At 41.8% G+C, this 284,813-nt stretch overlaps 16 protein-coding genes and 1 long non-coding RNA gene across 30 annotated transcripts in view; 13 read left to right on the top strand and 4 right to left on the bottom strand.

Annotated features, from left to right (window-relative positions):
- Positions 1-476, top strand: part of pex19 (peroxisomal biogenesis factor 19) — an 8,795-nt gene extending 8,319 nt beyond the window's left edge. The window contains exon 8 of the mRNA XM_015956118.3: positions 1-476. This exon is cut by the window's left edge and continues 990 nt beyond it. The gene's annotated coding sequence lies outside the window, so the exon portion shown is untranslated.
- Positions 477-1,886: 1,410 nt separating this feature from the next.
- On the top strand, positions 1,887-12,866 carry copa (COPI coat complex subunit alpha). The gene is made up of 30 exons (XM_015956116.3): positions 1,887-2,082; positions 2,362-2,475; positions 2,555-2,628; positions 2,759-2,839; positions 3,133-3,209; positions 3,445-3,554; positions 5,203-5,312; positions 5,712-5,811; positions 6,067-6,285; positions 6,495-6,645; positions 7,020-7,086; positions 7,187-7,262; positions 7,392-7,474; positions 7,559-7,784; positions 7,973-8,111; positions 8,372-8,534; positions 8,616-8,762; positions 8,938-9,127; positions 9,223-9,318; positions 9,893-9,981; positions 10,142-10,265; positions 10,504-10,593; positions 10,681-10,784; positions 10,901-11,047; positions 11,173-11,313; positions 11,408-11,590; positions 11,741-11,851; positions 11,946-12,107; positions 12,203-12,397; positions 12,506-12,866. Exons 1-30 carry the CDS (start codon positions 2,043-2,045, stop codon positions 12,563-12,565), a joined length of 3,669 nt encoding a protein of 1,222 aa, XP_015811602.1. The 5' UTR covers positions 1,887-2,042; the 3' UTR covers positions 12,566-12,866.
- A 312-nt stretch (positions 12,867-13,178) lies between these two features.
- Positions 13,179-26,206, top strand: ncstn (nicastrin). Its single transcript, XM_015956117.3, has 17 exons — positions 13,179-13,326; positions 13,860-13,961; positions 15,469-15,592; positions 16,403-16,524; positions 16,762-16,907; positions 17,548-17,692; positions 17,813-17,925; positions 19,117-19,269; positions 19,358-19,462; positions 19,544-19,621; positions 19,799-19,968; positions 20,058-20,160; positions 21,349-21,444; positions 23,324-23,411; positions 23,586-23,749; positions 24,343-24,555; positions 25,439-26,206. Exons 1-17 carry the CDS (start codon positions 13,269-13,271, stop codon positions 25,559-25,561), a joined length of 2,103 nt encoding a protein of 700 aa, XP_015811603.1. The 5' UTR covers positions 13,179-13,268; the 3' UTR covers positions 25,562-26,206.
- Positions 26,207-27,668: 1,462 nt separating this feature from the next.
- LOC107383479 (vang-like protein 2) lies at positions 27,669-42,023 on the top strand. Its single transcript, XM_015956112.3, has 8 exons — positions 27,669-27,751; positions 34,364-34,735; positions 35,502-35,625; positions 35,715-36,322; positions 37,387-37,520; positions 37,637-37,772; positions 38,923-39,166; positions 39,534-42,023. Exons 2-8 carry the CDS (start codon positions 34,665-34,667, stop codon positions 39,792-39,794), a joined length of 1,578 nt encoding a protein of 525 aa, XP_015811598.1. The 5' UTR covers positions 27,669-27,751; positions 34,364-34,664; the 3' UTR covers positions 39,795-42,023.
- An 8,356-nt stretch (positions 42,024-50,379) lies between these two features.
- On the top strand, positions 50,380-72,540 carry nectin4b (nectin cell adhesion molecule 4b). 5 transcript variants are annotated; one of them, XR_001572747.3, is made up of 12 exons: positions 50,380-50,742; positions 59,037-59,237; positions 60,562-60,729; positions 63,436-63,714; positions 65,759-65,876; positions 69,052-69,206; positions 69,434-69,581; positions 69,739-69,814; positions 70,029-70,088; positions 70,391-70,627; positions 70,904-70,939; positions 71,205-71,268. XR_001572747.3 is itself a non-coding variant. In XM_015956106.3 (11 exons), exons 1-11 carry the CDS (start codon positions 50,694-50,696, stop codon positions 71,445-71,447), a joined length of 1,704 nt encoding a protein of 567 aa, XP_015811592.1. In that variant the 5' UTR covers positions 50,380-50,693; the 3' UTR covers positions 71,448-72,540. The 5 variants fall into 5 exon arrangements, 4 of the variants coding, with proteins under 4 accessions (XP_015811592.1, XP_015811591.1, XP_015811594.1 ...); XM_015956106.3 differs by lacking the exon at positions 70,904-70,939 and having other exon boundaries at positions 69,440-69,581; positions 70,391-70,603; positions 71,205-72,540; XM_015956105.3 differs by lacking the exon at positions 70,904-70,939 and having other exon boundaries at positions 70,391-70,603; positions 71,205-72,540.
- Positions 72,541-72,688: 148 nt separating this feature from the next.
- Positions 72,689-80,130, bottom strand: LOC107383478 (uncharacterized). The gene is made up of 2 exons (XM_015956110.2): positions 79,854-80,130; positions 72,689-73,785 (listed from the first exon to the last, which is right to left on the bottom strand). The coding sequence occupies exons 1-2, from the start codon at positions 80,128-80,130 to the stop codon at positions 72,890-72,892; spliced, it is 1,173 nt and encodes a 390-aa protein (XP_015811596.1). The 3' UTR covers positions 72,689-72,889.
- tesk2 (testis associated actin remodelling kinase 2) lies at positions 80,113-121,666 on the top strand. Of its 6 annotated transcripts, none has more exons than XM_015956104.3 (14): positions 80,113-80,250; positions 84,694-84,825; positions 91,122-91,561; positions 91,692-91,811; positions 96,352-96,473; positions 98,370-98,418; positions 102,291-102,437; positions 103,903-103,985; positions 104,809-104,893; positions 105,103-105,186; positions 106,586-106,672; positions 107,899-108,028; positions 108,978-109,511; positions 116,780-118,458. In XM_015956104.3, the coding sequence occupies exons 3-14, from the start codon at positions 91,448-91,450 to the stop codon at positions 117,073-117,075; spliced, it is 1,851 nt and encodes a 616-aa protein (XP_015811590.1). In that variant the 5' UTR covers positions 80,113-80,250; positions 84,694-84,825; positions 91,122-91,447; the 3' UTR covers positions 117,076-118,458. The 6 variants fall into 6 exon arrangements, with proteins under 6 accessions (XP_015811590.1, XP_054598951.1, XP_015811589.1 ...); XM_054742976.2 differs by lacking the exons at positions 80,113-80,250; positions 84,694-84,825; positions 116,780-118,458 and adding exons at positions 84,991-85,727; positions 118,552-118,623; positions 121,539-121,666; XM_054742969.2 differs by lacking the exons at positions 80,113-80,250; positions 84,694-84,825 and adding exons at positions 85,743-86,597; positions 86,669-86,765.
- Positions 118,941-121,945, bottom strand: si:ch211-155e24.3 (gastrula zinc finger protein xFG20-1). 2 transcript variants are annotated; one of them, XM_054743001.2, is made up of 4 exons: positions 121,738-121,945; positions 121,550-121,656; positions 120,791-120,887; positions 118,941-120,550 (listed from the first exon to the last, which is right to left on the bottom strand). In XM_054743001.2, exons 1-4 carry the CDS (start codon positions 121,943-121,945, stop codon positions 119,592-119,594), a joined length of 1,371 nt encoding a protein of 456 aa, XP_054598976.1. In that variant the 3' UTR covers positions 118,941-119,591. The 2 variants fall into 2 exon arrangements, with proteins under 2 accessions (XP_054598976.1, XP_015811595.1); XM_015956109.3 differs by having other exon boundaries at positions 118,945-120,475.
- A 1,133-nt stretch (positions 121,946-123,078) lies between these two features.
- arhgap30 (Rho GTPase activating protein 30) lies at positions 123,079-135,249 on the top strand. Of its 2 annotated transcripts, none has more exons than XM_015956102.3 (14): positions 123,079-123,550; positions 124,111-124,431; positions 126,232-126,334; positions 126,490-126,634; positions 128,084-128,166; positions 128,596-128,703; positions 128,856-128,974; positions 129,134-129,296; positions 129,411-129,508; positions 129,616-129,687; positions 130,126-130,824; positions 131,503-131,714; positions 131,797-132,389; positions 133,475-135,249. In XM_015956102.3, exons 2-14 carry the CDS (start codon positions 124,344-124,346, stop codon positions 134,613-134,615), a joined length of 3,624 nt encoding a protein of 1,207 aa, XP_015811588.1. In that variant the 5' UTR covers positions 123,079-123,550; positions 124,111-124,343; the 3' UTR covers positions 134,616-135,249. The 2 variants fall into 2 exon arrangements, with proteins under 2 accessions (XP_015811588.1, XP_054598892.1); XM_054742917.2 differs by lacking the exon at positions 123,079-123,550 and adding an exon at positions 123,557-123,697.
- Positions 135,250-135,389: 140 nt separating this feature from the next.
- On the top strand, positions 135,390-138,298 carry LOC129163892 (uncharacterized). 2 transcript variants are annotated; one of them, XM_054743017.2, is made up of 2 exons: positions 135,390-135,706; positions 136,925-138,298. In XM_054743017.2, the coding sequence occupies exons 1-2, from the start codon at positions 135,520-135,522 to the stop codon at positions 137,875-137,877; spliced, it is 1,140 nt and encodes a 379-aa protein (XP_054598992.1). In that variant the 5' UTR covers positions 135,390-135,519; the 3' UTR covers positions 137,878-138,298. The 2 variants fall into 2 exon arrangements, with proteins under 2 accessions (XP_054598992.1, XP_054598988.1); XM_054743013.2 differs by having other exon boundaries at positions 135,390-135,784.
- A 4,475-nt stretch (positions 138,299-142,773) lies between these two features.
- Positions 142,774-150,963, top strand: LOC129152215 (zinc finger protein 595). The gene is made up of 4 exons (XM_054742933.2): positions 142,774-143,243; positions 144,758-145,324; positions 146,754-147,485; positions 149,690-150,963. Exons 1-4 carry the CDS (start codon positions 143,018-143,020, stop codon positions 150,466-150,468), a joined length of 2,304 nt encoding a protein of 767 aa, XP_054598908.1. The 5' UTR covers positions 142,774-143,017; the 3' UTR covers positions 150,469-150,963.
- A 951-nt stretch (positions 150,964-151,914) lies between these two features.
- LOC107383648 (zinc finger protein 329) lies at positions 151,915-156,098 on the top strand. 2 transcript variants are annotated; one of them, XM_054742997.2, is made up of 5 exons: positions 151,915-152,497; positions 152,599-152,780; positions 152,973-153,037; positions 154,366-154,459; positions 154,561-156,098. In XM_054742997.2, exons 2-5 carry the CDS (start codon positions 152,615-152,617, stop codon positions 155,574-155,576), a joined length of 1,341 nt encoding a protein of 446 aa, XP_054598972.1. In that variant the 5' UTR covers positions 151,915-152,497; positions 152,599-152,614; the 3' UTR covers positions 155,577-156,098. The 2 variants fall into 2 exon arrangements, with proteins under 2 accessions (XP_054598972.1, XP_015811893.2); XM_015956407.3 differs by having other exon boundaries at positions 151,915-152,780.
- Positions 152,597-157,502, bottom strand: LOC139061723 (uncharacterized). The gene is made up of 2 exons (XR_011515472.1): positions 157,365-157,502; positions 152,597-156,900 (listed from the first exon to the last, which is right to left on the bottom strand). It is a non-coding gene; the product is annotated as an uncharacterized lncRNA (long non-coding RNA).
- A 2,277-nt stretch (positions 157,503-159,779) lies between these two features.
- Positions 159,780-166,986, bottom strand: pnp5b (purine nucleoside phosphorylase 5b). Its single transcript, XM_015956101.3, has 6 exons — positions 166,695-166,986; positions 164,354-164,523; positions 164,156-164,259; positions 163,665-163,840; positions 162,496-162,686; positions 159,780-160,932 (listed from the first exon to the last, which is right to left on the bottom strand). Exons 1-6 carry the CDS (start codon positions 166,706-166,708, stop codon positions 160,712-160,714), a joined length of 876 nt encoding a protein of 291 aa, XP_015811587.1. The 5' UTR covers positions 166,709-166,986; the 3' UTR covers positions 159,780-160,711.
- Positions 166,987-173,834: 6,848 nt separating this feature from the next.
- LOC107383470 (potassium inwardly rectifying channel subfamily J member 10) lies at positions 173,835-198,996 on the top strand. The gene is made up of 6 exons (XM_015956098.3): positions 173,835-174,108; positions 182,028-182,373; positions 190,959-191,170; positions 191,280-191,411; positions 192,626-192,803; positions 197,446-198,996. The coding sequence occupies exons 2-6, from the start codon at positions 182,028-182,030 to the stop codon at positions 197,838-197,840; spliced, it is 1,263 nt and encodes a 420-aa protein (XP_015811584.1). The 5' UTR covers positions 173,835-174,108; the 3' UTR covers positions 197,841-198,996.
- Positions 198,997-199,180: 184 nt separating this feature from the next.
- LOC107383471 (SLAM family member 5) lies at positions 199,181-216,432 on the top strand. The gene is made up of 6 exons (XM_015956099.3): positions 199,181-199,394; positions 201,074-201,376; positions 201,476-201,733; positions 206,465-206,560; positions 215,691-215,734; positions 215,947-216,432. Exons 1-6 carry the CDS (start codon positions 199,334-199,336, stop codon positions 216,193-216,195), a joined length of 1,011 nt encoding a protein of 336 aa, XP_015811585.1. The 5' UTR covers positions 199,181-199,333; the 3' UTR covers positions 216,196-216,432.
- Positions 216,433-267,735: 51,303 nt separating this feature from the next.
- LOC107383469 (SLAM family member 9) lies at positions 267,736-280,424 on the top strand. Its single transcript, XM_015956097.3, has 7 exons — positions 267,736-267,818; positions 271,981-272,084; positions 276,117-276,425; positions 276,945-277,223; positions 277,872-277,967; positions 278,259-278,302; positions 278,604-280,424. Exons 2-7 carry the CDS (start codon positions 272,033-272,035, stop codon positions 278,745-278,747), a joined length of 924 nt encoding a protein of 307 aa, XP_015811583.1. The 5' UTR covers positions 267,736-267,818; positions 271,981-272,032; the 3' UTR covers positions 278,748-280,424.
- Positions 280,425-284,813: the final 4,389 nt, after the last annotated feature.

The raw sequence follows: 284,813 nt of genomic DNA, 5'->3' as shown, positions 1-284,813 counted from the left end.
CAGATACAAAGTTGCAAACATCTCGTTGTGTGACATAAGGAGAGAAACATGTCTGTAAATCAAGCAGATGCTCTGAATGGATATGCATCAACAGCCTGATGTTAGCATTTTTATGTTTTGGCTCCAGTTGCTAGAGTTTGTTTACTTCAGTGACCCCTTTTCATCAGCTGCTGTGGCCCATGGGCAAAGGTTCACCTCAGTTACAATAGAGAGAAATCCAGAAGTGGCATGACCGTCAACCCGTCAGTAACTGCACAATAAAGGGGTACTGTGAAAGGATTTAGCTATGCACTAAAAAGAGATCAGATTCACATTGAATGCAGCTTTGTTGGGCTGTAAAGGTTTTCATCAGCAGGTGAGGGTTCTGGCTAATCAGTGCCCTGGGCCAACACAAACTCACAGCACTGAAAAACATGAAATAAACCATAATTGACACTTTTTGTTTTGTAAATATAATGATTAAAAATTATATATTACTTTCTTTGTCTTGTGGATTATTTGTAATGAATACTCCTGCATTAGTATTTATTGATGAAAGGCAAGTCAAGCACATTAGCTTTAGTGCATTCCTTTACTGCACATCAATTTGGACACTCATTGCTATTGAACCCCCAATAAATCCTTAATAATAATACATTCATTCAAACTTTATTTCAGACAAGGGATATGTCCTTAACAAGAATAAAAAAAGAAGTAAAAAACACATTCAAATTAAAAACCATATAGTTGTTCCAATGTTTAAAAAGGACTGAGGAGTACCTCGTGTCACTGTAAGTTAAAGATGACAGTGCTCTAACAACAGCGTTAGCTGACAAACTCAGTCGGCAGATGAATTTATACATGAAGAGCCTCAGAAGCGCATGAAAAGTAGGGATGTTATAACAAACATATGACTTGCCGAAGTCCATCTAGGGAGCTTCATGAGGATTCTAAAAGCATCCTGATAAGCCACTTGAAGCTTCTTCATTACTACCTTACTATAGCTGCACCACAAGTGGGCTGCATAGAAAGGAGTACAAAAGGAACGAAAGAGGGACACTTTAACAGGATCTGAGCACATACCAAAGTTACGTGCCAGAGTGTTAGCCTGCATGTACAACTTACCGCATTGCCTCTTAATATCCTCGTCATCACAGAGGTCACTTCTTAAAATGTGCCCCAAGTATTTTACTTTGCTTACCACTTTGAGGACCTGATTTGTTAAGTTAAAAGATGGAAAATTAAGCTTCAGGTCCCCTTTAGTAGCAGCAATCATAACCACACTCTTTAAACAGTATGTCAAATTGCTCACCATACTTAGCACATGCCCTGAGCAGCTGCTGCAGGCCTGCGCTATAGGGAGACATGAGGACTAGGTCATCTGCATATATTAAATGATTTACAAGGCAGTCACCCACCAAGCATCCAGTCTTGCTATCATTCAAAGTAACAGTAATTAAATGTGTTAATATAACGGCCACATTTGTCAATATACATATCCACGTGAAAAATCAATACAGAATATAGATCTAAAACCAGCAAACATAAATGTATTAAATATATTTTCGGACATATATATATATTTATACCCACCCAATATGGCGGTGACGCTGTTAAGCTCTCTGGCGCCTAATGTCGGATCTACATAAAAAGTCGGGGAGGACGGGAGGACTCATGAAAAATCTCAGTTTTCTTTTTTTTTTAAATTTATAATTCGCAATAACGGGTTTACCATTGTCATTTATATAACCGAATTATATCAGCTTTATAAGTTTGAACTCAATTTTCATTGGGACTTCCCAAGATCGCCTGTTGGTGCAGTTCGATGAGATCTATTTCTATTCGCCGCTGCCGTGGAGCTTTCTGCGTCAGAGGAAAACTTTATTGTCCATAACCGGAAGACAGAAGCGGACTACGTGTCAGGAAAAAGAAATCGGCTAAACAGGCGAAGGAGTCCAGGCCGTCCCTGTCATTTACACTGAATTTTTTTTTTTGTTCTCATTGATTACTTTTGTTTTAACCATAGTTTTAATATTAGGGTTTGAAGGGCTTAAACGGTGAGAATGTTAACTAAATTTGAAACGAAGTCGGCCCGAGTCAAAGGTAAGAGTTTGCCAACAACTAATAGCACATAAGCTAACATCGCTAGCTGGCGTGAACCTGATCAATTAATGTATTCTATAAAAGGAGATGGTTTTTAAAACATATTTTGCTGTTGTTATTTAAGTATTTACATACATTCGTCATACGTTCAATTTTCTGTATGATTAGCATTTTGCGGTTGCGCTCACATATGTTTGGGGTAGCTATCGTTAACGTATTTTGGGTTCCCAGCTCTTAAAGTGTGTTATTATATTTAATCCAGCATATGTTACATTTCAGGCCTGAGTTTCCATCCCAAAAGGCCATGGGTTCTTGCAAGTTTGCACAACGGTGTGATCCAGCTGTGGGACTATCGGATGTGCACACTGATCGACAAATTTGATGAACATGACGGTGAGACGGTGACGTGGCTATCGTGTTTGTTGATATTACGCACCTTTTTATAAATAAATAATTGTGGTTTTACCTGCAGGCCCCGTCCGAGGAATTGATTTCCATAAACAGCAGCCCCTGTTTGTGTCTGGAGGAGATGACTATAAAATCAAGGTAAGACTGCTATTAAAACTGGAATTATAGGAAATATGTTTGGGTTAGATTGTGGATTAGTGTTTGTGATACTTAAAACTTTGTCACCTTTTAGGTTTTTGTGTTTAATAAGTGAATTTGTTTGAACCAGGTGTGGAACTACAAGCTGAGGCGCTGCCTCTTTACTCTTCTCGGACACCTGGACTACATTAGAACAACATTCTTTCATCATGTGAGTTGGACTGTCACACTTTGTCCTAAAATGTATCTTTGGTGACTTGATGTATTGTTAATAGCTTTATTCAAGTCTCTTAACACCTTGGATATGTATCTAGAGTTCTGATCCTGATTTTTAATATAAACATAAACAGAACAACAGTAAAGAGATTGATACAACTTGAGTCAGCTTTGCATTTGGGTTTTAATAAATGACCTTGCTTAAATTTGTGAAGGTTCATAAAGTTTTTTTATGTTTGCGATGGTTGTATGTTGGCTTTTTTCATGAAATACTCACTTTACCTGTAGGAATACCCCTGGATTCTGAGTGCCTCTGATGATCAGACAATCCGCATCTGGAACTGGCAGTCCAGGACGTGTGTATGGTAAGACAGTTGGTGCACTTTATTATTTTACTAATCGTCGAGTCATAGTTTAGCTATTTGATTCGATACAGGGAAGAGTGTGGGTTCAAATACTCAGTAAATTGCTTTTGAGCTCTTTTCAGACATTAGAATTTTTATACTATAGGTCTGTTCTAGTTTTTGACTCGCAGCTTTCACTGCCCTGCAAACATTAAAGTTAGATTTTTCTTTCCCCCTCCCTTTTTGTGTCACCCAGTGTACTCACAGGACACAATCACTACGTGATGTGTGCCCAGTTCCACCCATCTGAAGACCTGGTGGTGTCTGCCAGTCTGGACCAGACCGTGCGAGTGTGGGATATCTCCGGTGAGGGCCTGGGATGAAAGGACCAGAGTGGACAGTGGGCTGGGTTTGGGTGAAGGGGTTGAGTACAGAGTGGAAGGAGGCAGAAACAGGACTAATACAAGTCCTTTACCTCTTCTTTCTCTCCAGCTCCTAGATGACAATTCTCTGTGGGCTCTTTGCAGAAACACCTCTCCTTTCAGGACCGAGACATTTATGTTGTTGCATTTAGGGATAACGTTGCATGGTGGCCTGGAGAAGATCTAGTGTAGTGTAAAATGGTCCAGTGAAATTGGAGAAGTGTTTCTGTATCTCTGCATGGTTTTAACACTTTTAATGTGTTTCCTTCTTTCTTTCTTTTTTACCCAAACTGAACAATTTCTTTGCTCTCATCTTCTTTAATTTTTAAACATGGAAAATGTGCATTTTTTTATTTATCTTGTGACCTCACTTGTGCTGGATTTGTGCTTTATATAATGTTAATATATTGAGCTTGATTGCATCCATTGCTGCATTATAAATGCTAAACTGCATGCTGTAACAATTCTCCTCGGTAGGTCTTCATGCTGATTTTGCTTTGAGAGATCACATTCAGTGGAAGGCCCCTGTTGTTTTGTCTCTCAAGTTCAATACGTTTTTAAAACTGAACAGTTACTAAAGTGGTGCAGTTGTTAGCACTGTTGCCTCGCAGCACGAAGGTTGCAGGTTCAAAACTCGCCTGCGGCCTTTCTGCGTGGAGTTGCATGTTCTCCCCATGCATGTGTGGGTTTCCTCCGGGTACTCCGGTTTCCCCCACAGATCACAACATGCCCTATAGGTTATAAATTGTAAGTCGCTTTGGATAAAAGTGTCTGCTAAATAAATAAACATAAACATAAAGTGTATATAAATAATACCCATTATTTGCATGATTGGCTCACCTTCTGAGTCTATAACATGGCTGTAGCCACCATAATATTATCAAGCATTGCTGCTAGTTTGTAACTAACTTGCCATTTTCTATTAACCTTGCATGCAGCTCAGTTACCTTGACTGACACATGCATGCTCATTCAAGGAGACAAACTCGTTCTCAAATCAGACATCAAACGCCCCATCAGAGCACGTCTTTTCAACACTTCCCACCACCCACCCCACTCCCATCAACCAAGTCCACACTGGCATCCATATCCCATGCTTTCCCTGGAAACATCCACGCCTGCACATAGGTTCCTAGTGCTATTTCCTTCCTCTTAGTGCTGTTGAGCTATCTGTTCACCACATAATCTTCCAATGGGCTGAAATCATGAATGCAATACTGTTTTCTTGTCAAATTTCCTTCCTGATTTAGTCTGAGTTCTGGAGATGATCAGTAAATCTACTGTGGTGTTCAGTTGAATCAGTCATTTCTTCTGGCGCTGCTACTGTGGTGATTGTTTCCAGATTCATCTTAATGAGGAAACGAAGGTTGTGTTTGTGTGTTTCAACCCCATGTGTGTGTGTTCAGTAGTCCAACAGTCCTATTTTTACTCTGAATTTGTTCTTTTGTTTTACATGATTTGACCCCATGTTTGATCATGTGGAATGATGTTTTGTTTTGTGTTCTTCCTCCTCCTCTTTGCTGGGGTTGTGCTCTGTATAACATGAACATGGCTTTCCTTCCTTGCACGCGACCCTCTAATTGATGGTTCCAGGTCTGAGGAAGAAGAACCTGTCTCCTGGCGCCGTGGAGACGGAAGTGCGCGGCATCACTGGGGTTGACCTATTTGGCGCCTCGGATGCTGTTGTGAAGCATGTCCTTGAGGTGAGCAGCAAACTTGATTTGTCTTATTTAGTATTCTTAAGACTTACGTCTCAATCTAGTGAATACATTTTTAAACAGCTTAGCAAAGGAAAATGTCCTTTATTTTTTGTGCCTGGCAGGTTTTGAACTCGTAGCTCAGTTTTCAAAGGAAGCTTCCATTTTTTAACTTATTCATTCTGCTATTGCTGTTCTTGATAGTTTTGGCTAAAATATTCAACAAAACTGGCATCTTTCTCAAAGCCTGACTTTCTCAGTGTTTGCATAAATTAAAAATATAATTCCTTGCTCTCATGCTTGTAATTTGAGAGCACCAAAGAGAACAGCCTTTAGCTTCGGTGCTGAATGTGTGCGGAGATATTTAAGCATTTGTTGGACTTGAGTTTGTGCGTCTGTGGCCAGGGTCATGATCGTGGGGTCAACTGGGCTGCCTTCCATCCCAGCATGCCTCTCATCGTGTCGGGAGCTGATGACAGACAGGTGAAGATCTGGAGGATGAACGGTAAGACAGGCACATAATAAATCAGCTGCTCCACGTTTTGCTCTGCAGCTAGTTGCTGCAGCAATGTTTAAATATTCAAACATGTCTGGCGGAGGCTATTATGCCAACATTTTACGTTCAATTTACGTTATTTACACACTCGCCTGTCTGGCTCATATTAGCTTTGAACCAATCGGCATTGAACTAAAATGTCACGCTTTGCAGATTATGTCATTTATATGTTTTACTAATCTCATCTTTTCCTGTTTTGTCCAGAGTCCAAAGCATGGGAGCTCGATACTTGCCGTGGTCACTACAACAATGTGTCCTGTGCAGTTTTCCACCCACGTCAGGAGCTCATTCTGTCCAACTCTGAGGACAAGAGCATCCGAGTCTGGGACATGTCCAAAAGGACCGGAGTGCAAACCTTTCGCCGTGATCATGATCGCTTCTGGGTCCTGGGGGCTCACCCAAACCTCAACCTGTTTGCAGCAGGTAAGTGTCGACCCCAACATTAATCTATAGATGGGCGGTTTACGCTGTTGGTGAGGTTTTACTATTTGAACTTAAAAGAATGATTCCAGTTACTACAATTGTATTTGACTGTAATAAAAACAATGTGTTACTCAGCTAAAGGAAATAATTAGCAAATTTAAAAAGTGATTATTTTTTTAAATTTGATTATTGTCCTTTATTATTTTTAGGTCATGATAGTGGTATGATTGTATTCAAGCTGGAGCGGGAGCGCCCTGCGTACGCTGTACACGGCAACATGCTGTACTACGTCAAGGATCGCTTCCTCCGTCAGCTGGACTTCAACAGCAGCAAAGACACTGCTGTCATGCAGCTCCGCAGGTTGGTAGTTGGAGGTTAAAGTACAGCTTCTTCAGTGAGCAACAAGAGGTTTGATCACTTGGTCTCCCCTCCTACCTCTTGACTAATTTATGGATCTCAATAGCTTTTTATTATTTACAGCAAAACAATGAAAGATGTCTTGTTGATCATCTTTTACCACAAAGTTTGCAGCAAAAATGTCCTAAATGCAGATGTGAAGAAATTCACCTCTGCAAGTTTATTCTTAGACTTCATTAGACAAGGCTGAATGAACAGTGATGATGAATACAAATGATTTAGACTTGTAGTTTCAACTACTGTACTGTTATTGCCCATTAATGTGGACTGAAACAGTAAAATTGCACCAAATTTCTTTTATTAATTTTCTCTTCTAGTGGTTCTAAGTTCCCGGTGTTCAGCATGTCTTACAACCCTGCCGAGAACGCTGTCCTGCTCTGTACTGTAAGTATAAAAACCCTCACTGATAACGTTTGTTGCCCATAATTGTTTTATTATTATTTTTTTTATTTTTTTTTCTCCAAATTCTTTGTTTTTCCTGCAGAGGGCCACCAACCTGGAGAACAGTACTTACGACTTGTACTCGATTCCCAAAGAAAGTGACTCTCAGAACCCTGATGGTAAAGACGATTCATGATAGAGGACATGTTAGACCTTTTTAATTTCTCAATTTGTTTTTATTTTTTATCCAAATAATTAGATGCATCGTTTGGTCATTTAAAGTGGGAGAATTTATTTTTTATTCCCAGCACCTGAGGGGAAACGATCTTCTGGTCTGACGGCTGTCTGGGTGGCAAGAAACCGGTTTGCTGTTCTCGATCGCATGCACTCTGTAAGTTCACTTGCAAACAATGGTGTTCTTTATGAAGAATTAAAAAGGCACTAAATTAAAATACCATTTGTTTCTCCTTCACAGCTTCTGATCAAAAACCTGAAGAATGAAATAGTGAAGAAAGTCCAGGTGCCGAGCTGCGAGGAGATATTCTACGCAGGAACGGGTTCGCTGCTGCTGCGGGATGCTGATGGCGTCACGCTGTTCGACGTGCAGCAGAAACGTTCGCTGGCCACTGTGAAGATCGCTAAGGTCAAATATGTGGTGTGGAGCTCTGACACCAGCCACGTGGCTCTGCTGGCTAAACACGGTGGGTTGATGAGAGGAATGGTGCAGGTTTAGTTCAGTCAGGCATTTGTGTAGAGTAACAGAAAATAACATTAGGAAATAAGATTTCACCCTTTATTGTTGCACATTTAGCCTAAAAATGTAAGTTGATGCTCTGTAAAATTTATTTTCAGACACATCAAAGTCTTTTCTTCATCTTTCTCCCTTCAGCTATAATGATTTGCAACCGTAAGCTAGATAGTCTCTGCAACATCCACGAAAACATCCGAGTGAAGAGCGGAGCCTGGGATGAGAGTGGGGTCTTCATTTACACCACCTCCAACCACATCAAATATGCCCTCACTTCTGGGTAGGTCGTCTAGTTCTGGATGCAGCCCAGATGTCTTACAAATGTCAGAAAATCAAGAAACCTGAACATGTGAAGTGTTGGAGCTAAAAGATGGTGAGAAAGAAGGTAGTGAAGCTAACTGCTAGTGTGCACAGATTTTCCACATGGAGACTTTTTTTTTAGATGGGAGTCTTTTATTATACAAGTTAAGTTGTTTTTTGAGCACGTTACTGTGTGCATTTGAAAATGAATATTATAGCGCCCTGTTTATGACTCTGTAGTGACCACGGCATCATCAGGACCCTGGATCTGCCCATCTACGTGACCCGTGTGAGAGGAAACAGTGTTTACTGCCTGGACAGAGAATGCAGGCCCCGTGTGCTCACCATCGACCCGACTGAGTACCGCTTCAAACTGGCTCTGGTCAATCGCAAATATGATGAGGTTTGTTCTAAATGTTTGTTTTAAATCCACCTTCGTGTTTTTGCTTTGACTGATTTATCCTCCTGACGGCGGTCCTTCCAGGTGCTTCACATGGTGCGTAATGCCAAGCTGGTGGGCCAGTCCATCATTGCCTACCTGCAGAAGAAGGGCTACCCTGAGGTTGCGCTGCACTTTGTCAAAGATGAGAAGACACGTTTCAGCTTGGCTCTGGAATGTGGAAACATCGAGGTGAGCTAAGGGCTCTAATTAGGCTTTAAACGTTGCTGCACTTTAATTAATGGTTACAGTTGAGAGGGTGGTCGTGTGTTGTAAGCTGATCAAAAATAGGTGGAGATTTTTTAATTGCAGGCTATCATCTTGCAGGACAAACCTCAAATTTGATAACATCTCTTCACACTTCCAGGTGGCACTGGAGGCAGCCAAGGCCCTGGATGAGCGCAGCTGCTGGGAGCGTCTGGGTGAGGCAGCACTGCTGCAGGGACACCACCAGGTTGTGGAAATGTGCTACCAGAGAACCAAGAACTTTGACAAGCTCACCTTCCTCTACCTCATCACGGGTAACTTGGCCAAGCTGCGCAAGATGATGAAAATAGGTGAGAAATCAGGAAATTGTTTTATCAATATGGTCTTTCTGTCAGTTTGTGTAAAACTAAATGTGTACATCTACCTGTGTGTTCGTGGTGTGTAGCTGAGATCAGAAAGGACATGAGCGGCCACTACCAGGCAGCTCTTTACCTGGGCGATGTCAGCGAGAGGGTCCGCATCCTGAAGAACTGTGGACAGAGTGAGTCCAGTTGTCACATTTTGACTTGGATTTCTCTTTTTTACTGTATATCCTGTACTTCTGTGGCTCTACTTAACAGAAGGGGTTTGGAATGTGAATCAAAGAAAAATCCTGTACTTTAAAGCTTAGGAAATCTAACAGAGTGACTAATCTTTACAACAAGGTCATGATATCTATGTTAGGGTTATCCTTTCTGATAACAGATATATTCTATAACAGACAGTATACCTGATCATAAGTAATCAAATTACATTTATAGGAGTAAAAGATAAAATACAGTTGCACTTGAAACAGCAATCATAGCACGTCCAGGTGACCCACAGATCACCCGCTCTAAAATAATTCTCATGCATGGGACATTGTTTCCAACTTTAAAACTATTTTTGAGGATACTTTTCTCGTAATACATCAGATATTGAATTAATATGCAGTTGAGTGCAATTGTCCAAAGTTTTACCGTTTTTATCTTTGAGAGCACTATAATGGTTAAATCATTTACTATTCTGCTCTTTTGTTTTGTAAACAAACAAAAAAAGAAGCCAGTTTGTGAATTTTTCCCATTTTCTTTGTTCAGAGTCTCTGGCTTACCTGACTGCAGCCACACATGGGCTGGATGAGGAGGCAGAGGCTCTAAAGGAGACGTTTGACCCAGAGAAAGAAACGGTGTGTTGGTAAAACATGTGAATCTGTCGTTTCCCTGTCATTCTTTTGTTTGTTTTAAACAAAATATACTTAATTCAATCCACATTATTTGACAATAAATCAATTTATTGTATATTACAAATGAAATTGTACATATTATGGTTTATATTGTGTCTGGTAGGTGCCAGAGGTAGATCCTAATGCACAGCTGCTGCAGCCTCCTCCACCCATCAACCCTCTGGACACCAACTGGCCTCTGCTCACGGTTTCTAAGGGCTTCTTTGAGGGAGCCATTGCTGCAAAGGGTGAGCCATCAGTCTGGATGGAAGACTGTAGATGCACATATAAATACTGTGCTTTAAGATAAAGTTTTGAAGATATAATTTGTCCTTTTAATTCTGCAGTCGAGCACAAAGACAAATGTGAATTTTGAGTTTTAGAGCAGAGAAACAGGAGGACAGTAATTATTAATTGCATAAACTAATGAAAGTTAATTTGTGTAAAAGTGAGATGAATTTTTTTTTTTTCTGCTGGTGGTTGTAGGTAAGGCAGTTCAGATGGCTGCAGATCTGGATATGGACACCGCTGGAGCCGAGGGCTGGGGAGACGATGCTGAGCTCACTATGGACGAAGGTAAATTAAAAAAAATGTAAATTAAATTTTAGGACAAAATGGCTCCAATGAAAAAAATGTAATTATTATTTCCCCCATCCTTCTCAGATGGCTTCACTGATGCCCAGGATGGATTAGGAGATGAAGGAATTGGGAAAGAGGAAGGAGGAGGTTGGGATATTGATGAAGATGTTGAACTTCCTCCAGAGTTGGTGAGAAGAGAAATGTCATAAATTATTCTAAAGTTGACCTAAGAGTGGTCTTCGGGCAGTAACTGGTGGATAGTATTGAATTTTTACATGCAAATGATTTTGCTTCAAACCAACAGGACGTGCCAGTTGGAACAGGTGGAGGAACTGAAGATGGCTTCTTCGTGCCACCTACCAAGGGCATGAGTCCAACCCAGATGTGGTGCAACAACTCCCAGCTGCCAGTGGACCACATCTTGGCTGGCTCCTTTGAAACCGCTTTGAGAGTATGTTCCCTTGCCTTTTCCCCTTCGAGTTCACTCCCTGATGCTGCTTATTTTAATGTGTTGCACTAGCTTGAGGGTTCACTTTGGTCACTGAATTTGGTATATTCTTTTTTGCCCCACCACAGCTTCTTCACGATCAGGTTGGAGTTGTAAACTTTGCCCCCTACAAGTCGCTGTTCATGCAGACGTTTTCCAGAGGACGCACCTGCTTCCTGGGGCTGCCTTCACTACCTTGTCTGCGTGGTTATCCCCAAAGGAACTGGAAGGTAAAGCTACTAGTTTTGCACATTTGTTGTGTATGTCGGGTATTTCAGAAGTTCTCTGTATTTTCTTGACCCATTTGTGTTTATTTTTTTAAAGGACTGTGGAGCAAAACAAGGCCTGCCTGCTGTGGGGCTGCGCCTCTCTGATCTGATTGCCCGCCTGCAGCAGTGCTACCAGCTGACCACGTCTGGGCGGTTTGAGGACGCTGTTGAGCGCTTCAGAGCCATCTTGCTTTCTGTTCCTCTGCTGGTGGTTGATAACAAGCAGGAAATTGCAGAGGTAAGCAACAAGCATCCTCTGACTTTGATTTTTTTAATCGGATGTCAAAAAAACAAAAGCTGTGTTAGAAAAATAACCTATGACTTTCAGATAAGGTCCTTTTTTAAAGATTTCTAAACACTTCTGGCCTTTTTCTTGCATGTGTTTCAGGCTCAGCAGCTCATTACAATATGCAGAGAGTACATAGTGGGCCTGACTATGGAGATTGAGAGGAAGAAGCTGCCAAAGGAAACATTGGAGCAGCAGAAGAGGATTTGTGAAGTAAAGACATGACCATAACTGACGGACTGTTTATTTAAATTACAAATACTCTTGCGACTCCTTATTTATTTTATTCTCTGTGTTTTCTTTGCAGATGGCTGCCTATTTCACCCACTGCAATCTACAGCCCGTCCACATGGTGCTGGTGTTGCGTACAGCCCTCAACCTTTTCTTCAAACTTCGCAACTTCAAAACGGCTGCAGGATTTGCACGGCGCCTTCTGGAGCTTGGGCCGAAGCCAGATGTTGCACAGCAGGTTGTAACATTATCGATAGTTTTGGTTATTTGAATGGTAGGCGTTGCTTTCTAATGTCACGCACTGACTTTGATAAACATCTTCCTGGTATGTAGACCCGCAAAATCTTGGGGGCTTGTGAGAAGACCCTGACGGACACCCACCAACTGAACTATGACCCCCACAATCCATTTGATCTGTGCGCTGCCTCCTTTGTTCCACTCTACCGTGGACGTCCTATTGAGAAGTGCCCACTGTCTGGAGCTGGCTACTGCCCCACTTACAAAGGCCAGATCTGCAGAGTCACACAGGTAAGATGGAAAAATGTACAAAAAATTTCAGAAAAATTTAACGGGCTTGATTTTTGGTCTTGTTTCACTTTTTGAATAATCTAACTTTTAATCTCTCTTCCTTTCTAGGTGACTGAGATTGGTAAGGATGTGATCGGTCTGCGTGTGAGTCCTCTCCAGTTCCGCTAAGACTACCAGATGGTCTGCAGCCCACATCCAACCCTCCTCTATAAAGAAACCATTATATAATGATTAAAATTTGAAGCTGAGATGTTTGTGCACAGTGATGTAACTTCAATAATGTCAGCCTGTTCCTCAAGACCTGAAATGTATCCTATTAGTTTATTTTCTTGTGGCTGCTACATTATATCTGTCTGCTTGTTCCTAAAACTTCACTCTTCACTTTGTGTTGAATGACTAAAAATAAACAAATGTACGTCAGTTCTTCCTGTATGTGGGGAAAAAACTAATTAAAGTTAAATGAGTAGAAGTGCAGTGTGTTTCCATGTTTCTGTGGGCTTTAGTTTGTGGTGTGTATTGTGTCTCATTGTTTTTTGTGGTAAAAGAAGCTAAAGGAAGACGTTTTACATAATTCAAATGTGGGATAGCAGTAGTGATTTTCACCAAAAGTGAGTGCTCCATAATATAAGGTGAGCAAAGTTCACCTTTCTTGCATAGCTTTAAGGAAAAGTTCCATAACTAAATAAATATCTTAAACACTGTTGTCTTTATGCGACAGTCGGAAATACAAAAACAAATATGTATATTTATAGATTTTGGGGCTAGTTTTTTTAATTTTAGTCCAATTTTGACTACTTTCTGGAGAGCAGAACACGGATGTTTCCCGGATCTTCACTTCCTGTTGTGTTTTTCTGCTTCTCAAACCAGGAAGATGGATTTGGTGTCGAGTAAATGGATAGTTTATTTATTATTTTACCTGTTTATTGTTGGTAAGTAGAACTACAATAGAGTTGAAATGGCGTTGCTTCATATTTACCGCAGACAGAAGTGTGTTTGTGTTTGTAGCGGTTATCTGGATGGACTTCTTTGTGCTCCAGTTAGCCGGATGCTAGGCTAGTTAGCGCTAACATCAGTTACCCCGGTTGTCTTTTAATTTAGATTTTATATTCTTTCATGCTAGATTATCAGTTACTTTGATGGCTGGGACTTGATGTGACACGGTTTTATTTACTTGGAGGTACAGAATGCCGAAGTATCTCTTTAATTAAGGTTTGGTGTTGACTTTTATGTTAGCCAGAGACTAGTCTGCCTTTTCCAGAGGAGCTTCAGCGTGACAGCTCGTGATTTCCCCGGAGCTACCACATCCTGGGATTAATCCTGGGATTAAGTGACTAAAACAAAACTAAATCAAAGTCATTTTTATAGTATTACATTTAGACCACTGTCACAAAAACTTCTGATCTTCTGAGAATGTACGGCATGCCAATGACCATCTTTTTGTTTGTTTGTTTGTTTGTTACAGGTGTCAGTTGTAATTCAGTGGGAGACAAGATTTATGTGGACTTTAAAGACAATATCCCATGTGTGCGACTGCTTAATGCAACTCATCAAATAGGCTGCCAGTGTGAGTATTGCACAATAATTAAGCAATTCCCCAGAGCTGTCTGAACACAACCCACCGGGTACTGCAGTAGCATTTGTAAAATGGAACAAGGAGATTTTTTTTAAAATAGGAAACTCAAAACTCAGCATCCATTAAGGACTGTGTAGCCTGGTAATGCTTTTCTCCGGAAATGTTCAAAAAAGATGATCAAGTTTTAAGTTCTGAGTGTATTCTCGGTATCTAATATTGTATTTTTCTGAGTGTTCTTGTGTTTTTTAATAAGAATTTCTTTACATTTCTTTTAGATGATTATTTGGCTCGTAATTCATAGGTCTAAATGTATCCAAATAATCTCTTGACATAAATTGGTATTTAAACTACTTGTACAGTGGTAAACACTGAATATTGTAGTACTTTTAGGCTTAATTCAATTGTGTGAAATACAGAAACAGTATGTGAAAGTGTGCATGAATGGGTGAATGACTAGTGGGTTCTAGGATTTTGGAAGGTGTCGTTTATCAGAGCACAGCTTGCATGTTAGAGACCTTTCTACTGCTTTCATTAGTATTTATTACTTATTTATTGTCGTTAATTACAAAATTAAATTTTGAGGTTAAACTAATGGCCAAGGGTCAGATTTGTTGTGCAACCCGACTCAGTTCTCAGGGCAGCACTTGACTCTTGTCACACGATGTGACTTTGCTTAGACTCTTGCAAGGGGCAATCTAGTGTGAAGTAGGGCTGCACGATATAAGAAAAACCTACAATATTCGATAACAATGATTAATATTGCGATGACGATATTACTTGAGATGAATAAAAACTCATGAACAAAAACAAAGAAATTCAAAAAAAATCATTAAAACGAGAAAAGCAAAAGATGTGAGGAAAGGGAAAAAGAAAACAAACATGAAAAGGCAATCAGTGGGTCCCGGGAAAAGCAGAATCAGCAAAAAGAGCAGAACTAAGCTAACTCAGGTGTTTGCTAACCATCAAATTGAAGTGCCGTCCGCCTCGGGGCCGGGCATCTAACCTATGAGAACCCACCCATTTGGTCAAATGGGTGAAGAGCTTTATTTGATTTGTTAAAATAACATCATGCTTCCGTTTGATTGACAGAATGCATTATGTGTAGCAAACATTTGGGCTGACATTCATTGCGATATTTATCTGTTCTTTGCGATATGCATATTGTGCTTGCTGATATCGCGATAACGATATATTTACCATATATTGTGCAGCCCTGGTATGAAGTATTTTAAATTTAGTTGATCCAGACAATTCATTTTAAAATCAACATTTGTGCAACTATAACAAGAGGGAAGGATTGACACAAACTATATTTGCTTATCAAACATTTTTTTGATTTTATCTATTTTACTCTTTGGTTACAAAAGCATTTTCTGCTACAGTTATTATTATTTTTATACCTTTCTAGTGACAAAAGTGCCCATAGATACACACGCTCCTGGAGTATTTTCACTTGTGTCACATGTACTAATATTCAATTCCATCCTTGGGATTTCAGCATCTTTGTCAGGTGATGTGGGAGTGCTCCATTTGCTGGAGTCAGAGGAAAACCTGGATTGGGTGCTGAGTTCTGGTCCAGACCCTCCTTACATGGTCATGCTGGAGTCCACATTATTTACCAGGTACAATCCAGCACTCAGACTGGTTCTAATAAATGAATCACATTTTCTTTGCTCTCATAACAGTTATGTATTCGTTTGCACCGCTTGTTTATTTATTGTATGTTATGTGTTAGACTTAGAAGTCGCCCGATATTAGTTGTTCTAATGCAGATACCGATGCCGATATGTAGGGGACATGGTCAGCCGGGTGGGCCGATTTTCATGGCCGCCATCTAGACGTTTTCCACTTTATTTTCATGCTAAAATGTCACTAATAATAATATCTGTTGATGCACAAAATTATTGAAGCTGAATCCGTTTTTGAACTTTGAATTAAACTAACTGTTAAATCTTAACTTTGTGCACCTCTCAGTGTTAAAGTCAGATACCTAAATAAAGTTAATTTAGAGTATTTGTAATGCACATGACATGTTATTAGTAAGCTTTAAAATGCATTTAAATTAAATCTGCAACAGCATCGGGCTGCCCGTTGATGTGCCTGATATTAAATCGGCTTCATTAAAGACAAATATCGGCCAATGAATAACAAACTGTAGATATTGGCTCAATATATCGGCTAACCCCTAGTTCTACTGCACTGAAAGAGCTGCTTCTAATCTCACTGTAGTTGTGTAAAGTGACAAAAAAGGCATCCTATTCTATTTAAAAAAACATCAAAGTGCAGGTAAAAGCGATTGTAGGTTACTTTGATTTCTAACGTGCTTCATTAGTCCTAGATAATAAAACTTGAACAACATTTTAAAGGGTCTAAACTTGTTTCCTGACTTGTACTTTGTCTGAATTGTTTCCTCTGCCTCATCGCCACTTCAGATCTGTCATGATGAAGCTGAAGAGCAGCTCCAACCGGGTAGCTGGTGTTGTTGTTGTGGCGCCAAACACAAATCCATCAGCGGGCTTCTCTCCACATGCCAGCTGTCCCAATGAGAACTCGGGTGGGTGGGGACTTACTGCTGAATATTTACAGAAATAAGCTAGTGGTAGTAAAACAGCCACTAAACTGAAACTGAATAATTTAAGTCAAGAAACTTGTTTCAAAGTTGATATTTTTACTGATGTTTAATTGTGAAATGTAAAGAAATGGCCACAGAATTTAATTCGTAATCAGACTCATATCTGTAAGACTTCTGAAATCCCTCTAATCATTTTCTAGTGTTTTTCTTCTGCCCTAGGTGTGTATACAGAGAAGTACAGCCCGAGCCTGGCCCACTGCAACGCCACTGTGTGGAACCCGCTGGGCAACAACTTGTCTTACGAGGAGTTTGACTTCCCCATCTTCTCTCTTAAAGACGACAATGACACACAGGCCATGCGGCAGGTAAACGTTCTAGCTGCGATTTCATCTTCTAATCCCATTTTTCTTAATAACTTGTTTTCTCCTCGTGTCTGCGTTTGAGAGTAGAAAACGAAAACAAACTTGACTAACTTTTCCCCGACCCTTTATGTACGTTATGTGGCATGTTGTGTTCTAGAATGATGGCATTTGGCACTAAATAGTTTTACTGTGTTTTCTCTATTCCTGTGTGAGTTACAAAGGCCTCGTGTTTAAATGTGAGCCTTAAGGATATGTTTTTTTTTGCGGACTGATGTAAACACAAAGCTGCTGAGTGAATTTTCACTTTTGTTTTATCTCAGATTTCAGTTTCAGATCACTATTACATGTTCTCTGTGGCTGTTGATGTGCTTCTAGTTGTAATTTTAAAGTAACACATGAAAAACTTTTGTTTATTTTCAAGAGTCTTTTAGTCACACGTTTTAAATATGCGTATTTGTGTGTTTTTGATAAGAAGCGAGTACAGAAGAATTAAACTATAAACCAACACTTTTTGGGTCCTCCGGGTCAGCTACTGCCTGAAAGTGATGAAATGACACAACATTTTTACCAGAACAGCTGTCTGTTTCTATAAACATAAGCCCACACGTGGCTGGATTTCACCTGTGGTTTTCTCTGTTTACAGTGTTACATGGACCATAACCGCCCTGTAAACGGCAGCAAGCCTCGGTATCCTCTGTGTGCCATGCAGCTATTCTCCCACATGTCTGCTGTCACCGACACAGCCACCTGCATGAGGAGAAACAGCATCGCCATGAGTCTTAACCCGGGTATTTACATAAGCAAAAATGAAATCAGCAGCTTTTCACACATTCAGCTCAATATTTGTTTTATTATTTAATGTTTAATAAAACTGCTTTAAAACCGGTCAAACCTTTGTCTTCTTATAGAGTTTGTGTGCGACCCTCTGGGCGATGTTAACATTTGGGCGCTCAGCAAACCTCTGAACGTCACAGAGAAGGGCCACAAGCCGGGGGAGAGTGTGATCATCGCAGCAGCCAGGGTGAGTCTCAAGCTAAACGGGAAAAAAAGGTCTTTGTTGATAGTTTACAACAGCAAAACACGTGTGACCTTAGGCAGACTGGTGCTCATGCGCATCTGAGGAAGTATGTGTAGTCACATGATTAAAAGCCACATTTAAGTTACAAAAGCTTTGATCCAGCCAGTAGTTCTCTTTCCAAGAAATCAGTTTTCTTTACTTCTTTTATTTTAAGTCAAAGAATGGGAAAAAACCCCAAATGACTAGTTGTGCATATCAGTCAGAGTTCGTGGCTAGCAGTTAGCATTTTGGTTTTATTCACCCCTCTGGCCTATCCATGGGATGGTTTTAACGTAAAAATGGCGCCGCTTTGAAGAAGTAATCCACCTGAAAACCAACTCTGGTACTGGTGGAGATTTAACAAGCAGACTGTGAAATCACGGTAAGAATCTGGCCCGGTTTTTCACACCTCCTGAAGATTAAATCCAAACATTTCTATTAATTCCTTTCTAAGAAGACTGAACAAATTCCTGCTCCTCTTGCAGCCAAAGACACATTTTTGCATTCTAGAAATGATCAAAAGTGCAGACTGTAGAAATCATCTCTTCAGCAAATGCGGAGATAAAATTTCCTCTTTGCAACTCTGAAAGAGTGGTCGTAAGTGTTTACAGTCCAAGGGAGGGGTGTGCAGCTAAGACACTGCCTGGATGGGGAGGGGCACTGCATCCAGCCAATAGCTTAGCAGAACTCCACGGAGGATCTGCAGCCGAGGCAGAAGCCAAAAACCGGTTTGGGGGTGTTTTCTTGAGAAAATAATATTAATATATTGAGCTCCAAAAAGTGGATTTTGTACGAAACAGTTTCTTTAATATTTGAATGATCATTCAAAGCAGCTTTGAGTCTTCCACCTGTTACGTGTTACTATTTGATCTAAACATTATTGATTTTCCTTTATCGCAATAAAGATTCAAGTTTAATACAATTGTGTCATATCCTTGTTTTTAGTGATCTTCTCTTGAGTCCTTAGTGATAGAGTCCAGGTAGAAGTCATTGGTGTCCCTTATCAAGTCCCTTAAGCTGACTCGTGTCAGGACTCAAGTACTGCACTCCTGGTTTAAATTGATCAGTGATCTGCGGAGAAAATAACCCGTTCACTTTAATGGGATTGTTCCTTATTTTTATTCCTGATTTGTTTGTTTCCTGTTGTATCTGCAGCTGGACAGCAGGTCGTTTTTCTTCGACATCGCACCAGGAGCAGAGAGCACGGCCTCGGGACTCGTCACCCTGCTGGCGGTGGCCCACGCTCTCCGTAATGCCACTCAGGAGGCTCAGCTCAACACAACCATCATGTACACCTTCTTCCACGGGGTCAGTTCAGTCTGCACTTCCTGTAAAACCACGCCTATCTGGTGAAGTTTAGACGTTTCTATTATTTCTTTTCAAACTTGAACCACAGGAAACGTTTGACTACATCGGAAGTTCTAGAATGGTGTTTGATATGGAGCGAAACCAGTCTATCATAGATCTGGATAACGTTCACTCCGTGTTGGAGGTTGGGCAGGTATGTGCAGACACCAACCCTTACTCCTTGTAATGTCTCAAAGCCCATGCCTTACACCTATGCTGTATTTTCTTACTCGAGGTGGGTCTCCATGGTGACACGAAGCTGTGGCTCCACTCTGATCCTGTCTCTAGGAGGAACAGCAGCATCGATGAAGAGGTTTGTGTTTTCTTTCTGCTCCATTGAATCATCGTGAGTCACAAACAGTGTGAACTTATGTCAGCGTTTTTTAAAACAAAACAAACCTTTATGGTGTTTTTTTTCAATTAAGAAAATGACTCAAAAATGAGAAGCTCTAACATCCTGTCCTTAAACCTCTTCAATGGTCTTTTGCAGGTGGTAAAACTCATCAAAAACTTGAACTCATCTGCCAAAAGTTTAAACTTCTCTGTGGAGGAGCCTGGTTCCAGTCAGGCGCTGCCTCCTTCTTCCTTCCAGCGCTTCCTGCGAGCTCGACCAATCCCCGGTGTCGTCATAGAGAACCACCAGTCCACGTTCACCAACAGGTTGTTATTTTTAAAACTACCTCAGTAGATGTAGACCCCACAAATGTAATTTCTATTAAAGCTGAATAGATTCTCTGCTGTGTTTGCAGATACTACCAAAGCATGTATGATAACTCGGACTACCTGAACGTGTCGTACCCTCCTGGTCTAACACCAGAGGAGCAGCTGGACTTTGTTACAGATGCTGCAAAGGTATTGTTGCTAACTTGTTGTCTCCAATTGTGTTGTTAAAGTTATTTCAGTCTACTGGTTGTAAAACCATAACAAAACAGGCACTGATGCTTAAATGTGCTCCTATTTGGGGCTTTTCTATAGGGCTTTGCTTATGACATGCCCTTTTATGGCTATTCTGATTTTTTGCTTAAATTAACCATAAATGCTAAAATTTTACTATGCTGAGAAGTAAGTATCTCAGTACAACCCTGTCTCCATCTCAGCTCTTTTTGTTTCAACCTTTCTCGTCGTCGTCATCTTCCTCCGCTTATTCGGGTCCGGGTCGCGGGTGCAGCATCCCAACTAGGGAGCTCCAGACCGTCCTCTCCCCGGCCACCTCCACCAGCTCCTCCGACAGGACCCCAAGGCGTTCCCGGACCAGATTGGAGATGTAACCTCTCCAACGTGTCCTGGGTCGACCCGGGGGCCTCCTGCCATCAGGACATGCCCGAAACACCTCCCCGGGGAGGCGTCCAGGAGGCATCCTGACCAGATGCCCAAACCACCTCAACTGGCTCCTTTCGATCCGGAGGAGCAGCGGTTCTACTCCGAGTCCCTCCCAAATGTCCGAGCTCCTTACCCTATCTCTAAGGCCGAGCCCGGCCACCCTACGGAGGAAACTCATTTCGGCCGCTTGTATCCTCGATCTCGTTCTTTCGGTCATTACCTAAAGCTCATGACCATAGGTGAGGATTGGGACGTAGATCGACCGGTAAATCGAGAGCCTGGCTTTCTGGCTCAGCTCCCTCTTCACCACGACAGATCGGCTCAGTGTTCGCATCACTGCAGATGCTGAACCAATCCGCTTGTCGATCTCCCGATCCCTCCTACCCTCACTCGTGAACAAGACCCTAAGATACTTAAACTCCTCCACTTGAGGTAGGACCTCTCCCCCGACCCAGAGTTGGCAAGCCGCCCTTTTCCGGTCGAGAACCATGGTCTCGGATTTGGCGGTGCTGATCCTCCCTCTCCTGAGGCGCCGGACAGTTTGCCAGAACCTCTTTGGAGCCGATCGATAGTCTTTCTCCATGGCCTCACCAAACTCCTCCCACGCCCGAGATTTTGCCTCGGCAACTGCCACTGCTGCACCCCGATTGGACAGCTTTAGAAATATCTTTTTGTTTTCTCTAAGTTGATTTTCTGTTTTTACTTTTGTTTGTTTTTAAGTCCTTGGCTAAAGTGGCGACTTTGGTGGCTCGAGCTCTGTTTGTTCAAGCTGGAGGAAATGGAACCAGGTTTAACATCGAGGCTGACGAGCTGCTGGTAAGACCATTAATATGTAAACTGATTTCACTCTACAGAACAAGCTGCCTTCAGTTTTTCTTTATTACACAGCGTAGCAAATTTTTTTTTTCCTTAACCTGCTGACAGTTTCGGCGTCTCACAGTTGCCATCTTCAGAGCCGGTGTTGACGGTGTCACTTTCGCTGTTTATCCGTGGGCAGTAAGGGCCGTCAACATCGGTGAGGCTCTGAAGATGGCGACTGTGAGATGCCAAAACTGTCACCAGATTAAGGTAAAAAAAAAAAATTGCTACGCTGTGTAATAAATAAGAAAGAAAAAATAGAAATGGAAAGGAACACATATCAAGGAGTTTTAATGTTGGATAAATCAAGTTATTAAAGCTGCAATAGCAAATTTACAAAACAGGCTAGCTTTTAAATGCAAACACGGTCGCGGAATGCTCATCTAATCCCTGCAGGGACCAGAAACCCACACTGCCAGAGGAAATGAGATTCAATTCAATTCAAGTTTATTTATATAGCACCAAATCACGACAAGAGTCGTCTCAAGGCACTTCACATGGTAAACATTCCAATACAGGTCAATTCATTAAGCCAATCAGAAAAAAGTTTCCTATATAAGGAACCCAGCAAATTGCATCAAGTCACTGACTAGTGTCAGTGACTTTACAGCAATCCTCATACTAAGCAAGCATGCAGCGACAGTGGAGAGGAAAACTCACTTTTAACTGGAGGAAACCTCCAGAGGATCCTGGTTCAGTATAAGCAGCCATCCACCACGACTCACTGGGGATGGATAAGACCGAACACACACGCATGCACGCACACACACACACACGCACGCACACACACACACACACACACACACACACACAGACACACACACACACAACATACCAAGTAGTGTTTCTATGGTTACGTTGTGATTTCTTAGTAAATATTCTATTTGGCGAGAGATAAACTTTATTGTATTTATCCTAGTGGATCTATAATTAAACGGGTAAACTAGTAGTAGCACATTCAATGTCAAAGAAAGTAAAACGTTATCATCAGGAGAGGGAGAATGTTTAAATGGTTAGCAGCAGTGTGCTAGACGATGGACCCCTCCATGAGGCCACCACAGCTCAGCAGAACATCATTGTAGCTTCTTCTGGGGAGAAAAACACTTAGAGAAAAAATAAAAGCTAACAGCTGAAATAGCAGGAAATAATGCAGTTAAAGAGCAAATTGTAGAAGGAAGTAGTCGAGTGTGGAAAGTGGTCAGTATGTCCTCCAGCAGTCTAAGCCTCTAGCAGCATAACTACAGAGATAAACTCTGGATAACCAGATGGTGATGGAGCTAAACACCAGTCGCTGTTTTCTAGGTCCAAACATCTTTTGTTGTCTGTGACTTTAAATGGTGTTTTTCTCTCTGGGACTCTGGTAGTTTGTCCTAAAGTTGCAGTGGTAGCAGCCGGCTGTTTCTCCTCTGATGTTATTGAGCAGAGAACCTCTCTCACCAATGGTGTTCTGGTGCTAAATTTGTGAGTGCGTAATGGAGGACCCAGGGAAGTGTGGTGGTTCAGCAAGACCTATAACCAGGTTATCCGATCGTTGCTTTTGGTCCAAGCCATGTCATTGGCGGAGGCTTGTTTTAAGCTAGCTTGATTTGCAGATTTGCTATTGTAGCTTTAATAAGTAAGATTCCCAAATCCTGCCATTTTCCATCCCCCTCTCCTCCTGCTAACAGTTTCCCTTGAAACAGGAGCGTCAGAGCTTTTTTCCACAGAAAACGACTCACAAAGTATTCATATATACTAGAGACCACACCAGATTCCAGTGAATAAGAGCTTTAAAGATAAATCGTACATTAAATGACCTGTTTATAAAAGTGTTGTAACCCTGTCTGTGTTGTCTCAGGTGAGCCGTCTGCTCTACAGCTTCCTTGTGATGCCCAATAATTCCTGGTTCCAGCAGATCATCACCTCCAGTTACTCAAAACAAATCAGTAAGTTCATTAGAATTACTAAATCTTTCATTTCAATTAACGCTTACTTTAGTTCTATTATAAAAACCAGTGACACCAGGTTTACTTTTCACTTTATTACTGTCATGCTCTGCAGAGGTTTTGTTGAGCAAACAGATGAGGTGTCATTAAATTTAAGTGTGTTTTTTTCCCCAGGTAACACGACCACAAATTTCTACATCGGCGTGAATCAGCAGATGAGCGAACCGACCATTCTTGTCCAGTTCATGTTGGCTAATCTGACCGGTAGCGTTGTCAACACCACTCAGGAGAACTGCAACAACCAGAAAGAGAATGAAGACGACAAGGAGACCAAACATGTGAGGCCCACAGACAGGCTTATGTGTGCTCATTTTAAAGGTCTTAGTCAATAGGTTATTTCAGCAATCAGATCAAAGTGACTTTGCGGAATTGGATCTGAAACGAGTGCAGTCAGAAATGAAGATTTAGGCTGATGGCAGACGACACAAAACAAAAATAATAACTATCAGTAAGTTGTGTCTTCGTTAACGCTTCTTCGTACTATCTAAAAGACTGATCTTTAAATGTTTCTGTATATTAGATTCATGTTGCTTCAACATCATTCTAGAAAAAAGCAATAAAAACTCCAAAGAAAGCTCTCAACCATTGACTTTAACAACCTCTCTCTTGGTTTGTACTTCACATTTGCAATTTTAGCTGTTTCTCTTCTTAAAACTGCACATTCTTCAGCTAAAGGAGACAAACACAACATGAGCTCAGTAACTTAAAAACTGTTTTTTGGAGCTCATCATTAGGTTTTATTCTCAGTTTTGCCTCAGTTTGTTTTGGATTAATTCTGCCACTGATGGTCTGAGGTTGCTCATTAAAAAGATTTTAAATTTGGTGTCGGATCCAAATAAAGGAAGTAACATTCTGACTCTTCTGCCTTTAGTTGTACTACTATGTGTGGGCTCAAGGTGCAGCGCCCCCTAATGGCACGGAGCGGGAAGGTTTCTGCGTTCGCTCCACCTGTCGAACTACTAAAGCAGTCTCTCCGGCTTTCGAGCTCGAGGAGTACACCTCCAGTAATTACTCAACGTGGACGGAGTCCAGGTGGAAATCAATCAAGGGGCGCATATTCCTGGTGGCCAGTCACGACCTGGAGGTACATTTATCCTGGAAGATGAAACGTGTAGAAGGTTCAGCTGATTATTGTCTTGTAAATCCAGAGCAAACTGTTAGAAACAATAATGTTGAATCTCTTTTTGTTTGGAAAAAGTTTTATGACTTTTTAAACAGCAGTTGGAGTTTTGACAGATACTGTATTGTGTTTGTTGAACAAGCGAACAAGTCTCCACACGCTCATCTTTCTGTAATAATTCACCTCTGCTCTCTCACCAGTTTGAGTTTGAATGACTTTGAAGCGTCTCCGTTGAAAAGCGTGCTTTTGGTTTTGCTCTCTTGGTCTTATTTTAACACAGATCTAAAGTTTTTATGCAGGTTTCCACGTTGTTCTGAGAATTACTGCATCCATAAACTGTGATTCATTTATAGAATAAAATAATAAATAAGTCATTTTTATTAGTTGCAGATTCAGAAACGGAACAGTAAAAAAGACTCATCACTGAAATTTGGCGCTGATTTATTTGCTATGAAATTAAAATATTCTTGTTAAACAGATTTTTTTTGCAGGTCGTTCATATCTTAGAACATGTTTGAAGCAAAGTGCTGATTGGTCGGTTTTAGTCTTCTGCACAGGCTTTTCTGTTTTTTTTATTCTCCAAAGAATAATTAATCTGCTTGTGTGTGAATATTTAATACAAAACTCACCCAACAAATCTGAAAGCTGGTTAAACAGTTTTCCTCTGATGACATCCATCTCTTCTGTAATGGGAGAAATTCACCAGGCTGCAGATGACCACAGAAGCTCGTTGATGCTGCGCAATTATAAAAAAAATTATATCTTATCAAACTGATGAGTACATTATTGCTATATTTTGAATAATTCCTAACATCATCCATATTTACCGTTTTCTGTCCGTTTCCAGATGTTGACCCTTGGCGTGGGTGTCGGCGTGCTGCTCACCTCCCTCCTCCTGACGTTCTTCATCAGCTCGAAGGCAGACATACTCTTCAACTCAGGAAGGGAACCCACCAACGCCACCTACTGACCCACATGGCACGATCTCAAGCCTGCGACCACTGCTATAGTACTACTACAACAAACACTGCTACTACCACTTCTATCCCAACCGGACATCCTATAAAACGTGAAGGTACACAGACGGGTTTTGCCTCGGCAGCGGATCTGAGTTTCTTTTTTTTTTTTGTTTGTTTTTTGTGCGCTCATGGACTCATTTCAGGTGAGACGTGAAGACTGGAGCGGACTCGATGGATCTGGACTCACCAGGGTCAGAAAACACTGGTCAGGCACCAGCGGGCCCTGCCAGTGGAAACAAAAAGATGTTCATATTTCATTTTATTTAGGTTTTTGTTCTTCCCCTTTTATCGTCAAAGAATGTTTTGTTTACTGTGTCGTGGGATAGGCACTGAACAGCGAGCATTATCTTGAGTGTGTGTAAGACTGAATGTGTGTGTGAGACATTTATGCGTGTGTTTGGACTTCAGAATGGGGATTGCAATGGTATGTGCAATACTGTAGCTGTCTTCTTTGTAAATGTAGTTAAATTATCAATTCCGATGATAAGAAACCACTTTCTGAGCCAATGATCAATTAAGATTAAAGCTTTTGCAACACCCAAATTTTAATTTTATGTGTTCAGGAAGGATAATAAATTTAACTCAATGAATTTCTACATGTGGTGGTTGATTCATTTTGATTTACCTTTATTTTGATGTTTGATGGGGGAAGTAAAGTTTTGAAAACTCTGATATGACTGACAAACACTTTTCGTATTTATCAGTTACCAAAAACAGTCATAAAGGAGTGAAAATGTAGAATGAAAACAATGAAAAGGTTTCCATTCTCTGTGCACTTCCCATTTTTCTTTTTCACTTTGTAAGAAAATGTTTTAGAAATCCATTGATTAAAAAATAAATACATTTTGCCTGCCATCAATTGAACCTTTCTATTTTATTTTATTTGTTTCTTTGGACTAATGTTTCTAACGTCTAAAAGGTAAATTTTAAATGCGAACTTTCTAATGATTTCACTCTCCTTGCATTCAAATTTATTTGCATTTCTCAGTGTAATTAAACATGGTGTAGAAATGTGAGCTTAAGGAAGGTTTTAGCAGAATACATAAAATAGGCTCTTGGACACCAGCCAGCACCGAAAAGGCTTGAATGTCAGACATTTGTTTCTGGAGTTTTCCTGGAGAGACTTCAAATGAGCAACATCAAAGAAAAATACATAAATCTTAATTCTGAGGACAAAATTTTACATTTTAGTGGTCTAATTATAAATTGGTCGGTCACAAATGGTGGCAGTTTAATTCTAAAATCTAAAATGTAACTTTCAGCTTAAGACAGGTCTGCAGCTCCACATGCAGAAAGCAGCAGAGGTTAAAATTATTAAGAGAAATCACGAAGCTTGTGTTTGCATGAATGGATGTTATTAAATGAAATAAGATGTATCTCATTGAGTTTTCCTGACAAAATATAAATATGAGAGGGGTAAAAGCATGCTAGTAGGAAATACTTTATTAAAAATATATAAACACGATTTTGTAAAGGTAGAAAAGACGTATTTATAAAAGTATGGAAAATGATCTGCTAGATTTAATTATGGATTGAAAAACAATTCATGACTGATTTTTGCTTCTTTGCTCTGCCTTGGATGAAAAAAGCCTCAACAGGAGCAAAGATAAAATGAAAGAGATTAGCTCAAAAATTTACAATATTAAGTTTATTAAATGAAAAACAACAAGATTTATTACACACCATTTTATGAAATGCTTTTCGTGTTATTTCATGTTATTAGATGTAATATTCAGTTTAGTTAAGACCAAATCTGCAAAACTACAGAAATATAAACAAATATTCACACACACACACACACACACACACACACACACACACACACACACACACACACACACACACACATCTATGAACGATATCTCATAGATCCTTGGAATTCTGATCTTTGGGATGGACAGTTTTATTTAATATATTAAGTAAGATGTATCTTTCTTACATTTACGCAGTAATGTCTAAATTGGGCTGAAGTAGCATGACCGTCCCCCCCCCCCCCCCCCCCCCACCTCCCGGAGGGTGGTGTTGAGGGTGAGGGGTAACGTGGGAGGGGCCAGTCCGGGGCGGAGGCGGGGCAAACGGTGCTACGGCATTGGAGAGAAAGTGGAAAGTGAGAAAATACCTGAATGGACGATCTGGAATAAGTAAGTAGTCCATCTTTCTGCGTGAATGTGTTCGGCTGTATCTTGGCACATGTGTGCGGTGAGAACGCGGAGGTTTCGGTGGCGCTCCGGTGAGATCTCCGGTTTCTGATCCAAACAATGGTCTACAGGACGCGATGGTCGCCTTTTCTTTTTTCTAAACCACAGGGACGTTCGGGACTCTAGTCGGGGCTATTGTCCGCAGGCAGGCCACGTAGTGTTTCTGGACCGATTTTACGCTTAAATAACGCGCGTCGGTTTTTATTAGAGCGACAGGCAGACGCGCCTGGAGGGAACGAGCGTGCGTCCGGTTCGGGTTCTAGGCCGAAGGGTTTGAATTTTCACAGCCTCCATTCATTTTAGTGAGCGCGTCCCGTTCTGGAGTGAGAATCAGGGAAGAACGGAACCGAGTATTTGGATCATTTGGCTCCAGGACGCTTCCAGTGGGCCCTGGGTGTCTCCTATTGTCCTGCGTCTCTACTACACCCTCCTTTTTGATTTTGTAGGTCGGACAACTCTTTATGTTCCCCCCTAAAGCTGTTGATCCACGCAGTAAGTCCTGAGAATTATTCATGCAGCTTGACTCTGGATCTGTGTTCCAACAGTTCAGCTATGCATGTGCCCAGAAACCTTTAATTTATCTTTGCTTTTAAGTGTGAAACCCAAACTGTAACAGGATAATGGTGCTGCATCAGGGAAACAGGCCCAGATTACCTCAGCTCCAGTGAGCCAGACATAAATACCTGCTGTTTATTCTTCATTTCATGATAAAAAACACATTCTGCTTTTTGTTTTCAAGAAAAAACAACCAGGTTACGAAAGGTGTTTATAAACCACCACATGGTGTCACTTAGATTATTTTAATAATCAAACAGAGAGAGGCCAGCAAGGACAGTAAAAGCAACTTTAACTGTTTATTAACAAAACTTAAGGTATAAATGTTTCTGATGTGTCATAATCCAGGATTAAACTTTAGTTAACTGTTCCCTTTCCTTAATAAAACATGAAAGAAGTTTGTCCAAAATACATCAATTAGGATATAAATCTTTAAAGTAGAGTTTTTCAGCTCCATCGTCCTGATAAAACCAGTCCTGGGTTATAAAAATTAAGTTGCAAAACTCAAATTTAATGTCTAAATAAAGTGGCTTTATAGTCATTTCTAAAAAGCGGCAGTTAAACTTTAAATAATCTAATCACATCGTTTTGCATTTCTATAAAAATACTTCTCATTATAGGTTTTGGCATATAGTTTATTTATTGTGTCAAACATGGGTCAGTGAGTGAAAATCAATTATATAACACAAACATCTAAATTACACTGATGAACAGAAATATGGTCCTAAAACCGTTTAACTCACTCAACAAAATCACAGAGAAATAAAAATATAACTTAATTATGGAAGTGAAGTAAAATTTATTTTTCTGTGTGTTTGCTTCATTAATGAGATTAGAAATAAGGCGTGTTGTCTATAAGAGACGTAATCATTTAGAATCGGGTTTAGTCTGAAATATTTAATACTTATACAAAAATTTCTGGGATTTCAGGAATGAATAATGAAGGATTAAATACAAAGTAGGACCGGTTATTGTTGATATTTAACACAATATATTGTTTAAATATTTTTTTAATGAATTATTGTTTCTTTTCTTAAACTATTCAGTAGATTAATAATTAAATATTAGGGTTGAGAAACTGTTGTGGAGAGCTTTTATTGTTCCGAGGTAGGAAATGGTTCTAAAGTCAGACTTTTGTGGTAAAATATAAAATATTTTGGCTTTTGAAGACAAGAAGCTTCTAATTTATTAGAAATAAGAAATAAATCAATAACAGCTGTTGGTTGTGAAACCAAACCAGGCCCATCTCTTTGAAACACTTCCTGCTTCTGTTACTTCGCTTGGATTTGATAACTAAAAGAGGAAGACCCTGTTGATTAAAGCTCACAAACCCAGTCACACACACACACACACACACACACACACACCAGCTGAAGTTTGCTCATAGTGTGTGTGTGTGTGTGTGTTGGGGGGGGGGGGGGGGCTGATGCACTGATGAGCCTCTTCCCCTGTTGGAGTCAGGGTGTGTGCACGCTTATTTTCACAGTTGGCCGGCGAAGCGGAGATGGTTGTTTCAGAGATGTCCTGGCTTGCTGTCGCTCTCTGACAGCTGCTGTCATGCAGCCAGCAGCTTTAAACATTTGATGACAGCTTGATTTCTTTTTTGTCTTTTGGGGAATCGGAGGCAATTAAAAAGACACGCATCTGCTGGAAATGAACGCCACAAGGCTGGAGACACAAAAATAACACATGATTTGAAGGTTTAAAGGGGTTTTATTAGGATTACTTTCAGAATCATGATCAAGATAAATAATAACTTAAAGTAGAAGTAGCTCTGATGAATAAAGAGCTGAATAAGATGAATAAAAGGTTAAAAACAGCATTAAAGATGTAAACTAGCTACTAGAATGAATAAGGAAATATATCGCCTCAAAGCCATTTAAGCTTGATTAACAGCTTTTTATTATGTTAAACACTAATCGTCAGAGGTGACCAAGATCCCTTAACGGGATATTTAGAAGTGATTTTGTGTGAAAGTGAAATAATTTTTACCTTTTACTTCTTGAACAGCCTCTGTTTAGAGAAACCTTCTCTACATCCCTCATGACTGATGAGCTAACGGCTAGGTTGAGTGCAACCAAATGGCTCCAATCTTAAAAATTTCACGTTTCTGTGATTTTTAAAACACGATCATGGAAACAAAATAAAGTGAAGACATTTATGTTGTTAATTTGTTGGTGCTTCCTGTTCGTATAAAGTTGGTCGTTTGATTTATGAGACGTGTGTATTTTGTTCTTGGATTAATTTAAAGGAGTAGACCTGAGAGGTTTAGCTCATGTATTCCAGTTAGTTCTGTAGTTTGAACAACTTTAGCTTTAGGAAACATGATTTTGCTGCTGTTTGATGATGCACATGGTATCATCAAACAGCGTTGCAGTCGTGTCACCAGGAGGATGGGTTTAATCTCAGACTAGAGATTAAACTCGAGCAAACTAAGAGTCCTGCTGGTGCAGCCTTTCAGGCAGGCTAAAGGACAGACAGATGAATAGGAAACATTATCCCTCTCACCAGCGGACCACACCTTCTGTAGATCGAGTAATGTGTCATTCTCACTCGCAGGTTTAGAGGCAGACAGACCAGGTGAGCCGGGGCTCATTCAGAAGAGCCAGGGTCACAGTCCAACAGCATCGATGACTCGCTGAGCTGCAGGTTTGAAAATTAACTCACAGCAACTCGAATTTACATCAAACGTGAAATACGTTCTGTTATTTCAGACCAGTTCCTTTTGTTGAGTCTGGCTTTTGTTTAATTTCAGAGCAGGTAAGCTTGAGACGAGATCTGGTTACACAGACAGACCTTCTGCTGCTCCCATCTGCATTAAATGAGGGCGTCATGATTGGAAGTTGCCCTGAGATGAGACAGGATATGAACTAGATTTGTGAGGATTTGTCTATCAGCTACTATTATGACATATTTTGGGTAAAAACATCAGGAAATCAGATTTCAACCAGTAGCACAACTACCTATATGCTTCTTGTATTATTATTATTCATTACTTTGAAGCATTGTGCCATTTAATACTCTAATGATCTTGTTTAAGCTGCAAATATTGATAATTTGTGTCTAATTCTGTGCTATATTTGGAGTACTTCTGGGAAATGTTTGCCATTTTAAGTAAAATTAGGAGCACACAAGACACGGTTAAGTCAATTATTTGCCAGATTTTGTCTGGAGGGCTTTTCCAAACCAAAATGGCCTCGAGAATCCACTGATGGCTCAAAAATGACATGCATGTATCTGTTTCTGCAAGGAGAAATAACTTGTTAGTGCAGACTGCACACAGCTATATTTAGATCTGATCATTGCTCTGCAGAAAACACTCTATTCATGCTGTGAGTTGCCTTCTGAGAGCATCCAGACCAGTTCAGGTAATCTAATAAACCTGCTTTCTGTCAGGCTGCAGGAGCAGAAGATTCAGCGTGTGCTGCTCAGGATGTATTTACACGTGATGACTGTGTTCTGGGCTATTGTGCTGTGGTCCGTCATCAGCTCTGATTCTGGTTTTTTTGTCTACACAGACCTGCAGGCGCTGGTTTTTGTTTATTATCTCAGAATTATATTAAACAGAGCATAAAATTCACATGACTTGGTGCTTAGCGGGGGTGAGTTCATGGACATGTGTTCTTTTTTAATTGCTGCTTGGCAATAGTGCATTGTGGTGCAAAAATAAAACCAGAGTTTCTGATTGGTCGTTATTCACGCTGTGTTTTGATTAGAGGTTGACCGATCTGGGTTTTTCCGTTGCCGATCTCGATAGGTAGAGGCTGTGGTCAGACGATTTTTGTGGCCAGTTTTTATGGCCGACATCTAGACGTTTTCCACCTTATTTACATGCTAAAACATCACTGAAAACATGAGTTGATAAACAAAATTTCTTAAGTTCATTTAGGGTTTGAACACTGAATTTCACCAACTGTTAATTTTGAATTGTGTGAACCGCTCAGTGTTCCAACCAGATATCTAATTAAAGTTAATCAAACAAATCAAATAACTTACCAAGTATTAAATATGCAAAACTGGAAAATAAAAAGGGATTCCAGTCGAAAATAAGGTCTTTTAAGCATTCATTATGCAGATGTTACTCAGGAAAGATAATATTCATTTAAACTGGATTCTGCAGCAGCACTGGGCCGCCTCAGCCGACTCCTTTTGATGCTGAGATGAAGATGCTCTCCTCCGAGCTTCGTCCTGGATGATGGAGATCCTCGGCGCAGCTGCCTTTGGAAAAGCCCTGATCCCTGAAATTCCTGAACAAACTCAGTTTTCTTGAGGCAAAGCATTTATGATTTTGTACTTCTGACTGAAAAACTTTACATAAAGTCCTAAACGGACCTTCAGACTGACACCTCTTGGACCTAATTTACTGTTGCAGTCTTTGAAGCCTCTAATGTTAACAGTCATGCTGGTATTTGTGTTGACATGCAAACAGAAATGCTCTCATGCAGAAATCACAGATGCAGCCAATAAACACAAACGTCTCTGATTTGAATCACGGTTGTAATTATTACTTAACTGTTGTTTTTATGAGGCTGCAGGATAAACATCCATGCCCGACAACATTGTTATTCCGGGGAATGTTTGAGCCTCTAGAAGGCCAAGATTCAACTATTGGAATGAAATACTGTTTACGTTTAACTTGTAGCGTGCCTGAAGATGTGCAGCTTGTCTGGGAATGTCGGGAGTCCTCTCCACCAATCACTAACATGCATATGCCCTGGCTGAGAAACAAAATCTCCACTTTGGCTGCCTCTCTGCACGAGACGCCCCAAATCAGAGCAGAGATTGGACCTAGATGCTCCTTAATGAGTTTATTTCTGCCTGATGTTTGACATAATTAGCAGAGGGCTAATTTTCTGCTGCAGAGTTGTCATATTTTCTCTTAAAAGCGTGGTCTGATTCTGCTGGGGCGGCAGGCTGTTAGTCATCTGAGTGTTGTGGTTTGGAATGGAGATGTGCTTGAGGTTTTTTCACATCCCTGCAGGGCTCTGCTGAAGTTTTCCAGTCTAAAGAAACATTTGTAAACTTGGAGAAATCCCACTGATTGTCTGGGTTTGAGTAAAAGTTGATTTTAAACTGAGTGGTGCTGATGGAGCGTAGAAACCACAGCAAACTAAACCTTGAGTGAGAGTGATGGAAGCTAATGACCCTCCGTTTCCCACAGAGCGCCAATCAAAGCCGGTGAGCCACGCCCACTCATTATCCGTTAACCAGCGTTTGACAGCCCGACATCCGTCATGCCAGCACTTTTTATTTTGGAGATCTTCCTCCGGCGTGGACAACGATCTGGCAGAGGCCGGCGTGAGGTCAGGTTTCCACTGCAACCGTCCACCGCCAATCTCTGCTTCTTCCGTCTGAACACCCTTTTTCATCGCCATGGCAGCGGAGAGGCCTCGTTTCCCAGGGGACACGGGGTGTGAGGGAGGGAATGTGAGCTGGTGCGAGGCTGAGAGAGGGCAAACAAGTTTAGTGTCAACAACGTAATCCAGTATGGCCGCCATTGTGCCACAGCTAACCGAAGCCACGGATGGCTTCTCAGAGAGGAGATACAGTCGTGTAATGATTAACCTCAGCCGAGACCTGGAAGACATGATCTAAAGACGCGCAGTGAAACTAAAAGCCTGCGTTTGAGGGGTTAATGGGTGTGGGTGTGGATGGAGCACAGCACTCCGTCTGTCCAGCTGGGACCTCCAGCTGCCTCAGTGGACCATAAACACAAACTCCTAAAGAGTCACCTCTTCTCCTGAAACCTGATCTCATTCCCAAGTTTCCTTCAAAATCCAGTCATGCTTAAAAAAACAATTTAATCTATGCTCTTAAAATCTGGAAGCATGTCCAACATTTAGCTGCGTACATTGTTAAATACCCATTTTCATTAAATAAAAAGTATATCTGAGAAATAAAGTAGCATGCAGGTAATCTGAGAATATTAGGAGTGTTTCCATGTGACATAAAACACCATCTGAAGCACAAAGTTCCAGTTTTTTCTCTTTTTCCTTTCAGATCTCAACGACTTCATCTCTGCCCTGCAGCGACACTCCTACCCATCATCCTCTCCCATCCCTCTTCTCCTCCGTCGCCTCCCCCTCTCTCCCACCTCCCCCTTCTCATCCCCCGTTCACCCTCCTCGGCCTCCAAGATAGATTCCCTCAGGAGCAAGGTTGACCTGCTCAAGCTGCCTCTGGCTCTCTCCACCAAGTCCATCTCTGACCGCAAGAGCCAGCTGAGGGAAGTGGGCGATCAGCACGGCACGGCGGGAGGAGGAGGCGGGGCTCGTAAAGCCCACTCGCCGCTGACCCGAGACATGGACAACGAGTCACAGTACTCGGGCTACTCCTACAAGTCGTCCCACTCGCGGAGCTCCCGCAAGCACAGGTGAGAGAAAACAGCGGTGGGTTTGTTTTTTGGTGTTGAAGAGCTGGAGGATGTTCGTTTAGTTCTGTTTGGTTAAGTTCAGATGAAATGTTTTGATGAAAACAGGCAGTAAGATCTTGGAAAGTGCACCTGAATCATGCAGGATTAAGAAGAGAACATTAAGACAAATGTCATTTTCCCTCTAGAATGGATTATTTCACAGATTTTCATGTTCTAAATCTCACTGTTGTACCAAAGGCTTTGGGACGACCCATTACTAATCTGTAGGATGACTTCAACTCTTCTGGAAACGATTTTCTGAACGGTTTAGGAGTGTGCATGGAACTTCGGACCATTCTTATGGAAATAGTTTATTTGTCAGGTTTCATGTAAAAATATAAAAACTCATTATTTTAAAGATTTCTGTTTTTTTTGTTGGCACATTTTTATACGTTCAGATCCTGCAGCTCCAAACATCAAAGCACACTGTAAAGAATACAGACTCAGATGAATGTGATTATAAATATTTTGCATATATTTATTTCTAATGAAGTTACTGAGCTGAAAGCATTAGGAGAGTTGGACCTGTTTGTTTTTAAACTTACAATTAAAATTCTGGAAGAATACCACACATGGGATCGTGTCTTATCTTCTATTTTCCTTTTTACCGTGTGTGTGTGTGTGTGTGTGTGTGTGTGTGTGTGTGTGTGTGTGTGTGTGTGTGTGTGTGTGTGTGTGTGTGTGTGTGTGTGTGTGTGCGCGTGCGTATGTGTCCGTGTGTCTTTAGGGACCGGAGGGATCGCCACCGCTCGAAGAGTCGAGACAGCAGCAGCCGTGGAGACAAATCAGTCACCATACAGACGCCTGGAGAACCGCTCCTGGATGCCGAGTCGACCCGAGGAGATGAACGGGTTGGACTTGCGCTCAGATATTTGTTATTGGCCTTATTAAGCTATTATTATTTAGTAATATAAACCCCACTCTCATCTTCATCCTGCAGGATGATAACTGGGGGGAAACCACGACCGTCGTCACTGGAACCTCCGAGCACAGCATCTCCAACGAGGACCTGACTCGCCTCACCAAGGATTTGGAGGAGACCACTCCATTGGAGTGCAAGCGCTTCATCGGGCCGGCACTCGGAGGCTGCCTGAGTTTCTTCGCTCTGGTCACGCCTCTAGCCTTCCTCATCCTCCCGCAGGTCCTGTGGCGTGATGCCCTCGAGTCCTGCGGGACGCCCTGCGAAGGCCTCTACGTGTCCCTCGCCTTTAAGCTCCTGGTACTGCTCATCTCCTCTTGGGCGCTGTTCCTCCGGCCTCCACATGCCACCTTCCCACGTTTCTTCGTCTTCCGTTGCCTGCTGATGGTGCTGGTGTTCCTGTTTGTGGCGTCTTACTGGTTGTTCTACGGCGTGCGGGTGCTGGAGCCCAGGGAGAGGGACTACAGGGGGATCGTGGAGTACGCTGCCTCGCTGGTGGACGCCCTGCTCTTCATCCAGTACCTGGCTCTGGTTCTGCTGGAGGTCCGACACCTGCAGCCGGCCTTCTGCCTTAAGGTGGTCCGGAGCACGGATGGAGCCAGCAAGTTCTACAACATTGGCCACCTCAGGTGTGTAGCTGACCATCAAAGTTAAAGGAGAGGGTTCGTTTTAACACTAATCTCATCTGAGCTGCTACAGTCATTACATTAAAATCCATTTCCACCTACTTTATTTAGTAATAGAATCTAACTGTCATGTGTTACATCCCTTTCCAAAATCCAGATGTGAGAGTTGAACATCTGCCTGTGTTTTGGGTCTAAGTCGGCTCATGTCCAAAGTTTTTCTTGGCAAAGCAAAAATAACCTCAAGTCTTTTTTACATGCAGATTTGCTTTTAGTACCTAGAGGGTCATAGAAATATTCATCCCTGTTTACATGAGTGTAGTTGGACTGGACTTTAACCCTTTTAGATGAACCTTTAAAATATTTATATGAAAATGTGCCTCCATCCAGTAACTTTACTGCAGTTTTAAACATAAACAATTGTTTTTTCTTATTTAAATGACAAGTTTGGTATGTTATATACAACATATAAGCAATTACATTATTATTATTAATAATAATAATAATAATAATAATAATACATGTCTTGTTCTAACAGTTATATCCAATAAATAATTTGTAGTTGTTTTATTTACATGATTACAAGCTGCACCATCCTAATTGTGTCATCATCCTAGGACTTGTCTGCACAAATAATGCATGTTTAATGAGTATTTTATCATTTTTTAATTATTTCATTAGAGCTCTGATGTCTTACTCCATCTTAAACTGTTGGGGAGAAAGTTACGGTTTCGTCCCCAGCGGTGTTTTGTAAGACTTCCCAGTAAATGTTCTGGTGTGTTTATGCAGGAATGCGGCAGAAACATTCTAACTGTCTCTGCACACACGCTTGTTTAGTCTGAGTGAATCCCTTTAGAACATCCTATGATTAAAGTTCCTAACCAGCGCTGGTTTGTTTGTCTTCTCTCTGACTTCAGCCCCTGGAGGACGAGCCTCCTCCTTACGATGATTCTTTATCTGAATGTTTCCTTGTAATTAGCTGTAATTAACAAGGAATCTTTAATTCTTCTCGGAGCGTGTGTCTGTCAGCAGCTGATGTTTGATCTGAGCTAACTGGCGCTGTGTTGTAGCATCCAACGTGCAGCTGTCTGGGTGTTGGATCGTTACTACAGCGACTTCCCTGTCTACAATCCTGCCACCCTCAACCTTCCCAAGTCCATCCTGTCCAAGAAGATGACCGGATTCAAGGTTTACTCCCTGGACGGTGAGTCTTTAACAGTTTCCTGAAATCAGTTTTCTCTACCTGTGAGGTAGAGATGAGGGCATTATGCCTGACATGCGATCCTCTAAATCTGCCCTTCTGCATGTCGTGTCTTGTAGAAAACACCACTAATAACTCCACGGGCCAATCCCGGGCCATGATAGCAGCCGCTGCCAGGAGGAGAGACAACTCCCACAACGAATATTACTACGAGGAGGCGGAGATGGAGCGCAGGGTCCGCAAACGCAAGGCCAGGTTAGACACGTTCTCCTTTTGTCTGCTGAATGTAAAACAAGCAGACGTGTAGTGGCATGCTTGATGCGTTCGGTCTGGTCTGGATGGTCAGGATGTCATTAACATCCCTCGATCATGTAAATTCTGCCTTAAGCCTTCATCATTAGTCCTATCCTCACACGCCCTCTTTGTTTTAGTTCCTGTGAAATCACTGTTTTTGTTTGGTGAAAGGAATGGCAGCTGGAAACAACAAACCAGCAGAATAAACGCATTTCCTTTCAGCCATGGATCAGAGTTTTGATCCTGGTTGTTTTTATTTTATTTTAAACAAACTAAACTTTCTCTAAAGGAACATTGGAAATTTCAAACTTGTTTTGCTTGATGGTGATTTTTACCTTTTTTACACTAAATAAGTGAGATTCCCTACTTTTCAGTTTTAACATAATATTTAAATCAGTAAAGGTTCATAAAAAGTAGAAACTATAAAGTAGTTTGTGTTCAGCTTTCTCTAAAATGTTCCAAAAATATAAAGTACTTTACTTCTTCTTGTTCTTTGTCTTCCTCCTCCCTATAGAAAATTGTTTATGATGTAAGTCTGTGAAAAATGTAGAAGCTGCTTAATTTTGCTCTTGGCAACATTTGAGAAATGACGCAAAAGTAACCGAGAGGATATTTCGTAGAAAAGATTGGTGATGAAAACGTAAAACGGTGTATGAGTCTGGGGCGACGGTGGTAGAGGAGTTGAATTCCCACCTTGTAACTGGACGGTTACAGATTCAAATCCCGTTCAGTCTGTAGCAGTCATGTCATTGGGCAACACGCGTCACCCATCCTTCCTGGTGGTCGGACGTATTGGTGGCACCTGCACACGGCAGCCTCGCCTCGTCAGTGCGCCCCAGGTCAGCCACCATCACAGTGTAGCTCATGAGCGTGAGTGCGTGAGTGATTCACTGTAGTGTAAAGCGCTTTGGAGTCCTCTCACTCAGAAAGGCGCTAAACCAGTGCGGGTCATATATCATAGCTTTGTAATTTTAGCATCTAGTTGTTTCTAGGGGACCTGAATGTGTGTACGAACACAAAGACTTTGGTTTTCGGCGTTAATCTGCTTTGTGCTTGACAAACCTCCAGCAGCTCTTGGGGTTTATTAAGCTGAAGTTCTCTCTTGCTGTAGGCTGGTTGTGGCCGTGGAGGAGGCCTTCACACACATCAAGCGTCTCCACGAAGACGAGGCTGCCTCGTCTCCGAAACACCCCAGAGAGGTGATGGACCCCCGGGAGGCAGCTCAGGCAATCTTTGCCCCGATGGCTCGGGCCATGCAAAAATACCTCAGAACCACACGGCAGCAGGGCTTCCACAGCATGGAGAGCATCCTCACACACCTGCAGTTCTGCATCACACACAACATGACGCCAAAGGTGAGCCAGTCTTTTTTTATTTACAGATAAACAAAACGTCATCTGCACCAAATAAACACTCTGATATTAGGAATGCTGTTTTGAATAAAACATGCATTCAGGATTTAGCACTTTTGAAAAAGTATTTCTACACAATATTGGAAAAGTTTACATAACTGTGAGTCTGGAGATAATACAAATGTTTTTTATATCTTTGCCTATGTTTGGATGCAACCTAAGTTTAAAACACATTTAAAGTGGAAAAATCAGAAATAATTTGTTAATTTTCAAGCCTAACTTCCTCATACTTGAGTTTAGTTCTTGCACTTTCCAGCATCAGATAAACAAAACTGTTTCCTTGGTGATTAACCCTCCTCTTCCTCCTAAGGCCTTCCTGGAGCGATACCTGACCTCCGGTCCCACCATGCAGTACCAGCAGCAGAACGGCAGGGGGCGCCAGTGGACTCTGGTGAGCGAGGAGCCCGTGACCTCAGCTCTACGTCAGGGTTTGGTCTTCTCACTGCGACGCCTGGACTTCTCCCTGGTTGTCACGGTGACACCTCTCCCCTTCCTCCGGCTTGGGGAGGAATTCATCGACCCAAAGAGCCACAAGTTTGTCATGAGGCTGCAGTCGGAGACCTCGGTGTGAGGCGAGGACATCCTCAGATGTTATCGTGTCAAACTGTGATCGGCTTGATGATTTTTCAAACTCTGGAAACGGACAGAGGGCTCGACGTTTTCATCAAACGCTGTTCAAAATTTTAAAAGTCCTAAAGGGGGCTTTAAATCAGCTTTTTATTTTGCTGTAGCCACTGAACATTGTTGCTGTGCTGACTCAACACAAACATCAGAGGAAGTGGAGGTTACATCATAGCTGTCACTTCCTGTTTCAGACTGGAGCTCGGCCCAACCTGCGGCGCTGACGCGTTGCTGCTTTCTGCCTCTCCTTCTGTGTTCTTTCCTTTTTTTATCAACACAAACCTGGTTTTATATCCGAGACAGACTTCATTTTCCACCTACAGAATGTAGCATTATGTGCTGTGAGTCATTTTTTATGTGATTGTAAAGAAGAAAGGATTTTACATTCCTTAACTTTTTGCTACTCCAGACTCGTGATGGGTTTTTAAACATGCAGCTTTCGGTAAATTACAATGGCGTTATTAGTTTTTGCTCATAGGATCCGTATTAGCAGGAACACGACACATTTTCAGCTGGTATTTATGTAATGTTTTCATTTTATTTAGATAAAGATTAGAAAATCTAACCTGGTTTGTTCAGTATTTTCTTATTGTTAACAAATCCTTCCAAGTAAATAAGCATTACCCAAAAATTTTCTCTAAAATTGCACAAAAATTTTAAGTTATCTGGTTACTAGAGGCTATTCATAGCTGCCGAGTCGAACTCTAAATTAATAGAATGGAGGAGTAATCTAAATTGGGCTGTAAAGGCACAAGAGAACTTGACAGAATTGCTCTTGAGTGGAAATTGTTGACTGTATGAAAATAAAACAAAACAGTTTAATGCAAAAAAACAACAACCAATCTGCTCGACATGAATCTTGCTGCTATTTAAAGCAAATAAAAAGCTTCAGAATGCTGCAAAAAAAAGTTAATTTTTTAAAACCACATGTATCATTTAAACCTGCTGCACATCCCTCTGCTGTGCTGCAGCCCTGCATCTGTAGCCCCGCCTCCTTCAGATGAATATCCAGAAGCAGAGCTCCGATTCGACTTTTAGTTTTTTCTCTTTTGTTTCACTGTTAGAGGAATTGGATGTTTCCACCCTAAATAAAAACATCCTGATCCAAGCTATTAAGTTTTGCTTAAAGGAATGAAGTTTTTGTTTTGGAGGAAGTTTTGAAAACTCTGTTCCATTTTTGGGCCATTTTGCTGTTTTTTCATTATTTAAATATGAAATATCAGCAATAGGGTGTCCTTACTGAAAAATATGATCAATCACACAATTTTATAGGTTTTAAGGTCATAAAATCTGATGCTTTTAATAATTTCTTTGATTTTGGTTTTGTCAGAAGTATGCAAGAAATCATGAGGAAAAGACGGTCCAGAAAACTTTTGAACCTAAATCCTTGTTTTGAAAATAAGATGCGGCCGACCAGTGCTATTTAAGTTTTCTAACTAAAAAACATTTTCTGTCTGAAAACATCTTTGTTAGATTTAAACATCTTCAGTATGTATGAAGTTAAAATGTCATTGTTGAAGGGCTAAATCTATGGCTATAATTTAAACCGACAGCAGTAAACGGTTGTTAAACAATTCTATACGAAGAAATCAGCCCTGCTTCAGCTGCTTTGCATCATCCGGTCACTCACTTGAACCTGTTTTATATTTAATGCAAAAAAATTCCCAAACCAGACATCTGATTGTAACTTTCTGCAGCAGCAGCTGACTTCTTTGGCCTTATTCTGCAGACGTGGAGGAGCATCAGACTCCTGTTTCTGCTGGTTGAAACACTCCCAGGGTGTTGATATGTGAGGAAATTTGTTGCATTAATCCCACAACTCGACTGTTTAACTCACTCCAGTGGATGTGGTTTAAAAAACTGAAAGAATGTCCCTTGCATGTCTGAAACGTCAAACCCAAAGCGTGTTCTCATCTGGCGGATCACCATTTTTTAAAAAGAAATCATGCACGGACTCATTTTTGGGCTCAGAATAGTTTGTTTTTTAAATAACTAGTTTTCTATCATTTTAAGGTGCCTAAGTTATGACGATGCAAATGTTTCTGAATGTTTTTACCTAAAGAAAAAGAAAAGTGGTTTGTAAATGACACGAAATGTAGATATGTGTTCCTCCTGTTTTGTAACTGTAGCTTGTTTAGTGTGTTAGTCATTTTTCTATCATTAAACCATTTATTCCCTAGATCTCCTCTCTTTGGCATCCAGAATTTGGACATTTCTGACATTTTTACTGATGGGTGGTTTCTTTTCTACTGAAATCCGGTTGTGAAAAGGTGTCATCACTCTGAAAAAGCTTTAAAGGTTTTAGAAGAACTTCCTAAGAAAGGAGGGTGATGATGTGGTAAGCGTGTGGGTTTTTACAGCTTCAGATCGGACAGAGAGCCCTTCACTTCCTGTTTAGTCACTCTTTGTGCCTCATCAAAGACGGGCTAAGACAGAAACTCCAAATAAGCAGCTTTCATCTGGTGAGTTCTTCCTCTGAGATCTCCGATCAGAACTTTTTAAAAACATCTGTGGATGTATGAGACGTTCACGGCTTCGCTGGAGGTGAGGATGACCATCGATGAGGAGTAGTCTGATGAGTCTTGTATGTGCAGATGCCTTTGGTAGAGATGAGTATCTGTTACATCTTGGATGGGGTTCTCATCCTGTACGGCGTCATTCTCACCATCTTGTACTGCAGGCTGAGGGTAAGACGAAAAATAGTTTTTTAATTCTAGTATTGTTAAACAACTTTTTAAAACCTCTCATGTCTTCTTTAGATGTATCGATCCAGCAAGACGAGTTGCAGTTATCCTGAGGTAACAAAAAAGTAGTTTTCTTTTGAAGAGAAGCGTTGAGCTGGTTTTGTGGTATTTGGCCCCTCAAACAAAAGTTCTAGGTAAAAACGTAACCTCAGTAATTCATTTCCTGTTTGCTCAAAGCTGACCACCAACCAACGTTTATTTATTTTCACCCTCGGAAGTTTCCACTAGAGTCAAATTCTTCTTCCTGGTGTTGTTTTTGTGCTCCTTCACCGTAAAAAACTTGATAAATGACATTAAATACAGTTATTTCTCTAGAAGGCTTTCTATGGAGATTTCTGTAAATTTTACAGACATAACAGCAGCTAAATGTTTTTGATGTTTTTGTTTCCATCCCACAGAAGCAGCCTGCAGGAGGACGCATCTATGAGGTGAGACTTCTCATTGTATTGTTTAAAAAGACACGTACAAAGGCACTTGGATAGTAAAAGACCATTTTGTTGTAAATGTATCTAATGCAGTTGGCTCTAACACAATCACACTCAGACTTGTTGCAGGAAATGAATGGAGAAAGTTGTTTTTTAGCTTCACTTCTGTCTGAGTGTCTTTTTATGTCCTGCAGGACCTGACCTCTCGCACCGCTGACACCTACGATACCATCAACATGACTAAAAAGCCGTTTGCGTGACGTATTTGGTGCCGTCAGGATGCTGAGCAGAGAAAACTGCCTTATATTGTAAATTATGTTTCAGAGTTTGTTTTTTCTTCTTTTTGTAGAAACTTTATTTTGCATGCACAGAATGTTGAGGTGGCTAAATGAAATTCAAAAATACTTTTTTAATCCCAGAGGGAAATTAAGTGTTTGTAACTCGTTCTTCAAAGCAATAATTAAATAAACAACATTAATAATAAATATCTCAGTTGATCTTTAAAGAATCGATAAAGATGCTGAAGGCTTCAAGAAAGAAGGGTCTGCTGTAGTGGTCTGAAGAAGCCTCCGACTAAAGATGCTCTTGTTGCATGATGATGTCATGAAGAGGATGCTCGGGGTTGTCCATTGTTTTATGATTTCAGGAATAATTCTTCTTTGCAGCATCATCTCCAGTGGTTCCACAGTAGTCCCCAGAACAGCACTGGCCTTTCTTTACCAGGTTGTTGAGCCTTTTTAGGACCCTGGCTCTGGCGCTGCTGCCCCAGCAGGTGATACTCACACTCTCCCAACGCAGATGTATAGAAGATGTGCAGCCTCGTGCTGCATCCCTTGAAGGACATGAGCTTCCTCAAGACGTACAGTCTACTCTGTACCTTCTTGTACATATATGACTTCACTGTTCATGTCCAGGCCAGTCTGTTATTTATTTATATTTATACCCTTCCACCACCTCAACTTCCTCTCACATGGTGTTAAAAGAGCTTCACCTTTTCCTGTTTCTTCTGAAATCTACAATCATTTTTGTTTTGTTCACATTACTGGGTGATTGCTCTCACACCATGCTACAAAGCGCTCCTCCAGCTTCTCAGTTTCTTGACCCTCTCTGATAAACGTGACGATTGCAGAGTTGTCTGAACGTTTCTGCAGAAGACAGATGACTTGTTCTTGAAGCCTGGAGTGTGCAGAGGGAAAAGAAGCGGTGAGAGTACCATGCCCTGTGGTGCTCTTGTGTTGCTGATCACCTGGTCAGACTCACAATTCTACGTTCTCAAATATTTTTTCGGTTTACTAATAAGACTGCCAGTGAGTTTTTTCTTCATGTTTTAGTTTTCCTTTGCTTCACAGCTGGTTTTAAGCTGAAGTTTTAAAGAAAAGGAGAAGTCTGGACATACCGTAAGTTTCTGTTCCTGTTCCTGTTTTCTTTTTTCTGCTCAGCCTTCAAAGAAACTTTACATTTTCTAACAATTAAATCCCATTTTTTTATTGAAGGGATTCATTTAAACTTACAGTACACCACAGTACTTTCTAGTTTATTTTCAAGTTTATTAACTCACTGCTGTTCTAGAGATAAAGGTTGTTTATATTCCTTTTATTTTAGGATCTGGTTAAAAAGTCCTGCTTCCCTCAATGTCAGCCCATGGACAACAACATGGTCTATGATTGTTGCTCAAACTTCATTGGACATTTCCACTTTTTGTCTTGCTCTTCCTCTTCCTCTTCATCCTCCTCTTTCTCTTTCTTGCCCTCTTCCTCATCCCCCACCTCGCATACGCACCCGTCCTCGTCCTCTCACATGAATTCTTCTATCCATTGTCACACTTTCTCATTCCCACCTTCAACAACCTGTTTGCTCTCTGAACTCGCTTATATTGGTTGTCACATCATTTGAAACAAGTGAAATCTATTTTGACTGATTGTGTTCAATGACATTTGTGCTCTTGTTATGGGTAAATGTGTGCCACTTGTGTTTACCGTTATGGATGACATGTACATTAGAGTGCAGAATGTGTTTTATGAATGAGAATGCGTTTAGAGTTTTGCTAAAATGTGTGAAATTGTTTAAGGTTTTGACAACAGGCTCAACAGTTAGCTTAATCAGTTCAAGCAACTGAGAACTTTCTTCAGTCAATGGATTTTAGTGTTTTAGCAATTGAGAAAAACTGTAATCACAATAATAAATAGAGGCGGAGTCTGATGAGAATATGAAAGTAACTGTAGTCACTTATTTGTCAGAGGAAAACAGATCTCTTAAAAGAGCTGATGTTTTACTGGTCAAATTATTCAGTTCTGTTCAAAAGTAAAATATGTCTGAAATAGAAATTGTGGCTCATGAGGCCAGATTATTTTTGTCGAGGACAAATTTATAACACAAAGACTTTAGGACAAAACTTTGTATCTTTTAGGCTAAAGATGAATTCAGTCAGGACTCATGAAATTCCTCACTCTGCTTTTACTAACAGGTGAGTTCATTTTAAATTTACTTTAAATATTATACCATAAAAATGTCTTTTTTTGGGATCAGTGAAGAAAATAAACGAGAAGTGGTTTTTGGTTTAATAGATGACTTGTTGTTCTATTTGTACAAACTGAGCTTGGTAAAAGAGTTTTTATCACTCAGCACCTTTGGCTTGAAATTCACTGTAGAACAGGGTTACTCCATTCTGGGCCTGGAGGGCCGGTGTCCAGCAGGTTTTAGTTTTAACTCTGCTTCAACACACCTGATTTCAGTCAGCAGGTGATTAACAGGCTTCTGCAGATCCTGATGAGCTGCTGAACAGGTGATTCAACCACTGGATCAAGTGTGTTGGAGCAGAAAAAACACTAAAACATGCTGGATACCAGCCCTCCAGGCCTGGAATTGAGAAAATGTCATCTCTCTCTCTCTCTCTCTCTCTCTCTCTCTCTCTCTCTCTCTCTCTCTCTCTCTCTCTCTCTCTCTCTCTCTCTTTCTCACACACACACACACACACACACACACACACACACACACACACACACACACACACACACACACACACATACAACATACATACCAAGTAGTGTTTCTATGGTTACATTGTGATGTCTTAGTAAATATTCTATTTGGTGAGAGATAAACTTTATTGTATTTATCCTAGTGAATCTATAATTAAACGTGTAAACTAGCAGTAGCACATTCAGTGTCAAGGAAAGCAAAAAGTTATTATCAGGAGAGAGAGAATGTATTAGTGATTAGCAGCAGTGTGTTAGTCGATGGCCCCCTCCATGAGGCCACCACAGCTCAGCAGAACATCATTGTAGCTTCTTCTGGGGAGAAAAACACTTAAGAGAAAATAAAGTTAACAGCTGAAATTGCAGGAAATAATACAGTTAAAGAGCAGACTGTAGAAGAAAGTAGTCGAGTGTGGAAAGTGGTCAGTGTATCCTCCAGCAGTCTAAGCCTATAGCAGCATAACTACAGAGATAACACAGGATAATTTATCCTATTTAGATGGAGGCATGTTGGAGTCAGGGCAAGGGAGAGCCGTCTTTTACGACTGTACACTCCACCTCCCTCTAATCCCCCACTTGTCCAGATCTAGGCTAACATCAGATTTTAACCACAGGCCCTATCAAATAAAAATGTTTTAAGCCTATTCTTAAAAGTAGACAAAGTGTCTGCCTCACGGACTAAAGCTGTGAGCTGGTTCCACAGGAGAGGAGCCTGATAACTAAAAGATCTGCCTCCCATCCTAATTTTAGATATTCTGGGAACCACCAGGTGGTGCAGGTCACCTGGAACAAGATACTCCCAAACGGGGGCAAAGACCTAATCATCATGGCCCATTTTACAGCCGGCCTCACAGGTAAAAATCTAATTCATCGAATGAGCAAAGAACAATTTTTCTGGCTAATCATGATCAGATGTTCATTTAAATATTAGTTTAGTAAAATTAAATGGAAAATAACATAAAATGCAGTTAAATTCTTCATAGGACTCTGTTTATGCAATTTCCTTCAACTAAAAAAGTAGCTAAATGTTCTTGATGATGTTTGTGTTTTCCTCCCACAGAAACGGCCTGCAGGGGGAAGCATCTACGAGGTGAGACTTCTTATTCTAATGTTTAAAATGGCACATGAGGGAAAAGCGACAGCAAGCTTAACAGAAGCTGAAAGGACCATTTTTCTGTAAATTACTCTAATGCTGCTTCTGTCTCACAATATCATTTGACTCACTGCAGGAAATGATGAAAGTTTCTTTTGTAACTTCTGTTTCTGAGTGTTTTTTTAATGTTCTGCAGGACCTGACCTCACGCACCATCTACGAGACCATCAACATGACTTAAAAGCCAATCGCGTGACACATTTGGTGCCACGAATAGGATGAGGAGAATAAAACTGCTTTGTAATGTTAATTATGGGTTCCAGTTTCTTCTTCTTCTTGATTTATGTCATTTTAAACTCTGACTATAAAGACATAAACCATTTAGATTTTTTATTTCGGCAAATTGTCAAATTAATCAAAATACTGAAGAAAATTCTTGTTAAATCACATTTATCAGATAGTAACTTGTAAATTACAGACCTCAGATTTATCTTGATGCTTGAAAATATATTACAGTAAAACAAATAATGCGGTTTGCAGCCCAGTGTGAAGCAGCTGGGATGACAGTCAGCTCCTCTAAAGCTCAGACCATGGTCATGAATCAGAAAAGGGTAGAATGCCTTCTCCGAGTCAGGGATGAGGTCCTGCCTCAAGTGGAGGAGTTTAAGTATCTCGGGGTCTTGTTCATGAGTGAGGGAAAGCTAGAGCGTGAGATGGATAGGTGGACTGGTGCTGCATCTGCAGTAATGCGGGTGTTGTACCGGTCTGTTGTGAAGAGAGAGCTGAGTCAGAAGGCGAAGCTCTCGATTTAGCGGTCGATCTACGTTCCTACCCTCACCTATGGTCATGAGCTTTGGGTAGTGACTGAAAGAACGAGATCGCGGATACAAGCGACTGAAATGAGTTTTCTCCGCAGAGTGGCTGGACTCTTCCTTAGAGATAGGGTGAGAAGCTCAGTCATCTGGGAGGGGCTCGGAGTTGATTCGCTGCTCCTCCACATCGAGAGGAGCCAGATGAGGTGGCTCAGGCATCTGGTCAGGATGCCTCCTGGACGCCTCCCTGGCGAGGTTTTCTGGGCACGTCCAACCAGGAGGAGGCCTAAAGGAAGACCCAGGACACATTGGAGGGACAATGTCTCTCACCTGGCCAGGGAACGCCTTGGGATTCCCCCAGAAGAGCTGGCCCAAGTGGCTGGGGAGAGGGAAGGCTTGGCCTTTCGGCATAGGCTACTGCCCCTGCAATCTGACTCCGGATAGGCGGAAGAAAATGGATGGATGGACAAATAATTAAATCTTTGATTCTGTAAGAAAATTGTGTTGATGTATAAGACACATGTTGAAAATCCTCTTATTTTCCTATAAATAAAAAGCAAACAGGCAGTTTGAGTTTAACTTTAACAAACTATTCTAATTGATGACATCATTTCCCAAAAAACAAAAAATGTTAAAGGTGCAATATGTAAGAATGTAGTGAGAATTTTACAGTGAGAACATCCCAAAAGAGTCTAATCTTTCAATCATTTTAGAATGAGGGTTATACTGAAACGTGTTTCATGTCCAGCTAGCTGCCGGGGATTGTCAGGTTTTCTCCTTTCAAAACAAAGGAAGGAGGGATGTAACTCCTGTTTACCATCAGTGAGTGTGGGGTTGCTGTGACTCCTGCGAGCTAATACTGCAGCACAGACAATTGGAATTTAACGACGGCTGGCCAAAAGCTCCAGAGTTGTTTAAAGTGGTTGCAGTAACCAAATTTTACCACAGGATGTCATTTTTACTTCATTTTTTCATAATGCACCTTTAACTCTCTCTCTCTCTCTCTCTCTCTCTCTCTCTCTCTCTCTCTCTCTCTCTCTCTCACTCTCTCTCAGTTCCAAAGTGTAAATCTATTTTTACCTTTTTCATTCTTCCTGCCATATTTACATAGGAACAGAACTAGAAACATATTCAAATCTGCATTACGGGCTCTTTCCACCCCAAGGCTTCGTGATCACGATAAACATGCTCAGACTTCAGCTCAGTACTCTAGTAACATACAAAGCCTGCTTTGTGTTGAGCAACAGAGCAACTTGCTGAAAATGAACTTCTCAGCTGTTTGATGTGTTTATTAATATCCCAGGAAACTCCTATTGGCATGAAGGCCACCATCATCCACAAAACTCCACTTTTGAAAACACCTATGCAGGATAAAAGGTCATGCAGGAATGCAGCTGGGTTCATCTGTATGATTAATAGCTTCAAAGAGTTGTAGCTGCAGCCACTAAATAAACAGATAAACCACTGATAAAACATGAAGAAACTCACAAATAAACTAACCTGGAATGGTGCGTTCAAGAGCCCTGGGAAATAATAGTGTTATGCAGTCATCAAGATCAAGATTTTGATGAGATGCAGATGCAGGGATGTATGTTTGGCATGTTTGAGTGATTGTGTTCACACAGTCTCTCTCTCTCTCTCTCTCTCTCTCTCTCTCTCTCTCTCTCTCTCTCTCTCTCTCTCTCTCTCTCTCTCTCTCTCTCTCTCTCTCTCTCTCTCTCTCTCTCTCTCTCTCTCTCTCTCTCTCTCTCTCTCTCTCTCTCTCTCTCTCTCTCTCTCTTTCTCCTCCTTGCACCTCCAAATTTTGAAAATAAAAACGTTCAAATGTGTTAGTTGATCATAAATTTTCAGGTTGTTAGTAAAAGAAAAGACTTTTCATTGTAATAAGATACATTCCCATTGTATAAACTTTGTTTAACCAGGCAAAACAGATTCAGAATTTCTTATTTACAAATGTTTCCTGGCGAAAGGCAATGCCTTTTGAGGGAAAAGAGAAGGGTCTGTAAAATAAAATAAAATAAAATGCAGTGCATTTGCTTTATTTGATAAATACATCTGTTGTAAAAGGTGTTTGTCTTTGTTGAATCAGCTAAAATGTGAATAAATCAGCATACAGTTGAATTAAATCAGATTAATGTTGAGCTTGATGGTCAGAATTACATGAAATAATTATTTATTTCATCCAGCCTTTTCAAGACTTTTATCATTCGTGTTATTTATTTCCAAAGGGAAATTATTTAATAAAACACAGAATAATAACTGAGAAATATAAAGAATTTTAGATAAATTGTGAAAATAATTTCAAATCACTTAGACTTAACACAAAAACAATTAAAATACTTTGTAACAATCAACTATAATGTTATACTTGATTGTTTTGTTTAATTTTCAAACTCCAAAACATTAATTTTCCCGTCTCACCTGAGTGCAGCAAGGCGTGTTTTACTTGGAAGGTGGGCGGGGCTTGAGTCAACAGGTGTAACGGCCCAAACCTGTGGAGCCGCCTGTGCGTGAGAAGCGAGCAGGTCTGTTTTTGTAAGCGCGGCTCCGTTTTCATCACCAGTCCAATTTAAATTCGTTTAGTTTTTGTTTATGGGGAAAGAAAATGACCAGAAATGACATTCTGGACTCCTGAGGCCAGATTTTATTGTTATTTCAGGACAAATGTGTTGGATTTTCACTTTTAACCAAGAGGTGGTGAGGAAACACCTGTCGCACCTGGCTGAGGACTGACTCCTGAACTCAAAGCTGATTCCAGAAACAACGATGACGATTTTTTAACAACAAGGATAGTTTAAAGATGGATTTAATCAGTACTCGAGTTGTTCTCACGCTACTTTTAATAACAGGTGAGTTTTTTCATTTACTATTAAATGTTCCTTCAATAAACTCGTTTCTGACTGTTTTTACAATCCTTATTTGGAATAAAGCTGTAAATCTGATTTTAATAACATTTTTGATTAACAAGATTTGAAATGAGTGATTTCCTAATTAACATACAGGATAATTGTGTACCCATTATTATTTAGCTATAAATTATAGATTAGCTGTTCTGCAGTCTGAAATCCTCACTATGGAAAAATATCAAAAAACTAGATCATTATGAACAATTGAAGTTGAATTTCGACTTTAATCTGACGTGTTTGGATCAAATCTTTACCACAAAGACACTCCCATCAGCTTTTGGTCCAACTTCAGACCAGCTCTCAAAACATCTGCGGTCAAGTGAGCCGTCGTTCGTTTGTCCGTGGTCAAGTGAGCCGCACCTACAATTGAAGTGCACATTTACATGGTACTTTACGGTAACACCGTCTTGCTGCTGGAGAAGAGCTGAGATGAGCGACAGAATGGGCTGAAATCATGATGACAGAGCTGCTAAATGTGCCTTTTTGATACACACATACTATAAGTACCTCGAGTACTACCTGGTACCAAAGTATGAACTACTTTTACGGTGTACTTTTTCAGTAATTGTCCTTCAAAGTATATCCAAAAAGCCAAAAGTGCTGTGTTTGAAAATGGTATTTGGCAAAAAGGACAATAGGCCACCGATGCACACATACTAAGTACCTCGAGTACTATCTGGTACCAAAGTATGAACTACTTTTACTGTGTACTTTTTCAGTAATTGTACTTCTGTTAAATTGAGTTGACATCGCTCAGAAGGTCCTGTAAAGTCTCCCCTTCAAACAATATGTTACTATCACCTATGAACCCATACTGGCTGTTAGAAGTTTGCATTTATGATTGAATTGTCCAGAATTTAGTCAAATAACATCGCTTTTGAAAACCTTTTTCTTTGTATCTAAAAAAAATACTTTTTTTTACTTAGTTTGAATTACAATAACAGGTTAAAGGAACAATAAAAGTAAAAATAGTACCACCTGGTACAATACTATAGTACTAGGTAGTTGGAATGAGTCTCCAGATGTCGTAGTGTCCTTTTTTCCAAATCTCATTTTATCCTATCTCAAACACGGCTTGTTAGCTTTTTGTACATACTTTGTAGTACAATTACTGAAAAAGTACACAGTAAAAGTAGTTCATACTTTGTTACCAGGTAGTACTCGAGGTACTTAGTATGTGAGTATAGGTGGCCTTAGTGTCCTTTTTCCAAAAAGCCATTTTATCCTATCTCAAACTCAGCACTTTTGGCATGTTGGACCTAATTTTAAGTACAATAACTGAAAAAGAACACGGTAAATGTAATTCACACTTTGGTACCAGGTAGTACTTGCGGTACTTAGTATGTATGTATGGTAAATGGCCTGTATTTGATATAGCGCCTTCTAGAGTCCTGGAACCCCCCAAAGTGCTTTACAACACAATCAGTCATTCACCCATTCACACACACATTCACACACTGGTGGGGATGAGCTACAATGTAGCCACAGCTGCCCTGGGGCGCACTGACAGAGGCGAGGCTGCCGAGCACTGGCGCCACCGGTCCCTCCGACCACCACCAGCAGTCAACGTGGGTTAAGTGTCTTGCCCAAGGACACAACGACAATGACAGACTGAGCGGGGCTCGAACCTGCAACCTTCCGATTGCGGGGCGAGCACTTAACTCCTGTGCCACCGTCGCCCCAATAGGTGGCCTAGTGTCCTTTTTCCCAAATACCGTTTTTTCCTATCTCAAACTCGGCACTTTTAGCTTTTTGTACATACTTTGAAGTAGAATTACTGAAAAAGTACACAGTAAAAGTAGTTCATACTTTGGTACCAGGTAGTACTCGTGGTACTTAGTATGTATGTTTAGGTGACCTAGTGTCCTTTTTCCAAAATACAATTTTATCCTATCTCAAACACGGCACTTTGGCTTTTTGGACATAGTTTGAAGTAGAATTACTGAAAAAGTACACAGTAAAAGTAGTTCATACTTTGTTACCATAGTACTCGAGGTACTTAGTATGTATGTATAGGATGCTTAGTGTCTTTTTTTTTTAAACACAATTCTATCCTTTATCAAAAAGGCACATTTAGCAGCTGTCATCCTGATGTCAGCCCATTCTGTCGCTCATCTCAGCTCCTCTCCAGCAGCGAGACGGGTGTTGCCCGACGGTGTTACCGTAAACTATTACCGTAAACTACCGTATAAACGCGCACGTTAAGTGTAGGTGCGGCTCACTTGACCATGGACAAACGAACGACGGCTCACTTGACCCCAGTCTCAAACACTAGAGGATGTTTTTACCTTGATATGTAATATTTGAAGCAAGATTACAATTTTTAAGTTGTTTAGTTTAAAAAAAAAGGTTTGAAACTGCATCTTTAGGTTGTAGGAGCTCACAACTGTTTTCTGTTTTTCATAAGAGGCTTCAGCTCTTGGTTTTAACCCTTTAGTTTCTCATCTTGTCAGCTTTTCTGCTTCTCACTGCTGCTCCAATGTCTCTGTGAAGATTTCTTTAGAAGTTTTTTTGTGTGGATTACAAATTATTGCGAGTATCTGGGTTTGTGTGGTTGATCAGTTATTTTTTTGGTCTGCTTTGTTTTTTCTTTGGAAATAAAGAGCATTAGTAGCCCACCTGGGGAACGAAAGCTGTTCTTTTACCCACCCCAAAAAACTAAAGCCAAAAACATTTTACTGGCCAGAATCATCCACAATTTCCCCGTTGATCTCCAGAACCTGTTTACCAAATGCATCTTCCTGGTTCAGCTTATCGTTTCCAACTGTCAGAAGTGAATTATGTCTTCAGAATGCTAGAAATTTTAATGGTTTTCAGGTGTGGCTTCACTGTCAAACAATACACCATCACTTCTCACTCTAAAACTTCCTGGAGCTCATTTGCAGCCAAATCATAGTTCATCATTTTTCTGTAGAATAGTTTTGATTATAAAGCATAAAAAACTCTTATAGGTGTTGCTCATTTTGCTTTTACTCTAAATACAGAAAATTAGAGATTGCATCAATACTGGTGTTGATGATTTTTGTTCATCTCACATGCTGATGCAGATTCATCCCAAAGGTTCAGATCTACTTTTAATAAGCTTCAAATAGACATTGTTCGGTTAATTGTCCAAGAAGATCCAAATTACACTAATAAGACACAAATACAGTAAAATGATAGTAAAAGTGGTAAAAATAGCAGGTGGGTGTCCAACTCTTAACCCCAAGAACTATGTATGATTCTGGAGGTAAAAACATCCAAACAGATCAGTTATTTTCTGGATTTAAGGCTTTTAGGCTGCATGGTAGAGCAGCTGCTTCAACAGCTGCCTCGTAGCAGAAGGTCACAGGTTTGAATCCTAGTTGCTGCCCTTCTCAGTGGAGTCGATATGTTCTTCTCATGCATGCATGGGTTTCCTCATTTCCTCTCACAGACCAAAAACATGCATGTAAGGTTAACTAACTGAGCAGCAGTTACTCAGGAAGTAGAGCGGGTTGTCCAGTAATCGAAAGGTTGAAGGTTTGATCCTGTCAACCACTGGAGAATGCTGCTGTTGTGTCCTTGAGCAAGACACTTAACCCACCTTGCCTGGTGTTGGTGGTCGGAGGGACCAGTGGCAACAGTGCTCGGCAATCTTGCTTCCGTCAGTGCGCCCCAGGGCAGCTGTGGCTACATTGTAGCTCATCACCAGTGTGTATGGGTGAATGACTGACTGTTTTGTGAAGCGCCTTGGGGGTGGGGGGTTGGGTGTGTTTGGGGTGTGGGGTGTGGTGCAGAACCCTAAGAAGGTGCTATACAAATACAGGACCTCTACCATTTAAATAGTAACTTTAAATTTGAGCGTGTGATTGTTTGTCTCATTGTCCCTGTGATGGACTGAAGACCTGTCCAGGGTCCCCCCGCCTTTCGATCACCACTGGTGTTCAGCACCTGTTCCCCATGGCATTAGTGAGAAAAGCTATTTAAAAAGAACGACTCAATCTCTACTTTTTGATTTTTTTGACACATGAAAACTTTACGTTAGCTGGTCGCTGACACGCTAAAGCACACCGTTACTGGACTAAACTTCACCTTCTCTACTGAGAAAAGTGCAAAGTTCAACAGGACTCCGTAATAAAACAAAGTGCATGAGACACAAACTGGTTCTGAGATGTTTCAGAGATGTGTCAGATGGGTGGAACATGAAAGGCGAAGCACTCGCTGACTAGCGTGAGATGACTGGTGTAAACAAGTGAAAAGGTGTGAGTTGATGATATACAATGGACAGTTTGTTGTTGAGTATTTGGTATGTTATGGTTTTGTTGCAGCTTCCTGATAAAAAACAATGAAAAAAAAACAAAACAACTAGCGATGCACCGATTCTGGTTTTGGTAGCCAATACTGATTTTCTAGAGCGGATAGATTTTGATCCCCCCGTCTCTCTTTCTGACTTCTGGTTGCTAAGACTTCCACCTGGAACATCAGGTCGTGTATATCTTGTACTAGGAAGCATGCTAGCTGTTTGGAGCTATCATGAAATACAACCCATCAGATTTTAAACAGATATATATTGAATATAGGCCGATTTTGATTACCTGCTGATTTTTTTTTGTGCACTTTTAGTTGGATATAGATTTCTGCTAGTTTAGCTTTGGGCTTCTTGCAGCCGTTTCCCACTCAGACACCTAAGAAGATCACGATTAAATACACTTTTCCTGCAGACTCTGTTTATGAGGTATAGCTTCAACATTCATGCTGAAAATAAAACCCCTTTCCTCTCTGTTGGTTTTGCATCATAGTCTTCCTGGGTGCTTTTGGAGTTTATCCACAACTTCAATCTTTTATCAACTATACGAAAATAACTCTGAGCTGCTTTGTGTCAGCATTCTTGATTGATCCAATTTGTTTTAGCAACCTGTTCTTGTGCACACAGCTGATCTACTCGAAGCCCAAACAGGAAGGAGGGTTTTTAAGATTGAAGGGGTTTTATTTTAAATGACTTCATTAACTGTCGGGACTTTCAATGTTTCTAGACTTGTGGGATCCACTCCCTGCATCTTGTGGAAAAGTTTGAGACCATCTGAGACAAAGCCAGACCCGACATCCACCTGTCGTGTCCACATACCTCTTATCTAGGGGCCTTTCAGTGTCTGCAGGTGTGAAGATTTAGGAGACAGAACTGAATGTGGCTCAGTCACATTCTTCACTTGTTGCCCAACTTCCTGTTTTTGTGACAAAATCTGATGCTGCTGGTCGTCTTTTGTTTATTACGTTATCGCAGGTTAAAACCACGGACAGAGCTGGAGTGCTGCTCCTCTTTTATCATGGATGGAAGTTTTAGTGTCAACATGTGATAATCACAGGTGTGATAAGGTTACTGTCACTCTGAGTGAGCAGGAAAAGCTTGTACAGCAGCCTTGTGACGCTCAGCGGAACTGGTGTTTGCCTAAAGTGTGTTCAGAGTTAGTTTGGTCTTCATCATCCTTGTTCCCACTCTGTGCCTTCCTCTAAAGTCTGATCTAGTCTCAGTGTCTTATCAGCCTCTGTCCCTCAGATCCACGTCAGCCGCTTGTTTCCATGTGGTCGATGTGTCCTTCATGTGGATGTGCAGGACTTGTGGGGAGTTTGTTTCCCATATTGGCGTCTTCGTTATCATTCATGGAGCAGGTGAATCAGTAACCACGGAAGAAGTGAAGGCATTCACCCCCAGAAATCAAAGTGCAGGTGTTTGGTCTTTTCCTGTTGTTGACGCGGCGCTCTCACACCCATTTCTGTTTGTGCCCCGCAGTTAAATGTCAACTATCAGACGAGTTTCAGTCATTAGTCAGCACCGTGGCGAGATTTCCAACAGCTTTGATTGTGACAAATGGTGCAATGTAGGTCTGTGAGAGACGTCATTGCCTTTTTGTACAAAAGCGTCTAAAGACTGGTGTTGAAATGGTCAAAATGATGAGAAGCATTAGAAAAAAATGGGAGTAAAAGTTGGTTTCCTTTTGCTGTCCGAGTTCCTTAAACATGCACAGTTTAAGATCAAAATTATAATCAGTTCAACGAAACATTCAGGAAGTTTTAAAGCCATCAAATAAAAAAATTTTTTTTTTTAAATAAACCGACCTGAGATGGGTTGATGTGGCCTGGCTTGATAATCATGTTGATTAGGGAAATAAAACCAATTGTAATAATGAACTGACAAATATTGATAAATTTGCCCCATAAACATACAATTTTCATCATGCATGGATGTAAATATGTTACCACATCTGCTGACCTAACAGCTGTTTTATAAATGAGGGGAAAACATGATGGATTTAATGTTTGATAAAAGAGAAAACCTAAATTATTTCTAATTAGTCTAAAGCAGAGTTGTAACCTGGTGGGTATTGGTGGTGTTTTTATTTATCCTTCAGAGTTAATTGTTGTTTCTTAATTCAAGAAGAAAATACCTAAATTTAATCATTTTTCTCATTACATCACACTTTAGTGGTCAAATGTTGTAAAACCATTGGCCCCCTAGTGGCTGGTTCCAGTACTAGTTTAAGACCCCGCCTCCTCCATGTAAACAATGAGGACTTTACTTGATTTTTACATTTTTTTACTTCTCTGGAGTAGCCCAGTCAGATGCTTTCCCGTCTGGAAAGGAAATACTTACTCCATGAGAGACAAACAGAAATCTATCGGAAACGCTGAACTCTTGTGGAAGTCTGACGGACAAAAACAGATCCTAGATGAAGTCCGCAGACAAAAGCTGCCCTTTAGGACTAAGAGAATATGGATTAGTGATCGAATTCATCAACAATAATGTTATTGCTCACAAAGAAAGACTGACCTTTCTTTACAATCCTATATAATTTTCAAACACTATTGCATGAGAATGCCTAGACTCATGAGAAAAAGCATCTCCTGAGTTCTTTGTGAAGCCTGCATGTTTTCTCTGTGACAGGTTTTCAAAAGAAAAGCAGGTTGGGTGAACTTTTGACTGTCTATAGATGAGATTGTCTGTCAACGACCTACTGGATTTAAGAAAAATGCTAAAACAAGTTGTTCAGTTTGAGGTACAACATGTAGTTTAATTAGGACTAAACAACTCACTGTTACGTTAATGTGCTTAGAAGTATGGAAGGGAACTTGTTGAAATTTGCAAATTTGTAGAAATGTTTCATGAAATGCACATGTTATATTATTGATCTAAAATAAACTTGATGTTTTAAAATTTCAGATTTTTTTCTGTGGAAAATATAGGGAGCCTAAGTCTCCTCTCTTCTGGGCAGCTCACGGGTGAACGGGGCTAAAAGTGATTTTCTGGTCCGCTTTGCCTCACACCCTGAGTCACACATATGTTGTACTTTAATTTTAATTTGTAAAAATTAGTATTTATAAAGACTACAAATCAGAATTTGCATATAGGATAAAATGGCAGAATGTCTTCTCCCCCTGCTACTTTCCACATGGCATCAGTGGTTTTCTCCACGTTTACCGCTCCTTTCATCCTAGAAGAAGGATATGACGCTTGCTAAACTCAGCCATTTTTCTTCTCCTTGTCTGATTGGATGACATACATTTGGTGAGACGAGGAGTTGGAGTCCTCTACGTGTTTTCACACAAAACCCAATGTGTCTTTAATATTCCATGGCACTTATCAAACGGGATCAGAAAATAACTTATATTGGCTCATAGACTCCCATTCACTTTTCTTGGCAGTTGGTGACCTATGGTCCAGAAGTAGATGGGCATTAGACTCCCTAAGCCAAGAACGATGCATTCATGACCTGAAAACATTCTGATTTTTGAGTTTCTTGCTGTCTGATCACCGATTAACATCATCCTAATGAATATTAGATTCTGATCAAATGGACTCTTAAGTTATTGTTTTACTTTAGTTCATCTCCATATGTCATAAAGTAATTTTTAATTTATTTAATTAAATTGAATCAAAAGGCTTATTAGAAAAGTGAATCTCATGTTATTTGGTCTTTAAATGCAAAAAAGAAAACATTGGTGAACACCAAAAAGCTCATTTGCTTCCTGTTGCAGAGATGTTTTAGACATTCATCCAAGTTTGAACAGTCATACTGTATATCATGAATGCTGGGGCAACAATCTCTCTGGAAAATTCAAAATATAGAATTCCTACATTTCCAATGTGCTGCTTTTTGTCTAAAAACGTCCAATAGAATGTTTAAGATTTTTGTTTTTCTCTTTTACATTAAACCACAAACTAACAGTCTCAAATTCTCCATCATGACACTCAGCCTTTCTTGACTTCTTTTCCTCCCCAGTGGCAAGCGTTCAGGGTGACTTCCTGGAACCCGTTGAACCTGACGTCACTCAGCACTCCATGACCGAGACTCAGACCCGGTTACCCTGCCATTATGAAGTGAAGGAGGGGGAGCAGGTGGTGCAGGTCACCTGGAACAAGATACTCCCAAACGGGGACAAAGACCTAATCATCATGGCCCATTTTACAGACGGACTCACAGGTAAAAATCAAAATTACCAATTTTTTTGCTAATTATGATCAGATGTTCATATAAATATATTTTTACTGAATTAAAATGTTCAGTGTCTAATATAGAAAGCTTGTAAAGCTATAAAAGGTCCAATGAGTGCAACGAAAGTAATCAGTTATTTGAAACTATAAACTCAAGTTAAAGGATAAAAAATATTTAAAGGTGAGGAAGACTGAAACAATATTTTAAAATCTTATTTCTGATTATAATCGGTCACCCTGAGTTCTTGACTCACAACAGGGAAGGCTGTTGTTGGTTTAGCTTTCAGGAAACAGCAGAGAACGTCTCGACTGGTAGAAGCTAACCATTAGCATTAGCAACTCCACCACACGACTAAACTTCTCCAGGATTGTGCTATTTGTGGAGAAAAATCATCCACGTTGCAAGTCAGTGGTAGAGTCGCGTTGCTGTTTTCCAACTGGAGGGGAGGTGTCCAAATATCAGGACATAAGACTCCAAAACCTGCCATCCGAAGCTCAGCTGTGATGCGCCTTCCTTCTAGTTCCTGAAAAGGTGCACCAGTGTTTTTCTTCCCCAGAGAACGACTTACAAGGCATTCATTCCTTCTAGAGACCACTGCAAATGTATTGATTAAACGAGTGATCCACATCTTTAAAAGTGAAACTAACAACTATACTCACATGCAGCAGGAGGAAACCGACTCGCCTTACTAAAGTCAGAGGTGAAGTTTGCATTATTTCAATTTTACAGGATCTTATTTCCTGTGTCAGTTTTTGGTAATTAATTGAGTTGTTTTATTAAATGAAGTTAGATGTCTGATTTTAACACTGAGCAGTGCTCAAAATCAAGAGTTAACAGTTAGTTCATTTCAGAGTTCAAAAACTGATTCAGCTTTAGAAATTTTGTGCATCAACTGATGTCATCAATGACATTTTAGCATGCAAATAAGGTGGAAAACGCCGTGAAAATCGGCCTAAAGTATCAGCAGCCCAAACTGACCATTGACTGACCATGATGTATCGGTATCAGCTACAGAAATAACAAAATCGGGTGACCTCTATTCTGAACATGCACAGCAGTGGCTTTTCAGTTTAAATTCAGAAAATGTTTACAAGATAAAAATACATGTGAAGCCAAAATAAGTCAAGCTGATTGTTGTTTTACGTCTTTGCGGCACACGTTGAATCATATCCTGTCTAATGAAGATCACCAAAGGAATCTGTTGCTTTGTGCTCCTAGACGTCACGTGGCCGTCAGAGACTTATTTTGTTGTGTTTAGCTCTCGTAGAGGCTGGAGTCACTCGGCTCAACCTGTTCTTGTTGTTTTTGGCAGCGTTTGGGCGTTACTCCGGCCGGGTGAAGTTTGAAAACAACGTCCCCACACGGAACTCTGCCCTCCTCATTCTCAAGACGGAGGTGTCGGATGAAGGCAGCTACAACTGCAAAATCTCCACCTTCCCTAGAGGAAACTTTGAGAGGAACATCAACCTTGAAGTCTGGAGTAAGTTTCACCCCTGAACTCCTCCATTATCTCCCTAATCCCATCAGAGCTGCTGGGAGAATGTGGAAATCATAATAAATAGTTCAGAAGAATTCAAGTTTCACAATTCTCTGTAGGAGGTCAAAAGGCCAAGAAATAAAGTGTTTGGTTTATTTAAAAGAATTTGTTCTTGCATGTATTCAAATGGTAGCAAAACAACCGAATCTGGTGCACAGAGTCAGCTTTTAAATGTGCAATACAAGCACAGAAATTGTATTGTCATCATGCAGAATTTAGTTTTCTCTAGCGTCTCACAGATTACAAGTACAAATTTATCTTGCATGAACAAATTTTTAAAAGGCAAAACTCACCAGAAAGATGTTATGAATCAAATTATTAAATTACACAAATGAGAAAAAGGGGTGGATTCATGACTGTGGGAATGAGGATTTTTCTTTTGGGTGGATCCTCTCAGAGAGGAGTGATGTTATCACTTCCAGTTGGCTTTCTCATTTCGCTTCCAGCCATCAGCGGCGATGCGTCAGGCTCAGGCTTGCCTCGGCCTGCCTCGGATCAGGTGAAGCACACAGTCGAGTAACCGACAACCTGTAGCTCTGAATCATCCAAAACACGAAACATTCTGTCAGAAAATGTGCATTTGCATATGAAATGTCCAAACAGGAGGCAACCTGTAGAGCTGTTATTACAACCTGGAAACTGAACCGACCTGTTCACTGATTCCTAACTCAGAACCAGAGGCGGCACTTAATTAGGTCTTCAGGTAATTAAACTTCAAAGGGTTTTAACAAACCTTGATGAAGTAACTTTATTAATTACAGGAGATCTGAATCTTCACCTGCAGGGAAAAATCTGTTTATTTAAAATCACAGATTAATTATTTGGTATGAGAGCTTTAGTCCATTTTCAGGTGAGCTTAAGCAGAATGTCATTTGTTTTGGGGTTTCAGTTCATTAAGTTTCAGTTGCAGGTTAATTGTTGTGGCTAAGGTTGAGTCCTGACGAATCACACCTCATCAGATTCAACCAGGTGTTCAGAGTTTCCAGCTGTCATGACTGCAGCGTGAATCACCGTCGAAATGAGAAAATAAAACTGTTATGTTTCAACATCTCGGGGTTTTATTTTTGGTTTTGCAGCGTGAGAGAAATGATCTGAGGACCGTGTTTCTGAGACTTCTTAAACGGTGATAAACTACACTCTGTGGTTAAAACCTTTCTTTTATGTGTAACTGTTGGCAATAATGATAAATGAAACATAATGTGTGTGATTAATCATGATGGTGTTTCCTTTTTTATTCTTTTCCATTTTAAAGGGCTAGGGTTCCATTTTAAAAGCATCAGATTAACTCTGGATTATTTGAAGCTTTATTCCTCTTACATCAAATGATAAAATCCTCAAATTCCTTAAAACTTTACTAAAATGTTTCTGTTGTTTGTTGAACTATTTACATATAAAATCTTGTTTGTACTATTTTTGAGTTTTTATTTAAACTTGAGAAGAAAATCAATGGAACAATAAGTGTTTTACTATAATGGAAGCAATATTAATATAAAACAATAACATAAATATTAGGGTAATAATAATTAAGTTGTGTATTCATATTTAACTAATTCATCCATCCATCCATTTTCTTCCACTTCTCCGGGGTCGGGTCGCGGGGGCCGCAGCCTAAGCAGGAAGGCCCGGACTTCCCTCTTGGGCCAGTTCCTTTGGGAGAATCCCAAGGCGTCCCCTGGCCAGCTACGAGAAGGTGCTTTTTCGGACTGTAGGAACCTTTTGTAGTTCCTAGAACATTTTCAGGAACCAGCTCCCTCCTGCATGTCCTGGGTCTTTCTTTAGGTCTCCTCCTGGTTGGATGTTCCCAGAACACTTCACCAGGGAGGTGCTCTTGATGTGGAGGAGCAGTGGATCTACTTTGAGCCCTTCCCGGGTGACCATAGTTTCTAGAATTATTTGAATTTATTTTGATTAAGAACATGTTTCAGTAAGATATGAACTCGAAAATGCACAACCAAGCAGTTGACCTGTCAACTAAAGGGTTAAATCTGCAGATTTAGAGGAAATTAGGCTAAAATCTTAAATAATAATAATAATAATAATAAACCTGCTTTGATTGCTACAAGAAAATGTATTCATTATCCGATTAACATGATTACATAAATGTTTGCAGGAGTCCATCAAATTAATTGTAAAAGAAAGTCAAAGAATGAGTCAAAGAAGTGATTTAGTCCAACTCATCCCTCCATTTTCCATACCCGCTTGTCCATGCAGGGTTGGGGGGGGGGGGGGGGGCTGGTACCTATCTCCAGCAGATTTTGGGCAAACAGGCGGGGTACACCCTCGACAGGTTGCCAGTCCATCACAGGGCAGCATAGAGACACACAGGACAAACAACCATGCATGCACACACACCTAAGGACAATCTACAGAAACCAATCAACCTGACAGTCATGTTTTTGGATTGTGGGAGGAACCCGGAGTACCCGGAGAGAACCCACACATGGACAGGGAGAACATGCAAACTCCGTGCAGAAAGACCCCAGGCCGTGATTCGAACCCAGGACCGTCTTGTTGCAAGGCAACGGCGCTAGCCACTTTGCAGCCCTTGACCAATTAATACAGGATCAAAAACAAACCAATGCAAAATTAGGTCATTTAAAATATAGAGAAACAAACTAAAGCACATTTATGTCAACTTCTCTCTTTCAGGTGCTCCCATCTCTGAGGTGGTTCCTGAAACTCTGGTGGAGGATCAGCCACACGGTCTTGTGGCCACCTGTCGAGCCACTGGGCGCCCCGCCCCCATACTGTCCTGGGACACCGACCTGCAGGGTGAATCCCAGTTCCTTGTTAGCGGAAGCGGAACCGTGTCCAGCCAGTTCTCGCTCAAGCCGCTGCGCAGCATGAACGGGAAAAAGCTGGACTGCTTGGTGTCACACCCAAGTCTGGAGAAACCTCGCAGGATCTCCCATAACCTGGTGGTTCAGTGTGAGTACAGCTGATGATGATGATGATAATAATGATGGTTTGCACATATATCATGCAGCAACCATAAACCCAATCAGTTTTTATGCAGATGAATCAGTGAATTTGGTGTAAACTCACAAAACAAATAATGAGTTGAGTCAGATTTCTGATTGTAAACACTTCCAGGAACTACCCACGTTTCTCATTAAGATGCCAAACTAAGAAACTACTAAGTAACACTGTTATTGTTAGATTTCTCCCAGCTATGGGACACCTCACTTCAGTCATGAACTTCCTGTTTGTGGTGAATTATTCCTATGTCCTTCCATCACAACATTTGCTCGTCCCTGCTATCTGTCTGTGGCAGTAAATGGGTGAGGGTCAGATAAAATAGAAACTGAATCCTTTGCTGGGAAAGTGCAGTTGTAACTCTGTCCTTGACTCCTTCTGTGTGTTTAACCTGAGCTTTTAATTCTGTTCAATGCTCAACAGTTAACTCTTTGTCAAACACAGTGGAGGCCTCTCAGGTGTCCAGAGGTGTGGACCTGACTCGTGAACTTGACAAATTTGGGGTTTCACCTCTGAATGAACTCTGATTATCTTAAAGAGGAAAATAAATCCAAATAAATGTAGATGTAATTGTTTTAAAGTGTTTCTTATGCAAAAGTATGAATAATTGACAAGTTACCTGCTATAAATTCCTGAAACGCCTCAGTTTGGAGACAGGAAGTTTACACCCAGGAAGCTAACAGCTAGTTTGAGTGCAGCTAAGTTTATATCGATCTCCAAGATTTTAGAGGCGGATATGAAACCGATTCTGCTTTGTGAGTTGATACCAAATTTTGATTTGTGCACAACTCCCACTTACTGACCACATATTAATGTCAAATAACTAAAATCAGATTAATAATCATGATTCTAGCTAGCACCAATTAGCCCTTAGCAATGGTGAGATCACATCCAATTCTTTTGCTCAGTATGCTCCATTCTTCAAATAGCCATTTCTGGTGTCATCCATCTGTTTTTGTCTACTTATTCGGAGTCTGGTCATGGGGGCAGCAGCCTAAACAGAGAGGCCCTGGCTTCCTTCTCCCCGACCACTTGGACCAGCTCCTCCGGGGGAATCCCAAGGCTTTCCCTAGCCAGCCGAGAAACATAGTCCCTCCAGCGTGTCCTGGGTCTTCCCTTGGGTCTCCTCCTGGTTGGATGTACCTGGAAAATCTCACCAGGGAAGCATCCAGGAGGCATCCTGACCAGAGCTTGAGCCACCTCAGCTGGATAGGCATTTCTAGTTAATTTCAAGTGTAAATATGGCAATAGCTGCAAAATGCTAGCCTGCCAAGCCATCCTATTGATGCGAAACAGCTCACTCATAGGGACGAATTCCTGGACAGCACTAGGACTAATCGGAGCAACAAGCAACGTGACGTATAGGATTTCAGTATATGGGGTAGTCCCCCATAGACCATAGAAGAAGAAGCAAATACTTTTTTTTAAATACATGACTAAAAATCTGCTCATGTCTCAAAGAACTGTAAATAATCCAAAGTTGATGCCAAAGCTAATTTAAACAAGTGCCGTTCCTGAGCTGACGCCATCTTTGTTGTTTTTCTCCTTCGCAGCTCTAGCATTAACCTCGTTTAACAAACAGTTTTGTGATTGGCTAGACACAAAATTGTTCAGGAAAATGGTCGACAGGCTAGGGCAACAATGGAGCGTGGCTAGACCGACCTGCAGAGTAAAACCTTTTTGCTACGGGTCTAGACTTCTTGGCTAGCAAAATGCAGCATTTCTGGTGCATCCAGTGGTCAAATCCTGCAGATATTTCTGAACAATTTTTGCTAAATAACCTAATTTCTAATATAAAATTGATGACCATCAATATTTAATAATCTTTCACACATTGCAACTGATTTTTGGAAATTTGCAGTTGTTCTTGGCTGCCCCTAGCCATTAGCTCATCAGACCCGAGGCTCTTCCATAAAGGCTAAAGTTATGAGTTTAGATTATTTTAGAACATTTTTTTTTCTGCTTCTGCATGCTTACATCTGTGTGGTTGTGTCAGACCCCCCAGATCCCTCCATCTCCTCTCCATTCGTACTCTGGCAATCTGGTATGGAGAAAGCTGAGCTCATGTGTGAAGACAAGGGAAACCCTGAACCTCTGAGCATCACCTGGAAAAGGTACCATCATCACATTTTCTGCTGCTGACACAAACCTGCTGTTTAACTCCCCGTGTCCAACTGAGACGATGAATTCACCTGACTGCTCTGCTGTCTGTGCTGCTAACCTGCTCTTTGCACGGCTCTGGAACGTAACTCAAAACATATATAAACCTCCCTCTCGATTCACACGGATTACACACTTAAAAAGAACAAAGAGCGTGCACTTGGATTTAAAATGGGATGCCTTTTTCTGCCCACTCGATTCACTGCAGAAGAAAAGACGTGGTGTCGAGTTGCAAAATGAGGAGAGAGAATTTGGGGAGGGAGGTTTTTTTTTTCAGATGAGGGAATGAAAGACACGAGGGAGAAAATGAGACACATGCTAAGCATTTAATCATAGAGCCATGTGTTAAATATCACTCTAAAGTCTGGTAAAACACAGGGTCTGGGTTTTAATTAGAGATGACACACCAACCATTACAGCTCTGCCTGTGCACACACCGATCAAATGTTTGGTGAAAATATTCAGCCATGAGGCAATCTTCAGATATCTCAGCGATTCTGGGTTCAGTGAGTAAATTCACAGATAATTTTGGTACATTTGCATCAAAATAACATTTTTCAACAAGATGGTCTGCATAAAATGATAGATTAAAGTCAAAGTTTTTCTATGTTTTCCACTTTTATACAAATTTGTATTGACAGAAGTGCAAAGACAATGAGGTTTATTTTGGCAGGATTCCTCGAAAATTTCACTTTTCCTGATTCAAGAATTTACATTTCTGTTTTAAAACATAACTCTTATCTGAGATTCCGAGGCTCTGCTGGAAATTATTTATTGCATCCAGCCAAAAATCCTCTCCACTAATGAAGCTCCCATCCGAATGTTTGAGTCATTCAGAAGCTTTATGGCAAATTCCCAGCATGCTTTCAAGGCTTTGGTGGTTCCTCTGTATTGTTCTCATGTCTCTGAAATGTATCTCTGATCTTTTCAACAATGTCATTTTATTACCTTGAACCCGCTGTCTTCACACGACAAGTTTACTCACCAGATACCAGAAATCTATTGCTGTTTTAATCCTCATTTTTGGAATGAGGAAACACTTTGGCACATCCTGCTTTGAAAGTTTACAGAAAATCCTCTCGTCTTAAAAAGTTTAGACTTACTTTTCCATTTTAATTTTATTTCGACATTAATGAGCAACAAAGGTGTTTAGGACTGATTCAGAGACCACAAGCATATATCTGGTCTCTCATTTAACCCGTTTGGAAGGGTTTATTCATAATTTAACCAGTTTAGGTGCATTTATGTGATACTTATTTCTAATCCCTCGTGCTGGCTAGATGCGCTCTAGTTAAAATAATACACAGCAAAACATTTCATGTTTGTAACTTATACACATTTATAAAAGTTATAAAACAGAAGGAATAGTTTGGTTTGGTTTTGGTTCTGGGTTTGAAAGTCGGGTACGTCATGCCGTTGATGCGGTTGAACGGGTTCTAGCTCTGAAATATCACTTTTATTTTACGGAATGCAGAACACAGAACTAATGTGGTGTTTTAGGAGCCTTTAAAATGGCTGTGTGTAGTTTCCCAGCACTAGGGGGCAGTACATACATTTCAGGGTAATTTAACACCATATCGCCGTGACTGTCGCTAGTTTCAAAAACATTACGGTAAACTTGTTACCTGTGGAGCAGAAAGCATGTGACCTCGACGTGACTCCTCGGATGCAATAGCGATTGTAGTTTTCTGGTGCTGTTTCCAGATCTGCTTGGGGTCCTGCACCTGATGATGGCGTCATCAGGTGCAGGACAATCAGTTACAGCAATCAATTTCCCTCTGGGATTAATAAAGTGTTTTTGAATTGAATTGAATCAGACTACAGCATTACCACTCGGACAAAACATATTTCATCTCTTTTTCAATAATTTTCTTTAGCATGAGTTTTGGAAAGAGTTTAGCAGTTTTGTTATTTATTCGTGTTTCTTTCTACCTAAAGGTTTTCAAACATGGTAACGTTGTAAACTTGTGTGTACAGCTAATCATCTGGTGTGACATCATCGACAGGCGCTGGACCCGCGCACTATGTACTTTAGACACGATTTTATTGTTATATGTTAGAAGCAGCCAATTTATTTCAATGACTGGACATCAGTTAATTCATTTTCAACAACATTTTGATAGATATTTCCAGAGATTAATGGTAAAAAAAATACACGTTGTCACTTTAAAGTGAAATAGATGCACATTTTTATGTACATATATTTATGTGGATAGTTTTAGCTAAATTCAAATTACATTTAGTTGCAAATGACAAAAAAGGCATATACATTCAACATCAATGCCTTTATAAAAAGAGAATTTGACATTCTCCCCCCCCCAAAAATCTACATATTAGTATTTTTACATGATTCTTTTGCAGCCCAGAAAGTTCTGTAATGTTTATTTTATCATGGAGCTGCTTCGGTTTGTGCTGTGAACTGGTGTAGGTGGAGTAAAGCTTCGCTTAGCTTCACCCCCTCACAGCTCTGATGTGGTGATAATTAACTAACAACGATTTAATCAGTGCACAGGTTAGGTTCAGACCTCTGTAGCTGCAGAGAGAGAATTACTCTGTGGAGTTTTTTTTATTATTCTGATCTGCCGTTTCAGATAAAACCTTCTTTGGAGCAGAAAAGGCTTATCTGAGAAGCTAGGTGGGGCTTAGAGAAAAGAAATGTGAGCTTGCTTTAGTTCTGGGGGTAAAGCAGCAGTTAAAGCCCCAGACCAGAGAAAACGGGCAACTTGACCCGTCTCCGTGGACCTGATGAGAATGTGACTCCATTGTGTGGCCGGGGATGTCTTCAGCTGCACACCTATAACCTTGTGTGGCTTTGGTACTCACAAACACCAAACTTCATGTTTATTTGTTTAATCTGGATCACTGGGTTTTGGTTCAGGTGTCTGTAAATAAATGGTTTCACTCAGAGGTGAACCTACAGTAATTCTTCAGGCATATTTAAGTCTTCCGTGATGCAAACCAACTATTGTTATGTTACGCTGCTGCTTAAGAAGACTTTAAACTGGAATTCAGATTTGCCTAAACAAGTCACACCTATTGTTTCAAGCAGTGAGTCATATCTCCCCTCTAGTTCACCTCTTGTTGACTTTGCAGCATATTAAAATGACATTTTTCTCTGGTTATCTGCAGGAAAGGAGGAGAACTGCCCGATGGTGTGTCTATGACAGGAAAGAAACTTACCTTTGACCGGGCCCTTCGCTTGAATGACAGCGGGGCCTATGAGTGTGAGGTCACGAACGCTGTGGGAACACGAAAAACGACCTACGTAATATCAGTAATAACAGGTGGGAAAGCCCAGCTTTGGTGGTGGTTGAAATAAAATAGGATCCTATCCTGTAACTTGGTGCTTTGTTGACAATCTAAAAATAAGGACAAACTTTCCTCTAAATTAGAAATGCTGCCCCTTGTGGTGGAATAACCTGATGCTACAAAGTCAAAGGCATAAAGAGTATGGCTCCTAGGTCATGTGATGCATTTATAACTCTTTTTTCTCTACCAAAACGTTCTCAAGAAACAGGAACTCCTGACAACATGCTGGTGATCATTATTGGTGCTGCAGCCGGAGCGGCGGTCTTGATGTTGATCGTTGTGGTTCTGCTCGTCAGACGGCACCACAGGAAAACAACCAAAAGGCTTCAGTGTGAACTCAAAGAAAAAACGTGAGTTCCTAGTTTTCATTGGAAAGGCCTTATTTTGAGAATTTGACAACCCCGTCTGCTAAAAGCTGTTAATTAGCATGAGCCTTTGCCAAAATAGTCATTTCTAGATTCATGTGTGGTCTGAAAATCTGAATTTTCTGTTTGTTTTCCTTCTCAGGGATGAAATTAACAACCTCTCAAGACAGAGCTCTTTCAGGCGACTGTACTCCTACAGCTCCAACACCAGAATGCCGGTACAGCAACACAAAAACTCTTCCTCTGAGAACGGTAACCTGCAAGTTTAACAGAGATCAGGCTGACACTCATCCTGCTCGGGCAGCAGGGTTGCAGGCTGCCGCAGCTTCCACCTAACATCGTTTATGCACTTCTATCACAGATGCATGACTGAGGTTTATCTTATGCATTTATGCTCGTTAGATTGTATTAAATTTTCTCTGCACTTTCCAGGATGAAGAAAGCGACTCCTTAAGAATAAGCAACCGAAATGGAAACATTCGTGTGTCTTCGGTGAGTTTCTGATCTCAGACTAAAAGATGTAAATCATCTGGTTTGGAGTGAGCACTCTGGACCAAACAGGAAAAGTTAAGAGGTTGAAAACCTTTTGATACACAGCAGAGTAGCATGATTTGTGGTATTAAAAGACAAAATATTATGTTGGGAGTCAGTTTGCAGAGTGGAAACTGTAACATTGATACTGTGGTGCCCCCAAGAGGGGGGTGGCCACCAGTGGAAAATTATTGGGGGCTCTACTGCATCCTTGTAGATTATTTCCTCTGGAGTTTCAACTTTTTCTTCTTCTGTGTCTGCAGAGAAATTTCTCCAAGAAAGGCAGCATGCCCATTCTGGACGACGACATTGAGCGGGATAATTTAGGACGTCCCATCATTGGGCTGGACGAGGGGGAGAGCGTGGCATCAGAAGATATGGGTTCAGAGATGGACTACCACAGGAGGAAGATAGAAGCACACAGAATGAATGCCTATGGAATAGAGACGGTCTTGAAGGAAAGCAACGCATCGGTGGTATGTTAGTGTTTGACACACCAGGTAGTATTATAGTTTGGTTCTTAAGGTGAAAACCTTTTTATTCACTTGAGTTTGCGTCGCTTCTGGTGTCGTAGAGACGGAGAGCAAACAGATGTCATCTTGATTGTTCGGAAAAAACATTTAATTCAAATAACCGCAAATTATTTGCTCAAAATGTTATTAAAAATTCTAAACTGACTAAAGCTTTGAACAAACTCCAGTGAAGACCTTTCAGTCTAATGTGGTTCTGATTGGCTAAAGACTTCTCCTCTAATTTGTCTTTTCATTTATTAACAGAATCAGTGACATCTTGTTAAACAGCGTGGTCTGAAGGTTGGTCCTCAATCCAGCCACTAAAATCTGAATCTTTTTAATGGTTTAATGGTCTGAAGGGATTTGGTTCTGGTTTTCTTCTCTTTTTAGCTGTTTTATGTGACTCTACTGATGTTTTAAAGGTGTTTCTGGCATCAATTTTATTCGGTCTCATTTATTCTCGTTTTCAGTCCAGATAGGATCGTTTAATCTCCTTACTGGTTAAATAAAGTCGGATTTCTGTCTGGATGATGAAGAATGCTGTTTTATTTTATTCTTCATCCAGGATTCTGGTCATCCGGCTTCTCTGGATCCTCCGAAGGCCCAGCAGGATGACCACATCGGCCCCAGAGGGTTGGACCTGGGGCACATGGTGGGGGGAGACTCACCTTACCTTGGAGAAAGATATGGGAATGGCAACGTCCAGATCTCCAAGTGTATGAGCGACCATTTTTACTACAGCAATGGTTCCCTCAGGCCAAAGCCCCACAATGGCATCCTGATGTCCCCCAAACCCACAATTATCTAAAGCTCAGACTCTCATCCAGAACTAGAGAAGCCCGTCTGCATCCCTGCAACGATGGAGGACTTATTCTTATTAGTTTAGAAGCGAATGCATGACTTTGAGGCTGTTTCATGCACTCTGTCAAAAGGGAACAGTTGTTAGAGGATAATAACCCTGAGGAATGGCTCCTTCATCATGTTACAGTAATAAATGTTTATTTGGGACACAGTAAGCGCTTACTTTCTCAGAGACTGTACAAAAATAACTGCCAATGTTTTCACTCTTTTTTTGGGGAAATTCTAAACGGTCATTCAGAAACCAGAGTGATCTGAATAATTTTGGGGTCTTTTTAAAAATTGTTTTTGTCAATTTGTTACAAGGAGAGAGAGAGAATGCAATAAAACTGGAGGAAAGAAAGAAGAAAACTGCTAAAATTCAGTCAGGATTCACTGAAGGGAAGTTATACCAACTGTGTCCAACCCATCTAGCATATTTTAGTTTTTTACCGGCCCCAGCACCTGATTTGATTGTTGAATCAGCTGTTCAGCAGGTAATCAAGCTCTGCAGAAACCTGTTAATCACCTATTCGTTAAATGTGTTGAAGCACTGGCATCACCGGTCCCTCCGAGCACCACCAGCAGGCAAGGTGGGTGAAGTCTTTGCCCAAGGACACAACAGCAGCAGTCTCTGCTGGGAGCTGGGATTGGTCAGACAACACTCTGATTACTCTATAAGCTGGACAGAGACCCTAAAGCACCAGGGCTAGGGACCACTGCTTCAAGTAATGCAAAAAACAAGCAAAGATGCTAATTTTTCCTCCAGAGACCGTTGTAACAAGTTTTGCAGTTACTCTCTTCACCTCAGTGGTCATAATGTTATGGCATGTTGGTGGTAATATACTATGCTTACTTTTTTGCCCTCAACAACTACCTTCCACTGCCAAAAGGTCAAAAGGAAAAACATAAATGTTTTTTTACCTGATGGAAAAACTGGACCAACTGTGAATATTTTTGTATAAAAGCACTGTCAGGTGGAATATAATCATGTAAATTGTTTTTTCTTCTGTGAAACTTGTAAATACTGAAACCTTGAAAATACAACATTGATGCTGAAGTGATTTATCGCTTTGTTTTTCATTCCTGAGAAAAAAACTCTCAAATGTTATTCAAAACATTTAAACTTCCAAGAAATAAGAGTTCTGGTCTCTAGCTGGATGGGCTTAAAGGGAACATTCCCTGCAAATTAAAAGTAATAAATACACACAATTCCATAATCAACATGAGATGTTTTTATTTAACAAATCATAATCAGTATTTAGTTAAGTTAATAAAGTTTATATTACTAAAAGCTTTCCTGTTATTCAACATCCATCCCAGTTCCTAAGATCTAAGATGTCCCTTAAAAGTGCACATTAAAATCAATCGGCTACAATGTTTAGTAATAAAAACACTAGAGGGAATTTTCTGTTAAACGACAGTCTGAGTAAGTTTCTCTTTGTGAGTTCGTTGATGAGTGCGCAGGTTACTCCTCTGAGAAAAACACTTGCCACACGTGTCGCAGGTGTACGGCTTCTCTCCCGTGTGAATTCGCTGGTGAATCTCCAGGTGGCTGATGCGATCGAAGCTTTTGCCACAGAACGGGCAGATGTACCACTTCTCCTTGACGCGGTGACTCGCTACCGTTTTGTGCAACTCAGAGTCATTTAACAGAAATCCTCTCCTTTCTGGGTTAAAGGCTGACGTGTTCTTAATCAGCGGTTTTTCTGGAAGGGACCCGATGCAAGTCTCTCTCTCAGGGTGACTGAACGCTTGCGTTGGCTGAGAATGACTGAAAGCTCCAGGTCCTCTGGGTTTACTTGAGCCACTGTGGACTGTCCCCATGTCCCTCACAGCCCTGTGGGAATGCACCGCCTCTGCTGAACTATCAAAGATGTCCAAGGCATTCTGAATAAGCAAGATTTCAGAGTCTACGTTTTGCGGCAGCTGCTTTGGTTCAAAGTAGCAGTCTGAGTCGTCTGCTGTGTCGCTGTCTCCCATCGTTATGGACAACCACGGCTGTGTCTCCTGTTGCTGCAGACCTTCAGCTGGCTGTTGGCTCTGATCCATCTCACAATGATCTGCTGTCTCGCTGCTGCTGGGATCCAGATCTGCTGCTTGCTCCACAATCTGAAGATCGTCATCTTCAAGCTTGACTAAATAATCATCGTCCTCGTCTTCACAGATTTTAGATTTAAGATGCTTCATTTGGGTTTGATCTTTCCCTGTCTGAGCAGGTGGAGGCGTTCTGTTGATCATCGAAGAGTCCGCTTTCCTTTGGATGCCTGAGTCAGAAGACGATGTCTGAACTGAATCACCTGAAGGCCCTGGAAGGACAAAGTGTTAACTGTTTACTTATTTGACTTTTGGCTCACATAAAGCACTTCATGCTTTTTAACCTTTAAAAGGTTAAATATTTTGTACTTTTAAACTTTACACTGGATTAGATTATTTACTTATTTAACTTATGTTTTTCAGGAGGATAAACTGCTTGAGATGTAACATCTAGTTTTCGAGCAGGTCCTCCTACAACACAACCAATATAGAGTAAGTTGGCAGAGTTAGTTATAACAGAAGAAACAAAACCATCCATCCATCTTCTGAACCCGCTTTGTCCACGCAGGGTCGCGGGGTGGTAGTGGTGGCTGGTGCCAATCTCCAGCAGTCAATGGGCAAGTAGGCAGGGTACACCCTGGACAGAGAGCCAGTCCATCGCAGGGCAACACAGAGACACACAGGACAGACAACCATGCACACGCACTCACACCTAGGGACAATTTAGACAGACCAATCAACCTAACAGTCATGTTTTTGGATGGTGGGAGGAAGCCGGAGCACCCGGAGAGAACCCACCCATGCACAGGGAGAACATGCAAACTCCATGCAGAAAGATCCCAGGCCAGGAATCAAACCCAGGACCTTCTCGCTGCAAGGCAACAGTTCTAACTACTGCGCAGCCAAGAAACAAAACAAATCAAACAAACAAACAAACAAAAAAAAAATATATATACATATATATATATACATACATACATATACACATGCATATTTATACAAACATGTACACACACACACACGTACATACATACCCATTTACAAAATAAAATAAAACTGCCGTGAGTCACTCAAAAACAAAGGGCATTAGATTAATTTAGTAAAACTCAGAATGTTTAAACTAGACACCCATCCTTCAGTCTTGTGAAAGGTTTAATATAACTATCTAAAGTCCCAAATTAAATGCTAGGGCAGCAATGAACTCAGTCAGATCAGGAGGTCTCTAGAAAGACAATTTTCCTCAAGAGCCAAAAATAGACCCAAACGCTTTCTTATCTAAATTCCTGGAATATTATAGTTATGATTATCTTCTTCACATAAATTATTGCTGTGAGACCTGACAACCTAAAGTAGCAGTAACAACAGCACATTTGGCTCCTTCATTGGACCAAGAATAGACAAACCAGGAATAGAAAAACGGCTTCCACACTGCAGGACATGAAAGCTGTTCTTCCTGTTTTTGTCACGCTCTTATTTGCAAAGCGACCAAGCATCTCATCGTTTTTCACTGATTCCTCAGTTACTGAAACTTTCAATAGTTAAAATAGTTCTGTACCAAAAAAAAAAACCCCATTCATACTGTTTTATTATGTGAATTAAAGTTTGGGAGGCCTGGGGATGGACTGTCCGATCTCGGGGGCAGAAGTTGCTGAGGTAGTCAAACAACTACACAGCGGCGGAGCCCCGGGGGCGGATGAGGTTCGTCCTGGGTATCTCAAGGCTATGGATGTTGTAGGGCTGTCATGGTTGACACGTCTCTACAACATTGCGTGGTCATCGGGGGCAGTTCCTAGGGAGTGGCAGACCGGGGTGGTGGTCCCCATCTTTAAGAAGGGTGACCTGAGGGTGTGTTCCAACTATAGGGGGATCACACTCCTCAGCCTCCCTGGAAAGGTCTACGCCAAGGTACTGGAGAGGAGGGTCCGATCGATAGTTGAATCTCAGATAGAGGAGGAGCAATGTGGTTTTCGTCCTGGCCGTGGAACTGTGGACCAGCTCTATACCCTTGCAAGGGTGATGGAGGGGGCATGGGAGTTTGCCCAACCAATCCACATGTGCTTTGTGGATTTGGAGAAGGCTTATGACCGTGTCCCCAGGGGCACCCTGTGGGGGACGCTCCAGGAGTATGGGGTGGGTGGCTTTCTGTTAAGGGCCATTCAGTCCCTTTACCAGAGGAGCGTGAGTTTGGTCCGCATAGCCGGTAGTAAGTCGGACCTGTTCCCAGTGAGGGTTGGACTCCGCCAGGGCTGCCCTTTGTCACCGGTTCTGTTCATCACATTTATGGACAGAATTTCTAGACGCAGCCGTGGTGTTGAGTGTGTCGAGTTTGGTGGCAGGAGAATCTCGTCTCTGCTTTTTGCGGATGATGTGGTCCTCCTAGCTTCATCCAGCTCTGACCTTCAGCTCTTGCTGGGTAGGTTCGCGGCCGAATGTGAAGCGGCTGGGATGAGGATCAGCACCTCCAAATCTGAGACCATGGTTCTCGACCGGAAAAGGGTGGCTTGCCACCTCCGGGTCGGGGGAGAGGTCCTACCTCAAGTGGAGGAGTTTAAGTATCTCGGGGTCTTGTTCACGAGTGAGGGTAGGAGGGATCAGGAGATCGACAGGCGGATTGGTTCGGCGTCTGCAGTGATGCGGACGCTGAGCCGATCTGTCGTGGGGAAGAGGGAGCTGAGCCAGAAAGCCAGGCTCTCGATTTACCGGTCGATCTACGTCCCAATCCTCACCTATGGTCATGAGCTTTGGGTAATGACCGAAAGAACGAGATCGCGGATACAAGCGGCCGAAATGAGTTTCCTCCGTAGGGTGGCCGGGCTCAGCCTTAGAGATAGGGTGAGGAGCTCGGACATTCGGGAGGGACTCGGAGTAGAACCGCTGCTCCTCCGGATCGAAAGGAGCCAGTTGAGGTGGTTTGGGCATCTGGTCAGGATGCCTCCTGGACGCCTCCCTGGGGAGGTGTTTCGGGCATGTCCTGCCGGCAGAAGGCCCCCGGGTCGACCCAGGACACGTTGGAGAAGTTACATCTCCAATCTGGTCCGGGAACGCCTTGGGGTCCTGCCGGAGGAGCTGGTGGACAAGGCCGGGGAGAGGACGGCCTGGAGCTCCCTAGTTGGGATGCTGCCCCCGCGACCCGGACCCGGATAAGCGGAGGAAGACGAGACGAGACGAGAGAATTAAAGTTTGGGTGGCTAGATCCCGTTTAAAAGCATATACAGATATAACATTCAAAATCAAATACATGCAAATCAGAACCAGACAGGAAGTAGGAAAAACAAAAATTGAGAAAAATGTTTAAATTTTATGCATCACAAAGTTTCCAGTCCACCACTGACAGCTGTGTTTAATAGTTATAATGGACCGCCATCTTATGGTCAGGAGTGAAAATTGTGGTTTAGCACATTGAGTAACAGAAAGATGCCAAACGGGTTTGACCAGTCACCACTTCTATGGAAGTTAAACAGAGAAAGCACAGTTAATGGTAGCATTAGCGAAATACAGATAAGGAGTAGAGGGAGAAAAGACACCCAAGTTAAGCTGGAAATAGGGTTGTCACGGTATGAAAATTTAACCTCACGGTTATTGTGACCAAAATTATCACGGTTTTCGGTATTATCGCGGTATTTTTTAAACGGTGTTGCATATGTTCAGAAAGCATTGATAGTCCTGTTCTACACAAACTGAAATAGTTTAGAAAAGGTTTAACAGTGTTTATTAAACCTAAAATAACACAAAGCCTTAGCAAAAGTGCAACTTTTCACAAGTAAAGGAACAAATAGCTTATTTTTCTGGAACATGTTACAGTAGTCAGTGCAGGTTTAAATTATACAAATCCAAACATTCGAAACATAAACAATATGTAAACAAATCAAAGAAACACCACTTGTTTTCTCATATACTTGTTTTCTTCATTATCAAAATGAAAATCTAAAACTCCAGTCCACACTTGACTTGAGCACTGTACAAGTCAACCTTAAAAAATATGTATTTAAAATAAATAGCCACTTTAAACAAATTACTAAAACAACTACTACACTATGTAATCAAATCCAAATGTTCAAGTATAAATGGCATTGAATAAGTAAACAAATCAATGACAAGGAACTAATTGTATATTTCTCTTCATCATCAACAAATAAGATGCTTCATCCAGCAACAGGGTGTCCGTGACACGGTTTAAATGCTGGCAGAGGACGCTGCGGCTGCAGTATATAGTGACTCGTTGCATTCTCCCTCAACCAAAAGTCCTCACGTCATGCATTTAAGCTAAAATGCTAATGTTGACTTACCTTGCACTGGCTGTGGAGACGTGGGTGATGGTCACGCAGATGTGCCATTAGATTCGAAGTGCTGCTGCCTTTTGCAGACACTTGTTTCCTGCACGTTCTGCAAACGGGATACCAGTCTTCTATTAACTGTCCCTCAGCGTTTTTCAGAAATCCAAAATATGCCCATACTTCTGATTTAGTCTTCTTTGAGGGCTGATGGATGTCCTGGGCGCTGCCGTCTCCTCCTTCGGCCATTATTTCAGCTTCAAAGTTTTGGTGCCGTTGCAAACTAAAAAGTGCGTGTGCGCGCCGCCGGAACTTCAGCTGAAGCGACGGTGGCTGGTAAGGGTCACCGCGCTGAAACCGCGGCCACGGTAAACCCACCGAGATAATATAGTTTTTTAAAAACTGGACGGTTATTTTTATTGTCAACTTTTTTACCGGGGTTTACCGCTATACCGGTTACCGTGACAACCCTAGCTGGAAACATCTGGAACTGTATTCGAGCATGGAGCCTGATGTTTCAGAAGTACATGTTATTCAATTATTGCAAGACGCCACTGAAATTGTGCTAAAATTCCAGAAATCACATCTCTCTACCCAATTTGGAGAGGAATCCATGCTCTGGCGTGTTTCGGAACTTCAGGGTAAATCCTGGGAGGGGGAAAGCATTGAGCGGGAGATACGGCATCTCGGTCCTCTCAGCTGTTGTGTCTCCCATTGATACATGGACGTAACATCTATGGGAGATTGACTTTTCCAAAGTCTAAAAACAATATTACGCTTTATTAAAGAGCAAGTCACCCCCAAATCAACTATTTTTTTTACTGATAAACTATATAAATGCGTGTCTACCGTATTTTCCGGACTATAAGTTGCTCCGGAGTATAAGTCGCACCAAAAGCCATAAAATGTATAATGAAGAAGAAAAAAACATATATATGTCACATTTTGGGGGGACATTTTATTATTTTTCTTACAAAATCTGAGACCAAGCATTTCACAATGCAAGACAAGTATCGGTAACAATAACAGAATAAACAACCAGCTGTTGCATCAGCGGTATGCGCAGCAGCGCGCCACAGTCTCCAGCAGAGAATGGCGATTTTTCAAACCCTTCCAGTGGGACAGGGGAGCTCATTGCTGGGTCGGAGCCGGCCGGCAGCAGCGCGGTATAGCCTACATAATTTGATATATAAGTCACTTTGGTATATAAGTCGCAGGACTAGCCAGACTATGAAAAAAAGTGTGACTTATAGTTCGGAAAATACGGTAATCGTGCTGCAGACACGTGTAGTCAATAGTTTTGCACTTTAGTGCATTTTAGTTAAATTTTTATTTTTCAGCCTAAAACTGTCAGTGTTGTGTCGTTGTCAGGTAAAAATTCTGCACTGTATTTGAATATAAATCTGCCATCGCTATTGGCTAAGAGGTACCCTAGAACATTAGCTGGTACCATATGATGTCACAATGTCGTTGTGGACCTGTGTATATGTATTTGTTAGCAGCTCCGCCCTCTCGGTCTGCTAGGCAACAGCATTTGTTGCATTTTTCAAACAGGAAGTGGGAGCGGAGTAATACTCTGGTAGGGGGTGACTTCCTCTTTAAATAGACACTGGTTGAGCACAAGGACCAAGCTGAAAACAATCGCTTGTGTAGGAGCCTGTTTGCCATTAGAACCATCAAAAAGCTCATCTATTGCCTCTGCTGATACTTGCTAAGGTCTGATTGGCCATTCCTGCCACCTGTGTACTTGTAAGTTCTGCATTCCTGACATTGCATAAAAAAGCCTCTAGGCTGTAGCTTTTTACACATTTTTGTGTATCCCCCCCCCCCACCCACACACACACACACACACACACACACACACACACAGACAGGACTGTGCACGGTTATTACACTGGCGTTTCGACAGTGGAATATGTTCACGGATTAACAATCTGTCCCTTCCGTTTAGTAAACGGACATTAAGCTCAAATTGTAGGCTGGAGAACAAATGTGAAAAGAACAAACACCTGCTCAGTTTAACTTAACGTAGTTAAGTAGTTATTTGTTTTTATTTTTGCAGTTCTTACCATCACCGGCAGGGGGCAGTAGCTTGATTTGTTGCTCTCTGATGGAAAAAGATGAGTTCATATTAGTTGCAGTCTGAGAAATAGCCGTTAAGCGCTCCTTTTCCATCGACATCAGCTTTATATTTAAAGCTTGAATTTCGCTTTCTCTGCGACGAAGCTCGACTTGGACGAAGGCAAAGCCGTCCTCCCACAGTTTGCTGATTTCCACAACGGCTGCTTTGGCTAACACATCCATGATGGAGGTTAACTTGCTCTGGAAAGCCAAACAGTTGTCCATGTCGCCCCGTTTCGGCGCCTACGCTGTCCGAAGCGACGTGGTGGATGTTCACCAGCCTACTGTATGAGATGACAAACAACCAAGAAACAGCAACGGTCACGTTGACGTTTGGAGATAAAGGTGAAAACCACGGGTGTGTAGTACAATAGTAACAGGAAGTGGCTGTGGTCACGTGACGAGAAAATACCGCGCTTCTGATTGGCCAACATTTTTGCTGGAGGAGTATGGCGGTTGTTAAAGAGCAGTTCATATTTGTTTTATAAATAACTGTCACCAATAAAAAAGGAATAATAGACGGAAATCCCTGTATTTAATACAAACATGTTATTGCTGTTAAAGTTGTTTTAAATTTAAACGGTTCTACAGATGAAGTTGGAATAATAATAACAACTGAATTTTTCATTTTGCTAAAACGTTAAATCTATTCCAACACCAAAAAGTGACACAAGTTTGTGTAGAGCAACAAGATGTATTTTGTCGAATGTAAGTTGATGCTACCTACGTTTGTCCAGCAGGGGAAGCTGCATTTCCATAAGATGTAAGAAATCAGGCACAAGCTTATGACCCTTGCAGAAAAAACCTCCAATTCATTACTGTGAGCTGTTGCAATAATAGCATAGGCAATTTTAAATATACTTAATATGAAACATGTCCACACCAATTTATATTAAGGCTTGGGCATTAGTTAGAGAAATGACTTGCATGCAGCTCATTCTTATGCCAGTAAGTTTCTTGTTTTTAATATAATAAACAAAGAGTTGTTATTGTAACCACAGGACATTTGGTGAAGCAATCAAGTTGGTTTGAAAGAATAAAGTTGCTTAAACAAACAAAACATATGCCTTAAATTTCTCCACATCAGTACCACAGTGGCAGTAAAATTGAAATGGGTAAAAAAGGAATGAGAGTTTCTGAGGTTCTTTGCATGGAAAATTAAACTTGAAGTTGTGTGTTTATTTTTAACTGAAACATGTCTGAGTTCAGATGTCTCTGTTGTTCTCACAGAGGCCTCCCCATCCAATTTTAATTTCAAATTTTCAACGAGGAATGGTAAAAGGGGAGGCGGGACTGCTTTTATAAGTTCATCAACACTTTTAGCAAAACCTGTTTTATTTGATAATTTTAGCACTTTTGAATACACTGCAGCCGCTTTTGGCATTTCTCAGGTTTTATGTGTTACTGTTTACAGGCCTCCTAGACAGAGTACACCTTTTATTCAAGAGTTTTCAGAGTTTTTATCAATTTTACACAACTCCTTTGATAGGATTATTTTAGCTGGAGATCTTAATCTGCACGTGGATAACCTTTTAGACCCTTTAGTCACAGATTTTTTTAAACATCTTGAATTATATGGATTTTACCCAACATGCCACGCAGCCAACTCACAACAGAGGACACACCCTGGAGTTGGTCATCACGTATGGCCTGTCCACTGGTGTGTCCTCTGTTGTCGACTTGGCAGTGTCCGATCACTATTGCGTATTTTTTAACATCACCAGCGTTATCCAGTGCGGGCCCTCTGTGAGAACCTGAAGTGGCTGCTGGTTTTCTTGAAGCTTTTAACAATATCCCTCCAAGTAATGTCTCCGCCCCTTGTGATGCCATTATCAATTAATTTAACAGAAGACTAGAGTCAGCTCTTAACTTGCTTGCTCCACTCAAAACCAAAAACTTACAGTCACATCATACATCACCTTGGAGAAATGAAAACCTAAGAAAACTAAAGAGAAACTGCAGAGAGGCGGAGAGGAGATGGAGGAAAAACAAATTAACAATAAATCATCAGATATGTTTGGAACTGCTTAAAACATATAAGAAATTCAAGAAATGCTTATTTTTCCAAAATCCTCTCAGACAATAAAAATAACCCTAAAATTATTTTCTCCACAATCAATGATATTCTCAACTCCAACCCAAACTCAACTCAGAAACCCCCCTCAAACACTCTTTGTGAGGAGTTTGCAGCCACTTCAGAGGGAAGGTAGACACCATCAGATGTAACATTTTATCCTCTCAACGTAACGCGGTTTTAGGCACATCTGAGTGTGTGTGTCTACCTGAGGAAACACTGGACAGTTTTTTCCTGGTTGAAGCTGAGACTCTTGATAAAGTATTCTCCTCAGTGAGACCCACCACATGTGTCCCAGACCCTATTCCCACTAGGTTTTTTAAACATTTTTATGATTCTTTAAAAATCTTTTTAAAAGTTTTAACTATGATGAATTGCTCCCTTCAGACGGGGGTCTTTCCTGCCGCTTTTAAACGGGCGGTGGTGAGGCCCCTGCTGAAGAAGAGCAATTTAGATTTTAATGATTTAAACAATTATCGACCGGTATCCAACTTACCATTTTTAAGCAAAATTTTAGAAAAGCTTGTTTTAATCCAACTCAATGATTTTATCAACACCCATAATGTTTTAGAAAAAATTCAGTCTTGTTTTAGGGTGAACCACAGCACAGAGACAGCCCTTCTGAAGATTTTAAATGATTTTAGAGTAAATTATGACAAACTGAAGGTGACTGTGTTGGTTCTACTGGATCTAAGTGCTGCCTTTGATACAGTAGACCACATTATTCTTTTAAGTCGTTTAAAACAGATCGGCCTCTCTGGTGCTGTTCACCAACGGTTCACATCCTACCTCACAGACAGGACTTTTATGGTGAGTTTGGATACCTGTTCCTCTAGGGTTCATGGGATTACATGTGGTGTGCCCCAAGGTTCAATTTTAGGCCCAGTGCTTTTTAACCTTTATATGCTCCCTCTTGGCAGTGTCATCAGGAGACACGGGGTGAATTTCCATAGTTACGCTGATGATACACAGTTGTACATCTCTGTGTCTCCTGACGACACACGGCCAATGGACGCACTTTTTAATTGCATTTTTATATCAAATCCTGGATGGCAGAAAACTTTCTCCAGCTCAACCAGGACAAAACTGAAGTTTTAGTTATCGGTCCTGAGGCCCAGAGAGAGAAGCTTTTACCAAAATTACAATCACTGTCTCTTAATCCATCTTCACAAGTGAAGAACCTGGGTGTCATCTTTGACTCTGAGCTGACTTTTATCCATCATATTAAAAATATCACCAAAAGTAGGTTTTTATCATCTAAAGAACATCGCCAGAGTTCGCCCCATTCTCTCTCGAGCCAATACGGAGACGCTGATGCATGCTTTTCTTACCAGTGGAACAGACTACTGCAATGCCCTGCTTTCTGGTCTTCCTAAAAAGAGGATTTCAGGTTTACAACTATTACAAAACTCAGCAGCACGTGTCCCGACGAAGACCAGGAGGCGGGAGCACATTACTCCAGTTTTAGAATCACTGCATTAGCTCCCCATATGTTTCAGGATCAATTTCAAAATACTTTTAACGGTTTTTAAGTGTATTAATGGTCTTGGGCCTTCTTATCTTTCAGCACTGCTTTTACCGTATGAACCCACGCGGTCTCTGCGCTCCTCTCCTTGTCATCCCTAAAGTCAGGACACATATTCACGGCGAGGCGTCCTTCCAGTACTACAGTCCTCGCCTCTGGAACGAGCTGCTAGGGGACCTCAGGGCTGCTGAGAACGTTCATGATTTTAGAAACAGGCTCAAGACCCATCTTTTTAGCTTAGCTTTTAACTGAATACTCTCACTTTTTAAATTAATTAATTACTTAGTTTATTTATTTATTTTATCTATCTACTTTATTTATTTAATGTATTCTTTCTTTATACGTGCTTTTTAAACAGTTTTTACCATGATTTATGTTCAACATTATTTTAATATCTATATAACTTTTTATATTACAATTCTCATTTTAGCTCTTTGGATTTTATATTTTAACCTTAATTTAACCTTTTTCCAGTGCTTCCGCTGTGGGAGCCCTCTGCCCCAGCGGCAGTGGTCGGCTGTGGTGGCCTGGGTGCTTTCCATGTGTGCCTGGGTGGTGGTGGGGGTCTCTGCCCTCCCTGCCCTGCGCGCCCGGTGTCAGTGCCTCGGCTGCTGCTGTGGATCTGCTGCTTTCGGGGTGGATGGCTCCCCTGATGGCATTTCCTTATCCTTATCTTAGCTGATCTGGCTCATCTGATCTCAGCCAATCGTGTGTTTTTTTTTTTACCATGGGGAAGGGGGCATGTGTGTGTGTGTGTGTGTGTGTGTGTGTGTGTGTGTGTGTGTGTGTGTGTGTGTGTGTGTGTGTGTGTGTGTGTGTCGGTGGAGGAGTGTTGTGAAGGGGTTTTTCTTGTCAGACTGTTTTTAAAATTCTGGGGATGGGAGGGAATGTGGGTATGTGGGGCCTTTTTAATTTATTAAGCACTTTGAGTTGCATGTATTGTAGGATTAAGTGCTATATAAATAAATTTGATTGATTGATTGATTAATTGATTGAAATCATTTAAGTATGTGTAAAACAAGACTGAATATAACAGCAACGAACAGGCTTTAGCCTATAATGTATCGTTCTTTGAGAGATATCAAACCAAATTGGAAAAACAACTTATTTTGCTCTGTGGCCATTAGTACTTGACTTTACTTTCCCTATTTAAGTTTTCATTTTTATTTATTTTGGCTTTTCCATACAGAAAATGCACAACGACGATGGAAGAATTATTGCAAGAACTTGGGGGCTTCTGGAGAACTTGAGGACATGCTGAACAGGCGATTCAATCATTGAGTCAGATGTGTTGAAGTGAAGAAACAAATAAAACATGCAGGTCAGTGGCCCTCCGGGACCAGAATTAATGATCATACTGGATGAAATGACACAAAATTTGTCCTTTATCAAAACATCTCACAACTAGTTTTAATTAAAAGGAAAATTATTTTTATTATTTTTTAAACCATGATTATCTTGAACAAAACATTCTGTATACAAACATGAAACTGTCTCCTACTATGGCTTGTAACTTGTACAAGCTCTAACCAAAAGCTTGGAAACTAGAATAAAAACACTTGATTACGAGCAGGCAACAAATAATCAACAATAAACTCCACCACTCATCTAGAATTACATTCATTTAGCAGAAAAGCACACTCATTTCACATCAAATTCATTTTATAATTTATATTAAATTAATTCCTTCCTTTATTAACAACCCAAAAATGTTTAAATTCAATGTAAATAAGTATTTTATTCAAACTCAGACGGTCAACATTGTCACGTGTACAAGCGTGCATGCCCATTGGTTCATTAATTTGCCACTCAAATGTGGGCGGACTCAGTGGGATGGGAGTAGAAAGACGACGGAGTTGTCAAACACCAACAATCGTGAAATATTATCAAACGAGCTCTACAATTACAAGCAACGTACTTTACTAATTACTAGGCACAGTAAGGACATGCGCTGACTTTGCGTTCAGTTTCGGGATTCAATCTTTGGACATTTTGGACTTTTAAATCGTCGCAGTGAGCAACTTGTTGTTTTGTGCGTGTTTTTAGGGTCTCGAGCTAATGTGTTAGCTTCGCGCTTCGCTCCAGTTTTGTTGATAAACAAGCTTGTTCGCTAGTTCCCAAGCTAGCCGCGCCGTGTCGGTGTTTAATTAATATATTCTAATTTGGGCAGAGCCATGGGACTCTGCTTGGACGGTTCATTTACGCTCTCCAATGAAATAGCAGGTGAGTCAGTCCGTTAAACTTTTAACGGGAGCAAACATGAACACTGCCTGTTGCCTCTGATTTGTTTACGTTGTGTCTAGGGGAATATAAGACACTCTCAAAGAATTAACAAATATTTATCTTGCTGTTGCTTTTTTATTTATTTGTCTCTCTTGTGTATTAGCTTTTCTGTCATTAGAGGCACGTTTGTTGTCATCCAGGTAGTAGCAGGGTTTTTCCACATAGTACTGGTCCAAATAGGCTCATTAGTCGTAAACCATGACCATCGAAGAATTGAAGAATGACTGGTATGCGCTGGTTCACATATCTTGGATGTTAACCGAGTAGATTGTGGTCAGATAGGAGATGCTATTCACTTTTGCTGAATGTGGCCTTGCTGAAATTCTTGCTATTGTTTATTCTTTTGTATCCCTTAAAAATATTTACGGGGGGGGGGGGGGGGTGTACGGTACGGGATCGACTCTAAATTTACCAGTATTATTGTTTCAACTAAAAAATCTGCAGAAAATACAAACATGCCAGTTTCATTTGAAGTGACTAGAAATGATTTGCTGCAACCGTACATTAGCGCATTACTTAATAGGGTTGTCACGGTAACCGGTATAGCGGTAAACCCCGGTAAAAAAGTTGACAATAAAAATAACCGTCCAGTTTTTAAAAAACTATATTATCTCGGTGGGTTTACCGTGGCCGCGGTTTCAGCGCGGTGACCCTTACCAGCCACCGTCGCTTCAGCTGAAGTTCCGGCGGCGCGCACACGCACTTTTTAGTTTGCAACGGCACCAAAACTTTGAAGCTGAAATAATGGCCGAAGGAGGAGACGGCAGCGCCCAGGACATCCATCAGCCCTCAAAGAAGACTAAATCAGAAGTATGGGCATATTTTGGATTTCTGAAAAACGCTGAGGGACAGTTAATAGAAGACTGGTATCCCGTTTGCAGAACGTGCAGGAAACAAGTGTCTGCAAAAGGCAGCAGCACTTCGAATCTAATGGCACATCTGCGTGACCATCACCCACGTCTCCACAGCCAGTGCAAGGTAAGTCAACATTAGCATTTTAGCTTAAATGCATGACGTGAGGACTTTTGGTTGAGGGAGAATGCAACGAGTCACTATATACTGCAGCCGCAGCGTCCTCTGCCAGCATTTAAACCGTGTCACGGACACCCTGTTGCTGGATGAAGCATCTTATTTGTTGATGATGAAGAGAAATATACAATTAGTTCCTTGTCATTGATTTGTTTACTTATTCAATGCCATTTATACTTGAACATTTGGATTTGATTACATAGTGTAGTAGTTGTTTTAGTAATTTGTTTAAAGTGGCTATTTATTTTAAATACATATTTTTTAAGGTTGACTTGTACAGTGCTCAAGTCAAGTGTGGACTGGAGTTTTAGATTTTCATTTTGATAATGAAGAAAACAAGTATATGAGAAAACAAGTGGTGTTTCTTTGATTTGTTTACATATTGTTTATGTTTCGAATGTTTGGATTTGTATAATTTAAACCTGCACTGACTACTGTAACATGTTCCAGAAAAATAAGCTATTTGTTCCTTTACTTGTGAAAAGTTGCACTTTTGCTAAGGCTTTGTGTTATTTTAGGTTTAATAAACACTGTTAAACCTTTTCTAAACTATTTCAGTTTGTGTAGAACAGGACTATCAATGCTTTCTGAACATATGCAACACCGTTTAAAAAATACCGCGATAATACCGAAAACCGTGATAATTTTGGTCACAATAACCGTGAGGTTAAATTTTCATACCGTGACAACCCTATTACTTAACTTTTGATTTATTGGTGACATGTCCTATCAGCCTGTAATCCTCTGAGATGCAGCTGGATTGTGCTCAGCCTTCCCAGACTACTCTTGAAACATTTGGCCAGAGGCTGCTAGGGTGATGCCCCATCTGTTTTGGAGGAGCAACAGGCCGCATTTTACAGACCAAAAAAAGAGCCTTTAAAATTCTACCCTTTTCCTCAGTGGCCCTTTACTGTGGTGTTTTAATGCATGCCCTTTGAAAATACAGGCAACTGGGTGGAGGTTGGAAACAAATATAGTAAGCAACATGGGTGGTTTGCCTCTACTTTTGTTTTTATCATTTGCAATGTCATGATGAGTTGAATATATGTTAATGCAAGTATTTGACATAAAATCTCATTCTTTTGTTGAATTCTATTGGACACAATTGCAAAAACTTAAATCGGATCCTTTCCAGAATGTGTCAAAGTCATCTTTGCATATGTGATTTCAAAATGTGGTCATATTTTCTCAGAATAGAATAGTATATTAAAATAAAGTTATATTTGTATTCACATATTGTCATTTATGTTGCATATGCTATGTGTAATGTTAAAAAAATACCCTAAATTAATCATAAACCAACCAGACAGCTAGTGAATTGATTTATTTTTCATCAATTTGCTGACATAATTTAAAATAGGACATATGTTACAAATATTGTTTTTACATTCATTACAAATCTTAAATATATTACTGGTTGCATGCTACACACGCACATGATTTATGGTACTTTCAGCCTTTAAAAAGACGTAGCCATAGTCATGCTTGTCAGAACACAGATAATTATTTACGTTTCCGCCTCCCACCTCAGAAGGTTGTCTTGCTTCTCTCTACTGCACTGCTTCTGTTTAAACCTAGAGCAGCTTTGGAAAGTAGCTGTGTGTCACAAGATGCCATAAAAACTGAATAGATACGGTATGTGCAATAAAGAACTAAACCAGACTCGCCTTCACACAACTCAATCTGATTTATGCTCACATTAAATTAGAACTTTCTCAGGTTAAAGTTACCAATATTTTTGACATGTAAAAGCCCTACAAGGATTATTAATGTTCTGTGTGAAGCCATTTAGTATAGTAGCGACATGGAGATGTTATTGTGTAGAAGCTTTTTTCTTTTAATAGTTTTTTCATCAGGGTGTGTAGTTGGGAATTTGTGGAAAAATAGGCTAGTTAATATCTCTTCTAACCATAAAAATAAACTCAAATTAATATTTAACCACACCGTTTCTCAGGCTTTGTTAGCATCATTAGCAGTGATCATGCATGTTTGGGGAAATGAGTGTTTTCTCAGTAGGAGCTGCCTTTAGCGCTAATGTAGGTGTGTCATCTTTAAACCTATTACCGGTTGCTGCAAGCGGTTATGAATCAAAAGTGAGCTAATGTTCTTGTTGACCCATTCTCGTCTACTCACTTACTACATAAATGCGTCTCTGCTTCTGCTCTTGGATGGAAACCCCTCTGAAAATAGATAGGAAAACTTAGGCCTGGTGCTTTTAGCTTGTGTTTTTCTTGGCACAAGCAGCCTTTTTTCCCTTTTGCTGTACCATGTTAGCAAGGCATACAGTTAGGTGTCATTTGTAGAATAAATAAAAGCATAAAAAAAAGATTGAGAAGAATTAAGACCCTTTTAAGGCCACAACTGGGACAGAGAACGCTCTCTGAAGCCTTCAGTTAGGCTACAGGAATGCACTCTCTGTCATTGTTGTTGTTGGGATCTAATCCTTTCACCTGGACCCGAGATTGACTTTTGCATTTTGACATTAGTTCTTGAGACCTTCACTAACCTATACATCCAAACATTTGTTTTTTACGTTTCTTTAGGACCTATTCAGCATTGTTATTTAGTCATGTTTGGCTGCACAATATATCGTTAGCGCGATATCAGCAAGCACAATATGCATATCGCAAAGAACAGATAAATATCGTAATGAATGGTCAGCTCAAATGTTTGCTACACATAATGCATTCTGTCAGTCAAACGGAAGCATGATGTTTTTTTAAGAAATCAAATAGAGCTCATCACCCATTCGGCCAATTGGGTGGGTTCTCATAGGTTAGATGCCCGCCCCCGAGGCAGACGGCACTTAATTTTGATGGTTAGCAAACACCTGAGTTAGCTTATGGGCCATTCCCATCTGTACCTGGTTGGCCCGGCCCGGATAGCATAGCTTGCTTACATATCTCGGTGGCCTGCCTTTTTTCAGGGTGCAACGAGACTGTTTTTCAGCCCTCTTTCTGAGGGGGTCTGCTTCAGGCTGACCAGGGCCAACACACCCACTGCTGACAGCAAATTCACACCTTCCATTACTGCAAGCCTCTGACTGGTGGGTCGAATCAGCCCACATGGGCTTAAGGCATGCTCAATTCATTATCATGCTGATTACCTAGAAGCTGAAAATGTCTCTGACTGCATTCCTTGCACACCTAAGCAAGGATGTGTGGAATCAACCGGGCCAGGCTGGGGCCGACTGGAGCTATCCGGGCAGGGCCGACCAGGTACAGATGGGAATGGCCCATTAGTTCTGCTCTTACTGCTGATTCTGCTTTTCCACTGATTGCCTTTTCGTGTTTATTTTCTTTTCCCCTTTCCTCACATTTTTGCTTTTCTCATTTTTATGAGTTTTTTTTTGTCATTTTTTTATTTATTTGTTTTTGATTATTTTGTTCCTGAGTTAAATTTTTATTTATCACACATAATATCGTCATTGCAATATTAATCACTGTTATCGCATATCACAGGTTTTCCTAACATTGTGCAGCCCTAATCATGTTTATTCAACTCCTAAGATTATGCAAAAATGACTGCAATGCATCACATTGGCTTGCACAAACAGACATTTCAGAAAACATAATTATGGGCTTTGTTGGAGGAAAACGGGTGGTGACCTTGAGGTCACAGTTTGTCACAAAATCAAAAAGAGTTCAAAGGTTAACAATGTTTTTAAATATTTAGCAAGGAATTTGTTATATTCCTACTATATTAAAAATTTTCTTTACTTTAGTTGCTGCAGAGGAGGTCACCGTTTGTTGGTCCTTTATGTGACAATTAAAATTGCACAGTGGGTTTCACAAATGTCCTCAAAGGGAAACATGAATAATAGGCGATTTCCTGCTTTATATTTCAGGAAATGGGCACCAGGGTTTACATGATTTATAAACAAAATCGTCCTCTAGCGTAAAGTTTTTTGCAAGTTATGAAAGCCACATTGTTTACATATTTGACAAAGAGCTTTAGTTGCAGACTTCCGTTCCTGTCCCTGTTTGTACCCCGCTGACTGTGTTTTGGATGGCAGAAAGGTCCAGGACCTGAACTATTTCTTGGCTAATCTCCCATAATTGGACAATCAGCCCCTATTACACCCATTACATTTGAGCCTTTGAGCAACAATGGTTCCTCTCATCAATCCTTAGATCAGTCAGTCTGCACGTTTAGTTGGTTTTAAAGCTCATAATTTGTTCCTTTAGTTTTCTATACATTTACAAAAAAGCCTGTGATCACAAGTCAGATTAGTTTATTTCAACACAACATTAGAAAAGTAACAAAATACCTGCATGTTGGTTATTTTCTGCTTTATTTTTCCAGGTCCCCGATGACTGACTGTTCCCCTGTCAAACATGTGAATAAGTTCTTATCATGCAGACGTTCTCATTTACAAGCAGCGAAGAACTGGGCTTGTTAAAAATCCACACAGATCCTGGCAGAGTTCATCAACAGGAAAGCCCAAAATAAATCAGAAAGCCAAAGTCTATGTGTCAGATATATTTTCTCCCAGGACACAAGCTGAAGACACACTGTGCTGCCGTGACACTCTCGGCACCGTTAAAACAAGCCAGTCCTCTTGTCATGTGGGTTCATTCTAGAAAAAGGCCCATATTACCCTCACTGGTGTCACCTGCTTTCACGTCACCATGGATCGGAAGCGTAACTCTATTGCTGGGTTCCCTACATGGCCCGAACGCCTCAATGACGACAGAGACGGTACTGGAGGGGTAGGAAACGGTGAGATGGGTCCATCTTCACAGGTTAGTTTTGTTGCTAATTTGCTTTTGATTGAAACAGTCCACAGAAATATGTTGAATAAAGATTCTGTCTAAAGACACATGAACACGTCCTTCCCAGTTTTCACCAGTTGTTGGTTCTTGCTTTATCCAGGTGGGCAGGGTGTGTCCGTCCTCCTACAGAGCCCTCATCAGCGCCTTCTCCTGTCTGACACGCCTAGATGACTTCGCCTGTGAGTGGATCGGCTCTGGGTTTTTCTCAGATGTCTTCAAGGTGGGTGGAGAAAAGACTTCAATGCACTTTTAAACGTCTCATTTATTGAGAAACCGTGTGATCCGTGTTGTTTTTGAAGTACAGTCGGTCACTTTAAGTTGCATATGCATGTAAAGCTGGGCGAACACTGCAACTTTTTCAGTCGTAGCACTCCGCTTCAGCTCAAACTGTACGACTTCCTCGCAGGGCAGATCTCACGAGCCATGTGCTCACACTGCACGACCCAGTTCTTGCATGCGACCTGACTGCTCACACTGTACGTCTGGTAGCAACACGTCGGACCTAAAAATTTGCTAAAAATGGCAGTTTTTACACGTCAGACTATTTTGTCTTGCCTGTTGTCCTTCAGGAGTGCTGCTGAGGGACACACAGGGATTTATGGGGGTTGGATGAGGAAAACGAAATAAAGTAAATCTGTGTTTTGTGATCAGTTTAATTTGACCTGAACACGACAAACACGCTTTCTTGACAATCTTTGTGAGTCAAAAAACGTGTAGAAACAAAAACGAACAATGTGTGTTATTAGGGAAATAGCGGGTGAGCGGTGTTGATGCATGATTGAGCATGCGCTGTAAGCGGTTCTGATACTTTTTGGGTCGCAGCTGCTCGCCGCACCGCTTCAACAGTGCGATACCCTCACGAGGGATGAGCAAAATATCAAACACGCCAGAAGTCCGTGCGAGCTCACGATTGCTGATCGGTAGCTGGTCACGTGGTGTTAATCGCCTCTCGTAACCCCCTGTACACTACACGACGCTCGGCGCAAAACTCGCCCCGATGTTGTGGATTCTCGCACGAGCGGAAAATCGGCTCAAAAAAGTGAAAAAGTCGCACAGTGTAATAAATGTAAAATTTTTTTCTTAGACCTTATCGCCTGCGTTAGCCGCTGGAAAGAGTTAGACAAGAAAACGAGTGAGTTAGGAAATGTCAGTCTCATCTGGGAAATGTCTATTCATGGGGGGCCCACCGTGCAGAAGGCTGTGTTGATTTTGCTGCCAGGAGAGAGCAGAGTGTTTCGGCTAGTAAAAGCTAACCACTAGCAACTCCACAACGTGGCGGAAGATGTTCAGGCTCGCGTTTGTGGAGTTAAACATCAGTGTTGCTTTTTTTTTTTTTTTTTTTTAACTAGAAGAACAAACAAAGGCAGTGGAAGCCACGTTGCTGTTAGCCAATCAGAAATGAGATGTTTGGACATCATAACTGTTATTGAGTAAGACTTGTAATCCTGTTGTTTTCTGCCCACCACTCCTCTGACAAAGCTCTACCTCCTCAAACAGGAGCTCCAGAGCTTTTTCCATAAACGATTCACATTCTGACTGGAGACCACAGCAGATTTATAAAAAAAAACAAGTGAATGACATCTTTAAAATCAGACAAGAAAGTAAAGTGGTTTTGGATGTTGTCAGTGATGCTGTTGAATCTAATGTAGTTTTCCATTTGATCTGATCTTGTCAGGTTGATTTGCTTGGTCTGTCAAAGACTGATTGTGGGTTACGTTCAATAACTGGCTCTGGTTTGACATTTTTAGGTCAAGTTAGACATCATTTAAACACCCCGCACCCTCCAGGCCTGTGACTGCTGGTCAGAGTAGCACTTTCCCATCATCCATTAAAAGATGCAAATGCATATTTATTTCTTGTTGGCTGTAACACAATAACCAGGATCCTAAAGGGACTTTTGTGGACTTATATTATTTCGATTGAAGTACAAAATGTAAAAGAGCTCATTGAAGTTGCAAAAGTGTGTCAGATTATCAAACTAGGCTTATTTGTTCAGAAATTTATGACTTTTTTAAAGGAATATTTTTGTGTAAATAAAATATTCCAGCAATATAATGACAGATGACAAGAATGTTGTGTGTTTCTAAAAAGTTTAAACACACAGAATCGAATTACGCTTCTGTGTGGAGGGTTTTCACTCTTTGCCGACAAGAAATAATCTGACAAATGGAAAGTGGAGTTAGAAAAAGCCCCGGTTAAATGTGCATGATCGATTTATCTATCAAATTATTAACAGGCTGGTTTCTGCTCCTTTCCTTTGCACTCATGTTTTAGGACCGGTTTATCACACGGCGATAAACCAACAACTGTGATGTTTGTTGGTTCAGAGAAATGATGTTCAGCTCTTCAATGGTCTGATAAACTGGTCTGACTTTGTTCTGTCATGGAGATTGGCTGATCACTGTTACCGTGTTGACAAGTGGTGGCTAATGTGTAAAATATGTTCTTGTGATTATCACTTTTTATTTGCACCATCACGTTTGTCATCAGTGCTTTGTTTATTCTAACCCCATTGTGTTCCCTCTTTAGCAGCTGTCAAAAACACGTGTTACGGGCTATAATAACACACTGGAGTATGTTTAGCATATACAGGGCTGTCAAAGAGCCTGCGAGTGACACTAATGAGCACTAGCCTAGACGTTCACTAAAGTCATTTTAATAGTTTATTATGTAGCTCTGCATGTTTCATCCGGTGTCTGTTTTAGAGGCAAAGGCTTTATGAACCATATCGTGTTCAGACAGACTTTATAGTTTAGTCACCAGCACAAATACCCCTAGCATGCTATTAAATATAGGTACCACCTCAGACTTGAGGGAGATTCCTGTGAGTAACGCTTGGATTCCTGTAAGAAAAGAATCTGCATCATGACAGAAAAGTAAGTTCAAAGGTGAGGACAGGGCACCGAGCTTCGAGGAGAGTGATAGAAATGAAAAAGTGGTGAAAATAATGAGAGAAGCCGCGCACTGTGGCAGGAACGCTTTCTGTTGTGGGAGAACGCTGTTGAAGGAGGTGAATATAGGGGAGTTCAGATGAGGTTTTTGGTGTCAGACGAGTACAAAGGAAGGTCTGGACAAGGGCTGTAGGGGAGATGAAGAGGAGTTTGTGGAGAAGAGGTTGGTTGGATCTTTAGACTCAAGAGGAGCTGAACAAAAAAGGATTGTTTTCCTTCAGAGGTGGGGGTGGGCATCAGAGGAAGAAGGAGAAGAAAGATATTACTACCACCACTGCAGGGAATGATTAGGATTGGGCACGACGGTTTGTTTGAAGTCGCAGCATGGAGGAGAAAAGAGGGGGATCAGGAACACATGCACATGGGGGGATGTGAAGAGTGAGGAATTGGGGGTCGGAGGAGGATAGACGGATGTGGGGGGAGGAGGCCTTTAGAGGAGTGGCCATCTGTTGTTTCTGCAGTCCTGTGGTGAAGACTGACGCCTCTTATGGCCACGCCCCCTCTTTGAACTTTAACAGAGAGATTTTTGTCTTCGCGAGCCTCTGAGAGACGTGCATCATCCAAATCCTTGAAATCTATGATCATGTAGATAACGGTGATGACCCTGTGCCACTTTTTCACATGCCTTTGTCCATGTGTGTATTTTGAATGAGAGCTGCCTGTGCAATCCGTTCAGACTTTGTGAACTGTCAGTTCCACTTCATGCAACCTAATTATTGTCATTGTGGCTTCGTTTAAGTACAACACTAAAAAAGACATTGTTTGAAGATGTCAACATGGTTTGCAACTCTTGTAGTCAATTTAGGACAGTTTATACACAAGAACAGTTTTTTATCCGGTATTTTCATTAATCTGTAAGTAACTCCCCTGAGAATCACTTAAGCAGCGCTGACGCCCCTCATGTATTTTGTGTAGTGAGGCATGAGATGGCCACAGTGATGACTTACATGTCAAATCTGCATCACCACCAATGAGAACAGCGAGCGGCTCAGCTTTGCATTTATTTTGTGGGATCTTTGAATAATTTCTAACAGCTGCATTCTTATCTGAAGCTGTGAGGATCAGTTTACTCGAGCTGGATTAACTTCATCTTGATCTAAATATGTTGCTGCTTCCAGGAAATGAGCTAGCACGTGTAGGTAGATAAACGCCTCTGTCTGCAGCAGCTCAGTCATTTTGTGTGCTGCCTTTTTGCCTGTATTCATGAGAATGAATGAGCAATTGACAGCCTGAAACTTGTGGTTCGATGATGTTTGATTAACTAACTATTAAAACAAACATCAGGCATTGGGGCAACCCAAAGAAACTGTGATAGCTGAAGCGTTAGAAGATTTTGTCCGTTGTTCGTGGGCATTCGACACAAAAAACAGGAAAATGGTTCACTTTTTTGTTTTCACAGCAGGAAATGTTCTGTTTTAAATGTGAACCAGAACCTTTCACTAAAGGCACACTCAGATCCAGTCAGTCGTAGCGGTGGTTGGTGATGCCAGAGCAGTCGAAACTTGAGACCCAGTGCTTCCACTGCACTACAATACAAAATTGATCATACAGTTTTGAAATGACATATGTGGCTGGCCAGCAGTGACTGACCTCATTTCACTCGTCTACCTCCGGTGTGATCCCACTCCCTGTCAAATATTTGCATTCAAACAAAGTAGTTGTTTTTTCCATGAAGTCCACGTCTGCAATTTCTGAACCTTTTAATTATTTTAACTTTAAGTATAATTTAAAGACGCATATATTGTTTCTGCAAACACCATAATTCAGTAAATATTCTTTTCTCCGTTGAACCGTCTGACTGTGTTGCAGGTGCGTCACCGAGCTTCAGACCAAGTTATGGCCCTTAAGATGAACAAACTCAGCAGCAACAGAGCCAACATGCTGAGAGAGGTCCAACTAATGAACCGGCTTTGTCATCCCAACATACTCAGGTTGGTAACCAAATGATTGTCTTGTTTATTATAAATATTAAACGTATTTGGGAAATTGCAGACTTTAAAACCGTATTAATTAAGTTTCAAACTACAAATAGGAAAAATAATGTGAATTTTAATCCTCTTGGTATTAACGAGAGATCATTAATGTGGAAGCAACTAAAGTGTATGTTTTTGCTTCACATAAATGACTGAGAAGTGTTTTATCTACTGTAAAGTGCATTGCGTTGCTATGCAGGAAATGTTTTCTATAAATAAAGTTTGAGTTGAGTTTTACTCTCAACTTCTGCCTTGATCTCTCCTGTAGCGGACAGATCTGTGGTTGTGATCTGTTTCCTTTGGGGGGGACTAGAAACCGAATCAAACACAGAACCTGTTGACAGTGAATTCTCTGAACTGCCACTTCCTGTTAAGAGTTGCACCAGGTACATTATAGCGCTGGTGTCTGACTCTGACCCTTGCATGTTTTAGAGGTTTCTCAGATTTTAATCAGTAGGAGATGAACCGACTTCTGCAGAGCTTGATGACCTGCTGAACAGGTAATTCAACCATTAAATCAGGTGTTGAAGCAAGGAAACGACTGAAACATGGAGGATAGAGGCTCCTGAGGAACAGTATTGGATACTGCTGCATCAGAGCCAAAGATGACCATTCCAGTTATTGGGAAAAAGAGGCTCTGAACAACCATGTCAGCATTTGCAATGATCTCATCACTGATTAGGTCTTCGAAGTACTCCGCCCACCGATCCCCAACATCCCGAGTCGAGGTCAGCAGCACATCGTCCTCACTCTAAACAGTGTTGGTAGTGCGCTGCTGGACCAGAATCAAAGTCAAAGTCTTTCTCCTGTAAAAAATAAAATAAAATAAAATAAAAAAATGCAAATGTTTCATTTTTTAAAATATTTAATTACCTGCAATTATTCTAAATGTGGCTTTTTTGTTGTTGTCAAGACTGACCTAAAACCGATGCAGCAGCTCAAAAGGAAGTTGGTTCTTTTAGTAAATGTTTTAACTTGTGGAAATTATGATCAATACGGTACCAGTGAGAACGGCTAATTGCCCAGAGCTGGGTTGTTGTGGTTTTCCTTTGTAGAAAACACTTGTTCTGAACTTCTGGATGGGAGAGTATGTGTACGAAACATGCATAAACATGCATAAATATCTTTCTGTGTGCAAAGACGCACACACACACGTGCACACATCCTTTACAATGCCATCTTTGTTGAACATGTCTTGTGCTGCATTGAGTGTGTGTTTCCTTGTGTGCACTAACACACTGTGGAGTCATTGTTTGGTCAAATCCAGCCAGGACCTACAAATTTGACCTTTCCATTGCCTCCAGAGTTATGAGGTCTTTAAAGCAGCTCAAAGTTAGTTCATATGTTGCTCTGCAGACACACGCCGTGGCTTTTTGTCAGAGCAGTAAAAAGGATTAACTCGCTCAGATCTCAAGGGGAAGTCTAGATAGCTGCAAAAAATCGGTTGCATCGAGTCCTGATTTTAAATGTTTGCAGCTTAATAGACTTCAGGGAATTCACAAGTGTTAAAGATGCGGGTGGGGTTTGTAGAGTTTGAAATTGATAGGCAACAGGAAGAATGCAGGTGAAGCGAATGAGTGGTTATTATTCTCCTGGTAACAGTAATCGCCTGTCCGGTCTTGCCCTCTGGAATTTTTAGGTTTGCTCTTTTCTTCCTGCTTTCTACTTTAACTCATAGCAGAGAAGTATCACAATTTGCTTTGATGCTCACACAAAATCTGTTTGTAGCAAAACTTTAAAAACTCTGTTTGTTAATCACTTTCCAGTTGATTTCTCTCTGATGTCCCCGTGGGATTAGGTTAGAGTTTCATGTGACAGGGAATGAATTCTTCTTGTCTGCTGGTATCTTTCTAGGTTTAAGGGAGTGTGTGTCCATGAGGGCCAGCTTCATGCGTTGACGGAGGTAGGAGGAAAACACATACACTCACACACACTCTTTCACATTCAAGTTTCAGAACAAACTAATGACAGATGAGATCAAAATGTCTCGGCTAATGAAAGGCACTGCAGCGGTACAGCTATGTTCTCTTTTGTTTTTTCTACCATTGAGCTTGGTTTATGTTCCTACTATTCTTAGGCAAACCTCACGTCATCCATGTTCACAACACTTGGCACAAATCCCTGAAATTGTAGAAAACCCAAAGAACTGAATGTCCTAAGTGTGCATAACAAGTGCGTTTGAGGCGGTAAGAGATAGGAAGGAAGAATTTAATATAGGAGATAGCCTGAATAGAAACAGACACAACAAGAAGGTTGCAGAGAGGCATGCTTCAACTTGTGCATCACTTCAAGTGTCAACTTTCCCGTCTTCTAGATGTGTGAACAAAAACACTGAGGAAGTAATTCATTGTGGTTGTGAAAATCAGTAATTAGTCGCTACAGCAGCGATCCACAAGTAAAACCTCCAGATTGAAATGAAATGGCTGCTAAGTTATTTTTTTACTGATGGGGGATTAAAATAAGCAAAACCGCTTTATTACCAGTGTTGTATTTAGATTTGGGTTGGCTCAGAGAGTTAATAATTTATAGAAGTACATCTAATAGAGTTTCTGTGAGTTACAATAAAATGCTTTTATTGGTTCATGATAGGGCTGGGTGATATGTCCTAAAATCAATATCACGATATATTGAGGATTTCACCTTGATAACGATAAATGGACGATAACTACGGGTATGTGCAGAGACCAAATGTATCCACCAGATAACCTCACGTCACATTTTTACTTGACTAAAGGTGGTACAGCTTCTTAACTCATTCGCTGCCAGCCTTTCTCACCGTTTTTACTGTTTTTTTAAGAGTCACAGAACGTTGCGCACTAGGATGATTTTGTCACCAAAACAACCAAACCAAAGAGGAAACTCACCTCTTACATCAGGAAGAAAGCGCGCGTTTCGAGCGTTATCCGTTCTTTCATAATCTGTTGTTGAATTGTGATCGGCACAAGCTTTTCCGGTTTGCGCCTCACTTTTTTTTACAGCAGCGGCCCAAAACGATCTAACACATGGATTTTCTGCTTCCTGATCGTGTGACGTGTGACGTATGCGGATGAAGATCGGCTTTAGAGCTGAGATGTTTGTTCTCACTGTGCGGGGGCTCGTTCCGACGCCCACACAGTAAAAACATGCAAATGACGACTTTAGTCGTCATTGGCAGTGAACGAGTTAAAGGGACATAAATTATGGCAACCTACACACATCTTTTAATTAAAAAAAAAATCAGATTTATTGACATGGGAAAAATGATCTCGATAAGAGTCAGAAATTTCGATAACGATAAATCTTCGATTTACTGCCCAGCCCTAGTTCATGAGATAATTTGGTAGGAAACACGCTGTCGTCACTTCTGTCAGCTGTAGCTGTGACTATAATGTAGCTCATCACCACCATCGTGTGAATGTGTGTGCATGAATGGATGAATGATTCACTGAGCTTTAGAGTCCTGTGGCTCATAAAAGTTTAGTCAAAGACTTAAGATGATTGCGTTTAGTTCATATTAAAGATGTCAGAAGGCTCCAGCCCTCAGCTGTACCCTGTAGCAGGAACACAACAGCTGAAGATGCTCCTAGAGTCACACATGTTCCTAATTACACTGCTTTCTATAGACCTATTGTAGCCTCATCTAAGACGCACACCAGCTTATTTCCATTGCACACTTAAATACATCTTTAGAAGTTTACACACATTCAGACACACAGACACATTGTTGTAGAGTGAATCAGCCCATTGTGAGACACAGATTACAGTAGGAATTAGCATACATAGATGCTGTGTTTGGGCGTGTTATCAGCGTAAACAGATCCTGTTGTTGTCAGTACCAAACGGAGTACCAAGGGCTGGTTTAGCTACTTGACCCCCACTATGACGCTGGGCTCAGAGGAAACGTGGAATAAAGTTACTTCATCGCCCAAAGTCACATCAAGGAACTCATTAACTAACGCACAGACATGTGTGAACACAAGGAAGTGTGTGGTGTGCCTTCAAATGAAAATGTTAACATTTTTGTTAAAGGTGTTATTACCAAGAGCAGCCGATGGTAGGGATTAAACTAACGGCAGAAATATCAGGTTCTGTATTGCTTCTGATTGATTTAGGTTTACGTTACCTCGTAAAGCCTCATCAGACACCTTTTTCTGCTTGCTGGTACCAGAACTGCTCCAACTCTCAAGAATTTAGCATTCTTAACGTTTACACATGCTAATTCTCCCGTGAGGGCTCTGGAGAGGTAAAATGATCTGCAGGATGATGCCTTGTTCTGGTTGAGCTCAGCTTCACTTTATTGCGTCTTGCATCCTCAAACACTCTCGGGGCAAACGGTGAGTCACGACCCACGGCGGGATTACTGTTGGAAGCAGCAAACAAGGACTCTTTGTTTGAGTCTTTCCTGGGGTCTTAGCCTGAATCGCCAACAGTGCAGCAGAGCAACTTGCACAACATTTATCACCTGGCATATGTTTCTTATTTCCTTTTCTCTCCACATCGTGATGGTGATGTGTGCTTACATGACCTGAACACTTATTACTGTGGTGTGTCTGTAACTCTGTATTAGGACAAAGCACATTCCTGGGGAATAATCAGAGGCTTTTTTAAATACAACTTTGTTTCTACGTTTAGTTGACACAGCAGGTGCACTTGTCTGCCAAATCCTAAGAATTTGCATTTTGGCCTAGGCTCAGTCACACATTCTTATCAGTGTAACAGTAAAATTTGTCCTCTGGTTCTTGAAGTTGTCATTTTGAGTTTAAGTCAAAATCTTATAAAATATTAAGAAAATGTAATTAAATTATTCAAAAGAGGATGGAACATGTGTGATGTGAGGACAGGCATTAAGTTCTTATCATTTATATCGTGCTTTACTGATCTAGGAGATAATGAACGGGTAAAAAAGCAGTTTGGCATGTGAGTTTACCTTTGTGCAACAAGGCAGTACTTTTTACTTATTCGTGGATACAGCCGGTTAATTAACTTCACAGGTTTTCCATCTAAATGGTACCTGTTGGTCATGCATACCAACATCAGTTGGGCAGTTTGACCTTTTTTTTTTTAAAATATAAATGAGTCCTTCGTGATCTCTGTGCATGGCGGCAAACCTGCAACCTCCACCTGAAATTGATGGCTAAAAAAACAAACACCTGGAGAAAATTAGCATTTTTTTATCAGACATTTTCCTGCTTATCATTTTTTTTTACATTACTTGTTTTTGCAAAACGAGTTCTTCAAATAGCTTCTCCTATCACATTTCAGGATCTCTCTCAGCACGAGGAGATGTGTGTGGTTTATTTTCATAAGTGACAAATAATCTTGTTAGTGTTGTTGAAAAGTCTGACTTTTGAAATCCCACCAGCATTCACATGTAAGAATTAAATCATAGCTGACTTAAACTTAAATGGCACCATTGATAATGTTGTGCCTGTCAGTCATCGTAGTTACCGCAGATAAACCAGAGCATCTCTTTACTCCCTGTTGGCTTCCTCTAGTTAACTACTGTTGCTCATAGTGTGTGACATGGGATTAGTGTGTTGGCGTGTTTTCTCGCCAACAGGAAGGTCAGAGAGGTTCAAAGGATCAAAGCTGACAAACGGTGTCTCCACTTGGTCATATAAGCCACGTATAAGATAAATATGTTCCATTTGACCATCGCAGGCTACAGAATTTCTGTTTATTATTTTTTAATCTAATTTCACATTTGGTCATTTTACAGAATGTTACACTCACCTGCTGCCTTGCTTACATGTCAGACTAATGTGAAGTGTTTGGTGTGTGTTTCTCGTTCTTTAGTACATCAACGGTGGAAACCTGGAGCAGCTTCTAGACAGCAACAAACACCTGAGCTGGCTCACCAGGGTGAAACTAGCCTGTGATATTGCCAGCGGTGTGGCCTACCTGCACTCCAAAGGCATATTCCACCGGGACCTGAACTCCAAGGTTAGCTACGACTAATTAGGAGGAGAAATTAGTGATAAAGGACAAAAAAAAAACCTGGGCTGTACTGTGCAACCGCAGATGAAGAAAAACATATAATTAATTTAGTCAAATCCAAACAATAAAAAGCCTACATGCAGAAGCCGAGTGCAAAAAAATGACATCTTTGTAGCCAGTGCTGTGCATGATGACTTAAAGAGAGAGTGGTGTTAATTCTGTCTGTGCCTAAGGGGCTTGAAGTCATTCTGGAGGCATTACAGGAGTAGTTTTCATGGTCCTAACCTCATCTCTGGCTGAGCCTGGCCACCCGACGGAGGAAGCTCATTTTGGTCGCCGAAACCCAGGATCTCCTTTTGGTCCTGACCTACGGTCCTGATCCACATCATCGGTTAGTCTTGGATTGCTCCATTTTACCCTCACTCTAGTACAAGAGACTATGATACGGGAACTCCTCGGCTGAAGGCAAAGACTTATTCCCAACATGGAGGGAGCATCCCACTTTTTCTGGAGACAAAATGGAAACGTATGCAGCTCCACTTCAGTCAACGTTAAAGGCATCAAATGCACACATAGCATTAAATGAGTCTACGTCATCTTTTAGAAGTAGGAAGTCTTGCCTTAATTCTTTTGGCCTAATGATACAAACTGATGCCTTTGTATGCAGTTACATATGAAAGAGTGTTTTGATCTCCAACACATCACATCTCACTGATGACCTCATATTCTGCACAGGACCTTGAGAACTCAAGAGTTCCAGAGATAACCATGAAGTCGTTTGTCCCACGAGCTTGGCACAAATCTATAGAAAATCTGCAACAGTACTGATGAAAACCTATGAACAGTGGTGCGGTCAAAGTCCAAACCTTGGTGGGAAGTGATAAAAACTTCACTAATCAGAAGCAACACCATTTAAGTAGAGCAGTTTGACGTTTCTCCACAGTGCTAATAATAACTGCATGAATTAGTTAGAAATTAATTTCTGCAAATTAATTTTTAGGTGAATAAATAGACAAAGTGTTGCACGTCTCATGTAAAATCAAGAATTAAAACAGGATTTATTTTCTATTTCCCTTTTATTGTACAAGGAGAAAATGCTTTTTACCACTTAATGTTTCCTTTGCTCTTTAGTGTCCATTGAAACTTTTATCAGCTTGATTTTTCTTGTTGAAGCTGTAAATGTTAGACGAAATAAAAAAATACCGTAAAAATGTGACTTGAGTAACTAAACCCTCTGGAGAGGTGTTTGTGGATTCCAGTTTCAGGTAAACAGTAGATTATTTACTAATCTGCTGAAGAGGAAGCACCTGAACGTGTAATGCACACTGTACCGATAATGACTCTAAATAGGAAGTACAGGTCCGGCTGATGATGATGATGCTCGGCCGCATTACGGTTTGCCTTTTTTGATCCGCCTGTGCTGCAACTTCCTCAAGTAGCCGTTTATGTTTATGGGTTTGTGTCTTCACAGAACTGCTTGATAAAATGCGATGAGAGCAGCTACACAGCAGTGGTGGGCGACTTTGGCCTGGCTGAGAAGATCCCCACCAACCTGTAAGAGTCTGGATTAGGATCAGTAGAACAGTCACAATGAGAAGTGGGAGCTTTTCTTCTTCCACTCCTGTTGTGGTGTTAGAAATGATGATCCCTTACTGCTTAGATGTTTGTGAGAGCTCTGCCAGTCTGATATATCCAGCAGAAAACCAGATGAAAGAAAGAATATTAAACATGATGTGGCTGAAACTGAAGGACAGGACGGACGTGTAACTGTGGACATGACTGGTTTTAGAACTATAGTGAGGCTTGTTTTGGTGTTTTGTCTTCCCCCTTCTGGCTGAAAATCAACTAGTGTCTCTTGAAAAATCATTAGTCTTCCTTCCTCTTCTTTCATAGATAGGACTGTCTGTATTATAGATTTAGATGAACTACCTTCCTGGGATGTCAGAAATATAGTTTAAATGTCACATTTGAATGTCTATAAATCAGATTTTAAGAATTTAGTGTCCATCTTTGTTCTGTTCATCTCTTCATTTTTCACTTTAGCTCCTACACCAAACTCACTAAAAATGCATTCCTCCTCCTCCTCATACCGGGGTTATTTATTAACACACAGGTCAGGCACTCTACAGTCCACTTTTTTCTTTTGCTTGTGTTTTGAATACCGGAGGATCCCATCAGCCCCTGGTTTTAACTTCAGAGCTGCAGGAGGACTAAAATTTGTATAAAATTACAAAATTACACTATTTTTGTTTCAACTAAACCAATTTTAATCTGGCAGAAACAAAAGATTAACATTACTGGAACTTCATGCAAGCACAAAGTTGAAGTTTGTAACAAAATAAAGAAGTGAATTCATTTAATTCATTGTTAATTGCAGGGCTGAAGGAGAGAAGCTTTCAGTGGTCGGCTCTCCTTTCTGGATGGCCCCTGAGGTGCTGAGAGATGAACCTTACAACGAGAAGGTAACGCCACTCATTTCGATAGGTTTTATTTGGTTTTTATTCCGTTTGAGTTCATCTTTTGAGCTAAATTAGGATATGTCACAATTTCCTTTTCTATCTACAAGAGGATTATTTACTTTGTTCATAAATTCTGAGATATGAACCATCGTGTTAAAACATCACAGATGATGTTTTAGCATTTGAGTGTATTTGTGTGCTCTTATTTCCAGGCTGATGTTTTCTCTTATGGGATAATCCTGTGTGAAATCATTGCAAGGATCCAGGCCGACCCTGACTTCCTTCCTCGCACAGAGGTAACTAACAGCTCATCTCCCTTTCACCTGTTTTCCACCACCTGGCCTCCTAATTCTCCGTCTGCATGTTTGCAGTGTAAACAGACTCATCCTGTTAGCGTCTTATCAGCTACACTTGAAAGTATTCCCACACAGGGAAGGGATGTTTTAATGTTTGTCACTGTGTGACACTCAAAGCTCTCTTAATGTAATTTTGCTTTCCATATATTGTCGTGCAAAAACAGTATTACGCCCTTCCTGTCCTCATTATATAAGGAGAATTTCTCTTTTAGGTTTAACAATTTTTTAAATAGATGCAACCAAGTAAGGCAAACGGCATTCCCGAGAGTTTGTAACAACTTGGTTTCCTCGTTTGAGTTGCAGGGGGTCACCGTGCGGTTGTTTGAAATTTGAAGGAAAAAGCTTTTTAGGGTGCTTTGGGAACTGTTTCTCAAACTAGTTTCAGCACCAAAATTTAAAAATCTGTGGGACTCGTTTGGGAGGCGTTGGTGACCAAATTGCCAGTATATTCCAAACAAACTCCAACAGTTAATTCATGGATATGCATGCATGTTCGTCAGATCCCCCACGTCATTATAGGAACTTTGACACAAAAGCATTGTACACACACTTCAATGCGATTTCAAAGTTTTCTTTCACACTTTAGTGTCTCCAGCTTGTCGATAACAATAACTGTCCAGTGAGATTTTGGCTTTAGGAAGAAATGCGTCTTAGAGACAGGCAGCTATGCTCTTTATTCTAGTTTCCTTTTTTATGCCAAACATGTGTCGTGTCATTTAAGAATCCGCTCCTCTGCAAAAACGACCAGTTGCAAAAACTGAACTGAAATAGAAAGATGAAGGCTGTCGAGATTCAAAAGTAACAGAACTGCAAAAGATCGCTTGAAGAATTACCAGAAAGTCAACTTCTTCTAAAGCAAAATATACAAAAACAGAAACACGGTGCTCTCTCCTACACAATTCAAAACTAAACTCTGTCCTCTGTTGTATTTGCTGCATTTGCTCAACATGTTAACTGCTATTTGCCAACATGAAGTTATGCACAGCTTGAATCGTTCAACGTTAAAACGGAACCAGCACAAAATCATCAACCAAATTAGCCGATTGGAGGGATGATCCTTTGGATCCTAGTGCAGATTGCACCTTTAAGTCGGGTTTAGACCTAAATCCAAGCTAGAAATAAGTTGCGGGTTATTAGTCTTTGATATCCTGCAGGCGTATTGGAACAATGTCAGAGGGATTAGTTTGGCACGAAACTGGCTCTGGCAGGAGAGTTGCACTATGTCAAACATCTGATGAAGCCTGTCTAGTTTAATCGCTTCTTTATGATCCGTTTCCTGTTTGTCGTTTGTGTGTCGTGTATCGAACCTCCTGCTCCTCTCCCTCGTCCTGTGGTGCAGAACTTCGGCCTGGACTATCACACGTTCCAGCACATGGTTGGAGACTGTCCGCCTGACTTCCTCCAGCTGGCCTTCAACTGCTGCAACGTGAGTCCACCACCCTGCCGTCCAAACAGCCTCTCTGTCTGTGTCGAATCAGAAATTAGGATTTGTCCAGCAGCTGCTGTTGGCCTGTGGGAAAACTGTTGAGTGCAAAAGCAGACAAGGAGGTTTAAATATTGTATGAAGCATTTTTTTTATTCAGTGATTTGTTCAGAATTTTCTGGATTTGCTTTTTAATTTCTTAGGCGACTCCTGTTAAGAAAAAAAGGGGCAATCTGATTATCTGACTAATCTGATTTAGCTTTTGGGGTTTCTGTTCTCTCAGTCTGGACCACCTATTGTCAGATTCAAGTAAAAGATCCAAGAATAAATAAAGTTATGAATAAAATATGTCATTTTTATCTGCTTTAGATTTTTTCTTACATCCGTTCTTCACTTTAATAAAACTGGTTTCCTCTTCCTCTGTGTTTGCTCGGAGTTTAATTACACCCACAGAGGATCGGTGCACTAAAGATATCGAAGCTCCCTGCTGATTGATCCTTTAAAGTCTCTTTTATCTCTTCTGATCCTCGTCTTTTGTCCTGCTTTCATCATCCCTATTCTCCTTCCTCTTTCTTCTTAATTATCTGAAACATTAGTGTATGGAGAACCGTCTTCTCTTTGAATCGGATCCTGGATCAGATGACCCTAAAATTAAAGTTCCAAACATAAAAATCACGTTTCTCTGGGCACAATGGTCTCTTGATGTCTGGATCTGGTTTTCACCTCGATTTTAACGGTTGCGAACTGCGTTTATTTAGTGCTTTTACAGTTTTGTTTACCACCCAGTGGTCATTCTACACTACAAGCCGCTTCACACGCATTCACAGCCCCATTAGCAGACCAGGGGACACGTGGGTTTGGTGTTTTGTCCAGAAACACTTCAACGTGTGATGGAAGAAGCTGAAACTGACAACCTTCCTGGTGTCTTATTTTCTATGCAGCCTGTGTTTTGTGCTGTACTCTCTGTAGTACTTTGTGTTTAATGAAGTCTCATTTTTTTCTTCTCCCATTTTCTGTAATAGTTTTTCCATAAACCTTGTTTTTAAAAGCCCTTTTTACTCTAAACGTATACAGAAAAATACCGATAAGTTTGTTTAATATGAAAACTAAACCAGAATAATTTGATTCAAAAATGAGTAAAATAATATTTTTAAGCCCTTTAATTACTAAATACATTAAAATATTAGCGAGGTCAGTTTTTCATATATCTAAAATTGTATTCTCTTCAGATGGATCCTAAACTCCGTCCATCATTCCCAGACATCGTCCGGCAGCTGGATGAGATTTTCGCTCGCCTTAAAGTTGTAGAGATGGAACACGAGTGCAGCGATGACAACGAGAAGAAAGCAATAACTAAAGGTAGTCGCACTCACAACCTTCTGTAATGTTAATATATTTAGGTACCAGACAAACCACCTCTGCACTCGCTGCTGTTGCGCTTCATGGCTAACACTTCTGCTGTGCGACTCCTGAGGTCCGAGTTCTAGATTCAGTCTGGTGTTTGGCTGCCTTTATGTCTGACCTGCTCCGAGTCGGCCGGCGGTCAGTAACATTTTTGTTCAGGCGAGCCAAACGGCTCCTTTTACACCCGACTCATGATGCCATCAGGCGTAAACATGGTTCCAGACAGGTGGCAAACTTCTTCCGTGTGATGTCTGGTCGTAAATCTCCATGACTTTGATGTACTGAATAAGAAAAGTTGACAGAATATTTATTTGTTGTGTGGAACATATGTTCTGGATTATTAGCTGTTGATTGTTCCACCAGGGACTTCATCTCCCTCGTTCCCTCTGTCCTTTTCCTCTCTTTGCTGATAAAATCACCGTTTCCTGAGCCCCAAACTCCTCATAGCAGGAAAAATTCATGTTTCATAACTGAAACTTGTCAATTATTTTTTCAAAGGCATTTTCTGTTCTCGGTCATGATGTGGTCGGTTATTTCCTGTAATAAATGGATGCAGAAAGCCAGTAATTACATGAGAGGATAAGATGCTAGCCTCACCCTTCCTGGACAACATGCATGTTTCAATTGATTTTTTGTTTCTGTTAATGGGCAAATCAAAGATCTGGAGTCTTTTCCTGCTGCCATGAATTCCAAAAATCTCATAATAAATATTAGAAAACAGTTTAAAGTCGAAGTTTAAGTGAGTATTGCTGCATTTTATTACAGAAATTAGCCTGCACTGCCACCTAGTGGTTGTATGGATATTACTTAGCATTGTAACTGTTTAGTGATATATCATGCTTGGATATTTTAATTACAATTTGTGTGTAAAACAGTCACAGCAATTCCAGTTTCTCTGTTTAAGGTGAGAAGATCCAGGGCTTTAAGCGACTGAACCCTCTTGGATGTCAAAATGATAAAATCCCTCCGAAATCCCCTCGCCCCAGACGAAACATCTGGCTCAGCCGCAGCCAATCAGACATCTTCTCCTGCAAACCAGGAAGAAAAATCAATGTCCAGGACCCTTACTACAACCCCCCCACCTCTTGGACAACCCCTAAAACTCGCAAGATTAACCCTTTCATTGCTCGAGAGGATCTGTGCGGGGGAAAGATCAAGTTCTACGATGTTCCCAGCAAGTCGGTCTTCTCTCTGGTGTTTGACCTGCACTCACCTCCAGGGAGCGCGTTCAGTCACTATCCGTCTCTTAATCGACCTGGAGGATCTCAGCAGGAGGCATCCTTTTACTGGCAGCAGCTGCCAGGGAGACAGTGTCATTCCTTACCGGTGTCACCACAGCTACCCCGCGCTGAGATGTGCTACCTTGCCGCCGCTGTCAGCTCCAGTAACAACAGTTCCGTCACCTGCACGTCCAATCAGCTCTCCGTCACACTTCCAGGTAATTGCACTGAAATTTTCACAAGCAGATTTTTATGCAGGAAGTGGATGAGTCAGTCTCTCTCCTCAGCTAACGGCTCATAAAGTTTTACAAAACAAAAAAAGCAATCCCAAAGTATTGATAGTAACAGGAAAATTACTACACTTCATTCCAGGCCCTTTTTTCCTGTTTGGATGAAAAACACTGATGGAAACAAAATCTTTGTGATAGGACTCATTTTTAGCTAGGTCGCTATGACTTGCTAATGGTGAAGAGCTGTAGCTGATAACGCAGTAATGAAGCATGTGTTCCGAAAGTGTTTGTTTTAACTGTCTGATAACAGTATATTAAAGGTGTGGGAAACTAGGCATTAATGCCTTACAAGCTGTACTTCAGGTAAAAAACAAACAAACCCAGAAACGCATGGATCAGCACCGACAAGTCTGCCACATCAGAGGAGAGCTCAGCATGGCAGGATATGGTCTTATTTCCTGATGCTTGGACTAGGGGCTGCATGACTTTTTTTTTTTTTTTAAAGTCGACTGTCAAGTAATGAAAATCGAGTCAACTTTGACTAGTCGTTGATGACGTCATACACCTGAAGCGGGGGTGGGGGTGGTGGGGGGGGGTGGGGGTTGGTTCGCTGGAGTTTTTGACGATTAAAATTGCACCCACATTTTCAAAGTCAAACATATTTCTTTTAACATCGGTAGTTTCTGCTTCAGCCCTCTCTCCCCTCCCCCTGCGCAGCGGCCGCAAACTCACTGATGCGCCTGCAGCCTCTCGGAGTTCCTGCTGCTCTAAACATTAAAATAATTATTTCATTTTCTGTTCCTCACTTCTGATTACCTTCAATGGTGTCTGTTTGTTGCAACCAGCAGGTACAAAAACTAACTTGTTTTTATTTGACTATTTTTCTGTCCTGTCTCTGTTTATTATCTTCCTGCATCTCCTCTCAATCCTAAAGAAAACTGCCACCTGGCTTCATATATATTCACCTCATGAGTTACCTTTGAACTGCAGTTCCAAAAGATCTACCGACCGCAAAAACAGCGGAATGCGCGCTGCGCGCCGGCCGCACCAGTGGAGTGAAATCACCGGAGGACGAAACAGGTGATGCACTCCGCTCCACAGCAGCGAAACGCATTAGGCACAAATAAAAGACAAAAAACAGAAAAGGAAATGAGCAGACATGAACGATCACGTGTTAAATTAGTTTTTGAGGTGGTGACACCTGATTTGATAATGTTACTGTGGCCGTGCTCAGGACGCAGATGTCTGGAGCGCGTCAACGATCAGAGCTTTGCATGCGCAAGCTGGTTAAGGTTAGGATGGGGGTGAGGGGAAGGTTAAATTGCAAGAGGGTGAAGGTCACAATTTGGTTAAATGTCCGTTTTACGGCGGGTGTCAGTGCCGACGCTCTGGCACAGCGCGTTGCCTCCCGACGTGCAGGAGCTCGTCACCTGCTGTCTTTTCCGAGGACTGCATCTTTCCGGTCATTATCACGTGACAGCGACTAGTCGATGACAGGCATAAAAAGTCACTACAGAGCAGTGAGGTTGACTAGTCGACTAGTTCATACAACCCCTAGCTTGGACACCTTGCCTTAGAGAGGATAACAGCAACGTGACTCTACCACCGACTTGCAACGTTCATGTTTTATCTCCACAAATAGCACAAACTCGAAGGAGCTTCTGTCGTGTGGTTGTGTGGCTAATGTTAACAGTTAGCTTCTACTAGCTGAGACATCCTCTGCTGATTCTGGATGCTAAAACGATAGGCTTCACCAGCACGAGTCCGTGTGGGTGAGTCAATGTGACCGCTTGTTCTGCTGTCTTCGTCTATTTTCTATCAGAAGCTAAAGCAGGAGATCGGTGTAGGAGACTATTTCCATGTTCAGCCTGCATGAAAACCTCAGAGTGACCGATTTTATTCAGAAATAATCATTAAAAAAATGGGTTTCAGTGTTCCGCACCATGTGATACTTGTTCTTATTGAAATAAGATTCCTCACTCTGAGTTGCACATGCATGCTGAACTAAAGATTTTTCTCAAGGAGAAAGCAGAGTGCATCTCAGCTAGAAGAAGCAAACCATTAGCATTAGCAACTCCACAACATGGTGGTGCATGTACAGGCTTGTTATTTTTGGAGATAAAACATCAATGTCACATTTATTACCCAAGAAAGAAGAGCGAGTTGCATTGCTGTCAGCTAATCGGAAGTGAGATGTCTGCATATCATGAATATTTATAAGTAAGACTAGTAATTGTGCCGTTTTCCTCCCCTCACTCCTCATACGAACCTCTGCCCCCTGGAACAGGAGCCCCAGAGCTCTTTTCCTTTAGAAAATAGCTCTCGAAGCATTCACTCATCCTAGAGACCACAGCAGATTTATTGATTGTGACCTTTCATGTCAGGCCTTTTTGCGGTATTAATACCAGTTTTAGTGTTGTGATGGTTACCGAAAGAGAAGTTGGGTGATCCTGAACAAGCTGAACATTTTCCTGATCAGAGGAACTGTTTGTTCTAATTTCCACCAGCCTGCCTGAGGTGAATTATTTAAATGTTTGTTTGAAAACCATTTGTTTATTTTACATGATTTGTTTTTTATATAAGGATAATGTTAGACAGAATCTAATGTGTGAAAATGTTCTCTTTTTTTTTTCTTTTTCCAAAAGTGTTTATTTTATAACATAGTTTGTCAACTCTTTAGACTGCTGCAGTCTTCTGAAGGTAATTCTTAAAGGTGTGAAGAACTGAAAAAAACATTTTTTGTTACTATTTCTTATTCTAATTGGTCACTTTGAGTTTTTCATGCAGGCAGAACATGAAAATAATCTCCTACACCTATCTCCTGCATTAGCTTCTGATAGAAAATAGATGGGAAAACGCATGAAATAGAAAAGCCTGACAGATCTACGTCACACTGTCACACCTTGACTCATGACGGGGAAGGCTGTTGTTGGTTTAGCATCCAGGAAACAGCAGAGAATGTCTCTGCTAGTGGAAGCTAATTGTTAGCATTAGCAACTTCACCACATAGCAGAACGCCTTCAAACTTGTGTTATTTGTTGAGATCAAACATCCATGTGTCAAGTCAGTGGTAGTTGAGTTGCTGTTATCCAATCGGAATTGTCCAAATATCTGGAAATAAGACTCCAAACCTGCCGTCTGAAGCTCAGCTGTGATCTGGCTCGCTTCTAGTTCATGGAAACCGTGTACCAGTGTTCTTTTAGTGCCCGAGCACGACTTACAAGGCATCCATTCCTACTAGAGACCACTGCAAATGTATTAGTTAAACAAATGTTCCACACTTTTGAAAAACTCTGTCTTGGGACAGCAGTGGCTCAGGGGGTAGAGTGGATCTCTTCTCTCGTCTTCTTCCACCTATCCGGGTCCGGGTTGCGGGGGGCAGCATCCCAACTAGGGAGTTTCAGACTGTCCTGTCCCCGGCCACCTCCACCAGCTCCTCCGGTAGGACCCCAAGGCGTTCCTGGGCCAGTTTGGGGATGTACTTTCAATCCAACATGTTCTGGGTTGACCAGGGGGCCTCCTTCCAGCAGGACACGCCTGAAACACCTCCCTGGGGAGGCGTCCAGGAGGTATAGGGAGCCTAAGTCAAACCCATCTACTTCCAGACCAAGGGTCCCAGGAAGAACGAAAAAATGGTCTATTTTCTAATTCCGCTTGTTATGTTCCATGGATTTCACATATGATGTCCATGAATTTTAAAGAAGCTTTTTGATACTAAGAACACGCTTATTTTTGACCGAGAGGGGGGAACGCTATTTTAGGTTTTGTGTAAAAAAATAAGTCCAGGACTACAAATGCACTTTACAAAAGTGACGTCATCGAACCAGACACAGAGAAAAACAGAGGAAGATGGCTGTAAGTTCAGCAAACTTCAAGTCCTGCCTTCAGGAGGAAAGAACCACCATAAATCTAGCCGTGTGGTAAGTAGCAGCTACGCTAGAGGAGAGGAGATTCTGTGGTGACGTCATGTATGCGACATGCCGATGTAGTCATGCTAATTACAAACTTTTACAAGCTGATAAATCTCAACGTACGTGACTGGCGTGGTCGAAACACCCATCATTATTTTTCATTTAAATTGCAGCACAACATATGTGTGATCCAGGGCGTAAGGCACAGCAGATTAGAAAATGGCTCTTTTAGCCCCGTTGACTTGCATTCGTTTTTTCGTTCTTCGGGGGACCAATGAGCCGACCGGAAAGGAAGGAGACTCAGGCTCCCTATCCTAACAAGATGCCCAAACCACCTCAACTGACCCCTCTTGATATAGAGCAGCAGCGGCTCGGCTCTGAGTTTCTCCCGAATGTCCGAGGTCCTCACCCTATCCCCAAGGCTGAACCCAGCCACGCCACGGAGAAAGCTAATTTTGGCCGCTTGTATTCGTGATCTTGTTCTTTTGGTCACAACCCAAAGCTCGTGACCTTAGGCGAGGACTGGGCGGTAGATCGACCGATAACTCGAGAGCCTTGCTTTCCGGCTCAGCTCCTTCTTCACCACAACAGACTGGTTCAGCATCCGCATCAGACGCGGCCCCAATCCGCCTGTCGATCACTCTCTCCTTCCCTCACTCATGAACAAGGTTGAGCAGGTTGTCTAGTAATCGGAAGGTTGCAGGTTCAATCCCGGCTCTGACCAGAGAATGCTGCTGTTGTGTCCTTGGGCAAGACACTTAACCCACCTTGCCTGCTGGTGGTGATGGTCAGAGGAACCGGTGGCACCAGTGCTCGGCAGCCTCGCCTCTGTCGGTGCACCCCAGAGCAGCTGTAGCTATGCCGTAGCTCATTCCCACCAGCGTGTGAATGTGTGAATGCCTGATTGTGTTGTGAAGCGCCTTGGGGGATTGTAGAACCCTAAGAAGGCCCTATACAAATTCAGGCAGTGGCGGGCGGTGCGTTCCACCCCTGGGCCTTCAGTGATTTCCTATTCAGTCCAATCTAATTTAATACACCTTAAAATACCATCAATAGGACATCACAGCTGGAGAAACCACACACACACACACACACACACACACACACACACACACACACCCCCACCCCCACCCACCCACCAGTGGCTGGTCAAGACACATAATTTCCAGAGTCTTTAAAATCAAACTCGCATTCCCAGTTGAGAGCAGGAAGCTGACCACGGATACTGTCAAATCTCAGAAATGAAAGATGGGTTTAAGAGATGAGACAATAAAATAAATAAGTAAAGCAAACACATTATTTGCATTTGTTTTGGAGAAAATTGTACCGCGAAACAATTGAACATGTTGGCGCAGCTGCACACACCACGTCATTCACAATATAAATTGCATAGAAACAGAACACAGAATAATTTCATTTTGCCATTTTATTTCGTTACCATTTATTGATTATTAACAAAATAAAATGACAAAACATTAAAAAAATACTAATAAAATGTTTCTACTCACCAACGTAAATGTCCAGCATGGATCTCCTCCTCTCCTGCTCATTAGAAAATAAAATCCATCCTTCTTTCTTTCCTCAGGAAAACCTCAGTGGCTCTGTACAGTTTATCTGTGCGCTTCAGGTCCATGAGTGGATCCTTTTCTACGGACATGGAGGCTGAAAGCCGTGTCTGCCCGGTCGTGTTTCTGGCGTACGTTTTAACGTGCTTTAATGCTACCAAATCCATCTGATGCGAGCAACAGGCGTTCCCAGCAGAATAACCTGCAGCGGTTCTCTGAAGCTGTTAGCCATGGGTACCGTTCATAGTTGCTTGCCTGAAAATGACGAACAAATCCTTTCCCCTGCTGGGACAAGCCAGCTAGCATTGGAGTCAGACGACCTGTTCTCACAAGATCCATTTTTTCTTGAAAGGTCCGTCTTGAAAATGGTGTGGCAAGTAAATCTGCAACCAAGTCGGTCTCTTCTCCTCTTTCAGCCATCATGTGTTCAAAAATACACCGATAGCTGCCTATAGATACAAATCTCTGTGTTTAGTTTTGATATTTTGCTTCATGCCGCTAGAAAAGTTCTTACTACTGCTCATCCAATCACAGGATGCGTTCATGTCAACTTTTGCGTGAGGCCAGCTAGCTGGCCCGGGCCACGCTGACTCGTGAGCTGATTGGCTATCGCAACTAGATCGTCTCTGTTCACTTACAGCGGACAGTGGGCTTCTCGATTGATTCTGAAGGCCTAGAGCAGACTTAATCTGCCTGAAAACACAAGCTAGCTTAAATCTGATTGGATAAGACCCAGCCTTGGTATTTTAACACTGGAAGCAGCACAGCCAAGTGGGTATAATAGGATATAAAGAAAATAGACCAGTAAACATTTTTTTTAGTTAAAAATAATTACCAAAGGAAAAAAAATACATTTATGCTTTTGAGTATGTTTAGGCCAGCAGAGAAGGCTTTGCTGGCCCTGACTGCCCACCACTGAATTCAGGCCATTTACCATTTTGATTATTGTTTGTGAACACAATCACAGATGGCTGTTTTTAGAAAGTGGTGTTCAACTACGTAATTCCAGCGGTTAAACACGACTCCATGCTCTGCAGATCTCATCTCTCAGCCTTGTGTAAAGTCTTGTCATCTTGTAACAACTCACCTTCAGCAAGGTTTCAGAGGGAAACTTATTCTGCAAAAAGACTCAAGTAGGAAAACTGTCACGCTCTAATGGGAGCTTGTGCTATTTTTCAACCAAATAGCTTCATTCCAGCTGTTTTTATGCAGCTGGACTGTAGTTGCTGTTGTACCAAAGCTGGCTCAGATCAGCCACGTCACGGCTGCAAGAGTGGGCACAGCTCTTTTATTTGATTGATTTTTCCTGATTGCGTCACTTCAATAGAAGCTCTTAAACTTACCTGTAAATGTTTTTACTTTGAATAAATTGCAGTGTTCATGCAAAATACTGCAAGTTATTCAAGATATCAGATTCTCCTCTAGTCTCCAGTCAGTGTTTCGGTCCTGTCGAAATTGTCTCTCACTCCAAAAGACACTGAGCTGGGTTATAGACGGGCTCCAGATTCACTTCATGACTCTGCGACTGCTTTTTGGGAAAAAGGTTTGACTCACAAATCAAACACCGAGCGACTCACACGAGGAAATTAAGAATCTTCAAAACCCTTTCAAGATATTTTGGAAACTTCATCGCAAATGCAGATCGGTTTCACTTCCCTGTACAATGCTGGTTTTATTTTGTGATTCAGTCTCGTTAGTTTTGATAGTTTGTTGTTCGTAGTTTTGTAGTGAAACCAGCAAAATTATTCAAAGGTCATTTCATTTGTTCCATTTTTCTCAGCTACAAACTCCAAGTCCGACTCGAGCTCGATGCTAAACGATTTCCGACAGAAAGCGGCATCGAGCAGCTGGGCCAAGAAGTACGTCGTTGTGGAGATCCCACCTTTCTGCAGGCAGAGGGGAGACGGGGGAGGCGATGAAGGGGTGGAGGGAAGAATGGAGGAGATGAGCGGAGAGAGCTGGTCTCCGATGCTCACCAGCAGTGAAACGGACAGCGGAGAGGCGATGGACTGCTCCAGCGGTCGAGAGGAAGAGGAGGACAAACGAGAAAGAGGGACACACGCGTGCCCGGTGTGAACTAGTGTCCTGGATGTAAGGAGATGGTTTAAAATCAGAAAAAACAACAATAAAAAGCACGAGTGTTTTTCAACATTAAACATAAAACATTAAGATGAATAATATTTTTTTAAGCCATCAGGTGTGACTCTCCAGCTAGCAGAAGAAGCTTTCATCCTCTCACCCTGCATCAGTTCATTTCTGAAACAAACCTGTTTATATTTAATATTGTGAGATGCATATTTTTTCTTTAAAACTATTCTTGTTGCTCTCGTCTTTGGTGTTAAAGATCCCTTGTTTTTTTTGTGTGAATTTAAAAATCTGATTTTTTTATGTTCATTGAGACAAATCTAATTCTTTCTCCTGCACTGAAGTCTGAATAAAAACCAAACCTTCGTTTGGTTTTGCGAACCCTATAAGGACCTTTTTACAGCAAACGTCCTTTTACAGTTCATTTCATTAGGTGAGTCAACTTTATTTTCATTTGTCAGAATTTTTGAAACAGGATTAAAATTGCCACAATGTGGTGAAAAAAGGCCCCAAAATACTGATAAAACACCTAAAATATACAATATAATAAAATTAATTTAAAACAAACCCATTTCGTACCAATCTGACCATGGTTTGCATAACAAATGAAAGAATGTTAATTTTACAGGCATTAAAAACAGACACGGTTTCATGACAACAGTGTTATAACAGAGCTTGTTACCATGGATGTGTTATATTAACATGTTGGTGCTGAGATGCATTTCCTTCTAAAATTTGTTTCTAAATCATCCTTTGGCACCTCCTGATTTGGTAAATTACTCGCAGAAAATTCAAGAGTTTCAGTAAATGGAGTTGTTTTTGTTGGAGATGGTTTATTTAAATGGAAAGCTGCAGGATTTGATTTGGTATCTATTATCAGTCCAGTTTTATGGAATATGTTTACTGAATAAATTATAGCTTGTTTTTCCTTCTAAGACTCCTCCAGATGGGGAAGCTGCTAATATTCGTTCTCTTCACTCCATGAAATATTTAACTTGGATCCATTACCAGAGTTTATCCTCTTTTATGTTGTTTTGTATTTAAACTTTTGCAGACGTTAAGGGTTTCCAGTGTAAAAATGTAATGGTTTGACTTTTATATTTTTGTGGCGTTTGCCTCGTCCCCTCTGCCGGCGGGCTTTAGATAACGCCTGCAGCCACTCGTGAACTTGCACAGCGACGTACATAAATGCTCCTGTCACTACTTTTCTATGCAACTTTCCATTTTACAGGATAAAAGATCTCATTTGATATTTATGGAAAACATTGATGTCTTACTCTTTGTATATTTGTGTAAAAAGTTTGTGTTACCTTGCTGGTTGAATGCGGATTGAAAAGTTGTCCTTTTTCTGATCAAATAACAAAATTTCCCTCAGCTTTCCGTGTGAGTTTTATTTCTTTAGTGTGACTACATTTAAAAAAAATTTACTTTCTAGGAAACTTTCATTTTAAACCCTTTGCTTTTCAGACATCTTAAAGAAGTTGTTTTCAGAGATGACTGATGACATCACATCCCAACGAAGCAACGCAGAGATCTGAGGTCAGTCATGAAACGGCGGCGCCTGATTGTTCAGGTCAGATTTAACAGTGATCTCTCACTGGTTGTAATGCGCTTGGAGACTCAAATGTTTGTCATGATGAGTCTCTAGTAGCTTTTGGGGCTTGTTTTGTACAATTTGTTTCAATTTAGCCTCATCAGAGTTTCTTCCACCATAAACTTTCTGGTAAAGGTCGAAGGTCAGACATTTTCCTTTGGGATTTTCTGCCACAGAAGAAAATTCGTGGTACCATCAATTGCTGCTGAAGCAGCCACATGCCATCACACTAACACCACCATGCCCGGCTGTTGCTAAGCAGCAGCTGACGGGACACACTTCAGAAAGTTTCACTATTGTATTGTGAATATTTTCTCTTGGGAATTATTAGTGTTCCTTTCTAAATGTGGAACAGGCCCTTGTGGCATTTTTGTCTCAGAGGTTTCAGCATGGGGACTTCCCTGTGAAAGTCTTTCTTGTTGTTGACCTTTAACCTTAACCAAGTGAGGCCTGCAGGGTTTTGAACGTTCTGGATTATTTAGTTCTTGCTTTTCTTTAGAACGGGGTACGACGTGTTGCTTTTTGAGATCGTTTAGCTGAATTTTTTGCCAGACGGGTTTAATCAAAGCGATTTATTCATTCTGATGTTTTGGTCAAATCTTTAAATTTGTGTCATCTTGGGTCATATTGCAAAATGCTGTGCTATCAAGTAACAAGAAGAGTATGTTTTAGGAATGAGTCTTAGATACTTTGACCATCTGCATTTGCTCATGATTGTGATCAGCTATGGTGGCCATGTTGGATTGGGTTGACTCCAAAGCTTAGAAGTTGTAAATGTTTATCAAATGACACAAATACGACTCTTTGATTCCTTTTGCTTGTGGTTTTATTTTTCCATCTAACACAGGAACACATTTAAACACATAAATAAACAAGTGACCTACAGTAACGACCAGAAAAAGAGGAATGTGCGTTAATGTGCCGTTTTCTGGTGCGATGTGAGGCTGGAGCGCTGCGTGAAGCACTTCCCACACAGCGAACACTCGTGCGGTTTCTCTCTGCTGTGGACCACCGCGTGTCGGATCAGGTTGCACTGCTTGGTGAAGCTGCGGCCGCACTGCTTACAGCTGAATGGCTTCTCACCCGTGTGACTCCTCATGTGCTCTTTGAGCTGGCCGAACCTCGTGAAGGTTTTGTCGCAGTAAGAGCAGGTGAACCTCTTCTCGCCGAGGCCGGACCTCTGGGGCATCCTCATCCTCCTCGCTGGGTTGAAGCTGCTGCAGCTTTGCCAGAAGGCAGTGATGGTGCTGTTTGTCGCCACCATGTAATTTGGATTCTCCTCGTGTAGTGTCTCGTCTCTACATGGATCCTGTGATTGTTGAGGAATGGAGCTTGAATTACTCTGGGACAAAGAGCCGAGTCTTTGATCTGTTTGCGGTCTCCTACATCCAAAACTTCTTACTCGTCTCTTCGCCTTCATCAAGTTCAGATGCCCAGAATGAAATTTCTCCTCCACGTGAATTTTGGGGATCGTATCGTCCTGTGATCTGTCCTGAGACCCAAATAAAGCGTAGGAGGTGCTTGGATCATCTCTGATTGGCCACAACCGTGCGTCAGCTTCCTCTGTCACAGATGTACCACCAGAGCTGAGCGGAGCAGCGTTCTCTCTGGGCTCTTCTTCAGTCTCGTGTTTCACAAAAAATTCAGCCTCATTTAGGTTTCTGCTGAGCTGCTGCTCTGGGAGCGTGTTGCTGTAGTCGTCTGCAGAGTTTCCAGGTGAGCGGTAGCTTTCTAGAAGGCTCTCCGTCTGAGTCGGCTCTGTGGCGCTGAAACACGGCAGCTGCTCAGTTTCAGAAACTGAAGGGAGAACCAGGAAATGCATCTTAAAATACAAGTTTTTAACCACTTTATGCCGTAAATGCAACTTTTTACCTATGGGAGAACAAACAAAATGTTTTGTCACTAAAACAAAAAAGTTTAGCTTTAAATGTGCAAGCAGATATTTTTATGCAGCTTTTGTCTTTAAACTTTAAAATACAAACCTAAACATGCTTTGTTAAAATGCAAAAAGAACTGATTTTTTTTAAATCTTGATCACTTTACCACTGCAGCAAAATCACGTTTTAAATGTGGAGGACTAACTGGAATCAGTCCTTGTGTGTTTTCACTCACTTTGTGTATCCTGTGCATCGCTCCTCCATGCATCCCCTGCACATTCCTGCTTGATCAGCACGTTTTCAGCTTCAATGTTAAGTTTACTGTCTGAACACTGCAACAAAACACACCATAGAGGCATTTAAATACCCTAATAAAAATGCACACACACACTGTGGTAAGAGTGACTCGTTTTCTGAAACTTGCACACCAGAATTTGAAGATTGTTTAAATGAAGGATGAGTAAAACATTACAGCATGAAGCCAGTTTTCATCAGCATGAGTCAGGTTTGACAGGTGAACTATACGATCTCTATGGTTATAAATGATGCAGGATAAAGCTGGGATGGCTACATTTGCTACACGGAACAAAATTATTGAATTAACGCATTTCCATTCCACAACATTTAAAAACTGACTGGCCTGCGTCATTTTTACAGGCGTATCAGCAAATTTCATCCTTTTCAGTGCTTATAAACATTCTTGAACTGCAGTCACAGACCATACAATATCAATTCAATGTCCCTAAGTGGCCCACGTGCCACATTGTTTCTGTTAATGGACAACCTTATTTATTTGTATTTTTTTTTCTAATAATACAAAAGCAAGTATCAAAACGTCTGGAATATCTGCTACTTAGATTAAATGATGGCAGAAAACTGATTGAAAATAATAAATGTTTTGAGGTAATTTATGCCTCTTATCTGGGAGTTTATGATCTGATTTGTTTATTTACGTTTATAGTTTTTCTCGTGTGCTTGGACAGATAAACGATACCTGTTGGTGTGTATTCGGAGACTCCACCTGTCTGTCCCAGTCGGACCTCTGATTGGTTAAAACCTCCGCAGAAGAGGAAAATGTCTCGTCTGCAGAAATGTTGCAAACTAAAAGAGAAGATCAGCACAGACTGTTGAAGTGTCCCGATCGGCCAAATAACGTGTTTATGGTAACTTTCGCTCCATCACCTCTCCTGGCTCTCCTGCTCCTCCTCAGCTCTGCCTCCATCACCTCACACTTGCTCTTCAGCAGCTCGATGTCCCTCCGGCTCTGGCTCAGCTCCAGCCGGAGCACCGCGCAGCTATCATCCACACGCCGGTTTATCTCCGCCACAGCAGCCTGGGCCAGGACCTCCACCACGGACAACAACTGGCTCTGGAAACTGCTTGTCTCCATGACTCAACTGCTAAAGAAAGCAAACAAATGCAGCTGCAAACGCTTAGGTGCAACTTAGGGCAGCGAATCTCTAATGATCTGTCCCCAGCGAATGTTAATACACATTTCAGGCAGTAGTAGAAGATGTATTTGTTTACGACACAATTGTCTGCGTACGGCAGACGCAGGAACTCCCCCTCTTAATTATTACAGTCCGCACAGGCGGAGTTAAATTTTTTACATTTTCTTTAGTAGACTTTAATAGATTTTCATACATATTTTATTAATACATATTTTGAACTATAAAAATTTAAATTTACTCTTGTTTATATGCAGTTTAAAACGCTACTTAGTATTATATCCGCCCCTAAAGGGTGTGCTAGTAAGTTAAACGAGCAACGTTACGCGTGACGGTTTTTATTGTATTACCGTAATTATCAGTTTATATGCGCACTATGACAGAAGCAGGGAAAATGGTATTTTGGAGTGAGAAATTTAGCATTAGTGCAATGAATAGAAAATATGAGTCGCCCATTTTAACTAGTTAGGCTAATAAACATTTTAGAAAGACGTAATTGATGTTTTACAGGTTTAATTTGTTTAGCATTTTTAGATGAAGCTCTACAGACAGCATTGGTGTTTATTTGTTATTTGTGTAATCTGTTTATTCAAAAATAAATGCCTTAAAGAAAGAGAAGGATGTCATTTTTGCTTGGCACATTGATAAACCTCTATGAAATATCTCATATGATGAATATAATAGATCCTGCGTGTTACACACTAATTACCTTTAATAAATACATGGTAATGTACAACTAGAACGAGGTTTTGCACTTTAAAAAAAGTATTATATTTTGTTGAAATTTCCATAAATAAACATTCATTTATTTTTTTAAGGAAAAAATGCTAAATGCTGCAGCCGATCAAACACTTTGCAGGAACACACAGGAAGTTAGAAAAATACATCCCTGTCCAGACAAATAAGTTGAGGTTTAGCATAACGTATTATCAGAAATGGTCTAAATAAGATCCGAATAGTTCATTTTTAAAACAAGAGATGCAAATGTAGCCTTTAATAAACATAGTATACAATGTAAAACATATTGAATTTGTCCTATGTGACCTTAAAATTTGATGAACCACATTTGTTTATTTTATAAGATGAGCACAAATGATCATTCCGACCCACTAAAGCTATAATAAAATGTTAAATCATATAAAATCAGTTTGGGCCTTTTCTATTGTTGACAGTAGCTCAGAGCTTACATCAGTTTCATCACCTAATATTGAAATATAACATGATTAAAAACTTGTTATTAAAGGGAACGGTTTCACATCAGCAGCCTCTGTGTGGCTCATTTTGAACATGTCTACTCCCTATCAGGCTGAATAAATCACTCGGAGCTTGGACAACAGTGACAAACATTGTTCATAAAGGGAAATAGATGCTCTGAACAGATAGATTGAACTGATTTCCCTGCTGTGTCACAGAGGTGGAGGAACTGTGAGCTACATGCACAGAGAAAGCACAAGTGAAGGAGAGACTCAGGAAGTTGACAGGGGAAGTTTAGTGGTTTTTTGCGTCATCATTTTATGCAGCTTCTTGTGTGCCGTTACAGAGTGAAGGTAGGGACCCTTCTATTCGCCTTTTAACTCGTTTCCTGGTGTTTTAAATGGTAAACTCCTTGTTATTTAAAGATGGATGTTTACAGAGGGATGGGTAGATAATGGAAGGGAGGTGGCAGGTGGCAAGAAGATGAAGAAGATGGGGCGGTGAGTCGTTGAATGTCTGAGTTTGTATTTTTCAGCTCGACTTCCGCTACAGTGAGATCGGGCCTGCAATGGCCGTGACATGTGGATAGGGAGAGCAATTGGGGCTGCAATGATCACAAGCGCTGAGCAGGAGCTGAGACTGGAGGCCGAGATTGGTCCACCTGCTCAGAGATGATTAGAAAGTGTGATTAGATTGGTCTTTAAGGAGGTTTTTGTAATTGTATGGGAGAAGTCCCAGGCAAGGGTGTGGCCTGATATTTGAAAATAAATTGAGTTCATCGAGGGGAAGTAGAAAGCCTCATCCGCGCACTAAGGATTGACTGCAGTTTGTTTGATTTTGCATGAATTGTTATGTGCAACCTGAAGCTGTTTGCACATACGCTGCAAAATCATTGTTATATCTGCTTTGTTAGGGTGGAGGAACAATACTGAGACTTCAGCTGCAATGCTGCTCAAGAAGGAGGCAAAGGTTCCAAAAGCTGCGGCTCGATCGGACCTCTGAAATGTGCAACATCGTCACAAAGTCACTGTAAGGGAGTTGGACTGCACATCCAGCACAGAGAGCCGGAGTAACCCTGACAGCGGTGAAGGAGCGGAGAAGCAGAGGCGGCTCTGAATGTGAGGTGGAGACAGCAGGCAGGAAGCGATGAGGAGGGTTCGAAGAAGAGGGGCCAACAAAGAGAAGGTGTTTGGATGTGATCTGTTGGAGCATCTGACCACCTCCTGTCAGGAGAGTAAGTGAATAATCCTCACCTCAGAACATTTCAGAAACACATCAAAGCTCACACGTTTGTGTAAAAATCCTGAACACAGACTCTTTAAGGTGAACTTTATAGAAATTCCTTGAAGATTTTCTAAAGTTTCTGAGCATTCTTTTAAATATCCAAGATCCAATTCTGGAATCTTCTGCTATTAGAAAAGGATCATCAACTCAAAGGATGTGCCCACATGTAACAGAGACTGTGGTAATTAACCTAATTTAGACCAGTTCTTTAGACACATCACCAGCAGTTTTAATAAAAGACACGTTGGGGTTGTTAGTAAAACACAAAGTGGAGATGGAAACGATGAAATAGTGGTGGGCTTTATGAGATCCCAGAAGAAAGACTTGGCCCCCATCATTAGAGAGAATGTGAAACCTTAATGGGGAATATTTTTCAAATGCTACTTAAAGAAAAAGTAACATCAGGATCCTGCAGGAAAATAAAAATGGAAGCAAAAATGGTAACAGAAGTACCAGTCAGTGAGGAGAAGAAACTGGGGAGTATGAGCAGCTTGGCGGATTAACAGATGCTCCAACACCCCAGCTCTGCAGGAGCCATGGCATTCACCCACTGTTTAAAATAAGGTGTGTTGAGGCAGAGAAACCTAAAACATGACCATGGTCATCTTCATCTTACTGTGCACTTTCTTTATTTTTAACGTGGAATTAGCTTTATGTGTTGTCAGCCAGGCACAGGCGCCCCCCAGAAATTTTTCATTGGGGGGGGGGGGGGGGGGGGGGGGGGGTTGGGGGGTTGGGGGGTGGCCAAGAGGGGCCATTGGTTATTTTTGAGTTGGCATGTCAAATTGGTCTTTGTGGTAATTCTGGTAGGTTTTAGCCTGTGGCCGTGCACTGCATGCTCCTTTTTTCCATTAAAAATTAATAAACAATTAATAAATTTACCTCAAATTCAAGAAACACAAACATTTCAAAAGAAGACGCCATTTAAAAAGTCATTTAAATTTTAGAGTTTTATTAAAGTTTAGTTTGCCTGTTGCAGTTTTAACAAAAACATGCAAAATAAACTAAGATTGAGACTTTTTGATTTTTAAATGGTGGCCCTGGCACCCCTGGCCACCCCTTGGGGGTGCCACTGCAAGGTTGAAAAAGCAGCAAAAGGCCAAAAGAAAAAAATTGAAAGGTGATCTGAAAGCTTTTTTATGAAGTCCATAGAAGGATTTCTGCTTGTTTAGGAGCAAAATATAAAGAAATGAAGGATGGTTTAGAACTTTTGCCAGTTCAGTGCATTACTTCATTTTACAAAATAGTAACAGGTTTGCCTTTTTGGGGTTTTATTGTGGACACGACTTTTGAGGGCTAACGTTTCAAACTCTGATTAATCATCTGTCAAGCTGCAAATGCAACAGGATGATGCATCTGTTTGTGCAGCTATCATTCAATCAGAGAACTTGTCAAACATGGTATTGTGCAAAATGCATCAGACTGGTTTATCACTGACGGGTTAAACAAGGAGAAATATGAGAGAACAATTTGTTAGTAATTACAGTAAATTAGCTCATAACATTGAAAATTAACTTTTATAATCAGAATAAAGAAGAAGAAAAGCACCTTGTGCAGCAAAACAAAGACATAAGACTATTAGTTACTGAAATGATATAATCCACTTATTTTTAAAAATCTGGAAACTCCTAAAAACAAGGCTTTCCAGTTTGCTCCAGGGCCGCAGGTTCCAGACCACTATAATAACATATTTAACCTCTATCTGTATAATTCTGCTTAATAATATCCATCTTATTTCTTTTTCTCACAGTTCCAGTGGTGTTAAGAAACTGCAGCGAGTTTGTTGAACAAAATGGAGTCGTCGATGGAATTTACAGGTTGTCTGGAGTCTCCTCCAACATCCAGAAACTACGGTCAGTGTGTGTGTGTGTGTGTGTGTGTGTGTGTGTGTGTGTGTGTGTGTGTGTGTGTGTGTTTGTGTGTGTGTGTGTGTGTGTGTGAGAGAGAGAAGTTTTAACCCGATTTCTGCATTAGTGCATCACAACTGAATCTGTTTGTGTGAAACCAGGGCGGAGTTTGAAAGCGACGGCCCTCCAGACCTGAACAAAGATGTGTACCTGCAGGACATCCACTGTGTCAGCTCTCTGTGTAAGGCTTATTTCAGAGAGCTGCCCAACCCGCTGCTCACCTACCAGCTGTACGATAAGTTTGCTGTGAGTACGATTCACCTCTGCATGTTTGAAATCACCGGGGTTTAACTAAGCCAGATTTCAACTAACGAAAATACACTAACTAGAACATTTAAGCCCTTTTTTACCCAGAAAATATGGCTTAGACATGAATTGTTGAAATAAGAGGTCAAAATAAAATTTGTAGAAGAAAAATGTATTAAAGCAACATTGACTTCAAAATTTTGCATGATGTTTTACAAGGATTTTTCATGTTTCCACTGCAGCTGCTTTGAAATTTTTTCTTTGCAGGTTAAAAGCTGCTCTGTGAAGTTTTAAAGGTGTGGTTGACTGAAAAACCATCTTTAATTATTATTTGTGATTATAGTCAGTCATTCAGAGTTTTTCATGCACGCTAAGCATGAAAACAGTCTTCTACACCCATTTCCTGCGTCAGCTTCTAATTTAAAGTAGACAGTGGAATGCTAGGATTTGAAAATCCTCACACTGTGATGTCACACAGTGAATTTACATTCACAGCTAGGCCCATCATGGCTTACGCCCACTCACAGGATGGCTTTTGAATTTTTTGCACCAAAGAACACTTCAAATGCATTTTTAAGGGAATTAAATATGCAGTTTCCCCTTAAGAATAAAAGGGTTAGAAAGAGAATTGGATAAAAGTTTGAATTATTCCCATAATTTGGAAAGTTGGATGCAGTTCCGGCAGCCAGAACTGATCACTGCCTGACCTTTAGATTTATGAAATGACTTTAGTAAAATTCGTCTGATGATCTGAGGTTGGCTTAAACCTTTTAGAGAAACAGCAGAGCATGCTCTGTTCTACAGAAACTGATGATCAGAATTTCAAAAGAACTGCAGGACTCAGAGGAAGGTCAGATGTCAATATGTGAGGGGGAGACCTGTCACCAGGAGAGAGCTCTGACATTTAAACAACTGCTCGTCTCACTTTTACTAAAACAATAACAAAAAAAAAAAAAGATCTGTGCAAGACCAAAGTGACATTTCTGTGGACTAACAAGACAAAACGTTTATAAAAGTGTTCTGGTATAAAAAATAACACCAACAACAGTCCGACATGGTAGTGGGAGTGTGATGGTCTGGGGCTGCACTGATGCTTTAGGTCCTGGACCAACTTCGGTAAGCGATGGAACTGTGAAGCAGGAAATCCTGAATAGGAATGTCGGACTTTTGACCTTAAAAGGCTGTTGATGCCAGAAAAAGCTTCAGTGTTGCTGAATTAAATAATTCTGTAAAGAAGAGTGGGACAAAAGTTTTCCACAGTGGTGTGAAGATTTAAAACTGCATTTTGATGGTTATATTTGTCTGACGTTGACATTTGTTTGCTGATCTGAGGAATTTATAATAAAAGTAGCAACAACAGAAGAATAGTGTTGGGCAAGGGGAAATACTTTTTACCAGAGCTGTAGAATAACAAATTAAAACTTTAGTTTAACGTGTGTGATCCTGCAGGAAGCTGTTGCCATCCAGCTGGAGGAGGAGCGGCTGGTGAAGATCAGAGATGTGCTGAAAGAACTTCCAGCTCCACATTACAGGTACGGTCCTCCGCTGCAGAGGCGAAACAGTTTCCTTTTAAAGGAAAAACAAGTTATAACGTGAAAAATGCCACACTTTTAATTCAACTTGTTTGTATTTAATATTTTTATTTATTAATTATTTATGAATAAATTCTTGCTTTGCAAAGTTTAGGATGGCTTGCCAGGCTAGGTTACATAATCTGATGGAAGAAACAAAATAAATATTTATTATATCGTAATCTAAACACAGTGACACATTTTATGCAAAGAAGAGCGTCATGGCTGAAGCTGTAACAGTGTGTGAGAGTAAATCTGTTTGATTTGTTTTTGGCACTCAGACGGTCCTTTACTGGACAGAATGTGGAGGGGGTTATTAATTCAGCAAAAGTTGAATGTTTAAAAATGGCGGTGCGAACATTAAGATGATGCTCATAAACTGTGTTGCAGGACTTTGGAGTTTTTGATGCATCACCTCGTCAGAATGGCTTCTTATTCCTCTGAGACCAACATGCACGCTCGGAATCTGGCCATCGTCTGGGCCCCAAACCTGCTCAGGTGAGCTCGCTTCAGACTCACCTGCTGCATTATGTTGAAGCTGATGTTTGGCTGAGGTTAAAGCCAATCGTTTGAGACAAAATACAGAAAAATTAGTTTTAAAGAGGTCAACAATCAAGTTATTCAACTTCTCTGCTCGTCAACGTCTTTAGGTCAAAGGACATTGAGGCTTCTGGGTTCAACGGTACAGCAGCCTTCATGGAAGTACGGGTCCAGTCCATCGTGGTGGAGTTCATCCTCACACACGTCCCACAGCTGTTTCCTCAAGAGGGTCAGAACACACACACACACACGCACACACGCACACACACACACGCACACACACACACACACACACGCACGCACGCACGCACACACACACACACACACGCACGTGCGCGCGCACGCGCGCACGCACGCACGTCTCATCTCTTCCTTTTGGCTCCTTCAGGTGTTCCTACTGAGAGAAGGAAGTCCCTCCCCTCCCCGTCAGCCATGCCCAACCCAGAACTAGCATTCTTCAAGTCCTCTCAGCCAAACTTTGGGAACATCAGTCCAGGAGATGGACCCCTCCCAATAAGACCCTACCATGCTATCATCGAGGGCACAGACAAGTGAGTCATTCTTCCTCAGGATTGGTGCACAGATCAGTGCTTCTTCCACAGTAACAGGATTCCTAATTTACTGGAACAATTCAAATAATTAAAAATAATATAAAATTACTTCAGGAGGAAAGGATCGCTCAAAGGGAGGAAGTGGATGTCCATTTTTAACATCAAGGAGCGATTCCCTGATCCCAGACGGAAACACAAACAATCAGCTAAAGGTACAAAACCTTTGAATATATCTGAGAAAATAAATTTGATCATTCAAATTGTAAATGTTTGAAGCCCCTGTATAATAATCATAAATCATGTTTTTTTCTGTTTTCAGAAAAAGAAAAAACTAGTTTGAGACCTGCAAGAAGCATGGACTCCCTCAGCACACCATCCTATCCCAACGAAGGTGCTGTCTCCTGCTTTACGACTTAAGCCTTTAAATGTTCAAATCGTTACACTTTATTCTGAAACACAAGTGAACAAATGGTCACCCGCCCTATAAAAGGTACATGAGGCTTAAAAATGTCACCTTGTTAACTAAAAAAGGGCCTGTTGGTACATCAGTGCTTCAAATGAACGATTAAACATCCGAACATTTAAAAATTGTTCTGGGAAAAAATGAAAACGATGCTGCAAAAGCTAAAGATGAAAGTAAAAATAATAATAGAACATAATCCTGTGAATGCAAACCTGCATCAGGTGAGTGGAAGAACGTCTAAAGCCACAAAGAACAAATTAAACAGAAATCTAAGAAACTAAACATGTAAAATAGAACAAACAAACCTTAATACGATAACAAAACTCCCGTTTGTCCACTTTTCCAAACCTGCTCCTTGTTTCTCAGGTCCCAGACGTTCTGGTCCGCGTCCTCCGTCCATCAGCATGTCTCCTGATGTCACCTCCTCCACCCCGTCTGCGTCAGACATCCCAGCACCCTCCTGTGGGATCAGTGGGAGTGAATACGCAGTGACCTACCGCAGGGGAACCGGTCTAGTGAGCGGGAGTGCAGGGACCCAGGGTATCTACACGGCTCTCGACCCAGATGGTTTAGGAATCCCGAGCGTTGACGGGATTCAGACCAGATCTCCTGGACTTTCCAGTAAAGCTGGTCGAAGAGCAGCCATGCACATCACAGGCCCCACACTCGTCACCGTGCCGCTGCACATCACCTCTAACCTGGCTTTGGGGGTGCTGCAGGGGGGAGGAGGGGACAGAGTCGTCCACCGGGGACGAGAGAAGGATGGTGGAGACAAGCTGGATGCCAAGGAGGAGGGTGAGAGGAAGGGGAAGAGGGAGCGCAGAGGGATGGAGTGGAATGTGGAAGAGCCTAAAAAGGTGGAGGAGAGGAAACAAAGTCAAAGTGAAAAGGAAGTGGACTCAGAAGGGAAAAAGGAAGGGATGAGAGGAGGAGAAGAGGAGGGAGACAAAGAAGTCCTTAAGGGGGAAGGAATGAAGGGACGATTAAAGTCCAACAAAGAGGAAGATAAGGACGAATACGCTGTGGTAGAGGACCAAGATGCTGATGAAGATAGTGAATACATGGGTAAAGTCAACTACCCTATTATTATTATTATTATTATTATTATTATTATTATTATTATTATTATTATTATTATTATTATTAACAGATCTGCAAACAAAACAGACTTGGTTCTGTCTGTTTTTAAATCAGCATCATTTTAATTAATGACTATAAAATCTAACAAAAGGATCAAATTCATTTGTTTTCCTTTTGGATTAAAGTTTGTTTTGGAACTTAAAGGATGACTTTAATGTGCACCAATCAGCTTTCAACTGAAAAGTGTCGTAACTAACTTCAGTCTAGGTGTTTTTAAAGGACAAATCTCTTTTAAAAAAGTCTTCCAGATATTCACAGATGCACAAATTAAGGGATTTAAATTTCACCAGAAATCTGTAGATCCTGCAGCATTCCTGACAGATTCAGATACATTTGGAACAGCTAATAAAATAACTCAACCTTTTGTGACTATCTGTCGTTGCCATTAAACTTTTTCCAAACGCAGCAGCAGCAAGTAAATCATTGGAATTAAGACATTCAAATGAACTAGAAAACAACAAAAATGTCTTAATGAGCAGAAAGCAGTCGCAACCTCATATAAGAACCTTCTCATTGGACATAAATACCAGTAATCTTCTGTTTTTGTAAATTATTTGTTTTAAATAAGACCCAGACTGTGTTCTACTCATTCTGATGCTTTAGTGATGAAGGGAACAGAATCAGCAGCTCGTCGGGCAAAAGATGAGAGACACCACGAAGAAGACGGCGTGTTTGATTCTTCTGACATCCTCAACTCGACTGAAGTGGAGAACGACAACTACCAGCTGTCCGGCTACATCGAAGATAACTTTGAATTCCTGGACCAGATGGACTGCAGCGTCATGGACCACATGGACTGTAGCGTGTCCTATCAGGTGTGCAGTTTGTTTGCTGACGTTTTATTTACTAGTGTGGGAATTGTTCATGAAGACTGCAAACGTCTTGCCCCCCCTCCAGGTGAACGAGTTCTCCGTGGAGCCTCCTGGTCACTCTGATGATGAGTACGAGGTCATGAACCAGTCTCAGTCGTCCCAGTCGCGAGCCTTTCTGAGTCCTGATGACATCACTCAGAGTCCGATGGAGTCCAATCCTCACAGACCGCTCAGCTTCGACTTGCACAGTCGACACACTAAGTCCCTCAGCTTGCCCTACATGACTTCCCCCATACAGGAACCGGGCAAGTTCTGCTCTGAAGACGAGCTCTCGGAGACCGACGGCAAGGACAATGACTACAGCAGCGAGGATGCTGAAGATGAGAGCATGTTTGTTAAAAGCCTCCCACCAGATTTCTTCCTAAACACCATGGCCAGATTTGAGCCGGACGCAACAAACTCCGATACCCAACTCAGCCCCATCTCTGACCTCAATCCTGCTCCAGAGCTCCAGGGCTCCGGAGGACACGAGCCATCCGATCTGGAGCTTCCTGCTTGTGATGAAACAACAGCTGCAGGTCAGAAGGAGGGAGACGATGAAGATGGGTTGGATGGAGAACAAATAATAAAGACAGAGGATGAAAAGGAAGACCAGCAGCTGGGGAATGACTCACAAAGGTGAACATTAAACCTTAAAACTGAAAGAAAAACACCTCTAACTCAGTTTCACATATTGTGTCTCAGTCAGTGCAAAAAATATAAAATAAATTATCATTCATTAGAAGGACTGAGTGAGTTTCTATTTCTGAGATGATTTAATCACCAAATCCAGTAGAGGCCAAAATGCTGCATGTTTTAGATGTTTTTCTGCTCCCAACACAGCAGAATCGAGGCGTTTGTCACTTCCTCAGCATGGCGGGTTCTGCAGGACAGGTTCATCCTCGCGGACTGGATTTGGTGATTCTTTCACCCCAGAAAAGAAAAGAAACAACAAATAACCCTCAAGAGGCTTTCACTGATGTAACCTATGCAGTGGTGTCAAATCCTGATCATAGACCCGCGGTCCCCAACTCCCTTCCCCGTGGGCCGGTATCCTGCCCGTTTGAGTTGCATCTAACCCAACACACTCGATTCGCCTGTGCAGCAGCTCTGCAGAAGCCTGTTAATGTCCTGCTGATTAAACTCAGGTGTGTTGAAGCAGGGAAACAACAAAAACATGCTGGACATCGTACCGGTCCTCAGGGATGGGAGTTGGGGAGAACTCCTCTAGACCCACCTTTTCTGCATGTTTTTAATATTTCTCTGCTCCCAACACGCTCGGGATTTAATCAAGGGGTAATTAAGTAACTCTTCTTAAAACAAGTATTTATTTATTTACAAATTTAAAAAAATCTATAAAAATATAAATAATTAAATCATATCGTAAAACAAGTATTTATTTATTTATGTACAAATTTTAAAACATTCTATAAAAATATAAATAATTAAATCATATCTTAAAACAAGTTGTTTATTTCATGCAGTACTGTAAAGCTTCGCACAATCAGCTAGAAATCAGAGTGTTGCAAAGAAAATTCATGTTTACCGACCGACTGACTGAATGAACAGAAAGGTTTTCTGTAATCTAAAGACTTGTAAGAAAACAAAAATGCTGAGCTGTTTCTTTCCCAAAAATAACCAGAGGCAAACATTTTGGAGGTCTTGTTGCATCTTTATTATGTTTCTCATAAATCTGATGATGTTGAACTTGTTTGTCATTTCAGCAAATCAACAGAAAAAGATGCTCAAAGTGAGAATTCGCCAACTTCAGAAGCACCAACAAGCAGCTGCGTGGAGTCGAGCGATGAGGACCCCAAGGAATCAAACGCTGGGACGGAAGTGAAGGTCGAGGCGGTGCTGGAAGCTGCTGGAATCCTTCCCAGTGATTCTCTCACTTCTCCTTGTGCTGCACAAAAAGACAGTGGTCCACTAGAGGAGTCCAAAGACACTTCTGTGATTCTGACACAACAACCTGAGATTTGTGTTAAAGACGATCCGAATGAACAATCACGTCTAGAAGAACACAAAGATGCAGATGACCAAAGCCTCGAGCAGGACATTAAAATCTGTAGGACAAGTGGTGAAATCTGGAGTGTGCTGGAGGAGGTTGTATGTGGGGTGTTAGAGGACGAGGAGGACAGACAGGAGGAAGATTTAGAGAAAGATGGAGAAGGAGGAGAGCAGGCGGTCGACGCTAAGGGAGAGAAATCAGAGCCTGATCAGGTTGTGGCAGACACGATGGAAGACAGAATAGAAGAGAAGGAGCCACAGGAGACAAATGAAGGAAAACTCACAGATGGAGGGATGAAGGAAGAGATAAATATATCAGAAAAAAACACTCATGAGAATTCTGCTGTCAGTCAAGAAGAGGAGGATGGCAGAGAAGGAGTAAAAGACACAGAAAGAGATGAAAGTAGAACACAGGCGCATGTAGGAAAACAACCACCGGGGGATTTAAAGGAAAACAATAAATGTGAGAATAGCGACGACAGCCTGGGAGGTGTTGGGCGGAAGCTGGTCGTTTTCAGACAACCCAAAATTTATCAAGTCAAAGCGGTGCCGGTGGTGCCCCCAAAGCCTCAGCACTGTAGGATCACGGCCCTGACCCTCCGTCAGCAGCAGCAAAGAGAGAGGGGCGACAACGCGCTGAGGGTCCCGGCCGAGCCGGAACAGGCCCGGGATGGAGACGGGGACAACGAGAGGCCGGCCAGGAGGAGAGACGGGGTCGAAGGCGCGGCGTGGGACACGAAGAGAAACAGTCCCCTCAGCATGTGCTTTGATGAGGCGGTTGCCATAGCAACCATGAGACGAGAGAAAGAGCGTGTACGAGATGGAGAGGCAGAAGGAAAGGGGGAAGTGAAGTGAACAAATTTATTGTTTCTCTCTGCAAAGTGTAGCGACATCATGGTACAACTGTACAGAAACGTCTATTAGCTACATGTAGCATGAAGTTTTATTTGAACAAATTTAAAAACATACTGAAATATGAAACAGCTTCAGCTGTGGTGTCTGACTGATGCAGCTGCACATGATGTTCAGGTGGCTTCATGCACAAACATGATCAAAAGTCATATGTATATTTTTTCTTCTTTGGATTCCCCCCCCCCCCCCTTCATTTATCAAACGTATAGATAAAAAAAACTGTTGAAATTCAAAAGAACAGAAATATAACCTTAAAAGCCATCAAGGTTCGAATGCACTTCAATAGTTTTGTGCTACCTACAGACTTTAAAAACAATTAGAAATATTTGAATTGCTGCTCTGATGTGCTGAAGTTTATGGATCAAATGCATTCTTTAAGACATACATATTTTTTTATGTTTTTTCTTGCTAAATAAACTTTGTAAACGTATTTCACATCTCACTGCTTGAACCTGAAAACTAAATTTCTTTGCTCATCTGATCACAGAGTACATATTTCTTTCAATGTACATGTATATAATAGGAAAAAATTATAAACAAATACAGTTTGAAATTAATAAATAATTTGCATTTTGGATTAATTTGTCTGTTTTGATCTAAGTATTTTGCACAAAGTAAGAAAGTATTTTAAATTTGTCTTTAACCTCTGAAGAAAAGACATCCAACACATCCAGATCAAGACCAAGAAAAAAAGGAGTTCGCGTGTATTAGGGGTTTTACGATCCTCGGCGTCACATCCGGGTCAAATAATTTAACCCGGAAGGGAAGCTGTTTTGGACTCAACAAATTCTGCTGTAACAGCGGGCCCTACCTCCACCTCAGTTGGGGTTTTAACAGTTTCAGCGGGATGTCGTTCCCTTCTACCTTCGGTACGCAGCTCGCCGCCTTCATGGACAAGCTGACGAAAGCTGTGGTGGCCGAAATCACGAAGCTGGTGGAGGAAGGGTGCTTGGATCTGCGCCTGGAGGTGCGCCAGAGGGACGTGGATATCCAGGATCTGCGGACCAGACTGAAGATGATGGAGGCTGAACTCTGTAAGGCTCAAGAAGCTGCTGCACGACGAACCACAGAGGAGGAAATGCAGAAAAACTCACAGAATCAAATCCTGCAGGGTACGAAGTTAACCTGCACACCCGACTGTCACACCAAACTTCAGTCAGGGCTCTCAAGTTTAAAACAATCAACCCTATTAGCAAAACTCTTTTGTTTTAGAAAACCATTTAACCCATAAAATTCAATGTTATTATCTACCTTTTAATTCGTCTGCTGGTGTACTGTAAAGGTTACTCTGTGAGGATTTTCTCACATCCCAGGATTTGAGTCACACAGGCTGTGAAAAAGGAAGAAAGATAACATGGAATCCTCGAAATTTAGCTTCCTCAAAATGTTAGATTGTGTACAGATTAATAAAATACTTATTTGTTCATATTTTAAGTTTTTTTTATTCTTTTTTTTTCTAAATTGACACTGAAAAACAAAAGGAGATTATTTACTGGTCATCGGAATAATCTGATAATGTCAATTTAAAACAAATCTCTTGAATTAGTGATGCACCAGTATGAAATTGTTGGGCAGATGCCGATATCTGATATTAAGCTTATGGTCGATAACCGTTATTTGCAGATACTGATAAACTGACATTAATGCTTCTAAAATCAGCAGATTTTGTATAGAATGAAAATTATTAAAGCTGAATTTACGTTATTATGTACTGTTATGTACACACAACACACACATTTACGGTTCCAAGATGATTTCATTCACTGTTCACATGACTAAACAATTACACATCACCCCCCCCCCCCCCCCCCCCACACACACACACACACACACACCCCACCCTCTGAAACAGGCAAACAAATGGAGACGAGATGGAAAAAATATCGGTTGTTAATATCGGCCCGGTATTATTTATCGAATCGATACCAATATGTTAAAAAATGACTAACATCGGCCGATATTGATGCCGATATATTGTCCATCCATTTCTTGAATACATCCTAAATGTGCTTTGATGTTCACTCAAAATCCTCACGTGAAAAAAGCAAACACGAGAGCATATTATACGCATTAATTTTTAATGTATTAATTAATTTGTTGTACTCTGATTTGTGCAGTTAGATAATTAAAAACCCTTTTCTTTGTCATTTTAAATTGGAAATATCTAAATAATTATTGCTTTATTTTAAATAAATACATGTGGATTTATATTTGTCAAATTTAAACCTACACCTGAATTATTTTTATTGCAGATTCTTATGAGGATCATCAAATTGACGTGGCATATCCTGATTTAAAATCTGCTGATCTACTCTGTGAAGACTTCAGTGGATTAGATGAGAACCGTAACGTCTCTCCAGTGATTAAGCCTGAGCCAGAAAATGGATTTCACAGCACAGACGCCGGGGATCACATGACAACGGATGTTGTTGGTCCCAAAGTAGAAGGTGGAGGTGATGTAGTCTGGAGTGCTTGTCGTATGTTTGAAAACAGCTCCGTTTCAGCGCAACAGCACACACCGATAATTCCATCAAACGTTGAGCAGTATTCTGTTTGCAGAAACCCACAAAATTCTTCAAACTTTTTATTGTCTTCAGATCAGCAGGTGGCTGACGATCGTTTAGTTGTGCCAGTAAAGGTGGAAGAAACAACTCACCCTGTCAGCATGGGAACTTCTACTTCAGACTCTGTTTATAACAAAGATGTTAGACAGGATTTGTGCATGCAGGCCGCATCAGAACACGCTTGGCCATCAGCAGCTTTGCATCAGCGATCCACAGCAAACACGTCACAATCAAATGAGGAAGATGGCACCAGATCCTCCATCAGAACAAAAAGATTAACTCTTGTTTGCAAGACAAGTCAGAAAGTCTTCATCTGCTTGGAGTGTGACAAAAGTTTCTACTACTTATCTCAGCTCGAGCAGCACAGAACCACCCACCAATCCTTCAAACCCTTCAGGTGCCTTGAATGCGGGAAATGTTTCACCCAGAAGACCCGGCTGAAAACGCACCAGAGAGGGCACACGGGCGAGAAGCCGTATAGCTGTGAATTCTGTGGTAAGTTGTTTTCCAGGAAGGACAACTGCCACAGACACGAGCGGTTCCACAGTGGAGTTAAGCCTTACAGCTGTAAGAAGTGTGGCAAAAGCTTCACCATGCTGGGGAAGCTCAGGAAGCACGAAGAGAGTCACCTGCTGGGATAAAATAATAGAATCGACACATTTGTCTGTTTATCTTGTATTAGCTGTTTTAAAAATAGTTTGCAGAATTTTTCCATTTAATTTTGAGCTTTCAGTTTTATATTATTATTTAAATTATACTGATTTCTAACCTGCTCGATGTGTCTTGTTTTATTCAACTTATTTTGTTGATATGAAATAGATGCATAAGTATAAATGAAATAAGTTAAATCACAAAATATGTATAATAAATGATTTATTCTTAAAATGAACTATTTATTTGGTATTTTCTTTTTTAATGCAATTATATAACAAAATAACAGCCATAAATAAGTTAAATTGACCTTTGCCAATTGTAGCTCCTCCACCAGAGGGCAGTTTGATGAAGGTACTAATCCTCAGACTCCATCATAATTTCAAGTGAATTTGCAACAAGAGTCCAATGAGTTACATCAGTCAACACCTTTGATGTCACGTATAACTTGTGTAATATAATAGAGGGTAAATTTGGTTAAGTAAATTGTTTGAAAAGCTATTTATATTATCACCACTACTTGTGACCAATAAGTGGTGATACTCTTATTTAACTAGAATAGCACCTGCTTGGTCTTATTGTTTTAGTCAGAAGATTCTAAGATTCTTTTATTCATTAAGGGATCGGATCGAACACACCGCTTTGATTCAAGAAGCAGTCAGGTTTATAAATAAAGTAAGAATTGATTTTACAAACACTTAAGACTTGACACATTGTTGAAACTATTATTTACTGTGAGTGGATGCGAACTAAAGGATAGTCTGGAACCTATGTGTGAATATAATGTATTCAGAATCTCCGTTCTCAGAGCTGAGTTCTGGATATGAAAGAATTTGGTTTGCGTTAAGCTATGAGTTGTTATTATCAAAACCACATGCAGAACGCTATCTCGCTGTGCACTTCTTCACCCGTTTGGGGACCCCATTTGGATTTGAGATGTCCAGGAGCCGACGACCCCACTGCACCTGGTTCGTAGAGAAACCTCGATGCGACCAAATCAGTCCTCAGATGTCTCCGGGTCACAACGATAGATGAAACCAAGCGTCTTAAAAATAACTCTGAAAAAAAAAAAGTTAAAGTCCCATTAGTTGTCACACACACTGATGTGTGTGCGAAATTTGTTCTCCGCATTTGACCCATCCCCTGGGGGAGCGGTGAGCTGCAGACACAGCCGCACTCGGGAACCATTTTGTGGTTTAACCCCCCAATCCAACCCCGTAATGCTGAGTGTCAAGCAGGGAGCCATTGGGTCCCATTTTTTCAAAGTCTTTGGTATGACCCGACTAGGAATCGAACCCTGATCTCACAGTCTCAGGGCGGACACTCTACCTCTAGGCCACTGAGTTTGGAATCAGCTTTGTTCTGCAGGAAACTATCTTGTTGAGCTTTGCAGGTGCGAAAAAGGTTTAAGGTTTTGACAATTTGTCAAAATCCTTCTGGCTAAAGAGGCTTTCACTCAGATGGTCGGTTTCCTCTAGAACCCTCGAACTGTTGAGCTGTTCGAACTGTTTTGTCTGAAGTTGAACTCAGGGAAAAACCAGAGTAAAATTAGTTTTAACGGATTGATGTTATCTTGAATAGCCAAGCAGAAGTTGGCACGTTGAGGATGTTACCAAGCATCTCAGAACACACCGTCTTCGATGGAGACTCCAAATGTGGACCAAAGGTTAACTTATGTGTCATGCATTAACTTTACTTGTGAGTGCAAATGTTATGACCTCGTCAAGTAAACATACTAAAACAATCATTGAGCACAGATTAATGAAACATTTCATTATTTATAATTATATTTATAATTTATATTTATAATTTAATGATTATCTTTAATTATAAAATCTTCTTGGAATAATGGAGTTCATTTTAAAAGTGTTCCTCTGTGATGGACCTTGGAGGAGAAAATGTTTATTGTTTATCATTTATTATCTCTGCAGTCCAGCTGGTGTGAGGAAGTAGGCTCTGATTAAAGGGGCTAAGTGCAGACTTTGAGACTCCTGTCAGGGGAAAATCCAGTAAAGCCTGGTTCATGCTTCTCCGTCAGTTCCGCAAGGGACAGACACGCACGGATTGACGGAAGCGTTTTGCTCTCATACTCCTCCGTCTCCTGGAGGGTGTTGCAAAGCAATTGCCCGGCAGGACAACAGAGGGCGTAGCGCTGTTCTGTGGTATCCTGTCATGTATCGGTCCAAGATAGTGTGTTTATATTGTGTTTTTTGTGTATATAAGAGACTTTTAACACGGACATATTTGTCTCCTCCACCTCTTCATGCGCTCCCCACCTCTAAACCCACGTTTCCTGTCATTTCCGTCCACAAATAAAACATCTTTTCACTCCTCCAGTCACGGGGGAATTAAACGTTCATATGTTTAGAGTTTTTTCGCGAGGCATTCTTCAAGCTTCTCCGTGTCTGCCTCTAGTTATCCTCAGCTCTCTTTGCAATGGCGGCGCTGTAAACAACAGCGGCGTCCTGACCAATCACAAGCTTGCGTAATCCGTCTCGTTCGACGGATGTTTAAAAAAGTGGGCTTGACTCCGTACGTCCTTGCGTGCCCTACGCAAGGACGGATAATGGCGTTGCGTGTCTCCGCACTGACGCAGACGGAGAAGCATAAATCAGGCTTAAGATGTGTCATAGCCAGGGTAAGTTTACCTGGTTGTGCATTTGACCTGTAGGATCTCAAAATCAGGCCATTTCGTGACGTTACACTTGTCAAGTTGGATTTCAGTTTTTGTTGTTTTTCTGCCAACGCTGACAGGAACGAGTCATTCACGAAGAAGAAGAAGAAGAAGAGATCTTTTCTAAAGCGCCTCTCAAGATAAAAATCACAAGGCGCTCCACAAAAACATGTAAAAACATAAAAAAGAATTTAGAAAATGATTAAAAATATATTTAAAATGAGCAAAACATAGACAATTGTGATTAAAATGTAAAGAAAGAGAGAGAGTGAATATGAAGGAGGGAAATCAGTGGATCCCGAGGAAGGTGGAATAGGTAGGGAAAGCAGAACAAGGAGAGGGTGATGAAGGTCACACAAAAGCCAGCCTGAACAAGTGAGTTTTCAGCTGCTTTTTAAAGGAGACCACTGAGTTTACTGATCTCAGGCTCAGGGGGAGAGAGTTCCAGAGTCTGGGGGCCACAGCAGCAAATGATCTGTCACCTTTGGTCTTTAGCCTGGTGCGCTGCACAACCAGTAGGCTTTGATCACTGGACCTCAGGGACCTGCTGGGGGTGTAGGGACTAAGAAGATCACCAATGTAAGATGGTGTTTGTCCATGTTGGCCCTATAGACCAGAACCAGGATCTTGAAATGAACCCTGAAGTTGACTGGCAGCCAGTGAAGCTGGAGGAGAAGCGGGGCGATGTGGGTTTGTTTGGAGGACTTGGTCAGAAGCCGAGCACAGGCGTTCTGAACCACCTGCAGACGGTTCAGGGAGGTTCTGCTCAGACACGTGAAAAGAGAGTTACAGTAGTCTAAGCGTGATGAGATGAAGGTGTGGATAACTGTCTCAAGTTCAGAGAGACAGAATGGGACTCAGCTTAGCAATATTCCTGAGATGGAAGAAGGAAGAGCAAACAAGAGAACTGACATGAGAATCCAGGGTGAGAGCTGGGTCAAAGGTCACGCCAAGATTCCTAACGGAAGGTTTGGTGTGAGAAGCAAGCTGACCAAGAGAGACTCTGACTTTGGGAACCAGCTTGTCTGGGGCACAGATGAGGATCTCAGTCTTATCTTCATTCAGCTGAAGAAAGCTCCCAGCCATCCAGGTTTTGATAGAGTCTAAGCAGGAGTGTAACAGCTGCAGCTTAGACATCTCGTGGGGCTTAAAGGAGATGTACAGTTGGATGTCATCTGCATAAAGAAGGTAGGAGATTCCTTTGAAGGAGCTCAGGGTGTGCTGAAGAGGAAGCAGATAGAGGAGGAAGAGCAGAGGCCCCAGCACAGAACCTTGTGGGACACCATGGGTAAGGGAGGTGGTGGAGGACTTAAACTTGGAGACGGCCACAGAAATGGAACGTTTATAAAGATAAAAGGAGAACCACTCCAGAGCAGATCCTGATAGGCCTACCCAGTCTCTCAGCCTCTCCAGTAGCAGGAGATGGTCAACAGTGTCAAAGGCTGCAGTCAGGTCCAGCAGGACCAGAACAGAACAGTCCCCTGTATCACTGTGAGTCAGAAGGTCATTAGAGACCCTAAGAAGAGCTGTTTCAGTAGAATGAGCTCTACAAAAACCTGACTGGAAGCTATCATAGATGTTATGTTGATCAAGAGCAGCTGTGAGTTGTTGAGCCACAACCTTTTCCAAGATCTTGGAGATGAACGGATTTAACGTAAAATTGATTAGCTTTTTGTGTTAGATTAGTGGAGATGGGTTATAAATTAAATAATAAAAAACTCAGGTATTTTAATGGAGATAAAAATCTAGTATGTTTGTTGCAACTACAACTTGAATAAAATATGGAAATTTGCTGATCATCTAAAGAGTAGTTGCTGTAAAAGTTGTAAAAAAAAGAATAGTCACTAACTGTAATTAATAAAAAAAATCAGATTGTTGAAATTTTAGTACACATGTCTAAAGAATTGCTTTTCCCTTCCAACTTTACCACAAAACACTAAAATAATCAAACATTTACTTGGAATAAAATGATAAAAAAATGCAACAAAAATAACTAAATTGACAATTTGAAACTGTTAACTTCTAATTCAGATTTCATTGCTTAATCATTTACTTAATGTAGACGGATGTAATGATTTCATATCGCTAAAAATCAATTCTAACCAGTGACTGGAGGTTTTAACATCAATGACTTCCGGTTACTAGTGGCAGCTGAGTGGACCACGTGACGTGACCGTTGACAGTGATAATTTGCACTGCGCTTTTCACTACACTTTACGGCATTTTGTCGTCACTTCCGTTAACCAAAAGCTAGCGCTTTGTTTATCTCTGCGTATGGTACCAATTAACTGTAGCTACGTTTATTAAAAACCATAATGGAAACAACCACGGTCTGTGAGCAGACAGCGGGCCTAAAGTCGGCCTGTTGAAGCTAGTAAGCGACCCATCACCGGGCGGTTCTTCGACTTTTCTTGGTCTAGTTTTAGCCTTCTTTGGGACTTGCTGTGGTTACGATAATGTTGAGCGGAGTCCCTCTGCGCACTCAGATCGCCTCCGTGATTGATGCCTTGGCTAAAACAGCCGTGGCAGAAATCTCCAAAGTGGTGGAGGAGAGTATGGTGGTGCTGCGGCTGGAAATGTGTCAGCGCGAAAATGAGATCAAGAGGCTGAAGAGCAGCGTCGAAGTCCTGCATGGGGAGCTGAGAGCTACACGGCAGGCGGTGACCCTGCGACCCAGAGATGGTGAGTCGTTTAAACTCACCTGGACACCATGCATATCTACGCGTTAACTGACGTTAACCCAGGGGCGGCCCAAGATCTTATCGGGCCTTCTGCAATTTTAGATTCAGGGGCCCCATTTTCATTCATAACCATCTATCACCTTTACATTGCTTTTGCATAACACCTTTATCACAATTTCCTTCTCTGAAGCAACAAAAGTAAATACTAATATACATATATGTTTTAAAATGTTCAAAAGTACTTGTTACCCAAATAAATTGTGTTGCAGAGTTTAGATGAAAAAGTCTGAACACACAATGGATATTTTTCTTTCTACCGATTTTCCTCTTTCAGGTGATTTAGTTAATTTTAGAGTTTTTTTTAATTATTATTTCTGATTTATAATTGGTCACTCATGAGTTTTTCATGCAGACTGAACATGAAAATGGTCTCCTACACCTATCTAGTTAGCTTCCGATAGAAAATAGATGGTGAAATGCTAGGATTTGAAAATCCCCACATTGTGATGTCACATTGTGAATTTAAATTCATGGCCTCACCCATCTCAGCTTGTGTCTGTCCACAGGAAGGCTTTTAGAAAAATTGTTGCAGCAAGGAGAGAGCGGAGAGTGTGTTGGTGATAGCGACTTTGCAACATGGCTGAACACATTCTGTTAGCCAATCAGAAGCGTGGTGTGTGCATATCATTATTAATAATGGGCAATCCTGCTGTTTCAGCCCACATCTACACCAGCAAACTTCTACATCTCAGAACAGAAGCATCACAGTTTTTTATTTTAAATTACTCATAAGGCATTGATTTTCTCTAGAGAACACTGCAAATGTATTGAATAAATGATTAAACAACACCTCTAATGTACCTTTTCCTGCTGTTGACATTTTTGCAGCTTATGTGGATGTACCACCTAAAAAGCTGAAGAATAAAAATGGCCATCGTGAAACGTAAACATCATCAACACATTAATTTACTCGGAAGAAAATTTTGTGCAGTTTTTTTTCCCTTTTTAAATCTAGGATTTTTACATTATTGGTTTAAATGTGAGCACCAAATGTTAGTTTTCTCTCTGATATAATAGATAAATGAGTGATTTTAGTATTTTAATGCATCTGCCACATTTCTGCACATAGACAACACAACAGATGGGGTTTTGTTATGCTTTCCAGACAGAGACACTGTAGGTTTTTACAACTTATTATTCAGCATCTTGCTGGCTAAGTTTGAGTCTATCTTGTTCAGCCACACATCTGGGAAACCTTACATTTCATCAGACACTGTGGCAACAGGGTGAAAGGGAATTTCATAAAATCATGTAGGATGTCTGAATGTTTTGTCTGATTAGTATATATTTATTTCTAGAGATGAATCTTGGCCTAAATAATCGTTTGGCCAAACACTTATAAGGAATCAAAACGTTATGTGGTCAAGTTGTGGGATCGGAGTCTCCTTGACAGACTTAATGGCTCAGAAATAATTTAAATATCTCTAATCAGAGTTTGTGATTTTCTTTCTACAGAAGGTCAGAGTGGGCGTAGAGACCAGAGGAACCCCGTGCTTTCTGGTGAGAACTACAGGACCATGTCTGAATCCAAGGTGGAGGTGAAATGTGAACCTGTGGAGGAGGGAAGCCAGGAGCTCAGGAGACAAACCAACAAGTCAGGAGAGGAGTATCCGTACGAGGGCGGGCAGTGGAATTCAACAATGCAAAAGGAAATGGGATGCAGCAGGCCGGATTTTTTAACTTTAGGGCCGAGCTCCCTGTCTTGTCTCGCTGAGTCCTCTTTGGAGAGCAGGTTGAATTTGTCCTGCAGCAGCTCTGCAGGTTTTCAGCAGAACCTGTTCAGCCGTGGCCTGCCGGGTTACAGTCAGTACCGAAACACGATGCGGAGGAGGACGGTGAAGAGGTTGATGTTTAAGAAACGCTTCATCTGTCCGTACTGTGGCAAAAGCTTTGAACGCTCCGGTCACCTGGAAAGACACAAGAGGATTCATACCGGCGAGAAACCATACCGCTGTGAGATTTGTGGACGCCGCTTTAATCAGAAATGCAGCCTGAAGGAGCACATGAAGATTCACCGGAGATGTAAGTCTTTTTCATTCTCCAGCAACAAACTGGTTCCAGTGCCAGATTCGCTCCAGATCCTTCTTAAGTTCTGACTTTAGCATTGACCGCTGCGCAGAAACATAGATTAGGGAGGATCAAGCATGAAGAGATGTTTGTAATGACAGGGCTCCACGGTTGCTCTCTGGCTGGGGAAAAACAATCTGGTTCTTAGTTGCTTTTTATAGAACCAGTTAAGAATGAGCTCTAACTCCAGCTCAAAACCCCTAAATCCTAGCTTCCTTGACAGGAGTTCATCAACGGTGAAAGAAGGTCTAGTGTTTTGTTTCAGCGCGTAGGCATTGGTGAGGCCCAGACTCATATGTGTGTGTGTGTGTGTGTGCGCGCGCGTGCGGGAGGGGGGGTCACTGGATCTCTGCCAACTTGCTTATATTTAACTGCAAACCGAGTCTTCCCTTTGACTCTAAATCACCTTTAAGAAGCGGACGATCTTCATTCTAGGTGCGTGTCTCCCCGTCATGCAGCCGCCTTTCTCAGGCGAGTTATTTCTGTCCTCTGTCTCAGCTGGAGGTCCCTGCTTAGAAATTCTTCTGTGCAGGATTGGAGTGAAGAAAACAGCTTTTTAGGCACTCTCTGATCCTCAAGACAAGTTTTTAGTTTTTGTTCACACAGCTGGAAAACTTGTTCGACCCACATCTTCATAACCCTTCCACTGTCTTATCGGGTGACCCCGCCAGGAAAGTTGACCATTGAGCAGGATTGATGGTTTATCCCTTAAGGTCCACATGAGAGGGGGTGAGGAGTGAGCACCACCTCACCCCCTCTCATGTGGACCTCAAGAGATAAACCATCAATCCTGCTCAATGGTCAACTTTCCTGGCGGGGTCACCCGATAAGACAGTGGAAGGGTTACAAAGCTCTGTTTCTGTCTCTACATAGTTTCCCAAAAACGTCGGGGATCAAGTTATTTCTGGTAAATGTGAGATGGGCGTTTGTGGTAGAGGTTTTGACCTTGGCACTATTCCATGGATTTGAAATCTAGTGGATCAACAACTAGGCTGATTTTCTTCACTCAAAATTACTTTCTAGCAAACATTCTTTGCTGATCTGAGCGTGTCCAAAGAAAGCCGAAAAACAGAAGCAATCTTTCTGCTTTCGAAAGGGTGCCAAAACACCAGTTTTAATTTTAAATAATAATAAAAGGCAAGTAAGTCCTTATAAACCACATTTAGGTTTTGTGTTGTTTTATCTGATGCATCTGAGCTGTTAGTCAAAGTAACGGCTCTTGATTTGATGTCGGAAGTAAAACTTCAGTTGGATATGGTCAAAGCATTTTGGCTTTGAAAAACTTGTTTTCTGACAAGTTGCTTTTAGATGGAATATTTCTCTTAAAGGTGTTTTTGCTTCATCAATGTGACCATAGCGTTTTTTGGGGGTTGTCTACCAACAGGTCTTCAGTTACCACCAGAAGAGATGCAGGTTGGCCAACAGGTCCCCCCAATTCCAGAGGTGAATCCAATAATTGACCAACATCAGTCTGATAAAATACGTCCCTCAAAAGAGGATGAGAACCAAATACCGATCGAGGCGACTCGGCCGTCGCCTGTACAGGTAAAATCTGAACCTGTTGAGGAAAACGTAACGCAGCCGGAGTTTACCGGTGGGAACGATCAAACAGCAAACAGAGCTGACAATGTGAGTGATAACATCACAGCTCTGGAGAGTACCAGCCAGCTGTGGACCCCCAGATTACAAAACGATCCAGAACCAAGCAGTTCAGAATTCCTTAGCAGCTCATCACCGAACATGTCTTCCTACCCTGCCATAGCTCAGCTACTCCAACCACCAGTAGAAGCTTCCTGTAGCAGCAGCTTCTTCCAAGGAAAACCATACGGGGAACTGAAAAACCAAAAGATCTCCCAAACACCTCGTGGATCACCCAGTCTAATGGGATCCAGTAATCCTGGCCCAGAGGTCCAGATGGATCACCTCCAGAGGAGGGTTTTGAACCCAAAGAAATGCTTCTTGTGCTCATACTGTGGAAAGATCTTCGAGCGAGCTGGACACCTGGAAAGACACCTTCGAATTCACACCGGGGAGAAACCGTACGGCTGCCACATCTGTGGGAGGTGTTTCAACCAGAAGAGCAGCCTCAAAAGTCACATGAAGACTCACAGGAATGGTAAGAGTTTTGCTAAAACATTAAACACTGGTGTCAACTTTCTTTTGAGACAATTGTCTTTTTTGGGATGACGATTTTGAACTATTTCTTTTCTGATGATATTGATATGCAAAATATTTAAAATAGTTGTTCAAAATTTAAGCTGACCCTGTCAAGAATTCCTTCAAACCCCTCAGTCCCATAAAACATTTGTCAATGAGACATTCAGTGTGAGGTTGGGCGATTTGACATATTGATCGACCATCAAAGATTGGCCAAGCTTTTCGCTGATCATTTTTAAGAGAAAAATTTTTATGCCTACTAATATTCTATCTGGTCAAATCTGCCTGTCCTTTGCAACCCTCTGTCAGTGTACATATTATACATCATTTGAAAACTAGGATTCTTGTGATTCCATGGACAAATGCCAATAACGGATTCAACCATAACCAGACACACAGTAAAAACCATTGTCAAACCACTCTGCCACTACCATGACTAACTCGATGTTCAAAGACACACAAAGTGATCTAAGTGGCTTTGTAAATTTTTTTTTACATCCACAAGGGTCCAATAAAATAGTCCACAACAAATCTTATGTCCACACTAGCATATCACCTAAAACCTTAAAAAAAGACCATAACCTTTATTAGAATCCTCACATTAGCATCTTACCTGATCAAACTTGTAAAGGGTTAAGCCTGAGTCATGCTTCTCCGTCAGCTCCAAAAGGGAGAGACACGCACGCACGGATGGACACATAATATCCTCATACTTCTCCGTCTCCTGGGGAGTGTTGCAAAGCAATTCCCCCCCAGGACAACAGAGGGCGTTGCTGTTCTATGTCCTGTCATGTATCCGGTCCAAGATGGTGTGTTTATATTGTGTTTTTTTGTATTTAAGAGACTTTTTAACACAGATTTTTCTCTCATCTTCCTCCACCTCTTCATGCACTCGCCACCTCTAAACCCACGTTTCCTGTCATTTCCGTCCACAAATAAAATGCTTGCTGCGTATCTTTTCACTCCTCCAGTCACGGGGGAATTAAACGTTCATATTTTAGAGTTTTTTTGTGATGTATTCTTCAAGCTTCTCCGTGTCGGCCGCTAGTTATCCTTGGCTCTTTATGTTTTTGAGGGCGCAATGGCGGCGGTGTAGACGACAGTGGTGCCCTGACCAATCACAAGCTTGTGTTCTCCGTCTCAGCGGACGGATGTTTAGAAAGGAAAGCTCGACTCCGTCAGTCCTTGTGAGGGCTCTCCAGCAGGCCCGCAAGGACAGATAATGGCATTAGGTGTCTCCGCACTGACGCAGACGCAGAAGCATGACTCAGGCTTTACCCTCTCGGCTGAGGCAAACTCTTTAACTATTGGCCAGAAAGTCATAAGGGCCATCCCATATTCTCGTGTGTAGCTCAAACCACTTATGGCACCGTGTGTTGTTGTTTGATGCATCAAACCGCAAACAAAATCTGGAGAACAACACTCTTTCACAAGAGGACCTCTCGTGTTCTGCTTCCACAAACTAAGAATGATCGCGATTGGTGGATCACGGCTTACAGTGCTTTTCCAGCCATCAAAAATCTAAATGTCATCTGTGCGAATTAGAGGTGTCCCGTTTTGATATCTTTATTGGAAGTAATTCGATATCATCCCAAAAACAGTGTATCGGATTATATCGGACGGCATCAAACATCTCCGATATAAGCAGTCTGTTAAGGGTTGACATTTTTGCAACCAATGGTTGAGAAAAAATTGTAATTTTTTTCATACTTACTGCTATTGGCTCTTGTTCTCCGATTTAGTAATGTCACTCGATCAAGTCTTTCATACATTCCACACTGTGAAATAGGTAAAAGTATGTATGATTTGTGCTGATATCGTATCTGATTGATATCGTTATCGGTCAATACTGAAGGCTGTACTATCGGTATCGTACCGGAAGTGAAACAGTTGTATCGGGAAATCCCTAGTATAAATATAACATTTGTTGGACTTATGTATGTCTGTTGGAAAAATTTTACTTATCGACCAACCTTAACGCGATGTCCCTCTGTATGTAACACATGCTGTTAATCAAGACTTAATTTCTGGCAAGTTTTTCATAGTGAAATTCTTGTGCACCACATTGGTAAATCTGTGGTCTAGAACCACTCAAACAGCACAAAGTTTTAATCTTTTGCCGTACGTGATTGACTGATTTGTTTGTCTTTCTTTAACAAAAAGGGGAAACTACATACACGCTGGAGCCTCATCACTTGATGTTCACAGTGCCTGATAATAAGCTCCTGGAGAACTTTATGGATCCCAGTAGCGGACCAACAGCTGCTGGGGAACAGTTGCCTGGCCCTGCATATTCTGACAGCTTTCGAGAGGAAACGATAATGGTAAAACTGGAGCCCAGGGGGGAGAATTATTTCTCTCTAAGTCAGATAGGGGCTGATGACAACATGGCAGAAGCAAGCAGAAGTCAGCTGTGGACGTCTACGTTAGAGAAAAATATTGAAACCTCAGATCAAACTGTCTTATTTTTACAAGACGAAAAGTATCACCTCGGTTCACCTTCTGGAGGAGTCGGCAAGCCGCAGGAATACGACTCGCCAGCTAAAGATCTGACCTTTATAAACAACAAAGAGAAAGATCAATTTGCAGCCATGGCTCCTCAGCCGGGAAGCTCCGATTTAACTGATGCTCGTGAGCTACACGATGGCCACGAAGTATCTGTAAGTGTTTACTCCTCGGTGAGAGACGGGATCCACCAGGATGATGTGTTTGAATTTAACATGGCAGCTTCAGGCAGCTACGAGGACAGCTGCAGAGCGGATGCCACAGGACAGAGTTCTTACATATGCTCCAACTGTGGACAAAGCTTTGATAGCTTCAGCAAGTTTCAGGAGCATCACTGTGAACAAACCTCAGAGCAGGCTCTGGGCTGTAAGATATGCGGGAAGACTTTTAACCAGATGAGCATCCTGAAACTGCACCTTAAACTACATGTAAAATGAAATATTAGAGTTTTCATGAGACAATGGCACTTATGGGAAATACCCACCTGATGGTACTTTGCTATTCTGCCCTCAGCCAGTGTTCAACTTGGCCAAAATATCGTCAATTGGAGGCACTAATTGATATGGAGATGAACCTGTTGATGCTACGGGATTCCATCAGAAGAAAACTACAGGAAAAAATGATTCTGGATTTGTGCCCTTAGACGTGCTTCCTTACAAGTGCTATCATTTAACATACAGCTTCTGCATCAGTCACTGTCATTTTCCTCTGACTGTTGGAAAAAATGCATACGACTGTTTAATCATGAAATCTGAATAATCTAAAACCTTGGAAGTTTGATGGTAATAAACAAAAGTGTGATTTTCTCTTGGTTTCTTTGTGATGACTATGAAAGCAAACTGTTGTCTGTTTTGTACTTTTCTGTAAAGCCTTTAATGACTTTGATGATATTGAACTGTAAAGAGAAAATTAAAGTCAAGGTTATAAGTTAAGTCGGAGTCTGTGGTGTTATGTCCAAAGTTGTTTATCGTCTTCATAGCTAATTTCATTATGCCGAAATTACTTCCTTGTTAGCTATATTATGTTTTGAGGCTGTTTAATGCAGTCAATCAGGATGTCAATGTACTGAACCATTTTAAGGATCTGCTGTTCCAATCTTAAAGAGCAAGTCACCTCCTACCAGATTCTTACTCAACTCCCACTTCCTGTTTGAAAAATGCAACAAATGCTGTTGCCTAGCAGACCGAGAGGGCATTCAGTGTGAGGTTGGGCGACACACGCACAGGTTCACAACGACATTGTGACATCATATGGTACCAGCTGTTTTTCTAGGGTACCTCTTAGCCAATAGCGATGGCAGATTTAAATTCAAATGCAGTGCAGAGTTTTTACCTGATAGCGGCACAACACTGACAGTTTTAGGCAGAAAATTACAATTTGAACTAAAATGCACTAAAGTGCAAAACTATTGACTACACGTGTCTGCTGCACGATCAAACACATTTATACAGTTTATCAGGAAAAAAAAGTTGATTTGGGGTGACTTGATCTTTAAGTACCAACAAGGCAAGTTCGCTCCGTTTCCAGATGTGTTCTTGCTCCGCCCATTGTATCGAGGATGCATCCTTCTGCGGACTTGAGACAGCAAAGTTATCCATAATGCATTAAATTGTAAACTGTTATACTCTGAATGGCAGAGGAGAAAGCTCATAACTGAAGTGTTTTATATCAGAAATACAAATAAAGAAATATAAAATTGGCTGTTATCGTAAATAATTGTGTTCAACCTGTAAAGATTGCTGTTGTTTTTTTTCCAGACTTCGCGATCCTTCAAAAATGTTAAATAGCTAATCCCTTATTATAGCAGGTATTTTAGTGGACCAACGGTTATACAAATAATATGTATTCTATGGGACAAACTAGATTTTCATTTTTATTTCAGGCTGTGTTTTATTTAACTGCCATGATGCGACCGATTACAATTGTGTAATTCTTGTGTACTTGCCAAGACCACACTTGTCAAGTACACAAGAACGTACTCCTTTGGTTTTGAGAAACGGCCTTGCTCTTTTTAGTGCTTCACATCATTTTACAATAGGAACATTTAAAATGTAAGTGGGTCACAGAAAGTTGGACTTTTTGAAGCTTTACATAATTATAAACGTGACCTTACATGTGATTATTAAAGCCTTCTGATGAAGATGAGAGAGAAGGGTGTCTGGTAACCATGGTGACTGCTATAACAACTGTTGATATTAACACTTATCTTTGACAGTTACACATCAACATATAGACATTGTGTCTTAGTTTAGATCAGAATTTCGGGCAGTAGCTACTTTTGCATCCATTAAAAAGTGCACTAATTTCCTAGTTTATCTTTAGCAGTAAATTTTGCTGCGCGGGCATTTGTGGATTTACGGTAGAAACCTTCGTCACACGGAAGAAGAAAGCTTTAAGCTAGCTGCCATAAAAACGCCAATATGCAAAAATACCAACGTTTTCCGGCCTCGTTTCTTTTCTTTTTAGGTAAAATGCATATTATCTAAAAGTACCTTCGATTTTATACATTTCCCCCTCGCATGCTGAATTATATTCATGAACATGGCGACGTGTATCCCCTTCCAAAGCCAGTTATCGTCTATAATGGAGGTCCTGGTGAAGGCAGCAGTGGCAGAAATCTCCAAACTAGTCGATGATAAATGTGAAATTCTACATCTGGAAATATCAAGAAAACAAAGCGAGAACGACCTCCTGACGTCCAAGCTGCGGATGATGGAGAACAAAAATGCACAAATGCAGCGAGAGTTCGGTAAGAAGGTGCTCTCTGCATCTTTATTCTCCAAGAATTTTTATTATTTTCATAAAAAAGAAAACGACTAAAAGCAACACGAATTATAGCCATATCACGTAAAAATACATAAATATATCAAATGTTTGAGTAAATTTTAAAATATTGAATGAATTTGTTTTCTAAAACAAATCATCACTTTTCTTCATTTAGAAAACTTCATGGATCGAGGAACTGATTTGGGGAGAAACCGCCTACACCCTACAAGAGACGTTAGGGTATTTAAGGACTTGATTCAGTTTAAAAAAAAAAATTGATTTATTTTCTGGATATGAAATTAATGACCAACAACAACCATTTAATAACTTCTGAGTCTTTGATCTACATTAAAAACAAACAGATTTTAATAGTAAAAATACTCAGAAAGATCTAGACAAGACACTTTTGTAGTTTCAGCATATCTGAGATTGATTCATCTGCTTCAAAACAAGTTGCATCTAAATTTTGGCATTTTAGTGATGCTCACTTTGTATTAAAGGGGCCAAACACAGCAAATAAACACCATTATATGGCCACCAGCTTTAATCTCCTATTTTAAAGCATCAAATTCTGGAGAAAAATATCTTTCAAACCTTTAATGAGCAGGTTTTATGAATCTACTGCAGCTTCAGAGTCTGTTTTAATAATACGTTCTATAGTAATTTTTATTACGTCAGCTCAGATTGTATTTTTTTTTCAGATCTTTTACAAAAAACATGTTTCAGTTAAAAAAAAATGCTCCTCAGTGGATGTTTTAGACCAGAGGATCATTCTTTGGAAATGTTTGCATGACAATCTCAATGATAAATTGACTGTCCTTCATTTTTAACCCCTGTCACTTAAACTTAGACAAGATTGCACATTTTGACCACTTTTATTTATCAAAATGCACCTCAGATGATTTTCAAAGATTCCATCCAACTGATGTGAAAGCAGAGAAACGCATGTAGAACAGCAATCGTCACAATCCCGATAATCGAGGGCTAAATTCTGCCCTTTACTGATGTTTCTCTGCTCCAGCACACCTGAATCTAATGATCACATCACCTCCTCTGCATGTCGAGGTCTGAAGACTCCTGGTTCATATGACTCAAGGGTGCTGAAGCAAAGACAACTTGGATTTGGAGACCAAATGTGGATACCTGGGTTAAATACAGGTAGATTATAAATGCTTTGTTCTTACTTTCAGCCACCCTGCAAAATAACAGCTTTATTTGTGCAAATTTCAGTCAAACATCTTGGAAATGGTCACAGAAGTATATAAAAACAGCTCAAAGTAATGCATCCCTGCAGAAACTGAAAACAATACACAGATAATAGGAGGATAGCAGTGAAAATGAATGTACTAAAGAGCTTAGATAGTTGTTTTAAAATATTATTCACGTCCCACACTACAATCATGAGCCACAGCAGGAGGACATTTGGCCACTTGACACAGTAAATTGAGATGATTAGAAATGTTAAATCTGGTGCTGTTTTTTTCTTTTTTTTTTTGTTGTCATTTTTTACTTTTAGAAATTTGCAGCATGGCTTAAACCATCAACCAATCCTTTTAATTTTAATGTAGTTTTGTGGGTTTGAGGACGCTGCTGGTTCCTTCACCATTAAAGAGGAAAGTGCTGATGAGGCACTGTGGATCAGTGATTCTGCTAGAGCTGTTGGTGAGCTCAAAAACTCTATTTTATACATTTAATGACAATTTCATTCATACAAAACCGATTTTATCATCATTATTTCCTTCATTTGCCTCTGTCCCTTGCAGGTAACGCTGTACATTACTCGGATGCTGACAGCGGTCCAGAGAACCAACAGCTATCCCAGTCTGAGGTCATCAGACAAAAGCGTTCTGAGTTTAGTGACTCTTATAACTCTGGCCCGCATGTGGTGGATATCAACAGTCTTCACTTCACTGTCAAGACTGAGAAGGAGGAGGACCAGGTGTCCTTCAGGCAGGATGGATGTCAGCACAGCAGGGAAAAGCAGGCTCCGATTGCTGCTGACTATCCCATGGATGACAGGGAGAATCAGCTCTGGTCGTCCATAATTGAAGGTAATGACATCGACACGGGTTTTCCCGACTTCTCCAGTGTAGTAGACGAGTATTCCAGCTCTTTCTCTGAGAATTCGGACGCTACAAATGTTGGGTCCAACCCCAGCAAGCCGCCTGGTGTCCAGCAGTGCAACGGGCTTTTCAGTGGCGACTATCAGAAGGATCCACAGCTGTCGCATTTTCATCCCAGAACACAGACCGCTACGCAGCAACCAGAGAAGCAGAAAGAGCAGATTCACCTGCAGAGGCACGCCTCACGTTCTGCTCAGATAGAGGAGGACCCTCAGAATCTCTGTCAGAACAAACCGGTTCTTTCTGAGTCCCTCAACACGTTCACGCCAACGAACTTCTACTCTCACACGGCCCACAAGTCCCTCTCTGCCATATCCCGGGTCCTTACCTGCTCCCAGTGTGGAAAGTCATTCAACCGTCAGCACCAGCTCAAGCTGCACCTGCAGAGCCACAAGAGGAAGCGAGCGCTGTGGTGCACGGTGTGTGGGAAAAGCTTTCAGTGCCCATCCCACCTTAGCATACACCACCGGACGCACACGGGGGAGAAGCCTTACGGTTGTGGCCAATGTGGGAAGAGGTTCACGCAGCAGAGCAGCCTGAGGGTCCACCAGCGCACCCACAGCGGAGAGCGACCCTACAGCTGCTCCCAGTGCGGGAAAACCTTCATCCTGATGCACCATTTAAAGCGACACGGTATCATTCACACCAACGGCTGATAGACGCGTGCGAACAAAAACAACTGTTTAAAAAAATTATCAAAAAGCCAACAAACTTCTTTTTGTTGTCCTGTGTGACAAACGTTTGTATTCATGCATATTTCACTATGCAAACTCCACCAGAGATGGATTTAAAGTTGTTTTCTTTTGTAAAACAGAAAAATCTAATGGTTTAGTGTGTGTGTGTGTGTGTGTGTGTGTGTGTGTGTGTGTGTGTGTGTGCGTGCGCGTGCGCGCGTGTGTGTGCGCGTGTGTGTGTGTGAGAGAGAGAGAGAGAGAGAGAGACTCTTCCAATACAAATCTCCCCAAAACAAGGACTTGGACCATCATCAAACCCTTTTTGTTTCCTTACTTTAAAACGGTTGTTCTGTAGAACGAACTCTGCTCCTGGTAGAGCTCAGCAGCATCTGTTGTTCGTCCCGGTGGGAGAACACAGAGATATTCTCTTTACGTTTAGAAGTTTATTAGAATGTTAAAACCATTTTTGTGTTGACTCTCTCTTAAATGACATCATAAATCACATTCTGTCTGGACTAAGCTCTGTTTATAGAAGATGGTTCTCAAGTTGAGGCGACAGCATGGGGTTGCACAAGGCACTTGGATGACTAGCAAACTCCCGAGTTGGCTTCGTTCTGCTTTGTCTGCCGCTCCTGCTTTTCCTGGGATCCACTGATTGCTTTTTCATTTCCCTATCCTCACATCTTTTGCTTTTATCATTTCTTGTTGATTTATTTTTTCTTGAGTTAAGTATTTATTTATTTATTGCAAGTCATTTAGTCATCGCAATATTAATCACTTATCACAGGGTTTCCTACTGTTGTGCAGCTCTACTACAGCACAAGTTTTAGATCAACCTCTTGAGTCAGTTTTAGTTATTTTTCTTGATAAATGAGACAAATCGGTGTGATTAATCCTGATTTCATCTCCACCGTGCAGCCTTTTATCTGAAGCAGCACCAGAGGGCAGTGTGACTCGTGCTTTAACAAAGTTAAAAAGGGAAGGATGCTCAGCTGCAAGCCTCAACTAGAACCACGTTCTCGTTTGATGTTCTTCTTTATGACAGTAAATTATCGTCGGCGTCCGGCTGTACATTCTGGCACGGCTGCTCCGAAACTAATTTCTCTGCCTGCTTAGGTTTTAAAGTCACTGGATTTTGATGGAAAAGGGTTGATCCAGAGTGAAACAACAACAATTTAATTCTTAAAATTTCAGCTCACCTGTCGATCCTCCAAGTGTTCAATGAAAAATTTCCATCAGGAAAACTTTGTGGTGCTTTTAAAGTCAGCATTTCACTTCCTCTCAGCTGTGAATCATTTCCAAAGACCTGCAGGTAAAGCATTCCCGTCAGCCTGGCACAGTTTGTCTTTTGATAACGTGCAATAAGAGCAGAGTAAGCAGGCTGGTGGTGAAAGCTAATTTAGCACCATTGTTTCTGATCTGTTAACTCGTTATGTGGAGTTTTATTTAAATACTTTTGACCCTCAGCATAAATTAACTTAGACTTTTAAGGGTTTTGCATATTTTAAAAGCCAATTCAAGCTCTGCTGTAGACCTGTGTCTCCATTATTAGTAATACTTCCTTTTTTGCTGATTTTATCTGCATAGATTATAAATTAAAATAAACCAGTAGGTGTCATTGCAGGAACTTTGGAGCACGTGCTCATTCATATAAAAGTGGTGCAAAAACAAATCCACACCTTGTTTTTTTCCCTTTTTAATGCATCTGAACTGACATTTTTAAAATTCTCCTATAATTATCCTACAAGTTCACACTCGAGATGCACCTACCCCGGTAATGTTGCTGGAGTTAGTTCCTGAGCAGATCCAGCCCGAGTCAGCGTGTTTATGTGCCACACATTGGCTCCTGCAGATTAATCACAGGAATGAATGCACAAAACTCATATGGGTGTGTGTATTTTTGATTTTAACAAAGTCGGGCCTGCAGCCATCGGCATAAAACAAGCCTAACTGCTGTCACGAGGATGAACATGACAGAATGTACGTCGGTGTTCCCTAACACAGCTGCAGTTCACTGATTCTGTACATTTTGTTCTGACACCTGAACCTCCTCCTTTTGGTTCAGATGACTGGTAAAATTCTCATGACCTTGTACGGCCATAAACACGGGGGGCTCCACGTCATGGAAACACATTTTTTTCTAGTCTTTTTTTTTTAAAGTAGGAAGAAGACAGATGGTAGTGGATTAAGTAAAAGTAAAGAGCTAGAAAGCAGGATGAAGTTTTTGTTAAACAAAAAGATCCTGAACACCGCTGACCAGCCTGGTTCTCGTTTCTTACATCACATTTAGTTTCCATCCGGGACACAAAGATCTGCTTATTAACCAGGAGTTTCTCCCTCAAATATTTGACTTAACCCCCCCTTATGTAAATCTAATCTATCCAGCTATAAACGCTCCAGATGATTCAACCTCAAGGGAAGCATTACTCTTGTGGCAGCTACTTTTACAGAGGGCCAGTCAGATTTACAGTGGTGTGAAAAACTATTTGCCCCCTTCCTGATTTCTTATTCTTTTGCATGTTTGTCACACAAAATGTTTCTGATCATCAAACACATTTAACCATTAGTCAAAGATAACACAAGTAAACACAAAATGCAGTTTTGAAATGATGGTTTTTATTATTTAGGGAGAGAACAAAATCCAAACCTAAATTGCCCTGTGTGAAAAAGTAATTGCCTCCCTTGTTAAAAAATAATCCAACTGTGGTGTTTCATACCTGAGTTCAATTTCTGTAGCCACCCTCAAGCTTGATTACTGCCACACCTGTTTCAGTCGAGAAATCACTTAAATATGAGCTGCCTGACACAGAGAAGTAGACCAAAAGCTAGACATCACGCCAAGATCCAAAGAAATTCAAGAACAAACGAGAACAAAAGTCACTGAGATCTATCAGTCTGGTAAAGGTTATAAAGCCATTTCTAAAGCTTTGGGACTCCAGCGAACCACAGTGAGAGCCATTATCCACAAATGACAACAACATGGAACAGTGGTGAACCTTCCCAGGAGTGGGCGGCCGACCAAAATTACCCCAAAAGCGCAGAGACAACTCATCCGAGAGGTCACAAAAGACCCCAGGACAACTTCTATAGAACTGCAGGCCTCACTTGCCTCAATTAAGGTCAGTGTTCACGACTCCACCATGAGAAAGAGACTGGGCAAAAATGGCCTGCATGGCAGATTTCCAAGACGCAAACCACTGTTAAGCAAAAAGAACATTAGGGCTCGTCTCAATTTAGCTAAGAAACATCTCAATGATTGCCAAGACTTTTTGGAAAATACCTCATGGACTGATGAGACAAAAGTTGAACTTTTTGGAAGGCACATGTCCCGTTACATCTGGCGTAGAAGTAACACGGCATGTCAGACAAAGAACATCATACAACAGTAAAATATGGTGGTGGTAGTGTGATGGTCTGGGGCTGTTTTGCTGCTTCAGGAACTGGAAGGCTTGCTGTGATGAATGGAACCATGAATTCTACTGTCTACCAAAATATCCTGAAGGAGAATGTCCGGCCATCTGTTCGTCAACTAAAGCTGAAGCCATCTTGGGTGCTGCAGCAGGACAATGACTCAAAACACACCAGCAAATCCACCTCTGAATGGCTGAAGAACAACAAAATGAAGACTTTGGAGTGGCCTAGTCAAAGTCCTGACCTGAATCCTATTGAGATGCTATGTCATGACTTTAAAAAGGCGGTTCATGCTAGAAAACCCTCAAATAAAGCTGAATTACATCAATTCTGCAAAGATGAGTGGGCCAAAATTCCTCCAGAGCGCTGTAAAAGACTCATAGCAAGTTATCGCAAATGCTTGATTGCAGTTATTGCTGCTAAGGGAGGCCCAACCAGTTATTAGGTTCAGGGGGCAATTACTTTTTCACACAGGGCAATGTAGGTTTGGATTTTGTTATCTCCCTAAATAATAAAAACCATAATTTCAAAACTGCATTTTGTGTTTACTTGTGTTATCTTTGACTAATGGTTAAATGTGTTTGATGATCAGAAACATTTTGTGTGACAAACATGCAAAAGAATAAGAAATCAGGAAGGGGGCAAATAGTTTTTCACACCACTGTATAGTCTTTTCTAAATAAAAAATTTGTAGAGAGGCCAAGCGGATCAACTAGCAGTCGGATCTTTTAAAACGACACGTTTCAGTGAGATTCAAGCAAAACGCACCAAATACACCGTAGTCACAAGGAAGCTTTAATCAGCTTTACACATTTTATCATCTAGGTGAACGTTCTATGTGCAGCTCTAATTCTGTATTTTTCAGTATCTTTGAGAAAATAAAAGTTAAAAACAAAAATACATTTTAAATCCAAACAAAACACATTTGTTCTTTAGGGTTCTGGATGCACCTTTTTCTTTATATCCATTTTTACCTGAATGGGTTTAATTTAACAGCAGGAAACTCGTCTTTACTGTGGGGCCTGAGCAATATTGAAACAACCAAAGGAGGGTGTTAAACAGAATCTCAGGTCTGTGTTAGTTTCACATGTAACAAAGGCAAACATTTTAATTCCCAGTCATTTGTTGTAACACTGCATTCCTGTTTATAGCGTTCAGTACAGCAACAACCTCCATGTCAGCTAGCCATTATTTTAGTGACTCTTGTGCAGAAAAACTTCCCTTTTACAACAAATAAATCAAATTATTTTCCAACACCTCTTAAATACATTTCACATAAATATTTAGAATATTTTACACCACATTTTTACATTCGTCATCATCTTATGAAGACAAGTGCAGTGAGTTGGTCCACTAAAAAAAAAAGTACAAAAAGATCGTTTCATACAGATATTTAGGGAATGTGGAAGAACTAAACAATAAATATTCAAGTTAAAAAAACAAGTCTGGAAGATTTTTACTAAAACCAAGAACAGAGCAGAGTAGCCGATCAGGAATCTGCTAAAATGTCTAAATAAGTTAAAAACAGGAGTGTTTAAAAATGCAGACCAGCTATAAATATTAGTAACAGGCAGCAAAAACCGTCTTATCTGATCTGCTGATGCAAAACTCTACAACTTAATTTACCGCTGTAAGACTCTAACTTCAAAAGCTTCCTGCTGGGATGCAGGGATGAGCAGCTGACCTGGGATCAGGTACAGCAGCCATCAGAAGGAGTTGTTCTTGTCGTTGTCCAGCCGAGCCACCATGGTGGTGACCAGCTTCTCCATCTGCTTGGCCCGCTGCTTGCCAGTCTCCAGAACTTCTTCGTGGTTGGCTTTCTCCTGGCTGTCGTAGTCCATCACAGCTCGGTTGGTGATCAGAGACAGAGCAAAGCAACGCATCCCGGCGTGGCGGGCGACGATCACCTCGTGCACTGTACTCATCCCTGAATTAAAGATAGAACACTCTGAGATTACGGTTTCGTATCAAGCAGCTGATGGAGAAGAAAGGTGTAGTTCATTTTTAAAATACTCTGATTTGTTTTTCTACTGTGATGAAGTCGTTGTTAATATGCAGGATTTTTCTACTGGAATTCCCAGCTCGGAAACTTGCTGCCCTGTTTTTCCACACATTCACTCGCTCAGTGATTCTCCTTTCTTTAAAGCTTTAATGCGTCTCAGGTAAAGAGCAAGTCACCCCCAAATCAACTTTTTTTCTCATAAACTATATAAATGTGTGTCTAATCGTGCTGCAGACACGTTTAGTCAATAGTTTTGCCCTTTAGTGTGTTTTAGTTAAAATTGTAATTTTCTGCCTAAAACTGTCAGTGTTGTGCCGTTGTCAGGTAAAAACTCTGCACTGCATTTGAATTTAAATCTGCCATCGCTATTGGCTAAGAGCTACCCTAGAACATTAGCTGGTACCATATGATGTCACAATCACTGCGTTTACATGCAGCCAGTAACCCTTTTAAAACCCGAATATTCACAATAACCCGGTTCCGCAGGTCCATGTAAACACCGCCAAAAACCCGGATATGCTCATAACCGGGTTTTTAAAAACCCGGTTACTACACCTGGGGTAACCCTTTTCTAACCCGAATGTTTGGTCGTGTAAACGCATATCGGGATATCCCCATCAAAGCGTGTGTTCTGCGCATGCTCTGTTCGCAAGGAATCTTGGTCTTTTGAGTAGCGAGACGTCTTGTATGCGCCAGAACACCGGAAGTAAACAACAAGTTGGGAGCAAAATGGCGAGTCGCGGCACAGCACCAAACTTTTGGAGTGACGAAGAAACTAAAGCACAAACAAACGCGGTCGCTATCTCTTCCGAACTGGGAAACATGTTGTTGTTTTCACGGATACCGGAACAAGAAGAACGGGAAATGACGCTTATTGCGTCTGGACGTAGTCCACACGTCTTGACGCTACCCCAGCGTCCGCATTTAAATCGGTTTATGCAAGTTAGGGGTAACTTTCTATTTATGCTTGTAAACGGGTTATTATGATCAACTCAGAAACCCAAATACCGACCTTAACCCGATCATAACCCGGATATTGGCTGCATGTAAACGTAGTCAATGTCGTTGTGAGCCTGTGTGTGTGTGTGTGTGTGTGTATTTGTTAGTGGCTCCGCCCTCTCGGTCTGCTAGGAAACAACATTTGTTGCATTTTTCAAACAGGAAGTGGGAGTTGACTAAGAATCTGGTAGGGGGTGAGTTGCTCTTTAAGTTTCTATAAAACACGTTTCATATACAAGCGTACTTCTGATGACAGCTTAAGTAGTCCTGCTTAGTGTTGGACTCTTTACTGCTTTGGAGCTAGTGTGTATAATTGTGTATGGTTGGTCATTTTGTTTGTGTCTGAACCCACACGAGCTAACTGTCACTGAGGACATTTTAGAGCCGTAGCACCAAAGGCAGGTTTAGTGGTTGGTCTGTATTAAAATCATTAACATATTTAGGTTAAGATGTGTTTAAACTTGTTACGTGTGTATTAAAGTGACTTACCAACAGCATCGCCGCCTAAGCGGTGCAGCATGCGACACTCAGCGATGGTTTCAAAGGAGGGACCTCCGAGGACGCAGTACACCCCCTCTTGGAGGAAGTCGCTGTAGCCCAGCTCTGCTGCCACGTCGTGCGCCATCTGCCGCAGGTCACGGTCGTAGGCGTCCGACATGCAGGGGAAACGGACACCAAACCTGAAGATAAAAGTGAACGTCTTAGTCACTGGTTGTGAGCATGACTTAATACTGGACATCCCCCCGCCGATCTGGTAACGATAAAGCAACACAGCCAAGTCAACACAAAACTCCCACATGACTGGTTCTGACAACTATACATCAGTGGTAAGAACACAGTGTTACCAGTTTGGTGACTAATCCTAGTTTAGCATCTCTGACATAATCGGTTCTGCTTTAACCTTGTGGGCGACGGTGGCACAGGAGTTAAGTGCTCGCCCCGTAAGGTTGCAGGTTCGAGCCGCGCTCAGTCTTTCACTGCCGTGTCCTTGGGCAAGACACTTAACCCACCTTGCCTGCTGGTGGTAGTCGGAGGGACCGGTGGCGCCTGTGCTCGGCAGCCTCGACTCAGTGCACCCCAGGGCAGCTGTGGCTACATCGTAGCTCATCCCCACCAGTGTGTGAATGGGTGAATGATTGTGTTGTAAAGCGCCTTGGGGGGTTCCAGGACTCTAGAAGGCACTATATCAAATACAGGCCATTTACCATTTAACCTAAATTTGCAAAGAGTCGATGTAAAACCTGCTCTCGTGAATAAAAGCATCTAGGTGATTATTGTTTCCATAAGTGGTTGAGAGGCACTTTTTAGTGGGATGCAACAAAAATGTGCAGGTTTAGAGAAAATCTGATACAGAGAAGCTGAAGTCGCTGATTCACTTTTAGCCCCATTAAGCCATCATGTACTGGAAGTGTTACGAACAACGAGTGTTTAGCAATGTTGGGAGTTTTTCTTTTTAAACTGTGCTAACAAAGTTATTGTTTGTGTGGTGAAGTAAAGTAATCCCCACGTTTCATCACTTTTTCTGCTAATTTGTTCCTTCAAATGTAAAAATCCAGGATGTTGACAGTTTTTAATAACTGAAGAGGGCAAAAATATACAGCATTATGTACAATTTCATAACAAAACTCTGCTCAGTGTCCAAGCCTCCTCTCCCCTACCTGTCGTCGTTGGGTCCAGCCAGCGGGTTGTTTCCAGCGAACCCGGGGATGTTGATGTGGTCCTTGATGACCATGAAGTCGCCCACTTTGAAGTCCTGGTTCAGGCCTCCTGCTGCGTTGGTCAGGATCATCGTCTCAACGCCCATCAGTTTGAAGACGCGCATGGGCAACGTGGTCTGGAATTTACAAGAGAAGGTGAAATTCACATTTATTAACGTTCCCAGATTAATATGAAACAAAACAGGCAAAGAAAACTGAGATTTAAGTTTTTGTTAATGATTAAGAATCTTTGGAAATGTGAGATACAAGTAAAAAAACACACTAGTGGCTTTCCATCAAAAGACATGGTTTCTCTTGAGTGTATGGAAAAAAGGAAGAAGCTTTAGTCACTTCCTCCTTCAGCTGGGAATTATTTCTGCAGCTTTAAAACAAGTCTTGCCATGCAGCCTGTACTAGATTAGCACTAAACCAACAGCTGACTGTGACCTCACCTTCTGGATGGGGTAACCTTCATACAGGTGGAACCGTCCCTGCATGCAAACACACTGCTTTCCTTTTAGTGTTCCAAACACCAGCTGACCCGCGTGGCCGTGCACTGCACAAAACACACGGGACGTTTCACGTTTGGTGCTTTGTTTTGATTTTAGCATGCAAACATTTACAGCTGTGTTTTTCCAGGCAGTGCATACCTGTGCTGCGTGGGAAGTTGGGAATGTCGCTGTATTTGAAGACCTGTGGGTCCTTGAGCATGTCAGCCAGCCCCCCCAGGCCGGATCCGCACACGATTCCCACGGTCGGTCGCACTTGTGTGCGGTTCAGCAGCCAATCGGCTATGTTCCTACACTCCTCGTAGCATCCACTGAGGGTGAGTAAAACGGTGATGAGAAACAAAACTCTCACATGACACAAACTCTTCATTAGATGGAGCGGGTGACGGTTAAATACCCGAACAGGTCAAAAGCTTTTAGGTGGAGTCGTTTTTTTAATATCTTAGAACTGAGAAAAGCTTCAGACCTTTACTGGGTTTTGCAGGATGCACCAGTTCAGTCATGCCTCATTCTACCGACAAGAAATGACTCAACAGAAGCAGCTGCTATTAGTAAGTCGGGGAATCCTGTACAGAGAGTTAGATAGCTACAGTTCCTGTCATTTAGTGACATGACATCAGGACCACGCTCTATCACAGACACACACATCCTGTTCGGGTGTCTGGACCCAGAGCCTGACTTGTGTTACTGCGCAAACGGCCTCCGAGACTGAAACCTAAACCCACCTTGTTGATGAGTCCTCTCACATATATTATGGCTGTTTATCCTTTCAGCTAACAATGACTATGTAATAATCACAAATCTAGCCTACTTAATAAGTAATACCAGGCTGTTTCACGTGAATTAATTTGATCATTAAGTGAGTCCTCACTGCACATTTGAATTGTAATATCTTATCTCTCTTTTTCTAACCATCTCTAACTTGCTGAAGGTTTCTGCTTTTTCCAGCTGTCAAGACTTACATAATATATAACTCAATCACAGAGAACTGGAAGTCTATCATGTTCTGGAATTTTCTGTTTACACGCCTGCTCTTATCACAGTGATCAGCTGCAAGCCCAGACGTACATACTATAAAAAAGCCAAGTCACCTCTCATTTCTTCATGTTTTTCTTCCACTTTGAAAACTTAAAGTTGAGCAATGTTGCTTCCGTTCTCCTTTTATTGTACTTTGGCAGCTTTTTCAATCATTCTCAGTGCTTATGTTGCTTTAGTTTTGTTCATTAACACAAATCTATTACACATTAGTGCAATAGGTCACTAATAGCATACACTTAGCCAGTGACTTACCCTGTATTCATTGAGATGTCTGAAAAGGGACGGGGCAGCTTGCTGTTAGATCCTTATCTTTTACATCATGATGAGGCACACTGTTCATATCAGAGATGCTCCAAAAGTGTTGCTACTCTGATTGTCTTTCTATGCAATTTTATTTTATAAAATGCGGTTCATGTTATTGGCAGAGGGGTTTGAACCTAGAGGTTGTGCCGCTTCTCTTTAGTATGTTATGCTCTCTAAAAAGTGCAGGAAACGGTGCAGTAGATGTTTAACCCTCTGGAGGCAGGTGTTGTAGATGTGCAACGTTAAAACCTACCCACCTGGTTACTCCACATATGTCTTTCATGAGCATTTTTTTTAACTCAGAAGTACCCCTGAAGGAATTAGTTGTTCGTCCTTTAATTAAAACTTATTTTGAGCCTGAGAGGGTTAATATGTGATGGAATGTGCTCCAAAAAGCCTTTTTTTTATCATGGGCAATTAAGAATTAACTTTCTAAAAATATGAAGTGGGATGTGTATTACACAGGGATAAATAAGTCATAAATAGCATATTTTGAAGGGTGTTTTAACTTTTATTTCCAGGTTTAATAACTTCAATCCCAATTGTTACACCTGTTTAGTTTTCCTAATAGTTTCCTGTTCCTGCTTCCTCTGTTTCTCCTGGTTGTGCTACGTGCGCTCGGCCTCTGTAATAAAGTGGTTATGCAGCCCGGGAACCTTTTCACACGCAGCCGGGTGACTGTTCAGCCAGATGTGACCAATCCACGGACTCTTTGTGCCACATGTGCTCAAATCAAAGCTCCACAGGCGGAGTCATGGCGCAGCTAAACGCATCTGGTACTGCAATGCTGATGTGCAGAGGAATCGTGGTCCGAAATGACGTTATGGCCGTACGATGTTTCCCCCCCCTTTTCACCACTTGGTTAACCACAGGTTCTCCAGCAGGACAGGTGACCGTTTTGTGTAAAACGTGGCCGTTTTAATCCAGATTAGAACTGATTCGGTGATCTCGGATGGGTAGCTAGCCACATCTATCCGCCCGCAGAGGGATGAAAGGCCGGTGTGAGTTTTAACAGCAGGTGTCTGCTCAGTCTATAAACCTCACGTGGTCGAAATGTTCTTTACCGAACGAGTTAATATAGTTTGACGCATTTGAAGGCGATGCTAGTGTGAAAATAGCATACACTTAGCCAGTGACTTACCCAGAGTCAGACATTGTGAAGTGAGATCCGAATGTATGATGATAAATCACTCAGGTCGTTCCCGGATAAGTTTATCCGAATTCTGTGAGAGGGTTTCCTGATGGAGAGACCGGTTTTACGCACCCTCCGCCTCCCGATAACGCCTCAGATGTACGTCATGGGAAGCAGACGCTCTGATTGGTCAATCTTTAGGCGCTGGTTTCCCCTCAGCTGGTGGTGCGTTCAGGGACTTCCCTTAAAATAATAAAAATAAAAACAAAACATAATGGCTCGTTGCAGATTATAAATGATGACAGCATGCATTATATTTATGTGTTTAACGTGTCATTCAGCAGTCATTTTAAACGAGATTTAATTTACTAGCTTGTTTAGTTTATTTTGGTCAGTCATATTCTGATCACTGCACAGACACTCTTTTCTTAAAACATTTAAGCTAAAATACTTTAGCAATGCCCACTTGACTTTTACTTAAATAAAAATAAGTTGCATAAGTGCACCTGCAGTGTAGGTCCTTGGATTACAATTTCAGAATAAATCTTTTGTGATTTTCTTTCAATTTTCCTATTAAATCACAATTTAGTTATTATTAATATTATTATTACTATTATTATTATTTAATGAACGTTTAATCCAATTGAACATTCAGTCAGTGACTTGATGCAATTTGCTGGGTTCCTTATATAGGAAACATTATTTCTGATTGGCTTAATGAACTGACCTGAATTGGAATGTTTATTTTGTGAAGTGCCTTGAGATAACTCTTGTCGTTATTTGGCGCTATATACATAAAATTGAATTGAATTGAACATTACATTTTTGTTACATTATCACTAAATAAATTCAATAAAGGCTTTTGCTTGAATATAGGCAAATATCCATCTGTTTTCCATTTGCAGCATTGTTCTTACCATAAGATGATTCTTTGCAAAAGTGAACAAACATCTGAATTGCAAGTAGAAATCATAATTATTCCATTTAACAGAAAACTAGAGTTTTTACTGTTAAGTCCCCTACAAAACAAGTGAACACAGTGGAAAAAAATTCCAACTGACCTTGAATGCAACAAAGGCAATTCTCACATGGTTGTGTTGTCTTTGGCGCTGATCGATGGTGCTGATGCAATATCTCTGCACTAAAACAGGCCTTGCATGTGATGCATCTAATACTTTTAAAGGTGTAGGAAAAAACTGAAACTTGCAACAAGTTTATCAGAAACAGCTAAACTGATGAAAGGGAGTAAAAATTAGACATACAGAGAAACTGCTAAAAGTCAGGTGAGCAGATCTAAAAAAAAAAAATAAAATAAACCTATTGGAAACCCTACTAAAAGTTAGTGGTTGAACTAAGAAACCTCCTGTCCTAAGGTTAGCATTAAAACATTGTGTTCTTTTAAACTTTGTGCTTGACCAAATTTTAATTTAGAGAATAAACACCCTAAACATTTAATTATTAGTAAGGAAATAACGACTCATTAAAGAACTAATTAAAGAACAAAATGTTCTCTACTTGTGCCGGATTATGATTACAGTCGTCCACGGTGTTGTTGCATCTACACATGCAGCTACAACCTTGCTGTGAGAGGCGCACAGAGCTGCCTCTGTTTTAGGCTCTGGCTGTTATGTAACTGCCGGTTTGCATTCACACGGTTGTCTGGTATTTATCCTGTCATGCCAACCGAATCCTGCTGCTCCCACTCTCAAAACAAATCACAAGCGTCTCTGGAGGAGGAAATTTACAGAAACCCCACAGCAGATGCTAACAGTTATTTGCTAGTAGACATTAATGTTTGCTTCATGTTAAAGTAGAGTGACTTACTTTTTATTGAACAAAATAAATTATCAATTATGTTTATGCAGCTCGTAGAGCCTTCAACAGTCAGAATTTGACAAAGCGGTCTGCATGCATCATGTTTCTCTAAGTTTCATTCCATAAGAGCCCACTTCTTACTTCCTACTGGTCATTAAACCGCAAACTTTCCAAATGTTCAACTTCCTTATCTTGTGGTATGAGGTCCATTGTGTCCTTTAAGGTGTGCACACAATGTTGAATTAACTCTTGTGCAACTTTAACTTTATTAGTGTGATTTTTGTTTCATCACATGATCAACATCACAACAGAGTTCATCTGTAAAGGTGTTTTTATTAGTCTGTCTCCATTTATGAATTAAAGTGAATCTCCATGAAATCATTTTGAAATTGAGCTTCAAAACAATTTTCAGCTGCACCAAAGGCCCTCTGTAAACAGATTTCTCCAGATAGTAGACAGGTCCCACTGGTTTCTACTGGTTTGAGGTGATGGCTCAGTTGGACATCTTCAGGATTCAAACAACAGCAAGCGTGAGGATTTTTCCTTTTTCCTGACAGACTTCTCACACGTTTGTCAGCCTCACCTTGGTAGCGGTTTGGTTGTTCCTCACTCGGTTCTAAACCTCCCACACAAGCAGCTGTTTCAGTTTCAGATAAAGATAAATGACAAATGACCCGCGCTTGTATAGCGCCTCTCAAGAGTAAGGACTCCAAAGCGCTTTACACTACAGTGTATCATTCGTCCATTCACACACACATTCACACACTGACCACGTTTCAACCTACGAATGATCATCTTTAGCATCTGTTTGGGATTCAGAGGGGCTGCATGTTTTAGTTGTTTCCCTGCACCAATTGTCAAATGTTGAATGACCAGTTAAGCAGCTCACCAAGCTCTGCAGAATGTTAGTCATTGGACACCAAGGTATAAATGATTAATTATAAAACATCTATAGTCCTACAAATCCTCTGACAAAATACATGATGAAAACTGACTTAATTTAGATATTTCTGTTGTCTGACTGCATTTAGTTCACTTAAAAGGAACTGCAGAACGTCTGCAGAGAACTGCATGTTAAATAGTGGAAAACAGAGTCTGGCATCCTGACCCTTAAAGCCAGTGGACTGTGGAAAGTAAGCTTTCGCTCAAGGCTCAGCTGCTTTATTTGTGCCAGGTTTCTTCTCGTGCCACCACATGTGGAAGCTTCACTGCTTCAAACCTTTCTCATGCCAGAAGGAACCAAACAGGAATGTGGTTTTGAGCGGTGATAAAACACGCACCCAAAGGAATTGATAATATCCACCATGTCTAACCTCGTCCTTATGTTTAATTTGCTTGTATTCATCTTTTCTTTTGACAGAAAAGTCACTCTGAGATGTACTTTTATATTTTTTTAATACAAGAAAGTCACACGAAGAAAAAGCATTGACCTATAGGTAAAATATCAAAAGCTGAGAGAGTTTACTTCAGAAAACAATCAAATTTCTAGTAAAATTCGGTTTGAGATTTCTGCTGAGTGCCAGAATAATCATCAGTTAGAAAGAAGGTTGAACCCAAATGAAAAACTGCATGGAAGTGTTAAGGTTGGCAAGGCGATGTGTGCTCACGACTAACAACGGCTTAAATTTCACTCTTACCACTGTGGAGTTATTTTATTAGACTTTTCCTTCACGCCTCAAACTGAGACCTAAATGCTGCTAAACTACAGCATGGTAAAATAAAGATGGTTCCTTATGTTACTTACAAATGAATATTAAAGCAGTTAATTAACGTGGATGAGCTCCTCGGCAGGTTTGCATACATAAACAGGTCGTAACTATATTAAAAAATAAAACGGTTATTAAATAATTTCTGAATTCTCGCTGCAGATGATCAGAATTCTGTTAGATTTAACAGTTAACAGTTTCTACATGCTGTCAGATAAATGTGGCATGAGTATAAATGGGTACAATTTGCAAAAATCTCTAAGGTTTTAATTGGAACCATAAATCAGAGACAACAGTAACAAAAAGAAAAAAATCTACAGATTTGGTTTTTGCAAAAAAAAAATCCCTAAACATTTAATTCAACTTCTGGGACACAAAAGACCAATGTAACCTGAAGCTAAGCATTTAAACGATAGATAAAAACGATTTAACAGAGATTCTTCCTCTACTCCACTACTCCACTCAAAACAAGACCTACTTCACTTGAAGAGATCTGCTTCCATCTTGTGGTTAAGTCTGAAGTTGCAATAGGTGCTCAAAGTGCTTCAAATAACATTAAAGACTCTACCTTTGAATATTGTTCAAAGGGAATTTCATATTTTTAAACCCCTAACCCTGACCCTGTTTAAATATGTGTTATACCTAAATGGATTTCCTGCAAAACTTTGAAGTTGATAATAGAAGTAGCTTTGTGCACACTGCTTCTTATTGTTTCACTAACAAAATCAAATACATTTTTGTAGGGTTCTGAAAATTAGTTTTGTTTTAGTCCTTTTGTTTAGTTCTTATGTTTTAATGTAGAATCAGATTTTTTCTTTTCTGTTTTCCTAACTCTAGTGAAAATGCAACATCAGCTGTAGTAGGCAGGTAGTACATGTGGAATATGGAAAAGTTTTAGTGTTACTTTCAGCATCGCACATTTTATGGCTCCATAAACATAATTTATATAGGGGAAATTTAAAAAATGCTCTTTTTCTTGTTGATGTTTCAGTGACCCGCTATTAGCATCTTTTGCTTTTATTTTCTGTATTGTGTGATTTGTGCACCATTTAGATTTTTATATCTTGTGCATGCCAACTAACTGATTAGTGACAAACCAAATTACAAAGATAAATGAGTTCTTTTCTGAATGACTGATGAAGATTCATAGCAGGTCCCCCAAATCTCAGAGACCTGGTGTCAATGTTTTCATCTCAGTGGGCCATCCTTAAATCAGCTCAGGAAGGAAGTGAGATGGTAACTGAATGAGAAAATTAATATGCAGGACAGAAAGAGGAGGATAAAAGGCTGAAGGGAAGGAAAGAAAACAGTTTCTAAGGGTGAATAAAATGGAGGTGTGTCCACCAACAGCATGGTTTACAGCCAAAAGCACCGGATGACCCCTACTCACACACACACATATACACACACGTCTTTATTTTTCATCATAAAACATGATCAGAAATGCGAATAATGAGGATGTGGTAACCAGCTGATTCTTCTACGGTTGAACCACACAGGTGGTGTTTGTGTGCGAGTGAGAGAGAAAACAAGATGTGAGAAGTCCTCCCAAGTGAGTGGTTGATACATGCTACGGTTTTATGTCGGATCAGTCTCCTCATCATCCTGCGACAGTGACAAAGATTTTTCGCTTTTTCAGATATTGTCAGGATAATCAATTTCTCTTTTTTATCGTAACCATAAGTCAACCTTTCACACCCTGGCTCACGGTTGGATCAGGAAAAGTCTTACTGATGCTAAACAATGCTGACTTTATAAAGAGGATAAATATTCTGGTAAATAAAAATATGAATCCTAAACTCAACAGGAAGTCAGTGTAGGGAGTAAAGTGTAGAAGAGATGTGGGAAATCGTACTGTATCAGGTCAGTGATTTAGTCAGAGGGATGATTTGTCCAGTTGAAGAATCCAAGAAAGCTGAATATCAACAACAAAAAAGGAGATGGAATGGCAGAGAAGGATTGAATAAGGTTAGCTAACAGGGAGATGGATAACATAAGCGATGGTGGACCGAAAGCTGAACCCTGTGGGACGTCACAGGTAAGAAGTAAAGCTAGCATCAAGTTCATCACATGCTTTAAACATGAAATAATAGTCTTTTGTTAACAAGGTAATAATTGTAAACAGATATTCCAAAGTAAGTGTAGATGTAGACTACCACTGATCTGTGGAGTTTGCTGGTTGTTTCTCAGGTGATGAATCATTCCCAACCACACCAGCTGTGACTCACTGAGACGAAAGATGCTGAGAAGGTTTGTGCATCACCATAGTCCTAATAGCACATGTGTCTCACTGAAACGCGTGACCGTTTCACAGCAGCGTGATTTTCCAGCTTGTTTTGGCTTACAGCCCTTTGTTCTTAGGTTTCCATCTGTCATAACATCTGCTTATGTTCAACACCAAACTGATGTAGCTGACCAAGGTTGCAAATGAAATCTGGGGAACCACAAGAAGTTAAGAATATTTTAAAAACTTGCTGCTCTTTACTGGATTTTGCACCCTTCAGGTCTATTTTGGAGTTTTATTATAAAACACGCATCACTCGCACTTCACATACTTAGGTCAACAGGGGTGATGTGAACTAAAATTGTACCTTATTTAGCGTACCCATGAATCTCTTATTGTTGACGTTGATTGCAGAAAACGACACTGTCAAGTTGAGTCACTTCCTGTGTGAGCAGCTTCAACCATATTTTTGACTAAGAGGAAATGTGGTGAAGTACCTTTTTCTTCTTGATTTGGTTGATTAATCTAAAGCCTTACATGCAGTTTCCCCTTGCAGCACTTTACTGAAGTGCTCTTGAGCAGCAAAAGGAAACTCCTGCAGACCCCTTGTAGCAAGAGAAAGGAAAATATTACCCACCCACGTGCTTCCATACGTGATACGCTTTAGGTAAAAGATGTTTTAACGGGCCTTTCCTGCACTTTGAACAAGGCCGTGTCACAGGAACTCCTCACACATTCAGCCGGTGGTCCTCATCTGCTCCCCTTTTCATTAGAATAATGCTCTGTCACCCTCTCCTGAGGCAGAGAGAGGACTCGTATTCACCTCACGGCTGGCCCTCTTTATGTGTTTGAGCTCAACAGGACGCTCCGTACAGATGCTCTTGGACACACCAAATGCTGGGCACAGAAAGTGTGAATAGGGGCCTCTGTGGTTTCCCTAAAAGAGTTTTTTGTGTCCGTGTGTGTGCATGAGCGGATGTGTGTGTGTGTCTTCTCCAGGGGGTGGTTTGTCACGGCTGTAGATGGCTTGTGTGTATATCAAACCAAAAATGTGCTTTTTATGTATTTTTTTTGTTAGTTTTGTGCACACTTTGATGCTGTACATTCATTTGTGTGGATGCAAAGGAAGTAAAAATGCAAATCAGCATGAAATTAATTATTTTAATTGATAAAAATGTAATTAATTTACAGTATCAATGAAAGTTTGGACAAACAAATGGGGAGTGGGTTTGATCTTTTCAGTGTTACTTCAAGTCCAATGTCTTTGATTTAAATCAACACTGTGTGCTATGGTGATTAATTATTGTGGCGATTAAACGGATTTAGGAAGGACACAACAGGAATTCTGGAGTGAGGGAGAGAGGGGCACAGAGGGGAAAGTGGGAAAACTGGGAGAGGGAGGCCTTTTATAAAGCCAAGTCCTGCCACTCTGTGAAGAAATGCGGGCAGGGAGATCGCGGGCTTTGGGTCCGAAACGAGATCCTGATGAGCCAATGAGTGTCCCCATAACTCTCCTCTGTGGCGTACAGTATCGGGAGGCGCAGGCAGCTGAAGTAACCCCTGCAGTCCTGTGAGCATGCGTATGACAACAAAGACGACATGGAGACCAAAGACTGAGGCTCCGGGCTCCTGAATCCTTTCTGCACGTGTCAATTAGGCAACAGTCTGCTCTGAAACGGTAAGTAAACTCATTTCTCAATAAAGTTAAAAGAAAACAACAGAAAATTAGTTAAAAACAGGTAAAAATTCAAACAGATTGATTAAATAAACAAGTGAAAAGTAAGAAAATAATTATCTGATTTGAATATTTTAACATAAATATTTTTGAGGCAGCAGAAACGGTATGGATTTCGTTGCATTCACAGAAATTGTCATTTTATTTTTCTTTCAATAGCAATTTTTAACATTTTTTTTTAGGAAAAAGTAAAACGTACAAGTTTACCAATGATCGTCTTTTGGATAATTTTTACACAGTTTTAATAAAAAAAAGAACATGACAGAAATTGATATGAGGTATAAATTGGTTAATAAAACAGAAAATATAATTTCCCCCCTTTTTCTGCGAAGTTTGAAATGTTCCTCTTCTCCGGTTCAGACACACCTGTGGAGTCTGCACCTGAGACCCAGGACTGTCTACAATATTGCGCAATGCAAACATCCAACCTGATTCACCAATTAAATAAACTACACACACGCCTGCAAAGACAACATTTTACAGATTGGATAAAACAGCTGTGCAAGTTTTCCAGAAAATGACAAAAAACACGATTAGTTGTGCATAAGTAGTCCCATCAAAATGGATTTACATCATCAATAAGTCAAATTTGAGGTGAAATTCAGGAACAAAAATACACACTTTTGCATCTTTATTCTTTGCAAAGTAACAAATAAAAGAATTTTTAAAGCTTTGTAGTCTGATTCAGTTAGCGCTTAGATCTGCAAGCTGGAAGAAAAGAGATGAATAAAACTGAAAAAATAATAAAGACGTGTTCCACTTTCTGGTTTAAAGGTGCAAAATTTAAAAAAGTAAAATAACTTTTTTTTTTCAAATGCAGCTCAGGAGATTGTAGTAAGGTGGGAGCAAAACAATCTTAGAGGTACAGGAATAAAAAGTGCACACACACAGAGGGGAGAGGGAGGGGAAAAGGGCGAGATTACTCCTCACTCCAGAATACTAATGAGGTCCTTTGTCATAGATCCTTTCTCTCTTTCCCTTCCTCTCTTTCATTCATCACTCCATCCTTTCTAACAACACACACACACACACACACACACACACACACACACACACACACACACACACACACACACACACACACACACACACACACACACACACACACACACACACACACACACACACACACACACACACACACACACACACACACACAGGCCCTCCAAGCTCATCTCATGCTACTTTGAATCACATTTTGCCATCAGGAAGAAAATCGGACCTCCACAGCAAAACTTCCAAAACACGGTGCTCACATTTTGAGATAAAAAGAAGAGAGAGAGGAAGAGGGGAGGAGATCGGGAAAACATCCAGCATTCCTTTGTCTGCCAAAAATGAATGTTTTGATTCCGTTTTTGGATCTGAGGCTGCAGGACAGATACAGTGAAGGCACGATGTTACCATGGAAACCAAACAGGAGTTTTTTTTAAATAGTTCCATAATTTCTCTCATTTTCTGCTATTAAACCCATTAGTTATGCGATACATGCCCGAGGTGGATGTTTCCTCCTGCTCGAGGACACGTGAGTTGCTGTGTGTTCCAGCGAAGAGTGAAATTCGGGTGAGGATGACCCAGAGTTGAAAGAGTGAGGTTTTCAATGGCGTCATTGTAATTATGAAGCTGCCTGTTGCATAAGCACAACACTGTGATGCAATTAAATTTGATTGGTTACATAAGACATGATCATAAATGCAAAGACAACCTGGGGAAGTGCATGCACATCCGCTCTGTGAGCTCATTGTTTGGGAAACTTTTTACATCAGAGAATCAGAACTCTGATATCTTGATACTCATTCCGTTTTAATGTACAAAAATGCAGACTAAAGGCTAAGAAAGCATTTTCTTTTCTGCTTTTTGCTGCAAACCTGGATGTTTTGACTCAAAAACACAATTAACTCAGTCCATATCCAAAAACGATCCCCCCCCACACAAATCTTAAATGTTTTTACATTCTGAGCAAGTTATTATACTATTTTTGCTTGTTGCTCATGATTGCTTTTAATTTTAACAAAATCCAGTGAGCCACTAGATCAATTTTAATGAATTTCTCAGAAAACAATAGGTGTACATCTGTGGCTAATGTACTAGAGTCAACCTGATTCAAATATCTACATACTAATTATAAGTTCATTTTACTGCAAAGGTTAAGGATTCAGTGTTACCTTTACAAAAATACATTTGTTTGCATGTTCTCCCCGGGTTTGAGAACAGCAATTTTAAAGAGCAAGTCACCCCCTACCAGAGTATTACTCCACTCCCTGTTTGAAAAATGCAACAAATGCTGTTGCCTAGCAGACCGAGAGGGCGGAGTCGCTAACAAATACACATACACAGGCTCACAATAACATTGTGACATCATATGGTACCAGCTAATGTTCTAGGGTACCTCTTAGCCAGTAGCGATGGCAGATTTAAATTCTAATGCAGTGCAGAGTTTTTACTTGACAGTAGCACAACACTGAGTTTTAGGCAGACAATTAAAATTTTAACTAAAATGTACCAAAGTGCAAAACTATTGACGACACGTGTCTGCAGTACGATTAGACACACACTTATAAAGTTTATCAGAAAAAAAAGTTGATTTGGGGATGACTTGATCTTTAAGCATAACTACTTACAGTGGGGCAAAAAAGTATTTAGTCAGCCACCGATTGTGCAAGTTCTCCCACTTAAAATTATGACAGAGGTCAGTAATTTACATCATAGGTACACTTCAACTGTGAAAGACAGAATGTGAAAAAAAAATCCATGAATTCACATGGCAGGATTTTTGAAGAATTTATTTGTAAATCAGGGTGGAAAATAAGTATTTGGTCAATAACAAAAATTCAACTCAATACTTTGTAACATAACCTTTGTTGGCAATAAAAGAGGTCAAACAATTACTTTAGGTCTTTACCAGGTTTGCACACACAGTAGCTGGTATTTTGGCCCATTCCTCCATGCAGATCTTCTCGAGAGCAGTGATGTTTTGGGGCTGTCGCCGAGCAACACGGACTTTCAACTCCCTCCACAGATTTTCTATGGGGTTGAGGTCTGGAGACTGGCTAGGCCACTCCAGGACTTTCAAATGCTTCTTACGGAGCCACTCCTTTGCTGCCCGGGTGGTGTGTTTGGGATCATTGTCGTGTTGGAAGACCCAGCCACGTTTCATCTTCAAAGCTCTCACTGATGGAAGGAGGTTTTGGCTCAGAATCTCACGATACCTGGCCCCATTCATTCTGTCCTTAACACGGATCAGTCGTCCTGTCCCCTTAGCAGAAAAACAGCCCCAAAGCATGATGTTCCCACCCCCATGCTTCACAGTAGGTATGGTGTTCTTGGGATGCAACTCAGTATTCTTCTTCCTCCAACCACGACGAGTTGAGTTTATACCAAAATGTTCTACTTTGGTTTCATCTGACCACATGGCATTCTCCCAATCCTCTGCTGTATCATCCATGTGCTCTCTGGCAAACTTCAGACGGGCCTGGACATGCACTGGCTTCAGCAGCAGAACACGTCTGGCACTGCAGGATTTGATTCCCTGCCGTTGTAGTGTGTTACTGATGGTGACCTTTGTTACTGTGGTCCCAGCTCTCTGCAGGTCATTCACCAGGTCCCCCCGTGTGGTTCTGGGATTCTTGCTCACGTTCTCATGATCATTTTTTGACCCCACGGGATGAGATCTTGCGTGGAGCCCCAGATCGAGGGAGATTATCAGTGGTTTTGTATGTCTTCCATTTTCTGATAATTGCCCCCACAGTTGATTTTTTCACACCAAGCTGCTTGCTTATTGTAGATTCACTCTTCCCAGTCTGGTGCAGGTCTACAATTATTTTCCTGGTGTCCTTCCAAAGCTCTTTGGTCTTGGCCATAGTGGAGTTTGGAGTCTGACTGTTTTAGGCTGTGGACAGGTGTCTTTTATACAGATAATGTGTTCAAACAGGTGCCATTAATACAGGTAACGAGCGGAGGACAGAAAAACTTCTTAAAGAAGACGTTACAGGTAGGGCTGCAACAACGAATCGATAAATTCGATGAAAATCGATTACTAAAAGCATTGGCAACGAATTGTGTCATCGATTCGTTGTGTTGCACAACTCTTCCAAAAGCCCCCTCCCCTCCCGCCCGCCGTTGCGCGCAGACCAGAAAGCCGGCAGATGTTTGGAAGAGGAACATGGCAGAAGCAGCGAGACCCAAAAAAAAGTAAAAACTTCTAAAGTTTGGGAGCATTTTCAGTTAAATCAGGCGAAGACATTCGTTACCTGCAACGTTTGTCGGTCAGACTTAGCACGGGAGTACTACAGTGATGATGCAGCATCTTAAACGCAAGCATGTCAGAATCATCAGCGAGGAAGGAGAGAGCTCGGTGTCCGAGTAAGTTGAAAACTTTTCAAAAGTGATTCACCCAAGCCCCGGATTATTACACAGGCTAGTCATGCCCTAAGCTCGTAAAAAAAGTCTATAAAATCGTAAGCGCGACGCTATTAGATAGGCGGGGGGGGGGGGGGGGGGGGGGGGGGGGGACTCGCGCTGCTGCGAACCGGTTCCGCCGTCACATTCCCAGAAACTGGTTGATCACACCAGGCCAGACTACTAGCATGTGGTTTTACAACCACAATGTCCTCAGAAGCGAAAACGCTTTTAAAAGGGAGGGAGGAGTCCTAACTGTTGCTGCAGGCGTGTTGTGTGAGAGTGCAGTTATACTGTATATGTATACTGGTTAATATATTTTTGGGTTCAGTTGCTTTCATGTGGCCTAATGTGAGTCTATTTGGGATCATTGGAATGATCAGCAGCATTTCTTGATGTGACTTTATGGCAGTTGCCCAGAGCATCATCGCAAGGAGGATGGCATTCATTTACTTTTGTTTTATTTGGTATTTTTTCAGTCATTTTTGGAAATAGTGATTCATTTTGATTAATTCACAGCCTATATTTAATTACATTTAAAAATTAGTTGTTTGACATCCCCAATTATAATAAATGTCTGCAGATGAGATCAAACAAAACAGATGAGAATTGCTGTTTAACTTGGACCAAGCATTTTAGGTCACAGATAGGTGTTGCTTAGGGTCTCTGTCTATACACCTTATAAGACATTTTAGGTGATGGCATGTTGTTTTTCTGCTATTGAACTGTTTTCTAATAATGTTGTGTTTAATAAAGTGAAGGAAGGAGAGAAATAACGTTTCCCTAGCAGTTTTTAAAAATGTCCCTATGTAATCCGATTAATCGATTAATCGTGTCGAGACCCCATCCGATTCATCGATTATCCAAATAATCGTTTGTTGCAGCCCTAGTTACAGGTCTGTGAGAGCCAGAGATTTTCCTTGTCTGAAGTGACCAAATACTCATTTTCCGCCCTGATTTACAAATAAATTCTTAAAAAATCCTGCCATGTGAATTCATGGATTTTTTTTTTACATTCTGTCTCTCACAGTTGAAGTGTACCTATGATGTAAATTACTGACCTCTGTCATAATTTTAAGTGGGAGAACTTGCACAATCGGTGGCTGACTAAATACTTTTTTGCCCCACTGTAACGGCAAGTCCATCTACAACAGACGCAAAATGTAAATGTTAAAATCCAGAGTTTTGTACACCGAATCAGAAACATGCTTTATCACATCTGCACATAGAAATGTTTTAATTTTCTAATTTACTGTGAGATTGATTTTATACGAGTTCTTTATCTTGTTAGTTTTCTCATGACAAACAGAACAAATTCGTGCTGAGTGTCACAAAACACCCTGAAAATACAGATAAAATAGAAAAAACTTTAAGAGAAAGACCATAAAAGAGCTAAAGCAGCTGTTTACTGCACCAAACTTTCTCCACTGGCTCCAGTTTCCCCTTAGGAATCGGCTCTGTGTTGACTAAATGTATCTCTGTTTGGATTTAACAGTACGCCCCTTTTAAAACAAACCTTATCTAGATGAAGGTCTGTGATCAGCACCTTGATCGACTCATTCAACTTTCCCTTTTCTCTTCAGACTTACAAATGAGTCTCTGTTTGTGGATTTAATGCCCTTCACCGTCATCCTAATTGTGCTCTTTTCTGTTTGCCTTCCACTTCATTATCTTCCTCCCCCCGTGGGTTATCCTCTCCCGTTTTGGCCTGGTTTGTGCAACGAAAAGCGAGCTTGTTAATTGTTAATAGGATACAGTAACGACCTGTGTGTGATGGGTGGGAATAAGATGCTGAAGAAGGTCGAACGTTCATGCAAATGTTTTTTTTTATGCATTCGGAGCAATAAGGATGATGTTATAGTTAGGACTGGGAATTAATTATGATGAATAAATTAGAAAAAAATGCATTAAAATATCCCTTGAGCCTGAGCACCATTTTCTATCTATTTTTCTTCGTGTCTGGTTTAGTCACGTCAATTTCGTGAAGCGCATTTTTAGTTCCGGACATGTTTCCACACAAAACCTAGAATAACATTTCTCCTAATTCGAAAAGAAGCGCGTTCTAGGCATCAAAATGCATCTTTAAAATTCACGGACATCATATGCCAAATCCATGGCACATAACAAGCTTAATTAGACTGTGGTCCGGAAGAGGATGTGTGTGACTTAGGCTCCCTATATATAGTTCAGCTCAGTACACAACACTTGCATTGTTACATGTCCATTTACACTTCATCAATAAAACATGTACTAATATGTACATATCCAAACAAATGCTACGATGGTTACCTTTATAATGAAACCAAAGTAAAAATAGCTTGGACTGAAATAGTCTTAAAATGGAATTAATCAAGATTAATTAATTACAAAGCTTCTAATTAATTATTTTTTTATGGAGTCCCACCCCATAAATAATATAATGTAAAATATATAATGTAAAAGAACAATAATGTAAATGTTAAGTTTATGTAGAACTAGGGCATGTTTAGTTTTTATATTCCAAAATAATTTAATGTCATATAATTTATTTTAGTTAGGTGTGAGATATAGAGTTTAAAAGAGTTAGACCTGCCATTTTAAGTGTTTCTTGTTTGTTTTATTACCATAGAAATTTGCATATTTAAACAATGTTTTTCTTTTTCAAAATAACATTTATTGTTTAACAATTTTCCTCCGTGGTTTCCGTTTTATTTTTTATAGTTAGAAGTTAAACCAACCGGCTCTAATCGAATGAGTCACCCTGATGACAGTCGGCCATTATTATTAACGGTTGTTTTGGAATCAATTCTGTTTTTTCCAAAATGGCTTTAGTTTCATATATTTGCCAGTTGAGAAATATTTTACTGGAACTATTTTGTTCAGTGTCACAACTTCTCATTCATTTTGCATTAATGGAAAACCCATACATACGTTCCTCTTTCAGAAGTTAACAGGTAAAGAACAAAAGGAGAAACAGAAGCTATTGGTTGGCTAAAGGGAAGTAACACATTTTTATTACGTCGAGCAGATTACATGTTCTGATCTCAGGTCAGGATTTACTTTTGGGAAATTTCTATAGCAAGATTGGCCAAACTAAAATAAATCAAATCTGTTTACCTCATTAATAATATATGTGCGTTCTCTAACAATAGACTCATTTCACTCATGACATTTATAATTTGATGGCTTATTGAGCGGTTTTGACCTCTACGAAGAGTAAAAATGTCTTCACTTCATACTGAAGTCAAAACAACATAGTATATTAAAAAAATAATCATTAAGGAAGTGTGTTAAGGAAAAGAAAACAGCTTCATACTGATGTTTGTTTTGTAGAGGGTTTCCCCTCACGGATCAGGTGGCTCTACAAAGTTACAAAATCTCCCAAAACATAGTCACATTTTGGGGTTTCCCCTTTGACAGAAAGATGCTGTTTGTATCAAATGATGTTTAAAAAGACTTTTAACCACATTTTGGTTCTTTTCCATCAGATGACTTCTGCCACACCGCCCTGCTCTCGTAGCTCCTCCCCTCATAAGGTTTGCCACTCCCAGACTCAGACAGATGTTTTAAAACCCTTACTGGGTGGTGGCGCATCTGCTGGGGGCGGGACTTTGAGGAAACGGAGGCGCATCCTCTCTAAAGATGGACGAAGCAACGTACGAATCGAGCACGTCAGTGGGAGGGGCGCCCTCTACATGCGTGACCTGTGGACAACCTTTCTGGAAATGCCGTGGCGGTACAAGTTCTTCCTGTTCACAGCAACGTTTGCAGGAACCTGGTTTCTGTTCGGGGTCGTGTGGTATCTGGTGGCTCTGGTCCATGGAGATCTGCTGGGTGAGAGAACCGGAGAAGGAAACAGAAAGTAGCAGCTGCACCATAATCTACCTTCTTGATATCCAGAATTTTTGTTTCTTTCAACAAAAGTGACATCATAGTATGTCCCAAATTGGACTTTCCTCACGTCTTTAGCTCTAGTCACTCAAACACACAATCTTAGATTTAATCATCCAGAAACATTTTGTATTTAAACCTGTGAGCAATTTTTTTTACTTTACTGCAAAAATGGAGTCAAAACAAAACTTCTCAGTTTTTACGCTGAAATACTGCAAAAACATCTTTAAAAGTGAATGCAAACATTTCAGAGATATTCTGTCTCCAAAAATGCAAAAGATGGATCAAGGAAACAATAAAAATAAGGAGACATGCGTACAAAACCATGAACAGAGTCGATGGAGTGCTCACATTGGAACATTAGTTATCAGCAAGGAGGGTGACACCATCCTCTGCAGCCCTCGGATAAGAGGAAGTGACGCTATCAACACCGGCAATCTGTGATGATGGCTAGAGATGCTAGCTGAAACATGTCAAGTAAACAAGTGATTCTTTACTAAACTGTGTAAAAAATAACAAGAAAATGGATAATGAAGATAAAAATGGAATGAACATACAAAAGACTGAAAACTTTGATTTATTACACAACCAAACATGCATATTAAAAATTCTCCTGGTTTCAGAATCTGTAATAGAAAATTCCTTAAATAGGCTGTTTAATGTGTAGGCTTGATCATCAAATGACTTAAAATTTGAATATTGGTTAAATAAAAATTGATGTAACTCTGTAAAATATTCACGGAGAGCCTAAATCTCAGATATTTGATTTTTCTGATAACATCTGGCTTGATTTCTCTTCTTCCACATGGTCATGAATTTATTGAAAAAAAAATTCTTACATCTAACATAATGACCTAAGCAAGGTCTCCAACCAGTCCTCCAGTACCACAGTCCTACTAGATGTTTTAGAGCACATATGTCAGACACAAGGCCTGCCTTGCTGCTGTTGTCTGTAGCTCCGCTGTCTCGGACAAACTAAACACTCCTCTCACTCAGTGCCGAGTTCACTCAGCTATCTGCTGATGTTGAAGCCCAGAAACGGAGATTTTAACCGCTCAGCAATGTGTTCATGACTGAAAGAGAAAGTTTTCCAACTAACTTCCAGACAGAGCTGCCATAACTCCAGCGAGCAACAACATCCTCAAATCAGCATGACTCTGTGGCTGCTGTAGTTTTTATTTTTCCTCCCGACACACAACAATGTGGTCAAGCTGCTCAGACATGTTCAGCAGCACAAACCTATGTGAGCACCTGTTGTCATCTAATGTCATTTATTATGATGACGATGAAAAAAAAAACAACAACAGGAGTCTCCTCCTTAGCTGAGAGCTCAACCCCATGATGCAGGTATCTGGCTAGAACAGGTGAGCATCACCGTAAATTAGTGGAGAAAACTGAGCTTTAAATATTTTGATTTTATGCTCTTTTTCTGCTCCAAAACATGAAAGTCAACAGGTGAGATATTGCATTTTCATTTAAAGGGACTTTACGGAGTTTTGAAATTTATGCTCGTGATTGCCCCCTCAGGCCAAAAGCGTAACGTCAGCTTCAATAGTAGGCTCGTGCAAAAGGCGCGCATGCTGTACGTGCACACTCCTTAACGAAAATAACAGCTGAGATGGTCCCTTGTGTGTGTGTGTGTGTGTGTGTGTGTGTGTGTGTGTGTGGCCCGGAGGACAGAGGACAGGAGAACGTGCAGCTAATTAATTAAATAATTTGGTTCTGTACTGGTCTCTTCAGCACAGCCGACAAAGGTTTAAGATGGGTCAGTCCTCCTGCATGCTCAGATCATTCCATTCCCTTGCTTGAAAAATTGTTCCAAAATGAAAGTTGAACCCACATCTTTTTTATCTGTGAATTCAATGCCGTTCAGCGAGTCTCAAATAAAAATCTAGGCATCTTACTGTAAAAAAAATACCATTAATGTAAAAAATTGACTCTAAACAAACTATGTTCACATCAACAATCAAACCCAGGTCTCCCTGCACGAGAGTCCATTGTCTTATTAGATGAGCTAAAGCACCAGTAACATCTTTTGTATCTGTAATATTTATATCCTTGATGACAGCTGAAACAGCGTTCGGAGAACGGTTCGGAGCGAAAATGGCTATTTTGTTGCTAATTTGCAGGAAATATTTAGAAGAAAGTTGCTAAGGGTCCTCAGAAATGTAGCTAGGTTCATCACTAGGCGTTAAGAACAGTGACAAAGACGCTGACTTGGCACTACCTCACTCTCTGCAGCTAAAGCTACTGATAGCAAATGCTACGGGTGATGCCTGAGCGTGAACGTGCATGAAGCAGCCTGCTCGACCCGAGCAGCTCCCTTTTTCTGTGATTTTGCAGAAAAACAGGCAATAACAGTAAAAATGGGCTCATTCTACAGGACCAGGGCATTGCAGGAGAATGTATGAAGAAGAAATTTATTATTTCTATACATGTTTTGGCTGTCAAACTTCCATAATGCCCCTTTAATATAAAATGATATTTTTATTTTGTTGTTGACCCGTGAGAAAAGATTTAACCTACAGTAAAACACAAACTGAAAAGGCTGCAGATAGATGAATAGAATAGAAAATCCCTTTATTGTTCCTCACTGGGGAAAGCTAGATGTCACAGCAGCGATGACACTTATTACAGGAGAAAAAAAGGAGAATAAAAATAAGAAAAACGAATAAACAACATGAAAACCTAAATTCTGAATAGATTTTAAAAATGCTGAATATACCACAAATACCGTAATGAATATCACTGATGCGTTTTATTTAAAATTGACTTGCTCGTGTGTAATTTGGTTCTTCCACATTCAGTGTTAATGCAAAAAGAAGTTTGCTTCCAAATGAAAAGGTTCAAAATTGCATATATGTTGATTCCAGAAAACACAGGATCAGATGGTATTTCCTTGTGCAAGAACATACGAGTGCTTGACCTACTTAATGGTGGATGGTAGAACTGCAGGAAAAAATTTCTGGGACGCATCCTCAGTAGTGTTGCTCTGGATCATGGGGTGTTTCGGCCTTTAACACTATACACCTTCCTCATCGGCGACCAGCTGTAGGTTGATCAGACCTCAGCTTGCGTCCCAAGGCCAATTACCGTAATTTCCGGACTATAGAGCGCACCTCAATATAACGCGCACTGGGCTAAAATCCGCAGATATCTACTGAATGGAAAACGTAGTTTAACTGAACGTAACTGAGCTGACCAGTATCAAACAAAACAGAAAAGTTATTGATTAGTTTATTCATCGTCCTCCTGCGCACTGAAACTACTGAAGTCATCTCCTTCAGTGTCAGAGTTGAACAGCCTCAGAAGAGCTTCGTCACATACCTTTTCTGTGTCGATGTCAGCGTTGCTCTCCTTGTTGCCGTCATCATCCCGGGGTGAAGCTGGGAAAACAAGCAGCACCGTTTTACTGTGAAAAAAATCCTCCTGGGCGCTTTCCGCAGCACTCCTTTAACCATTCCTTCATTAGACTTTCCAGCATCCATCCTTTCTGGTTGACTAAAGCCAGACCTCACTATAAGCCGCATGGTTCAAAGCATGGGAAAAAGTAACGGCTTATAGTCTGGAAAATACGGTAGCCATTAAAGTGTGCAACCTGGCACACTACTTGGGGGCCCAAATGGGGTCATTCCTCTTCAGCCAGAGCCTCTGGCTGCTTCTTTCTGCTGCCTCTGATGTAGCTTTGATGGCTCTGCACTGTTTCTGGCCCATGATTCCTAGGTCCCTTAATAGTTTTGTGGTAGATGTTCCCACAAACCCTCTGCACCCGACCTCCACTGGGCGGACCTCTGCATTCTAGCCACGATGTTTTGCTTTGGTGGCTAGGTCAGCATACCACGCAGATGCTTCTGCTCAAAGGCCTCCTCCATGGAATCCTCCCAGGGTACGGTGAGTTCGATTATGTAAACCTTCTTTATGGAGGAGGACCATAGAACCAGGTCAGAACTAACGGTGGTGGTAGCTATCTCTGAGGGAAACACTAGTTGTTTGCCAATGTCTGCCAGCATCTTCCAGTCACATGCTAGGCACAGCTGGCTTCTCTCTGATGATTTAGAGCTGCTCTTAGTTGCTGCTGTGCCTTCACGGACAATGAAGGTGTTGAGATGTTAGGTACTGAAAGGGCGTTGATGCTGGATCGTTTTTCCTCCAATGTAGCAGCAAGGCATTTTAAAACTTGGTTGTGCCGCCAAATGTATCGTCCTTGGGTAAGGCTGGTTTTACACCCAGTCAGTATGTGCCGGAGGGAGGCAGGCTTGGAGCACAGGATGCACCCATGATCTTCGCCAAACCACTGGTGGAGATTAGTTGGTGTTGGTAGGACATCAAATTCCTGGCTTCCATGGCCCATACATCCCTCCAGCACAACCTCCTCCTTTTGACACCTTCCCACCGTGTCCACCGTCCCTGTTTGCCAAGGGCGACTGCCTTGGCCCACCTTGCAGATTCCTCCTGACGTCGCACCTCATCCACCACCATCTTCCTCCGTGCTGGAGCAGTAGCAGTTCTCCAGGCTGGGTGACTAGCTTTTAGTCCAAGGCCTCCCCTTCCTAGGTTAACAATCCCCACAATGTCAGCATGTCTAAGAGCTGCCATTGCCTCCTCTACTGCTCTTGCTGGTCTCCACTTGCGCCCAGTAACCAGGTTTGGTACATTTTCTCTGATCACTGGATCTGTGGTATCGTTCAAGGTCATCTGCAACCGTGCTTTGGCACACTTGAACTCTTTCCATGCCCTCGTTCGGAGAGGGGAGAGCGGGCAGTAGAGGGCGACAACGTCCTCTGCTGCCCGCAGATAAACGGAGAAGGAAGTGACGCGCCACCATCAGCGTCAGCCTGAAGAAGCCGGCAGCCGTCGGCGAAACTGTAGCTACAAACAGGTAAACAAAACTGTTTCTGTGTTTAAAAAAGAACGAAAGCATGGATTTAGAAAGACACAGCAAGAACACACCTAAGATGTTCAAAGAACTTGAACTCTTCCGTAAGGCTGGTAAGTGGCAGCTTGAGGACACTATCTCCGTAGAGGCTTGTGGTGGTGAGGCAACGTGGAACTCCCATTCATTTCTTGATGTATGCTGTGACTCTTCTCTCCAGATCCTCTACTGTCGTGATGGGCGCCTTAGAGTGCCAAGGGCCACAGCACTCGGGGTAGAAGGCCGAACTGGAAGCACCAGGTCTTGAGTTTCCCAGGTAGTTGGATTTTGTCAATTGCCTGTAGGCCTGCATTGATGTCACTGCACAGTTGCTTCACCTGTTGTTTATCTTTCGGGCTTCTGTCGTAGAACCTTCCGAGACTTTTGACTGGCTACTCGGAAACAGTAGGAATTGGGTCATCACCGATGAAGAACTGCAAGTCAGTGAGCACTCCCTTCACTACTGAGCTTAGACGGTTTAATCTTCATACGGGCCCACGTGATGTTCTCCAATTTACTGAGTAACCTCCTGGTGCATGGAATGGTGGTAATCAAGGTGGTAATGTCATCCATATAGGCTCTGAGGGGAGGACGACGCCAGCAGGAGCCGATTCTTTGTCCACCTACAGCTCACTTTGAGGCTCGGATGATTATCTCCATTGCCATGGTGAAAGCCAGGGGAGAAACAGTACATCCGGCCATAAAGCCTACTTCCAGGCACTGCCAAGAGGTGGTAGACTCAGGTGTAGAAAAACAAAACTGCAGGTCCTGAAAGTAGTTTTTGACAAGGGTTTTGATGTCCGGATGTTAAAAAACCTAAAAGTAGTCCAGAGAAGCTCATGGGGTACAGAGCCGAAGGCATTTGCAAGGTCCAGGAAAATCATATGGAGGTCTCTTTTCTCTGTCTTTGCCATTTGGATCTGGTGCCAGATCATGCTAGCATGTTCTAGGCAACCAGAAAAGCCAGATATTCCTTCTTTTTGCACTGATGTATTCTAGTACTCGTTTCTGTGCAGATATTTTGCCATTCTTTGTGCAATGACCCTGAAGAAGATCTTACCCTCCACATTAAGCAAGGCGATAGGGTGGAACTGATTGATGTTAGCTGCATCCTTCTCCTTTATAAGGATCCCACCTTCCCTTCGCCATGCTTTGGGTATGGTTCTCTTCTGCCATACCGTCCTCATGAATCTCCAGAGAAACCTGCATGCATCTGGTGCGTTCTTGTACACTCTATTTGGGACTCCGTTTGGCCCCGGGGCTGAAGCTGTGCGTGCCCGGTGGACAATCTTCTCCACCTCCTTCCACGTGGGAGGGCCACTCTCAAATTGGTGCTCTGGGGGGTTGATTTGTGGAATATCCTGTGGGATGGCCAGGTGTTCAAAGTGTTTTGGATCGCTGTGTGTTGATTTCAGGTGCCCCTCCAGGTCATCTTTTGTTGTTTTTAGAATTCCACTTTTCTTGCTGGTAAAGAGAGTCTTTAAGAACTTGAATGGATCTTTGTAGAACCATGTTCTAGTTTGTTCTTTATTCCTCCTTCTTTTCCGTAAAGCCTCTGCTGTGCGGAGGGATGTCAGCCGTTCTTTGATGTCAGCTTGGAGGGTGGTTATGCCCTCCTTTTCCATTTCAGAAGCCTTTTTCCACCGTTTCCTGAGTTGCCTCCTTTCTTGAACCAGGCGCTTGATTTCTTGTTGCCTCCTGGAGCCTGGTGGAGTAAAAGAGTCTTTAGTAGTCTGTGGCTCTACCACCCCAAAGCATTCTGCTCCATATTGATAGATGATGTTTCCCATTTCCTCCAATTTCTTCTCCACTGTGCCTCGAATTTGTTCGAGGGACATGGACAGGTCTTTATTCACTGTTTCCCACAGCTTTTTCTCCGCAGTACCAGGCCATTTCACACGCAGTTTGTAGCTTGGAAGTCTCCGCTCGACTGCTTGTCGGGGAGTTGGGGTGGGTTCCTCCACTGAAGTTTGTTCCACCACTAGTTCTGAGCTTGAGTTTGTCACTTCCCTAACGGGGGGTGCTGATACCCTCCAAACTATGGTTTTCATCCAGTTGGTGAGCTTCACTTGACTGATTTGACCCATTCTGTAGGAAGTCGTCAAAGCGAGGCCCCTGTCTCTCTTCCCTCAAGCACCTCTTCTTTCCCTGGTGAATCCTCAAACCCCGGTAAGATGTTACTTTCCTCCATCCACAGCTACATATCTGCAGCTGTTGGACTGCTGCTTTGGCAGTGCTTGCACTGTTTGCTGTGGTGTTACCTTGCACTGTGCTGTCTTTGCTCGTAGTCATTACCGTTTTATCAGCCGATGAGTCTTCTTCCGCCCCTGCTCTCGCAGACTCTGGGGGTATTCTTTGTTTGCCTTTTTTTAGCTAATGGGGGTTGTCTCTGCCATGCTGCAAGGCATGAGAGACTACAGTTGTGGGCAGCTAACCCATAACTGTCCCGCTGGGGTCTATTCCCTCCTGCCAACTGTCCCTCCATGCTGTCCCAAGGACTTTCCCCTGTTGTCAGCTGAACTTTCCCAGCAGTCACTGGACAAATCCAGATAGTTGGATTCCACAAAACACAGGATCAGAAGGTATTTCCTTGTGCAAGAACATACAAGTGCTTGGCCTACTTAATGGTGGATGGTAGAACTGCAGGAAAAAAATTGATAAAGAAAATGTGCAAATTTGCTGTCACTTTTTCAATACATTTTAATTTGGCCCACGACTTTGTCCCAGATTTTCATTTCGGCCCAGTGTGTGTTTGAGTTTGACACCCCCTGTTTTAGAGGTTTCTCTAGTTCAGCACTCCTGATTTTAATCCGTAGGTAATTAACAGGCTTCTAGAGAGCGTGATGACCTGTTGAACAGGTGATTGAACCACAGAATCAGATGTGTTGGAGTAGGGAAACAACTAAAACAGGCAACATGGGGCCCTTCAGCACCAGCATTGAACTCTGTTGACCTAAAACATCTCAAATCAGGAACAAATGTTTACAAAACTGATTCAAAGCCTTCATTAAGCACCAGATTAAAAGTCATGTTGGCTATTTTAGTGATGCATTACATAAACATACAGTAGGCTGGAAAACAGTATTTTTGTTTCTCTGCTCATGAATCTTTCATGCACGTCTGCATTTTAACAACAGATTCTGCATGCTTGAGGTGTCCGAGTCTTCCTGTTTAAACTAAGCTGTGTGAAAATGCGTTTTACATGTGAAAAGCCAAAATATGGGTTGTAGGTGAGAAAAAAACAGGAAGCTGATGATTAAGAGTTTGTCTCTTCAACTGCTAATGTTGCTGAGGGATGATGGTTTGCCTTTGTTGCACGACATTTGCAGCCACAAAGCCACTTTATCTGAGTTTCAGATATTTCTCAAGCAGTAGTAACATTTCTGGTGTTTTATTTCCTGAAACTCAGTTAAACCTGAGCTTGATTAAATCAAACTTTAGACATAAAAGCAGAAAGAAAACATCTGCTCCTCTTCTTCTCTCATGACTCTTCATTTTAGTTTTCGCCATTTTGTAACCATCCTACAGAAAAAGTAAAAGTTCCAGAACATTCAACGATGTTTCTGGTTGTTTAACAGAAAAGTAACACGTTCTTGTTGTCTACACGTTCCACCAGAGTTTGACCCCCCGTCGAACCACACCCCCTGCGTGATGCAGATGCAGACCCTCACCGCAGCCTTCCTCTTCTCTCTGGAGTCCCAGACCACCATTGGTTATGGTTTCCGCTGCATCACAGAGGAATGTCCAGCTGCTATAATCCTCCTCATCCTGCAGCTGGTCATCACCATGCTGATGGAAATATTCATCACGGGGACCTTTCTGGCCAAGGTGATGGACAATTTAGATATGTTTGCTTCTCTTTTGCATGTAAAACACCAAAATATAACCAAGGAAAAGCACAACAAACTATAAATTGATTGACTTTTCTCACATTCAGGTTGCACGGCCAAAGAAGCGGAGTGAGACGGTGAAGTTTAGCCAACACGCTGTTGTTTCCACCTATGAGGGCCAGCCCTGCTTGATGATCAGGGTGGCCAACATGCGCAAGAGCCTCCTGCTTGGGTGTCAGGTGAATCCATGTGCTCACGGACTTTTCAGACCTGACAGGCCACGTTCACTGAGTAACAATTTTGTACTTATTTTTAAAACATATTTGGTCACTCTGAGTTTTACATGCAGGCTAAATGTGAAAATCGTCTTCTAGCCCTTTTTTCTGCATTAGGCAGCGATAGAAAATAGACGGGGAAACGCTCAGGTCAGAAAAAGACAGACTGATCTACCTCACACTGTAAATTAACATCATGGACTCACTCCTCTTAACTCGCAACGGGGGAAGCTGTTGTTGGTTTAGCATCCAGGAAACAGCAGAGAACGTCTACTAGTAGAAGCTAACTGCATCTTTAGCTTCTTATGATGTGGACACATTATTTGCCTGGAATTAAGTTATGTATGAATGATTTAATTAATAGTTTGATGACTAGTTTAGATAAATGGCAAGTTAATTTCTTTCATGCATCTGAGTCACTCACTTTTATTATTCATGCTGTTAAAGCAACTTGTTAAAAAAAGGAAAACCTTTAAAGTCATGGTTGACTGAAAAATCTTTTTAAATGATTATTTCTGATTATGATCGGTCACTCTGAGTTCTTCATGCAGGCCGAACATGAAAACGGTCTTCTACATATATCTCCTGCATTGGCTTCTGATAGAAAATAGACGGTAAAATGCTAGGATTTGAAAATCCTCACACTGTGACGTCAGACTGTCAATTTGCATTCATGGCCTTGCCCATCTTGGCTTGCGCCTGCTCACAGGAAGGCTTAAAAATTTTTTTTTAAATTTTTTGCAGCGAGGAGAGAGAATGTTGGTGATAGTGACTTTGCAACATGGGTGAACGCATTTGGTTAGCCAATCAGAAGCGATAATATAATAATAATAATGAGCGATCCTGCTGTCAGCCCATCTCTGCACCAGCAAACTTCAGCATCTCATAACAGAAGCATCATAGCTTTTTTAATGATTCACGAGGCATTGATTTACACTGGAGAACACTGCAAATTTATTGAATAAACGGGTGAACCACAACTTTAAAGGTTAACGTTTCACTATTGATAAGAAGCAGTCTAACCGAACAGAGAATAAAACAGAGTAAAAATGTTTTAGCTCTCATGTCATATTTTAGTAATGTCTCATGGAAACTACTGGGAGTTTTATGTCTAATGAATTAAAACTGGTTTGATCTCCAGATAAACTAAAACACCCTGTACACACTTTTCCTCCAAGGTGACAGGAAAACTCCTCCAAACCTCCCAGACAAAAGAAGGCGAGACAGTTCGTCTGGATCAGAGAAACGTTCCCTTCCAGGTGGATACCGCCAGCGACAGTCCCTTTCTCATCCTTCCCCTCACCTTCTATCACGTCATTGACGACAACAGCCCGCTGAGAGCCTGGGCAGCCAAGGGTATGTTTGGTTATTGTGCATGGTATTTACTATTTTGTTGAAGGCTGTGAATCACTGAATCACTACTAGGAAACTGTCTGTGGTATGGTGAAATACTTTTAGGGACTACATTTTTTTTTCTTGTTTTCAAATTGGAACTGAAACAGAAATGGTTGCAGTAAGGAAATTATGTAAGGTGTGGCCATGTTGATTCAGAATATGAGCAGTAGACATCAAGAGAAGACAAACATGGTGGATGATCACTATTTCTAGCAATAATGCTATTGATTAATATTGTTGTTGTACTTCTAAAAAGCCAAAGTTCTTCTTATTCACGTCACAAAAAAACAAAATAAAATTGAAATTTGTTTCTAGTGCTTTATTAAAGAGAAACTTTGCAAGTTTTTCATATTTTTAAATCATTTTCTTGAGCCAGTATGTGCTAAAATGACTTTACAGGGTTAATGAAAGGCCACCCAGCCCCCATTGCCCCCTGTGGCCAGAATATCTCACTTGCATCATCACAGCTGCCGGTCAGGTCTGTTGGGACTTCGAAAAAATTGAGCTGACTTACCTGCCGCAGCTGCCTTGCTTTAGCACGTTTTCTGCATGTTTTAGATCAAGAACACAGCGGATTTGTTTAATTTAGTGATGAATCACTCCTGTAGACACTTAGGAATGCTGGGGAGACATTTCAGCTGTTAGATTAAAGTAACTTTCTGGAGGTTTCCCCTTTCAGAAATTATGTATGATTTTTCAGAAGCTTGTAAAAGTGATTGTCTCATCATGTACTGCGACTTAATTGCCCCACAGAGCTCCGTGCAATAGGAAACTGAGTGCCATCCAGAACTAACCAATAGCATTAGACAACCGCTTACATGCTTCAAATTTCAGGAATACCTCGTCTGATGCAAAGGGGATGAACTTTTCACGGATAGATAAGTGTTTAAAGTATAAGTAAATGAAAATACAACATGACATGAGAATAAAATTTGTAAAACAACGCATTTTAGCTCTGTTTGTCAGCTACAGAAGCACATTTATAAATAAAAACTGTGAAGCCGCCATTTAAAAAAACTGACCCAGAAAAAAATTGTGTGATATGCTTGTCAGCCACCGGATAAGAGAAATACTCCGGAAAGAGACTTTAAGGTGTTAAAAAGACAAACGCACTGCCACGAGATAGGTTTTGGGTTTTCTTCTACAAACGGACACTAGGGGGTGCTAAAAGCAAGCAAAACTGCCTTGTCTCCCTTTAAATTAAATTCTTTTTGAAAACTTTTCTGTGTAGATGACATTTTTTATTACAGTTATATCCATCTAAACATCTAATGGTTTGCTATTTGGGAGCTTGCTTTTGGAAATTACCAGGTAGTCAAACCTAATTACTTTTGACAAGAAACTGACCAATCATGGGAGAGGCAGAAAAATTAAAAATGTGTGTCTGCAAGTTGAAAGTCATACACAGGAACTTAAAAGTAGAGCCTTGCATGTAGTTTTTTGCATCTGAATTTCCACAAATACACATTTTTGCACACACAAATTTCTCTGTGGATGCACAAACCTGAAACCTGAAGGCATTTTTTTAACAAGGTGACCAAACTTAATTTACTACTATGCAGTCTGACTTGAAAATACTAAATACTAAAGACTTGGATTTGTGCTCACACATTAAAAATAACAACAATGGCTTGATTTCGATTTATACATCCAATTATAGTCACGTAAGCTTCTCTTTTCCAGTATGAAAATAACCTTCAATGCACTTTATAAATGCTTTTTGTTTTCAGTGCTTCCCTGAAAGAGCCACTAGAATTGTCTGGTCTGAACCACATTTTGTGGATTGTTTTCTGACTGAAGCTCACCTGATGTTGTAACCTGACTGTCCAATCACCTGATTCTTCACTAAAAGGTCATTTGAGTCTCAGCGGGTTCTGTTGTGATAACAATCCTACAAGCTGATCTGTCAAACCTGCTTTTGCTTAGCTTCCTACATGACAAGTTTCTTTATTTCCTGAGATGCAAATGTTGCACAGTGACAATCAGAAGTTAAGATTCCCTTCTACATTTGTTGAGATTATTTCTTTTCCAAGCAATGTGAGGCCACCCAGAAATTACTGGAAGTATAAAAGTTTGCACGTTTTGAATGCAGCAGTTGCATGACTGAGAAAAAAAAACATTCAACTTCCTTTTTGTGGCGCAAGATAGGCTGAACTTCTCATTTCTTTTGTAAACTGATGTGACATAGCTCAGTCAAGAGCTTCAGTTTCTTGTTTTTTGACTCTCTTCATTTGGTTCTTGATTTAAAGGTGAGATAGAAAAAAGTTTTCTGGAGCTTTTTTTCCCATATTGCTTAAATTGCTCTTCACACAACCAGTAAATTAAATGTTTTTTCAAAAAGGAATTATTTTATTTACCACTGAAATTTACAATCCTGGAAAAGCCTTAGCCAAGATGTTCAATGTCTTATTCCTAATGTGTATCTAACTGTCTTCTGACCATTACCCCCCCCCCCCCCCCCCTTCTGAACGTGGCCCTCTTTTGGATTACATGTCCTCTGCTTGAAGCAGCTGACCAGGAAGTAACGCCAGAGGCAGATAGTTGGTGATAACTTGTTATATGGTTATGCATCCTGAGTGGAGGCAGTGGAGGGGGTTTTCACCGTAATAAGCCTAGTCCACCTCGCTGGAGTTCTGATTTAGGTCCCAGTTGATCCTCTCCTAAACTTTCAGGGGGGACAGAGTCCAAAGAACTGCTGATTGGCACCAGCCTGGTGGCTCCGCGTCTGTTCCATAAGTCGTTAAGTTAGGAATTATCACATAAAAAGTGCCAACAACACACTGAAAATGTAAGATGTTGTGTTTTCATCGCTGTTCGACAGTATCTGCTGCATCTGGCATTTTCCTGTACAGTATCGAGGCAGCATTTTTTTATGAGGGGGTGGAATCCGATGTATAAAATGGCTAAGGTCAGTCACACCTTGACTTTCATCCTTATGATGCACATTCATGGGTGTTGCACCTTTTCTGGCAAGTTTTCCTTAAAAACTGCACTACCAGTCTAGTCACTATGCTGCACACCTTTGTGCTTCGAACGTTTGTCAGGGTTGCCGTTGGTTCTGTTGTGAAATGTTTCCTAGCTGCTCCGCACCACTCAAGTGGCAGAAATGTGCATGCTCATTACGAGCTTTGTCCCAGTGCGCGCACCCCTCTTAGCCACAGTGAGCTTAAATCTTGCACAAATCAACACTTAATACTCAAGCAGCCAAATATTGTCACAGAAATCTAAAATGGGGAGGACTGCCACTTTGAGCAGGGTGTGTTTTGCAGAATGAGTAAATGATCTATTGCAGTGACCTCAGAAATAAGAGGAATTGCTAAGTGTAAAATGGCAAAAGCAAAAGCTTTGCCCAACTTGATAAAATGCTCATTAAAGTAATTTACCATAGAGATTTTGTCTGAAACCACAATGTCCTAAAATCTTATTGCGTTTGCTAAATGGGAGGACCTTTTAGTATGTTTTATTAAAATTACTGTCTCAAGTGGGGTGGTGTGGTGGCATCAGCTGGCGTAGGCCAGACGATGCCTGCACTGCCCGCTCACCACAGCCATGGAATACACCTCATCAACACTCACTAACACCATATTGGAGCAGGAGGAGGGAGACTAGGGGTGTTTGCACACCTCTGATGTCGCTTGGCTTCCTGGGGCTGGAGGCTAGGAGGGGGAGCTGGCCATCTGGCTGGGGTCTGGGGTGGTGGGTTGCTTTGCTCAGCGTTGGGAGGGGGAGCCTGCTCATCAGCACCCCAGCAGAAAGGCTGAAATGACTGTAAATGTCAGGTGGGGCCTTTGACTCCTCCTCTCTGCTGGGACTTCTTTTAATGTTATACATCTTCGTCTCCCCTCCCCCTGTCACACTTGGTGTGGAGTGCGGTGCCTTGGTCTGCCTGAGTGTTCATAGCTCCCAGGTCGAGGGTTTAAGATTTTTGGCGTCTGCCTGATCAATCCCGGTGGCTGCCTGGTGGGATCTGGGTTTCTGGGTTCTGTTGGGTCCCCAGCGGGGGTGGTCGCCCCTGGGTCCCGGGTCGCTGGGTTCCGGGCTCGGCCGGCTGGGGGGTGGGAGGCTGCGGGCGGGCCTGTGTGCTTGCTGCTTATATCTCCTGGTAATCTACCGGCTACTGGTTGTGGCCCCCCGGGGCGATCCTCTGCGTCTCTCGAGGGGGGCGGGGGCTTTTCTGGTCGCAGTCTCCCTGGGGTCCCTGCGCTCTGGGGCAGCTCCTGGATCTCTGGGACTTGGAGCTCCCTCCATCTCCCACACATCTTTGGGGGGCAGATCTGTGGCCCCTCACACTCTCTATTGGATGCTCCTATAGAGAAACCTTACATAAACAAGCGCATGTACACACACAGGTGCTCACATGGTGCTCTCATAAGTATGGACTTGGGCACGTTCAACACAGGTCTTAAGGCTGTGGTTGGCACTTAATGCACTGTGATTTATTATTGTGATTGTTCAGCAAAACAGTGTTGATTTTATATTTCCTTATCAAGTTGACGCAGTGATAGCTTGCTCCTGTTGTATTGTTGTGTGCCCCTTTTCTGCAGGTCTAGAAGCAGACTCTTGTTCATCATTGATTGTTTATTTTTTAACCATTTTCCACCAGGTGGTGGCTGGACCGATCCAGATTTGGCTGATTTTGAACTGCTGGTTATCATGAGCGCCACAGTGGAGCCAACCTCTGCCACCTGCCAGGTCCGCACCTCCTACTTGCCAGACGAGATCCTGTGGGGATATGAGTTCCCACCTGTAGTCTCCCTCTCCATGTCGGGTAAATATGTAGCAGACTTTTCCTTTTTCGATAAAGTGGCCAAAACCAAGACCACCCCCATCTTCAAATCGAGTCCCCTGCAGGGGTACCAGAGCAACGGAGGAGGGCCCGTGTCCGAGGTGTCGGACCCAGAGAAGATCAGACTGGAGCAAGTTTACAGGGAGCAGCGAGGAGAGGACCGTGTTCGGGTCAGAGATGGACCTCTGAGTGTTCGCATCAGCAACGTGTGAGCAGATCAGCTGGATTTTAAGAGAGACTATAAATCAGTAGCTCGTGAGATAAATATCTCTGAGACTTTTTAAAATGAGGATAACACTTATGGAAAGTTGGAAAGTTGCTGCAAGAATAGACTAGTTTTTATGAGATTATCCCCACTTATTCTTAAAAAAAAAAAAAAACAAGATGGAATGGAAACCTTGGTGGGTTTGGTCCAAATGACAAATTACCCCATGAGGGACTTTATCGTCCAAAAGTGAGACGGGTTGATAGTTTCTTTTTAACGTTTCATGGGTAAATGTGTAAAACGAGACTAGGAGGCAGGAAGAAGAAACACCCACCTGTTTCAAAGGAAGATTACTTGAATCCTCCTCCAGGGTCTATGTAAATGTGTGGGTACTATATCAGACATTAAATAATCCCCGAAGGGAAACTTTATGCAAACAGAAATATGTGTTCTGGCAGAAAATCAGATGTCTCTTGAGTTTTTATGGTTAAAAAAAAGTTGACGAATTTCACCCCCAACTTCCTCTTCAGCATTTCAAGAGTATTTTTACATTTCCTGTTGAAAAAGCTCTGTAGACAGCTCAGAATGTCTGCTAAAGTCCTGTTTAGCTGCACGACAGAGGAGATTTTTCTGTATGGTTGTGATCATTCTTAAATACTATAGCACTTTAGACACATGATGTACATTTGCACCTTCTGACAGTCTGTTGGCTACATGTTGAATGTTATTTGAGTAAAAACATGAAAAACTACTAAAAGCAAAAATAAAATCAAAAAATGTAAATAAAATCCGCTTTTAGGCTCTGAGCTAAACTGATGACACTAAGTTCCCAGATGTTCAGAAACACCAGTATGCCTCAATGAAAAGACCATCTGGTGATGAGGGAATGTTCAAAGTCTTTTTTTAGAGGCAGAGGTGATCAGTTCAAGTCTTTTGAGTCACTAACACTTTATCAGATCCTGCTTAGTTTTAACATGACAACGAGTTGTGAGACCTTCAAACAAGACCTTGATGTTAGAAATGAGAAGAAAAGATGTGATTTTTAAAAGAGTAAAAACTTTTTGTCATATTTACATGAAACCTTGGGCTTTTCGTGGTGTTTGAGTAGAACGCCTCAAAGGGACAACCTGATAAAAACTGACTTAATAAAGTTTATTATTACATTTTGACTTGTGTCTCACTTAAACGTATTGAATGAAAGTGAGTTTGGTTAAAACTCTCAGATAGTTGTGGTCTAACGTAAAGGTTTTAGCCTCTTATCGTTTTAAAACATCTCCCTAAAAAGAAATAAATGGCTATAAATGCATCAAAATGTCAATTCCTGCCAAATCAACATTCAGTTGAGACAATCAGCATTTCAAATATGTACCTTGAGAAGAATGTTATAGCCATAGAGCTTATGTGGATTTGTGTTTGACAGCGTTTTCAACTAGGAACAGGAAGCCGTGGCTACGGTTGGGTCTTAACAAAAACAGCCAGTTCTACTTCCTCATGTGACAGATGACCGAAATTATGATTTCAATTCTTCTGCTTGTCGTCTCTCTGTTGGATTCAGCTAAAGGTAAAACCGTTCATTAACTCCTATAAAAACGGACTTATTGTTCTGTTGTGAACTTGTGACAAGATACAGACTGAGCTTTAGAAATTCTGCTTAATATAAAAGAATGTTAATCAAATGTATTTATCCAAGACTTTATAATCCAGTACAGCAATACATTGAAGAAAATGCTAACAGTTAAGTTCTTATTGTGAGTATTTTACATTACTATAGCTGGCTAGCTAGTTCAATGGGAGGGATTTTTGCATCATAGCACTTCTATTATATCTGAAATTAGAGTAAAAACACGATTTTCTGTTGGCTCAAGGAGTAAGAAAGTTAATTAAGTTATATAAAAATATTGTTTTTTAGAATGACTTCTGTGTGCAGGGGTCTGTAATCTTCAGCTCTGGAGTGGCTCTTCAGCCCCCCTGAAGCAGCTTTTAGTCACCTTGACCAAGAATGACATTAATCTGAGTATTATTTATATTTAAGATGACATTTAAAAATGAGAGGTTTATCTTTTTTTTTGTCATTTCACATTAGAAAGACACAAATGATTTAAGCAAGTGGGTTCCCTGTTGTTTGAGGACAGGGACTGGCTTAAAACTGTTTAGGTAACTGTTATTTTTAGATCACTTCCTACTTTTGTTGACATACACAGCATTTTCCCTCCAAATTTACCAGCAAACTAAAATTAGTTCCAGTATATTTTGTATGAAAGGTGGTAAAAATAACTCTTTAATTCAAAAAAGTTGCAGCCGTTTGAACAAAGTCAACTAGATTTATTTTGCATGAAGAAACATTTCCCATGAGGATGAAACTTACACTTGAGCAAATGAAACCTCAGTTTGTCAGTTCTAGTAGGGTGTGTGTTTATATTTGTTATCTTTCATCATTAAAGAGTAAGTTCACACTTGCACACACATACAGTACATACACTGCCCGGCCAAAAAAAGTCACCACCTGGGTTTAACTAAGCATACAGGTAGGAGCGTCCTATTGGATAATTACTGCAGGGGGATTATCTTTCAGCTGCAACAAGTTATTTAACCCAATTAGTAAAATGAGCTGCTTCTCATTTCTTAAACAACCATGACACATCTGGTGGTCGTGAAAAAGATGTTAGTCTGTGTGAGAAGGGTCAGATCACTGGCATCAAGCAGAGAAAACATCTAAGGAGATGCAGAAACGACTAAAACTGGGTTAAGAACTGTCCAATGCGTTATTAAAACTGGTCTGATGAGTCCAGATGGACCCTGTTCCAGAGTGATGGTGCATCAGGGTAAGAAGAGAGGCAGATGAAGTGATGCACCCATCCTGCCTAGTGCCTACTGTACAAGCCTGTGGGGGCAGAGCTATGATCTGGGCTTGCTGCAGCTGGTCAGGTCTAGGTTCAGCAATAGGATGGGCTCCAAGGATGAGGTCAGCTGACTACCTGAATGACCAGGTTATTCCATCTTCCCTGATGGCACGGCCTTATTCCAAGATGACAATGAAAATTGGGCTCAAATTGTGAAAGAGTGGTTCAGGGAGCATGAGACGTACTTTTCACACACAAGATAACCCTTTGCATATCTCTAGAGAATATTGGTGTGAATCCTACAGAAAGTAGTTATGGGTCGTCAGAAATGTTGCTAGATTTGTCATTTTTCCATGATTGTTGTGTTGTTCATTAAGCAAAGTTATGTTTTATGTTTCAGGTTTGGAACATCAGGTAGCGAAAAAAGGAACAGACTTACTGCTGGATGCAAAAGTGACTACACTCCCCAGTGTAGCAGACTTTTCCTGGAAATGTATTAAGAGTGATAAAACATTGAATGTGGTAAAACTGGGATTCAAAGGAGATCTCAGAATTTTCTTTGATAAAACTAGCATTGAGTTTTTCAAGCAAAACTACTCTCTGCTGTTAAAGAATGTGCAACATAACAACAGTGGCGTTTATAAAGCAGAGCTGAGTGGAAGTGAAGACAAAATCCTAGTTGAGTATAACATTACTGTCCAAGGTGTGTATATTTTGGTAGCCATCTGCTTCTGGCATCATTTCCAAGTGCTTCTACAACATCATGTTTTACAGCTTTTATACATCTTCTGTTGTTTTTCAGAACCAGTGTCTCCAGTAAAGTTAACAGTAACTGAGTCCAACTCCAGTGCCTGTAACCTCACCGTGACCTGCAGAACAGAGGATTCTAACCTTAACAGAACTTTTCAGTGCAACAAATCATCCTGCCATCTACAAGAAGGAGCTCCAGTCTCTTTCACTGTCTTCCTGCAGCAAGATAACATCATCTGTAACCATAGTAACCAAGTGAGCTGGAATCAGGACTCGAAAAACATCAAAGTTTACTGTCAGAAAAAAGCAGGTGAGATTTAGAGATATGATGATTTTCTTGTTATGTATTATAGCTGGAAGGGACAGGCAGTTTACTTTATAATCTGAACTTTATTTACAGCAGACATATAAGGATCAAGCAAAACCACAACAGCAAAACTTTAATATGCAGAACAATTTTGTTGTTTGGCTATCCTTTCTTTAGCTTGTTGTCTTTAATATAAGCAGCCTTAGCAACAGGGCCCAAGTCATCATCTTCCCTTTAACTTCAGCATCACCAGTGGGATCTTAAAGTGCTCTCAGGCCGAGTTCCAGTTGGCGGGACACACCCAAAACAACTCCCAGGGTTACATCTACGCAGCATTAAAAACTAATACATTCCCAGATCACTTCCGCTGGCTCCTCTCCACGTCTAGGAGTAGTGGCTCTTACTCCTAGTCTTTAAATGTCAACGAAATGTTAAAACATATTCAGTTAACATCTTTGGTGTGTTCTTGCTGTGTTGAAATTCTAATCCCATCTTTTAGTTCTTTATAAACACAGAAAGGTTTTATTTACCTGCAACATTTCATTTGCGGCTGCAAACTTCGTCAGGCCTGGTCAGCCTGAATTAATCAATTTCCCTTTGGGATTAATAAAGTATTTTTGAATTGAATTGAATTGTATTCATTATTAACAATGTTATACATACATTTATAAATGTTAAAGTAGTTAGTTAGCAAGCTAAATATTGAATTTAGAGGTAAAATTTTATTTTACAAACTAAAAAAATTGGTCAGACCTAAATATTTAGTTTGTAAAATAAATAATTTAACTAAATATTTAGGAGCAAAATTATTATTTTCCACTTTAAAAAATAGCTCCAATTCAATGTTTTATTTACCAAATTATTTAGATCCCAGCTAAATATTAATTTTGGGGCTAAATCTAAATATTGATTTTACAAACTCAATGCTTAGCTCCAAAATAAATATTTAGCTGGGATCTAAATATTTATTTAATTTGGAGCTAAATATTTAGTTTGTAAACTAAATAATTTGCTCCAAATGAAATATTTTTAGTTAGTACATTAAATGTTTATTTTTACAAACTAAATATTTAGGTCTTAAATATTTAATTCATCAAATAAATATTTCAGTATAAAATATATATAAAGCTTGCTAACTAAATATTTAGTTGGGAACTTTACCATTTTTAAATATATGAATAACATGGCGAAAATATGTTAGAAAAATGAACTATGATATTTTTCTCAAATGATAAAAAAGCACTCCTCCTTGAACCGTCACCTTATCGTGGCGGAGGAGTTTGAGTGCCCTAATGATCCTAGGAGCTATTTTGTCTGGGGCACTTTGTGCCCCTGGTAGGGTCTCCCATGACAAATTGGTCTTTCATGGATATACAGTCAAGGAGTCGGATTACCCGGCCCGGAGGGTTACCGGGGTCTCACCCTGGAGCCAGGCCTGGGGTTGGAGCCCGTGAGCAAGTGTCTGGTGGCCGGGCTTTCGCCCATGGGGCCTGGCCGGGCCCAGCCCGCACAAGATACATGGGCTCATCTAACTGTGGACCCACCACCCGCAGGAGGAACATGAAGGGTCCGGTGCAGTGTGGATCGGGTGGCAGACCGAGGCGGGAGCCTTGGCGGTCCGATCCCCGTACAAGGAAACTGGTTTTTGGGACATGGAACGTCACCTCGCTGGCAGGGAAGGAGCAGGAGCTTTTGGCAGAGGTTGAGCGGTACCGGCTAGATATAGTCGGACTCACCTCGACACATAGCATTGGCTCTGGAACCCAAGTCCTTGAGAGGGGTTGGACACTCTCCTTTGCTGGAGTTGCTCTGGGTGGGAGGCGGAGGGCTGGGGTTGGCTTTTTGTTAGCCCCAAGACTCTCTGCCTGTGTGTTGGGGTTTACCCCGGGGGACGAGAGGGTAGCTTCCTTGGGCCTTCAGGTCGGGGAATGGGTCCCAACTGTTGTTTGTGCTTATGGGCCAAATATCAGTTCAGAGTACCCATCCTTTTTGGAGTCCCTGGGACGAGTGGTAGATAGTGCTCCTTCAGGGGACTCCATTGTCCTGCTGGGGAACTTCAATGCTCACGTGGGCAATGACAGCATGACCTGGAGGGGTGTGATTGGGAGGAACGGCCCGCCTGATCTGAACTCGAGTGGTGTTTCGTTATTGGACTTCTGTGCAAGCCGCAGTTTGGCCATAACGAACCCCATGTTCGAAGATAAGGATGCCCATCGGTACACTTGGTACCAGGGCAGCCTAGGTTGCAGGTTGATGATAGACTTTGTAGTCGTATCATCTGACCTGCGGCCGTACGTTTTGGACACCCGAGTGAAGAGAGGAGCGGAGCTGTCAACTGATCACCACCTGGTGGTGATTTGGATCAGATGGCAGGGGAAGATGCCATGTAGACCTGGCAGACCCAAACGTATAGTGAGGGTCTGCTGGGAACGCCTGGCAGAAGAACCTGTCAAGACGGACTTCAACTCCCACCTCCGGCAGAGCTTTGACCGCCTCCCGAGAGCAGTGGGGGACATTGACTCCGAGTGGGCCTTGTTCCACTCTGCGATTGTTGAGGTGGATGTTGCTAGCTGTGGTCGCAAGGTGGCCAGTGCCAGTTGTGGTGGCAACCCCCAAACCCGCTGGTGGACACCAGAGGTTCGGGGAGCCGTCAGGCTGAAGAAGGAGGCCTACAGGGCGTGGCTGGTCTGTGGGTCTCCGGAGGCAGCAGACAGGTACAGGAAGCGGGGTGCAGCAGTGGCAGTTGCAGAGGCAAAATCTCGGGCGTGGGAGAAGTTTGGTGAGGCCATGGAGAAACACTATCGATCGGCTCCAAAGAGGTTCTGGCAAACTATTTGGCGCCTCAGGAGAGGAAGGCAGCAACTCGCTCACACTGTTTGCAGTGGGGATGGGGAACTGCTGACGTCAAATGGGGCTATAGTCGGACGGTGGAAGGAATACTTTGAGGAGCTCCTCAATCCCACCTATGCGCATTCTGAGGAGGAACCAGAGCTGGGAGACCTGGGGATTGACTGTCCAATCTCAGGGGCAGAAGTTGCTGAAGTAGTCAAACAACTGCACAGCATCGGAGCCCCGGGGGCGGATGAGATTCGTCCTGGGCATCTCAAGGCTATGGATGTTGTAGGGCTGTTGTGGTTGACACATCTATGCAACATTGCGTGGCCATCGAGGGCAGTTCCTGTGGAGTGGGAGACCGGGGTGGTGGTCCCCATCTTTAAGAAGGGTGACCTGAGGGTGTGTTCCAACTTTAGGGGGTTCACACTCCTCAGCCTCCCTGGAAAGGTCTACTCCAAGGTACTGGAGAGGAGAGTCCAATCAATAGTTGAATCTCAGATTGAGGAGGAGCAATGTGGTTTTAGTCCTTGCCGTGGAACTGTGGACCAGCTTTATACCCTTGCAAGGGTGATGGAGGGGGCATGGGGGTTTGCCCAACCAATCCACATGTGTTTTGTGGATTTGGAGAAGGCTTATGACCATTTCCCCAGGGGCACCCTGTGGGGGACGCTCTAGGAGTATGGGGTGGGTGGCTTTCTGTTAAGGGCCATTCAGTCCCTTTACCAGAGGAGGGTGAGTTTGGACCGCATAGCCGGTAGTAAGTCGGACCTGTTCCCGGTGAGGGTTGGACTCTGCCAGGGCTGCTCTTTGTCACCGGTTCTGTTCATTACCTTTTTGGACAGAATTTCTAGGCGCAGCCGTGGTGTTGAGTGTGTCGAGTTTTGTGGCAGGAGAATCTCGTCTCTGCTTTTTTGGATGATGTGGTCCTCCTAGCTTCATCCAGCTCTGACCTTCAGCTCTTGCTGGGTAGGTTCATGGCCGAGTGTGAAGCGGCTGGGATGAGGATCAGCACCTCCAAATCTGAGACCATGGTTCTCGACCGGAAAAGGGTGGCTTGCCAACTCCGGGTCGGGAGAGAGGTCCTACCTCAAGTGGTGGTGTTTAAGCATCTTGGGGTCTTGTTCACGAGTGAGGGTAGGAGGGATCGGGAGATCGACAGGCGGATTGGTTCAGCGTCTGCAGTGATGCGGACGCTGAGCCGATCTGTCGTGGTGAAGAGGGAGCTGAGCCAAAAAGCCAGGCTCTCGATTTACCGGTCAATCTACGGCCCAATCCTCACCTATGGTCATGAGCTTTGGGTAATGACCGAAAGAACGAGATTGCGGATACATGCGGCTGAAATGAGTTTCCTGCGTAGGGTGGCCGGGCTCAGCCTTAGAGATAGGGTGAGGAGCTCGAACATTCGGGAGGGACTCGGAATAGAACCGCTGCTCCTCCGGATCGAAAGGAGTCAGTTGAGGTGGTTTGGGCATCTGGCCAGGATGCCTCCTGGACGCCTCCCTGGGGAGGCGTTTCGGGCATGTCCTGCCGGCAGGAGGCCCCCGAGTTGACCCAGGACACGTTGGAGAGGTACATCTCCAATCTGGTCCGGCAACGCCTTGGGGTCCTGCCGGAGGAGCTGGTGGAGGTGGCTGGGGAGGGATCGGTCTGGAGCTCCCTAGTTGGGATGCTGTCCCTGCGACCCGGACCCGGATAAGCGGAGGAAGATGACAACAATGATTTAAAAAACAACAAAAACAAAAAACTGCTGTTAAAGGATGACTGACTTTTCAAATGGCATTCCATACAAACTCCTAAGTATGATTTAAACAAAACCTGTCTTTGTTAAGCCATTTTAGAAAAATTCTCACATTGTCAACCTTTCTAATTAAACTTGTTTTATTTTTGTTGATTCTGCAGGTCCCAGTACAGTTTCAAGTGCAACGATCACAACTTCATCAGTATTTACAGCTGTTGCTGTGGTGGCTGGCATAATAGCTATCATCTGTTTAAAGTGTAAGTAGCAATCCATCCGTCCATTCAAACATCCATCCTTCCGTCCATGCGTGCGTGCGTCCGTCCATCCATCCATCCATCCATCCAACCATGCATGCGTGCATCCATCCATCCATCCATCCATCCATCCATCCCAAATATTAGATTCATTTCAAAGAAAAAATTAAGTTAAATAGTTAAATGTATTATTCAAATGCTAGAATCTAGAATATTTACTCAGACTGTAAAAGTTGTTTATTTTAATTTTAGAACAAATTTAAATTATACATGGTTGTTTCTGCCTAAAAAAGCACACAAAATCATTTTGACTGCAAAAAGGGATGCGTTCTTTAAAAAGCGCCAAAGTGTCTGCTCTGATACAAAAGGTTTTAATAAAGTTTTCTGTCTGAAGTAGGTCATATTTAAAATTATATATACAGCACCAGCCAAAAGTTTGGACACACCTTTGTAGCGGAAATCCACATTTTATATCCTCAGGTTAACTTTGTATGGATTTACACGGAAAAGAACAATAAAATTGTCACACAAACGGTTCTTTCACATTCAGCAGAAGAAAATAAAGAGAGGAATTTGAAACTGGCCCACAGTTGGGCATTCTGGTTATCTCCTACATTTTTCTCCCAGGAACGTAAATTTTACCAAGTGACTTGTTAAGCCGGACATTCTCAGGACTTGGTCTGTCTCACCTCAACCTGCCAATAACTGACTCTTCCCCCCCAGGACGGGTGCTCGTAAAACTTCTCAAGGTTCATTCTGGAAGATTCCAGGATCTCGCTTTTATCAAAACCCTGGTATTTTTCTGTTTATCTATAATCAAAGAAGGTGTTTAGGTTGTTCACCCTTAAAATAGAAATCAAGGTGCTCTAAGTTAAAATCGTATCATCCACAGACCTAAACTGTTTGTTTTGAGTTTTCTTTTATATTAAACCTCTGTCATTTGGTGTTTCTCCAGTTAAAATTCATGCCAATGGTAAAACTGTTCAGTTTTAAGACATGAATTTTATTCTTTCCCGTTGAAAGTAATACTTTGATGCTAAAGTAATACTTCTGAGGATTTATATGAATAACTGTGTTAAAATTTGATCATGGATTTTCATCTTGGAGAAGGTACAGTTTATTTGGAAGATCCACAGTGCCTTCCAGTGGTTTTTGAGTAAGATACAGGTGGGCATGCCCAAAAGGTTATATAAGCACCCATCCGAACCTCGTAGCGGCAGTTTAAGAACAAAGGACGCCTTACCCCGGCTTTCCACAGCAGCCGTCAGCAGCACGTTACTGCAGCAGCACGTCATAGCTGCTGATAGGAACGGCTGTGGTCAACAAAACCTTTTCCACAGGAGCCGTCAGCAGCCGTCAGCAGCGCGAGTCGGCCGCGTCTCAGGAGCAGCATGTCGCGGCCTTTACGCGCCGGTTCTATTTCCTACGCGCGACGCCTCTGAAACGGGTCAAGTTCGACATTTTTGGGGAAGGAAAGACAGGAAATCGGACGCGGAAATGGAGAGAAGCTCCCGAGATTTTCAGAATAAAGAACGTACTGCCTTCCGGTCGCTTTACTTTAAAAAAGGTTACTAACTGTGCGGCCCCGTGAGAAGTTATCACCTAGCTAGCGGTCTCCTTTGTTTTTCAGGTCCGTATTGGCGATTATAAAACTGACAGAATATAAAAACACAAACATTTTGGAGCCATGTTGTAGTTTTCTCCTGCTTGTTGTTGTGTTTACTGACGAAGTCACTCGTGTGACTTCGTGCCCTGTCGGTGACAGCTGCTCCTCTGCTGCGTCGCGTCTCGTGGGAAGGGCCAAGCAGCAGCTAGACGTGCTGCTGCAGTAACGTGCTGCTGACGGCTCCCGTGGAAACCCGGGGTTAGGCTCATGCCCTGCGGGCTGTTTTCCATCTGGCCCAGCAGAACCCGGCACTTTAAAGTAATTTTGGTAGCTCTCAAAAGTTACGGTAAAAACTTAGAAGCAACTCCGTTGTTTAGTTTTGACTTCCTACGTGAAACCAGAAGTCTGCGTTTTCGTCAAGTTTTCACATTAAGAGTAAGAACAATTTGGAACAGTTTGATGATTTGGCTCCGTTTGGAATAATTTGGGCCCGTGATCTGAATTCCACGTTTCGGGGCCGCTGAAGTGAAGGAACCTAAAGTCCAGCCACACCCAGGGAACGAGATTCTCCTGAACCCCAGACACGGTTGACCTAAGCTGAGGTGCCAAAAAGTCCTATGGCCCCTGAAGGCCGCATTCAAGCTTCTGGACCGGCTGAATTCCAGTCCATAGGACACCTCTTTGGCGACGGAGAAAAGGTCTGTGAATCATTTTCATCTGGCTGACTTTTCCTGCTAAGCCCGATTAGTGAATTCAGACTTAAACTTTTATGGCTTGTTATTTTCGATCCAAATTCTTATTTATCTCTCAAGATTTATCTTCCTTCTCTGCTGCACATGAATCCTTATTCACACACACACACACACACACACACACACACACACACACACACACACACACACACACACACACACACACACACGCACACAGACACACACACACACACACACACACGCACACACACACACACACACACACACACACACACACACACACACACACACACACACACACACACACACACACACACACACACACACACACACACACACACACACACACACACACTCACTTGTTCTCCTCACAGAAGTTATTCCTAATAATTACTATAATCCTATCCGTCACCAGAGTTCCACTTTTATTACAGACTAGTTATGTCATAGCACTGCCATAAAGCCTTGTGTTTATGCACTTACTTATTCTCATGCATGAAACAATAAGCTGTGTTTGGTTCTCTTTGTCAAGTGTCTCAAATGATGTTTGTAATAAATTGACAAAACTTAAATCATGTCTGATTATTGCCTAGGGATCTCGAGAATAGCCGGCACATTCTGACAAGAACTCCGCGTCAGATTAAAATGTGGTGTTAACTTTGAGAAGATATAAATATTAAGTCCAGTGTCCCAGTTCACACAGACAAAACTGGGTGATGCCCCAATTAATTAATATAAGATCATAAACAAGCTAAATCTACGCCACATTTGAACTATAGATATGAATCTATATGTATCACTACACCTTTTCATTTTATGTGCTTTCTTTATCTCCATGACGATTTACATTGGTAGATTCTCACTGAAGGTATCAACACTATGAATGAACACATGTGGAATTATGTACTTAACCAAAAAAGGTGAAATAACTGAAAACACATTTTATATTCTATTTTCTTCAAAATAGCCTCCCTTTGCTCTGATTACTGCTTTGTACACTCATGACATTCTCTTGATGAGCTTCAAGAGGAAGTCACCTGAATTGGTTTTCCAACAGTCTTGAAGGAGTTCCCAAAGGTGTTTAGCACTTTTTGGCCTCGTTAAAGAAAACACATTTAATGAGAAGGTGTGTCCAAACTTTTGGCTGGTGCTGTATATATTATATATATATGTATATATATATATATATATATATATATATATATATAGTGTGCGTGGCCACAGATTTTTTAAGAATTTTGAAAATGAAAAACACACACACACACACACACACACACACACACACACACACACACACACACACACACACACACACACACACACACTCACTTGTTCTCCTCACATTACTATAATCCTATCCGTCACCAGAGTTCCACTTTTATTACAGACTAGTTATGTCATAGCACTGCCTTAAAGCCTTGTGCTTATGCACTTACTTATTCTCATGCATGAAACAATAAGCTGTGTTTGGTTCTCTTTGTCAAGTGTCTCAACTGATGTTTGTAATAAATTTACAAAACTTAAATCATGTCTGATTATTGCCTAGGGATCTCGAGAATAGCCGGCACATTCTGACAAGAACTCCGCTTCAGATTAAAATGTGGTGTTAACTTTGAGAAGTTATAAATATTAAGTCCAGTATCCCAGTTCACACAGACAAAACTGGGTGATGCCCCAATTAATTAATATAAGATCATAAACAAGCTAAATCTACGCCACATTTGAACTATAGATATGAATCTATATGTATCGCTACACCTTTTCATTTTATGTGCTTTCTTTATCTCCATGACTGTCACTCCCCTCGAGTCTTAATAAAGCTCAACTTGTTCTTTGGTTTTTACTGACATTTATTTCGGACAGGAGGATTCTTCGACATGTCTTAACATGTAATGATGTCCAACCACAGCCGATACAATGCCGTCAGAACTAAAAAGAAATACAAACTTAAATGAATATTCTTAATAAAGTCCTTAAGCATTATATGACGAACATGTCAACAAATCGATCAATAAAATACACGTTACACTTAACACTGCGGTAACTGCACTAGAATATCATGCAAATTTACATAATTTACATATACAACGATAATAAACAAAAGAAAACATTTACCTCATTGGCCTCACTCAAAGGGAATAAACTTTAATCCTTACGCCGTGAGGTAGTCCAAAAAAGGCACTCTTTTATTTAACTTACTGCAGACGTACAACCTCGTGGCTCGTCTCTTAATTGCTTGCTGAGTGCGCCAAGAAAAATGCCCCCTTAGCAACAACGGATGGAACTATAGAAAAGGTTCCCATCTAATTGCACAGTTAACACAAATACACATTTAAACATAAATCTAATGAACAGAATATGAATTACTATTGAAATATTATTTCTCAATCTTTGAACTACTAATTGTTTCAACATTAAATCCAATAAAATGAACTTAAATGCGAGAGTTGCCTTTGACGGCAGCTACACTCCCACCAATCACTTGTGATTTTTACCCATGAACTTATGAAATGTACACTAATCTGCTTCTAACAATGTCACAGTCTTGTGTATAGGTCTGTCAAGTAGAACTGGTTTACTCAGTCTCTTTCCATGATCATCTAACAATGAGTCACTCATTAACAGTTGTACTTTGCGTATACATCCATCTTCACTCGGGTGTATGGCAACAACTTTGGCCAACTTCCAGTCGTTTCTCGATGCTTGGTCATCTTGTACGATCACTGTTACTCTGTACTTGGCAAAGACAAGAGAGCAGTGGACTTGTCCTGCTTCACTGACAGCTCTCAGGTACGTACAAACACCATACCCTGAAACACTTGCGTCTGAGAAATGGTGAAGCTCGTACTTCTGAACTGTTTGAAAATCTCTGGGCAGGTAACATCTGTCAATCTTGACATCTGCTAGATTTTTTAGATCCAACAACCAGCACTCCCACCGTGACTTCAGATCGCTTGCGAGTGGTTCGTCCTAATCTGCTTTCTCACAACACATCTGCTGTAGTATCTGCTTCCCAAGTAGAACAAAAGGTGCCACAAAGCAAAGTGGATCGTAAATAGAGGCTACTGTGGACAACACTCCTCTTCTGGAAAGTGGCTGCTCGTTCACAACTACTCGAAACTGGAAATGATCCGAGTCAATGCACCATTTGACACCTAGGGCTCTTTCAATTTGTTGCTCGCCCAGTGACAAGTCTTTTCTTACTGTATCTGCACAATCTTCTTCCGGCAGCGAATGAAGTACTTGCTTACTGTTTGAAACGAACTTGTGAAGTCGCAAGCCTCCTGTGCTGCAAAGTTCCTTTGCTTCCTTCACCAAACGAATTGCCTCATCTTCTGAGTGGAAACTGATAAAACCATCGTCCACATAAAAATTTCGCTCAATGAACCTTATGGTAGCTTCACTGAACTTGCCTTGACCTTGTGCAGCAATATACTTGAGACCAAAGTTCGCACAGGCAGGGGAAGAAGCAGCTCCAAACAGGTGTACGCACATGCGATAAACAGATGGAGTAGAGTTGAAGTCTCCATTGTCCCACCACAAGAAGCGAAAGTAATCTTGATCTTCTTCTCTGACTCTGAATTGATGGAACATGCGCTCAATGTCGCACATCACTGCAACTGGACCTTTCCGAAATCGACACAGGACCCCCACCAGAGAGTTGGTTAACTCTGGCCCTGTAAGCAAGTAGTCGTTCAAGGAAGCTCCCTCGTACTTTGCTGAACAATCAAACACCACCCTTATCTTGCCAGGCTTTTGTGGATGATACACTCCATGGTGTGGAATGTACCAGGCAGGGCTTTTGTCCAGGTCTACAAAGGGAACTCTTTCAGCATCACCACGCTCTATAGTCTCTCTCATGAACTCTGTGTAGTCTTTGTGGTATTGCTTGTCCTTCTCAAATCTTCTTTTCAAATATTTGAGTCTGTGTTCGGCACAACTCCAGTTGTTTGCCAGACTTGGTCTGTCTTGCTTAAAAGGCAAAGGTAACTCACAGTGTCCATCTGCTTTCATCTTCACTCCTTCTTCCAATATGGAGATGAACCTTAAATCTTCTTGAGAGAAGTGCGAGTCTTCCACCTTTCTTTCATTGAAGTCAGACTCGAGCACCTTAATTACATCTGCGGATGTGACCACCTCTTTGACTTGTGTGTGACAAATGTATTGCACTTCTTTGACCAACTGCTTAGCTGACTGATTAGGTGTCACTTCCTTGACAATGATTTTGTGGCTACATCCTATGGCATCCCCATAGTCAACACATGGATTAGTTCCTCCAACTATTGTCCAGCCAAGGTCTGTTCTTTGGGCAAAAGGTTCATTATCTTCTCCTGCCACAACTTCTCTGGGTACCAACACTTGTGAGCAATTGTAACCAATGAGCAGGCCTACTTCACATTCAATCAGTGGAGCGATTTCTTCAGCCAGGTGCTCTAAGTGTGGCCACGCTCTTGCTGTCCTTTGTGTGGGAATATGACTCAAATTCGCAGGAATAAACTCTCTTGTGTATGTCACAGGAAGAGGAATTCTTCTTGAAGAATAGAAACCTCTGACCTGTAATCCAAACAACCTTTGACTTGGTACTAAAGTATCTTTAGAAGACATTGTCGAGAGCTTTAACTGCACACATGTCTTCTCTGCATCTAGAGCATCTGCCTTTTCTTCCAAGACGAATGTCGTGTCACTTTGGCTGTCAAGAAGAGCATAGAGAAGAATCTCATGTTCAGGATTGCTTATTGTGGATAACCAAACTGGAATGATTGTAGATGTGAGATTACTTCTGTCACTTTGAATCACACGGTTTGATATTGCTTCACTTGGTGCTTCCTTGGGTTTGGTTTCTCTACTCTCTTTCATTTGTGGTTCCTTGTCACTTTCTTCCTCTTTCCTTTTCCTTGAGGATTTGTCTCGTTCTTCATGCAAACATGTCGGGTGTTTCCCTTTACATGTGTCACACATCTTTCTCTTTTCACATTTCTTGGATTGGTGTCCAAAGCCTAGACATCCAAAGCACAGTCCCCTGGTTTGCACAAATTTGACTCTTTCACTCAAGACCTTGTCCATAAACTTCCTACATGTGTGAATGCTATGATTTGAGTTTTCACAAAACACACATTTTTTTGTGTTGGACGTCTCTTCTGCAGCACTCACTAGCACCTTTACTCCAACACTTCTTGTCTTGGATGATTTCATTTTCTCTGAGTCACCTGCTTTGAGTGCATGAAGCGATGTTACTGGATTGCACGCAATCTTGGCCTCTCTCGCAATGAAGTCAACAAAGTGGCTAAATGTTGGAAAAGAACCATCTTGCTCTTCAATTTCTATGACCTTTCGATTCCATCTTGCTGACAACCAATCAGGTAGCTTGCTTAGCATCCTCTGGTTCTCATGGCAGTCGTTCAAAACTTCAAGACCTTTAACCTGAAGCATGGCCGCTTCACATCCTCTGAGAAAATCTGAAAATTCTCGAAGTTCAATGCTATCCTTGTTACCAATCCTTGGCCATGATGTCAACTTATCTCTGAAAGCTTTGGTGATTACAAATGAACTTCCGTATCTTTCCTCCAAAATATTCCATGCTGAGCAATAAGCACGCTCTGTTCCCAACAGAAAATAACTCTCAACAGCCTTTTGCGCCGGTCCTCCAACATACTTGCGAAGATAGTAAATCTTTTCATTCACTGGGATGTTCTTTCTGTCTATCAGCATTTGAAACGACAATTTCCAATCCTTGTACTTGAGAGGATCTCCGTTGAAGACTGTAGGCTCTGGTACTGGCAGGCGACTTATGTGAATGGACTCAGCTAGAGCTTGGGCCAATGTTATGGTACTATCTTCATGTTTGCTTTCTCTTGTTTGTGCCCTTGAGTTGGCTTGTGGCATATCAAACGGCTCTGCATTTGCATTAAGTTGCAAATGTGCAAACTGATTATTCGGTTCGGATGTAACATTTCTGACATGTGTATTCTGACAAATACACATTTAAACATAAATCTAATGAACAGAATATGAATTACTATTGAAATATTATTTCTCAATCTTTGAACTACTAATTGTTTCAACATTAAATCCAATAAAATGAACTTAAATGCGAGAGTTGCCTTTGACGGCAGCTACAATGACTTTTTACAATGGTAGATTCTCACTGAAGGTATCAACACTATGAATGAACACATGTGGAATTATGTACTTAACCAAAAAAGGTGAAATAACTGAAAACACATTTTATATTCTATTTTCTTCAAAATAGCCTCCCTTTGCTCTGATTACTGCTTTGTACACTCATGACATTCTCTTGATGAGCTTCAAGAGGAAGTCACCTGAATTGGTTTTCCAACAGTCTTGAAGGAGTTCCCAAAGGTGTTTAGCACTTTTTGGCCTCGTTAAAGAAAACACATTTAATGAGAAGGTGTGTCCAAACTTTTGGCTGGTGCTGTATATATATATATATATATATATATATATATATATATATATAGTGTGCGTGGCCACAGATTTTTTAAGAATTTTGAAAATGAAAAACACAGACACACACACACACACACGTACACACGCACACACACACACACGCACGCACGCACGCACGCACGCACGCACGCACGCACGCACACACACACACACACACACACACACACACACACACACACACACACACACACACACCAAGACCAAAACATTCTGGTGCAACTACCTTCCCTTGGTTAAAGTTCCATTTTTTTTAAAGCTCATTCTGTTTACAACTTCATTTTAAAAACATAAACAATCAAGTAAACAAACAAACAAAAAAAACATTTTTATCCTTTATGGCTGACAGGTAAAAGAAAGGGCCAGGAAAAATCAGTGTATGACCTTCCTCAGGTAAGCAGAAAACTCTCCCTATCAAACTGAACAGAAGGGTAGACGTCAGACTGTAGCTGCATACAAACGCGGATGAGTAATCTCTCTAAATTAATCCCAGTAGCTAAACCACTTCATGCAGTCTGTTCAAATTGAATCAACTTTAATATAATTATCTGTGCTTTTTTTTCATTTTAAAGCCTTTCCTGTGATCTTTCTGGTTTTCTTTCTAGAACATGAATCAAGTGGAGAATCCATACAACAATGATGAGGATACCTCTCAGTCTCCAACAACAACTTATGCTTTAGTACAGTTTGTCAGTCATCCTGAGCAACAAAGCAAACTCTTAAACTCCTCCCACCCAGAGACGGTGTACGCACAAGTTAACAGAGCTACCAAGATCAAGTCCACAGATCCTACAGCTGAAGACCAAGAAATGACTTATTCAAACAATGACAATGAAACCTGCTGTCTTCCATAACAAACCAGACAGCAAACATTAAACTCTGATCAGAAATCATCATCATGTGGTTGACAGCCCATAAGTCTGTCTGGGATCTGAAGCATGCTAATAGGTATATATTTGCTTTTCCCACCATCATGTTTTATATTTGAATTATCAGAGGGGGCTGTGGCTGCTTGTTTTGTTGTTGTAAAATAAAGGCTTTAGCTTATTTATGTACAGGATGTTAAAATAATAAAGTGATATATTAACATATTTAATTTTATTTTTGCTGTTCCTAAATGTGTGTGTGTGTGTGTGTGTGTGTGTGTGTGTATACACACACACACACACACACACACACACACACACACACACACACACACACACACACACACACACACACACACACTTTTTAAGAGTTTTACCATTGGATTATAAATAAGAATTTAGTTACACAACTTTCCTTTTGTTATGATGATGTGTAGTCCAGGGGTCACTGACCTTTGTGAAGCTGATTCCAGAAAACACAGGATCAGATGGTATTTCCTTGTGCAAGAACATACGAGTGCTTGGCCTACTTAATGGTGGATGGTAGAACTGCAGGAAAAGTTTCTGGGACGCATCCTCAGTAGTGTTCCTCTGGATCATGGGGTGTTTCGGCCTTTAACACTATACACCCTGCTCAGAGGCGGCCAGCTGTAGGTTGATCAGACCTCAGCTTGCTTCCCAGGTCCAATTAGCCGTTAAAGTGTGCAACCTGGCACACAACTTGGGGACCCAAATGGGGTCATTCCTCTTCAGCCAGAGCCACTGGCTGCTTCTTTCTGCTGCCTTTGATGTAGCTTTGATGGCTCTGCACTGTTTCTGGCCCATGATTCCTATGTCCCTTAATAGTTTTGTGGTAGATGTTTCCACAAACCCTCTGCACCCAACCTCCACTGGATGGACCTCTGCATTCCAGCCACGATGTTTTGCTTTGGCGGCTAGGTCAGCATACTGCAGATGCTTCCGCTCAAAAGCCTCCTCCATGGAATCCTCCCAGGGTACGGTGAGTTTGATTATGTAAATCTTCTTTATGGAGGAGGACCATAGCACCAGGTCAGATCTAACGGTGGTGGTAGCTATCTCTGAGGGAAACACTAGTTGTTTGCCAATGTCTGCCAGCATCTTCCAGTCACGTGCTAGGCACAGCTGGCTTCTCTCTGATGATCTGCTCTTAGTTGCTGCTGTGCCTTCACGGACGAAGGCAGTTGCCCATGGTGGTGTTGAGATGTTAGGTACTGAAAGGGCGTTGATGCTGGATCGTTTTTCCTCCAATGTAGCAGCAAGGCATTTCAAAACTTGGTTGTGCCACCAAATGTATCATCCTTGGGTAAGGCTGGTTTTACACCCAGTCAGTATGTGCCGGAGGGAGGCAGGCTTGGAGCACAGGACGCACCCACAATCTTCACCAAACCACTGGTGGAGATTAGTGGGACATCCCTACTTATTCCCTTGCGGTAAGGCGTTTCCTGTTTTCAGTGTTGCACTACGTGTAGCTGTTTGGTGTTTGTGGCTTTCTAAAACTGATTTAATTTCTCTGTTCTAGGATATCTGAGTTATTGTAGCACGTAAGCACGCTAAAACACACATTTTATGTTGTTCCACCTAGCTTTTAGGGAACCATTTGAGTTCGCACGCAGTTTATTTGGCGTTGAACAGTTTGCTCGTCCAGTTAGCTTAGCCTCAGCATGGCTATGGTTACTTCTGTCTCTGCTTCTCTGTCTCCTGTCTCTTACACTCTGTGTCAGATGTTTAGTTACTCCTCTGCCTCCTTTAGTGATAATGGTACTTGTAATAAATGTAGCATTTTTGTAGCTTTGAAGAAGAAGAAGAAAATATAATTTCAATAGCGCCTCTCAAGATAAAAATCATGAGGCGCTTCAATTCAATTCAATTCAAGTTTATTTATATAGCGCCAAATCACGACAAGAGTCGTCTCAAGGCACTTCACATAATAAACATTCCAATTCACAGTTCATTAAGCCAATCAGAAATAATGTTTCCTATATAAGGAACCCAGCAAATTGCATCAAGTCACTGACTAGTGTCAGTGACTATACAGCAATCCTCATACTAAGCAAGCATGCAGCGACAGTGGAGAGGAAAACTCCCTTTTAACAGGAAGAAACCTCCAGAGAATCCTGGCTCAGTATAAGCAGCCATCCTCCACGACTCACTGGGGATCGAGAAGACAGAGCAGGCAGACACACACACGCACACACACACACACACACACACACACACACACACACACACACACACACACACACACACACACACGCACGCACGCATGCACGCACACACACACACACACACGCGCGGACAAGTAATGTGTCTATAGTTATATTGTGATGTCTTAGTAAATATTGTATTTGGTGAAAGATAAACTTTATTGTATTTATCCTAATGGATCTATAATTAAACGGACAAACTAGTATTAGCACATCAAAAGTCAATGAAAACAAAAAGTTATTATCAGGAGAGAGAGAATGTATTAGTGGTTAGCAGCAGTGTGCTAGTCGATGGCCCCCTCCATGAGGCCACTACAGCTCAGCAGAACGTCATTGTAGCTTCTTCTGGGGAGAAAAACACTTACAGAGAAAATAAAGTTAACAGCTGAAATTGCACAAAATAGTACAGTTAAAGAGCAGACTGTAGAAGAAAGCAGTAGAGTGTGAAAAGTGGTCAGTGTGTCCTCCAACAGTCTAAGCCTATAGCAGCATAACTACAGAGATAACTCTGGATAATCTATCCTATTTAGATGTAGGCATGTTGGAGGCAGGGCAAGGGAGAGCCGTCTTTACCGACTGTACACTCCACCTCCCTGTACTCCCCCAGTTGTCCAGATTCAGGCTAACATCAGATTTTAACTATAGGCTTCACAAAAACAAAAAAAAGTAAAAATATAAACAAAAAGCCTTTAGAAAATGTTTAAAAATATATTTAAAATGAGCAAAAATAGGCAATTGGGATTCAAAAGAAAAAATGTTAAGAAAGAGAGAGAGTGAAAGAGGGAAATCAGTGGATCCTGAGGAAGGTGGAATAGGTGGGGAGAGCAGAATAAAGAGAGAGGGGTTGAAGAAGGTCATACAAAAGCCAGCTTGAACAAGTGAGTCTTCAGCTGCTTTTTAAAGGAGACCACTGAGTCCACTGATCTCAGGCTCAGGGGAGAAAGTTCCAGAGTCTTGGGGCCACAGCAGCAAATGATCTGTCACCTTTGGTCTTTAACCTGGTGCGCTGCACAACCAGTAGGCTTTGTTCACTGGACCTCAGGGACCTGCTGGGGGTGTAGGGACTAAGAAGATCACCAATGTAAGATGGTGCTTGTCCATGTAAGGCCCTATAGACCAGAACCAGGATCTTGAAATGAACCCTTTGGAGGCGAGGGTGTCGGAATTGGAGGCCCGGCTCCGCACTGTTGAAAAGCCCGTAAACAGCCGTAGCTACTTAGCTAGCGTGGGGCTAACTAGCTCAGAACCACCCCGTAGCGACCCTCCAGCAAAACCCGAGCAGCCGGGACCTCAGACCGGCTGGGTGATGGTACGCAGGAAGCATAGAACCCAGCCTGTGGGCCACCACCAACCCGTCCACGTTTCTAACAGATTTTCCCCGCTCAGTGACACACCCACTGACAAGCAGACTCTGATCATTGGCAGCTCCATAGTCGGAAACGTGGCATTAGAGACTCCAGCAACCATAGTTAAATGTTTACCTGGGGCCAGAGCGGGCGACATTAAATCTTACCTGAAACTGCTGGCTAAGGATAAGCGTAAATATAAGATTGTAATTCACGCTGGCGGTAACAACACCCGGTTACGCCAATCGGAGGTCACTAAAATTAATGTTGCTTCGGTGTGTAAGTTTGCCAAAACAATGTCGGATTCCGTAATTTTCTCTGGCCCCCCTGCCTGATCGGACCAGTGACGACATGTTTAGCTGCATGCTGTCCTTCAACCGCTGGTTGTCAAGGTGGTGTCCTGAAAACAACATGGGCTACATTGATAATTGGAAAACTTTTTGGGGTAAACCTGGTCTGATGCGAAGAGACGGCATCCATCCCTCTTTGGATGGAGCAGCTCTTTTTTCTAGGAACATGGCCAGTTTTATTAGTCCTCCATGACAACCCGGGGTCCAGACCAGGAAGCAGAGTCGTAGTTTAACACACCCCCTTGCAGCTTCTATACTGTTACCCACCCACTACCCCATAGAGATAGTGTCCTGCCCATGGCCAAAATCACACAGATTAAATATCAGGCTTAATAAAGCAAATCAGGGAAATATCATAAATATTGGAGCAAATTCAACTGAGAAGAAAATTAGAAAAGTAAATGTGGGTTATTGAACATTAGATCTATTTTTTCTAAGACTTTGTTAGTTAATGACTTGATTTGTGATAATCAGATTTATTTGCTCTCTCTCACAGAATCCTGGCTGCAGCAAGAGGACTATGTTAGTTTAAACGAATCGACTCCTTTTAATTATTTAAATGATCATATTGCTCGAAGTACAAGGTGAGGAGGAGTAGCAACCATTTTTCATTCGGACTTATTAATCAATCCCTTACCAATTAATAGCTACAGTTCGTTCGAACATCTTATCTTTAGTTTTCCTAATCCAGATTGCAAAACTGTAAAACCACTCTTGTTTGTAGTTTTATATCATCCACCAGGCCCTTACTCTGAGTTTTTGGATCAGATTTCTGATTTTTTATCTGATTTGGTGCTAAATACTAAGGTCATTGTAGTGGGGGACTTTAAGATTCATGTGGACATTGAAAATGATAGCGTCAATGTAGCCTTTAGTAATACCCTAGACTCAATTGGTTTTACTCAAAGATTACATAGCTCCACCCACTCCTGCCATCATACATTGGACCTTGTTTTGACTTATGGCATAGAGTGTGAGGAAATAACAATCTTACCACATAATCCAGCCCTCTCGGACCACTTTCTGATAACCTTTGAGTTTTTTATAACTGAGTTCTAAACCTTCCACATGCATTTTAGATCCAATCCCAACCAAATTATTTAAAGATGCATTTCCTTTGGTTACTGCCCCCATTCCAGATATAATCAATCTATCCTTAGTAAATGGATATGTACCACAGGATTTTAAGATTGCGGTCATCAAACCTTCAGTTAAGAAGCCTTCTCTGGATCCAGATGACCCAATGAATTATAGACCAATGTCTAACCTTCCATTTTTATCCAAAGTCCTAGAGAAAATAGTGGCCACCCAAGTATGTGAACATTTAAACACTAATGATCTGTTTGAGAAATTTCAGTCCGGTTTTAGAGAGTATCATAGCACTGAAACTGCATTAGTGAGAGTTACAAATGATATTCTCATGGCCTCAGATAAGAATCTTGTGTCTGTTCTAGTCTTGTTAGATCTCAGTGCTGCTTTTGACACAGTAGATCACAATGTTCTTGTAGAAAGGCTTGAACATGTTGTAGGGATCAAAGGAACAGCGTTAGGCTGGTTTAAATCCTACCTGTCTGACAGATTTGATTTTGTAAATGTACATGACAAATCTTCTTCATACTCCAGGGTTACTTGTGGAGTACCACAGGGTTCAGTGCTTGGACCAATTCTTTTTACTATATATACTGTATGCTCCCAATTAGTAAAATCATTAGACAGCATGGGACAAACTTTCACTTTTATGGTGACGATACTCAGTTATATTTATACATTAACCCTGATGAACCTAATTGATTAGGTAGATCACAGGCTTGTTTTGAGGACATGAAAAATTGGATGACTCTAAACTTTTGCTTTTAAATCAAGACAAGACGGAAGTTCTCATCTTTGGACCAGAAATCCAGAAAAGGAAATTGCTTAGTCAATCACCTGACCTGAATGACATTAGATCAGTCTCCGAGAACAAAGTAAGGAACCTTGGTGTTATTTTTGACCAGGACATGTCATTCAAATCCCAGTTTAATCAGGTTTGTAGGATTTCCTTTTTCCACCTTCGGAATATTGCTAAGATTAGAAACATCCTTTCCAGGAGTGATGCTGAAACACTAGTTCATGCATTTATTACATCAAGACTGGATTACTGTAATTCATTACTCTCAGGAAGTCCACAGAATGTAGTTAAAAGTCTTCAGCTTGTCCAAAATGCTGCAGCTAGAGTTCTGATGAGAATTAAAAACAGAGATCATATCTCTCCTGTCCTAGCTTCTCTACATTGGCTACCTGTTAAATTCAGAATAGATTTTAAGATCCTTCTTCCCACATATAAAGCTCTTAATAATCAAGCTCCATCATACATCAGTGATCTGAGTGTTCCATACGTTCCTAACTGAGCACTTTGCTCTCAGACTGCAGGTTTACTGGTGGTTCCCAGAATACCTAAAATTAGGATGGGAGGCAGATCTTTTAGTTATCAGGCTCCTCTCCTGTGGAACCAGCTCCCAGCCTTAGTCCGTGAGGCAGACACCTTGTCTACCTTTAAGAATAGGCTTAAACATTTTTATTTGATAGGGCCTATGGTTACAATCTGATGTTAGCCTAGATCTGGACAAGTGGGGGAGTAGAGGGAGGTGGAGTGTACAGTCGGTAAAGATGGCTCTCCCTTGCCCTGCCCCCAACATGCCTCCATCTAAAAAGGCTAGGTTATCCAGAGTTATCTCTGTAGTTATGCTGCTACAGGCTTAGACTGCTGGAGGACACACTGACCACTTTTCACACTCTACTACTTTCTTCTACAATCTGCTCTTTAACTGTAGTATTTCCCACTATTTCAGCTGTTAACTTTATTTTTTCTCTAAGTGTTTTTCTCCCCAGAAGAAGCTACAATAATGTTCTGCTGAGCTGTGGTGGCCTCATGGAGGGGGCCATCGTCTAGCACACTGCTGCTAACCACTTAAACTTTCTCCCTCTCCTAATAATAACTTTTTGCTTTCCTTGACGTTGGATGTGCTACTGCTATTTTACCCGTTTAACAATAGATTCACTAGGATAAATATAATAAAGTTTATCTCTCGCCAAATAGAATATTTACTATGCAATCACAATGTAAGCATTGATACATTGCTTGGTGTGTGTGTGTGTGTGTGTGTGTGTGTGTGTGTGTGTGTGTGTGTGTGTGTGTGTGTGTGTGTGTGCGTGTGCGTGTCTGCTCTGTCTTCTCGATCCCCAGTGAGTCGTGGTGGATGGCTTCTTATACTGAGCCAGGATCCTTTGGAGGTTTCTTCCTGTTAAAAGGGAGTTTTCCTCTCCACCGTCTCTACGTATATGCATGTGTAACCCAGAAGCTAGAACCTTAATGAGGTATTAACTAATTGGCTTACTAATATGATCCATCCTCAATTTAGATAAAATATAAAATATAAATTAAGGAAATTAACAATACTAATTAATAGATATCTAATTAACTAATAGATAATTTCATAATGAATTATTGGAAGGGTGAATAACTAAAATAACGAGTTTAATATTAAACATCGGTTAAAACAAGAATCTTGAACATCACTAACAGAAACAGAAGAGGAAAGCTGTATACTATTGGTCCAGGTGGGAATCTGAAATTTCATTGGCTGAGAGAAATAAGTCCCGCCTCCGCGAAATAAAACCGTGCGACGCAGCTGAGCGAGAGGAGAGACAAACGGCTGTGCAGCACGCAGATACAGAAAGCAAAGACTGAGCGGTTAGAGAGAGAGAGAGAGAGAAAAAAAAACAACGGTCGAGGCCGTGAAGAACCCTGATTTGGGTGCCGCATAGATAGAGGGAGAGGCGGACTTGACTCCTTCTAATAAGAGCTAGGAACTTGGAACCAACGCGGTGAGTAAAGAAAAAAGAAGAGAAAAAGCTAACGATGCAACTTAAAAAAAAAAAGGAAACTTAAATAGCTTATCAAATTAATTCCATTCTTATAGATTTGTGTGGAGACGACAGAGTGAACCAATCCTCTGTAGGAGGGAACCGTTGGAGCGCGTTGGTGAGTGAATGAGATTAAATTCAGTAAATTATTAAATTCAAAAAGCTAATTACAGCAACCGAGGTGACAGCAGTGGGCTGCTAGACGTTAGATCCCAGGAGTTAACATCTCAAACTACCAGTTAACGGTGGTAGGGCATATAGGAGTTAACGGCTCAAACCGCCAGTTAACGGCGGTAGGGCATATGGGATTCCCAGGAGTTAACGGCTCAAACCGCCAGTTAATGGTGGTACGGCCTAGATGTACAAGGTCCTCAGGGGCGTTATAGCTAACGCCATAGAATTAGCAATGCGTCCCTTAACCAAACATTTAATAATAAAAAAAAATAGATAAATAAAAATAAATAAAAGCTAACTGATTAGGGAGGAATTATTTTACAAAGGTGGACCAAAGGACCAGAATTTATATTTTGTTGAATTTTGTTATAGAACATTTTATTTATTTATTTATTTATTTATTTATTTATTGTGTTACAGATATACAAGGTGTCACAATGCTGTATAGAAACACAACTAAATGTATCCTTGTTGTCATGAATGTATTTCTTGTTGAATAGTGTAGAGTAATAGAATCTAACTGAGCCTATTGAGCTGAACAATTGTTGTCATATGTAATTATATTTCCAGAGCTACTGAGAATTATTTTAATAGACAATCAAATTGATGTTATGTTAGTTGAACTGTGAACCCAAACATGATTGGCTATGCCAATAGAGTGAAGCATTTGTTTAAGTCTGTAAGACTTTATGCTGTGATGTGACGAGAAGGGTCGATGCCAACTCGCTAACAGTCCTGTTGTTTACAGGCTGGGTTTTTTTTTTCTTGGGTTTGATCCCGACTCCTATGATCACTCACTTGGAACGAGAACTGGATTTCTTCCTGACGAGGGAGATGGCGAGCCTTAACCACTGAACGAACCAGGACATCTCAAGTAACTGAAGAGCAGACTGCTCTCTTCTGTGAACAATCTCAACGGTGCGGTAGGAAAAAATCGCACCACCGGACTCTGACTTTCACCCCAAGCGTGGGGATTTGACTTGACGCCGGCTGACTTGTGACTCATATGATCAAATCTCATACCGAGCATTTTACTATTGTCGATTGTTTTCATCTGTTTTTGTGTGTTATCTTTATGTGTTATATTTCCCATTATTATAAAAATTTAGTATATAAACCGTTTCATGCTATACCCGTGACTCCAGTCATTCTTAAACAACCTCCAATTCTCCCCGAACCTAATTATTGGCCCATTTGTTTATTTTTTCTTTTAATTATCTTATTGTATCCTGTAATCCGGTTACATAAAACTTGGCGAGCCAGCCAGGAGAATTGTAGAGTTGTTACCTTAGCTAACCATTGACTGACATCATAAGAGTGCCTGGAGGTCACAGTGGTTTGCCATTTTGGCATTATTGGTACTTTTGAGTGTTTTAAAATGGAAGTTGTGAAAACAGAAAAGGTCAAAGTTTCAAATGCTGTTTTAATCAGTGGGTTAACTGATACAGACCTTGATAACGAAGTCTTTGGGTTTATGGAAGGATTCGGACCAGTTAACAGGCGCATTAAGTTACCAAACTGTGATCAGATTATTGTGGAGTTTCAACATGAAGCCACTGTTAAGGAATTAAAGAAACAATGTTTACCCTATGACAAACCTTGTACTAGGAACCCAGATGTTTTCTTTCATATTCAAGACCTAGCCAGCGCGTACAGTCTAGAAACTAGCACATCTGCCACTGATGCCTATCTGTCAGAGCTCAGGGACATAGCTGCGCGTAGCAATCAATCATTTAAAGACCTTCTAATGGAGGAACTGGCAAAAATTGGGGAATCTTTAGGAAGGGATACCCATGCATCTGAACCAGTCACTGAACCAGAGCCAATGCTCCATAGTGACCAAGTTACATATTCCCTGCCTTTAACACCAGAAGTTAACTATATGAACAACTCAAAGGACAATTGTCCACCTACAGAGACTGGAAAACAAAACCCTTGCATTCCACCAAATCTTTTAAACACACCTGAGGTTCAGCGAGTTATTGTGGAACACATTGTTAAAAGCAGTGAGGTTATCCCTCCGCCTACTTCACAATACAGACTAAAACCGTTCTCAGGGCGAGTTCCACACCCTTCTTTTGAAACTGACTATGATACTTGGCGTAGTAGTGTAGTGTTATGCATAAATGATCCTTCACTCACCAAGTCCCAAATTGTACGAAGAATCGTGGAGAGTCTGTCAGCCCCAGCAGCGAGCATCGTTAAAGCTCTTAGTCCAAAATCCGACCCGGAAACGTACCTTGAACATCTCGATTCAGCTTACGCAGCTGTCGAAGACGGCGACGAGCTCTTTGCTCGCTTCTTAAACACAAACCAGGACAGTGGTGAAAAACCTTCCGATTACTTTCAGAGGTTATACACCTTGTTAAACCTAGTTATTCAGAGGAATGGAGTTTCCTCCAGTGACGCCGACCAGCAGCTGCTCAAGCAGTTTTGCAGAGGCTGTTGGGACAGCTCGCTGATTTCAAACCTGCAACTCGAACAAAAGAAAGACAACCCGCCTCATTTTACAGCACTTCTCCTCAAACTGCGCACTGAAGAAGACAAACAGGCTACTAAAGCAGCACGCATGAAACAACACTTAGGGGCACAACGAACTAGAGTGTATTCAAATGTGCAAACAACATGCTCTCAGAGTAAAAACACTTGTGAACTGGAAATAGATGATAACTGTGATGACTTACGCAAACAAATCGCTGAGCTCAGGAGCCAAATTGCACAGCTTAAGGTTAACAACACAGATAAAAAGGCAAAGAAAACTCAAAAAGAGTCAAAACCCCGTGTGGGGACTAAAATTCCAGATGAGCCCAAACAGATTCAGCAGATAACAGCAGTGGTGCCCAGACCAAAGCCTGGATACTGTTTTAAGTGCGGAGAAGATGGGCACATAGCTTCTAGCTGTAGCAACGAGCCAAATCCAGCACTAGTTGCAACTAAAAGACTTGCTCTTAGACAGAAGCAGCGCGAGTGTGAGATGTCAAAGCCAATTGCTCAGTCTCCTCCTTTAAACCGGTAGAAGCTCCTATCGTGGGACAGATAGGTGCTAAAGTAGAACCAAGTCCCTCTAAGGAAAGGACAGAGAGACTTTTTTGCAAGCCAGTTCATGCTCATTCAGTGCCAAAACTTCCCAAAAGATTAGTGGGTGGGCGATGCACAGCTACAGTCTCAGTTAACAGTGTTGAATGTAATTGTTTACTGGATTCAGGGTCCCAGGTAACCACCATTGCCAATTCTTTTTACCAAGAACACTTACCTGACCTCTCAATTAAACCCATCAGTAATCTGTTAGAAGTCGAGGGCGCAAACGGTCAAGCAGTTCCTTATTTAGGATACATAGAGATAAGTGTCACATTTCCAAAAGAGCTCGATCAGTCTGGACTTGAGTTACCTACCCTTGCGTTAGTGGTTCCGGATATAAGCTCAAACTCTGATACACCACTACTCATTGGCACAAACACACTCGATCCTTTGTATGAGCAATTGTCTGCCAATAACTTACCTGATTCCAAGGCACTCTCTTATGGGTACCAACACGTGCTAAAAGCCTTAGCAGTCAGAAAAAAACAAAGCAAAGATGGACGAGTTGGTGTGGTGAAGCTTCGAGGGAGAACCCAAGAAGTTCTCCCTGCAAATAAAAAACTGTTACTAGAAGGGTTTATGCAACCCAGCCAAAACAAGCATGAGCCTTATGCACTCATTGAACAACCCACCAATGGTTCTCTACCAGGGGGTATAATTGTAGACTGTTGCCTCATTTCCTTACCTTCACATGGTCCATACAAAGTACCTGTTGTACTAAGAAACGAAACTAACCATGACATCACATTACCCACTAACTGTGTGATCGCTGAGTTAGTTAAAGCCGATCGTGTTATGCCATATCCAGAACCTGACAAAAGTGATCAGAAAGTACTTGCGGCGTGTAGTTCGCAGCAACAGACTTCACCTTCAAACCCTCCTCTCAGTTTTGACTTCGGTACTTCGCCCTTGTCCGAAGAATGGAAAGGGAGGATCACCAACAAACTTAACACTTACTCCAATGTGTTTTCGCACCACGATCTTGATTTTGGTCATACACAACAGATAAGACATCACATCAACTTAAAAGACGAGACCCCATTCAAACAGAAATCTCGGCCGATCCATCCACATGATTATGAAGCCGTGAGAAAACATTTGGAAGCCCTCTTGGAAACCGGTATAATAAGAGAGTCGGAGTCTCCATTTGCCTCACCAATAGTGGTAGTTCGGAAAAAGAATGGTGAGGTACGTCTATGTATAGACTATAGAAAGCTTAATCTGCAAACCATTCGCGACGCATATGCCCTGCCTAACTTGGAGGAGTCCTTTTCTGCTCTCGCTGGATCACAGTGGTTTTCTGTGATGGACCTCAAGTCAGGTTACTATCAAATAGAGATGTGTGAAAAGGATAAACCTAAAACTGCTTTTGTTTGCCCGTTTGGGTTTTATGAATTTAACCGTATGCCACAAGGAATAACAAATGCTCCAAGCACTTTCCAACGGGTTATGGAAAAGTGTATGAAGGACATTAATCTGAAGGAAGTGTTAGTTTTCCTAGACGACTTGATCGTCTTTTCCAACTCCTTGGAAGAACACGAAACCAGACTTTCTCACGTTCTTGAACGGCTTAGAGAATACGGACTCAAGCTATCACCAGATAAGTGTCGTTTTTTCCAGACATCTGTGCGTTATCTTGGACATATAGTATCTCGAGATGGCATAAAAACCGATCCAGATAAGGTGGAAGCACTCAAAACATGGCCGAAGCCTCAGACTTTGAAGGAACTCCAATCTTTCTTAGGATTTACCGGTTATTACCGACGCTTCGTTAAAGATTACTCAAATATTGTCAAGCCACTAACATCTCTCACGGCTGGTTATCCACCCAAACGGAAAAACTTTAAAACACCACCATGTAGATCAAAGTACTTGAACCCCAAAGAACCCTTTGGGAATCGTTGGAGCCAAGACTGTGAGAAGTCCTTTCAAACTATTATTGAAAAACTTACCACTTCGCCAGTTCTTGGCTACGCTGACGCAAAACTCCCATATCTAGTACACACAGATGCTAGTACGACCGGACTCGGTGCAGCGCTATACCAAGTGCAAAACGGTGTCACACAGGTAATCGCTTATGCAAGTCGCGGTTTAAGCTCTAGTGAAACTAGGTACCCTGCGCACAAGTTGGAGTTTCTAGCCTTAAAGTGGGCCATAACAGATAAGTTTCATGACTATTTGTATGGGAACACATTCACTGTCATTACTGATAATAATCCGTTAACTTACCTCTTAACAACGGCAAAACTCGATGCAACGAGCTATCGTTGGCTAGCTGCGTTGTCCACCTATAATTTTGACATCAGATACCGTGCAGGTACACAGAACGTTGACGCGGATGGCCTGTCTAGGAGGCTGCATGATAAACCTGAAGACAACTCAAAATTCACTGAGGAATGCCAACGACTAGATGAGTTCCGATCTCATCTTTTATCCTCTGTCAAAGAAGTCGAGCTTCAACTTCAAGCCGAAGCAGTGAAGGCAACATGCCAAAAGCACATGGTCTTGGATGAGACTGATTCTCCTTGTGGTTTAGTTCAGTCACTTGCCATGTCTGCAGCGGCCATTCCAGACCTATTCCAGTTGGAAGACAATAGTGACAGTTTCTTTGCTGTGCCCAAGTATAACCATGCTGACCTTGTCTCCTTGTAGAGGAAAGATCCAACCATTGGCCGAGTCATTCAGCTGCTTAAGACTGACAATAAACCGCCAACTGATACTATTGCAGAACCCCCGGTGGTTCTTAACCTTTTGAGAGAGTGGAAACGGTTTGAGTTTCAAAATGATTTACTGTACCGGAGACGCCAATTAGGACCAGAGACATCATTGCAGTTAGTCTTGCCTGATTCATTACGTTCAACAGTCATGCAAAGCCTACATGATGATATGGGGCATCTTGGGGTTGAACGTACGACAGATCTCATTCGGTCCCGTTTTTACTGGCCAAGAATGGCTAGTGATATCGAAATCAAAGTTAAAACTTGCGAAAGATGTATCCGTCGGAAGGCCCTCCCTGACAAAGCTGCTCCAATGGTGAGTATTACCACCACCAGACCTATGGAGTTAGTTTGCATGGATTTTCTCTCCATAGAACCAGACAGTAAGAACACTAAAGATGTCTTAGTGATTACAGACCATTTTACAAAGTATGCAGTGTCCATCCCAACCAAAGATCAGAAAGCCACCACCGTCGCGAAGAACCTGTGGGAACATTTTTTAGTCCACTACGGGTTTCCTGAGCGTCTTCATAGTGATCAGGGACGGGATTTCGAATCACGTACAATCAAGGAACTTTGTTCTTTACTTGGTATCCGTAAAGTCAGAACGAGCCCTTATCACCCTCGTGGCAACCCCGTTGAACGGTACAATCGTACATTACTCAGCATGTTGGGAACTTTACAAGCCACTGAGAAACATCACTGGCGCGATTTTGTAAAACCACTTACTCACTCGTACAATTGTACAAAAAATGACGTGACGGGATACTCTCCCTACGAGCTAATGTTCGGTAGGCAGCCTCGGTTGCCTATAGATATTGCCTTTGGGTTACCGCATTTGAACAAGCCCTCTATAACTCATTCTCAGTATGTTAAAGAACTGAAGAGTCATCTGGAACAGAGTTATGACATTGTCATAAAAAACTCTCAAAAAACAGCGAGGAAGAACAAAGAACGGTTCGACAGAAACATTCGTGAGTCCACACTAGGTGTGGGAGATCGTGTTTTAGTCCGAAATCTTCGCTTAAGAGAAAAGCATAAATTAGCAGACAAATGGGAGCAAACAGTGTATATAGTTCTCAAACAGATGGAAAACTTGCCAGTATACACTGTAAAACCAGAGAACGGAGAAGGACCCAACAGAACACTCCACAGAGATCTTTTACTGCCTTGTGGTTTTCTCTCTTCATTAGAAAATGAAACAGAACGCGTTACGAAACCTAGCAGACCTCATACAAGACAGAGTTCAGCCTTAGAACCTGACCCAGATGAGCCACTTGACGAAGAGGTAGATGAGTTTTATTACTCTGATCTTCCACAAGTGCTAAACCGACCATCCTATCAAATAGCGGTCCCCTTGCCAAATAGGGAACTCATAGCAGATTCAGGACCGGTAAATAATATTCAACAACAAAACACACTATCCTTACACACAGGGGATCGCAAGGAACCAACCTTAGCTGGTAATGAAAATGCTGAATTGTCCTTACTTGACAAAGGCATCAACACCGAAACATTCTTACCTGACAGAATGAGTGAAACTGCGACATTCTTACCTGAAAGAGTGAAAGAAGCAGCAACATACTTACCTGAAAAAACGAAAAAAAACGAAGTATACTTACCTGACGTAGAAACGGGGGATGAAACTAACACAAACCTACCTCAATTGGATGGTGTCCTAAAGTCGCAGCAACGTGATGTAAGTTTTGAACCCATCATACACGATCAGACACATACATCTGAAAAGACCAAAGTCTTAGAGAATAGCTCATCAGCTCTGTCGGAAACAGAGAGCTCACTTCGTCCTGTCTCAGTTGAGAATCAAACCGAAACGGATGAGCATGATACTGTGCAACCAGAGATGTATGTCAGGAGATCTGAACGAAGTAGTCAGCCTCCTCAAAGACTAACTTACTCTCAATTGGGCAATCCACTAGTGATCGTAGTTAGGTCCCTTTTCCAAGGACTTAATAAAGCTTTTATTGACTCTCTTACTCAAGAAGTTGTGTACCCCGTAGAAACAATGCACAGGGACGTGCATGATATTTAATGGGGGAGGATGTAACCCAGAAGCTAGAACCTTAATGAGGTATTAACTAATTGGCTTACTAATATGATCCATCCTCAATTTAGATAAAATATAAAATATAAATTAAGGAAATTAACAATACTAATTAATAGATATCTAATTAACTAATAGATAATTTCATAATGAATTATTGGAAGGGTGAATAACTAAAATAACGAGTTTAATATTAAACATCGGTTAAAACAAGAATCTTGAACATCACTAACAGAAACAGAAGAGGAAAGCTGTATACTATTGGTCCAGGTGGGAATCTGAAATTTCATTGGCTGAGAGAAATAAGTCCCGCCTCCGCGAAATAAAACCGTGCGACGCAGCTGAGCGAGAGGAGAGACAAACGGCTGTGCAGCACGCAGATACAGAAAGCAAAGACTGAGCGGTTAGAGAGAGAGAGAGAGAGAAAAAAAACAACGGTCGAGGCCGTGAAGAACCCTGATTTGGGTGCCGCATAGATAGAGGGAGAGGCGGACTTGACTCCTTCTAATAAGAGCTAGGAACTTGGAACCAACGCGGTGAGTAAAGAAAAAAGAAGAGAAAAAGCTAACGATGCAACTTAAAAAAAAAAAGGAAACTTAAATAGCTTATCAAATTAATTCCATTCTTATAGATTTGTGTGGAGACGACAGAGTGAACCAATCCTCTGTAGGAGGGAACCGTTGGAGCACGTTGGTGAGTGAATGAGATTAAATTCAGTAAATTATTAAATTCAAAAAGCTAATTACAGCAACCGAGGTGACAGCAGTGGGCTGCTAGACGTTAGATCCCAGGAGTTAACATCTCAAACTACCAGTTAACGGTGGTAGGGCATATAGGAGTTAACGGCTCAAACCGCCAGTTAACGGCGGTAGGGCATATGGGATTCCCAGGAGTTAACGGCTCAAACCGCCAGTTAATGGTGGTACGGCCTAGATGTACAAGGTCCTCAGGGGCGTTATAGCTAACGCCATAGAATTAGCAATGCGTCCCTTAACCAAACATTTAATAATAAAAAAAAATAGATAAATAAAAATAAATAAAAGCTAACTGATTAGGGAGGAATTATTTTACAAAGGTGGACCAAAGGACCAGAATTTATATTTTGTTGAATTTTGTTATAGAACATTTTATTTATTTATTTATTTATTTATTTATTTATTTATTTATTTATTTATTTATTTATTGTGTTACAGATATACAAGGTGTCACAATGCTGTATAGAAACACAACTAAATGTATCCTTGTTGTCATGAATGTATTTCTTGTTGAATAGTGTAGAGTAATAGAATCTAACTGAGCCTATTGAGCTGAACAATTGTTGTCATATGTAATTATATTTCCAGAGCTACTGAGAATTATTTTAATAGACAATCAAATTGATGTTATGTTAGTTGAACTGTGAACCCAAACATGATTGGCTATGCCAATAGAGTGAAGCATTTGTTTAAGTCTGTAAGACTTTATGCTGTGATGTGACGAGAAGGGTCGATGCCAACTCGCTAACAGTCCTGTTGTTTACAGGCTGGGTTTTTTTTTTCTTGGGTTTGATCCCGACTCCTATGATCACTCACTTGGAACGAGAACTGGATTTCTTCCTGACGAAGGAGATGGCGAGCCTTAACCACTGAACGAACCAGGACATCTCAAGTAACTGAAGAGCAGACTGCTCTCTTCTGTGAACAATCTCAATGGTGCGGTAGGAAAAAATCGCACCACCGGACTCTGACTTTCACCCCAAGCGTGGGGATTTGACTTGACGCCGGCTGACTTGTGACTCATATGATCAAATCTCATACCGAGCATTTTACTATTGTCGATTGTTTTCATCTGTTTTTGTGTGTTATCTTTATGTGTTATATTTCCCATTATTATTAAAATTTAGTATATAAACCGTTTCATGCTATACCCGTGACTCCAGTCATTCTTAAACAACCTCCAATTCTCCCCGAACCTAATTATTGGCCCATTTGTTTATTTTTTCTTTTAATTATCTTATTGTATCCTGTAATCCGGTTACATAAAACCTTAGTATGAGGATTGCTCTAAAGTCACTGACACTAGTCAGTGACTTGATGCAATTTGCTGAGTTCCTTATATAGGAAACATTTTTTTCTGATTGGCTTAATGAACTGACCTGAATTGGAATGTTTATTATGTGAAGTGCCTTGAGATGACTCTTGTCGTGATTTGGCGCCATATAAATAAAATTGAATTGAATTAGTTGGTGTTGGTAGGACATCATATGTGGCTCTGATGGAAAAGCTCAAATTCCTAGCTTCCATGGCCCATACATCCCTACAGCACAACCTCCTCCTTTCGACACCTTCCCACCATCTCCACCGTCCCTGTTTGCCAAGGGCGACTGCCTTGGCCCACCTTGCAGATTCCTCCTGACGTCGCACCTCATCCACCACCATCTTCCTCCGTGCTGGAGCAGTAGCAGTTCTCCAGGCTGGGCGGCTAGCTTTTAATCCAAGGCCTCCCCTTCCTAGGTTAACGTTCCCCACAATGTCAGCATGTCTAAGAGCTGCCGTTGCCTCCTCAACTGCTCTTGCTGGTCTCCACTTGCTCCCAGTAACCAGGTTTGGTACATTTTCACTGATCACCGGATCTGTGATATCGTTCAAGGTCATCTGCAACCGTGCTTTGGCACACTTGAACTCTTCCGTAAGGCTAGTAAGTGGCAGCTTGAGGACACTATCTCCGTAGAGGCTTGTGGTGGTGATGCAACGTGGAACTCCCATCCATTTCTCGACGTATGCTGTGACTCTTATCTCCAGCTCCTCTACTGTTGTGATGGGTGCCTCATAGAGTGCCAAGGGCCACAGCACTCGTGGTAGAAGGCCGAACTGGAAGCACCAGGTCTTGAGTTTCCCAGGTAGTTGGATTTGTCAATTGCCTGTAGGTTAGAGCTACTTCTCGATCCTTGAGCCGTATGAAGAGCTACCAAGTTGATGTATGTACAATGCTGACCTTTGAACAAGAATAAGTTTAAGTTTACCTAAATTTTATACAATAACTACGGATTCTACCGTTGTGAAAATGCATCCTTTTTCTAAATAAAGGACTTAAATACATCTATCTGCTCCTTATTCTAAAAAAGCCCAAGTCCAAATTGTAAAAAATTGATGTAAAAGCTGTTGGCCCACCAATGTGGACCAATCACAGCGCTCTTATCAGTTTGAAACCCAGATAGAGCGCTGTGATTGGCCAGTCAGAATGTTGCTAGGGTCCGCGAAGGTTCCAATGGAGCGTTAGTTCACTAGGTCAGGGATTCCCAAAGTGTGGGGGTGCGCGAGGTGAAAAGTGTAATGGCTGCGGAGCTCAGAGAAGTCTGTCATATGTCACCATTAGCATAGCCAGAAACTCATTTGAGGGTGGGCCTAAGAAAAAGTAAGTGGGCCCAATAAATGTAATTGAAAACAAGTATATTTTTGCGCACGTTTGTGTGTCCTCCGCATGTGCCCTAGCTTCATAATAATGCGCCGAGCTTCAGCACTCTGGCCTGCGCACGCCGATATGTTCCGTATTTGATCATTTTTAACGGTGTTGGAGGAATCTGAAGGTGCAGTCATTCTGGCAGTTTGTAATTAACACCCTGTCTCATGCAGGTGTTCTGACATTGTAAACCTCACACACAGAACATTGTGGATGTAACAAAATAAATCCAGAAATGATTCCCATTCAGGCTATTAACAGCACGCTGAAGATCTGAAGTTCAGAGTGCTTCTGTCAGAGGTCAGACGCGTTCCAGCGGAACCACGGCTCATGGGTGCACATGTGAGCACATCTGGGCTGGGCAGAAGTAATTTTACAACATTGGTTTAAATAGCGCCAATAATGAGACGCGGTGACTTGAGCGGCTGCGCGCACACACACACACACACACACACACACACACACACACACAGATTCAATAAGCGCGCACGCTGCGCAAACTCCGGCGCGCCGTCAGACTGAAGACAGAAATGAGCGCTGCCTCCTCCGTGGTAAAAACTTTTACGAGGTTTTATAACATTTTTCATTCCAGGTCAAATTAAGATATTAGCTTCTATTTTGGGATGACGTATTAAAGTCGGGTCCGCTCCAGCCAGTGACTCCGAACCTGACTACAACTCATGTTACTGCAGCATTTGTTATTCCAGTCTGCGTGGCAGCGGATCGCAGATTCAGCCACACACTGTAAACCCCGATAAGTTCCGTCTACTTAAAAAAACCAAGGTAACCCGTTGCCTTAAATTTTTTAAATAATGAAGAATTAGTTGAATTGATGCAGCTGAGTATGTTCAATGTACTTAAGGCCTTAATGGGATGAAATTAAAGATTTAAGTTGAATATACAAATAACAAAAGTTACATTAACTTAAGATAATTAGTTAAATCAATGCCCCACCATCCATTTAATTAACTCATCAAGATGAAGAAAGCCTTACTCAATTACTTATCTACTACATTGTCCTGGAGGATGGACGGCGGCCGAGTGCGGAGGAGCGTGGGTGTCCCTCTCTCCACACATGTGCGGCACGCGTACAGGTGCCACTGAGTCCGGTTGGGGTCTTTGACCGAGGAGGGGGTTCACCAGCAGCACGGAGGGCAGCAGCAGCAGCGGAGAGAGATCCGCGGCTGGAGAAGCCAGGGCACAGAGGCAGGCAGAGTTACTGTGCCTTCGCTTGTAAGTCTCGAGCAGTGCCTGGCAGTGTTTGGAGTTGCTGTGGCTCGGTGTGTGGTCCAGTGCCGGGGACCTGTTATTGTCAGAATTTTGTGTGCCCACGGTGGCCGGGCGGAGGAGGAGTAGACCCGCCGTGAAGTTATCCTGTGGCTCCGTGAGGATGATGACGCCGGCCTTGGAGGTTCCCTGGTCGAGAGCTCAGCAGGGCCGGACTGGACCGCCTTGTCCCTTGAGGCCCTGCGCACACTTGATTGAATGCTCTTTTTTTCCTTGGCGTCATTATCAGGGTTTTGTAATAAATTTCCCTTTTTAATTTGCTTTGGCTGTCGCACTGCTTGCCTTGTTTTAGAACCTTTTTTTAGAACCTATTTAATCTCCTTTTAATATTAGTGGCACCATGCACCTCGATCGTGTCACACACACACACACACACACACACACACACACACACACACACACACAGTTTGATGGAGGGATTTTGATGCAATTATTGAGAACAGGACGTGTACTTTGATTGGATGAGATTTTTACAGGATTGTACGTTTCTGCTACGTTAGATATCTTTCAGCGTGATACCTGCCACCAAAGTGGTTAGCTGAACAGTGTAGCCGCTAACTATCACCGGAGGAAAAAACACAGATCGCCATCTTTCTCCTTTTGGTCTGAGTTAGAGAACACACAGATCGTTTGTTGCGCATACTCAACTGAAATAGCATTCCAGTGCTCGCACAGTTCATGTGATGTCATCACTCGAGTCACGTGACATGCCTTTGTTACTCCTCAAAGGCATGTCTAGTGATTCTCTATTGTACTAAATAACAAATGAGTAATACACATACGACGTAAATTTCAATAAAGCGCATAAAAAATAGAACAGACTTAGCCTCCTCTACTTTTTCTCTTTTTTGTTTTTCTTTCTTCACCTTTTCGTTTGCATCTTCAGTACATGACGTCTTTTCAGTTCACATTATTTTCCAAACAAGTACTCTTTAAAAGTCTCAAACTTTGTTTTTGGTACTGGCTTTGTGAATACATCAGCAGCCATGTTTTCTGTAGAGCAATACTCGATGTTTATCATTCCGTTTGTATGCTGATCGTACAAAATGATATCTAATATCTATTGTTTGCTTCTGTGTCTGGATACTGGGTTTTTGGATAATGCCATTGCCCCCTGGTTTTCTCCGTATATTCTGATGGGTACATGTTTGTTACAACTATCTATCCGTTTAAGTAGCTGTACAAGGTATATACTCTCTTGAGTTGTGGCAGCTAATGCCATATACTCGGCTTCACATGTTGATAGTGTAACTGTAGGTTGTTTTCTACTTTTCCATGATACAATCGGACCCTTTTCAAATAGACTAAAACAATATGTGGCAGTGTGGGCATCCTGTCACAGTGTCCCGATTGATCATGCGCCCTGGCTACTTGGCCAAGGGGATGTCCCTTTGGCTGACTGGATAGCGCGCGTGACTCTCACCCGGGAGTCTGGGAATCCCGCTCGGGCCCTCGTTTCTCCACCTTGCCACACATATCTTGTAGTACTTCTTCTGTCGTCTTTATCAGCTGCCCAGTCAGCATCACTGTATCCTTCAAGTTTTAAGCTTTTCGCACTTTTGTTAAAATGTAATTCTTGATCAATACTACCCTTTAAGTACCATAGAGCTCCAGACCCCACGTGACTCTCAGTTAGTAGACGCCATATTGGCAGGAAAAAAAGGTAAACAAACACGGATCGTAAACATGAACATGAACGGGATCGGCTTGGATTTTACTTCGTCTGAGTTTACTTCACACTTTAAAACCGAAGAAATTGTTATATATAGTCAGAAATTAAATAGACTAAACATCTCCGACCCTTACCGTGCCCCTGGGATACTTTTTAAAAACGCCAGAAGCTGTCGGAGTGGACTTCTTACCAGACCTGGCCGGGGAACCGGGGGATTTCCCCGGAGGAGCAGTAGCTCAACAGGTTGAGCGGGTTGTCCAGTAATCGGAAGGTTGCAGGTTCGATCCCGGCTCCGGACAGAGAACTCAGCTGTTGTGTCCTTGGGCGAGACCCTTAACCCACCTTGCCTGGTGGTGGTGAGAGGAATCGGTGGCACCCGTTCTTGGCAGCTGTGGCTACATTGTAGCTCATCACCATTAGTGTGTGAATGTGTGTGTGTGAATGGATGAATGATAAACTGTAGTGTAAAGCGCTTTGGAGTCCTTACTCTGAGAGGCGCTATACAAGTGCGGGTCATTTATCATTAAGTACCGTATTTTCCGGACTATAAGTCACACTTTTTTTCATAGTCTGGCTGGTCCTGCGACTTATATACCAAAGTGACTTATATGCCAAATTATGAATACCCCACTGCTGCCGGCCGGCTCCGGCCCAGGAATGAGCTCCCGTGCCCCCTGGGAGGGTTTGAAAAAGGGATGAGCGAGTACACCACTATCTGTATCTGTATCTGTATCTGTTCAACCAACTAAATTATCTGTACCTGTATCTTTACTCGGAATGGGCGTGGCATCACCTGGAAGTGGGCGTGGTTTAACTGGAAGTGGCTGTGGTTTACATCAATATATTATTTTAAGTTTGAAATTGATATGGAATGATCAGAAGTTGATATGTGTATTGTTTATTTTAGTGATGAGCCAGATACTTGTTTCAGACGAGTATCCGGTACGGATAAAGCATTTTTGACGAATACGAGCATGAAACGAGTAAACCTCGTAAATATCTGTAATCGTGCTGAAGGAAAATCCTCATTGGGTAACTGACTGTCTTCACGCTCTGTTATTGGCCAGTCACATTCAGTGCCCGCCCCTCCCTACACACAAAACTCTCTAGCCGGCCGGGAGCGCAGTCCGTCCAGCTCATCCACGCACACACACAGACAGTAATGGATCTCTGTGATTGCTTCACTGTTGCTCATGTTTCTTCAGTTTTCCCTAGGTTTTCTTCAGCTCGCCTCTTTTTCGATTGAATATGTAAAGTTACTTTTTGCGTAACTTACATGGTGCATTTGACATGACAGAGCTGACGTGCTGCATCAGTCACACTACATCCGCTCCGGTTGGGTATTTTTTAACCTCCGTCTCTCTCCCTCTCACCCTCTCTTTCTCTCTCATACACACACACCTTAATCAACATTGTTTATGTTTAACTTTGTGTGGGGCAAAATGCCAAGAACGTTAAGAAAAAAATCTGTTTAATCAAATTAAAATAAAAAAACATACATAAAGTTGTGTCTGGTTCTAGCATTTCATATTTCCTAGAACCTACTGCATGAGTTCAGATATATCAATCCATGCACTTAAATATTAATGTTCTGATTTTATTGAAACACTTGTTCTGTAATAGTTTCTTTACTATTGTGATAAAAAATATTTAATCTCAAGTCTGAGGCTGCTCTGTAAGTAGTTTTCAAATAAACAATACACATATCAACTGCTGATCATTCCATATCAATTTCAGACTTAAAATAATATATTGATGTAAACCACACCCACTTCCGGTTAAACCACACCCACTTCCGGGTTATGACACGCCCATTCCGAGTACAGATACAGATAATTTAGTTGGTTGAACAGATACAGATTCAAATACAGATACAGATACAGATGGTGGTGTACTCGCTCATCCCTAATAACTACAACAATAACCATATTAATAATAACAAACACAATAGCTGAGTCTGCGTGTGACATCATAAAGGAAGGTTTGAACCCGGAAAATTCCATTAATTAATGTGTGTTTTATTCATATTAATATTAATACTAATATTTTCATTAATATAATTGTTATTATTATTATTATTAATAACTACAATAATACTAATAACAATAACAAACACAGTAGAAGAGTCTGTGTGTGACATCATAAAGGAGGGTTTTAACCTGGAAGATTCCATTAATTCTTGTGTGTTTTATTAATAATAATATTAATACTAAAATTATTATAAATATTATTCTTAATAATAATATTAATAATAACTACAATAATAATAATAATAATAAAAATAAAAATAACTACAATAACAATAACAAACAATAGCTGAGTCTGTGTGTGACATCAAAGGAGGGTTTGAACCCGGAAGATTCCATTCATTAATGTGTGTTTCATTCATATTAATATTAATACTAATATTATTATTAATATAATATAAATAATTAATAATATTAATATTATTAATAATAACTACAACAATATTAATAACTATAACAAACACAATAGCTGAATCTCTGTGTGATCATAAAGGAGGGTTTGAACCCGGAAGATTCCATTCATTAATGTGTGTTTTATTCATATTAATATTAATACTAATATTATTATTAATATAATAATAATTATTAATAATATTAATATGATTAATAATAACTACAACAATATTAATAACTATAACAAACACAATAGCTGAATCTCTGTGTGACATCATAAAGGGGGGTTTGAACTTGGAACATTCCGAGACTATAAAAGGCCCACGAGCAGCAGCTCCACTTCAGTCTTGTCAGAGCTCTTGCTGAGAACACACCACTTTCTTTGGACACCCAAGTGAGATTGAAAACCCCTTTTTTTCACTCCAATGACGAACAGAAAAAATATGTCGTGGTACGACATGTGGGTCAACCAAGTAGAAGTGGATTATGATGTAGTCATCGACTTTGGTTCCGATAGTGAGGACGAAAAGTCAGATCTGTCTAAAACTGAAGAGATGGAGTCTCAGGTGTCAGATCAAACATCCGTCTTTGGTGCTGAGAAAGAGTCTCTTCCTAATGAGACTCATTTATCTGCCGAACTGGAGTTCTCTGAATCGCAGACAGTTGTCCCAAGACCTCAGACGGTTCAGCAGGAATTAGCTGATTTTAAAAGCAGCCAAACTGATGAACTTCTGAAACAAGTGGATCATTTGAAAGAAAAACTGCAGAATATAAATACTTGTTTCAATCAGGAGAAGGAGAAGAGGATTGCTGCAGAGAACCAGTGTGAAAAACTGGAGGAACGACATTTGGGCTTAGAAGCGAAGTTAAGCAGAGAAAAGGATGAGAAAATCAATGCAGAAAAGAAGTTTCTTGACAAGCTGGAGGAATTAAAGGAGCAGCTTTCAGAAAAGAACGTTTACATCGAAAATCTGCAAACAGATTTAGATCAAGAACGTCGGTTCAGACTCGTTAGTGTCCAGGAGCAGAAGAACGCCCAGCAAAAAGTCACTGTTAACGAGAACTATAAGAAGGAATTGAACGATCTTAAGAAATGGAGTGGTGACCTCTTTGAGATGCTGGACAACGCTGAAACGGATCTGACGAACAGAGAGAGTAAACTTCTGGAAGAGCAAAATGATTTTAAACACCAGCTCAAACAGAAGAATCTAATCTGTGAAGATTTAGAGAAACAAGTGGATCATTTGAAAGAAAAACTGCAGAACAGAAATACTTGTTTTAATCAGGAGAAGGAGAAGAGGCTTGCTGCAGAGAACCAGTGTGCGCTTTACAAGGAGCAAACTAAAGAGATGGAGAACGGTTTGGTTCAGCAGCAGCAAAAGCTGGTGACCTTAGAAAAGAAGTTACAGGAGCAGAAAAACGTGAATAAAGATTTACAAAAAATCTGCTCAGATCTAAAAGGTGAGACAGGCGAGTCTCGTTTTTCTGGAGTCTCAAGAAACGATCTGATTGAGAACTTTGAAAAGCTGGAGGAACAACATTTGGGCTTAGAAGCGATGTTAAGCAGAGAAAAAGATGAGAAAATCAATGCAGAAAAGAAGTTTCTTGACAAGCTGGAGAAATTAAAGGAGCAGCTTTCAGAAAAGAACGTTTTCATCGAAAATCTGCAAACAGATTTAGATCAAGAACGTCGGTTCAGACTTGTTAGTGTCCAGGAGCAGAAGAACGCCCAGCATAAAGTCACTGTTAACGAGAACTATAAGAAGGAAATCAAAGATCTTAAGAAAAGGAATGGTGACCTCTCTGAGATGCTGGACAACGTTAAAACGGATCTGAAGAACAGAGACAGGAAACTTCTGGAAGAACAAAATGATTTTAAACATCAGCTCAAACAGAAGAAGCTAATCTGCGAAGATTTAGAGAAACGTTTGAACAAAGAAAACGAGCTCCGCCTGACCTGTGAGGAAGAACTCAAAAAAACTAAAGATCAAATGAGTTCAATGAACGGAAATCTCAAGAAGGAGATCAACGATCTGAAACAGAAGAACTTGGAGCTCAGTCAGACGCTGAAAGGTGGTCAGGCTGTAGAAACTAAATCAGACCAGATGTATGAGGATCTGCAGAAGTTTAAACAGCTGCTCCATGAAAAAATGTCCATCTGTGAAGAACTTAGCAACAGTCTGGACATGGAGAAGCAGCTCAGAGTTAGCTATGAGGCTCAGCTGGACTCTAACAGGACGATAGTCTGTGAGAATTCAGATCTTAAAGAGCAGATCAAAGATCTGACTCAGAGCAACTCAGAACTCAGACTGGTCGTGGAAAACCTGACCTCTAAGAACGCTGCTTCTCACCAGGAGTTGGCTGAACAGCTGGAGAGAGTCAAACATCAACTCCAAGATAAATCTGTCGTCTGTGAAAACCTGGAAACAGGTTTCACCAACGAACAGAAGCTCAGACTCCAGCTGTACCAGCAACTCCAGGAAACATCCGGCCTGTGTGAGAGCCTGGAAAACCAGCTTAGAGACGAGCAGAAGATCAGACTTGGTTTGGAGACTGAGCTCGCCCAAAACAGAGACGTGGGCAGTGCAGGTCATGATGATCTGATGACCAAACTAAAACAGATGGAGGAAAAAGAAACAAAACTCTGTAAAGTCGTCGTTAACCTCCAGTTAGATCTGTTTAGAAGCAAAAAGCAGCACGAAGAAGAGTTGGGAATCCTGAAGGAACAAGTCTCTGAACTCGAGTCACTGACTACAAATCTGGAAAGTCAAAATCTGATTTTGAGACTAAAGACTGAACGTTTTAACCCAGATCAGCAAACCGAAACGATCAGTGAGCTGAACGTGGACGCTGCAGAAGGAAACAAGAGTCTTCCTGCTGAAAACGACTCTTTAGCAGAAAGCCTCGAGTCCCAGAGAGACGCTCCACACTCAGACACAAAAAAACAGGAAAAAGTTTCTGTGTGGAGGCATTTCAAGAAATTTGTGACCCCGGGATGTCTCCGTCAGCACAAAAACAAACAACCTAGCAACTAACCTCCCTGCTAAAAAATCAGAAAAGGCTAATTAGAAGACATCCCATCAATCAGCCACTGCCTCCCCAAAGACCCTGTTTAGATAAATAAACAAGACCCCCCACCCCCCCCACCCCCAAGATCACAGCCACATACAGTTGTCGCAGCACATTCTCACTCCCAGCGTGTCAAAAACAAATGCTTGGTCAGCCACCCTCCGCCTCAGACCCCTGACGCCAAAAGTGCCCTTTTTCGTTACTTATTTGCGAAAAGGGTTTTTTCCCTTTTCTGACTGCAGATCCCAGTGCAGCATAAAACTGACGCGATGGGATGTCCGCAGCCAGGGCAACAAACAAGCTCATTGTACCTCACCCTAACCTTATCCTCTTATTTAACCTTCCCCTCACCCCTATCCTAACCTTAACCATCTTGCTAGCTAACACGTTAGTGATGTGTCGATCGCTCCAAAAGCCGGCTCTATGAAGTGAACGGCGGGAGCCGCCTCGTCATTGGTCGAGTTTGGACCGAGCCAACGCGAGGGGGACGTTTCAACTACCACGGTGGAGGTTAAAAGTAGAGGGTGTTTGTAACCTCCCCCTCGCCAGATAGTATGTTCTAACGTTCCCCTTGGGCGGCAAATACGAAAATTCACAGTCAGAATGCATGGGAAACAAATGCTTGATCACAGTGAGAGTAACGTTTTAGGTAGCAAGAGGGTTAAGGTTGTAAATAAATGAGCTGGTTCGGTGCCGCATCAGCGGACATCCCATCGCGTCAGTGTAACGCTGCACTGGGATCTGCAGCTAGAAAAGGGAAAAACCCCTATTTGCACATAAGTAATGAAAAAGGGCACTTTTGGCATCAGGGGTCTGACGTGGAGGGTGGCTGACCAAGCGTTTGTTTTTGGCGCGCTGGGAGTGAGAATGTGTTGGTTGTCGACGCATGACTGCCCGTTGGCCCCTTGTCATCTTCTTCCACATCATTGATGTGAGTGCATACAATGCATTCGTGATGTGGAGAGAGATAAACAAAGACTGGAATGGGGAGAAACTGAGCCGAAGGAGGATTTTCCTGGAGCAGCTACGCAATGCACTGGTGAAACCTCAGAATGAGAGAAGGCCGTGCCTTCCAAGAGCATCAACGGCTGCTGTAGCTGTTGTGAGAGACATACAGACAGAAACAAACACCCAAATTCCTCCAGTGGCACAAACAGCAGGCAAGAAGCGTGGTAGGTGCCAGGTATGCCCCACCCTCAATGACTCTAAGACTAGCATGACCTGTTTGAAATGCAAGAAATGTGTCTGCAAGGAGCATGCACACACCCTCTACACATCCTGTGTACAGTAGTGCCAACTAAAAGTTTGACTGTGGGGATAGAGACTGTTCCATGTTCTGCCTGATGTTCTCATTATGATTTTCTGTTTCAGAGATGGGTGAACTTTCAAACTTGTAATCCCCACACACACAAAAATCAAAAACAAAAACAATATATAAAATGCAATAAATAAATAAATAAATAAATAAATAAATAAATAATTAAATAAGGAGGAGCAATGTGGTTTTCGTCCTGGCCGTGGAACTGTGGACCAGCTCTATACCCTTGCAAGGGTGATGGAGGGGGCATGGGAGTTTGCCCAACCAATCCACATGTGCTTTGTGGATTTGGAGAAGGCTTATGACCGTGTCCCCAGGGGCACCCTGTGGGGGACGCTCCAGGAGTATGGGGTGGGTGGCTTTCTGTTAAGGGCCATTCAGTCCCTTTACCAGAGGAGCGTGAGTTTGGTCCGCATAGCCGGTAGTAAGTCGGACCTGTTCCCAGTGAGGGTTGGACTCCGCCAGGGCTGCCCTTTGTCACCGGTTCTGTTCATCACTTTTATGGACAGAATTTCTAGACGCAGCCGTGGTGTGGAGTGTGTCGAGTTTGGTGGCAGGAGAATCTCGTCTCTGCTTTTTGCGGATGATGTGGTCCTCCTAGCTTCATCCAGCTCTGACCTTCAGCTCTTGCTGGGTAGGTTCGCGGCCGAATGTGAAGCGGCTGGGATGAGGATCAGCACCTCCAAATCTGAGACCATGGTTCTCGACCGGAAAAGGGTGGCTTGCCACCTCCGGGTCGGGGGAGAGGTCCTACCTCAAGTGGAGGAGTTTAAGTATCTCGGGATCTTGTTCACGAGTGAGGGTAGGAGGGATCGGGAGATCGACAGGCGGATTGGTTCGGCGTCTGCAGTGATGCGGACGCTGAGCCGATCTGTCGTGGGGAAGAGGGAGCTGAGCCAGAAAGCCAGGCTCTCGATTTACCGGTCGATCTACGTCCCAATCCTCACCTATGGTCATGAGCTTTGGGTAATGACCGAAAGAACGAGATCGCGGATACAAGCGGCCGAAATGAGTTTCCTCCGTAGGGTGGCCGGGCTCAGCCTTAGAGATAGGGTGAGGAGCTCGGACATTCGGGAGGGACTCGGAGTAGAACCGCTGCTCCTCCGGATCGAAAGGAGCCAGTTGAGGTGGTTTGGGCATCTGGTCAGGATGCCTCCTGGACGCCTCCCTGGGGAGGTGTTTCGGGCATGTCCTGCCGGCAGAAGGCCCCCGGGTCGACCCAGGACACGTTGGAGAGGTTACATCTCCAATATGGTCCGGGAACGCCTTGGGGTCCTGCCGGAGGAGCTGGTGGACAAGGCCGGGGAGAGGACGGCCTGGAGCTCCCTAGTTGGGATGCTGCCCCCGTGACCCGGACCCGGATAAGCGGAGGAAGACGAGACGAGACGAGACGAGAATAAATAAATAAATAAAATAAAATAAAAGCAAAAAAAAAAAACTCTCTAACTCTGCCACTGCCGGTCCCAAGCCCAGATAAAAAAAGAGGAGGGGAGAGTTTGACTTTCTAACTATGTGACAAAAAACAGATGAAAATAAATAAAAATGTTTACAAGAGGGAAAAGGGGGTCGCCAACATCAGGGTCGCCAACATCAATCATTATGGTTCATTCTGTGAGAATCATGAATGTGCACCCTAAATTAGTAAAGATTTGGATGAAAGATTTGTAGGATACACTAACTCTAAAACTGAAAGTTTGACCTGATGGTGGCGCTGCAGGAAAGGTTTTATCATCACCAAAACCCATTAAGGTTCAGAATCTTGTGATCATTAATGTTGTTAGAAAATATGAGATTTGTATGAAAACTTTTCAAGATATATTTATTTTAATTTTGGTCTTATGATTTCAGTTTGGCCTGATGGTGGCGCTAGAGAACAGGTCAGCTTTCAATTTCAAGGGCTGATTTATGTATTTTACATAAATATATACAATGTATTCAAATTTTACATAGAAAACCGTTAAGCGTAGTTTCTGGTCAGCAGAGGGATACAGAGTGCTGTCCAATGTGAAGCTGCTAAAGATTTTGTGAAAAATCACTGAAACCAGTTTTAAAGCTATAGCTAAATGTGTCAACTCTGTAGCATCGCTTTAATAAACCTTTAAAAATTGTGCAATTTTTTTGTTGTTTTGATTTTAGAAATTATATTTCTCTTTTAAATCTGTTACAGCAAATCTACAAACAAGCTTTGAACACAAACACGGCCATGGCACACTCACCCCCTTCGCCCCCCCACCCCCCACCTCGGATATCTTCCCTGAGACGCTTCTGTCAGAACTAGTAACCCACAACGCCAGAGGAAAAGAGATGGGGCCATTGGCGGTTTTAAACAGGGGCCCACAAGGGCCTGGGCCCCTATAGAACCGGCCCTGGCCCCTGTGCTGAAGAGATCGGATTTTTTTTTCCTGTGCTGCCTCGGAGACGGGAACTAATGCGCTGCAGCTTTTCACACGGAGCCTTTAGAGTGCAGCACACTCGGTGGACAGAACTGTTTACCCGGTGGATTTTTGAATAAAAGATTAAAAATAGTTTAAATGGGACCTGAAGAAATTCTTGAGCACAACTAACGGAAAAGACGCTAAGAGATGAAGGTAAGCAATACAGTTTATTTTCCTGACATCAGTGTTTTGATCGTAGTCACGCGTTTCTGTCATTTACTTTTAAGTTCCTAACTGAGTCTATCCACAGTTAATACTGATTTGTTTTTCCTTTTTAACATTAACTGTAAAATAAAAATCAAGTTGCTGCATTTTAAGCCTTAGACACGTTGAGATTAGATCACATTATTCATTCATCTATGACTTTCTCGCAGCACTGGCTGGAAGCATCAGCGGCCATGAAAAGAAAAAGGGACATTTTGTCCTTTTTTACCGCTGTTAATAAAGAACAACATAGACAGAGAGAGGATGAAAGTCACGAGGGAGCTGAGAAGCAGAATGAAAGAGAGAAGGAGGAGTTGGTTGGAGAGTAACCAGAGAGGTCAGACTGTCCACCTGAGAGTGAGGAGGAAGATGTAGGCTGTGAGGGAGAGAGTGAGGAGCAAAAAGAGGGACATCTTCTGTCATGTGTACCGTGTACACTACCGTCAGGTTTGTGGGTGTTGAACAACCCCTCTGTGATTGCAGCTTATATTGTGTGTAAAATGCATTTGAGGCATGCAGACTCTGGACCAAAATTTATGTTGTTTATATTTAAAAATAAATAAAATAAGACTCTGAATTAACTAATTATTTTATCCTCATGCTAACATTTATTTTCTTTCAGATATCAGCAAGTGCAAGGATGACCCACCTGCTCAGCCTCATTTCAGGACATTTCCAGTGACATTAATAAGAGACAGAAGACGCAGCTTTCAGCCAAGCTGGCATGAAAGTCATCCTTGGGTTGAATATTCTGTTACTATGGACTCTACTTATTGTCATGCATGCAGACATTTTAGCTCACCAAGTAGCGCAGGAAGTGTGTTTGACTCACTTTGTGGATTTAGGAACTGGAAAAAAGCAACTGAGAGAGGAGGGTTTTTTTTTTGGTACATGCAAAGTCTGTAAGGCAAAAATTGAAATTGTCTGAATTGTCTGAAATTGTATTGTGCGCATATTTAATTTGTTTGAATGTTGATTTTTCATATGTACAGTACATGTAATCTTCAAATAAAGTCACAAACTATAATAATCAACTAGAATTATTTTTTTTACTGAAGTCTCATGTTGCGGTGAAGCATTCAGAATTGTTATCCGAGTACCATAAAAACATGCCGGTTTTACTTTCACAAGTAAACCATTACTGCATTCGCTGTAATAGTTTACTTGTTCATTGTCTTTACTTATGAATTTATTTGAATCTTATTTTAGTAAAATACAGCTGTAAAAGATCATAGATGAAAAAAGTAAAGGAACATTTTTTGATAAATTTGATCCCCAAAATATAGTAAAGATAGATATGAAAAAGAAGAGAACAAAAAAGTGAGTAGTTTCACAGTACTAGGAATTTCCTTTGGCAAAATTGTGCACAAGCACAAAATTAGTGAAATGGCGGAGACAAAAAAGAATTTTGATATTGCCCTAATTTTTCCCTTTTTTTGTCTTGTGCCCCCATGAAAAAATACTGGCCCCACTGTGGCCCCCCTGGAAAATTTGGTCTAGAACCGCCCCTGGTTGGGGCTAAACACCCACCACCGTTTTCTAGGTCCAAATGTCTTGTTGTCCGTGACTTCAAATGGTGTTGTTTTATAGGGACTCTACTAGTTAGTCCAAAGTAGAAGTGGTAGCAGCTGACTGTTTCTCCTTCTCTGATATTATTGAGCTGAGAAACTCACACCAGTGGCGTTCTGTTGATAAATACATGAGTGTGTTTTGAATGCAGGTCCCTGGGAAGTGCAGTGGTTTGGCTAGTCTGACATCCGGATGATCCAATAATTGCTTTAGGTCTGAAACGTGTTATCGGCAAAGGATTTTAGATTAACGCCAAAGAACCACTATATTGAATTTTTTTAATCTCCACTATTTATTTATTATGTTAGAGCATTTTTAAAAGGCATGAAAAAATGTTTTAAGCTAATTTGCTTTCTAAATTTGCCATTGCAGCTTTACTGTTTACTAGTTAGCCTCATTTGTCACTTAATTGGCTTGTTTGTGTTGTTTCAAATTTCTCTGTGTTTACCGTGCTGCAAAATTGACATCTTTCTATATTCTAGGGTGGAACTGATTGATTTTGCTTGTAGACTGTCATTTTTCACTAAAACAGCTCTCAACCTGTTTGTTGTTCTGACTTCCGGGATTGGCTCACCCACCAGGATAGTGGTCCTCCAAAGACAGTCAGTGTTTTCCTCTTTCCGTCTTTTATCTACAAATTAATATCATCAGCATTACGATGGAGTCATTTTGACCCTTTTCAGCCACGTCACCTGACGTAGGGTCTGCCATGGTGGATGTCAATAGTGAGTTACACGAATATTCAACGGAGGGGGAAAGTAGCGATTTAGATTGCTTTTCTTTATGCCAGGTTAGCCTGGCGTCCACTAGTTGGGGCAAATTGAGTATGGTAGTTACAAAAGTTAGTTAGCTAGCTTGGGATCTGACCTTTACTTTACCCATGCTCCAGGGTTCATAGAGTTGAACAAGTGGTCGATTTAGTCAGAATTCACCTGGGAGGATTTATACCGTAATTTGATTACACTGGATGATTTACAAATTTACAAAAGTTAGGACCCCTACTAGTTTTTGTAACTGGCTGGGTCACCAGGACCAGGTGCTACTCTCATATCTGGGGAACAGATATCTTATAATGGAGAAGCTCATTATTACATATAAATAATGTAATTTTAACACACCCAGTCCTACGTAGGAACAGTATCATTAATATCTAGCATTTCACTATGGTGAACAGAAATGCACGTCCACCATAGTAAAATATAAGATTATCAATACTGAATAGATAATATATGCACATCACTTTTGTCACTTGAGGTCCATCACGGTCGGTCCTTGGCTTGCTTATGAATTATATTAATGTTAAAAGTGTAAAAGCTGCAATTCCACAAATACTTTGTGGGTTGCCAGTAGGGATGAGCGAGTACACCACTATCTGTATCTGTTCAACCAACTAAATTATCTGTATCTGTACTCGGAATGGGCGTGACATAACCCGGAAGTGGGCGTGGTTTACATCAATATATTATTTTAAGTCTGAAATTTATATGGAATGATCGGAAGCTGATATGTGTATTGTTTATTTGAAAACTATTTACAGAGCAGCCTCAGAATTGAGATTAAATATTTTTTATCACAGTAGTAAAGAAACTATTACAGAACAAGTTTTTCAATAAAATCAGAACATTAATATTTAAGTGCATGGATTAATACATCTGAACTCATGCAGTAGGAACTAGGAAATATGAAATGCTACAACCAGACACAACTTTATGTATATTTTTTTATTTTAATTTGCTTTAACTGTTTTTTTTTTCTTAACGTTCTTGGCATTTTGCCCCACACAAAGTTAAACAAAACAATGTTGATTAAGGTGTGTGTGTCTGAGAGAGAGGATGAGAGGGAGAGAGATGGAGTTAAAAAAATAAAAAACCCGACCGGAGCGGAGGTAGTGAGTGACTGATGCAGAACGTCAGCTCTGTCTTGTCAAATGCACCATGTAAGTTACAAAAAACGTAACTTTAAATATTCAACCGAAAAAGAGGCGAGCTGAAGAAAACCTAGGGAAAACTGAAGAAACGTGAGCAACAGTGAAGCAATCACAGCGAGATCCGTTACGGTCTGTGTGTGTGCGTGGATGAGCCGGACGGACTGCGCTCCCGGCCGGCTAGAGAGTTTTGTGTGTAGGGAGGGGCGGGCACTCAATGTGACTGGCCAGTAACAGAGCGTGAAGACAGTCAGTTACCTAATGAGAATTTTCCTTCAGCACGATTACAGATATTTACGAGGTTTACTCGTTTCATGCTCGTATTCGTCAAAAATGCTTTATCCGTACCGGATACTCGTCTGAAACAAGTATCCGGCTCATCCCTAAAATAAACCACACACATATCAACTTCTGATCATTCCATATCAATTTCGGACTTAAAATAATATATTGATGTAAACCACACCCACTTCCGGTTAAACCACAACCACTTCCGGGTTATGCCACGCCCATTCCGAGTACAGATACAGATACAGATAGTGGTGTACTCACTCATCCCTATTTCAAACCCTCCCAGCGGGCACGGGAGCACATTCCTGGGCCGGAGCCGGCCGGCAGCAGCGGGGTATTCATAATTTGGCATATAAGTCACTTTGGTATATAAGTCGCAGGACCAGCCAGACTATGAAAAAAAGTGTGACTTATAGTCCGGAAAATACGGTACTTAATGATAAATGATAAATGACCCGCACTTGTATAGCACCTCTCAGAGCAAGGACTCCAAAGCGCTTTACACTACAGTGTATCATTCATCCTTTCACACACACATTCACACACTGATGGTGATGAGCTACAATGTAGCCACAGCTGCCCTGGGGCGCACTGACGGAGGCAAGGCTGCCAAGAACGGGCGCCACTGGTCCCTCTCACCACCACCACCTGGCAAGGTGGGTTAGGTGTCTCGCCCAAGGACACAACAGCTGAATTCTCTGTCCGGAGCCGGGATCAAACCTGCAACCTTCCAATTACTGGACAACCCGCTCAACCTGTTGAGCTACTGCTGCCCCCCAATAGAGCTCTGGGAGTTGACATCACTTCTCCCGGCATGCAACAGTTCAAATCGAAGCGGCGTCATATTGGCATGCAGAAGCCAGCAGCTGGACTATTTGTTATTGTCAGAAAACTCAAACGGGAAAGGTAGATTCCTGTTGTGCCCCAGGATGCAGAACAGGACAACATAAGGAATGAGCCATCTACAGGATTCCCCAAGATCCGGAGTGCCGCAATCGTTGGATCATTGTAATAAAACACATTAGTGACCGGGCTAAAATGAAACTGTGGGATCCCGAGAGAAAAGGTTTTTGCTTATGCAGCGACCACTTCATATCAGCTACTTAAACCAACGTTTCCTCAACTATGTATAGTGTTTATTTTAAACGCTTTTATTACGATTCTTAGTGGGCTTCCTAAACTTATTTTGGCTTGGCTTTTTCAGTTTTATTACTCATAGCAACAAGTAAACATCACGTAAAGCGTTGCCCCGTGTTTCTGCGTGCTGCCGTTTACGTGTTTTAGGATCACAGCAGTTAACCGGCTAAGCTGTATTTAATTTTTAAGCAATGGTTGATCAATTGTCAGATCACACATAAAAAGCACTTTGGATTGCTATTATCTGTCTCACCGAGTCAGATCTCAGACAGATCCTGAGACGCTCCTGCCTGACATATTTATTTTATTCACGGAAAAAAAATCAGACTAGTGATTTCTCTTGGCGTTCAGTTTATACATTCAAAGAGCACAGCACTCTATTTAAACTACTTACGTGTAAATCTGTTATTTGTCCATCCATTTTCATCCGCTTATCCGGAGTCGGGTTACAGGAGCAGTAGCGTCGAGAGGCCCAGACTTCCCTCTCCCCAGCCACTTGGGCAAGCATCCTCCGGGAAAATCCCAAGGGGTTCCCCGGCCAGGTCCGGTAAGAAGTCCACTCCGACAGCTTCTGGCGTTTTCAAAAAGTATCCCAGGGGCACGGTAAGGGTCCGAGATGTTTAGTCTATTTAATTTCTGACTATATATAACAATTTCTTCGGTTTTAAAGTGTGAAGTAAACTCAGACGAAAAATCCAAGCCGATCCCGTTCATGTTCATGTTTAAGATCCGTGTTTGTTTACCTTTTTTTCCTGCCAATATGGCGTCTACTAACTGAGAGTCACGTGGGGTCTGGAGCTCTATGGTACTTAAAGGGTAGTATTGATCAAGAATTACATTTTAACAAAAGTGAGAAAAGCTTAAAACTTGAAGGATACAGTGATGCTGACTGGGCAGCTGATAAAGACGACAGAAGAAGTACTACAAGATATGTGTGGCAAGGTGGAGAAACGAGGGCCCGAGCGGGATTCCCAGACTCCCGGGTGAGAGTCACGCGCGCTATCCAGTCAGCCAAAGGGACATCCCCTTGGCCAAGTAGCCAGGGCGCATGATCAATCGGGACACTGTGACAGGATGCCCACACTGCCACATATTGTTTTAGTCTATTTGTAAAGGGTCCGATTGTATCATGGAAAAGTAGAAAACAACCTACAGTTACGCTATCAACATGTGAAGCCGAGTATATGGCATTAGCTGCCACAACTCAAGAGAGTATATACCTTGTACAGCTACTTAAAGGGATAGATAGTTGTAACAAACATGTACCCATCAGAATATACGGAGAAAACCAGGGGGCAATGGCATTATCCAAAAACCCAGTATCCAGACTAGGGTTGTCACGGTAACCGGTATAGCGGTAAACCTCGGTAAAAAGGTTGACAATAAAAATAACCGTCCAGTTTTTAAAAAACTAAATTATCTCGGTGGGTTTACCGTGACCGCGGTTTAGGCGCGGTGACCCTTACCAGCCACCGTCGCTTCTGCTGAAGGTCCCGCGCACACGCACTTTTTAGTTTGCAACCAAAACTTTGAAGCTGAAATAATGGCCAAAGGAGGAGACGGCAGCGCCCAGGACATTTATCAGCCCTCAAAGAAGACTAAATCGGAAGTATGGGCATATTTTGGATTTCTGAAAAATGCTGAGGGACAGTTAATAGAAGACTGCTATCCCGTTTGCAGAACGTGCAGGAAAAAAGTGTCTGCAAAAGGCAGCAACACTTCGAATCTAATGGCACATCTGCCTGTCCATCACCCACGTCTCTACAGCCAGTGCAAGGTAAGTTAACATTAGCATTTTAGCTTAAATGCATGACGTGAGGACTTTTGGTTGAGGGAGAATGCAACGAGTCACTATATACTGCAGCCGCAGCGTCCTCAGCCAGCTTTTAAACCGTGTCACGGACACCCTGTTGCTGGATGAAGCATCTTATTTGTTGATGAAGAGAAATATACAATTAGTTCCTTGTCATTGATTTGTTTACTTATTCAATGCCATTTATACTTGAACATTTGGATTTGATTACATAGTGTAGTAGTTATTTTAGTAATTTGTTTAAAGTGGCTATTTATTTTAAATACATATTTTTTAAAGGTTGACTTGTACAGTGCTCAAGTCAAGGTGGACTGGAGTTTTAGATTTTCATTTTGATAATGAAGAAAACAAGTATATGAGAAAACAAGTGGTGTTTCTTTGATTTGTTTACATATTGTTTATGTTTTGAATTTTTGGATTTGTATAATTTAAACCTGCACTGACTACTGTAACATGTTCCAGAAAAAGAAGCTATTTGTTCCTTTACTTGTGAAAAGTTGCACTTTTGTTAAGGCTTTGTGTTATTTTAGGTTTAATAAACACTGTTAAACCTTTTCAGAACTATTTCAGTTTGTGTAGAACAGGACTATCAATGCTTTCTGAACATATGCAACACCGTTTAAAAAATACCGCAATAATACTGAAAACCGTGATAATTTTGGTCACAATAACCATGAGGTTAAATTTTCATACCGTGACAACCCTAATCCAGACACAGAAGCAAACAATAGATATTAGATATCATTTTGTACGATCAGCATACAAACGGAATGATAAACATCGAGTATTGCTCTACAGAAAACATGGCTGCTGATGTATTCACAAAGCCAGTACCAAAAACAAATTTTGAGACTTTTAAAGAGTACTTGTTTGGAAAATAATGTGAACTGAAAAGACGTGATGTACTGAAGATGCAAACGAAAAGGTGAAGAAAGAAAAACAAAAAAGAAAAAAGTAGAGGAGGCCAAGTCAGTTCTTCTATTTTTTTATGCGCTTTACTGAAATTTACGTCGTATGTGTATTACTCATTTGTTATGTAGTACAATAGAGAATCACTAGACATGCCTTTGAGTTGGAGTGTTGAGTATATTGTGTAACAAAGGCATGTCACATGACTCGAGTGATGACATCACGTGAACTGTGCGAGCACCGGAATGCTATTTCAGTTGAGCATGCACAACAAACGATCTGTGTGTTCTCTAACTCAGACCAAAAGGAGAAAGATGGCGATCTGTGTTTTTTCCTCCGGTGATTGTTAGCGGCTACACTGTTCAGCTAACCACTTTGGTGGCAGGTATCACGCTGAAAGATATCTAACGTAACAGAAACGTACAATCCTGTAAAAATCTCATCCAATCAAAGTGCACGTCCTGTTCTCAATAATTGCATCAAAATCCCTCCATCAAACTGTGTGTGTGTGTATGTGTGACACGATCGAGGTGCATGGTGTCACCAATATTAAAAGAGATTAAATAGGTTCTAAAAATGTTCTAAAACAAGGCAAGCAGCGCGACAGCCTAAGCAAATTAAAAAGGGAAATTAATTACAAAACCCTGATAATGACGCCAAGGAAAAAAAAGAGCGTTCAATCAAGTGTGCGCAGGGCCTCAAGGGACAAGGCGGTCCAGTCCGGCCCTGCTGAACTCTCGACCAGGGAACCTCCAAGGCCGGCGTCATCGTCCTCACGGAGCCACAAGATAACTTCACGGCGGGTCTACTCCTCCTCCGCCCGGCCACCGTGGGCACACAAAATTCTGGCAGTAACAGGTCCCCGGCATCAGACCACACACCGAGCCACAGCAACTCCAAACACTGCAAGGCACTGCTCGATACTTACGATGGGGGGGGGGGGGGGGTTCAGGCACATGTGTCCTCAAGACACCATCCGGGGTGTGTCTCTGCCTCTTAGCGGGCTCTCCTGCCTGCCATCCTAGCTGTCTCTCCCTTGGTCCACGCGTTCCTCCCTTTAAATAAAACCTGTCTGCCCTCGCCTGCTGCCTGCGTCTGTTCATTAATTGGCAGTCCAGGCAACACTCTGCCACAGGTGTAGATGATTGGGGTGATTAACACAGAATGGAACGCAATGTTGCACCAAACAAACTAACACACACACACACACACACACACACACACACACACACACACACACACACACACACACACACACACATATATATATAGCCATGCCCTGATGTGGGGGCTGGGGGGTGCGTCAACATGGTCGGGACATAGAAGGGGGTGCGCGGCTAAATAAGTTCGGGAACCACTGCACTAGATCACTGATGCAGTCCCACCTCAACCTTGAACTTCTGTCACTCCTAAAACACACCTCACTGCTTTCTCACCGCTCTAACACTCACACACTCAACTGCCTCTGTAGACACAATTCTGAAAGCCATCTCTGCTGCAGTGTTTGTAATCACATAAAGTGTGATTAAAAAATAGAAACAGAAAATAATTGTGCTTTTTTATATCACAGACCTGAACGTGTGGTTCTTTTTCCTTATCAAAAACAAGAAAGAGACAGGTTTTGTCCAAACTCAGCGGGGGGCATTTATTTACACAACTCATCCATACATCACCAACACTTCACAGGGGACAGCGTCCAGCTTCGATCTAAACACCTCGGCTGGAGATCCTTCTGCAAAAGCCCACTCTCCTACACCACGCAGCATCAGTTATACTATTCAACCCCCACCTCCCTTTTGATTCTGAGAAATGATGGGGTGCTACTTCCACATCCTAATATGGTCAAAAGTAGTTGAAACTTACATAAGCTGGACAGATCAACATGTTTTTGGAGCATGTACTCAGCAGCTGGGCTGCCTGATAAACGGCTGGTCTTGATAAGCAACATGTCAACATGCACATACGCAAAACACTGCTTTTAGCTCCTACAGATCCCCCCCATGGGGGTGTCCACCCCCATTAATAAGCTGGCTACATAACATATAACTTAACACATAAGTGAACGTTAACATAAACCAGTAAATGGGCGTCGAATGGCAAAATGACAAATACACTACAAACTTCAACCAAACTATATAGGCATATATGTAACGACGAAGTAACTGCAAACCAACACTTGGATGAGTACACAAAGTAAGTATCAGCTTCAAAACACAATATGGAATGTGACGTCTTTAACCAGCTCAGTCACATCAAAATGCATGCGCAAACTGTAAGGGGGCGAAAACCTGTCCGCTGTTCTTAACAGGAAAAATTCCCCCTTGACCTCCTGGCCCCAAAACAGGACGGTCACATAAAGCACAGAGTGAGCATGCAAGCCTAGCCTAAGTATATGGCAGACATTAGGTAACAGTGAATTAACAAAAGAACGCACGTAAGAGAAAACAAACTGATGAAACCTTCCAACAGAGAACAAAAATCATAAGCATGATCGAGCATTAATTACCCTTAGCAATATTGCAACCAGTAACTGTACGTGAATATGCAATCAAAAATACAAACTCATGTGAAATAAATGATTGACGTGGATACGAATGAACGACTAGATGATGTCGCTGTGACTAAACCTATAAAAGTTAAACACAACAGGAGGTGTAATGAATATACTCAACGTAACAACACAACTGCTCAACTGAAATAGAGAACGGAGTCAGAGTCCCAGCTGCAGAACTGAAAAAGAAATGGAGTGAAGAAAACACAAGAGTCAAGTTCAGTTTTATTGATGACTGCTGCAGGGGTCTTGCTGCTGGAAGAGGGCTTTGAGGCCGATTCCTTAGTCGAGTGCATGTAACCACAACAGCAACATCTATGATGAGACGCAAAGATTACTCCGCCGTTGTCCCATCAGCCGTCCCATTCTTCAGGCACATTGGGTGTTGTGCTGAGTCCATTGCGGCCATTTCCATTTGCACATATTGAGACGACGCAGCAAGGTTCATTTGGGCAGCCAGAGTTCGCTCCCACAGTCTCCTCACAACAGGTAGGATGCAACATGCCAATAGAGAAATCAGAATTAGTACTACTATTGCACCAATTCCTGCTTTTACCAAAATAGCTCCCCACTGACCCAATTTGAGGGCTAAGGAGTCTAAGGACCAGCTTTCCCTGCCTGCATTCTCCTTCAGCTCTATCTTTAAATCTTTCAATTTCTGTGGTAGTCAAAACATCAGGGATCACAGTAGCAGTAGCGCTAGTAGTTAAAACATTACTTGGAACTGTGGTTATATCACCAGTTTTAACAATTGCTACGTCGAATGCAGGCAGGGATGCCGACCTATGTTGCATCCGGCCTGCTGAATTGTACTTAACTTGATCATGGTATGCTGCCTCGTCGTTGGCCAAGTCGTCTGGCGTATGCTCTTGTGATGGGTCGACGAGTTGCTCCTCGGCCATCGTCTCCATCTTCACCTCCTCCAGCACCATCATCAGACCCCCTAGTGTTATCCAAAACAGAACTGTCATCAGGCTTAGCACGCCCTTCTTTCCTCCGGCCATCATGCCGGTTTGTTACGTTAGGCACAATACTGCCCTGAGTTTTGTCTTTGACTTTCGTGCAGTGCGTCAGATGATGCCACGTCGATCCTCCTTCGACCTGGACTGCTGTTGGCGTTGCTCGAACCACTTTGTAGGGACCCTCTCGTCGCGGTTCGTGCCACTTCCTCCTGAAAACTTTGATGTACACCTGGTCTCCAGGAACTACCGGCCCGTCTGCGCCTGCGCTAGAGACGAGCTCCTTTCTCTTTTCCTGCAAATAGATGGCTTTATGGATGCTGGTTAGTTGCTTGATATAGCTTTTGAATTCAAGCTCTAGCTGTTCCAGCGAAGGCCCCTTGTGGGGTCCTCTAAGCTGAGGAGCTGGCATTGGCCTGCCTGTTAGGACCTCATGAGGTGAAAGATGCGTGCTTCTGTTAGTTTGCATGCGATAGCTCATTAAGGCAAGCGGCAATGCATCAACCCAGTTAAGGTTAGTACAAGCACAGATTTTGCAGATTTTAGACTTCAACGTCAGATTCGCTCGCTCGACCATCCCTTGGCTCTGGGGGTGATAAACTGATCCTAATCGTTGCTTTATCCTTAGTTGTTGCAACACACCTTTAAGGACTTTTTCAACAAAAGCAGGACCATTGTCCGAGCTTATTTCCGACGGGATACCAAAGCGAGGAATCACTTCTCTGACTAGAAACTTTACCACTGTTTCTGAACCTAGATCTTTAGAGGGAACAGCTTCGATCCACCGACTGAATCTGTCAATGATCACCAGCATGTACCGTTTCCCATGCACAGACTTAATCATGTCAACATAGTCAATGACCAAATGTTTGAAAGGACCTTCGGGCACTGGAATGTGTCCCGCTGGGACTGTGATGCCCTTTTTTTACATTGTTCTCAGCACAAATGTCACACTGATCTATTACTTCCTTAACCATGGCTTTTAGGTATGGTGACCAGTAACCTTGTTTGTTAAGTCTTTTCAGCACCTCTGCACGACCACAATGATCAGGACCGTGGCTTTCCGAGATTAGCATCGTCAGCAAGGAGACAGGTGCAACGATCAAGCCCTCATGAGACCTCCACAAGCCGCTTGAGTCCATTGTTGCACCTCTTCTTCTCCAACACTGCTGCTCGCTTTTCTCTGCCTTTTCCTGAATCAGAATGATGTCTTCTGGTGTTATTGCAGGCTCTAATGATATTACAGGTGCCAAAATGGCTTCTTCACACCTGGAGGCAGATTTTGCCGCCTCATCTGCTGCATTGTTGCCTCTGATGACATCACAGTTACCCTTGCGGTGCGCAGGGCACTTTACAATGGCCAGTTTCGATGGAAGCATCATTGCTGAGATCAGCTCGTTGATCTGCTTTCCATGAAGGATGGGTGTACCATCCGTCTTCTTAAAACCTCTTTGTCTCCACACACTTCCAAACAGGTGACAAACACCATGGGCGTATGCAGAGTCAGTGTAAATAGTTGCTACCTGGCCACTTGCCAACTTGCAAGCTTCGGTCAGGGCTTTGAGTTCCGCTAGCTGCGCAGAACAGGGTTGGTTACACTTTTCAGCTTTTACTGTTTCAAATCTGTCATCTACTTTTTCCACAACAGCAAACGCTGCATGGTTTCCTAAGTAGTCTCTAAAACATGAACCATCAACAAAATAGGTGACATCAGATTGGTCGAAAGGGGTAGATTCCAAATCAGGCCTTAGCTTAGTGTATCTAGATACCTCGGCTATGCAGCAATGTGGTTCTCCTTCAAACTCAAAGGGAACACTGTTAGCAGGGTTTGCTGCGGTACACCTCTTTATGACAACGTCAGGATATGTCAGTAGTGGCATATACTGCAGGCATCTTGCTTGGTTTAACACAAACTTCCCTCGGTTGATTAGTTCAGATATTTTGTGATGTGTGTAGATGGTCACAGGATATCCCATTGTTATCACTGAGGCTTTCTCATAAGCATAATGCAAAGCAGCCAATCCTTGATAACAAGGGGGCCATCCCTGTGCCACATTGTCAAGTTTTGCACTGTAGTACGCAATAGGTTGTTTCCGACGTCCACTGCATGTGTCCTGCATTAACACTGCAGAGGCATACATGTCATGTCTGTTTGCGACGTACAGCAAAAATGGTTTTGTGTAGTCAGGTGTTGCTAAACTTGGCGCAGTTTGCCTGTCTTGTTTGATGGTTTCAAAAGCTATCTTAGCTTCATTTGTCCATTTTAGAGTCGATTTTAAAGACTCACTTCCAGCATCTTTAATCAGTGCCCTAAGTGGTGCGGTTTTTTCAGCATAGTTTTCAATCCACTCGGAGTTAAAACCAGTCATTCCCAGAAATGTCATCATTTGTCCGACAGTTTGTGGTTGTGGAGCTTTGCTCACACCTTCCACGTGTTCTGGTGAGATGGCGACAGTCCCATGGGAGATTACTCTCCCTAGGTACTCTACCTGTGGTTGGCAGTACTGAAGCTTTGTTAGAGAGGCTTTGTGTCCTCCCCGAGCTAACTTCTGTAGGACTTTAATGGAGTCACGATGACAATCATCGATTGTTCGTGCGCAAATCAGTAGGTCATCAACATACTGAATCACAGTGCTGTTCACCTCGATGCCTTCGAGGCTCTGTTTCAAAATCTGATTAAAGATGTGTGGACTGTGTTTTAGCCCTTGTGGTAGCCTTCTGTACGTGAGCTGTCTCCCACGAAACGTGAAAGCAAAAAGATATTGTGATTCTTTGGCCAATGGGATGCTAAAAAATGCTGAACACAGATCAATTACCGTGAAGTATTTAGCTTCCCCATCAATGTTACTCAGTAATGTGCTTGGGTTTGGCACGTCTGCGTCAAAGTCAGTGATCACTTCATTTACAGCTCTTAAATCATGTACCAGTCGGTACTTGAGCTTGTCTGCTTTTAGCACTGGCAGAATTGGAGTGTTACATGTGCTATAGGTTTCTTTTAGTACTCCTGCTTGAATTAGACCTTCAATAGTTGCATTTATACCCTCTTCTGCTTCTGGCTTTAGTGGGTATTGGGGTCGATAAGGCAGTCTTGCATTTGGCTTCAATTCCACTTGAACTGGAGTTGCCGATGTTACCAGTCCAACATCCGTGTCATGTTTAGACCATAGCTGGTCTGGAACTTGTTTTAGCATGTTGGCTTTCAACTTGTTTTGAACTGTTTCTGATTCTGCTACACCTTGCATGTGCTTTTTGTTTGCGACTGTTACAACCTGTGGTTTTGACATCATGGTGCCGCCGCAGAGAATTTTAATCATTTCTGCATTTTTTGTAGTATAGATTAGCGGGTTATCTGTTTTCTGCCACTCTGTTTTAGTTGCTGTTAACATCATTGGTCCAAGATCTCTTGACCCAAAGCCTTTGTTTACCATTAAGGTAATGTGTGGTGCTGATTCTGGCACAGTGTGCCATTTTTCAATAAATGGGTTTTCTTCCACATTCACAGCTGCACCTTGCTGTCCTATCACGATGTATTGTGACACTAGCCTAACGTGCAAGTCTTTTGTTTCTTTGTCCCATTTTTCTTCAAAGATTCTACTGCATGATGGATCATAAGTCATTGTGCAGTGATAGTCACTGAACGGTACAGTAGCTTCTGGAATTTGAGCTTCAATAAATTTTTCCCACTGTTGAAACATCTCTGAGACTGGCTTGTTAATGTCACCAAGCCAGTAGACCTTAGCGTATTCTGTCTGAGCAGTCATTTGAAAGTTTATTCCAGAGCTATCTACATAAATTCCTTCTGGTGTGCACCAGATTTTTGTTTTTAGTTTACACAATGCATCTCTTCCTAGTAGATTAACTGGAGTTTGGTCTGAAATCAGAATTGGAATTACGATTTCACTGTCATCAACTGCTAGTCTTACTGGAGCTGTTAAGGGGTTTATTTGTTTTGTTCCCGAGAACCCTGTTGTCTTTACGCTTTTCTCAGACATGGGGAGATGAGTTGCATAATTTGATTTTATGCATGAGTAGGTTGCCCCAGTATCTACTAACATTGGGACCGATTTGCCTTCTATTTTAACATTGATCACTGGTTCTTTATTGGCGTTAGCTATTAAAATTGGTAGTTGCTCCTCCCCCCCAGGGCCCTCCGGGCATCCCTAGAATCCTTGTTGTGCTGCCCATGGATTAACTGGACCTCCTCTTCCCCGGTTTGGTCGTGTTCCACGACCACGCCCAGACCATTCAGGGTTTGGAATTGGATTCGGACAGTCTCGATACAGGTGACCCATCTGGCCACACCCCCAACATGAACCTGGAAGTGGGGGTCGGTTCTGCTGCACCCAGCCTTGTCGGGTTGGGTAGCGATTGGGGAAACGATTTGGAAATCGTCTCTGTGGTCCGGGCTGCTGTCTACCATACTGGTTTGGGTAGACATTGATAACCGGTTGAGATGGAGTTTGAGGCGGGGCCACAGCTGTCTGCAATGCTTGAGTTTGACTGTCACTCTTGCTGTCACTTTTCTCCACTGCCGCCTGGGTCTTCGCCTTGTGCTGGAGATCATTTATGTGCAACTGCGTGAGTTTTCTCTGAGCGCACTTTTCTTGCTCAATCATTTTGTTACTGTCTTTCCGATAGCGGTCCACTGCGTGGACTACATGGTCTCTGAACTGCACATGTGGCATTGAGTCCAGTCCCACAACATCCTCCAGTTTGTCTCGCACAGGAGTCGGGAGAGCAGAAATCAGGGATGTTCGGAACAGAGAAGTCATTATCGGCGTCCCCTCAGGACCCTCCTCCGTCTCCAGCTTCCACCGTCTGAGCTGCCTGTCAACAAATGACGCAGGACTCTCAGTCTCTGAAAGTGGCTCACCTTTCAAAGCTTTGGGGTCAATCCTGTTGGGATATGCTGCTCTTAGTATGTTCCAGAGTGCATTTCTGTATGTGTTAAACTCCGTGCCGTCAGCCATTGGGTCCAGCATCCATTGGACTCCATTGGATGCTAGCAATGTTCCCATAGCTGATGTCCCAACAACTCGAGCCAAAATAGCTTTGAGATCTCCAAGGGCAAGCATTAGCCCAGTTGTCTCCTGTTCGAAGGCCCGAATCCACTTTCCAGCGCCATCTTGAATGTGGGGCAGCCGTGAAACCAAACCAGTGAGGTCGAGGCTCTGCCAGGGAATATAATTAGCTCTTGTGCCCTTAATTAAAATTGGGTACTGACCATCATTAGTGTATCGAATAGGTGGTTTTAAGTCATGTCTGGGTCTCAGATCACGGCTTTCATTGCTAGGACCTGGTTTTTCCTTCTCTTGAGTCAGACCTGTATTTGGATCACCACGCTCTGGTGAATGAATGCCTGGTTTGTAAAAAGGCTTGAAATTTTTCTCCTTGCTTGTGCTAGTGGTGTTCTCACTAACCTCATCTGAATGTGTGCCTGTGATGTGATTTAAGGATTTCCGCAGGCCTTCAGATATGTCCTGTATAATTTGGTCAACATCGTTTAGCTCATCATGTACATCCTCATCCTTGTTCTCAAGGTCAATCCAGTATGAGTTAGCCTTCGGTTGCCTTTTCAAAAAATCCTTATGTTCTGCAAAACAATCAATCTCCCTTCGTCCTTCTTCCCTTACCGCTCGACGTTCTGTACTGCAATATTTTGGATGCGTTCCACGAGGTGGAGTTGTTTGTTCGAATTCTCTTTCCTCACTTCCTTTTGCATGCTTTTCTTTGCCAGGTGCTTCATCTGATTGCTGTGATGTTGTTAATTTTAAAATTGCATTGTCAACATCTAAACCCTTAGGACCTTTGTCGAATGTGTCGCGCAAATCAAAATCTCCCGTAATTGTAACGGTTCCCAAAAGGGGATACAGGCCCTCTTCTGCTGGGGCCTTCACTTCCTTCTGGGGTTTGTCCAATTTGTCTTTCATTTTAAGAATGGCATGTTTAAAGTTCTGTCTGTAAATCTTTCCTTCATTCCTGAATAAGTCCAGGATCTGAATTTCTTTTTCTCTTTTCTGCTGTCTTTTCTTGGATCCATCTGCTTTATGATCCTGAATTCTCAATTCCAAATTATCACACGCCACTACGTCAAAAGTGCCTTCAGATGGCCACGGATTGCATAGTTTTCTCGTCCGTTTTGACCACTTCTCTGACATGTGCTTTATTTCTTTTGCTAAAGCAGGATTCTTCGCTGCCAAAATTCCTGCTGGCGTGACAGACATTTTGAAGTTTCAGTGACACTATTATTCCTTTGATTAGTTGACTAGTTTGTTTATTTATAATCTCCTGAAAATAACACAAGAATTGAAAGTTGAAACAGATACTGGTGACATATGATGCTGTGGTCTTGAGTAATCTGTTATTGCTCTGTTTACACAAATGTTGAACAATTTATCTTCTTATTGTAAATGCCTTAAAATCAAATCTCTTCTGATGTAACACTAAAGTAAAGTTAGTTCAAAAGCTTTAGTTATTGTTGAAAGAAAAACTTAATGCCTGAAAGTTTTTATAGGTGAACCTTTTAAATCTGGATTCAATATGTATTATTTTCCCTTTTTTCTTTTTTTTTTTTTTTCCTCAGCAGCTGTGCAGTGGCAGGCTAAAAATAGCCTTATGCTGAATCTCAAGCTTGTGTGTGAGCAAAACTCAGCCCACAGGGTGGGGTTTCTCTACGCCCTCTGGCTCACCAACCTATCCACACACAGAGGTGGAGTCAGAGGCGGGATCGCCTCTGTACTTCTGTGTCTGTGCGTGTGTATGGAGAGGACAGCTTGTAGGTGGAGCTTTGCGCTTCTGGACTGGCCCCTCTGCTCAGTCTAAACTTGGGTCTGACAGCTCAGGGTGTCCACGGAGAAACGAACACGCTGACGACCCCCAAGAGCATTCAGCCTTCAGATTTTAGCAACTCTCATACAGCTTTATAGCATCACAACACAGGAAAAAGTCAACCACAAGAGAGACCGAATCAGCAGAAGAAGAATCAGCTTCTCTCCAGTTCATCCAAGCAACAGCCCAAACAAGATCAGAGTATTTGACCTTTCACGAGTAAAACAACCACACACAGCAAAGCTTTCACACTTGCATAGAGATAAGAAAAACACACTTCAAAGCAATTTGACACCGAAGCATCATTTTATGCCACACACTCAACACGCATAAACATTATTATTTATTTATTAATCATAATCTATATTTCTCATATTTCACATTACCCAGCTGGTAAAAATAGTTATCATGCTTGTGCACTTCAGCATATATTTTTATTTATATATATGTCACTCTAAAACTAATTATTTTAACTTCTGGTTTTCTGTTTAAAGACTAATCAGAACAAGATCACAGACTTTGAAATTTGTATAACATTAAACATCAAAATTTGGCACTGCAGTGAACAATATTGATCTGTATTACTCCTTTGTTTTTCTTTTTTCCTCTAATTCTCTGGCGCCTGACACACCTTCTCAACTCACGCACCCACTTCTCAACTCGCACACACTCTTATCTCCTCCACACACACACACGCTTATCTCACACGCCTGTCCCACCCACAAAACTTCTCTCACAAACACACTCACACAAACAAACAATTTCTGAGCTCTAGAGTTGTTTACAGCCACTTTGCTGCAAACTCTGACGTCAAACATATCTTTGCCAAAAACTCATGAAATTTACCAATCCCCGAGGATTCAACCGAATTACTGGCAAGCTTATCTGTCACAACTTCAGCGCTTTTTCTCAGATCCCAGTCGTTGCCCGGCTTCACCGAGGCACCCTACTGGATCTCAATTGTCGACCTCGTTCACTTGTCCTCACTGGACTTTAATCAGCTGTCAAATTCTATTCCAATTCTCGCTGTCCCAGCTTTTAATTTGTCACAAACTTTGTCCGTCATCAAAATGACTCAGCTGACTTCACACATGTGTGAATAATTTCACCGCTGCTCTGGACAAATGCCTCTTCTTGTTATTATAACTTCTAATTTATGAGAAGGGCATGTTTTTTCTCTCAGACCAGTTCTCAGTCCACGGAATAACTCCAAAATTGAACAAAAACTGTTCTTACCTAGGGCCCAGAAGTTTATTCCGTGGGCTGCGAAACGATCCGAAGAGCACACCTCTACTTCCCGCTTCGTGGTCGCCAAATGTGGTTCTTTTTCCTTATCAAAAACAAGAAAGAGACAGGTTTTGTCCAAACTCAGCGGGGGGCATTTATTTACACAACTCATCCATACATCACCAACACTTCACAGGGGACAGCGTCCAGCTTCGATCTAAACACCTCGGCTGGAGATCCTTCTGCAAAAGCCCACTCTCCTACACCACGCAGCATCAGTTATACTATTCAACCCCCACCTCCCTTTTGATTCTGAGAAATGATGGGGTGCTACTTCCACATCCTAATATGGTCAAAAGTAGTTGAAACTTACATAAGCTGGACAGATCAACATGTTTTTGGAGCATGTACTCAGCAGCTGGGCTGCCTGATAAACGGCTGGTCTTGATAAGCAACATGTCAACATGCACATACGCAAAACACTGCTTTTAGCTCCTACAAACGCACCTTATAGTGCTCCTGCAGGCACCAGTACCCAGTACCCCGATGTAATCTCATTTTTGTAGTACCCCATAAAGCCACAGGAGGGTCACACACACACACTACAAAATCACCTATGTTACAGGAAGTTGTAACTTCCTGATGAGTGTTTAACTGTACGGATCACACTTCTATTTGCTCTTATTTTGCTGTAACTCATTGAAGGTAAGTAAGACTGTTTTCCTAAAATATTAAGCTTTTATTTGTATTATTACACTTGTGATAAAACTGAAAAGCGTGTCTATGGACAAAAAACTAAATACATAACAGTAGATGAAGAAGTAGATGATCCATTAAAATTGGAAGAGATTTGTTTTTTACTTAAAGTAAAAAAACAAGACTGTTGAGTTTAAGAATATTTTTATAAATACAATAATGTACTTTGATGACGACAAAATCATGCCATGTTCATTGAGATTTTTGATTGTAGTTTTATTTTCATTGAGCCATGTTCACAAAATAAAGAGACGAATGAGTTCTTTTAGAGAAGCGTCTTAAGCTGAATCAAATTAAATAACTATTTGTATCGCTTAAAATAAAAAAAAGCTGCATCTGCTGCTTTTGTGTCAAAAATCAAAGAGATGCTGCAGAAATTCTCTTTTGTCGCTCAAATGTGTTGAAATCATTTTTCACCACACTGAACGCAAGCCATGTCATTCAGAGTCATGTTCATATTATTTAAAACTGATGTTCCTGTGGGTAAAACCTTTAACTTGAGCCCAGAGTGACATGACATGGTTAAATCAACAAAAATAAAAATTGACGAATCATCTGTGGGGAAGTTAACATTTAAACTGAACTTCCTCTTGTCACGACGCGCTGGTGAGTGGAGCGGAGGTGAGGATCCAAATGCTGGGGAGGGATCAGGCAGGCAGACAAACTAGAAAACGTAAAAGGTTTCTAATGATCACTGGACACAGGACATGGAAACAATGAGGCAACAAGAGACAGAATTGGAGGGGTCTAAATACAGGAGGGCTGGGAGCTTGGGTGATTGGGAAACGAGAGGCAGGTGCGAGCAATCAACAGAGACACAGGCTGAACCAAATGGGGAGACAGGACAGGGTGTGACAGTACCCCCCCCCCCCCACCCACCCCCCTCCCTCAAAGGGCGGCTACCAGATGCTCACAGGAACACAGAGCAGGGCGGGAGGAGGGGGACCCGGAGGGAGGGCCAAGAGGGGCAGATGGAAAGGAGGCAGGGACACCCGGAGGGAGGGCCAAGAGGGGCAGATGGAGAGGAGGCAGGGACCAGCATAGTCCGGGGGCCTGCGTCTAGGGCAGAGGAGGCGACAACGACAGGCTCTTGGGGGCCTGCATCTGTGGCAGAGGAGGCGGCGACGACGGGCTCTTGGGGGCCTGCGTCTGTGGCAGAGGAGGAGGCAACGGGCTCTTGGGGGCCTGCGTCTGTGGCAGAGGAGGAGGCAACGGGCTCTTGGGGGCCTGCATCTGTGGCAGAGGAGGAGGTGACGACGGGCTATTGGGGGCCAGCATCTGCGGCAGAGGAGGAGGCGAGGATAGGACACAGGAGACTGAAACACATGGGGCACTGGAGACTCTTGAAAGGACGGAGACCCTTGAGACTGGAACTCTTTAGAGGAGGGGAAGACGTCATCTTCTTGGACTGGAGAAGTCGACCCTTTGGATGGATCTATGGGCATCGTCTCTGTAGGCTGTACCGGGGACAAAGTCTCTGCAGGCTGGACCGGGGACAAAGTCTCTGTAGGCTGGACCGGGGACAAAGTCTCTGCAGGCTGGACTGGGGACAAAGTCTCTGCAGGCTGGACCGGGGACAAAGTCTCTGCAGGCTGGACCTGGGACAAAGTCTCTGCAGGGTGGACCAGGGACAAAGTCTCTAGGACAGGAGACAAAGTCTCGTGGACAGGCTGGACCGGGGAAAAAGTCTCTTGGACAGGGGACAACGTCTCTTGGACAGGCTGGACCAGAGACAAAGTCTCTTGGACAGGCTGACTGGGGACAAAGTCTCTTGGACAGGCTGGACCGAGGACAAAGCCTCTTGGACAGGCTGGACTGGAGACAAAGCCTCTTGGACGGGCTGGACCAGAGACAAAGCCTCTTGGAAAGGCTGGACCGGAGACAAAGCCTCTTGGACGGGCTGGACCGGAGACAAAGCCTCCTGGACGGGCTGGACCGGAGCCTCGTGGAAGGGCTGGAACGGATACGGTGTGACCTCCGGAACCACCTCTGGAACTGGAACTCGACACGGTGCGACCTCGGGGACCACCGCTGGAACTGGACACGGTGCGACCTCCGGGACCTCCGCTGGAACTGGACACGGTGCGGCCTCCGGGACCACCGCTGGAACTGGACACGGTGCGACCTTCGGGACCACCGCCGGAACTGGACATGGTGCGACCTCCGGGATCACTGCTGGAACTGGACATGGTGCAACCTCCGGGACCACCGCTGAACCTGGAGACGGCGTCGACCACGGGACTGGAGACGGCGGAGATGTTGGACTAGAGGGGACGTCGACCTCTGGACACAGGAGAGCGTCGACCTCTGGACACGAGGGAGCGTCGACCTCTGGACTGGAAAGAGCGTCGAACTCTGGACTGGAAAGAGCGTCGACCTCTGGACTGGAAAGAGCGTCGACCTCTGGACTGGAGGGAACATGGACCTCTGGACTGGAGGGAGCGTCGACCTCTGGACTGGAGGGAGCGTCGACCTCTGGACTGGAGAGAGCGTCAACCTCTGGACTGGAGAGGGCATCGACCACAGGACTGGAAGGGGTATCGACCACAGGACTGGAAGGGGTGTCGACCTCAGGAATGGGGGTGTCGACTTCTGGCCTGGGGGCGTCGACTTCTGGCCTGGGGGCATCGACTTCTGGCCTGGGGGCGTCTACATCTGGCCTGGGGGAGTCGACTTCCATCGACTTCTGGTCCGTCGGCTCCTGGACCGCCGGCTTCTGGACCGCCGGTTTCTGGACCACCAGCTTCTGGACCGCCAGCTTCTGGAGTGGAGGAAGAGTTGCTGCAGACGGGACCGCTTGGACAGGCTGGACCGGACGCGGTGCGACCTCCGGGACCACCGCCGGAACTGGATGCGGTGCGACCTCCGGGACCACCGCCAAAACTGGCGCTGATTGGACTGGTGGCGCGGGACCTGGTGGAGCCGGTAACTGAAAAAGCAGGGAGGATAGATTGTCCAACTGGAACTCCTGGTGACTGAGGATCTGACGGAGTCGGTCCAGCTCAGCTCGGAGACCGGCGAGCTCTGTTGGATGGACTGCGAGCTCGGTCCTTTGGCCTGGAGACGAGAGAACTGCCGACTGGACCGGAGGCGGGGCCACTGGCTGGACAGAAACCCTCCCCTGGAGATACGGGGAGGACAGGGTGTCCAGCTGGAACTCCCGGAGGCTGACAAGCTGACGCATCCGGCCAAGCTCCGCCCGGAGACCGGCGAGCTCTGTCAGCTGGGCTGTAGGCATGGTTCCTCCACCTGCAGATGACGGAGGCGCTGATTGGACCGGAGACGGGACAGCTGATCCAATTGGGGGCGGGTCCAAGCCATTGCACCGAGCCGGGGCAGCTGCGAGCTCGCGGCTCCGTCCGGGGACAAGGGGTGACGGTGGAGCCCGGCATCCTGCCAAACGCCGTGGGCCAACTCCGGGGGAGCACACAGCCAGTCTGGTGCCCACATAGCAGGAGCGGTCCGTCTGCGCCTCCCCGTCCAACTCTCCTTCCGGCTCTGGGAGGGTGGAGAGAGGATCGCCGAAGCCCGAGCTCGGCGGCGGCGTCCGCAGCGAGGCGATGCCGGAGGAAGAGGAGCCGGCCGGTGGTCCGCAGTTAAAAACTGGGGCAAGCGCTCCCAAGGGAGAACCTCCCCACTGGATCCTTTACTGGGTTGCCTCATTCTGTCACGACGCGCTGGTGAGTGGAGCGGAGGTTAGGATCCAAACACTGGGGAGGGATCAGGCAGGCAGACAAACTAGAAAACGTAAAAGGTTTTTAATGATCACTGGACACAGGACATGGAAACAATGAGGCAACAAGAGACACAGAACTGGAGGGGTTTAAATACAGGAGGGTTGGGAGCTTGGGTGATTGGGAAATGAGAGGCAGGTGGGAGCAATCAACAGAGACACAGGCTGAACCAAATGGGGAGACAGGACAGGGTGTGATACCTCTTCCATCGGTACACTGAGAGCGAAGATATGTTTGCATGAGCTGTTCATGTCACACAGGTTAGGACGTCGCAGTTTACACATTTGGTTATTACACAATGAGTTTCATGTCACAGAACTTCCTGATAACGATGCTGTTAAACAGTCCTGATTAGGTTACCTCCCACTCTCTTCCAGGAACTGCTTTGGTGCAGCAGAGTAGCAAAGACCACTTCCTGATGTTCATACAATGCCATGTCCTGCTCTTCTATGTTCTCTCCTTCTGCTGCATCAAATACAAGGTACAGTGATTATGTGACTGTGATGAAATCGTTTTCAGGACAACAACAACAAAAAAAATCAAGTGTGTGTGAGAAAGAAGTAGGTGAATCACCATAAGTCAGGGAACGTGGCACTAGAAGAAAATAAAACTGACTTGATTTAGACCATCGACTCACAGCCGTTATATTTTTAATACTTATTTTATTCATGGTGAACCATCCACTTCTTCATCTCTCACACTTTATTTATTTTTGTCCTCAAAATCCTTTTTATTGAAGACTACATTTTTACCTTCAGTGTCGTCTTCCGTGAACCTTTTTCGGTTCCTCTTTTCTGCAGCCCTGTGTATAACCACAGATGTGTTATAAGAAACTCACACGCCTCTAAACATGGTAGGACTGAAACTGTCAAATGGAAAGTTATATATGTTCCTATTTAAAAGAAAAGTGTGTTCTATCATTTGTTTGTAACGATCCCAGGCACGTTTTGTCTCTGAAATAAACTTTATAAACAATGTAAACAAGAGTTTATATGGATGAAAAACATCCTGAGCAACAATAAACTAGAACAGAGCTTAATAAAACAAAAACAAATCTAAATTCATCATTATGAAGATTTATCCGTCATTATAGACTTCTTAATTTCAGCAGGTCAGTTAATATTTCTGTGCCCCTAATTCACATTTAACTAATTTCACCTGTTAAGTGACAGTGACAGAGATACATCATAAGGAGTAAAAAGTATTATATGTGAACTCATGTTAAGTACCAAAGCAACGAAATTATAGATTCAATCTTAATTTAGCTAAAACCTACATGCAAACAAAGACTAAAAACCAGGAACATCAGTTAAAAATATCCAATCAGAGGCATAAGGGGTGCTGTGAGTTTGTAGTGCACTTTTAATGCACTGCAGCAACCTTACTGTAGTGCACCTTACCTTAAGTGGAGGTATTTGTGTAAAACAACAACATTTAAGAATGGTGAAAGGTTTGAAGCCATTTGTTACTAATCAGTAAATGCATTTTGTCCTCACGGGCTCCCGTCAAGGAAACATGGCCTCTAATATGGCATCGCCCAGAGACTTATGGGCTCGACACACGGGAGGCGACAAACGACCGCGATCAGCGAAATTTGTCGCTGTCGCTTTTATGACCTGTCACACGGGAGGCGATCTGCGGTAGCGGCCAGCGGCAAAGCCGTCTACGCGTTCTGTTCCATGGCGAAATCTAAACTTCTGTTGTTTTGTTTGGCTGTGTCAGGTTGGAGGGAATTAAGGTTATTTAAGCGGTTCAGAGTTAATAAAGTGGTAGATATGATGTTTCACAAGGTGCTGCTAGAGTTATGTGAAATCTTACTTCTGATTTTACTATATAAAACATAATAATAATCAACTTCTCCTTCATGTTTGCTCGGTGATGTGCGGAGCATCCTGTCCGCTCATTGGTCAGTGAATGAAACCTCCGTTGATTGGTCCTCGCCCGAGCGACAGCGATGAAAAGTTGAAAATGTTTCAACTTTCTGGGATCGCGTCGCTGGGTCGTCCGTGCACGACACGTGCACGAGTGCAAACTTTCACACGCACGTTTTTCGCGTTTCGCTTGGTAGGAGGGAGACCCGCGATTATCGCTTTGTCGCGCATGTCTCATTGAAAATGAATGGAGGAGAGGCGATGTCGCCTCCCGTGTGTCGAGCCCATTAGACTCGCTCCCATGTATTTTAGACATAATTTTTTTGTTATATGTTTCAAAGCCGCTAATATTTTTCAACAACTGGGAATCATTTCATTCATTTTCAACATTTTTAATAGTAAAAACTACATATTGTCTCTTTAAGTGTTTTTGTTTAAAGCAGAAATCTTGACTGTTCCAACAATGAAGCTGAATCGATAATATTGTAGTGGTTTGTCAGAGCTGGAGGCGTCTTTGGAATCCTAGGATGTCCAAGGAATGCCCTGCCTTTCTCGCCTCTGAATTGGCTAGAAGGGCTCTCCTACGATTGTGTAATGGTTTAATTTACATGTTATTTAATGAGCCATAAGACATAAGATTCCATAGTAAATATGAAATCAACCTTATGGATCTGTGGGTACTGTTTAACCAGAAGATTGGAACTTTTTATTGCAGGGATTACGTAACACTTCGTATTAACTCAGAGACAACAGAAGACAGAGTCAAGTTTTAAAAGTTTAAAGATTTATTACTAAACAAATTAAAACTAGACTAACTTTAACTCTAAATGTATGGTGTTACTATGGTGAATGAGATGGAGAATGGTGTAGTGTGGAATGTTGCTCAGAACCAGCAAATCCGAAGAAACGATGAGTTCTGGTGGGAAATGAAGGTGATGTTTTCGCGCTAAGCTTTGGTTAGAAGATTCATAAACACATTCGATGCCATTCTGTCGGTCTACGTACCCTTAGCGGAAGTCCCCGGCTAGATCAGGAGGTGTAGAGGTCCAGCTTGACCTTTGTGGAGCCGAAGCCTGTAGAAACAGCCGTGGCAGCCGACCACCAGTCTTGAGATACTTCCGGGTCACGACAGTTTATCAGCATCTAACAAGACCCAAAACGGGGTCGTAATGGTTCAACTTTTATTCTGAAAGGAACTGTTGCAGCAGGTGGAACAGCAACAGGTTTATCCAGCTTGTCGTTGGTTCTTTCGGCTGAACAGGCAAGTTTACGGATTGGCCACTCCGCCAACTTCTCTCGAACGCTTAGAACTGGCGTTAAAGATGACGTGGGCATAGTTTTATACTTCGGATGTTTTGGTTTAAGGTCGAATGAAAAGATGACAGATTTACCAAGCACCACCAAAACCATGCCTCCGTCAGATCTGGCAGATTCTGATTGGATCAGTAAAAGCAATGTGTCATGTCTTAACGCTAAGTGAGATCAGTCCTAGTGGAAACATTTAAAGTCATATTACTTATTATATTCCATAGGATTATAATAACGTAATTAATATTTCAATTTCACAGATTGGTCAACATCTTATTATTGACTAACACTTTGTTTGATTAGCTTTACTAAAAATAAAGTTCTTTGATTTATTAAAAGGAGAGAGTCCTTTTCTTCATTCTTCTCTTGAGCTGGAAAGAAGCAGTTTAGAAGCAAATGCATGAGACCTTGAGTCAATATCTCATGCAGATTAGTTCTGTGTCAGAGGAGAGGGGGGAAAAGACTTTTGGTGGAAAACAGTCATTTCATTCTGTTACAACTGGCTGTTTCATTTAAGAGGGAACTGTTTTCCTGGTTTTTATGTTTACAGCCAGATCTTGAGGAGTTTTTTGAAGAAAATGGGAACTCATCGCTATAATAAACACCCTTTCCTGTTTTGCAACAAACCTGTCTGTTTCTTTCATAAAAGAACTTGAAAAACATCAAATGTGAACTTATCTGGGTGATTGGGTCTATTGGTTACTTAATTATTAGGCTATCCTATGTCTTCACTTTAATAGGTTAAGGCTGTTTACAAGTTAGAGCACGTCTCTCATGATCAGATTAAGAATGTATAATTTAATCAAAAATGTAGTTAAAGCTGATTTTGATTTTGACCAATTTTTCATCCAGTTTTCATTAACCTAAAAAAGAAAAAGAACTGTTGCACAAAGCTGGACAGAATAGGGCAGTTTTATTACATTTCATACCCAGGTAAGGCACATATGTTTATTCTATGTACTTTAATGCTTGAGAGCCAAGAGTTATAAAGTAAGTCCAACAGTTTGATAAATGCAACAAGATCATAAATTAACATTTTACGTTATTCAGATTTTTTGTGAAACATAAAATATTTAGCAAAACAGGACAGAATTGTTATTATAACGCTAAGTTCACATTGTCTTTACAAAACTCCCCAAAACTGCTTTCTGCTGGTGGCAGAAGGACAGTCTGCATTATAGCTGGTTTGCTGCTAAATAAAATAGCCAATCGTAGTAGATCCTTTTTAACCAATCAGAAGCGAGAAAGGCGGGATCTTCCTTGGACATCCTAGGATTCCAAATGACGCGAACTGGAATGCATTAATTCAGTTTTTGTACCTGCTGTTTCCACAGGGTCCAGTGCTGGGACTCCTGTGTTTGTGCCGACTGGAGGGGATTTGAACCTTGATGTGTTGGATGCTGATTTTCCTAAAACATTTGACTTCTTTTTATGGAAATTTAAAACAGAAACTGTGATGGTAACATTTCAACCTAATGGAGAACCGAACATTCGTGAAGAATACAGAGGAAGAATTGAGGTTTCTGAGAAGAAATACTCTGTGAGATTAAAGCACCTGACAAAGGGAGACAGTGGAACCTATGTTGCACGAGTGACGGCGGGTAAAGACCTCATACTAGCTGAATATGATGTTACAGTTCAAGGTAAGAGTTTTGATTTACATGTCAGCTTAAAAGTTAGAGAAGGTCTAATTCCAACACATAATCTTTAGAACAATCCGAGGCCATCGTGTTTTTGATTTTTGACCTTTTAGTGTAATTCACATTCATGATAAATACAAAAAGCTGATATAAAGATGAACTGAAGTTGAGTGGAATTGTGACTTCGTTCAACCTTTTCTTCTATTGTTCAAAAACACGTCACATCAGCTCAGTGGCCTAGTGGTAGAGTGTCCGTCCTGAGACTGGGAGATCAGGGTTCAATTCCTGGTCGGGTCATACCAAAGACTTTGAAAAAATGGGACCCAATGGCTCCCTGCTTGACACTCAGCATTAAGGGGTTGGATTGGGGGGTTAAACCACAAAATGGTTCCCGAGTGTGGCTGTGTCTGCAGCTCACCGCTCCCCCAGGGGATGGGTCAAATGCAGAGAGCAAATTTCGCACACACATCAGTGAGTGTGACAACTAATGGGACTTTAACTTTGTCTCTCTTCTCTCCTCAGATCCAGTCTCTCCAGTTGATCTGATCAGTGACTCTGTGTTCAACAACTCCACCTGTAACGTCACAGCAGCCTGCACAACGCCAGAGTCTAGCATCAGCAGCTCTTTCAGGTGTGATGCTAAAACCTGCTATCAGGAGGGAGGAAGATCAGAGGTCAATACATCTGGGGGTTCCCTCCGCATCTATCTATCAGCTGAATCAATCATCTGTAACCATAGCAACCAGGTCAGCTGGCTGAAAAATGAGACAAATCTTCGATCTTTCTGTCCCAAAATTGCTGGTGAGTGAACAGTCCTAGTGAATTCTAGAAGTGAAATATTTAGTTAAACCGTTGGTCTTCTGACAAATCCAGTCCGTCCTTTATCAACGAACTGTGTGGATTTAAAGGTTGAATATGGAACAGTTATATAAAACGCTACATTTTTCTAAAATAATACCTCCACAGGACGTTTAGAGGAGTGCAGAATGAAGGTGCCGTATTTCCTTTAAAAGCTAGAGTTTAATTAAAAAAGATTATCAAATATTTATTTAGACGGCACAAGATTAGGTTTGTGTTTACATCTACCAGCCAACAGAGGGCACCAAACAGTCCGCTCTGCACAGTGGGGCTGGCTCTGGGGAAAATGGCGGACTCGACAAGTCGTGCAGCTGTATCTGAGCCCAGAAGATGTCGTTATCCTTCTCAGAAGAGGAGCGACCATAAAAGATCTAAAACCAGAGTGAGTTTAGGTGAAGCTACAACAGATGAGCACAAATAAAAGATGAACGTATCGGCAGCGAACCTGGTATCCTGACCGCTGGAAACCTTGTTCCTATAGTTGCAGCTACAACCTCCACGCACTAGATGTCGCTTTGGTGTTCCTGTTCCATATCCAACCTTTACATGCAATTTCTGGAGAAGGATTTATTTTCTTTCTTTCTTTTGCAGAAAGCACGACTTATATTTGGACACCTGTAATTGTTGTTGCTGTCATTCTAAGTGTAGCTGCCATGATACTCTTGGTATCTTATTGGAGGAGGAGAGGTACATCAATCTTTGTGAAGTCATACCATCATTTAGCAGTAACGGATATTTAATAACAGGATACAGATCCAATAATATGATCATTTTAAACCCTTTAGTGTGGATTTGAATTCTTATTTGGTTTTAATTAACCAAATTATTTTTCATTACAAACTTTTGTTCAGGAACTCCTAAGCTCTACTTTATCTGAATGTAGACAAATGTTAAACTTAAAGATTTTAAAAATGGTGAAGTAGTTTAAATGATTGAGACTTTGACCCGAATGAAATAAATCTATTTCTCCACCGCCAGTTCAACCAGAAAACACAGAAAATACCATATATGCCACTCCTGAGGTAAGTGATACGTTTTTGTTGGTTTGTGAACATTTAGCGCAGCGACTGAATATTTTAATATTTGGCTATTTGGAAAACAAGAATGTTAGAGATTATAAGGAATTCTTCCCAACTAATGATTGCAATCAATAACTTTTAAAAGGACCATTTTACCCATTTTGTTCATCTACAGCTTGGACTGATAACTAATAGAACATCTGTCTAAAATGGATGGAAACCCCCTTTAAATTCATACTTTCTGTTTTGTATTTCACCTGCAGCATATCTTGTTCCACAAATGTTTCCTATCATTTAATTTTAGACCCACAACATCCAAAATAGTGAGACACAAGCTGATGCTGCTGAAGTCGAGTCTCCATCCACCACCTACAGCTTGGTGGGGCCTGCTACAGAAAGGACCGATCTACCGTCAAGTCTTTATGCAACAGTACAAAAAAATCCTTGAGTGATGAAAGAAACTAAGAACTGAACCAAAAGCATGGAAGAGCTGTTACTGCAACGTCACCCTCTTTATGTAACCAGTATTGTTTTCTTATGAAAGCAGCAGTATTAGGATCGTTGCACCATTCTGACGAGTTCTACCCCGTTATATAGGATTTGTTAAAGTTTTTATACTTTTAGACCAAACATGCGTGGAGCCCGCCTCTCTCCCAGTAAAGGCTGCAGCTCTGCACCAACTGCCTGTGACCCAGCGCAGGAACAAGTGAGAAAGAAAATGGGTAACACTTTAGTTTAGGGAACACAAATTAACCATTAATTAGCTGCCAGTTAATATGCATATTAGTGGACTACTAAGTCTAAACTAGTCATTATTAAGCTTTAATTAACTGCTTATTACTAATGTAACGTGATGAAGGAGCCATTTCTCAGGGTTATTATCCTCTAACCACGGTTGCCTTTGACACAGTGCCAGAGTGCATGAAACAGCTTCAAGGTCATGCATTCGCTTCTGAACTATTTACGTTCCAGCAATGAAGACAGAAGATGAAGATTATTCTTTTCTTTCATTAGATCAAAGAACTCTATTTTCAATAAAGCTAATCAAAACAACTGTTAGTCAAAAATACAACGTGACTGATCTGTGAAATCTCAACATTATGATTAATATGTTTTTAATAAGTAAATGACTTATTTTAGTCACTAGACATGCTGATACATTAAGGTAAATAATCACATGACACATTGCTGTGCTGATCCAATCAGAACCTTCCCCGTCTGAAGCGTGGCGGAGTTTCTGTGGTGTTTATTAATTCTGTCAGCTTTGATTCGTCCAGAATCAAAAACATCCAGATTAATAAAACAGTTCCAACGCCATTTTAATTCAGTATTCAACAAGATCTCAACATCCCTTGAAGTTCGCCGCATGTTAAGTGAAGTATGGACAGGCCATCTGTACTCCTCTTTTTAAGCTAAGAACTATCAAGCTGGGAAAAACCCGTTGTTGTTATCAATCAACAACGGTTCCTTCAGAATAAAAGCTGAAATCACTGACCCAAGGAGGGTCCCCTTTTTGACGCTGTGAAACACCTGTCGCTGTTTACCTGGAGACAATCCAAGGACTAGTCTGTCGTGCTGTGACGCTGTACCATCGGCTCCAGTACCGGAAGGAAGGTCCGAGGACCTGGGCATTCTGGATCCACCGTGGAGGTCTCACTGAAGGGTATGTGGATGCGACAAACTGGCGTCTCATGTGTTTATGACCACGGTTCAAACTTGATCAGTTAGGAGCAAAACATCATCTCCCACTCAGACTCGCTTCTCCGGACACAGAAGTTCTGAACTTGACATCGTTCACACACACACCATTCACCTCACATTTCATTCCAACAGAACATTCATCTTTAGAGAGTTTGTCTTGTTAAATTGTTTAAAATTATTTCGTAACTAAATTTCCTTAACCGTTTGAAAGTCTCTCTCTCTTCTCTTGTCTCTCAGTTCATGCAAAGTGTTTATTTAATTTCCCTGTAATAAAAAGATCCAATCTTCTGATTTAAATAACCCAGTGTCTGTAAGATGGGATTCATACTAGATATGAATCTTTAATGTCTATGGTCATTAAATTGTAATTCTAATCCATTACACTAATGCCATAATTCTAACATTAACAGGCCATAAATTAAGAGTTTTAACATAATATGCCATTCATAATGGTTTGTTAACTGAAAGTAAATGTTTATTTGCTGATTAACACACTTACTAATTAGCTCTGACTTAATGGGGAACATATTCTTGCCTTTAAGTGATTAATTGATTGTTGTTTAGGCTCTATTATCATGTGGAGTTTGGTGTTTATGTACATAATACCAGAACATAATATTTTTGTTTGTTAATTCAGAATAATTATTCCCCTTGAATTACTTCTTTAACAGCCAAATATTGATTTGAGCTAATTAGTATGTGCGTTAATCAGCAACAAACCATTTACTTTCAGTTAACAAACTATTATGAATGGCTTATTATGATAAAACTCTTAATTTCCATCCATCCATCCATCCATCCATCCATCCATCCATCAATCCATCCATCCATCCATCCATCCATCCATCCATCCATCCATCCATCCATCCATCCATCCATTTTCATCCGCTTATCTGGAGTCGGGTCGCGGGGGCAGTAGCCTAAGGCGAGAGGCCCAGACTTCCCTCTCCCCAGCCACTTGGGCCAGCTCCTCCGGGGGAATCCCAAGGTGTTCCCTGGTCAGGTGAGAGACATAGTCCCTCTACCACGTCCTGGGTCTACCTTTAGGTCTCCTGGTTGGACGTGCCTGGAAAACCTCACCAGGGAGGCGTCCAGGAGGCATCCTGACCAGATGCCCGAGCCACCTCAACTGGCTTCTCTCGATGCGGAGGAGCAGCGGGACTACTCTGAGCCCCTCCCGGATGACCGAGCTTCTCACCCTATCTCTAAGGGAGAGCCCAGCCACTCTTCGGAGAAAACTCATTTCGGCCGCTTGTATCCGCGATTTCGTTCTTTCGGTCACTACCCAAAGCTCATGACCATAGGTGAGGGTAGGAACGTAGATCGACCGGTAAATCGAGAACTTCGCCTTCTGAATCAGCACTCTCTTCACCACGACACAATGCCCGCATCTCACGCTCCAGTTTTCCCTCACTCGTGAACAAGACCCCGAGACACTTAAACTCCTCCACTTGGGGCAGGACCTCATCCCTGACCCGGAGTAGGCATTCTACCCTTTTCCGAATCAAGACCATGGTCTCAGATTTAGAGGAGCTGATTCTCATCCCAGCTGGTTCACACTTGGCTGCGAACTGCTCCAGCGAAAGCTGAAGATACGTTCTGATGAAGCCAACAGGACCACATCGTCTGCAAAAAGCAGAGACTTGATCCTCAGGCCACCAAAACAGATGCCCTCCACACCTTGGCTGCGCCTAGAACTCCTGTCCATAAAGGTTATGAACAGAATTGGTGACAAAGGGCAGCCTTGGCGGAGCCCAACTCTCACTGGGAATAAGCCCGATTTACTGCGGCAATGCGGACCAAGCTCTGACACCGGTCATACAGGGACCTAACAGCCCGTATCAGAGGGCCTGGTACCCCATACTCCCGGAGTACCCCCCACAGGGCCCCCCAAGGGACCTGGTCAAACGCCTTCTCCAAATCCACAAAACGCATATAGACTGGTTGGGCAAATTCCCACGCACCCTCCAGGATCCCCCTAAGGGTAAAGAGCTGGTCCAGTGTTCCACGGCCAGGACGAAAACCACATTGCTCCTCCTGAATCTCTGTTCAACAATCCGACGAACCCTCCTCTCCAGAACCCCTGAATAGACCTTACCAGGAAGGCTCAGGAGTGTGATCCCCCTGTAGTTGGAACACACCCTGCGGCCCCCCTTTTGAAATAAGGGAACCACCACCCCGGTCTGCCAGTCCAGTGGGACTGCCCCCAATGTCTACGCGATATTGTAGAGCCTTGTCATCCAACACAGCCCCACAACAGCCAGAGCCTTAATGAACTCCGGGCGGATTCCATCCACCCCTGGAGCCTTGCCACAGAGGAGCTTTTTAACCACCTCAGTGACCTCAGCACCAGAGATTTGAGAGGCCAACTCAAAGTCCCCAGACTCTGCTTCCTCACTGGAAGACGTGTCGGTGAGATTGAGGAGGTCTTCGAAGTATTCTGCCCACTGATCCACAATGTCCTGAGTAGAGGTCAGCAGCACACCGTCCCCACTATAGATAGTGTTGGTAGCACACTGCTTTCCCTCCCTGAGACACCGGATGGTGGACCAGAATCTCCTCGAAGCCGTACGGAAGTCTTGCTCCATGGTCTCACCGAACTCCTCCCATGCCCGGGGTTTTGCCTCGGCGACCACCCGAGCCACCTTCCGCTTGGACTGCTGGTACCCGTCAGCTGCCTCTGGAGTCCCACAGGCCAAAAAGACCTGATAGGACTCTTTCTTCAGCTTGACAGCATCCCTAACCTCCGATGTCCACCAGCGGGTTCGGGGGTTGCCACCACAACAGGCACCAACGATCCTGTGACCACAGCTCCGGTCGGCCGCCTCAACAATGGAGGCACGGAACAGGGTCTTTTCAGACTCAATGTTCCCCACCTCCCCCGGAACCTTTTGGAAGTTCTGTCGGAGGTGGGAATTGAAGCTCCTTCTGACAGGAGACTCTGCCAGACGTTCCCAGCAGACACTCGTGATATGTTTGGGCCTGCCTGGTCTGACCGGCATCCTCCCCCACCATCTGAGCCAACTCATCGCCAGGTAGTGGTCAGTTGACAGCCCCGCCCCTCTCTTCACTCGAGTGTCCAAGACATGTGGCCACAGGTCAGATGAAACAACAACAAAGTCGATCATCGAGCTGCGGCATAAAGTGTCCTGGTGCCAAGAGCACATATGGACACATTTAAACTCTTAATTTATGGCCTGTTAATGTTAGAATTACAGCATTGGTAATAAACACCTAATAATGGCTTAATAATGACTAATTCAGGCTTAATAGTCTACTAATATGCATATTAATTGGCAGCTAATGAATTTGTGTTCCCTAAACTAAAATGTTACCAGAACATATTTACGATTTAACTGTCTGCTCAGCTGCTGATTGTTACCTGTTTTATAAATTATCAGCAGCTCACAACCACCACTGTCTGGCTCTGTGCTGTCTGGCTCTGTGCTGCAAGAACGAAAGTGAAGAAAGAAGCATTTTGTCCTTTATTAGACGAGGTGTTATCAGATTATAGTTCCAGATTATTATTCTTCATCTCAGTGAGGTTTAAGCTTGAAAACTGAGTTGTTAATAAATTGTTAGCAGGTTAAGAAATAATCTTTTATGTTGTTTAAAATGATTTTTAAGCTGTTAACAATGTTTTAGCTTTAAGGCAACATTCAGATGTATTATTTATGTTTCTAATCACCATTATTTTTCATTCATAGAATAATTTTTGTATTTGATTAAGACTGATGCTTCTACATGTGTTTCTGTGAAAACTTTAAAAAACAAGCAGTCAGCTTTCATTTAGTTGTCTTTGGTGAGCCGTTGCATCATGTGTTTCTCAAAGTTCTCAAAAAATGAAAATGTTAAAATTCTGTGTAAAATAAATCAAAGGAAACACTGATCATTTCTGTAGCGTTTAAATAAAACAGCCACATCTGCTGCTTTAACGTCACAGAGAAACGCACCAGAATTCTGTTTTGTTGCCCAATTGTGTTGGAATCGTTTTACACCGTATTACTTTTCAAACCTGCCAAAGTCGTGTTCATTTTGTGTAAAACCAATGTGTCCATGTTTAGAACTTAGTAAATTTTGCTCAGTCCTTGACCTGCTTTAATCAAAAATACAAATTGTGCATGAATTCTCTGAAAACATTTTCCTATTTTAACACAACCACTACAAAAGAAAAGAAACTTCAGTCTCAACAAGAGTTTATCTGACTAACCTAATGGTACAATGGGGCTACGGTGGAAGAGGAGGTAAGTGCCCGCCCTACAACTGGAGGGTTGCAGGTTTGAGCCCCATCTGTTGCAGTCATTGTGTCTTTAAGTAAGACACTTACCCTGCCATGCTGCTGGTGGTGGTCAGAGGGACCGGTGGCACCAGTGTTCAGCAGCCTCGCCTCTGTCAGTGCGCCCCAGGGTAGTTGTTGCTATGATGTTGCTTATCACCACCAGGGTGTGAATATGTGTGTGCGTGCATGTGAGTGTGTGTGTGCGTGCGTGTTCATGATTGCGAGTTACAGCAAAATAGGAGCAAATAGAAGTGTGCTCCATAGTCATCAGGACTTCCCATAACATAGCTGATTTTGTATATACAGTGTGTGTTGGTGTGTGTGTGTGTGCGTGCGTGCATGTGTGTATGCATGCATTGTATCAGTGTGTATGTGTGCATGCATGTGTGTGTGTGCATGAATATGTGCATGTATGTGTGTGTATGCATGCATGTGTGTGTGTATGTATGTGTGCGTGCGTGCGTGTGTGTACTGTATGCATGCATGCATGTGTGTGTATGTGTGCATTCGTGCGTGCGTGTGTGTGGATGTGTG

This window comes from Nothobranchius furzeri, chromosome 11 (assembly GCF_043380555.1).
Source record: "Nothobranchius furzeri strain GRZ-AD chromosome 11, NfurGRZ-RIMD1, whole genome shotgun sequence".
NCBI classification, from domain to species: Eukaryota; Metazoa; Chordata; class Actinopteri; order Cyprinodontiformes; family Nothobranchiidae; genus Nothobranchius; species Nothobranchius furzeri.
This window is presented reverse-complemented; position numbering and strand designations above follow the sequence as displayed.

Coding starts and splice junctions, on each gene's coding strand:
- copa (XM_015956116.3), top strand. CDS start 2,043: ATGTTAACTAAATTTGAAACGAAGTCGGCCCGAGTCAAAG. Junction 2,629..2,758: donor GAGATGACTATAAAATCAAG/GTAAGACTGCTA, acceptor TGTTTGAACCAG/GTGTGGAACTACAAGCTGAG. Junction 7,263..7,391: donor TGACTCTCAGAACCCTGATG/GTAAAGACGATT, acceptor TTTTATTCCCAG/CACCTGAGGGGAAACGATCT.
- ncstn (XM_015956117.3), top strand. CDS start 13,269: ATGGATTTGGTGTCGAGTAAATGGATAGTTTATTTATTATTTTACCTG. Junction 13,962..15,468: donor TCATCAAATAGGCTGCCAGT/GTGAGTATTGCA, acceptor TTGGGATTTCAG/CATCTTTGTCAGGTGATGTG. Junction 21,445..23,323: donor TCGAGGCTGACGAGCTGCTG/GTAAGACCATTA, acceptor GTGTTGTCTCAG/GTGAGCCGTCTGCTCTACAG.
- LOC107383479 (XM_015956112.3), top strand. CDS start 34,665: ATGGACAACGAGTCACAGTACTCGGGCTACTCCTACAAGTCGTCCCAC. Junction 34,736..35,501: donor CGGAGCTCCCGCAAGCACAG/GTGAGAGAAAAC, acceptor GTGTGTCTTTAG/GGACCGGAGGGATCGCCACC. Junction 37,773..38,922: donor GTCCGCAAACGCAAGGCCAG/GTTAGACACGTT, acceptor CTCTTGCTGTAG/GCTGGTTGTGGCCGTGGAGG.
- nectin4b (XM_015956105.3), top strand. CDS start 50,694: ATGGATTTAATCAGTACTCGAGTTGTTCTCACGCTACTTTTAATAACA. Junction 50,743..59,036: donor CACGCTACTTTTAATAACAG/GTGAGTTTTTTC, acceptor TTTCCTCCCCAG/TGGCAAGCGTTCAGGGTGAC. Junction 59,238..60,561: donor TTTTACAGACGGACTCACAG/GTAAAAATCAAA, acceptor TGTTTTTGGCAG/CGTTTGGGCGTTACTCCGGC.
- LOC107383478 (XM_015956110.2), bottom strand. CDS start 80,130: ATGGACAACTGTTTGGCTTTCCAGAGCAAGTTAACCTCCATCATGGAT. Junction 73,786..79,853: donor ACTGCCCCCTGCCGGTGATG/GTAAGAACTGCA, acceptor TTGTCCTTCCAG/GGCCTTCAGGTGATTCAGTT.
- tesk2 (XM_015956104.3), top strand. CDS start 91,448: ATGGATCGGAAGCGTAACTCTATTGCTGGGTTCCCTACATGGCCCGAA. Junction 91,562..91,691: donor AGATGGGTCCATCTTCACAG/GTTAGTTTTGTT, acceptor TGCTTTATCCAG/GTGGGCAGGGTGTGTCCGTC. Junction 108,029..108,977: donor GAAGAAAGCAATAACTAAAG/GTAGTCGCACTC, acceptor TCTCTGTTTAAG/GTGAGAAGATCCAGGGCTTT.
- si:ch211-155e24.3 (XM_054743001.2), bottom strand. CDS start 121,945: ATGGAGACAAGCAGTTTCCAGAGCCAGTTGTTGTCCGTGGTGGAGGTC. Junction 121,657..121,737: donor GAGCAGGAGAGCCAGGAGAG/GTGATGGAGCGA, acceptor CTTCTCTTTTAG/TTTGCAACATTTCTGCAGAC. Junction 120,888..121,549: donor CTCCGAATACACACCAACAG/GTATCGTTTATC, acceptor GTTTTGTTGCAG/TGTTCAGACAGTAAACTTAA.
- arhgap30 (XM_015956102.3), top strand. CDS start 124,344: ATGAGGAGGGTTCGAAGAAGAGGGGCCAACAAAGAGAAGGTGTTTGGA. Junction 128,975..129,133: donor ACAGCTGTTTCCTCAAGAGG/GTCAGAACACAC, acceptor TGGCTCCTTCAG/GTGTTCCTACTGAGAGAAGG. Junction 132,390..133,474: donor CTGGGGAATGACTCACAAAG/GTGAACATTAAA, acceptor TTGTCATTTCAG/CAAATCAACAGAAAAAGATG.
- LOC129163892 (XM_054743013.2), top strand. CDS start 135,520: ATGTCGTTCCCTTCTACCTTCGGTACGCAGCTCGCCGCCTTCATGGAC. Junction 135,785..136,924: donor ACAGAATCAAATCCTGCAGG/GTACGAAGTTAA, acceptor TTTTTATTGCAG/ATTCTTATGAGGATCATCAA.
- LOC129152215 (XM_054742933.2), top strand. CDS start 143,018: ATGTTGAGCGGAGTCCCTCTGCGCACTCAGATCGCCTCCGTGATTGAT. Junction 143,244..144,757: donor GACCCTGCGACCCAGAGATG/GTGAGTCGTTTA, acceptor TTCTTTCTACAG/AAGGTCAGAGTGGGCGTAGA. Junction 145,325..146,753: donor CATGAAGATTCACCGGAGAT/GTAAGTCTTTTT, acceptor GTCTACCAACAG/GTCTTCAGTTACCACCAGAA.
- LOC107383648 (XM_015956407.3), top strand. CDS start 152,567: ATGAACATGGCGACGTGTATCCCCTTCCAAAGCCAGTTATCGTCTATA. Junction 152,781..152,972: donor ACAAATGCAGCGAGAGTTCG/GTAAGAAGGTGC, acceptor TTCTTCATTTAG/AAAACTTCATGGATCGAGGA. Junction 153,038..154,365: donor ACCCTACAAGAGACGTTAGG/GTATTTAAGGAC, acceptor ATTTTAATGTAG/TTTTGTGGGTTTGAGGACGC.
- pnp5b (XM_015956101.3), bottom strand. Junction 164,260..164,353: donor CAACTTCCCACGCAGCACAG/GTATGCACTGCC, acceptor TGTTTTGTGCAG/TGCACGGCCACGCGGGTCAG. Junction 160,933..162,495: donor CTTAGGCGGCGATGCTGTTG/GTAAGTCACTTT, acceptor TCTTTAATTCAG/GGATGAGTACAGTGCACGAG.
- LOC107383470 (XM_015956098.3), top strand. CDS start 182,028: ATGACTTCTGCCACACCGCCCTGCTCTCGTAGCTCCTCCCCTCATAAG. Junction 182,374..190,958: donor GGTCCATGGAGATCTGCTGG/GTGAGAGAACCG, acceptor ACGTTCCACCAG/AGTTTGACCCCCCGTCGAAC. Junction 191,171..191,279: donor CGGGGACCTTTCTGGCCAAG/GTGATGGACAAT, acceptor TCTCACATTCAG/GTTGCACGGCCAAAGAAGCG.
- LOC107383471 (XM_015956099.3), top strand. CDS start 199,334: ATGACCGAAATTATGATTTCAATTCTTCTGCTTGTCGTCTCTCTGTTG. Junction 201,377..201,475: donor GTATAACATTACTGTCCAAG/GTGTGTATATTT, acceptor GTTGTTTTTCAG/AACCAGTGTCTCCAGTAAAG. Junction 215,735..215,946: donor CAGTGTATGACCTTCCTCAG/GTAAGCAGAAAA, acceptor TTTTCTTTCTAG/AACATGAATCAAGTGGAGAA.
- LOC107383469 (XM_015956097.3), top strand. CDS start 272,033: ATGCCATGTCCTGCTCTTCTATGTTCTCTCCTTCTGCTGCATCAAATA. Junction 276,426..276,944: donor ATATGATGTTACAGTTCAAG/GTAAGAGTTTTG, acceptor TTCTCTCCTCAG/ATCCAGTCTCTCCAGTTGAT. Junction 277,224..277,871: donor TTTCTGTCCCAAAATTGCTG/GTGAGTGAACAG, acceptor TTTCTTTTGCAG/AAAGCACGACTTATATTTGG.